The sequence below is a fragment of the Lithobates pipiens genome, unplaced genomic scaffold (genome assembly GCF_037356315.1).
Source record: "Lithobates pipiens isolate NorthernLeopardFrog02 unplaced genomic scaffold, aLitPip1_a1.2 Scaffold_16, whole genome shotgun sequence".
Taxonomy (NCBI): Eukaryota; Metazoa; Chordata; class Amphibia; order Anura; family Ranidae; genus Lithobates; species Lithobates pipiens.
In genome coordinates this window covers 515,583,229-515,871,586 of record NW_027507748.1, presented here as the reverse complement: position 1 = coordinate 515,871,586, position 288,358 = coordinate 515,583,229, and positions in this window count along the sequence as shown.

Genomic DNA, 288,358 nt, shown 5'->3' with positions numbered 1-288,358 from the left:
CACATAGCATGCCTACATTTGTTTAAAAATATTTCTTACCTTTTAAATATTTTTCAGGAAGAGGTGTCATGGCTAACTGCAAGGTTGTTTCAAAATAGGGTTAGAATTTTGCCAGTTCAGCAGTGACCATCCAAGTTTCGAACCATGCATTGGCAGGCTGATTGTACCCAAGTTGATCCATCAATCAACTTGGGTATAACCAGCATGTAGGATTTTTCATGCAATTATTGCCAGCGGCTAAAACCACTAGCAATAATCACTGTGTGTTCTGGTTGGGACAGCTCCCCACGTTCACCCATTGGGAGAACACAATAGCTCCTCAGAGATTCCCCCATCAACAATGACTGTATGGGAGATTCAAGTGGTTTTACATTTCTGCAACCCGTGGTTGCAGGAAAAAAAAATCGCATATATGTCCGAAGCTGTCACAGGTCTGTCCTCATTAAAATACAATGAAGAAGCCCAGCCTCTATCCCTTTAACCCTTTATAAGGACAGACAGTATTCAAATATAGTTACAATTGATAATGAAGATCTGACTGCACAATACAGACAAGGTTAATTATGGCTCCCTCATACACAAATAGAACTACCCAGAATTTTTTCCTTGCTGGAGAGTCCAGAATAGAGAATCTACAAAAGGTAAGTTGCACTTTTTAAATGTTTTTAACGTTATGCTATGTGCATGGGGACATGTAACAAATATAAAGTAGGTGTTATCCTAATTTAGATGCTAAAGTGGAAATACACTTTAACCACTTGACCTGCGGAAGGTTTTACACTTTTCATAACCAGAGCATTTTTTTCTATTCAGCACTGCGCTACTTTAACTAGCAACTGTGTGATCATGCAACGCGGTACACAAATTTATATAATTCTTTTTTCACAAATAGAGCTTTCTTTTGGTGGTATTTGATCACCACTGGGTTTTTTATTTTTTATTATATAAACAAAAAAAGACCAAATAATTTGAAAAACTATATATTCTACTCGCTGTTATAAAACATATTCAATAAAGAAATAAAAAAATAAAAATGTCTTAATGAATTCAAAGTCAAAATGTCTTCTGCTACATGTCTTTGGTAAAAAAAATACAAAATTAAGTGTATATTAATTAGTTTGTGCAAAAGTTATAGTATCTACAAACTATGGCATATATTACTGGAATTGGTGCAGCCATAGACGCTATACTGTAATGGCAGTGATCATAGTGCGATCTATAGTGCGACTGATAGCGTGGCATGCAATCTGACGCTTAGAGACACTTTCTGGGAGAGTCACTAATTGACACTGACATTGCTAGTTACACTAATACAGTGATCAGTGATAATACTGTACTAATGACACTGGCTGTGAAGGGGTTAACAACTAAGAGTAATCAAGGGGTTAACTGTGTGTCTAAAGCCTGGTACACACTATTCATTTTTTTTTTCATTCAATCCAGCGGGCTGGGTCACTTGCTAGCAGTCACTTTAGTTGGACCCTTGGCTGACTGTGCTAGTACACAAGGGTAGCCAAAAAGAACAGACTCCTAGATCATTGGTTTGTACTCACTGGAGTTGCAAACAGATCCTCAGGCATGGCTCCCCCTCAGTCAGCTCTTCAGAAGCACCAGGGTCATGCCTTTACTTTAGCTTAAGGCCCTCAGGTGGAGCATGTGGCAGCAAGTGCCAGGGGTGGCAAGCCCAGAGATCAGATTATCTTTATCAATTTAGCCTAATAGACTGATGAAGATGTATACTATCTCTGACTATAGTTTCTGTTATGCGACAGCAGTGGCATTTACTGTACCTAGTTACACAGAGAGAGTTTGTGGCAGATGTAAAAGTCAGACCTTTACATCTATGGTCACTCAGTGCATCTATCACATGGAGCATTTCACCACTTGCGCTACCAAATATGTAGTCTATATGCTGGCTTGTCCTTGCAATAAGCAGTATATAGGACGTACTATCAGAACATTTTCGATTCGGGCTAATGGGCATTTAACCAACATTAAAAAGGGCATGACTAATCACAGTGTTCCACATCACTACTTGGAACACCATAACCGCGACTCTACTGGTACACAGTTTGTGATTATTGACAAATTTGTTCCCCATTGGAGAGGTGAATCCCGACTTCGGGGGATATCTTGCCTTGAGACCCAATGGATTTATCGTCTCAAAACCTACTTGCCATTTGGGTTGAATGTCGAGTGGGATATCAACTAATTTATTAATAAGGCTTAATCTAGTTGGTCACCCCATATATGTACTCTTATCAGCAAGTACAAACCTTTTTCTTTTTTTATATTTATTTTTATTTTTATTCTTGTTTCTTATAATTTTTCCATCGTTTAAATTATTTTCATTCATATATACATTTCTTTGTAAGCTGGATAGGGATAGATATAGTCTAAGTATCAGAGCGTGACACAAATTATTACCACTAGGGGTTAGTACACATTTCCTCTTTTCATGGTGTGTGCTATGGCTCCCAGTCACTCTTCTTGATATTATGTTTATTTGCTTTGTGATGTGATGTCATTTCTACGCATCATGGCTCCAAGCCTCATAATGAGGCGGTTGTATGCGTGGGCTTGACGCCGCATTCCACCTTAGATGCTTTACTTTTCCGGACGTGACGTCGCTCCCGCTTTCGTGTTTCCGCTTCTAGCCTTGTTCTAAGGCACTTGCACTTTTTTGACCTACACCATTGGAGGCTTTTTTCCTTCTGTTTTTACATACTCTCTGTCTACGAGCCGGTTTGAACCTCCAGTGGGGGGTTCATGGTTTGGTGGCATCCCCTTCATCTTCCTGACTCCAACTAGAGAAGATTGGATTCCCCAAGGTTACCGTGGACCACTCCATATCGATTGAGGGATTCCTGGCTGCATTGTCTCTGCATGCTCGTGGGTTCATTCTTTATGCCCGTTTGACCTGGTGTCGCAGACACGTAGGTCCATTGGCTCTGGTAAGAGTACCCATCCTTTTTTTTTTATACCATTGAAGTTATTTCTTCAGGAATCCACTTACCATTTCTGTCTTATTATGCACCACCGTGGTCGTGATAGACCTATTGATCATTGGGACTGACTTCTGTTGGGACTGATCTATGTTATATTATTTTTCTTTGGATTTATGTTTTCTTAGTTTGATAATATATGTTGATGCTTATCAATTCACATTTTTTTCACTTTTGATTTTTATGCACTTTATATACACTGTTTTTAATCACTAGCGCTAAATTTTTGTTCCTACACAGAGAGTGACACATAAAGTAGAATGCCATTAAATCTTAGTGTCACATCCACCTTTCTTTTTGGATGCTGTACCCAGGGCTGTCTTTAATATTAATTGGACCCTGGGCAAAATTTTTCTTGGGCCCCCCCCCCCCCCCCCAATGCCATTTCACTGTCCACCTGCTCTGAAACATACAATAAATAACAGCTAGACTTAAAATCAGTTTACTGTATCAGATCATGCAGCAATTGTGATGGGTTGCCAGGGGTTACAGCATACTGGTTGCTAGAGGACATCATCTCTTCACGGCACATCATCTCTTCACTGCAGGGGAGCATGATATACATATGACTGCCGCCTTTATTTACATATCAATGCCACAGGCCGTAGCCATTTACTTAGTATTGCCACTGCTATTTACATATCAATGCCGGTTATTTACATGTAAACACAGGGTCTGCAGGTGAGTCATCTGTACACAACAATAGGCAGAGCTGGGCAGCATTAGGAGCAGCACTTCGCACTGAGATATTGGAACACAGCACAGGACTAAAACTTCAAGGGACAAGGGAATTGAAACTGGGATAGTTGGCAAGTATGAGGTAGCTGCTTTGGGCCCCACAACAATGACAGGGCCCCGGGCAGCTGCCCCTTTTGCCCTGCCTTAAAGATGGTCCTGGCTGTACCTGACATTTAGCAGGAATAAAGGACCACCATCATGAAAAATATTGTATTCTGATATCCTTGTGTTTAACACATGCAACAAGGAGAAAAAGAATTACATGTGGCATATATATTGAAAACTATTGTTACATATATAATCCAATACACTTATCATAAAGAAACATTATTTCATGATAACAGCCCTTTAGATTAAGCCACATCTAAAATATTTGTCACAAATAGCTACAGAATTCAAGGTTTAGTAGTCTTACAACCTTCAACTGTATACTGTATTATATAAGTTGCTTTGTTAATATAGACAATATAACTTGTATTCAGTTGGCTGTCTTTAACACACAAATGACATGAAGAGAGCTCTTTAGTAACTAACGTAGGCTAAGAAAATGATTTAATTCCCTTTGATTCTTTTAAAGTTGAAATTTGAGCTAAACAGATCACTTTTAAATACAAGAGCCATGGGGGAGATTTATTAAGCTGGTGCACACAGAATCTGGTGCAGCTGTGCATAGTAACCAATCAGCTTCTAGGTTTAAGTGTCGGGTTCACACTAGTGTGATGCGAGAACCCTGCGAATCAACTGCAGGTTCCCGCATCGCACTTGACACGCACGACAGTTCACACTGCCATATGCGATCTGATGGGGAGTGTCATTATATGTTAACGACACCCCCATTTCAGCTTGCATATCGCACTGCGAACTGACAGTTCAGACATTAATCGGATCTCATATGTGTGAACACACATGCGATCCGATTCTGGTCCGAACAGAAAAAAGGGTCCTGTGCGTGTTTGGACCGAATGCAGTGCGATATCAGCCATGCTATCTGTATGGCTGACATCGCACCCGCACAAACATCGCATGTAATGTGAACAGCAGTGCGCTGCAAATTACATGTGATGTCTGGCATCGCACTAGTGTGAACTGGCACTTAATATCAAAGCTTAATTGAGCAAGCTGAAGTTAGAAGCTGATTTGTTACTATGCACAGCTGCACCAGATTCTGTGTGCGCCAGTTTTAGTAAATCTCCATTCATGTGTATTGTTTCTTGAATCATGGTGTTCTCCCGCACTTTGCTTCTTGTAATATAGACTGTAAACAATAATGTGCTGTGCTTTAATAAATATGAAAAAAACACCACTTGCAGTGTTAAGAAAGTCCACATTACAAATTACAAAGAATACAACGTAGGAATTGTCAAAAAAAAATACAAAGTCCACTTGAAAACAATTGTGAATCCCACACTAGTGTGTCAACCCCTCCCACAGATATTTCATATGAGGCTTACCAGAAATGATTGACATTCAGATTATAGAAATGTCATGTATGAGGTACTGTATGTTGTTATACAAATCCACCGCAATGGCACTCTGCAGAAACTACCCACTGGTTGCAGGCTGGACACAGGTTCACTTTGGGCACTCTGCTTTATACAAACGTGGCGCAAACAGCACTCCCCAATTCCTCACATATGGCAATGCTAGGAATCTAGTCTCGCTTCAATTCCACCATGCGACCACACTTAGAGAAAGAAGAGAAAGAGAACTATGCTCCACACAGTGTAAATTTGCCAGGAATTGTATTAAAAAAACAAAACAAAATTTCACTTACATGAGCAGGAAACAAAATAGAGCCAACTTCCCTACGATCCTTGCTAGAAGATACTAAATGGGATAAAATCTTAGGAACAAAGAACACAGAGGAAAAATGGGTATGTTTTAAGAGAATATTAAATAAGGGTATTAGCCAGTGCATCCTAAGGGGAAATAAATGTAAAGATTTTCGTAACAAAACTGTATCATGAGCAGTAATCAGCATGCAATGGATTCATGAAGAATCATTCTTGCCAGTCCATCCTATTAACCTTCTATGAGGAGATGAGCTGCCATCTGAAAAAAGGAAGGTCCGTGGTCGTGGTGTATCTGTATTTTGCAAAGGCATTTTATATAGTTCCCCATAAACATTTACTGTACAAACTAAGGTCTGTCGGCATGGACCATAGGATGAGTACATGGATTGAAAACTAACTACAGGGGCGAGTTCAGAGGATGGTGATAAATGGGGAGTACTCAAAATGGTCCGGTGTGGAAAGCACAAGCAGGAAAAAATATAGAGCCAACTTCCCTAAACTATGATCCTTGCTAGAAGATACTAAATGGGAAAAAATCTAGGAACAAAGAACACGGAGGAAAAATGGGTATACTTTAAGAGCATATTAAATAAGTGCATTAGCCAGTGCATCCCAAGTAGAAAGCAATTTAAAAAGCTAATAAAAGTACTGGCTAGCTTAAGGCCATAAAAATGCATATAAAAGCAAAGGAGAAGGCCTTCAAAAAATACAAGGCTGAGGGATCATCATCAGTATTCCAACTTACAAAGAATGAAACAAGAAATGTATTGGGCGCAATCAGGGCGGCTAAGGTAGAGGACAAAAGGCACATAGTTGAGGAGAGTAAAAAAAAAATCCAAGAAATTGTTTAAATATATAAATAGTAAGAAAGGGAGGTCAGATCATATTGATTCCATAAAAATGAAGAATAAAATCAGATTTTTAAGGATGGAGAGATGGCGAAGCTATTGAATTTATTCTTCTCCTCAGTCTTCATGTGGGAAAATGGGGGGATTCAGTATCCAAAACCGCAATGTTTATCCTAATGACATGTCACAGGAAGAACCCTAATGGCTAACAGATGATAGAAATAGACTTGAAAAACTTAACATAATAAGTCACCGGGAACAGATGGCTTGCATCCGGGGGTCCTTAAGGAACTCAGGCAAGTAATTGCCAGACCATTGTTCCTAATTTTTACAAACAGTTTACTGACTTGAATGGTACCATCAGATTGGAGAAAAGCCAATGTAGCTCCAATATTTATAAAAGGGCCAAGATACATCCCTGGGAATTACAGATCAGTTAGCTTAACATCAATAGTATGCAAGCTCTTGAAGGGGATGATAAGCGACTATTCAAGATTTTAGTAATGAAAACTGTATCATTAGCAGTAATCAGCATGGATTCATGAAGAATAGTTCTTGCCAAACCAACCTATCAACCTTTTATGAGGAGGTGAGCTGCTATCTCTATTTAATTTATTCATAAAGTACCTGGAGGATGGGATAAACATCTCAACCTCAGTATTTGCGGACGATACAAATCTAAGCAGGGCAAAAATTTCTCTGCAAGATGTGGAAACCTTACAAGAATATCTGAACAAATTAATGGGGTGGGTAACTACATGGCAAATGAGGTTTAAGGTGAAAAAATGTAAAATAATGTATGGGGGGGGGGGGCAAAAATATGAAGGCAATCTACTCACTGGGGGGAGAATCTCTCGGGAATATAGGGTGGAAAAAGACCTGGGGGTCCTAGTAGATGATAGGCTCAGCTGCAAGCAAGGCAAACAGAATATTGGCATGCATTAAAAAGGGGATCAACTCCAGAGATAAAACAATAATTCTCCAACTCTACAAGACTCTGGTTTGGCCGCACCTGGAGTATGCCGTCCAGTTCTGGGCACCAGTCCTCAGGAAGGATGTGTTGGAACTGGGGAAAGTCCAGAGAAGGGCAACAAAGCTAATAAAGGGACTGGAGGACCTTAGTTACGAGGAAATGTTATGACTCATGAGCACTGAACTTATTCTTTCTGGAGAAGAGACGCTTGAGAGGAGATATGATTTCAATGTACAAATACCGTACTGGAGGCCCCACAATTGGATAAAACTTTTCCGCGAAAGGGAATTTAAAAAGATACATGGCTAGTCACTAAAATTAGAAGAGAAGCAGAGCTACGGAGCTAAAAATAGAGCCTGTATAGTGCCTCTCCTATGTCTCCAGTGTGAAAGCCCGAGCGGTGCGCTTGCAGGACGGTCAGAAAAGTCCTGCAAGCCACATCTTTGCAGAGCTATAAGAGTGGTGTATTCACCGCTCCTAAAGCGCACCTTCCCACTGAAAACAATGGGCAGCGCCGCAAGCCCGCCGGCAAAGTGACGCTTTGTGGGCAGGTTTAACCCCTTTTCGGCCTCTAGCGGGGGTTAAAACTGCCCTGCTAGCAGCCGAATAACAACGGTAAAGCGGAGCTAAATAAAGCCCCGCTTTACCGCCGACGCCCGCCCACCCCAGTCTGAAAGTAGCCAAAAGCACACTGTAAGGGTAGGGAGAGTCCCCCTTTAAGCTTATGCTAGAAATATGTAAGGATAAGGAGCTTCAGGAGTTAAAAATGCATTTGTTTTATTATATAGGAACTGCTTGCAATTGTATACAATGTTTGCCTCTCTGCAAAGTTTGCAAAATCTTGTGCAAGATATTTTTGGAGTGTAGAACAGGATGTATTCTGTGGACAGAGCTAGATGCTAGAATTTAAAGGAAGTAGGAAATATTCATAAGGTGAAATGAAATATGTGGTTTAAATGTATACGATTTTTAAGGTCATGAAATATATTTATAAAAATGTATGTCTGGAGACCTTTATCAAAAATTCCCCTAAAAAAATCCGCTTAATGTATGACGCACTAAATGTCAATGCTATGTGATTGGTTATGTCTAAGAATGTGTTGTTTAATCCTGATTGGCTGACAATACAATGTTTGAAGCACATAAAAATGGTAACGAAAAATAAAGAAGCGTGTGTATTCAGAATCAAACCGGTCTCCAAAGCGTTTGGTTCTTTTGAATTACCACGCCAATCGATTGAAGAGATCTTTCCAGTGAAAGTCCAGCTCGAGCTAAGGAGGGGCTAAGGAGGGGCGCGCCTAACACACACACAGGTTGGACTTGATGGACTTGTGTCTTTTTTCAACCTCACCTTCTATGTAGGAACTATGTAAGATCCTAACGGGAGTGCTGATGGTCACTTTAAACACGTTTCTGGCAGGCTTCAGCACTTCTTGAAGCTCGTTGAAAGCCTGCTGAAGCCTGCTAGCAGCTTGCTTAAAGTGGAAATCAACACCCCATTAGTATTTGTGTTCAACAGTTGCAAACTGTAATTGAATAGTACTTTAAAAGCTTTAACAGTGCTTGCTAAAGCTCTGTAAAATACTTTTGTCAAAACTTGCTGTTCACACTGCTCTTGGACAAGCTGAAGCCTGTGTGAATTAGATAGACTAAGCTCTTCGGGACACCAGTCAATGTCCTCTTTAACAAACACATACAGCTGACTCTCTAAAAAAAGGGGGATGGCAGGAGCCAAAAAGTCTCCAAGATCTTTCATGGCAGTCTGTACTGTAAATGTAAATGTCCAGGGACAAGTTGGTTGCCTCTTTCCAACGTCCAAGCGACACCATTTCGCCAGTGACACCAGACTAGACCATCAGTAGACAGCCCCTCAGTCAACTCTCTGTAGGTTTAGCATCCAGACCCTCGGGTTGTCCACCTGAAACCTCATGTACAGCAAGCATATGGCAGCAAGCCCTCCAGGCTGGACTGATCCTCTCCAGGAAAAGACCCAGAGCTCAGTGTGGTCAGAGAATTTATACAGACTCCCAATATGCATAGCTCCACACCTATGTTCCAGAGAATTATTGCGGCTCTTGGGAAAGCAGAGGGCGCTATCAGACTGGCAGCTAAGAACACTGATCTGACCTGCACTGGCTACAGTCAGCAAAACCAAATTTACCTACCTTTTAACACAACAAATACAGCCACATTGGTTACAGTGAGGCCAGCCAAAAACACACCCAGCTCCACTGATCACAGTGAGCCAGCACTAAATTTAATCCTAACACCTATCTAGGAGGGTGTTACATATCCTTTATGGCTAGGGCCAAAAAATAATTGTATTAACCATAATGCTTTTCAAGTCAACCTGTAGCAGCTATCTAGAGATGTAATACATTAAAATCGATCAAATATCACATCTATACCCGTATTAAGAATGCTTTTAAAATGATGTAGCAGTATAACAAAAGTATAAACTATTTGTGTGTGAATGGAGCAGCGAGAGTGAAAGTGAAAGAAAATCCCAAATTGTTAGCAGATTGTCTCGAGTAATAAAAAAACAGATAAAAACGAATTCTAGTCTGGCTATAACTACACATCAAGCCAATTTCTAGCAAGGAAATAGTGTCCAAATCCACAAATTAACAGTTTGTACCTATGAAAGGTACAATTGCTGACCTCTTCTAAAATGCTAGTTCTATGGCTTTCATGCTGATGAACTCACTTCCTTCATGGACAGCACACAGACTAAGTGTTTTGTTTTACTAATAATGGCGGCGATCAGCGATTTTTTCGTGACTTCAACATTATGGCGGACACATCGGACATTGTTGATACATTTTTGGGACCATTGTCATTTATACAGCAATCAGTACTGATTGCTGTGTAAATGAAACTGGCAGTGAAGGGGTTAACCACTAGGGGGCAGTGTAAGGGTTAAGTATGTCCTGGGGAGTGATTCTAACTGTGGGGGCGTGGCTACATATCACGTGTCTGATCACTGCATCCCGATCACAGGGAGCAGAGATCAATGACACTGTATCTGCATATTCAAATGGCATTTTGCCTTAAGCCCCATACACACTATCAGATTTGCTGCTGATATTTGTCTTCAGATTTACCAAAACCCTATAATATGAGGTCAAACCTTAGGAGTTTCAATTTGTATGCAATCAAGCAGGCCCTTGCACTATATGGTTTTGGTAAATCTGAAGACAAAAATCGGCAGTAAATCTGATAGTGTGTATGTAGCTTTAGAATGAAGATAACCCATGTATGGCTATTAAAACACAGATGCAGGTAATTAATCATCCTGTTCAAAGAGCAGGACTAGCCATTTAACCATTTGTTGTAAAGAAAACCTGCAAGACAGATTTAAAAGCAGAACAATTTAAAATCAAAACAAAATAAATACCAATATGCATTCATTATAGTGACATATGTATTAGAGAAAACATGCCCCTGTTATACTGGAGGTATGTACTATATGTAAATGTATACAGAGGAGACAGCTCACGTATACATATATAGCCATAAACAGGAGTTGGAAAAAAACAAATATCTAAGCAAAGATACTGGTAGATGTGTTCCTGTGTTTTATTTTGCCATTTTCAGCTATGATTAAGCTATAATTAAGCACCAGGAAAGGTGTGAAGTGTGTTAGCTGGGCTGTATTTCTCACCTCCATTTTACTGTATGGACTGTCACTTTATATATGGATTAATAAAGGTGATTTCATTGGAGTGCGGCCATCCAGACTTTTTTCACTGCATGTGTTAGGCTTCCTTGTGATCTTGGGTAGCTTGGTTGATAAATCTCTGATCAAGCATCAATGATCTGTTTTTTTGTTTTTTTTTGTTAAAAACCGAACTACGGGATAAGCAAATATTGTCTAAATGCAAGAGTTATATGTATTCTTTATTGAATCTAGGTGTTTTTTGTTTATTTCTTCCAGATCTGTATAGTAATTCAATGTGCAACTTCTGTTTCTGCACAGGAGCTTTCTGTAATAAAGACCAGTCACTGCTGTTCTTTTTCCTTGTGCAGGATGACTGGCCTCGTCTCCGCCCCCTCCTATAGTTCTCTGCGGGCAGCTTGTAGTATCTGGAGCCTGCTAGGACCCTCCCACAGCTCTGCTTACATCAAACAGTGATGTCACTCCTACTTATACATGCTAATAACTTGGTTTGCAAAGGAATTTGGTGCACACAATTTGTGGTGATTGAGGAATGCATTTAAACAAAAAAAAAACATTTGTGCTTTGAGTTTAGCTTTAACTTATTAACCACTTGACTCTGGATTTACCCCCCCCCCCCCCCCCCCCATGACCAGGTAATTTTTTGCTATATGGCATTGACAATTGCGCAGTCATGCAATGCTGTACCCAAATAAAATGTGTGCAATTTTTTTCCCATAATAGAGATTTCTTTTGGTGATATTTGATCACCACTAAGGTTTTTGTTTTTGCCGCTATAAATGAAAGAGGACAATTTTGAAAAAGAAAACAATATTTTTTACTTGCTGCTGTAAAACATATTCAATAAAAAAAGTCTTCATAAATGTAGGCCAATATGTATTCTGATACATGTTTTTGGTAAAAAAAAATCTCAATAAGCTTATATTGATTGGTTTACACAAAGGTTATAGCGTCTACAAACTATTGGATATATACTGGAATTTTTATTTATATTTTTGTTATACTAGTAATGGTGGTGATCAACGACTTATAGCGGGACTGCGATATTACAGTGGACAATTGGACAGTAACTGACACTTTAGACGCTAATATAATACAGTAATCAGTGCTAAAAATATGCGCGGTTACTGTACTAATTACACTGGCTGGGAAGGGGTTAAACATCTAGAGCAATCAAAGGGTTAACTGGGTACCTAGCCAGTGTTTGTTTACTATGTGTGCTGCTTTTACTAGGGAATGAGATGGATTTGAGTCCCTGCTTTGCAGGAACACAAAATCCATCCCTTCCCCCCAGTCAGAATGGAACTCTGCCTTGTTTACATAGGCAGAGCTCTGTTTTGAGTCTCTGCCGGATGATCGGCGGGTACCAGCGAACATCAAGTGCCTGACACCTGCAGATCGGCTTCTGTTGTGGATAATCATAACAGAAGCATCGCACTGGCGCAATGCGTGCGCCCCCCGCAGGCGTAAGTGTGGGATCACATATATATACGTGTTTTGGCACACAGCTACTGCCCTGTAGCAGTAAAACAGCTATAGAGTGGTCAGCAAATGGTTAAAGATTAGACAGTTGCTAAAAATGTAAAATTTGCTTCTAATTATATAGTGGCTTGCAGGAAATATAAAAATATAATAGGAGAAAAGCACATAATACAACAATTCTAGAAGAAACATGAGACACAGTAAAACACCCACATGGATTGACTAACCATAAAAAAAAAGACAAATACAAAAATAAAAAAATAAAAAAATAAAAAGCAATATATTATGGAATACTATAATAATGGTAATAACATAACCAGAAAGCTATAGAATTATTAGTGTAAAATAGATTTATGTGATGTTATTCTCCAGGAACAGCTCATCCGTAGGTCACATATATTATATATTCCAGCCCCTAAGTTGATTACTGTATTGTGTTTGTTTTTTTACTAGGGAAAGCAATACTTGATTTTGCCCATTTAATCTAACAAACTGCATTTTTACAGCCAATACAAGCTATGCTTGTAAGAAATGTTGGCATCACAGGAATGTTTACTGATTTATGCGTGTTAATGTTTAGCGTTAGGTCAGCTTCTGTCTGCATGTGACAGTGTGCTTCCAGCACTGAAAACTGTCCAGGCAGAGCCGCAATGAATCGTTGACACATTCTCAATCCATGTTCAACAGAGCCTATAATTTACATGCTGATTTTGCACTCCAGAAGGTGCATTGCTGGCTGTTTGCAAAGCTGCTTCAACAGCTCATAGCAGAACTCTGTAAGAGCATTGTAAATTACAACCATTGACTGTTCATTTCATTAGCAACCCACAAACTGTGTGAAAAACTAAACAAGCACATCTGCTCTACATGATTTATTACCAGTATTAGTTATATCAAAGATGAGCCATTCAGATGTCATTTCTATGGGTAAGTCTACACATCCTTTCCTTCCCCCAAACTGTAATGATACTCAAACAGACATGGTGCTTGATCCACCGCATACAGAAAGCTTATGGAAGCAAATTCCCCATCACAAATCATATATCGCTGCCAGTCTAGCAAATAGCTTCATAAGACAAAATGCTGAAATCTTAGGAAAGTAATGCATGTGTATACAGTATTTCTTTGGCTGAATATAAAAGAGTAAATTAAATAAATCAAGAGCAACAAAAAAAAAATCTGATTCGCTTTTAACTCTAATATGAAACCTTTTCAAAAAAGAAAAACTTGATTCATCGATTTTTTTTTGTTTTTATTGAAATATTTGTATTATATATACACTATATATATATATATATATATATATATATATATATATATATATATATATATATATATATATTTATATATATATATATATATATATAATTATTAAAATATTTCAATAATACAAAAAAAGTTGATGAATCAGGTTTCTATTTTTTTTAAAGGTTTCATATTAGTGTTGAATATAACACAGGTGTAGATATATACATATATATACACATACACACACACACATATATATATATATATATATATATATATATACATATATATATATATATATACATATACATATATACCCTGTTTCCCCGAAAATAAGACCTAGTGCGATTGTCAGGGATGGCTGTAATAAAAACCCTACCCCCCAAATAAACCCTAGTTAAAATCATTGTAGGTCTTATTTTCAGGGTAGGGGTTATTTTTGGGGAAACAGGGTATATATATATATATATATATATATATATATATATATATATATATATATATATACAGTGGGGATCGAAAGTTTGGGCACCCCATGTAAAAATGTGTATTAACCACTTCAGCTCCGGACCAATAAACACCTTAAGGACCAGAGGTCTTTTTGCAATTTCGCACTGCGCTGCTTTAACTGGTAATTGCGCGGTCATGCAATATTGCACCCAAACGAAATTTGCGTCCTTTTCTTCCCACAAATAGAGCTTTCTTTTGATGGTATTTGATTGCCTCTGCGATTTTTTTTTTTTGCGATATAAATGGAAAAAGAGCGAAAATTTTGAAAAAAAAATATATTTTCTTCTTTTTGTTATAAGAAAAATCGAATAAACTAAATTTTAGTCATACATTGAGGGCAAAATTTATTCAGCCACATGTCTTTAGTAAAAAAAATGTCAATAAGCGTATATTTTTTGGTTTGCGCAAAAGTTATAGCGTCTACAAACTAGAGTACATTTTCTGGAATTTACACAGCTTTTAATTTATGACTGCCGATCTCATTTCTTGAGGTGCTAAAATGGCAGGGCAGTACAAATCCCCCCCAAATGACCCCATTTTGGAAAGTAGACACCCCAAGGAAATTGCTGATGGGTATGTTGAGCCCATTGAATATTTATTTTTTTTGTCCTAAGGGATTGAATAATGACAAAAAAAAAAAAAAAAAAAAATTTTTTACAAAAAGTTGTCACTAAATTATATATTGCTCACACATGCCATGGTTATATGTGGAATTGGACCCCAAAATATATTCCGCTACTTCTCCCGAGTATGGGGATACCACGTGTGTGGGACTTTTTGGGAGTCTAGTCGCGCACGGCACCCCGAAAACCAATCACCACCTTCAGGATTTCTAAGGGTGCAAATTTTTGATTTAACTCCTCACTACCTATCACAGTTTCGAAGGCCATAAAATGCCAAAATAGCACAAAACCCCCCAAAATGACCCCATTTTGGAAAGTAGACACCCCAAGCTATTTACTGAGAGGCATGTTGAGTCCATGGAATATTTTATATTTTGCCACAAGTTGCGGGAATATTACAAACTTTTTTTTTTTTGCACCAAGTTGTCACTAAATGATATATTGCTCACACATGCTATGGGCATATGTGAAATGACACCCCAAAATACATTCTGCTGCTTCTCCCGAGTACGGGGATACCACATGTGTGGGACTTTTTGGGAGTCTAGTCGCGCACGGCACCCCGAAAACCAATCACCACCTTCAGGATTTCTAAGGGTGCAAATTTTTGATTTAACTCCTCACTACCTATCACAGTTTCGAAGGCCATAAAATGCCAAAATAGCACAAAACCCCCCCAAATGACCCCATTTTGGAAAGTAGACACCCCAAGCTATTTACTGAGAGGCATGTTGAGTCCATGGAATATTTTATATTTTGCCAAAAGTTGCGGAAATATTACAAACTTTTTTTTTTTTTGCACAAAGTTGTCACTAAATGATATATTGCTCACACATGCTATGGGCAGAAGTCAAATTACACCCCAAAATAAATTCTGCTGCTTCTCCCGAGTACGGGGATACCACATGTGGGGGACTTTTTGGGAGCCTAGCCACGTACGGGACCCCGAAAACCAAGCACTGCCTTCCGGATTTGAATATAAAATGCTATAAAAAACAAACTAACCAGAGTCACCCGTAACACTTATACGGTGATCAGTGGTGAAAGGGTTAACTAGGGGCAATCAGGGGGTTCAAATTTTTATTAGGTAGCATATGGGGGTCCCTGGCGCTATATAAAAACCTGACGGGGAACCTAAATAACTAACTGGCTAACCAGCGTCACCAGTGACACTTATACTGTGATCGCTGGTGAAAGGGGGTGAAAGGGTTAACTAGCAGCAATCAGGGGGTTAAAACCATTATTGGGTAGTATATCGGGGTACCTAGCGCTATAAAAACCTGGCGGTGAACCTAAAAAAATAACTAGCTACCTAGCGACACTAGCGACACTGATGCAGCGTTCAGAAAAATTATCGCTTAGTGACACTGGCAAAAGGGGGTGAAAGGGTTAACTAGCGGAAATCAGGGGGTTAAAACCATTATTGGGTAGTATATCGGGGTACCTTGCGCTATAAAAACCTGGCGGTGAACCTAAAAAAATAACTAGCTACCTAGCGACTGTAGCGACACTAATGCAGCGATCAGAAAAACGATCGCTTAGTGACACTGGCAAAAGGGGGTGAAAGGGTTAACTAGCGGCAATCAGGGGGTTAAAACCATTATTGGGTAGTATATCGGGGTACCTAGCGATATAAAAACCTGGGGGGGGTTTGTGTGCCTGTGTGTACCTACATGTCAGTGTAGTGTTGGTGCACACTTACTTTTACTCTTCTCCTCGTAGTCCGGTCAAAAAGACCGCCCCGAGGAGAATGACATCACTTCCTCCTTCCTGTGTAAACAATACACAGGGGAGGAAGCTTCTCATTGGCCAGGAGCGATCCAGAGGGGGTGGCCGAAAACCAACGGCCATCCCCTCATCACGGAGCGCTCCTGGACCGAATCGGACCGCCGTAAACAGCGGGAGGGGGTCCGATCGGACCCCCTACCCGCTGGAAGGCAATCACGTAGATGTACGTGATTGTGCCTGCCTGTGCCATTGTGCTGACGTACAATGGCAATACGGCGGTCCTTAAGTGGTTAATGTGCATAACGAAGCCAAGGAAAGATATAAAAATCTCCAAATGGCATTAAATTACAGATTAGACATTGTTATAACATGTCAAAAAAAGTTAGATTTTATTTCCATCATTTACACTTTCAAAATTACAGAAAACAAAAAAATGGCGTCTGCAAAAGTTTGGGCACCCTGCAGAGTTAATATCTTGTACTGCCCCCTTTGGCAAGTATCACAGCTTGTAAACACTTTTTGTAGCCAGCCAAGAGTCTTTCAATTCTTGTTTGAGGTATCTTTGCCCATTCTTCCTTACAAAAGTGTTACGGTTCTTTGAGATTTCTGTGTAGTCTGTCACGCACTGCTCTTTTAAGGTCTATCCATAGATTTTCAATAATGTTGAGGTCAGGAGATTGTGAAGGCCATAGCAAAACCTTCAGTTTACGCCTCTTGATGTAATACCCCGTGGATTTTGAGGTGTGTTTAGGATCATTATCCATTTGTAGAAGCCATCCTCTCTTTAACTTCAGCTTTTTCACAGATGGCATCAAGTTACCATCCAAAATTAGCTGAAATTTTATTGAATCCATTTTTCCTTCTACTCGTGAAATGTTCCCTGTGCCACTGGCTGCAATACAACCCCAAATCATGATTGATCCACCCCCATGATTAACAGTTGGACAGAGGTTCTTTTCATTAAATTCTGTGCCCTTTCTTCTCCAAACGTACCTTTGCTCATTCCGGCCAAAAAGTTCTATTTTAACCTCATCGGTTCACAGAACTTGCCTCAGGCTTGTCTATATGTTCATTTGCAAAGTTCAAATGCTGATTTTTGTGGTGAGGACGTAGAAGAGGTTTTCTTCTGATGACTCTTCCATGAAGACCATATTTGTACAAGTATCTCTTTATAGTGGAATAGTGTACCACAACTTCAGTGTCTGCCAGATCTTTCTGGAGGGATCGTGCAGTCAAACGTGGGTTTTGAATTGCTTTTCTCACAATACTGTGAGCTGTTCTGTCTGATATTTTTCTTGGTCTTCCAAATCTTGCTTTAACTTCCACTGTTCCTGATGACTGCCATTTCTTAATTACATTCCGCACAGAGGATATTGACATCTGAAAACGCTTTGCTATCTTCTTATAGACTTCTCCAGCTTTGTGAGCGTCAACTATCTTCAGTTTCAGTTTTCTAGACAACTGCTTAGAAGAACCCATGGTGCTGATTGTTGGGGCAAGGTCAGATGAGTCTGGCCATTTAAAACCTTTGAGATTGGCATCACCTGGTCTTCCCAGAGGATGATTGAGAACAATCCATGACACTCGCAGGTCTCAACTTTGCAAAGGGGGCAGTGCATGCCATAAATTCTGCAGGGTGCCCAAACTTTTGCAGACGCCATTTTTTTGTTTTCTGTAATTTTGAAAGTGTAAATGATGGAAATAAAATCTAACTTTTTTGACATATTATAAGAATGTCTAATCTGTAATTTGATGCCCTACTTGGAGATTTTTCCATCTTTCCTTGGCTTTGTTATGCACATTAATACACATTTTTACCTGGGGTGCCCAAACTTTCGATCCCCACTGTATATATATATATATATATATATATATATATATATATATATATATAAAATCACATGTCTCAAAAATATCATAGATGATACAAGACAGGGCATCCGTGCAAAAATAAGTCCTCATTGAATAGGTTTGACCTTTTTAAATATAATATACAGTCTTTTTTTAATAAATATTTATTTAAACAAGACCAGATTGATATAAACGATGTGATCATTATGTGTCAGTGCTTTAAATTCTTTATTCCTATAGATAATTTGTAATTATATAGAAATAGGGGATAACCACCCTGGCGCATTACATATGCAGGCTCTGCTTACTATGTATTACTGGATGCTCATTTTTACTTTGCCAGCCTAAGGGGTTGATTTGCTAATGGAGTAGAGAACGATTACCTAGCACAGATTATGTATGTGAAAATGTTGTGTAGCACAGTTTAAGTTCACCCAGGGAATAAATTAAAGTTTCAACTCGTCCGACCATGTGGAAGGCAAAATTCTTTTTTTTTTTTTCTTTTGATACTACCGCACATGATTGGGTGACCCAGACATAGCATTAATTTGTTAAATGAACATTTACTAAGATGGGTGAACATTCTCTTCCCTATTAAGTCAGCCAACTCATAAACACAATGAACTCCCTGTATAGCTAATATGTTATCTCAATAGGGAGAAAGAACAACTGTGCTAAGCCACTGTGACTAATCTACAAACACTATAATTAATACGATAACAACAATATCATACAGCAATCAATAAAATGTCATGTAAAAAAATAACTTCTGGTAAGTACTTTTATAGCAAACTAAAAAATATACGCTCACTGAAAATGCTAACAGACATTATACTTAAAAAACAATGTGATTCTTTTTTTAAGTAAAGACCAATAATGATATAAATCAATATCGCTCAGAAGATCATAAGTCGTTTGTCCCTGTAATGTAGGTGTGTTTGGTGTCTAACTGATTGTTATTTTCTTATACATTACTGTAACCACTTTTCATGAAGGTATCTCCATTAACCACTTCCCTACTGCCCATTGTCATATGACGTCCACAGGAGTACTCTGTCCCTCCGGGGCGAGCATCATATGACGTCCTTGGCTTCCCGGCGGTATAGGGGGCGTGTGCATTGCATCACTTGGGAGCCTATGCTTGTGCCCAGTGGACATGATGTCCGCTGGGCACCCACAATTGCTATTGACAGAACAGGAACATGGATCTGTGTGTGTAAACACACAGATCCACCTCCTGTCAGGGGAGTTCCTAGTATATAGTAGTTCCTAGTATATAGGAACACAGATCGGTCTCCTTCCCTCGTCAGTCCCCCCCCCCCCCCCAGTGTTAACTCCTTCCATGCCAGTGACATTTATACAGTAATCAGTGCATATTTTAAGTTCTGATGGCTGTATAAGTGTCACTGGTCCCAAAATAGTGTCTAAAGTGTCTGATGTGTCCGCTGCAATGTCGCAGTCATGATAAATAACGCAGATTGCCACCATTACTAGTAAAAAAAAAAAAAGTATAATAAAAATGCCATAAATCTATCCCCTATTTTGTAGATGCTATAAGTTTTGCGCAAACCAATCAATATAAGCTTATTGCGATTTTGTTTTTACCAAATATGTAGAAGAATACATATCGGCCTAAACTGAGGAAAAAGTTTGTTTTTTGAAGAATTTGGGATAGTTATCATAGCAAAAAGTAAAAAAAAAAAAATTGTGTTTATTTTCAAAATTGTCGCTCTTTTTTTGTTTATAGAGCAAAACATTTCTCTGCAGAGGTATCAGACCGCTGCTGGCGATGCAGGGAGGAATTAGGGACCCTATTCCATATATTTTGGTCTTGTCCCAAGATCAAACAATTTTGGATGGAGGTCCGGAAGATCTCCCAAAAACTCACTGACTTTTTGATACCAGATGATCATGCCTTCTTCCTGCTTCATTGTTCGCAGATCCCGGTGCAGAAGTATAAGAAATCTGTGTTGTGTCACCTGATGAATGCTGCCACTTTGTGTTGGAGGGATCCTGAGCCGCCATTTATTGCAAGGTGGCTAACAGGGTAAGAGAGATGGGGGCTATGGAGGATTTAATCCCCACGGCCCAAAATAAGAAAGAACAGCATAACAAAACCTGGGCGAAATGGGATTGATTTATGTATTCAGAAGAAGGAAAGAGTAAGATGGCAGAAGTTTCTGAGGAGTAAGATCTGCACTCCTAGGCATATTATAAAAGAAGAACTTTTTTCATTTCCTGGAGAATAAGGGTGAGGGCAGGGGAGGACGGGTGGTTTATAACTTTTTTTTCCCTTTTTTTTGGTGGGGGGGGGGGGGGGGGGGTGTTTTGAGGATAAAATAAAGGAGAGAGATAGAGAATTTAGAACCACGCGATATATTGGTGATAAAAATTTTAAGTTTTAGGACTATGGTGTGGGGATAAGATAGAGGTACGTATTGTGGAATATTAAGTTAGTTTGATTATTAAATATATGTATGTAATCTATGTACCGTATATACTCGAGTATAGGCCGACCCGAGTATAAGCCGAGGCCCCCAATTTACCCCCAAAAAACTGGGAAACCTATTGACTCGTGTATAAGCCGAGGGTGAGATATGCCTGTCCATCCCTGTGTGTGTGTCCATCCATCCATCCATCCATCCCTGTGTGTGTGTGTGTGTCCATCCATCCCTGTGTGTGTGTGTCCATCCATCCATCCATCCATCCCTGTGTGTGTGTCCATCCATCCATCCATCCCTGTGTGTGTGTGTGTCCATCCATCCATCCATCCCTGTGTGTGTGTCCATCCATCCATCCATCCCTGTGTGTGTGTGTGTGTCCATCCGTGTGTGTGTGTGTGTGTGTGTGTGTGTGTGTGTGTGTGTGTGTGGCCTTGTGTGTCCAGCCTACCTGTGTCCTGAGCCTCCGTCCGGTCCCGAGCCTCCGTCCGGTCCCGTCCCGTCCCGAGCCTCCGTCCGGTCCCGTCCCGTCCCGAGCCTCCGTCCGGTCCCGTCCCGTCCCGTCCCGAGACTCCGTCCGGTCCCGTCCCGTCCCGAGCCGAGCCTCCGTCCGGTCCCGTCCCAGGATCACCGCTCTTCGTCGGCGCCCATTCCCCTGTTCAAATGCCGCGCCTCCCTGTCTGTGATAGGCGGAACACTGAATTTCCCAGCAGCCTGTGTTCCGCCTATCACCGACATCGTCTCATCCTCGTCCGTAGTACGAGGATGAGACGATGTCGGTGATAGGCGGAACACAGGCTGCTGGGAAATTCAGTGTTCCGCCTATCACAGGCGAAGGCGGAGCCGGAGGCGCGGCTTTTGAATTATAGAATGGCCGCTGTCTGTCTGCTCGACACGCTGATCGAGCAGGCAGACAGCGATGACTCGAGTATAAGCCGAGGGGGGCACTTTCAGCCTCAAAAAAGAGGCTGAAAATCTCGGCTTATACTCGAGTATATACGGTAATTGACAGAATGTGGAATAATGTAATCTTTACCTCTCTTTTGGATAAATGTGAATTTATTGAAAATATGAAAAAAAGAATTATGGAATAGGAACCAGAGTTGAGCTTTGGTAATTAATACAACCTAGACCAGACCATGTACTGTATTTGCTAAAAACATTCTCTTGACTGTTTTATGGCTATTTACAGCAAGGCAAATTTATAATGACCATCTCTGCTTCTAGTCTCAGCTGTTTTAAAATATCTCTACTTTCCATTTAACTTAATCTGGATTGTGTCTTAATTTGATGGGGGTTTTATGGTGAATGACCGCTCTGGGCTGTCCAATGCAGACATAAGATCTAAATCTTACTGTTTTATTATTGCCTTTTAGACAAATGAAGGTGGCACTGTGTGCAATTTGACTTCTTCATTTGCTCCATACAGTTCGGTGTTGTCAGACCCCAGTATCCCTACAGTAATAGTTGTCAAAAGAGTAATGCCTTGAATGTAGCATACACTGTGAATATGTTAGTAGGTAGAATGGACTAAAAAGGGCTTAATGATTTGAGCCCGTCAGCATGGGCATGTGGCCACCCTGCTTCACGCATGTGTGATTTTAATAATAAAAAAAAAGAGGATGGTCTCTTTAAATAAAAAAAGTTAAAACAAGGTCATGTGATGCTTCAGTATTCCGGATCCATCACATGACTTCTGTGAATGTTCTAGAGGGTCACATGACCCATTAGAACACTCCAGAAAAGGGTCTCGTTATAAAGAGCTAGCCCCGAAGGAATTTCCTCACCAGTTGGTCAGAATCAGCAACAAGCTCACAGTGGCTGTGTCACTAGAGCTGCTGTTGACATGGCCATGAAGACACTTATGAGGTGTGTGCTGAAGCGGGCCAGGGACAGCAGTGGAAAGGAATGGCTGCGGTGGTGCCTAGAGATGGGAGGAATGGAAGGACAGCGAGGGCAAGTACAAGAAGTACAAGAAGAAGCCTTAGGGAAAAAAGGGGGAGGAGAACATTGTCCCCATCACTGCCCAGGAGCAGAGGAAGGCAGACAACTAGACCAGCATCCACTAGGATGGCTGAGGAGGAGGAAACTTCAGCAGGAATATTTACTCAACCTATCCCGTCCAGTGATAGTCTGGGTAGGCAAGTAATTCCAATCAGACAAAGTGAACAAGAAATACCTCTTGTATCCACCGGAGGCTTTAGTGAGCAACACTTGACTAACTCAGCACAGGCTAACACACCAGCGACATCTAGCAGTCAGGGTGAGTTATAACAAGCTTTAAATAACATAATGGAATCCATTAACGGGTTAGCTGATAGCATTGATACACCAATTAATGATATTAGCAATTATGCAAACGTATGGTCTAATGATTCAATGAATAGATTTGAAAACGTGACAAATGCTAACAGTGCTACACCTTACTCAGCGGCTAATGTAATTTCTAGTAATTCATTGCTGGCTGAACTTAAAATTACTAATTCTTCAGTTCCAGAGTCATGTTTGAAAGAAACATTGCTGTGTGAAATCTCACCATTGGGATACCACCTTCTACTCAAATTAAAGATAATATATGGATAGGGTAGTTTGTAGACATTTTGTTGTTACTTCCCTCTGCAAAACAATTTATTAACAGAGCAGACAAAAAAATCTGACAATAAGCCTAACGATCACAAAAATCTGACGATAAGAGAGACGTAGGCCTGTGGCAAGGTCATTTCAAAATTGGTTGCAAGCTTTTACTATTTATACTAGTGTTCTAGGGGAAAACATCCCAAATACTGTACTGGTCTTTTTCAACACCTGGAGCATGTACTGGAAGCCTACAGAAGCTTTGGTGGATTAGGATGGTGCCAGTATGATGAATCTTTTAGGCAAAAATTATCTATTTAACCTTCTTTAAAGTGGGGTAATAAGAATATTGGTCTATGGTTGAACTTATTTTTCCACAGAAAGACTTTTATGATAAATAGCTACAGTTTGCCCTTACAAAAGGGGTTACTATTTCACATACAATGAAAATCAGTGTAAGTGGGAGGGTTCATGCAACTATAAGCATGAATGATCTCACTGCTCAGGACCTCACTCCTTACTTAAATGTTTTAAAAGGAGCACCAACTTTCATGGTCAAAGAGATAACCTGCCCAAAAGCTTACAGTCCGGTGAATTTGCAAAGCATGCAGCAATGGCTGGAAGCGTACCCAAATCAGGAGACAGACACGTTTTTTGCTGATGGCTTTTCTAGGGGTGTCCCTTTATCTGTATTCCAAGGCAAGAGATGTGTATTAGTGAACAATTTAAAATCTGTTATGCACTTTTCCCATGTTGTCACGGAAAAATGGCATGGAGAAAGTAGGACCGGGAGAATAGCTGGACCATACACCCCCATCTGTCGTTGGATTCTGAGGAATTTTGAGTTCTATGGAAAGGAATTTGTGGCCTTTAATGGTTTAATTTATGCTTTTATCTCTCCAGGTTATTGGAAATGTGGCCGGTTCAAGATGTGCTAATCGTTCACCTTGGGGGTAATGACGTGAGTAAAATGAAACCGCTGGATCTTCTGTTCTCGATGAAGCGAGACCTTCATCAATTTAAATGAGCTTCCCCGAATGCCGTTATAGCTACAGGATGACCAGTTAAAAAATTTGGAGAAAATTAGGCGTCGGGTAAATAGATGTATGGAAAAATGTATGCCACTTATTGGAGGTTTTTCCTATAGACACAGGGATCTGGAGGGAGGTTTTATGGGTGAGAGTTTTTACGGATGAATAAAAATGATTAAAATGATGTTACTTTATTTATTATTACACCAATAAATGTGCAGCAGCCAATTATATGGCAAACAAAGTTGTTGAGTGTCTTTAATTAATTGTTATTGTTGAGGTATTGGGGGGGGGGGGGGGGGAGAGGTGCAGCCTACATTCCCATGTAATTGAAAACATTTTGGTCTCTTGCATACTGAGTAAAAAAAAGCCATGTTTTTACTGATCTGAACACAGGTGCATTGTTGTCTACGGAACAATGAACACAGCTGCATACAGATCAGTAATAGAGATGAGAACAGAGTAGTAAAATAAAAACTGAAAATTTTACATTTGAGTGCAGTAATTTATGCACATACACATGTATGCAGGCATATATTGCAACACTGGCAACCAGAAGAGGACGAGGAAGAATTTTATGCATATGCATGTTTATATCCTGTACGCACATTTAAACAAGGTCTTTATGAAACCTTTTACTCTGGGTTTTTTCTGTCAACAAGATCCTGAGTATAAACATCAGTATATTACTAAATCTATGTGCAAGATGCCTAAATAATATTTACTGAACATTTTTTGTGGGAAAGTTAAATCCATGGGTCAGGTACCCCTGTAAAGATCATATGTATTGCTGAGCCTCCATTGTTTAAAGAGGAGCCAGGAATAGTAAGGCTGATGAGGAAAGGGCTAGAGTATTCCAGTCAGGAAATGAGTTGGGCTTTATTCAATTTTTTGCAGCAGATTCTGAAGCACAGTGTCACGGTCAGAAGCAGAGTCTAAGCCCCTGTACACACGGTCGGAGATTTCCACAACCAAATCCGTCGGATTTTGTCCGTCAGATTTAGTCTGACGGATTGTGTGCGAAACTGTTGCATACACACGGTCGGACTAAGTTGTCGAAAAATCCGATCTTTCAGAACGTGATGACGTAATTTCGTTACGATGGAACTAGATTCAGGCTAGTAGCCAAAAGCTTTGATGTAGGAATTTGATCTGAGCATGTGTGGCACTTGGTCCGATCAAAATTCTCTACACATGATCGGATTACGTCCGACCGGCCCAGTTGGTCGGGAAATATTTCCAACATGTTGGAAAATTGGGTCCGACGGAGATTCGGACGGAATCAGTCCGATGCATACCACACACAGTCGGATTATCTGACGACACGGTCCGATAAGACGCATTCCGACGGATTCTCCGACCGTGTGTACGCGGCATAAGTATTAACCAGTTTATTCACCAGAGCTCTTGATGGTGGAGATGGGTTTTTCTGCATGTTAATACGAGGATGCAGTCCTCAGGATCACCCCACAAGGAGGTGAGCAAGTCAGGGTTGGGTAGCAGCTATAGCAAGCAGGGATAAAGCAGAAGCATAGTCATTAAACAAGCCAAAGGTCAGTAACATGTGATTGCAGTTTGGAATCAAGCAGAAGTGTATTAAAGAAAAAAGCCAAGGGTCTGTAACAAGTGATAGCAAAAATATGGATGACAGCAGAAGTGACAACAGCAAAATATTGTCTGGAGAGAGCACAAATTGCAAAGTGCAAAGGCATGTCTAAAACAGAAAGTTTATGGTAGGATCAAGAGTTAAAGGTTTATAAAAAAACAATGTTCAAGGCAAGATCATTTAACCACTTATAGACCGCCTGCCGTTATACGTCGGTACTTTGAAGAGGGATATCGTTGTTATCGCAGCAGCTAGCTACCATAACCCTGGTATCTTCTTCTTCAGCAGGCAGTCCGCTTTCAGATAAAAGTGGTCTCTGCGGCAGATTCACTGCTAGATCACTTTTATAGGCGGCGGGAAAGGGGCCCTCTCGCCATGCTCTGGTTCCCTCCGCTGCTAACGCGATTGTGTCCTTTCTCCTGTTAGGTATGGAAACAAGTGAGGGGAAGATGGCCCCTACCCATCTCCATACCATTGCAGGGTGGAAGCGACGTCAAAGTGTCACTTCCGCACATAGCTCTTAAAGCAACATTTTTTTTTCTTAAACAACATTTTTTTTTTATTGCATTTTAGTGTAAATATGAGATCTGAGGTATTTTTGATCCCAGATATCATATTCAAGAGGTCCTGTCATGCTTTTCTTCTCCTCTTTAACTCAAAAAATGCAACCTGTAGAATTTTTTAAACATCACCTATGGAGATTTTTAGGCTGCATTCACACCTGAGCGTAGCTTTTTCAAGCGTTTTTTGCGGCGTTTTTTACCGCGATTTGCGGCGTTTTTTACCGCGATTGCTGCGTTTTTTACCGCGATTCGCGGCGTTTTTTGCCGCGTTTTGTCGCGAATTTGTGCAGGGCAAAAGGTCACCAATGTTAAGCATTGCAGATACAGCGTCAAAACGCCCATAGAAACGCTCGTTGTCGCGCTAAACGCTCGAATCGAGCGTTTCCATTAGTTTCTATGGGAATGAAAACGCCCAAATCAGCCCGAACTTGTTTGAGCTTCAGGCGTAGGGCTTCAGGCGACTTGGAGTAGAGATGTGAACCATCTCCATTGAGAATAATGTATTTTTTCCCCTCCAGCGTTTTGTAGCTTCAGGCGTAGGGCTACAAAACGCTCAGGTGTGAATGGGGTCTTAAGGGTAAATATTTGCCAGGAGCAGGCGCAAATTTGTGACATGTTGGGTATCAATTTACTTGGCGTAACATTATCTTTCACAATATAAAAAAATTGGGCTAGCTTTACTGTTGTCTTATTTTTAATTCAAAAAGAGTATTTTTTCCTAAAAAGTGTACTTGTAAGACCGCTGCGCAAATACTGTGTGACAGAAAGTATTGCAATAACCGCCATTTCTTTCTCTAGGGTGTTATAAAAAATTATATATAATGTTTGGGGGTTCTAAATAATTTTCTAGCAACAAAAAAAAAAACCTGTTTTTAACTTGTAACCACCAAATCTCAGAAAGAGGCTCAAGGTTTAAGTGGTTAAGAATGTCCAGGGAGCTGTCCAGCATCCCAGGTGGTTTAGCAAGAAGAGACACTGCCAGACATAGCAGAGGTTGCAGGTTCAGACCTGGTTCCTGACACACAGTACGTGAAACATATGCCACGTACGTATAAGACTAGACTTTCTGGCAGAAAAGGTACGATGGACTTCCGACCGAATGGACTTGCCCACACACGAACGGACCAAAGTCCATTAGTTTTGATCGTGATGACGTATGATGGGACAAGAAAAGGAAGTTCAATAGCCAGTAGCCAATAGCTGCCCTTGCGCCATATTTGGTCCATCGGACCAGCACACAGACGAAGGGTTTTCCCGATAGAAATTGATTTCGTTGGACAGATTTGAAACGTTCTATTTATAGGTCCGTCTGAATTTTTGAAGAAAAAAGTCAGATGAAGCCCACACACGATCATAATATCCGACGGAATGATTCCATCGGACCTTTTCTGACGGAAATTTGGTCGTGTGTACACGGCATAACAGTGCGCTGTGAGTTCAGAGTAAGCAATTTCTGTACGGGAACCTTTGCAAAACTAATTATCAAGGTGAGTTTAGCTTAAAGCAAAGATAAAACATTGGGCCGTGGCAGGTTATAAAGTGGACAGTGGTGTGCCTAACCTAATGAGGTATAACAGAAACTGAATAGAAATATCTGTATCTGCTCTCTGTTAAAAATCAGCTCCATGTTTTTCTTTACTGTCTTATAGTATGAAATAATCACTAATGATTTACAAAAAGTACATATGCTTCTTGTAACTCACACCCAATTCAATATGTCTAAAGTCTGGCCTAACTTTTATGCAAGTGAATGAAGATCAGCTTAACCACTTGCTGACCGCTGCAAGCCGATATACGTTGGCACAATGGCAGCAGTGGGCAAATGGGCATACCTGTAATCCCCTTTAAGAAGTGAGGATAGCAGGCACATGCGCGCACCCGCAGCGTACAGTGTGACTGTGCCTGTGGGATGGCCTCCCAGCGATCATGTCACGGAGCCACAGAACGGGGAAGTGCCTAAGTAAACAAGGCATTCCCCGTTCTGCCTTGCGTCATGACAGAGATCACTGCTCCCTGTCATCGGGAGCAGTGATCGCTGTCATGTGACTGGAAGCCCATCCCCCCAACATTAGACTCACTCCCTAGGTCACACTTAACCCCTTCATCGCCCCCTAGTGGTTAACCCCTTCACTGCCAGTCTCCTTTACACAGTAATCATTGAATTTTTATAGCACTGATCGCTCTATAAATGACAATGGGCCCAAAATAGTGTCAAAAGTGTCCGATGTGTCCGCTATAATGTCATAGTCCCAATAAAAATCGCAGATCACTGCCATTACTAATAAAAAAATAATAATAAAAATGCCATAAACTATCCCCTATTTTGTAGACGCTATAAATTTTGCGAAAACCAATCAATATACAGTTATTGCAATTTTTTTTTTTTTTACCAAAAATATGTAGAATACATATTGGCCTAAACTGAGGAAAAAAATATTTTTTATACATTTTTGGGGGATATTTATAATAGAAAAAAGTTAAAAATATTGTGTTTTTTTCAAAATTGTCGCTCTTTTTTTGTTTGTAGCACAAAAAATAAAAACCACAGAGGTGATCAAAAACCACCAAAAGAAAGCTCTATTTGTCAATTTTGTTTGGATGCAATGTCGCACGACCGCACAATTGTCAGTTAAAAGCGACACAGTGCTGAATCGCTAAAAAGTGCTCTAGTCAGGAAGGGGTTAAAATCTTCTGGGGCTGAAGCGGTTAAACAAATCATACACCTTGGGAATTTATACTGTTACTGAAAAGTTGTTAGATGTATGTATGACTGTGGTAGAAGCATTCGAGTGTAAGGTACTCTGGGAGTACAGGTTCATTCAATTTATCAGTGTACTTTGTTAAAGCAGTAGTAAAATCTGCTTTGTGGTTTTTATATTTAATATAATATAATATAATATAATATACTGTATATATACAATAAGGCTTACCTGTAGGTAAAATAAATATCTCCTAAATGGGCACTGTTTAGGACATGGGTACTCAACCTATGGCCCTCCAGTTGTTGCAGAACTACAAGTCCCCTCATGCCTCTGCCTTTTGGAGTCATACTTGTAACTGTCAGGTTTGCAATGCCTCTTGGGACTTGTAGTTCCGCAACAGCTAGAGGGCCACAGCTTGAACACCCATGATTTAGGAGATATTCATACTGGATACAGCCAGTGACATCACGACATATGTGCTCTCAAGGTGCAGCATACTGTGCTGGACCTTCAGAGCACTGTACCAGAACCGAGGGCTTCTCGCGCACGAGAGTGACATTATTGTGGATCTGGCCAATCACACAGCCGGAGTCCACAATACCGCAAGGAACCAGGCGGAAAATGGAAGCTCTGTCAGCGGTGAAAGTTTTTTTTTTTTTTTACTGCAGCGGTTTAAAATTGCTTTAAGCACCATGGAATTAGCATAAATAAATAAATAAATAGTAAATATTCCTTTATTTGAAAATGTTGGGCCCACAGACGTAATCCAGCTTGGTCTGCCATGCAATTTTCATTTAATATTTAAGCATTCACTTGCAGTATAAATGATGATGATTATTAGTATTATATCCAGTAGGTCTAATTACTAAAGGAATGTTCACTTTGCAATGTATATATACAATTGGTCTAGTATGTCATGTTCATGTTCACTTTAATCACATGAAAAAGTTAGTTGAAATAAAAATAATTTTCTTGAACACGTTTGGGTGATTTATGTAATCAACTTAATTTTTTCACTTATCTAAATTTACTTTGAAAATTAAATGGTCTCTAGCCTTTCAGTATATCAACTAGAATAGTTCGAAAAAAAATATTCTCATGTTATAAAATAAAGAAATTAACTAATTAGTAGTATATACTGTAAGTGTCCTCATATGTTTTGTTATGTATCAAGCACTGGCCGTTTTGTTCAGTGTTTTCACCCATGGCCTCTTTCCTTTGTGCAGAGTTTTGCATAGCTTGCTTTATTATTTTCTCCAATTGACTGTTATTTAAACACAGCACTGTAACTGAAGCACGCTCAGCAGACAAATAAAATATCTATTTGCAATTAACAACACAGCAAAAAGGCTGTAAAAAATTGCATTTTAAAGCTTAGTTTATGAAGATGTTACACTGCAGGCTAAACCCAGCTTCCTTCTTGATGTATCTGTTGTTGTGAATATACATTTTTCTTCTTCAGATTTGAAGTTATTAAAAATGTTAACCAGTTCTAGGCTACAGGCAAGGCATAGTAGGCTAAGTGTAATTATTCAGTGTCCTGCAAGTAAAGAATTGGTCAATTACCTCTCCCTCAATGCCTTGAGGAACGCAATAAAAGAGCTCTACAAATTTTCCCCACAGTAAATAGTTGTTTTAGTAGTTTTTTGTTTTCTCCAGTGCGGTCAGTAAAAAAGTCAGTGCAAAGGGAGTTGGTGAGATAACTTTTCTGGGATTTTCAGAAATAACTGTGAAATGACTGAAATATGCTGACACAAATTTGGCTAGTCTTGTACATACAATGTAAAGTGGGGCATTTGGGACATTCAGACAGATTTGCTGTTTGGTTTGCATCAAAGAATGAGGGTCTGACACTGTACTGCTGATCAAGGCAGAAATTTAATTTATAATTCTGTTTTAACACTACAGAATGTGGTATGCTACTGTGATTAAAAAACGTACAGGTGAATGGTAGACATCACTATTAAACAGTTAGATACAGTAAATTCAATCTTTTAATTCCTTGTTCAAATTCTCTTAATCAACAATAAACATTTTTTGTCCAAAACGGTTGGCATCATGGCAGGGTCTTCGAAACATAAAAATGTTTTATTATGACATTGTTTTAAGATCCATACAAACAGACCTGCTAACATGTTTCTGCCTTGTCAGCCTTAGTCATAGACTTGACTAAGGCTGACAAGGCTGAAACATGTTAGCAGGTCTGTTTGTATGGATTTTAACCCAGTGTCCTAAAAAAGCATATTGAACATTTGGAAGATCGTGCTGTGGCGCTGACCTTTTTGGACATTACTGATATTGATCAGCCTATGAGCGCATGATTTTGAGCATGGATATCTCTCTTTTACCTAAATTTGGACTAGAGTTTAAGCACCGTGTGTTGCTTTAATTTTTATCTTTATACTACTAGCCTTAACAAATAGATTAAGCTAGCCCACAAGATCTCATAGCACACCCTTAATTGGGATCTATACACTGCGCCTCGGGTAGAAAATATTGTAATTATAAATAAACAGCCACTTTAAAAAAAAATAAACATGTATAGAACTACCCAATATATATGAATAAATTTAACAAGTAGTGTTGAGGGTAAAAAAGATATTTACCAAAAACACATTAAGCTACACGCCAAATTGTGATAATGTGTAAAAAACAAAATAAAGCCCATAGATAAGCTTGTTAGAGCAGAATCTAGGAGTCATCAGTTAATCAGTCAATCCGACACCACACCGCATGAACAAGCGTGTCTCCCCTCCCCAGTTGGATGTGAACACACCAAAAAATATTGCCTCAAACTCTCGTGTTTTGGCAAACAACCACTAAACTTGTGAGATGTAAACATTCCAAGAAAAAGAAGGAGGGAAAATTAAATGAGGGAATCTTCAATTTAAGTAAGGTAGAATTGAATCATAAAGAATTAAACATACTAAATCTGGAACTTAAATGTGCGCCAAAGAAACTCCTAAACAATTTCAATATGTATATTGATACACATAAATATATCCGAAGCTTAAATATGAAAAAATATCTTCTCAGCCATCCTCCTTATCCTACGAATAGAATAGTAGGGGCATCTAATCAGATAGATAGTGGGTTACATAACAAATCCCTTTTTAACCCTCAGAATAATTACAATCATCATATTGAGGTTTTTAAGGGTTTCGTTTTAAAAACATTTAGAGAAGTTACAACCAAAGAAAGGAGTTAACACAGAGTATATTAGAGATGGGATTAAATCATTGGAAAGAAGAAGTAATATCATTATACACCCATCTGATAAAGGTGGGGGTGTAGTGGTATTGGATAAGGAATTCTATCACAATTAATTAATGAGTATGTTGGGTGATAAGAATACACAAAAACACATTAAGCTACACACCAAATTGTATTAATTTGTAAAAAAACTAAATAAAGTCCATATATAAGCTTGATCGAGCAGAATCTAGGAGTCATCAGTTGATAAGTCAATCCGACACCACACTGCGTGAACAAGCGTGTCTGCACTCCCCAGTTGGATGTGAACTCACCAAAAAATATTGCCTCACACTCTCTTGTTTTGGCAAACAAGCAGTAAACTTGTGAGATGTAAACAATCCAAGAAAAAGAAGGAGGGACAATTAAATGAGGGAATCTTCAATTTAAGTAAGATAGAATTGAATCATAAAGAATTAAACATACTACATTTGGAACTTAAATGTGCGCCAAAGAAACCCCTAAACAAGTTGTATGTATATTGATACACATAAATATATCCGAAGCTTAAATATGAAAATATTTTCTCAGCCATCCAACAGGTTGGTGTTGCTATGGGCGTGAAATTCGTACCTAGCATAGCCAATCTATTTATGGCAGAATGGGAAGCCAGACACGTCTTCAATACCTATAGACCACAGTTATTGTTTTACTGCGGGTTTATAGGTGACCTGTTGTTGATTTGGAAAGGTCCTCGGCTTACTGTAGAGGAATTCCTTACCTATCTGAATCAGAATAATAACAACATTAAATTGGACTATCAGATAAGTGATACTAATATTCACTTTCTGGATGTTGATATTGAAAAGGTAGGAAAGGTAGGAGTGAGTTTGTAAACAAAAGTCTATTTCAAACCGACAGATAAGAATAATTACCTTTCAGTGAATAGTGGACATCATCCCACATGGATTAAAAATATACCAAAAGGACAAATAATGGGGGTAAAACGTAACTGCAGCAGACAGGAGGATTTTGCCATACAAGCAAATTTCCTTAAATACAGTATGTCCAAAAAGGGTATAAGAATGAGACTTTGGATAGGATTACCAATGATGTTGGTATCCCAAGGAGCCAATGTCTTGTAAAAAAATATCAAATACTACAAAATAACCAACAACAATGGGGATTTATTTCAGATTTTCACTGTCAATATAGGGAAGTGGAGGATATTTTTGGTGTTGGTACATTCTCTGTATGGACAGGGATTTTGGACTAGTGTTGCCAGATCGGCCCAAATTCATATATAGAATATTAGGAGGCAGTTTGGGACTTTAAAATAAAGCACATGGTGTGTGCCTCCATCCCTGGTTCAGGTGTGAGAAAAAGGAAGGCGGGACTTTAAATGAGGCTATTGAATTGTAGGGGTGAGACAATTAAAAAATGTATTTATTTGGCATATTGAGTCTGACAATAAATAACAATGATGCACATAGTAAAAAAGGTTTAATATGTATACGTGGTATTGACCTCATGAATACATTACATATACATATCCCCTCCCCCCTGAAAGGTGCCAAATGTGACACCGGAGGGGGGGGACCGGATCAGGGGAAGTTCCATTTCTGTGTAGAACTCCACTTTAAAAACAACCACACCATCTTTTTGGAGAGCAGCCTGTATTTCTCCTGTGGTTACCTGTGGGTTTTTCTTTGCATCCTGAGCAAATCTTCTGCCAGTTGTGGCTGCAATCTGTCTTGGTCTACCTGACCTTGGCTTGGTATCAAAAGAGACCCTCATTTTCCACTTCTTAATGAGTGATTAAACAGTACTGACTGGCATATTCAAGGCTTTGGATATGTTTTTATATCCTTTTCCATCTTTGTAAAGTGTCATTACCTTGTTAAGCAGGTCTTTTGACTGTTCTTTTCTACCTCCTCATGACATGTCTAGCCTGCTTAATGCATCCATGTGAGAGCTAACAAACTCATTGACTATTTATACATAGTCACTAATTGTGATTTAAAAAGACACAAATGTGGGAAATTAACCTTTAATTGCCATTTTAACCTGTGTGTGCCACCTTCTGTGTCTGTACCAAGGCAAAACATTCCAGGGTATGTAAACTTTTTTTCAGGGCCATTTGGGTGATTTATGTTATTATGATTTAAAAAGGATCCAAAAAACTATGTGATGATAAATGGCTTTATGTGATTGCTATCCTTAAATAAAAGACAGTTTTTTTTTGCATGATCAGTCATATTTTCAATATTAATGCCAACATTTCACAATTTCTGCCAGGGTATGCAAACTTTTTACAAACTGTAATGATGTTTGGGAGTTCTAAGTAAATTTCTAGCAAAAAATGTAGATTTTTACATATATGTGAGAAGTGTCAGAATTTGCCCAGTGTTTAAATGGTTAAATATTAATTTAATGGTGCTTTCACACGGGAGACTACGAATGGGCATTTCAACAACCATTAAGCAGGCATAGGCCACTGTTGCTACTTTCAAGGAAATCTGCTCTGAGAAGGCCATTGTTGAAGGCCAAGCATGTTACATAGGATGTGGCTGCAAAGAGGCTGAAATTAAACAAAAAATTAAAAAGTGAGAGATGTATTTTACTTGTACTTAAAATGTTATTTTTTTAAGTGCAGTGGCCCATAACACTCAATCAGATTTCATCATGTTCTGGTCTTATTTGATGTTTTGGTGCAATTCAGCTTAGCATTTAAAGCTCAAATCCAGACAATATGTTTTAATTTTCGATACAATGGGGAAGAGAGAACATTTTGGACAAGTTTTTATTTGTCTGTATGTGACTTGATTGCCAAGATTTTCCATGACATTCTAAATAATTGGGTTGTTCCGGATAGTTTCTGACTAGGCATAAGCCATGACTAGACCTTTAGTATAACTACGTATAACTACAGGTCTGACTACGTATAACTACAGGTCAAGTAATATACAGTAAAACTGTTCAAATAGTATAATAGCCTAAATACATAAAAAATATATACTAAAAACTTTAATTGTTTTTGCGCATATTTGATGCAAGGCTGGCCCAAGACATTGTGCTGCCTGGGTCCAAGAATTAAATGCTAACCTCCCCCCCCCCCCCGCCAACCAAAAAAAAAAAAAAATGCGCCCACCAAAAGGCCTATTTTTTTTTATATCGTGGTAATTCTAATTAAATTTATCAGGAAGTCAGATTTACATGTAACAGCACCTTGTGTATATTATGGGGCACTGTGATTGCATTGATGGCACACAGGACCATGCCAGCTCTCGCTGCTGTAGTGTTTCTCTCTCCTCTCCTCACACCACAATGGCGCGAGCTGACCCGGCAATGACGCTGGTCATTAGATGGAGTGATTAAGTGGTAAAGGGCCGCTGTCATTGACTCTTTACCCCAAACCGTTATGCGCTGGGTCCTGTGTACCCAGCCATCATGGACACTTCTGAGAAGTGCGAGACTGGGAGGCATCCCAGAACTAGCTGGCCGCGCTATAGCCATCAATCAGCTATAGCGCGGTTGGCAAGTGGGAGGGGCTTGCCTCGATCTGAGTAAACCTACATAGAGCAACCAATTTAGCCAGCCTGCCACTCACATTACACATCACACTAGATTTACTATGAACATAGAACACATCAGCTGGCAAAGCGGTACCTGAGTCTCTTATTCTGTCTTGTAGCACTGGTGGTGTCAGTGATGAGCGGGTACTTGTGCTGTGCTGTGCTGTGCTATGCTGTCATGTGATGTGCCCCTGGCCTTCCAGCCAGGAAACCTGTTCTGCTCCCTAACACTTGCAACGCACTGGCTCGGCCGCACAAGCCATGCCCACCCCACGCAGCTCGAAACCAATGCTGCTCTTCCCGATCCCCAGCAGCAATGTACACAGAAGCAGGAGGAGAGGAGGTGACACAGACACTGTATGTTGGTCTGCAGACTGGAGGCAGAGACTGTACTGTAACGGCAGTGTATTTTAATGCTGGCTGCCTATTATACCTACCCGGCTAGCGGCAGCAACACTGAGGCTGAGAGGTAATGCCACCGGGTGGCAGTTAGCGATATGTCTCTTCTTCTTACACACACAGTGGTGTCTCTAGGGTTGGTGTCCACTAAGTATAGCCCCCCCTTCATTAGTACAGACCCCCTCATGACAAAACCCCCCCTTTCCTCCATCAGTACAGACCCCCCTCAGGACAAACCACCCCCTCCTCCGTTATTACAGACCCCCTTCAGGACAAACTACCACCTCCTCTATCAGTACAGACTTCCCCTCAGGACAAACCCCCCCTCCTCCATTAGTACAGATCCTCCCCCCTCAGGACAAACCACCTCTCCTCCATTAGTATAGACCCCCCTCAGGGCAAACTACCCCCTCCTCTTTCAGTACAGACTCCCCATCAGGACTAACGCCCCCCCCCCCCTCCTCCATTAGTACAGACCCCCCTCAGGACAAACCACCCCTCTTCTCCATCAGTACAGACCCCCTTCAGGACAAACCACCCCTCCTCTATCAGTACAGACTCCCCCTCAGGACAAACCACCCCTCCTCCATTAGTACAGACCCCTCAGGACAAACCACCCCTTATCCATTAGTACAGACCCCCCTCAGGACAAACTACCCCCTCCTCTATCAGTACAGACTCCCCCTCAGGACAAACCCCCCCTCCTCCATTAGTACAGACCCCCTCAGGGCAAACCACTCCTCTCGTCCATCAGTACAGACCCCCTTCAGGACAAACCACCCCTCCTCTATCAGTACAGACTCCCCCTCAGGACAAACCACCCCTCCTCCATTAGTACAGACCCCCCTCAGGACAAACCACCCCTCTCCCATTAGTACAGACTCCCCCTCAGGACAAACCACCCCTCTCCTCCATCAGTACAGACCCCCTTCAGGACAAACCACCCCCTCCGCTATCAGTACAGACTCCCCCTCAGGACAAACCACCCCTCCTCAAAAAAGAAGCCTGGCTACCAACACTTTGATCTTTTCATCATTACCCACAGAATGAGACATGTGATTGTTGGATTTATAGTCTAGAAGAATACATAAGTAAAATTAATACAAAAATAAGGAAACACAAAGGCCACCCTAAATTCTCTGGAGTGACACAGAGCTACAGGTATTCACCACTGAAACTCTAGTATACTGTAAATGTCCATGTAGACTAGAAGGAAAAACTATGCAGCAAATATGAAGACAGGTTTATGGAAGAAACTTCAGTAACTGTCCCTAAAGGGCAAAGGCAGACTGCCAGCCTCCCAGTCCCAAGGCTTTTGAAAGGACCTTTGCCTGTGCCTGATTTTTCCTGACTTACACCAGTACAGAAATAAAACAAGCTTTAAATAAGAAACACAGTAATTATTAACAGTACATACATTGAAAGTACAACCAGATCAGCAAAGGAGTCCAAATAGGAACCCTGGTGGAATTGTGTACGTGGGTATACATAGTTATTTAGAGAGAGACCTCCAGATGAATGTTGAAGCAAAGCCCTGCTGCCAAGGCTCCTGAAAATGATGCAGCATCTGTGTGTCAGAGACCTGAAGACAACATCTACGGTGACGAGCAGACCCTCCGGCCATTTCCCAACCAGACTGGAATGCAGTCCTAGCTATCTGGTAAAAATTATCACTTCCGGTATCAGTAGCCAGTAGTGGACAGGACATGTGGTTTCATTCTTTCCACTTCCTCCTTTTCCCAACAACCCCTGAGTCAAGAAGTGATACACATAATTAAACTTTCCAGTGTGATATTAGCAGCTGATAATAGAGGGCAGCAGTTCCCTACACTCTTAACATTTTTGAGTTGTCTGTTGTTCAGTTAAACTGGACCAAAAGCCTTAAAACCATAGATGGATGCAGCTCTGCATGCTGATATATAAATACATTCCATGCATATGTAATTTAAATGATTTTTTGTGAACTTACATTTTAATTTACTAAACGTGCTAAAATGTAAGATCATGAGAAATCTTAGAAGAAAAGTATTTTTTCTTTAATACATTGCCATAGTTACATAATTACATAGTAGGTGAGGTTGAAAAAAGTCCATCAAGTCCAACATATGTGTGTGATTATATGTCAGTATTATATTGTATATCCCTGTATGTTGCAGTTTCTCAGGTTCTTATCTAATAGTTTTTTTAAACTATTGATGCTCCCCACTGAGGCTATGGAAGGGAATTCCACATCCTTGCCGCTCTTAGCCCTTGTACACACGGTCGGACATTCTGACAACCAAATCCATTGGATTTTGTCTGATGGATTTTGTCCGACGGATTTTGTCCGAAACTGTTGCAAACACATGGTCGGACAAAGTTGTCGGAAAATCCGATCGTTCAGAACGTGATGACGTAATTTTGTTACGATGGGACTACGTTCAGGCTAGTAGCCAAAAGCTTTGGTCTAGGAATTTGATCTGACCATGCGTGGCACTTTGTCTGATTGGAATTCTCTACACACAATCGGACAAAGTCCGATCGGATCATGTTGTCAGAAAATTTTATAGCCCAGCTGGAAAACTTGGTCCGTCGGATATTCCGACGGAAACAGTCCAATGGAGCCCACACACAGTCGGATTATCTGACAACACGGTCCTATCGGACATTGTCCATCGGAATATCCGACCGCTTGTACAAGGGCTTACAGTAAAGAACCCTCTACGTAGTTTAAGGTTAAACCTCTTTTCTTCTAATTTTAATGAGTGGCCCTGTTTCTTGTTAAACTCCCTTCCGCAAAAAAGTTTTATCCCTATTGTGGGGTCACCAGTACGGTATTTATAAATTGAAATCATATCCCTTTACAAGCGTCTCTTCTCCAGAGAGAATAAGTTCAGTGCTCGCAACCTTTCCTCATAACTAATATCCTCCAGACCCTTTATTAGCTGAGTTGCCCTTCTTTGTACTCGCTCCATTTTCAGTACATCCTTCCTAAGGACATGGTTTCACTAATGTGAGTGTTGGGTAGCGTAATGATGCTCACATTTCTAAAGCCTTGGCGACATATAAACAATAACAAAGGAAGAGGCAGACCAGAGATGAGTTCTACTTTTTAAAGTAGGCATGGGTTTCCATGACGGGGAGAATGGAATGTTAGGCTTTGGGAAGATTAAAAGAAATGAAAGAAGTAATACAAATGTATTAAATGTATAGATTTCACAATACAAATTTAATTAATGGCGGTTTCATATAAGGGAAGGGGGGTTAGCTTTAAGAAATCCCACCCGATGTCTTCATCTCTTTCCTCCTCAGATTAAATTTCTCACAATCAGGGATGTTGTAGGTGGATGGTACTTTATCTACAACAGCGATTCCTGTCATGCTTAGGCCCCTTTGTGTCTTTTTTGGGCATCCTGGGGTATTGTTTTGGCTCAGTCAGCTGCCTTTTGTGTGGACTGATGTATTCTCTGGCTCATGCATGCACAGTATTGACTGTTTTCCATCTGACTGCGACGTACCACCCACCTAGGGCGTCGGCGGCCTCACGACATCTGACATCACCTCACTGTCTGTGCGTGGTGACACCACCACTGATTGAGAAGCTCCCTTGCACAATTAAGATTCAGGTGTTGGAGTGGTGCCATCATTGGATGGGCCCTCTGATCACCTGACATCTATCTGCCCTTCACATTGGTTCTAGTAACCATAAAGGCGTATGGGGTTTACTTCACCATTTATACATAAGGCAGTTCAATTAGGCTACTAGCCATACAACCTGGAACCCCAGTCTCATTTTGATGACAGGATACATGCTCGTTTTCTGTGCTGCAGGTAAGTTATATTTTGATTACACATAACCACCGATAAGCATTTCTTTTTTAACAAGGTTGGTCTTTATTGGAAAAATAAGGTACAGGACATTGTCAATCGTAAACAAAACATATTACAGTAGAGACATAGTGGAAAAATCACATAAATGCATTAGTCAATACATATAGCGACAGTGGGTCATCGGGGGTTATATACTCTCCAGAGCTGGGGGAAGGGGGGGGGGACAGATCACATCTAAACTTATATCACATTACGTCAGCATCGAGGGATGTAGGAATACCACATGTAGGCACTCACATAGGGTCAGTCCATGGCTGCCATACCTTTGCAAACTTCTGAGGACAACCTCTACTCATGAAAGTCAGCTTATACATTGGCATAATGGCATTGATTGACTTTTCCCATGACCTCAGCGTAGGAGGCAAGGGGGAAGTCTATTTGAGCAAGATCTCCTTTTTGGCATAAAATAGCAACAATGAGAGTAGTAATTTAGTGTACCGAGGCCTCTGCTCATCATCATGTATACCTAGCAGTGCCAACTCTGCTGTTAAGGGTATCTCCAGCTGGAGATGCTCATTAATAGATTCCACAATGGCAGACCAAAAGCAGGAGAGCCTAGGACATGCCCAAAACATATGAATATAGGTACCATCGGGAGACTGGCATCTCGGACAGTTCGGAGACCTCTGTGGGTAGATTCTGTGCAAGTGGAATTTGTGCATGAATTTGGTTTGTATTAATTCATCCCTAGAGGAAATTACCAGCTGAGAACCCTTGTCAAAGCACTCCTCCCAAGTTTCTCTATCCAAAGACGGGACGTCTGTTTTCCATTTGTCCCATAACCCATAAGCATTTCTACCTTGTTGTCTTTTACAGGTAGCCTTCATGACACTAATCTGTGTCGGGTGCCCAATGTTAACTGACATTGATGGTCTCTGAACTGTGGCAGTTCTTACTTATATGGATACAACTGGCACTACCATCATGTTTTGCTGCTCCTTACCTGCCTTTATGCTATCAAAAAAGCTTTTTGGGTTATGAATTATATATATATTTTTTACACTATGTGTTTTCTGTGCCAGGGCTATCTTCACCTATATGATCCTTGTGAGCGCTTGCAGAGCTGCTGCAGTGATATTCTATCTACCCCTCCTCCCCTCGCTGCAGGGGGGTTTACCTTGGACCAAAACTTTGCCCCATCCATCCTTAGGGGTATACTTCCCTATTTTGGGCAAAACCCAGACTTGATGGGATACCGTGGAGAGATGTAATTCCATGAATCATGTTGTGCTTCTATTTCCCAATTTGTTAATGGTAGTCACCATGTGAGTATTTTCAGATTCAAATGTCATGTTTTCCTTGATGATATTATGTCTATTACCTGCTATGTATGTATTACCTTGGTACATCGTATGATTTTGCTGATACCTTGTTATTACACCACCAGATTATACAGCTTGTTCTGACCATGCCCTGAAGAAGGAATTAAGTGTATATTCTGAAACATGTTGGGATTCTCTTTGCAATCATTTGAGGTTTTGGCCCCCTATTGTGAGATCAACCGTGTGCTATAGAACATAGCTTTGTCTATTTTTAGACTGTTTTATATTTAATAAATGTTGTACTTTTTATACTTTTCTACGTTATTGTCTAGTTTTCAACCTTTGCCCATAAAGCCCCAGGTAGCATTCGCTTTTTCTCTCTTTATCTACAACAGAGGTATTACTGCTTTCACAAGGACACTCTCGCTCCAGACTGGTCAGTCCTGGTTAAACAAGGTCTGTTAAACCTGCACACTTACATGACCTTAAAACATTCTGAAATAGCAAACATTAAATTCAAAAAGTATAACATTTAGATAAATCAGCATGTCTGCCCCTAAAATATGTAACTTGCAGGTAAACACATTAATAAGACTTTTCTTTTTCCTTTTAAATTAGCATGCTTTTCAGTATGTATAATGAGCACCTTTATACAAATCACAGAGCTTGTGTCTGGCAGTAGTTATCTGGATTACACAAATGCAAGGCAAAGGCAAATCAGTGTCAGATCCAGTTCCTCTTCTTACTGAATCAGTTTAAGCTACTTATACAAATTACCGTGCTGTAATACACAGGGACCATTACTACTAGACAGGTGGTGCTGCACACATGACTCAGAACGTACGTATATAGCAGTTACTCAACTTGAGCAACTTGAAATACTTTCAGCCCAAGGAGGAAGAAATCAAAGGGAGCTTTGTACATTAGTCTTGACAGTCCGTTTTTGTAAAGCACCAGATAATGAGGCATTACTTACATAAACTACACACAGCTACAAATTATAGCCCTTCTTTAGGAAAACAGTGCAATTCTATAAAGTAGACAATTTGTCAAAATAAGCAAATTTAAATGGTGCTTCCCCAAATGAGTCTGTACAATATACACTATGATCAGTTCTTCACTCACTGGTATGGCTAGGGATCTCACCTGCCAAACTTGGTACTTTGGTATATTCCCACCCAATTCAGCTTATTTCATCTACTAAGATGTTTCTGAGAAGGATTTCCGGTCAGTTTTTAATCATCACATCACAGTGCATAGCCACTGCTTAAAGCTGAAGATTAGGTATGACAGTTTTTGCATAGTTACATTGTTCCACCTTGGATTAATGTAAGTCTATATAGTTACATAGTTAGTCTGGTTGAAAAAAGACACATCCATCTAGTTCAACCAATAAAAGGGAGGGGGTGGTACTTTTTGAAGCACCTAATTAGAGCCAGAGGCTCTAATAGACTTCAAAATAGGGTGGGCTCAGGGCGCAGAGCATGTTCCCTGATCCCACACAATTGTGTGATGATAGTGAATACATTTTTGCTATTTTCACACTAACCTTCCTCCCCCAATCAGGAGGCAGGGCGTCAGACCTGTTTCCTGATTGGCCAAAGTGCCAGGCCCCCTATTGGATGTCTGCCGCTTAGGAAGAGGAGCAGAAGACTCTGAGACACATGCTGGAGTGGAGGTCGTGGTAAGTGCCACAATGTCAGAGCAGCGCGTGGGGGGGGGGGTTGGGGGTGCTGCTGCTGCCAGAGCCACAAAGGGGGGTTGTGGGCACAGTGGCTGCATATGATGGGCACAAATGGCTGCATTTGATGTGCACAAGTGGCTGCATATGATGGGCACAAGTGGCTGCATGTGATGGGCACAATGGCTGCATATGATGGGCACAGTGGCTGCATATGATGGGCACAGTGACTGCGTTTAATGGGCACAATGGCTGCAATTGATGGGCAAAGTTGCTGCATTTGATGAGAACAATGGCTGCATTTGATGGGTACAGTGAGGCTGCAATTGGTGGGGGGGGGTTCAGTATTTTTCAGTTTATTTGCACCCCCAAAAATTTTGATAACCAGCCGCCAGTGCTTTGCATTTTCTCACTGAATGCAAAGTGTTCTCTGAATGGACAAGGTGAAGATTGTGACATCACCACCTTGCCTCTCTACCTCGTCTAATCAGAAAATGTAGTGCATTCACTGAGAAAACCTCCATCATTCATGTATACCTGTAACAAGGGCCTCTCCACCCTTTATGGTGCAGCAATCATCTAGTTACTACTAAAGCTGTTTTCTTTCTGTGATATTTAATTTCATGCTAACCAAATTAAAGTATAACTATAAGATTCTACATTTTCTCTGCTCTATCCAAACCAAATAAATAAAATATATTTCTTTAGATTCACTTTAAAGCAACCATGTCACCACACTAAAAGTTCTGCATTGGCAAACTTTGTTTCAGTCACTAGAAATGGTCCCCTGAAGTCTGCAGGGAAACCAATACTTCATTGACATCTGTAGTCCCCATCAGCCTTCACAGGTTCTTTCTTCAGACCACATGACACCATTCTCTCCTGCACTTTCAGTGAATTGACCTCAGAGGGAGGAACCAGCGAAAGTTCACAGCAGAGACCTAGCTATCATGTTACTGTCAGCAGGTAAGATCTACTCAGCGTCTTTAGCAATGAACATCTAAAAATCAACTTTTGTCTCATGCCACTCAAATGAAAGTACAAAAATACAGATATTTCTAAAACTGCTGGTTTGCATTATCCACTATTTTACACTACTCTAAATACTCACAATTCTTCCCACCTTTTTCTGACCTATGACATACTAGGATCTCCATAATGTAAAATAAGGCCAAAATCAAAAACAGTGAGACATCATCGCAACGGTCTTTACAATGATGAGTGATGTGATATATGACAATTAAATCTGTCAGCTAGTGTTCTAAAAATATGTAAAAAAAATGATTTACCCATTAATATCCATGAAAATTGAAACATGAGTTTTTTATGTCAACTTATCCTTTTAGGAAGAACAGTTAGAATTGGCTTATGCAAGAATATGGTATATAATGTTGACATATCTAGCATTCATCTGATATATAAGGCTGACTTGTCCCAGGTTCTTTCTCCAAAATATGTGTAACAGCAACCAGGCACACAGCTACATCCACTCTTCTGGCTCAATGAATAGGGGTTGCCTTTTTAAACTTTATTGCTCTATAACTTGGAACACCATATGCAATGTTTCATGCCAGGCAAGCCTTAGTATTAGTGCACCAGGGGTAACAGAATCAACAGTCACCCAGATCCTGCACTCTGGTCTGTCCTCACAAGTCCTTGGATAATCGGATGCCTCCTCTAGAGCCAGGCAGACATTTCCTTAGTGGACTCCCAGACTGTATTTTAGGTTAAATCCCCTTCTTTAGCTTCACAATCTCTTAGCAAATAGACCCCCCAGCTCTAGCATAGCTGGGACCTTGATGAAGTTCCTTATAAAGGTGCTTGGCATAGTAGCAACAGACCTCCAGAATGGGTCTGGATAAGAAAAGTCTTCCTCAGGCTTTAGCCTATTTATGCCACCTATGCCACCTCCAGCCCCCTACCGGACACCCTTCCCACAAGGGATTGGCTGGGACTGCATAAATATTCAGGCTGCTTATTTGACTCTCCCAACCCACGGCATTCTGGAATCCTCCAGAGAACAAGGAAGAAGGAATCAAAAAAGCAGTTTGTAGAGAACTGAACAGCCCAAAGCAATCATTAGATGCTCAACTGAAATGTACCTAGCTTGACTAGCAACCTATCTAAGAGGGTGCTGCACAGATGTTCAGGTTTATGTTGCACATATTATAAATAAATTCCACAGTCTGAGAGGGGTGGGTGAAACTACGATATTTTCAGGTGGATTCAATTCAGTCAAATAGAGGACACACATCACTCTGAGGGAAAAGGGGTGTAAATGACTAAAGTAAAAAAGTAAATACATACATACATATATACCAACTGTGCAGGTACAGTACAGAATTATTCTGAATGTGATTCAATTAAACATCACATGTTTTCCATGTGCTAGGAACACATCTGCACACTGTAATTACATTCACTTATCACAGGGACATGAACTAGATCATTTGAATGTACTAGAGCCTGCATGGGGCTCAGACAATGATCTCTCTTGCCTGCAATGAAATAGAGAACAGGGGTGTCATTTATAGTAATTTCCTACCAGGAACAAGTCCCCCCACCCCTGGTTATCCATAAATCAACATTTGTCTGGTTTAACAGGGACTAGACATATTTTGATTCATGTATGGGAACTCTGGTTGAACAGAAGTCTACCTACCTATCAACTTCTATACAACTGCTCTGTTAGTTTTTAGCTGCTTGATCAGTGCTTCAAACTATATCCTACAGCTCTGATCAGCGTATTCTGTAGAGATGTGCAATTTCCAGACATTTTTAAGCCATTAAAAAAATTTATTTTCCCTATATTTTTTCAATAAAAATGTAAGTTTTAGAAAAAATGTACGAAAAAAAAAAAATGTCATTGCCGAGTGGTTTTACAAATTGAAAGTAATTTTTTTTTTCATTGGGAAAGTGAAATTCAATGTATATAAAATTATTATGCTTAAAAGAAAAGAACAGCTTATTCAGTAAATAAACAAACCTTGATTTTGTAAATTGTATTTTTTTTTTATTGCAAATGGAATAACAAGGACTGTATATGATAAGAACATTTCAATTATACACAAGAACAACTACCCAACTACCCACCTCCTTTCTCTCATAATAATTTAAGAGCTTCCTGCCAATATGCATTTTCAGTTATTGACAAAGCTGATCCATAAGCATATATTGCTCTTGCAAGAGTTTGATCAACGTCCTCCTGATTTTCAGGTGTCATTTTATTAATAAATGACGGTATTGTGTATTTTTGTGAAGTAGTGGTTTGCAACACTTCCTTACTTGAAGATGCTGCCGGTGAAGAAACACATTATGTTGATCCAGAAGCTTTTTGCACTTTCACTATGGTCATCATTATTTCATTCCATAAAGTATTTTTTTAATGTCTTTAGGCTACCTCTGGCATGCAAGGATGTGTTTTGTCATCCTTGTAACATTTGAAAAAGAATATTTAGTCTCACAATATTTGCAAACTGCAGAAGTTACAGTATGAAAATGTTTCCAAACTCTAAATGTTGGTCTCACAATTTTACTGAGAGAAGGAAAAGAAAAAACAATTTTTTGACCAGACTATAGGTAAACATTATGCTGCGATGATGGAGAACATTAATAGGAATCATTTAAAGGTTAAAAAAGATAAACTACTTTGTCAGACAAAATTACCCTCTTACCTGTCAATTAAGGCCTGAGAGTACAGAAATGAACATCTACTGCAGGGATATGCAATTAGTGGACTTCCAGCTGTTGCAAAACTTGCAAGTCCAATCATGCCTCTGCCTCTGGGCGTCATGTTTGTGGCTGTCAGAGTCTTGCTATGCCTCATGGAACTTGTAGTTCTGCAACAGCTGGAGGTCCACTAATTAGATATCCTTGATCTACTGTATCCAAAAAATCACCCAACTGTAGGAGGTACAAGATAAAGCCCACAAGCAAACTAAACTGTAGTCCTTCCTCTGCAGTGCCCTCTAGTGGCAGATATGCATATTTCTGTTGTTTCAGAATGGCAATGAGAAGCACTGTGTTACTTAAAGCGTAACTCCACTTTTGTTGAGAAAAAAAAACATTTCCCTCTGGGTGATCTATGTATAACAAACTTTGTTGCAGATTCCTACCTTTTGTTATTCTGAAGAAATCACTGTTTGTTCCTCTGGGCCACTGTGCTAATGGGAGTGGTCCAATGGGAGTGGTTTCATAATTATTAATCAGCTGTGCATTTGCAGAAGACTAATGAGGAAATCTACTGGCCTTCATCCCTTTAACCACTTGCTTACTGGGCACTTAAACCCCCCTCCTGCCCAGACCAATTTTCAGCTTTCAGCGCTGATGCACTTTGAATGACAATTGCGCGGCCATACAACACTATACACAAACGAAATTTTTATCATTTTTTTACCACAAATAGAGCTTTCTTTTGGTGGTATTTAATTACAGCTGGGAGTTTTATTTTTTGCTAAACAAACAAAAAAAGATGCAAAAAAAAAAAAAAAATCATGTTTAATAGTTTGTTATAAAATTTTGCAAACAGGTCATTTTTCTCCTTCATTGAAATGCGCTGATGAGGCGGCAGTGGTGGGCACTGATGGGCGGCACTGGTGAGCACTGATGGGCAGCACTGGTGGGCACTGATAGGCGGCACTAATGGGCACTAATAGGCACAGTTAAGGCGACACTAATAGGCACAGATAAGGTGGCACCGATAGGCACAGATAAGGCAGTACTGATGGGCACAGATAAGACGGCACTGATGGGCACGGATGGGTGGCATGGATGGGTGGCACTAAGGGGCACTGATAGGTACCACTGATAGATGGGACTGATGGGCACTGATAGGTGGCACTGATAGGTAGCTCTGCTGGGCACTGATGGGCGGCACTGGTGGGCACTGATGGGCACTGGTAGATGACACTGATGGGCACGGATATGTGACACTGAGGTGCAGCAATGTTGTTGAGGCAGATTGTGGGCACTGATAGGTGGCACTGTGGGCACTGATAGGTGGCACTGTGGGTACTGATGTATGGCACTGTGGACACTGATGTATGGCACTGTGGGCACTGATGTATGGCACTGCTGGGTGGCATTATGGGCACTGATGGGTGGCACTGCTGGGTGGCACTTTATTAATGCTCTGGGGGTTACTGGCAGGGGGCAGGTGGGCACTGATACACTGTCCGTGATTGGGACTGATGTCCCCGATCACGGCCGCCGGTGATCGGCTTTTTTTTTCTCTGACAGCGCGAGGAGGAAAAATAGCAGATTACCGGCTCTGTTTTGTCACATGATCAGCTGTCATTGGCTGACAGCTGATCACGTGGTAAGGGGTCGGGATCGACCCCTTGCTCGGATCGGTGATCAGGCGAGTCTCATTGACTCGCCGATCACAGAGCGCGCCGCGCGCGCGCCCCTCAGGGGGCGCGCAGGCCGCTCGTGCACGGGACAACGTCAATAGACGTAGTCCCAGCAAAGGAGGTCCGCGCTGTAGCCGTCATTTGGCTATAGCGCGGATCTCAAGAGGTTAAATGTGTTCCTATTGGGAGTATCTCACCAAAAATGAAATTTTTGTTTCAGGGGATACCTGAACTCTGACTGGTATCTTAGAGCAGACTTCTGGAAAAATTGGTGAGCCAATCACACAAGCAGGAAATTATGTTTCTGCAGAATGGTCAGTACACATTCTATGTACAGAACACTTCCAGGTAGCCATATTGCATTGCATGTTCAGATAATTACAAAGGCTGCAGATTGAAAAGGAAAGGTAATTTAATTTTTAATTTTTAGTTTAATATATTAATATATATAATAATAATTACAATATGATTTGTGTCACAATTGTATACACTATATTATTTTTTCTTCATTTTCTATTTTTATCCTCACGAACGTGGACTTAAAGAGGGATTCCGCCCAAAAAAAAAATATTAAAAGCCAGCAGCTATAAATACTACAGCTGCTGACATTTAATAAATGGACACTCACCTGTCCCGGGTTCCAGCGATGCCGGCAGCCGAGGCCGATCGCCCGCTCGGGCCTCGGCTGCTGCCGCCGCCATTCGAGGTGAGGGAATCAGGAAGTAAAGCGAATCAGCTTCACTTCCCTGTTCCCTACTGCGCATGCGCGAGCCGCGCCGCGCAATAGGAAATCTCCGCGCTGTCACTGGGACCCATGTGTGTCCCAGCAGACAGCGCGGCAGGGCAGGAAATGGCGTAGACTCCCGTGGGAGTCTATGCCCGGAAGTGGGTGAAAATACCTGTCTTTGACAGGTATCTCCACCCCCCTCCCCCCTGAAAGGTGTCAATTGTGACACCGGAGGGGGGGGGGGGGTTCCGATCAGCGGAGGTTGCACTTTAGGGTGGAATCCCGCTTTAAACTTTAAATTGTATTGCATGATTTGCTTGTCTTCAGCTGAGAGAACTTGCAATAATTTAGGACTTTATATAAAGTTTCATTAAGGTCTTCATGTTATATAGCTTGAATAACATGTCATAGATGTATTATTTATCATTGTAAAGTAACATATTCCGTACTTCATTTTTTTTTTTTTTTGCAGAAAAAAGCAAAAAAACTAAATTTTTTCCCATAATCTTACTAATTGAGTAAATTGTTACATCCACTAATTGTTTCATCTTCACCTGTGCATGAATTGCCACTGTTTCATTAATCTATAGTCCATCAAGAAAAAGTTGACTGTCATGCAATGTAAAGAAATTTTCTGATTTTGCATTGAGAGTCCTGAGGGAGCACCAGGCCTGATGCTTGTTATAGTAATTGTAGGGATTCTTTGATTCCTTGTTCCAGTCATAATTACAGTATTGTAAGACTTTGTACAGTTGGCTTATAATAAGGTAATAAGAACGTGCTTTGTTTGTTGAGATATAAAGCATACTGTTCTTAGTATTTCAACAAAGCCAGGAATGAATTTCTTTCCCCGTGCAAATGTCTCTTTGAATATGTAATCAATAACATTATAACAAATCATTAGTTGCTTAGCTACTTTACGTGGAAAGAAATTAGATTGCGCAACCAAAAACACAAAAAAACTGATACAAATTAAATAATGTATGTATTCAAGTCCATATGGTGCCTCAATAATATTAGTGATATTAAACAATCCGGATATAACTTGAAACTTCTGTTGCATCTTTATAGTAAGAGAGGCTGCTTACCAGATCAGGTGGATCTGAAACTATAGAGGTCAAAATCACTCAGCAATGGGTGATTCAGCCTGTGAGTATTCCTCCTGGGACTCCTGTAGAGCCGGTATCCCTCCTGATACAGCATACAGTAATTCTGTTGTAATGTTTCTTACAAAAACACTGACAGATCCTCCCGTATGATCTTTTCTAAAGTAGTAAGTTCCATTATCCAGCCTCCTTGGCTCTCTTCACACCTGTGCAGGAGTGGCGGTGTCTCTGGGCTTTTGGGGGTTTGTGTAAGAATTGTGTAAAGCAGGCCATACATGGTCGAATTTCAATCTAATTTTTTTTTTTCAAAATCAGAACGTTTTTTTTGCGATCCGATGGTTCCACCATTGATTTTCGAAATGCGGCCGACCAAGCCTTCAATTTTACCTCATGTTGCTACAGAAAATAATTTTTGCAGCCGGGAATTTTCTTTTCTCTCCGTAAATTTTCTTTTCTTGCATATACACATTTTTTTCTAGTTACATTTCTCACACGATTCTCCTATCATTGATTAGAAAATCATTTGTTTTTCAAATAACTTCCAACATGTCCGATTCCTTAAATGTGATTGCCGCGTGAAAATCGGCTGTTGCTGGAGCCCACTAATGGTGCAAAATTGGTACGAAGATTCTAAGCCCTTGTACACACGACGGATTTTGTCTGGAACTGGTGTTGCATACACACGGTCGGACAAAGTTGTTGGAAAATCTGATCGTTCGGAACATGATGACATTTGTTCATTACAACGGGACTATGTTTAGGCTAGTAGCCAATAGCTTTGGTCTTGTAATTTTATCTGAGCATGCGTGGCACTTTGTCCGATCGTAATTCTCTACAAACAATCAGCCAAAGTCCGATCGGATCATGTTTCGGAAAATGTTATATCCAGCTCTCAAACTTTGTTGGTCGGACATTCAGTCAGATGGAGCCAACACACGGTCGGATTGTCGGTCTGATTGGACATTTTGCATCGGAATGTCCAACCGTGTGTACAAGGGCTTAGATATGATTTTGTTTTTTGTTTTTAATTCTTTATTTAATATTTTTTTATACTCAAAATATAAAACTCACATAGTTAAACATGGTGTACGAGGAAGAAACATCATAAACCTTGAGCCTTGAGGGGATTCCCTTTTTAATACCCATTTCTGAGCTGGCAGGGGGGGGGGATCCCCCTTTCCCCACCCTGTCTTCTCCTTTCCCCTCCAAGCTGATAAAAATATAACACTTCTTTCTCCTTGTTCAATACCCCCACCTGATTCCTTTATTTCCCCCCTCCCATTCCCCCCTCATCCCTCTCCCCCCACCCCCCCCCCCCCCCTCCTATAGCCCTACTGCCTCGCTATATTTCTTTGTTAATTTGAACAATTTCCATTGTTCCCATTTCTTTCGGAATTTATTTTTTCCACTCTCCTCATCTTCTTCCCATCCCTCCATTCTATACATATCTTCTACTCTTTCTATCCATTCCCTCAGTTTTGGAGCTTCTACCTGTTTCCAATTTTTTGGGATCAGACTTTTTGCCGCGTTTATTAAATGACCTATGAGAGCCTCTTTATACTTTTGGGTTGGGCTATCTGTACCGTGGAAAAGACATGTCCAAGGGTTTTCTGGTACCTGAGTTCCTGTTATTATTTTTATCAGATCTAATATTTCTCTCCAGAACTTTCTAATTTTTGGGCATTCCCACCAAATGTGTGCCGCATTCCCTTGTTGTCCACACCCTCTCCAGCAATTCCCGGATTGATCTTCTTGATATCTCATAATCACATCTGGTGTCCTATACCACCTAACAAGGCTTTTATAATTCCTTTCTATTGTGCTAAGGTTTTTAGACGTCCCGTGTGTTAAGTGCAAAATTTTTTCTATATTCTGTTTCTCCCCTCGAGGTCCTATTTCTTCTTCCCATTTTTTCATATAGATGGGTACCTCCATCTCATCCATTCCTCCCAGCATCTTATATATCTGCGAGATGTTTACTCTTATTATTTTCCCTTCACACATCCGTTCTAAAGCATTTAGGTCTTCTCCACTTCTCAACGGTTGCGGCCATTTATTATGTTTATGAATTCCGTCCCATATTCTAAACACGTTTTTTGTGAGTGCAAGTGTTGTTGGTCCTAGTGATCTATATGTCACGGTACTATTTACAGTGAACCCTCAGGCGAGCAGGTGACACGGGATCCCCCAGGGCGTGGGAATCTAAGAGTCAGCCGGTGTTCCGCCAGTGACCCTCTCACAAAGGTTTGGATTTAGCTGCGTGCTGACCCCAGGTCACGACCCCCGGGTTCACCCTGCTCGCTAGGGAAGTACCCGAAGACACTGTAGACAAGGATGGATGGATGAAGCAAGGAAAGCCAGGTAGTGAGCCAAGGTCAGGGCGGGCTGCAGACAATGTAATCAGAACAAGCCGGGTCGGTACACAGAAGACCAGATCACGAGAAGACAGGTAAACAGGTTACACAGGGGAGCTAGGAACAAACGTTGCTCAAGCAACCAGTAGCAGGTTTGAAAGGGGTTTAAATAGAGAAGCACATGAGGGCTGGACAGGAAGTAGCAGGAAGGAATCATATATTAGGTGAAGGTGTAGGGTGTCGACACCCATAGCTGGAGAGTGCACAGAGCTGAACACCAGACAGTGGACAACAGATGCCAGCCGACCCACTGCAGTAAAGGTGAGACACAGATCAGCTCCGCAGCTGATCTGTGACACTATATTTTGGAGGTATCCAGATTTCCCTTCCTAATCGTGTCTCTGATGAACTGTGTTCTATTGCCACCCATCTCTTTTCATTGTCTAGTTTTGTCCACTCCGCCACCCGTGTTAACACTATAGATTCATAATATTTCTTAAAGTCCGGTACTTTTAAACCTCCCCTCTCTTTTCCCAGTTGTAATACCTTTAAGGCTATTCTAGGTTTCTTATTTTTCCAAATAAGCTTGGTTATTAAGGATTTAACGATATTAAAATAGATTGGAGAGATATATATCGGTAACATCTGTAGCTTGTATAGTATTTTTGGTTGTATGATCATCTTTAGGGCATTTATCCGACCCATCCAGGACAATGGTTTCATCATTATTTTTTTCATGTCTTCTCTTACTTCGTCCAGTAGGGGGATATAATTTACCTCATAGATTTTCCTTAAAGCGGGATTCCACCCTAAAGTGGAACCTCCGCTGATCGGATCCCTCCCCCCCTCCGGTGTCACAATTGACACCTTTCAGGGGGGAGGGGGGTGGAGATACCTGTCAAAGACAGGTATTTTCACCCACTTCCGGGCATAGACTCCCGTGGGAGTCTACGCCATTTCCTGCCCTGCCGCGCTGTCTGCTGGGACACACACGGGTCCCAGTGACAGCGCGGAGATTTCCTATTGCGCGGTAAGGAACAGGGAAGTGAAGCCGATTCGCTTCAATTCCTGATTCCCTCACCTAGAATGGTGGCGACAGCAGCCGAGGGCCGAGCGATCGATCGGCCTCGGCTGCCAGCATCGCTGGAACCCGGGACAGGTGAGTGTCCATTTATTAAAAGTCAGCAGCTGTAGTATTTATAGCTGCTGGCTTTTAATATTTTTTTTTTTGGTGGAATCCCTCTTTAATGAGGCTACCAATTTTATGCCGAGATATTTAAATATGATATGATTTTGTAAAGAATTTTTTTTCGAAATTCGAAACGTGTGTGGCCGGCATAAGGAAACAGTATTTAATTTGTATCAATTGTTTTGTCTTTTTGGTTGCGCAATTTGATTTCTTTCCACAAATTTATGAGCTGAATTTTCAGGCTATTTTAGTTGCAGCACCTGACAAACTGCTATATACACAATTTTTGCATTTTTGTTTTTTCTTTGCACCTTAAATCACATAATTTATTACTGATTTATCCAGTAATTTTTTCATACATTCCTTTCATTTTTTTCTTTATATATTAATTTTTATTTCAACATTTGGGTCAGCGGAGATTTTCTTCTTTATACCATCAGCTACTTTATGGTCATTTAATACTATCAGTGGCACAAGTAGCAGTTGTTATGCGTTGGTATTTCTTGATGTTAGCAGGAAAGTTACTTCAACACACCCAGAAAGGGGAATTTCAGTCTCAATGGCTGCTGTTCCACAAATAAGTCTGGTCCGACTAATCCTTCCAATGATCTGATCACTGTATGCGCCAAGAATAGGTGTTTCTAACCCTCATTAATTAGACTAACCTGACAGCCTCTATCACATAAAGCTTGGACAAGAATATTGTCTATCTTGTAGTTCACAAGGTGCCTTATCTCAATGAGAATCAGGGGTTTATTATGTTTGTTTTTTTTTAGTAACATGTTTCATTTTTGGTGGAAATCAGTAGTTTCCGATGGTTGCTGAGCAATGTATTCTCTGTAAAAACAGGTGTGAAACAGGTGTGCTGTAGTTTACAGCCTGCTGCCCCATAGCAACTTTGTCATTTTTAACTGGTTCTGTTTTCTCACTGTGTCTCATTTTGTAAAAAGGCTACATTGACCGCATTTGAAACAATGGCCACATGTAGTTCACTTATCTGTGTTTTCATAATATTCACAACCCTTTTTTCTTATTCTCTGCTTTAATTCTTGCCCCTAAATACATGTTCCCATTAGGCTGCTAAATATTGGAAAAGTGTTTTCATTGCTAGCATACCTTTTTGTATAAGTGATATTACCTTTTCAAGGTCAGGTTTAGTATTCTGGATTTGCTGGGTACATAGGACCGGAGCGAGAATGCACCAGAAGGCAATGTAGGGGAGGGCCGGACATGACAGTGTGTCGAGTGACACACTAGGGGGTGGGGTTTGGGCATAAGTAGGCCGGGCTGCAGAGTGGGAGTGGCCATATAAAAAGGGGGTGGAGCCGAGAGCGGGCAGTCGGAAGGAGGAGAGCGCATGAGGAGGCAGTTTTTTCACTGCTCCTCGTCTACATGCAATATGGCCAACGTGAGTGATCTCCTGGAGCAGCTGAGGGCGGCGTCCGCATCCCAAGCGCCCGACTGGCTGCAGAGCCAGGTCGCGGCCATGCTGGCAGAGACGGGGGACCATCAGGACAGTGGAGGACGATCGGGAGATGGCGGCGCGGCAATACGCGGCAGGATTTCCATGCCGCCGGCAAGGTACTCCCCAGGGGCAGTTGCGGGGCCTGCACGGGTAACCAGGAGTTCGAGGGTGGAGGATTCAACCCCCCCAGCGAAACGGAGCCAGCCACCATTCCCAGTGGGGCCTGGGCAGACAGCACGCTGTGGCTTTAGTGCGGGGGGCCGGGCCACGGGCCTACATGGCGCCACTTCCCCGGACAGCAGCAGAAGAGAATCCCCAGCCCTGTCATCCCCAGCAGCTCTGCACGAGCCGAGGGGATTGTCTGGCAGCATGTACAAACACCCTGGTGGAGCGGACAAGGACAGGAGGGTGGGCAACAGTACCAGAGCTTCTACAGTGGTGTCTCCCCCAGCAGCTCTGCATGAGCCGAGGGGTACAGGCAGCGCATGGCACACCCAGGAGGGGGATGGCAGCAAGACACGTGGATACAGGGACAGTTATCCCTGCAGCTCTGCACGAGCCGAGGGGAGCAGGCAGCCAGATGCCACAAGGCTCAGCCAGGAAGGGGGTGTCAGCGGCAAAAGGTCAGGCAGTTACAGTCCCCCCGGTGGCTCTGCACGGGCCGAGGGGGGGACAGAAGGGGGACTACGGCAACAGCCGTGGCTGGACGAGCGGGCGGTTCTTTGGCCGGTGCAGCGGGTGGGTGGACGCCACCAGGAGGAAGCAGGCTGGTGTTGCATGGCAGGAGTGGTGCCAGGGCTGGCCCAACTGCGCAGGAGGAGGGGGAACATCAGGTTCACATGGCCGGCAATGCGGCAGTTGAAAGGCATGCTGGGGTGCGGAGGCGCACAGTATCCAGGAGGCCCTCTCCGGGGGGGTTGCCGCTTTTCACTGAGCAAGACGGAGGGAGCAGATCCAAGGGGGAGCTGTCCAAGGACGAGGAGAAGCCCGGAGGTCTGAATGCGGCGGGGGAGGTCAGCACAACGGCTGTGGGGAAGGTGCCCGGTCATAATGTCACATGATAATGTTGCTTTTGCCAATGCTTTGAAAAGTTTGCTGGGTGTGGGTTTTGTCAGGGGGGGGAGAGGACAGTACCTCACGCACCGCTGTTGGCAGTCACTGACCAACCGCGGGTGGAGAGTGGGGCTACTGGAGTGGAGTCCAAGGGTCGGATACAGGAATTGCCAGACGGCCTGCGGGTTTTGGTAGGCCGTTTCGAGGGAGGTCAGGTTTGAGCATCGGTAAGTGGGCTGGGAGTCGGTGGTGCTGGCACAGCCGGTGGGCTATCGGCAACGGTTTCTGGGGGGGAGATGGGCCAAGCGGCTACGGTGGTGTCACCTGCCAATGCGGCTATGGGACCGCGGACAAGGTGAGTTCAGCGGTGACAGGGTCCACGGAGATGGCGGGGAGAGCTGACATCGTGAGGATCACGGATGCGGCAAGATGCGAAATGTATGTGTGCTTCGAGGGTCCATTGGGAGCCAATCTGAAACAGGAGGTCAGGGAAAAAATTTGTGTGTGGAGATTTTCTCCATGTTGCCTCTTGAGAAGTTTAACCTGGACAGGGTCAAGCCAGACGATACAAAGAAAGAGGATGAAGAGAAGCGACGATACCGTCTGATCCCGCATACGTTTGCAAACTGGCTGCAAGCATTCGCCATTTTTGCAAGTGTCGTCAGTGAGAAGAACTCCGAACATTATTCGGCATTATTTTGTTACATGGATGCCATCAGGGAGGCATATCAGGTCTATGGTGGCTCGGCGTGGCTACGCTATGACGAGCAGTTCCGACAGCGCAAGGCGGTTCGCCCTGCCCTGCATTGGGACCATAAAGACATTAGCCTCTGGATGAGACTAATGGCGTCGGCAAGGGCCCCGCCACAGTCGTTTCAAGGGGGTAGCCACTCCTCGGGACTGCCGGCCGGGAAAAAATGGGGAGTGTACTGGCAGTTCAAGTTTGGTGGTGCCTGCAGATTTAAACACGAGTGTTCAGGGTGCGGTGGAGCGCACACAATCACAAAATGCTTCAAAAAAGGAAAACGTGCCGGAGAGCCTGCTCACAAGAGGGACAACTCCGGTGATGTGGGAAAGGATACAGCCTTTCCTAAATAGAGACCCGGACAGGGCGGCGGCGGGGTTGATCAGCTCTGGATTTCAGGAAGGGTTTAAGATCCCATGTGCATTGACAGTGGTTCCCCCACTATCGAATATTTTAAAGTCGGCTTTGCAACACTATTAGCCATTTGCTAATAAACCGTTGGCCAATTTGGTGGTGTCCCTACTAGGTGTGGTTCCCAAGAAGGAGCCCAATAAGTTTTGGTTGATACACCACTTGTCGTTCCCACACATTTTATACGTCTGAGTAGGGAGCATAGGGAGGATCTATGGGTGTGGTATCAGTTCCTTTCTGAGTATAATGGCAGGTCGGTGTGGATGTCAGGCCCGGTGAGTAACTTCGATGTTGAATTGGTTATGGACGCTGCGGGATCTACGGGATACGGAGTATTTTTCCAAGGACACTGGAGTGCTGAACGGTGGCCACAGTCGTGGGCTGAGGCAGGGTTCCTGTGGAATTCGGTACTGCTGGAACTTTTTCTGGTGGTGCTGGCGTTAGAATTGTGGGGGCAGGCTTGCCGGAACCTAAAATTGCGGCTGAATTGCGACAATATAGGTGTAGTGCAGGTTATCAATAGCCTGTCAGCGTCTTCACAACCTGTCATACGTCTGCTGCGACAGTTGGTGTTGCACTGCTTGCAATTGAATGTCTTTCTCTATGCTGTGCATATTCCAGGAGTGGACAACACCCTAACTGATTCTTTGTCTCGCTTCCAGTGGGACAAGTTCAGGGCGCTGGCGCCGGAGGTGAAGAAGGAGGGAGTCCCTTGCCCGGGCTGGATATGGGAGTTGGCATTGGAATCGCTGTGGAGTGGATACAGTGGTCAGTAAGTATGTCCACATGGTTGGCATATCAAAAGGTATGGCAGGAATGGTCAGCGTTGGTAATGGACGCAGAGGTCAGAAAGTGCGAGCCGGAGTTTCGGCTGTTAGTGTTATACTTTGTATCCAGAAATATGGAAGCTGGGAAGTCTGTTTCGTCCATAGAGAAGAAGGTGGCAGGGCTAGCGTTTTGGTTTAAGCTACAAGGGATGGTATATTGGACAAAGGAATTTTGGGTGAAAGAAGCCATGAAGGGATATAGGAAGGGGCACAGGAGTAAGGATACGCTTTGCTGGGGGGTTGTTTTGTTAGTGCTGGTTAAGATACAGGGAAGTTGTTTCGGTTGCACTAAAATTCAAGTTGTATTTGTCGTTTCAGATGGAGGGCTTCCACGCCTCGTCTGGATCCTGGGGCACTCTTATGTGTGTTGGGGTGCCCTGAGAGGGGACGCAAGACCAGGTGGGAGACAGTTGGGGATCTTCAGAAGAGAGGCGTCCATACGGTGGCTGGGTAGGTCGGGAATGCTGTGGGGCAGGGTGGTCCCGGAAGTGGAGAGATATGCATGGTTGGACAGGCCGCCAGATGTGTTGGTTATCCATGCAGGGGGCAATGATTTAGGAGTCCGGACAGTCAGGGACCTGATAGCAGACATAAAGGCTGACCTGGTGTACCTGCATACAGCCTTCCCAGGCACCTTACTGCTATGGTCTGACATGGTGGCAAGGACGACTTGGCGCATGGCACGGTCCATGTACAGACTTAATAAGGCAAGGATTAGGGTGAATAAGGTGATCGGGAGGTTTTTGGCCTGGGAAGGGGGGATGGTGATTCGCCATAGGGAACTGGAGACAAATGTGGGTCTCTATTTACGGAAGGATGGGGTTCACCTCATGGATGTGGGCATTGACCTTTGGTCTTTGGGACTTCAGGAAGGTATTCAGGTGGCCCTGCGGGTGTGGAGGTGCCATCAAGGTTGAGGTTTAACCCTTTCAGGCTGTGGCGGTATTTGTTTGTTGGTCAGTGACGGTAGCAGTAATAGAGGTGGTAAAGTGGGTGGGGGGCTCATCAGTAGATGGCCCCTCTGGTATGTACATCAAAAGTTTTGATGAACAATGGTGTTGTTGCACTGCGGGAAAGGTGGTTGTCTCCGAGCGGTACAGCTGGAGGCCTATAAGGTTGTGGTAAAGATCCCGCAGTGCCCCCTGGTGTATATATATTTATATATACGGTAAAAGGAGTTAGCTCCGTCACTGACCAATAAATTGGGTAAAACATGTTGTTTTCTATGTGTTTGATATATGTTATTATATTTAACGTTAATTTGGAGTTTTATTTCAGTTGGTTTAATAAAGGCTGTTGTGGCCATTTTACGCCACAAGAATGGTGTGGTCTCTTATTAAAGGGAAAGAGGGGTTGGGAGTAAAAGGGGCTGTATCAGCAGAGAGTGGCTTATCTGGGCTACATTGGTCAAGTTTGACTACTTGTGGCTGGGTCAACTGTTCTGTTAATGTGACACTAAACAAAAATATCCCTACTCTTCAAAAATAATCCATACACATCCACTACAGCAGATCATTTGTGTAGCTGTCTGCCTGTACCTCATATGGGCAGGCATTTAAACTCTGACAGGAAGCTCAATTAACTACCTAGAGTGATCAACAGCTCCTTGGTAGTTAATTAAGGGCTACAAGCTGACAGTTGCAAATGGTCCTGTAATCTATTTTTAATGACATTTTTTCTTGCTATGTCCTTCTGCCTCTTTGTAACGTTCTTTGTGAGCTCCTGAACCTCCGTTACTTGTGGTCACATGCACTGCTTTATACACACTACACTTTCCATAATCCATAGTCTCTAGTCCATCTCTGGGTGGCTATGTTGCCACATACAACTATACAGTGGGACCATGGACAATGAACATTCTTTAACCACTTCCCAACCACCAGTTATATTGCGGCAAGGTGACTAGTGCAAATCGCCATAGGTGTACATCGGTCAGTTCATACGATATAGTGGGCTGCGAGAGCATGCGGTATCTCGGTGTACAGAGGCAGAACAAGGTTCTGCCTATGTAAACCAATATTTAAAAAAGGGCAGTTAGCCCAAGGCCGCGTACACACGGGCGGACTGTTCGCCCAACTTTGTTCGTCAAACAATCCGACAAACAGTCCGCTCAAAATTTGCATGAACGGACTTGACCACACACGATGAACGAACAGTCCGCTGAAAGCGTGCGCGATGACGTGAACGGCACGTACGACGGGACGAGAAATTCGACATCCAATACACTGCAATGCAACCTTCGCCGTGTAAATCCTTTCTGAGCATGCGCGAAACTTAGTTTGTCGAACAAGCCTACACACGAGCGGACTGTCCGCTCAAACCAAGTTTCAGCTGACTGTCTTACGGGAATTCCGAAAAACTTTGTTCGTCAGACTGTCCGCTGAAACTGTCCGCTGAAGCCCACACACGAGCGGACTGTCCGCTGAAACACTGTTCAGCGGACAAAGTTGGGCGAACAGTCCGCCCGTGTGTACGCGGCCTAACATCGATAATATGCAAGGTCTTAGAGGGCATGATAAGGGACTATATAAAAGATTTTAGTAATGAAATCGATATCAATAGAAGTAATCAGCATGTATTCATGAACAACTGTTCTTACCAAACCAATCTATTAGCATTCTATGAGGAGGTGAGTTGCCATCTAGATAAAGGAAGGCCTGTAGATGTGGTGTATCTGGATTTTGCAAAAGCATTTGACAGTTCCCCATAAACTCTGTTCAACCTCTGTTGAAGTCGAACGACGAAACCAGCACGGAAACCGGAAATGACGTTGTGCGCTCCACCATGCTCTGCCTTCTACCCGGAAGTGTAATACAGTGTCTGCAAGGAACAGCACACTTCCAGCGGATGGCTGGAGATGGTAATAGCGCCCTCTATTGTATTTCTTTTTGCTTGTTGATTGAATTTTAAATGTAAGCAGCTAGGATTAAGGGGTGTTTCTGCTGTTTATTATAATAAACAGGATTAGACTATGTACATCTATCCTTGTGTTTTATGATACAATCGGAGTACCTTTACCAGTGGACCTTCTGGATAAGTGGGGTGTCAGCACAGAGCAGTGTTTGGACACAGATACAAGGCTCTATTTCTAGCGGCGTCTGGTGAGTTTGAACCCTAGAGGGTTGTGTGCTTCACGAGGTGGATAATTGCATTCTTACTCTGGTGGAAGGTGCACGCCAAGAGAAAAGTGACTGTGAACTGTCCACATAGCCATCTGCTACATAAAGACTGTTAGCCGTGGTGTTTGCCATTGCCCTATGGTTTCATTACCATCAATTTTTTCCTATTTTTATTTTTCCTTTTAGTGCTGTTTTAGTATTTATCTGATGCAAGGAGGACTTTAGCTCTGATTATACTACTGTAATACTTTAGTTCCCCATAAACGTTTACTGTACAAAGTAAGGCTCGTTGCCATGGACCATAGGGTGAGTACATGGATTGAAAACTGGCTACAAGGGCGAGTTCAGAGGGTGGTGATAAATAGGGAATACTCTGAATGGTCGATGGGGGTAGTGGGATCCCCCAGAGTTCTGTACTGGGACCAATCCTGTTTAATTTGTTCATAAACAACCTGGAGAAAACAGTTCAATCTCTGTATTTGCGGATGATACTAAGCTAAGCAGGGCAATAACTTCTCCGCAAGATGTGGAAACCTAGCAAGAAGATCTGAACAAATTAATGGGGTGGGCAACTACATAGCAAATGAGGTTTAATGTAGAAAAATGTAAAATAATGCACTCAGGTGGCAAAAATATGAATTAAATCTACTCACTAGGGGGTGAGTACCACTACTCACTCTGAATCTAGGATGGAAAAGGACCTGGGGGTCCTAGTAGATGATAGGCTCAGCAATAGCATGCAATGCTAAGCTGCTGCTAACAAAACAAACAGAATATTGGCATGCACTAAAAAGGGGATTAACTCCAGGTATAAAGCAATTATTCTCCCGCACTACAAGACTTTGGTCCGGCTGGAGTATGCTGTCCAGTTCTGGACACCAGTCCCCAGGAAGGATGTACTAGAAATAGCGCAAGTACCAAGAAGGGCAACAAAGCAAGTAAAGGGTATGGAGGATATTAGTTATGAGGAAAGGTTGTGAGCACTGAACTTATTCTTTCTGGAGAAGAGACGCTTGAGAGTGGATATGATTTTAATTTACAAATACCATACTGGTGACCCCACAATAGGGATAAAACTTTTTTGCGGAAGGGAGTGTAATGAGACACGTGGACACTCACTACAATTAGAAGAAGGCACTTCCGGTTCCGTCGCCGCATGAACTAGCTGCGCCTCTGCCTAGCTCCCGCTCCAGAGCCCCACAAATCTGCATATAACGCCAGCCTTAGCGGCCCCAGAGCCCTATTTCCTGCTCCGGACGTCCCCTAACGATCCCCGCTGACATGGATCGTTTTGTAGAAAAAACGGGCGTCCGTTCGTACGCGGCCGTGGCGGCTCCCTCGGAACGGCCGCAAATCGAGCCCCCGGCTTAGGCCTACTCCGCGCCAGCTCCACAGGCCTCTCCAGCTGAAATTTCAGATGCGGCAATTGAGGAAAGCGGGGTCGCATCCCAGGCATCCTCAGCTCTCACTGGGTCATCCCAACTATGTGGGCACTCTACAGGGCCCCCTCAAAACCTATCTGGGGAAGCTCCACAGCCGTCCCAAGGGGATGATGGCCACACCAACCGCATTGCACAAGCAGTGGCAGCCTTGCTGTCCCCCATGATTACAGCATCAGTGGAGAAAGCTATAAATGCTGGGATGAAGCAAATTAAGGCCCAACTCGCAGAGCATGCTACTAGGCTGAATGAACTAGAACACCACGTCTCTGAGGTGGAAGATGATCTATATCAATCCCAAGCCGCAGAACAATCTCAGGAGAAAACGCTTCAATATGTTATCCAAAAGTTAGATGACTTGGAGAACAGATCCAGACGGTCCAATCTGCGATTCGTCGGGGTCCCTGAGTCGCTCCCTTCTGCCAATCTAAACGACTTTTGTGCCAAACGCGTACCTGAAGCCATGGGACTCACGGGACCCTTCACGGTGGAATGGGAACACCGCGTGGGATCATTCAATGCGGACCGCAAGACCCCTCGCCCTATCATTGCCAAATATTTAAATTATGCTGATAAAGCCGTCATTCTTCAAGCTTTCCGGCAATCTCCATCCCTACAGATTGATGGTGTCAAGATTCTAATCTTTGCGGATTATTCTATTGAAGTATCCAAAAAACGCAAAGCTTTCCAACCGATCTGCTCGGAACTATTTAAACTGCAAATTAAATTCTCCTTGGCATTCCCTGCTGTACTTCGCCTTAAATCCCCCAAAGGGGAACAACTCTCATTCCAGGACCCCTCTGAAGCAGAAGCATTCATGCGATCTCTTCGATCGGATCTGTCTCCGGCCACGCCCTCCAAATCGGCTTCCAACATCCGATCTTTGGACCAGAGGAGCCCCAGGAAGGACTCCCCCAAACGCTTTCGAGCCTCGGGCCCAGATCACCGCCACCGCAACTTTCTGCGCTGAAGTCTCATCTGCTACCATTTCAATGTGTTTCTTATTTCCTCACACCACCTAGGTCGCAAGGCAAGTTTTGTTGTAGTGGTTGCTCACTACTCTCTTACTCTCTGCTTTTCACCTCTCCCCCCCCCTCCTACCTATTATCCAGACCGTTACCTCCTAATACTGGGAACTACTCCTTGCTGACCACGGAGGATCTGGGACTCCTGACGCAGTAGGCCTTCGGCCTACGCCCCGCTCCTATCCGTTTTCCCGGATCCACGGACAAGTTTTCAGGTTACCATCTACTATGTATTTCCCTTTCTTTTCAATATGCTCTGTGCTGTTGTTTATTTCTCTAACGTCATGTCTAGCCTTACATTTGTTTCTAGTATTATGACAGGTCTTAGCATGACTCCACAGTGTATGGAACCCTCACAATCCATTTGGCTGTCGCGCCGCGACACTTCTCATCTAGCGTACCTTCCAGGTGACCCTGGGATAGCCCGCTATTAAATCTCTCCCCCATGGGGCTCTGCTCGAGGAGCTCCCCCCTACACAGTGAACTCATGCGGAAAAAAGAGAAGTGCATGCGTTTGTTTATTTGTTTGTTTGGTTATTCTTCTTTGTTTACCGTTTACCCCCCCTGCCCCCCCTCTTCATGCCCATCCTTCTCCCTCCCCCCCTGCTAACTTGGGTTCACCCCCTTTTCCATTTAGGATCCCTGGACGAGGTCCCTTATATCATATCTCCATCAAGATAAGCTTGGGCCGCCTCACCCTCCTTGCCCTTTCACGCCAAATATCTTGCTGCCTTAATCCTCAGCCTCCCCCACTCTTAGAGTAGTCTCCTGGAATGTCAAGGGCCTTCGCTCTCCCCAAAAGAGAGTGAAGATCCTACGACACCTTAAACGACTCAAGGCAGATGTTGCCCTGCTTCAGGAGACCCACCTACAAGCCCACGATTTTCCGCGCATGCAAAATTTGTGGGTGGGAACGGTGCATGGAGCTGAATCTGTGGGACGGAAGGCCGGTCTACTACTTCTGATCCATAAGAATCTTCCCTGCACAGTTCTCTCCACCCTCTCAGATAGTAAGGGACGCTTCTTCACAGCAACGGTGTGGATAAGAACTAAAGAACTCTGTATCTCTAACATATATGCCCCTAACAACCCCACTAAACAATTTTATAGCGAGCTCTCGACCTGGTTACTCAAATTCACTCACCTGCCTCACTTAGTTGGGGGTGACTTCAACGACGTCATGCACCCATCGATAGATAGGTCCTCCCCAAAAAATCATTCACCAAGCGCTAATACTCCGGACCCTACTATATTCGCCTCCACCATGGACTCCCTACATATGACAGACTTATAGCGTCTCTCCCACCCTGTAGACAGGGACTTCACATTTTACTCGAACCCCCACAGATCCCTGGCCAGACTTGACCACTTCTTTGGCTCGAACGACATCATACACATGGTTTCGGACTCTGAAATTCACGATATAGCAATTTCAGAACATGCTCCGGTAGGGATCTCCTTAGACAGATTGGATCTCCCTCCCCACCCCAATCTATGGCGCTTCCCAGCCTTCCTTGTTAATAATTCAGATTTCCTTACGTACATGGAAAAGGCCTGGGCAGAGTACTCCTCTACGAATGCCCTCCATACGATAGACCCTAACTTATTTTGGGATACCGGGAAAGCATACCTTAGGGGACGCATTATTTGCTATGCCACATCCTTTAAACGCAATGCACTCAAACACTACCAATCGGCTAGTGCCAGACTACATGCTGCCCAGCGGCAGCTCTCGTCTTCCAGCTCATCTATACACCACGATGGATGGGTTTCAGCCAAGCCTGCCTTTGATACCTGGGCTGACACTCTCGAACTTACGAAAAAGGCCCACTTGGATGCTACCCTTCACAGGTATGGTAATAAAGCCGGGAAACTCCTTTCCAGATTGTGTAACGGTGGCCATCGCCCTACCCACATTACCTCCCTCTGCGATCACACGGGGCGCACACATTACACCCCCCAAGCCATAAATGAGACTATGTTGCGGTACTACACGGACCTTTACGCCCCCAGACCCCATCGTGCAGGAAAAGGCTCGGTCCTTTTTGGACAAATTGACACTTCCTACTTTATCGACGGAACAATTAGATTATCTCAATGCCCCCATCACTCTCCCTGAAATAGAATCTACCATTCGTCACCTTCACTCACACAAGGCCCCTGGTCCCGACGGTTTTACTAGTGATTTCTACAAAAACCTCCTCCACATCACGGCGCCCACACTTCACTTAGTTTACTCCAATATCTGGGCGGGGGGCCCTTATCTTCCATCCGGCAACCAAGCAATCATTAAACTCCTCTCAAAAAAAGCTAAGGACCCGTTGCAGCCTGGGTCATACAGGCCTATTTCCCTACTCAACCTAGACGTGAAAATCCTCTCTAAGATCGTTGCCTCGAGATTAGCCCCCGATTCTCCCACACCTGATTCAACCAGCCCAATCGGGATTTGTCAAAGGTCGAACAGCCACCTTAAACATCCGTAAAGTTCTACTGGCTCTCGAATCAGCCAAACAAGACCCCTCTGGTACCTATGCTATAATTACCTTAGACGCGGAGAAAGCCATCGATAACGTCAGTTTTGACTGGCTCTCCTTGGCTCTCTCCAAATTAGGATTCTCAGGCCCCTTTAGTCATCTCATCAACTCGATGTACACTTCCCCCTCCGCCAGCCTGGTCGCAGCAGGCCTTCTATCACCAAGTTTTCCCCTACACAAAGGTACCAGACAGGGATGCCTTTTATCTCCCCTCCTCTTTAACATCGCTCTAGAACCTCTCTCTAGACACCTATCCCATATAGCACCCCTGCATGGTATAAAAATAGGCGATAGGGAACTCCGCACGTCCCTATTAGCAGACGATGTCCTTATTTTCATGTCAAACCCCTCGGCCGACATACCCACAATTAAAACTATTTTCGACGAGTTTAGGTTGTGCTCAGGGCTCCGCATTAATTACTCGAAAAGCGAGATTGGATCTCATTCTACCCCATCTTGGGCTAGGGACCCTTTATTCACTATAGCCCCCTCCTACATTACCTACCTGGGAATTAAAATTGGTAAATTGCCATCTTCATTGTATCAATTGAATTATCCCCCCCTTTTGACCAAGATATCTCAGGAATTGACCAACTGGATGGATCTGCCCCTTTCGCTCCTGGGAAGGTCCCACCTTGTAAAAATGGTCAGCGTTGCCAGACTTTTATACCCTATGCAAACTCTTCCACTCTTGCTTAAACACAAAGATATTACTTCATTAAACTCCGCTATTTCCAAATTCCTATGGGTCGGCAAAAGACCACGTATTGCCTACAAAAAACTGCACCTTCCCAGGGGCAACGGGGGTATTGGTTTACCTAATATTCGATTGTATAATTTAGCTTGTCTACTTAGAACTAGTCTAGATTGGATCACCCACTCATCCAGGTACTCTAACTTTGAATTGGAATCCGCTATGGCCCACCCGTTTTCTTTGTCTGCCCTCTTACACTGCCGTTGGAAATCTGTCCCCCCCCCACACCTACACAACCTTGTCTTCAGAGACACAGCGATAGCATGGAGAGAGTCTAGGAAACTGGCCAAACTTCCACCTTATTTATCCATGCATCTGCCTATTCAGGGAAACCCCTGCTTCCTTCCAGGTCTTCACTGTAAAGCCTTTTCAGACTGGTCTGCACGGGGCCTATCCCTATTCTCCTCCCTTTGCGACCCGAATACTGGCAAGCCCTTACCCTTTCGGAAGGTGATGGACTCATTTTCAATTCCAACTTCACACTTTCTCCACTACCAACAGTGCATCAGCTTTATCACCCAAGCCTGCAAGGAACACTCCCGTCGATTCCAATCAAGTTTCTTAGATCAGCTGATTCTGAACAAATGCTTCAAAATCTCCGATGTTTACAAACCCCTCCTGCAACGAGCAACACCATCCGCATCCTCAACCTCCATTGCAAATTGGTCCTCTGCCTTCCCGGACCCTGACCTTGTTCATAAAATTCTGGTTGGACTTCGCAAGGTAATGCGCTTGACACCTAATGAAACCTGGAGGGAAACTCAGCTTAAAATTGCCCACAGGGCCTACATCCCTTTTCTCTCTTCCAAGTCTAAGCGAGACGGTGCATCCTGCCCTCACTGTCATCAACCGAAACCGCCCCTCTCTCATCGCTTATGGTCTTGCCCGATAATTTCCACCTTCTGGGACCAGGTCTTGGCTTTCATTTTTGATGTCACATTACTGAAACTGCCTAAGGAACCTCTGCTCCTAATCTTCGGATATTGGGACCCCATACTATTGCCATGGTCTGCTACCTCAGGGTCTAGTCCCCTCCCAGGGACCCACTCGCCGCGAGCTTCAGTGGAGTGGGCTCTGCTATGCCTCCTTCTGGCCCGTCGTCTCATACTCCGACATTGGCTATCTCCACCTGGCCCTCCAGTCTCCCAACTTCACAAGGATCGTCTCTCCCTATTATACAAAGAAAGGTTTATGACAGACTTTTCCCATGCCAAACAAAAGGCGGCCTTCCTCACCAGGTGGCAATTGTTCATCTCCCTAACCATGTTGGCACCGGATCAACGTGCACTGGAACAATTTTCCTTTACCTACAATAGAACGTTCCACTTCTGATACTATCATATGACTTGCTGCATACATTCGCTCACCCCGAAGCCTTTCTCTCCAGGATTCTGTTGTTTTTTTTTTTTTTATGTGAACAGTACTAATGAACCCCTTACATCGCAATAGAGTTCCATTTATTTACTTCCTCCCTACGCTACCTCCTCCCCCATCTCCCTATCTCTCCCCTATTCCTCCTTCCCCCCTCCCCTTTCCTCCCCCTCCCTTTCATCTTTCTTAATTATTCTCTAGACCATGCTATATAAGGTATAATTAGGCATTTGATCCCTTTGGAGTCTGGTCTATACCACCCCCGATTATTACGGTTATTAGGCCGCGTACACACGCGGGGACTGTTCGCTCAACTTTGTCCGCTGAACAGTGTTTCAGCGGACAGTCCGCTCGTGTGTGGGCTTCAGCGGACAGTTTCAGCGGACAGTTTGACGAACAAAGTTTTTCGGAAATCCCGAAAAACTGTCCGCTAAAACTTGGTTTGAGCGGACAGTCCCCGCGTGTGTAGGCTTGTTCGTCAAACTAAGTTCCGCGCATGCTCAGAAAGAATTTATACGCCGAAGGTTGCATTGCAGTGTATAGGACGTCGTTTTCTAGTCCCGTCATACGTGCCGTTCACGTCATCGCGCACGGTTTCAGCGGACTGTTCGTTCGTCGTGTGTGGCCAAGTCCGTCCATGCTAATTTTGAGCGGACTGTCCGCTGAAACTGTTTGATGAACAAGGTTGAGCGAACAGTCCCCGCGTGTGTACGCGGCCTTACTGTTATTGAACGTTTCTGTATCTCACGGTTTCTCCAGGGCTTGATCTGGATCTGTATCTTTTCAATACTAAATGTGCCTTTATATGAGCCTCTGTATTTTCTATTTCTTAATAAAAATTATTTGAAAAAAAAATAAAAATTTGAAGAAAAGAGGTTTAACCTTAACGGCATAGAGGGTTCTTTACTGTAAGAATGGCAAGGATCTGGAATCACCTTCCATAGGTGGTGGTCTCAGCGTGGAGCATTGATAAAACTATTAGATAAGCCCCTGAGCAACCGCAACATACAGGGCTATACAAATGTAATACTGACATATAATCACACACATAGGTTGGACTTGATGAACTTGTGTCTTTCTTCAACCTCACCTACTATTTAACTATGTAAACAAGGCAAATCCCTCTTCTGACAAGGGACATTATGGAGATCTGCTATTCCCAGTCTTTGGGAACAGCAATCTCTGTGGTGTTCCAGTCAGCCCACCCCCCCTACAGTTAGAACACACCCAGGGAACACAGTTAACCCCATGATCACCCCCTAGTGTCAACCTCTTCCCTGCCATTGTCATTTATACATTCATCAGTGCATTTTTATAGCACTGATCAATGTAATAATGTCACTGGTCCCCAAAAAGTGTAATTTGCTAAAAATAGCAGATTGCCGCCGTTACCAGTAAAAAAAAAAAAAAAATGAAAGTCCCTAAATCTATCCCAAAGTTTGTAAACGTGATAACTTTTCCACAAACCAATTAATATACGCCTATTGCAATTTTTTTTAGCAAAAATATGTAGAAGAATATATATCTGCCTAAACTGATAAATACATTTATTTTTTTATTTATTTTTTGTATATGTATTATAGCAGAATGTTTTTTTTTCAAAATTGTCTGTGTTTTTTTGTTTATAGCGAAAAAAAAATGCAGAGGGGATCAAATAACACCAAAAGAAAGCTCTATCTGTGGGAAAAAAAGGATGTCAATTTTGTTTGGGTACCTTACCCCCAGATATCAGAGACATGTTGGAGATGTCATGGAGCAGAAGGAACATTATTACATATATTTTGGGAATGTCCAAAAATTAGAGTGTTCTGGGAGATGGTAGCCGATACTATTGTAAGGATTACAGGAATTGACCTGGGAGATAAACCGGCAACTTTTCTGCTGCTGGACATCCCAATGGCAATAGAAAGATTCAAAAATTCTTTGCTGAGACATTTATTGATAGCAGCAAGGGCATGTATCCCGGTTCTGTGGAAAAAAAGCAACCCTCCAGCTAGAGCACAGTGGTTTCAGAGAATTGCAGAAATCCAACAAATGGAAAATTTAACAATGACAATGAGAGATCAAGACGAGAAATATCAGAAGATCTGGGCTCCATATCTAAATTATAGAGAAAGTATGATGTGAAACATTTCGAAATATGATAGAGCAGGCGGGTGGTGGTGGGGGGGGGGGGGGGAGTGAGGGGGGGGATTATAGTGAAAATTCAAACTTTTTTTTTTTTTTTTTTCTTGTTTGTATATTTATTTATTTATTTTTCTGGGAGGGAAGGGTGGGGGAGGGGGGAGGATGACATGGAATTGAGGTATGGATTGAAATATTATAAGACTGTTATAGCTGTTAAAGAAGTTGTAGATGTAAAACGAAATGTAATGTGAAATCTATGGAAAGAAAAGATGAAAAAATAAAGAATTTATAAAAAAATTTTGTTTGGGTACAGCATTGCATGATGCAGTGCTGTCTCGCAAAAAATGGCCTGCATGCTAATCTTAGATCAAATCTTCAGAGTTTACTAAAGTCACAAAAATTGTCGTATGACAGAATAAAAATTAGTAAGTAATGTCATGTGTTAATTTTCGAACAACAGCTGTACTGATTAAATGAAAATCGCATGATCTGGCATTGTACGGAAAAAAAATGTGTGCATGTCCGATCAAACAATATCGGATGAACTGTCCTAATCGGCTCATGAAAGTTCTGTACTAACAATCTGATTATCATACAATCGCTTCAAAAGCGGTATTTTTCATACGATTTTCTGATTGTGTGTAAGGAGCTTAACAGGAAGCTCAATTAACTAACTAGAGCAATCAACAGCTCTTTGGTAGTTCATTAAGAACTACAAGCCGACAACTGCAAAGGTTGTTGGTACTTGTAGTTTTTCTCATTCGCAGAACTCTGTGAATGAAGGACGCAACTGGGTGGGCAGAGACCCACATGGCCATATTTTTTTAGATTGAAGATAGAAGACCCCTCACTGTCAAAATGGGGCTCGGGAGGGTGCAGGGGCTAGTGCATTTGTAACATGTTATGGGTGTAAAATGTAACATGTGGCAAAAGATGAACTTATCCTTTAGGAGGAAGTCGGGTCACAGCAGAAAATAAAAATGAATGTGGCGATTTGGAGGAGGCTGAGAATACAGTATATACTTGAATAGCGTTTAGTGTATTAGCAGCTGGTTACTAAGGACAATGAAGAGTATTGGACTGCTGGATAGAGATTTCTTTTTTTTCCCATTGAAATATTGCTTTAATTGAAACCTTATGTGGTCATTGGTCCAGTAGCATGTCTACAATAAAATCTGCCGTCAGATTTTTCTTTTATTAACTTTAGTTTAATTTTAAATATGATTCTAATTAGGGCATGTGTTCAACTAGTGGAGAAAATTCATAGATTCCCTGGCAGAAAAAAAAATTGCCTCGTTTGTTTTTAGCCACATAATGCTGGATATATAATAGGCTTCATGATAAAGGCTTGTAAAAAACTTGGCATATGAGTTAAACCCATAACAATAATATCTCTAAATCTTGCAAATTTAACCTTTAATCACTGAATATTTGACATAAATAAAAATAAGGACACAGTATTAACATGTCACTTGAATAGGTCTGTGTAAAATATGAAAAATATGACTATTTTCCCTCCTTTAATACACAAAATGTGAAATCATTCATCATTGTTCCTGCGAAACTGCAGAAAAAAAATAGATCTAATGTTTGTGAGGGAAAAAAAAAAAGGAATTAGGATTTTGTTTTCTTCGACCAACCCCAGTGCTATTTCTGTGAGCGCCAGTAATGAACCAATGTTACAGCAGACTTTGATGAATAACCACAAATGCCCTGTGTGAACCTTGTGTCATATACAATTTGTTTCATCATTTCTAGAGCATCCAACAAAAATTAAATGCTGTGACCATATATCATAGTTTCCTGGGTAGTTGAAAGCATTAATGCTGAACTTAACAATGATAGATAAAAACACCTAAGGAGATTTAAAAAAAAAAAAACCTCTTACATAATGCTGTGCTTTTTGGCTTTTATTTACCGTATATTTTTCTTCAAATAGAGTTTAAATGTGTGCTTTGCAGACATATTACAGATCTATAGATAATAATGTAAAAATTCAAACTGAAGTTTAGTTTTCTTTTTTGAGGGTGTATACAGCGTTATAAACATTAGTTATGTATAATGGTATATATCCCATTACTCCAGTGTTTCTCAATTCCAGTCCTCATGGCCCACTAACAGGTCATGCTTTCAGGCTTTCCATTATTTTGCACAGGTGATTTGATCAGTTTCACTGCCTTAGTAATTATCCCAGCTGTTTCATCTGAGGGAAATCCTGAAAACATGACCTGTTACTGGGCCATGAGGACTGGAATTGAGAAACACTGCATTACTCGCAGGTGCCCTGAATAGCTGGCTTCGAGCACTGTTCATCCGCTGCCGTCTGCCATCACCACCATTCAAAGAACTTGCGTTAATCACTCTCACAATGCATTGAGTTCTGTGAACGAGTGGTGGAATCCTGTCAATCGATTGCTCCACCACCCATTCACAGTGCATTGTGGGTGTCGTGTAGTTTTACAAGTTGTGTGAATGGTGGAGAGGGCAGAAAGCGGTAGCAGGCCGCTCAGGGTCCTTTTATCTCCTACCCAGCATGCAATGCAATGCTACCCAGCATGCAATGCAATGCATGGGTAGGTCACTCGGCATCCTGGGTAAAAGGGTCAACTCTCCAATGTAAATAACTGTTACTTCCTGTAAATAGTTCAATGTTTGAAAGCCAAATATTATTTAAGTTCACTTTCAGTGTTTGGCCGCTAGATGGTGCCAAACACTAAGCCATAGAAACGTCATTAGACTTCTGTTATAACATGCTAACATACATGGGATAGACAGGAGAGTCAGTGCTACATACATACAGCATACCACATTAAAGGAAATATGTACTGAGAGCAATATGGAGCCTGGCATCCTTGGCATTGCTGAATTTTGTTTCCGAACATCCTATTTGCCTGGATGTCATGTTTATACAGTGGCTTGAATGCTTTCTGAGTGTTAGGTAAAGGCAAAAAACAAAATGTATGTACTGTCTGTGGGGTACTGCCAATTGTGGTGTCAGAGCCTCAGTGTGCCCAACAGCAGGTGGCATTCTGAGCTAATGGAAGGCCCTGAAGGTGCATCAGACAGCAAAAACTAGTCAGATAGTCAGCAAGCTGAAGCCAGGTGGTTCGGTGATAATCCACACAGTGAGGTCAGTAACAAGCAGAGGTCAGGTCAGACAGTGATTCAAACTGTGTGGTCAGTAACAAACAGAAGTCAGGTAATGCCGCGTACACACGTAGCCGACTATCCGGCGGACTTAGTCTGGCGGACTTCCTGCCAGACTGTCCGCCGAAATTTCCGAACAAGCTACTTGCCCACACACGGCACTTTTTCAGCGGACTAATATGCCGTACTAAGTCCGCCGGACTATCCGGCGTACTTTTGAAATGAACGGACTCGCCCACACACGTGGAGCGCGTCTCCAGGTAGCCGGGGCCAGCGAAGGAGGCGTTGCTGGCCCCGTCACCTGGTATGGACTTAAAGGGGAATCCCTACGCCGAAAAACCGGCGTGGGGGTCCCCCCCTAGGTCCACATCAGACCCTTATCCGAGCACGCTACCCGGCCGGCAAGGAAAGGGGGTGGGGACCCTTTCAGCCCACAGGTGAATGGGTAGGGGTACATTGTACCCCATACTCATTCACATAGGGTGAGGGGCCGGTATCCGGGGGCCCACTTATTAAAGGGGGCTCACGGATTCCAATAAGCCCCCCGCCCGCAGACCCCGACAACCAACGGCTAGGGCTGTCGGGAAGAGGCCCTTGTCCTCATCAACATGGGGACAAGGTGCTTTGGGGTGGGGGGCGCGCGGCCCCCCTTCCCCAAAGCACTCCCCATGTTGAGGGCACGTGGCCTGGTACGGCTCAGGAGGGGGACACTCGCTCGTCCACACCCCCTTTCCTGGCCGGCCAGGTAGCGTGCTCGGATAAGGGTCTGATATGGACCTGGGGGGACCCCCACGCTGTTTTTTCGGTGTAGGGATTCCCCTTTAACTCCATACCAGGTGACGGGGCTAGCGACGCCTCCTTCGCTGGTCCCGGCTACCTGGAGCCGCGCTCAAAATGAACGGACTTTTCTCCGGGCGGGAAAAGTCAGTTCATTTCAAAAGTAAGGCGTTCTAGCACACACACGGCCGTATTGTCCGCCGGACTAGCACACACACGGCCGTATTGTCCGCCGAAATGCGAGATTGATGTGCAAAACTACTTTCTTAGTCCGCCGGACTTTTGGGTAAAAACCCTTGTGTGTTGTGTTTTTTTTAACTTTTTTTTTACAGGTGAATGGGTAGGGATACATTGTACCCCATACTCATTCATAGGGTGAGGGGCTGGTATCCGGGGGCCCCCTTATTAATGGGGGCTCCCGGATTCTGATAAGCCCCCCGCCCGCAGACCCCGACAACCAACGGCCAGGGTTTCGAGAAGAGGCCCTTGTCCTCTTCAACATGGGGACAAGGTGCTTTGGGGTGGGGGGGCGCGTGGCCCCCCATTCCTCAATGCACCCCCCATGTTGAGGGCAAGCGGCCTGGCACGGCTCAGGAGGGGGCGCTCGCTCTACCCCACCCCCTTTCCTGGCTGGCCGGGTAGCGTGTTCGGACAAGGGTATGATATGGACCTAGGGGGGACCCCCACGTCGATTTTTCGGCGTAGGGATTCCCCTTTAAGTCCATACCAGGTGACGGGGCCAGCGACACCTCCTTCGCTGGCCCCGGCTACCTGGAGACACGCTCAAAATGAGCGGACTTTTCTCCATGTGGGAAAAGTCCGCTCATTTCAAAAGTATGGCAGACTAGCACACACACGGCCTTACTGTTCGCCGAAAAGCGAGTCCAGCGGACATATTGGAGTGCAAAAATACTTTCTTAGTCCGCCGGACTTTTGGGTAAGAAAAGTCCGCCGGAGGCTACACATGGGCGGATTGTCCGTCGGACTTGAGTTTGCCGGACTTTTCCACCGGATTGTTTGATCATGTGTACGCGGCATAACATAGACAGGTACAAGAAAGTACAAACCTTTATCGCAAGACCAGAGCACTGAACTAACAAGGCGTGGAATAAGTGCCAGCCTCTAATATGACAAGGGTACTGAAGAGTGCTCTGCCAAAATGCTACATGCATCTTTTTTCAAATGAATTGCCTGCAATGCACTTTAATGCATGGTTAACCCAGTGCAATAGTGTGAATGGGTCTTTAGGGGCTTCACCACAGCCATACCACTGCTTAAAAAAAAAAGCATCACACATTTGATGTGCTTTACAAATGTGCCCTGTGTTTTTCTGGCTTCAGATTTCCAAAGTTGATGGAGAGCAACAAATCTGAATAAATGTTTTAAACACAAAAAAAAAGTCAGTAGGACATTCTGAGCAGAGAGAACCCACCAGCTACAAATCACAGCTCCATTGTTTCTAATAGAATGGGTGGTAGTGTGTATAGTGCAGCAGAATCTAAAGTACAGCAGTTAGTCATATCTATGCATTCACAGGATTAAACCTCAAACAGTGGTAGACACTCCCCATCTACCACACTGCAAAACCAGCAAAGATACGTTTATCATCAGTGATCAAATATGAATATTTTTAGACTGCTTTAAAACAGCATTTCTGAAACATCCTTGTCACAGCCTACACACTAGTCCCCAATGACCCCTTAGTCTCCCTTCTTACAAACTTCATCTGTGAACTAAAATACTGTTAAATATTGCTACACATAGAAGTTTAATGCAAATTTTAACGATCTATAGCAAACATTTCAAAAATATTTTAAACTCAAAATATAAAATACATATGTCATTTAACCACTTTTTTTCCGATACGGCACTGCGTTACTTTAACTGACAATTGCGCGGTCGTGCAGCGCTGTGTCCAAATAAAATTTATGTCCTTTTTTCCCACAAATAGAGCTTTTTTTTGGTTGTATTTGATCACTTCTGCGGTTTTTATTTTTTGCACTATAAACAAAAAAATACAGACAATTTTGAGAAAAAAAACAACAATATTTTTTTACTTTCTGCTATAAAACATACCCAACAAAAAAATTTTAAATAATCAAATGTCTTCATCAATTGAAGCCAATATCTATTCTACTACATATTTTTGGTAAAAAATCCAAATAAGCATATATTGATTGGTTTGTTCAAAAGTTATAGCATCTACAAACTATGGGATATTTTTATTTATTCATTTATTTTACTAATAATGTCAGCGATCAGCGACTTATAGCAGGCTGTGATATTGCGGCGGGGCAAATTGGACACCTAACTGACACTTTTGACGACCAGTGACATTAATACAGTGATCAGTGCTAAAAAATATGCACTGTCGCTGTACTAATGACACTGGCTGGGAAGATGTTAACATTAGGGGAGATCAAAGGGTTAACTGTGTGCCTAGCCTGTGCTTTCTCACTGTGTGGAGGTGCCTTGAGTAGGGGAAAGCACTGATCTGCTTTGAGGGAACACAGAATCAATACCTCCCTGCTGACAGGATGGCAGTCTGCCTATGCAAATAATTCAGACTGCCGTCCTGTCAGCAGGGAGGTATAGATTCTGTGTTCCCTCAAAGCAGATCAGTGCTTTCCCCTACACAAGGCACCTTCCACACAGGTTCTGCCTGTGTACAGTCTAATCAGAGGATGCTGGCGGACATCAAGTCCATGGCACTCGCTGCTGGGCTCCAGCTGTGTGTGATCACAGCGGTAGGGGATTGCCAGTGGTGAGTCCGCACGCCCCAGACACGTAAATGTCAGATCAAGTACTAGGTACATGATCTGGCACAGAGCTTCCGCTCTTCCGCACTATATGTATGGTGGGTGGTCCGCAAGTGGTTAACAAAGTACAATGACGTAATGTGCACAAATGCTTTTAAAAGCTGCACCTCCATACCTCCATACTACTCTATGCCTCCCTCTGTCCATTCTGTTTTGTCCATTGTCCATCTGACAGCTCCATATCTGCCCATTAAATACTCACCCAGTTTTCTTTCTCTTGGCTAACATCATCCACCTTCTATTCAATTTCCTCCCACTCTGCATCTTTATCATCTATTCTGTCCGCTTAATCTACTATTTATCCATCAGCTCCACTTCCATCTACATTGCTTGCTCTATTTCCACCACTCTCTCCACAATTTCTTCTCCATTCACTCTGTTCCATTTATGCCCACTCTGTCTTCCTCACACATGCACACATTCTCTGCACTCAAGCTGCTACTCTCTCTATAGGTTCTGTTCCTGCTTTACTCTTTGCTTTATTTCTCAGTGTTCACTCCATTTCCACCCATTCTGTCCATTCAGTTTCCATGCACTTTCTCTTTTCCATCTTTGCCCACTTTTCCTGGATTACCATTGGCCCACTCTTTATATTCTTTCCCCTTCTCACTCAGGCAACGCCATCCTTGACCAGTCTGTGACTTACACTGTTGTCCTTCTAGTCTGTCTACTCTTCCTTGTCCACTTTCTGTCCTCTACAATTTCAACCCAGCCTGCTCTTCTTCCACCAACTCTGTCCGCTCTATTTTCCACTGACTTTTACCAACCTGTCTTGCTCCATTTTCCACCCACTTAACTGATCTATCTCTCACCCAATCTGTCAGCCCCATTTCCAACCAGTTGATCTTCTGCTTACTCAATCAGTTCCATCTCTCAATTACCTTTCTCACGCTATCTTCTACGTACCTTCTACCCACTCTGTCCTCTTCTCCTTCCACCCTCTCTGTCCACTCCACCTTTCACCTACTCTGTCCACTCCACCTTCCACCTATTCTATCCACACGTTCTTTCCTCTCAACATTCCACCCACTCTGTCTACTCCACCTCCCACCCATTCTATCCACACGTTCTTTCCTCTCAACATTCCACCCACTCTGTCTACTCCACCTTCCACCCATACTATCCACACGCTCTTTCCTCTCAACATTCCACCCACTCTGTCTACTCCACCTTCCACCCACACTATCCACACGTTCTTTCCTCTCAACATTCCACCCACTCTGTCTACTCTACCTTCCACCCATTCTATCCACACGTTCTTTCCTCTCAACATTCCACCCACTCTGTCTACTCTACCTTCCACCCATACTATCCACACGCTCTTTCCTCTCAACATTCCACCCACTCTGTCTACTCCACCTTCTGCCCATTCTATCCACACGTTCTTTCCTCTCAACATTCCACCCACTCTGTCTACTCCACCTTCCACCCATTCTATCCACACGCTCTTTCCTCTCAACATTCCACCCACTCTGTCTACTCCACCTTCCACCCATTCTATCCACACGCTCTTTCCTCTCAACATTCCACCCACTCTGTCTACTCCACCTTCTGCCCATTCTATAAATTTGAAATCTCTTCACTTCATCTTCCATTCACTCTATTCAGTCCACCTTTTATCCACTCTGCCTGTTCCACTTTCTACCCATTGTCTCAGAGGTTGAGAACAGTTAAGCTGCGTACACACGGGCGGACTGTCTGGCCAACTTAGTCCGTCGAAACACATTTCAGCGGACAGTCCGCTCGTGTGTGGGCTTCAGCTGACTTTTTCAGCGTGAAGTCTGGCGGACTAAGTATTTCGGAATTTCCGTAATATTGTCCGTCAGACTTTGGTTTCAGCGGACAATCCGCTCGTGAGTAGGCTAGTTCGACGGACTAAGTATGGCGCATGCTCAGAAAGGATTTACACGGCGGAAGGTTGCATTGCTGTGTATTGGATGTCCTATTTCTAGTCCCGTCGTACGTGCTGTACACGTCATTGCGCAAGCTTTCGACGGACTGTTTGTGCATCGTGTGTGGTCAAGTCCGTTCATTCGAAAGTAGGACGGACTGTCCGTCGGATTGTCTGACGGACTAAGTTGGCCATACAGTCCGCCCGTGTGTACGCGGCTTCACTCTCAACCAATAAGAAATAAAATGTTGCTGCTCGATGCCTGTTGCTCCACATCATTGGGCTTTCCTTTGCTCTATTAGATCAGTGCATTCAATAACATTTATACATTTCTCATTGTATGTTCAGAAATAAGAAATAATAGTTTTCATGCAAAGAAAATCACCCATGTGATAAGACATAAATGTTATTCCCAAGTACAGATAATAAAATTCCCATTTCCTAGTTACAAAATAACTAAAACACAAGACAATAAAATTAGCTTTTTCACAGCAGAAACCTAGAAAGTATGCCATCTATAAATGTGGATGCCTATTCCCTGCTCTGCATGTTCACAGCACTCAGGAAAATAACTGTCTCATCTTCCAGAGGAATTGCACTCTTATAATGTTAAGGTAAATATTGTTAATGTGACTACATTTTCCAAAGTGAGATATTTATGTCTTTCATTACACTGCCAATTTACAGTAATACCCTAAACAAGATAGAGCAGCATCACTAAACTAAATCCCTGGAAGAAGGATTATTTAGAGATTTAAAGGGTTATACCAGAGCTCACATCTCAGACATCTATGTAATAGCCATTATTTATAAATTACTAATTTCAGACACAGCAGTATGCTAACCTCCTTGATATTGAAGAGCCATCTTCAGTAATCATTTTACAGCCATTGATATCTGTCTTCTATCTCTTAGCAAGAGCTGCAGCGTTCTGTAGTAAACAATGGAGATGATTATTTAACAGACGCTATTATCTACATTAAAATCATATTAGTCTTTGGCTTTTTTTGCCTTAAGAAAAACTGAGTATGTACATTCAGATGGGGATTTATGGAATACTAAAAGGATACAGATTATTGTTGGCCTTGTGTGACAAGAATTGTTATGTTAAATATACATGAAGAATACTTTATGTGAATAAAGCCCAACTACTCTAACCAACTTTTCGTGTTGAATAAAGCAAGACAGTGTTAGAACCAGCATTTTTTATCGCTGTCTGTGAACCATTGGGGGAATTGCACTTCACTTTCCGTCCCTGTGACATTATAAGAAATTCATGAAGAGGTGCCACAGATGGTGGACATAGACAGCAGTGGAAAACTTCACTGAATATCTAACCCTTCCTATTCTAAAAAAAAATTCCATTTCATTTGGAGAAATTCCCAATCATTTTTCCTGTCTAAGCCATAAAAACTCAAACACCTATTGAAAATAAAAATAATGTTTTGGTTGCAAGTGGGCTTCCATCTACCAAAAAAGAAGAACAGAATTAATAGGGTTACCATACATCTGATGTTACAATCTGATCTTATGAATTACCAAATACCAGTGTAGCACCCTGATGTTTAGGCAGGGTTGCTCTTAAATGTACCTGCCGGGTGTAGTTACCTTGGCTCATGGTTAGGGATCAGTTGATTTCACCCTAAGTCTGGAATTTCTGCACTTCCCTCTTCTGCCACTAGGTGGTCAGGTACCTGGTGGCATTACATAAGACAAGGGCAGATTAGGAGTATATGGGGTGTCTCAGACAGTTTTCTTGATCCCCTTGGCCTGCTGGGAGAACCTATATATTTGAGGGGAGTCAGGTGATCAAGGTTCTATGCCACCTGGGTGGACTTGTGTTGTATTGCCCGGGCTGCTAGGCCAGAGTTTGGGCCTATCCTAGGTACATCTGGCTGCTAGGCTGCCTGAGAGCCTATCCACTACAGTGAAGATTGAAGGCGCTCAAGGGATTCAGTGGCAGTGAATCATCTAGTCTAGTAGAGAGACTGGGAATTTAGTGGATCGCAGGAACTAAAAGAAGTGATTGTAGTGGAGGTGACGGAACTGTTACACCTTGTGTTAGAAACTGTTAAAGACTTTTGCCATAGGAGACAGCATTCCTACACATGACGATGTGGTGTCTTGCTAGATGCCTTTCCCTGCATGGCTGCATGGCTGTCCTCCTGTAGAAGTCTTGGAGTCTGCCAATTAACATTGCAACTGCTTAAGGGTGTCCTGGCCCTAGCCCTCTCTCCCAAAGTTCTGTTTATGAGAAATAAAATCTCTTTGGATCCAAGAAGTGTCTGGCTGGCGCCCATAAATCTAGCTTGCATTACACCCATTATGCCTCACAACCCACTCTGTGCAAAAGGATGTCAGCAGTTCTTGCCTCTAAAGGTTCTCATTAGACTAGAGGAGGCCTGGGACCTTGCTACAAGTGTAATATGAGGATGAACCCAAATAATATTCTGTCTGTGCCCCGCTCCCATTAAGACGTTTTGAAAAATAAGGTGATCTGAAGCCATCTTCTTCTTCCTTGGTCCATGTGCCAGCCATTGACATACTGCACATACATGAAATGTAGCATGTGTGCCATACACCATTACATTCATATGTTTAAAAAAAAAAGACTTTCCTAAGATTTTGCAAGAACAGATGAGTGTAATGTTGCCTAGAGCATGCATGAAATGAGGTACATGATGCCATGCACTTCATCTTGTGCACGCAGAATATGATAATACTGAGAGATTTCACAGGTTAGGAACAAGATCCCCATGAAGTAACAGGTAATGTTGTCTTTCCAGGATGCATCTGTGGTCCCTGGCTAAGACACCAGTGCCTCAAAAGAACCAAGAAGTGGAAACCAAAAAAATAATTAAAAGAATTTTTTTTTTTTAAGAAACAATTGTTATATTTTTTGATTTTGCATCAGATACCCTAAAATGCCTCCCCAACTACTGGTACCTCCAAATAATCCTATGCAAATTGAGGCTTTCAGAAAATTTGTATTTTCATATGATGTAGGGTAGGGTAGGTGTGTCCCTTATGCACAAAACACTGGATGATGTAAGGTAGGAAGAGGTTGTGTTCAGGTTTTTAGATGGTTTGGGATGGAGGGTTATGCTGGGAAAGTGCTTGTTGGGCAAGGTCTGTACCACTTTGCATTGTATGCCACCAGTATCCTGTAAATACTCCACGGCTGATTTTTCTGAGAAAATTACACACTTTTTCTTAAAAACATTTTTCATAAGAGATGCAGGCTTTCTATATTTAATCCTGTAAATTCTGGGATGGGAAGACAGTCATATACTGACTTTGGTTAAAACAGAACTAAAGGCAAAACTTTTAAAAATGTTGTTCTAACTCCTTTCCTATAGTTAAAACAGGAAATGATTGAAAATCCCTCCAAAATAAGGCTATCCCTGGTTGTTACCAGGGTCACCAGAACTAGGTTCCTCATTGGAGATTTGTCCCTATGTTACTGTTGTGGTGACAAACCAAAATTTGGGATTTTTTCTTACTTTCACATTCAGCGATAACGGCAAACAGGACAAATAGAGAGCTAACAGGGGTACAGACAACAATTAAAGTTGAACAGGTGTTCAAATCTATTTTCACTCTGTCCAAAATAGCTTTGCTTTTAGTTATACTTGAAGTGGCTTGGAAAGAGATGGTTTTAAATAGCTGTTTTCATTAACAATATAATATATATATACAGTATCTCACAAAAGTGAGTACACCCCTCCCATTTTTGTAAATATTTAATTATATCTTTTCATGTGACAACACTGAAGAAATTACACTTAGCTACAATGTAAAGTACAGTTATACACCACTTTTAAGTACGCAATGGGGTTTATTTACTAAAGCTAGAAAGTGCAAAATCAGACTCACTTCTGCATAGAAACCAATGAGCTTCAAATCACAGCTTGTTCAATTAAGCTTTGGTAATAAAACCTGGACGTGCATTTGTTTCTATGCAGAAGTGAACCTGATTTTTTACTTTCTAGCCTTAGTAAATAAACCCCATTGTGTACTTAAAATTGGGGTATGCCTGTAGTGCGTAGTAAAGTAGTGAGTGTATATATATATATATATATATATATATATATATATATATATATATATATATATATATATATATATATATATATATATATATATATTAAGTAATCACATTTTACAAATAGTTAAATATTATGCAACCAAAATCATATTTGAATTCAAAAGCAAAAACTGTATATATTATAGCTTACCAGTCCTTACATGTAGTGGCTCCATTCGTTTTCTTTTTTAGGCTTTTTTTTCTTGAATTCTTTTTCTTTCACCTGGTGATCCTGCAACTAATACACTTCCTGTCCCTGGGAGGCTATGCTCACTATTTCCCTGTATCTATGGATGTAGCCATGTCACACAGGTTGGATATCAGATATTTCTTCCATTGTTCATCTCCATTACATAGTAGTTGAGAGATTAATAGTTTACTCAAAAAGATAACATTGTTATCACATCACATTGTTATCATAACAATATCTTTTCAGCTCACAGGTAATGACAAGGATACCGCATTACTGGTAAGCTTGAGAGACATTTTCTTGCTTAAAATGTTCCTAGTCACACATCTAAGGATTGGTAAACTGCAATATATATATATATATATATATATATATATATATATATATATATATATATATATATATATATATATATATTATGTTTTAAGTATCTTGGGTTTAGTTATCCTTTAAAAAACGTAAATAAATACTCTACTAAGCCCTAAGTAAATGTGTGAAATTACGCTGAACACATTCTCTGTATGTTGCTGTGCAGTTTTATGTGCAGTTTTATGTTGCAGTCTATGAGCTGTGCCATACTACAGTCTGCAGATTGGGTAATGGTCCCTTCAACTCTCCCAGCCATATTATTTAGGTAATAAACAATATCCTGTTAATTTATATGTCACAAAACAAAAATGTTTCAATGAAGAGCAGACCAAAAATGATGTGATGTCTTTAGCTGTTATATTTTGAAATGTGTCTCTGTTATGAGACTGTATTTGCTAAAACATGTTGTTACATGGCTCAGTCCCTTGTGTTAAAGCCTTGGTGTAGTCACAGCATCTCTTTCTTGCATTCAGACACAGAAATCAGTCCCTTTGGCTTGTTTTTGTTGTTTTATTAGGGGATGATAACCTGGATGGGGTAAGGGTTAATGGGAGGCCCAAGTTGAAAATGTCCATAAAAAGAACCAGGGACAACCTCCTCCCTATTTACAGATTCCTCTTCTTCCTGCATAAACTTGCATAAACTTGGTTTCCTTTTGTACAGCTTCTACTGACTCACTCCTGGAGGAGCCAACAGTCTCGTGTCAGCTCAGCAACAGCCCATTACAGGCTAGGAGGTCTCAGTCTTTTAGTAAAGTAGCATATAAGGAGTAAACAGCATCTCACACCACCTTCTGCTTTACTGATCCCAGTTTCACTGCTTGCAGAAATTGCCAGTCCACCTGGTTGCTTTCTGTTCCCAGTCCTTCCGACTGACACACATGTAGACACTCTTCATGGCAAAGGTTGATTGAATAATTGGTGCACAGCTGTCTTCAGGAGAGACCTGCTACCGCTGGCTGTCTCTCCGCTTGTCTGTCCTTACACCGTGCTGATCTACTCACTGTCTCTTCTTGCTCTCTCTGCTTCCTCTCCGGTTAGGGTCCCTCCAACTGCCTCCTGTGTGGGGGATACTTGCAGGCCAGCCTCCCGAGCTTCCACCCCTCCCCAACAGCTGTCCCTCAAGGGCCACTGAAAGCCTCTCCGTAGCACTGCTTTTCAGTCTTCCACCCAATTCTCCTGCTGGCATAGCTAATGTCTATTTAAGGGCTCCTTAGTTCCCCGCCAGGCTCCCAACCTGGGGATTGGCTAAAGACACCTAAATATTCAAGGCAACCCCTCCTAGCTTTTGCCTACTATTTTGTAGAACATTCTCCAACATTCTAGAAACAGGGGGAGGCACCAGGAAGCTGCCAGGATAAGTCATCCAGCCCTGGACTCTAATAACCCTGACTCAGATTCAGTGACTCAAATTTATCCCTGGGCCAGAATATAGTTTACCTACTCTCACTTCTAGTAGCACACACTAGAGGGTGTTACACATAGAGGCCATACCACAGCTTCTGTAAAAGAAAATCAGTCTATTATAAGAGAAAACAAACATTTCAACAGAAAAAAATCCTAAGTCTTGGATGCATCTTCTTTTAGGTCTTCTAGCTATCAACCATTCAACTGCTCTTATTTTATCAGATGTAGAAGCACTTTAGTGTAGATGGTACAGCAGCAGATTATAGGCATTCAGGAGGCAATTCTACCAACTCCTTTATGCCTGTATTTTTTTTCCAGTCTAAACTAGATTTTGCATTGAAATACTGTGCCACAACCACAAGCCAACTCAGCTTGGAGTTGCTAAAAGGTCCCAAAAACTTCAATAGATCATCTGGTTAAAAACAGAAACATTTAAACATATACTTTTAGCTCTAAACATAAAAATGAATAAAGAAAATATATGCTAAGAATTATATTTTTTCTTTTGAAGAACTAGCCATAGACTCATGGGAGTATATTTACTGCACTGCAGGGCAATATAAAAACTGTAACTTTCAAAACACTCTGTAAATGAATGTAATGAATCTAGAATTAGGTACATCCTTGAATAAGCTACACTAGTGGGAATAAGGAGAACATTTCTAACATCCACAGTACATACCTGTTTCAGTTACAACAGTACCTGACCACTAGGTAGGAAAGAATAGATATCGGAAGACTGTGAGAAATCCCTAAACCAAGTATTAAGGTTACCTGCATATACAGTAAGAGGTAGTGCAAAACCAGACCATATAATATATATATTTTTTTAAATATAAAAGATGAGGTTGCTTTGAGTAAATAGATACCAAACAATCCATGTCTTAAAACTGTGTGCGTGTGCAATATCGCCAAAAAGGATGGTGCCCAAAAATCACCATAGGTGGTGCTTTAAAAGCCTTTACAGCTTATCACTTTAGAGTCAGCTAGTAGCTCTTGTGCTAGAATTATTGTTCTGAATTTTCATTGCGATATGTCACATGTGTGGTGTGACCATGGTTTATAAGCGCGTGCACACCCTGGGTTCGCGTTTTGCACAGGTGTCTGGGACAACGGGGGTTTTCAGCAATTTTATTTTTTATTTTAATATACTTAATTATAATTTTATTTTTCTTAAACTTTTTTCTTTTCTTTTTTTATTTATTTTTACATGATTGCTATCTGAAGGGGTTTATTAAGCATGATAGCATTAGGCCGGTGACAGGTACTCTTTATAGAGACATTAGGGGTCTAATAGACCCCAATGTCTCCCCTGCCCTTCACACTATCTAACCAAGCACAGATCGGCTTATTTAGAAGTGTCCCCAGGCTGTACTGGCTAGGAAAGGGTGCATCTGAAACCGCAAGTGACATCACTTCCAGTTTCACTGTTTGCAAATGAGATTGAGGCATGGATTTTCCTCGGTCTTACTGCAATGTCTCTCTCCCAGCTGACAGATGTGCTCCAGGACGCAGTGAGACCAGGACAGCCCAGGAACAATGGAAGGAGGGGGGGCATCACTTTCGCTTTGAAGCCTGTCGTTGGCAAAACCCCCACAAGCTAATAGCTGCTGCTGCAGCCATCAGCTTGTGATTGAGGGTTTACTCTTTGGATTTAAATCCAAAGAGCTAAATTGGTTAAAGTTTTCCAGCAGCAGGACAGTTGTAATCAGGGATAATAGGCCTTACTTTTACTGTGTCTGTGAGGATAGGGGTGCATGGAATGTGATATACAGTGGGGTTTATTTACTAAAACTGGAGAGTGCAAAATATAGTGCAGCTCTGCATAGAAACCAATCAGCATCCATGTTTTTTGGTCAAAGCTTAGTGATTGAAAAGGCACAAGGTTTTTTTTTACCTTCATGCATTCTATGAATATAATGAAGGTGTGCAACAGCTTCCCCCTATACTTACTTGAGCCTCCTCTCCATCCAGTGATGTCCACATGAGCCTTGCCTCTCCTGATTGAGAAGCCATTGCTGTCAATCACAGCCAATCAGCAGATGGAAGGGGCGGGCTGAACCACAGCTCTGTGTGTGAATAGACACACATAGCCCTGGGTCGGGTGTGCGCCTGCTTGGGTGCCCTCACAGCAAGCTACTTACTGTGGGGGCAGGAGAGAGGAGCCTGGAGGCCAGCGTGGGACCCGAGAAGAGGAGGATCCAGGCTGCGCTTTGCAAAACCACTGCACAGAGCAGGTAAGCATAATATGTTTATTATATAAAAATAATAAAAAAAAGGCTTTATTATCACCTTAAAGAGGAAGTAAAACCCATCGCCTGCCACCATTTGCAGATTGCCATGTTACCTGTCACCATTTGTAGATTGTGAATTGCCACGTAACTTGTCACGTCACCTGCCACCATTTGCAGATTGCCATGTTACCTGTCACCATTTGTAGATTGTGAATTGCCACGTAACTTGTCACATCACCTGCCACCATTTGCAGATTGTCACTTGCCATGTCACTTGCCACATCACCTGCCACCTGATGCGGATTGCCGCTTGCCACATCACCTGCCACCATTTGCAGACTGTCATTTGCCACATCACCTGCCACCATTAGCAGATTGTCACTTGCCACGTTACCTGCCACTAGATGTGGGTTGTCACTTGGCAACTGATGTGGATTGTCACTTGCCATGCCAGCCAGTGCCACCAAATGTGCATTGTCGCTGTATTGGTGGCAGGATAGCAGGATGTCATCTCTCTGATCCCCGCCGCACCTCCAACATTGAAGAGGCCCATGCTGTGAGGGTGGAAGATCCCTGATGTGTGGGGGCAGTGAGAGATGATGTCATCTTTGCTGGTCCGCCTGCTCATCTCTCTCCTCTCATCCACCTCATGCAGCCCGCCCGCCACAGCCGTGACCAGTGTGGTTAGGCAGGGACTCTGGGGCAAGAGACTTGGGGCTATGGGCTCCAGATTCGGGGCTACAGCCTCAATAGACACCCCCTGGCGATGCCTATGCTCCAGGATCTGCACATAAATTTGATCACACTGCAAATCTCAAGCTGGCAGGATTCACCTGAAACATATACTAGTGGTGAACACAAACGTCATCCCCAATGTTAAATTTTGTCAGAAAAGAGGAAGAATTATTTGTTTGCCATTTTCAGTATTCACCAACAGACCAACTCGGGAGAAGATTGCAGTGCATCCTGACACTTTTATTCATGTGCAGACACTGCCTGTCCCTGTTGATAAGACTTTCTATAACCATCCAGAGAGTTGATAAGAGGTCACACGACCATTTTGGTTCCTTTATTCTGTTCATGATTTAGCTTCTGCAGATATGTGGCTGACAATTGGGTTACATAAACCACAGAAAACTGTGATTGAATGCTATGTTAAGGGTTTAAGATGTACTATTCCATTCTATCAGTCTTCAGAAGGATCCCGTTATTGTAGCAGAGAAGGCACCTGCCAGCTGTTTTGATGTCTGTTGGGCAAATCGCACTAAAAATGCTGAAATCAATTTACAAGTCACTCGGCAGAATGCGTTAATTTTCATCACGCCACAACTCACTAGAGATAAGGGTGTGAATACTTTAAACATTTCTGAATGTTTTTAATAAAAAAAAATGGCATACAATATGCCAGCACCATGTCACTTATCAGACACTGGTAACACCTTGGGTGTTTGTCTTTTATTCTTGAACGTTTTAACAATGAATAAATGTAGCATGTATTTTTATTTCTCTGTAGAAATGAGTCTCTTGATGTCAGGCAATGATTTTTTTTATTTCCTGTTAAAGGTGAATTACCCCTTTATTGCTTTTCTTCCCAAGCACTAAACAATTCCACAGCATATTGACATTGTGTAACGCCTTTAACATAATACAATTTACAGTTTTCATTTTAGGTTACTTGCTATTATGGATATCAGACACTTCCATAAGATATTTTTCAGTGGCAGAAGCTCAGATTATTGTGCTCTTGAGACTAACTAAGTGTGTGTATTTGTGTCAAGGACTCGGTTATCTATGCAGGTTTAGATAATAAAATGTCTACTACCAATAAGACCCGTTATTGATACTGTTCACTTCTCTTTCTAAGGGTATTACTTTCAGTTGGCTCAACAAGACAGACCTTAAAAGTTTAGTCTATTTTTTTTAAACGTTATTGTTATAGTTCTTATTTTATTTAATAAGCACTTACAACTTGAAACAGACAGTGACAGTGCAGGGGTGTTGCTATGATTGAAGTGGGCAATGATGCGATGCGCTTATCTTGCTGTGGAAAGATAATGAACACACTGAATTTAAACAGAGAGTCAACACTTTGTCTTAGCCTACCTTAAAGAAGAAGTTTTTAAAAAAAAAAATAGGTGGGGATTACTTACCAATCAGCAACTGTTGAGACAATGAAGACTTTGGTTTCGCTCAACAAACTAATGTTGAAAACATACACACAAAAAAGACTGTATATTATATTTAAAAAGGTCAAACCTATTCAATGAGGACTTATATCTTGTATCATCTATGATATATATATATATATATATATATATATATATATATATATATATATATATATATAATATATATATCAGTGGCGCCTGGTGTGCAAAATTTTTGGTGGGGCACAAACAAACTGAGATCACCCCGTTTACGTAAACGGGTAACCCCGATGCCCTCTGACAACACGGGGAAAGACATAGGGAAGTCCCCATGCGTCAGAGGGGGGCGGGGTCACCGGGTGGTCCCGCCCTCTGTTATATAAGAAGTGTCAGAAGAACAGAGGCGGATCGTGCGGACAGAGCGGAGAAGAAGCCAAAGCAAGATGCGGGACGATAAGAGCGGAGGAAGAAGAAGGTGAAGAAGAAGAAGGTGAAGAAGAAGATGGAGAAGAAGATGGAGAAGAAGAACACGGAAGGAAGACCAGAAGATGATAGAAGAAGCGGAAATAAGAAGAAATTAATAAAGGACTTGTCAAAAACTGTCTTTTGTGTTTTTTAACCCTTTTGACACTTTTTTTGTGAAATGGCCCATTACCAATTCACATGGGGGGTGGGATCTGGGGGTCCCTTTGTTAAAGGGGGCTTCCTGATTCTGATAAGCCCCCCGCCCGCAGACCTCCCACAACCACCGGGCAAGGGTTGTGGGGGTGACACCCATCAACATGGGGACAAGGTGCTTTGAGGTGGGCCGTTACCCCAAAGCACCCTCCCAATGTTGAGGGCATGTGGCCTGGTATGGCTGAGGAGGGGGGGCACTCTCTCGCCCCCCTCTTTTCCTGCAGCCTGCCAGGTTGCGTGCTCGGATAAGGGTCTGGTATGGATTTTGGGGGGACCCCACGCCATGTTTTAAAAACAAATTGCCACGGGGTCAAATGACTGCTATACACTGCTGATGAGAAAAGGTATTTAGCAGTTTGTATTTACTAAAGTAATTGCATTTCCATGTTCCGTGTTCTGTGGGAGGCCAGATAAAGTGAATGCAGGGTCCTGGGTTTAGTAACACTTTAATGCATTCCTTGCATTAAGGTAAAAAAAAAAAAATTCCACCACTTTCCGTGCATCTCTTTTCCCTAAATACCTGAGTCCTGTTTTGATCCAACACTGTGCCTGGCTGCATCTGTTCTCCCCAATCTCCCCACTCTCACAAGCTTGGCCGAGAGCATCAGTGTGAGACATTGGGTATTGTTGTTGTCAGTCAAATTCTGTGAGGAGGGAATGGGAGACATGTCTATTTACACGCACAGCCCGCCTCAGGAGCAAGCCTGCAGGTGCGCCCCCATAGCAAGTGGCTTCCATTGGTGGCACACCGAGAAGGGGAGCACCAGTGGAGGACCCCAAAAGACGAGTTTAGAGGCTGCTCTGTGCAATACCATTGCACAGAGCAGGTAAGTAAAACATGCTTATTATTTTAAGAAAAAAAAGACTTTACAACCACTTTAAATGTACTTTCATTTGTATTTATACTATACACGTACATGGGGCAGCCATATTTGTTCATTAAAAACACATACATCTTTAGGAAGACTAGAACAATCAAGCTTCCTCTGCATCTAACAATTTTATTCCTAGCAAAACAATATCTACTTTATATTTGGGTCTCTCTCATGATTTTGAAGATGACGGTTTTTGAAATGTTATACTGACAGGTTAGCAGTGATGCCCAATAATGTGGAGTTATTTCCTGACATTCACATTAATGGAACGGTAAACAAGGTCTGTGTGCGATTATAACTCATTAGCATAAAATTTGCATGTAATTTTCACTAAGAACTATTAACTTTAAATCTATGCTTTTAGCATTTCATTAACCTATTAACACTATGTAATTCTCTTAAGTGAACATTGCTTTGTAATTAATATAAGGTTAATGTTGCATTAGCAGTCTTACAGGGGTCTATATATCTCATTTGGGGCTGCAAATGTTCATTGCCAAATTATTTCTAGTGACCTAATAACACCAATACACACAGGCAAAAATGAGGTGTATTCTCTGTTCAGAGGGTATTACAAGTATGTGTTTGATTAAATGACCCTAGAACAATCAAATGCATGGGCTAAACTGATTTTGGTTCTATAGAGCACACAGGAGCAATGTAAGCATTTTGGGTATATGGGTAAATGTCATGGCCAGCCTGCCAGTGCATGCATCGCTGGTTTTAAAGTGTTATTATTATATTATTCCTATTATACAGGATTTGCACAGTTTGCCCAGCACTTTACAAAATAGGGCAGTTAGTACAGTTACAAAACATTTCAAGACAAGGGGGTCTGGAGGTCCCTGCTCATGGGAGCTTACAATCTACCCAATACCATAGAAATTTTGCTGTCTGGGAATATTGTCCCATAGGTAGCATTGCCTCCAGTGGTGGACTGACAACATATGGGGCCCCTGGCCAATAGGAGATTATGGGGCCCCCAGGCAATCAGAGATTATGGGGCCACACAGTATACACACACAGTATACAATTGCACAGTATACACATACATGTACACACAGTATACATAGACAAGTTTCCACTGGCTGAGAAGGTACTGGAGAGGTGGAGCAGCTATAATCTCAGGATTTTTAGACCAAAAGGGACATATCAGAGACAGATGTAAAAAAAAGACACAGATTTTTACATACTGTCCCTGGTTTTACTGAGGCTGGCAAACCTGATGGGGCCCCCTAGTGGCCCGGGGCCCTCGGGCAGTGCCCGAGTGGCCAAATGGTCAGTCCGCCCCTGATTGCCTCATGAGTTATAGTCAGTATATAGCATGGAAGAAGCTTTACTTTTTCAACCTCTTAACAGGATCTAGGGGGCAATTTAAACTGGAAGTGCAAAATGTATAATCACCCTTTGCTCTTTTTTTTTTTTTTTTTAATAATCACTACATTCCTTATTTTGAATTATTTAGACTCCTTTATGTATCCATAAATATGTTGTATTGCCTGCTAATCCTGCCAGTTCACATGTGTAATCTCTGAATTTTTGGACTGACTACATTTTATTACTGCAAGAGAGGCAATTCCTTCTAGCGTTGTCATCCCTCTGCATCTAATTAGCGATGCTGGATGGCACATACTTCTCAGACACATAACACAAAGGCACTCATTCATGAGAAAGCTCCAACAGTGCTTCTGTAAATATGGCCCCAACAACTCCTCCTCCTGCTTCTAACATGGATTTTGTAATTTCTCCATCAGCAGCTGTGACATACCGTTGAAGCACCAGTCCCAGTAGCTGCATTTTTAAAAATATTTGGAACAATTAAAAATGCATATCAGTCCTGTAAGGGACATTTTGAATGTTTACTGTGATGACATTTTCAACTACTTTAAAATGGCTGTAAAGTCATCTATTTCTTCTAAAATACCAATCATGGTATACCTACCTGGAATGGAATTGCACAGAGCAGCTCTGAGCCTCCTCTTTTGGGGTCCCTCACTGGCGATCTAGGCTCTTCTGCATGTGCCACCAAAGCAAGCCGCTTGCTATGGGGGCGCACATGCAGACTCATTCCTGAGCCAGGCTACGTGCGTCCATAGACATACACAGTGTGGCTTGGCTCTGTCTCCAGTTCCCGCCTCACAGGATATGATTAACAGAAGCTGGGAGGCCAATGGCTCCCATCGCTGCTTTTGTGTCCTGTGAGGAGAGAGAGAACAGCGCTCTGTGGAAGGGCAGAATGCTTGATAGAGGTAAGACTCACTCAGGCAAGTATAAGGGAGGTGAGGGAGTGATACTACCACTGGGACATGTTTAACATGAATGCATGGCATATATTAACCACTTTAAGACCAGCTGCCTCAGTTGTATGGTGGCCGGTTGGCTCTCCTAGGTTAATCACCGTCGTTGTACGTCGGCTCAAGCGTAGTTCTGGGTGGGAGCATGCCTGTGGGTTTGGCGGACTCGATGTCTGCCAGCAACCCGTGATCTCCTATACAAGAAAAAGAACCGCTGGTCCAGGTATATAAAGATAAGGCTGATTGGAGTATCTTGCAGAGTGCTAGCCCCACCCTGCCTCCGTGGGAAGCTTGGAAAGAAAAAAGAAATGGCTGCACATCCAGAACTTCCAATTGCTTTTATTTTGCTTCACAAAGATAACACCAAAGACACCAAACTGTGGTCATGTAGATGCATTTCACACATACATCTTGTGCTTAATCACTACAATGACTGAGACAACTGATAGATCTTAAATAGACTGCCCCAATAGCTACAGGTGTTCTAGGGACGGTGATAATCAGTGATGAGAACACCAAACTTCAGCCCCAAAGAGAATGTGGCTAGAAACTTGGGTAAAAGCTCAAACCAAAGGTCCACGTACCCATGCATACCAAAGAATCCTGCATACACATAGGAACATGGACCAACAGTTGTGTGTAAACATATATAAATAATACCATAAACCAATAGAAACATTTGAAAAAGGAAAAAAACAAAAAATGAATATACATACATAAAACATGAAAAATTATCGACTTAATGAAAAATAATGATATACACATATGTGATAATAAACCAATCGTCCCATATAAACATTTATGTATGTGCAGGTGCACATATCCATGTGCCCCCACACATGTACACAAGGGACATGCATATAAAATCATTTGTTAATCCATACTGGACCAATGAAAAATCCAGACGGAAATGCATGTGTATCGCATATATACATCAAAGGAAGCTGCCTCCATTACAGTATCCATACACACGTACCATGTCCCAGAATAAATGCAAACACAGTGCAACACCCGACTATTGCATCCATACATATGTGGCATGCATTTACCAAGATGAATCCAGATACAATGCATCTATGATCTCCTAGTACAGAGGCAGAATAGGGATCTACCTTTGTAAACAAGGTGGATCTCCATTCTGACAGATGACATGACAGAGATCTACTATTCCCAGTCATCGGGAACAGTAATCTCTGTCATGCCCCAGGCAGCCAACCCCCCTACAGTTAGAACACACCCAGGGAACGCAGTTAATCCCTTGATCGCCCCTAGTGTTAACCCCCTCCCTGCCAGTGTCATTGTTACATTCATTGGTGCATTTTTACAGCACTGATCAATGTAATAATGTCACTGGTCCCCAAACAGTTTCATTGGGGTCAGATTTGTCCATCGCAGTAACAAAAATAAAACAAATAAAAGTCCTTAAATCTATCCCATACTTTGTAGACATAATAACTTTTGTGCAAACCAATTTAATATACGTCTATTGCATCTTTTTTTTTTTTTTTTTACATGAAATATGTAGAATAATATATATCCTAAACTAATGAAGAAATTTGTTTTTTTACATTTTTTTTTTACTTTTTGATATATTTATTATAGCAAAAAGTAAAAAATATTGGGCTTTTTTCCAAATTGTATTTTTTTGTTGTTTATAGCGCAAGAAATAAAAACTGCAGAGGTGATCAAATACCACCAAAAGAAAGCTGTATTTGTGTGAAAAAAAGATGTCAAGTTTGTTTGAGTACAACATCACACGACAATGTGCAATTGTCAGTTAAAGTGATGTAGTGCTGTATCACAAAAAATGGCCTGGTCATTAAGGAGGCAAATCCTTCTGGTCCTTAACTAGTTAAGGAAAGAAATGTTTTGCCTTTAAAACCACTTTAAAATGCTGCAAACTGCATTTTGTTATTCATCATTAAAATGCATGCCAAGGTGAATGTCCCTCTGGCTGTTCTCGGCATAATACTGCAAAAAACACTATTACAAAAGAAAAGTTTGGTCACATGACTTTGACAGGTCATGTGTCCAGATTCTCCTTCTTCCTCCTCTATTCTCTTACCTAGTTGCCAACCGCCTAACTGGGAAAATATGTCATTAATTTGATGTTAAATACCAGGGTTGTGGCTACAGCTAGATACGATATCGCTGTTATAATTTTTTCCCTTGGGTGTTGGTCTTTCTCATAAAAGGGGCCCGAGCGGCAGATTTATCAATAGGTCACTTTTAAAACCGGTGGGAGGGTCCCCCTTCCCGCAGCTTTCCGGTGTTTTTTGAGCTTACATGGCGGATCAGGAAGCCCAAAAACTGATCTGACGCTGGCCCCTGGCTGGGTACAGAGAAGTAAAGATGGTCTCCACTCATCTCTATGCCGTAGGAGGACTGGAGCGATGCCATGACATCACTTATGGTTTCCGGCCACATGTAGACAAGGCCATTATTTATTTTTTTTTTAACAGCAAAAGATCAAAAAACATTTTTTTAGAATCTTTTGCTTTGAAGGGTAGAGGAGAGATTTGGGCTCTTTTAGTCACTAGATCTCTCCAACAAAAAGGACCCGTGATGCTGTATTGTTATGGTAAGGGATGTTCACATTCCTTATCATAGCATTAAACGTGATCAATTTTTTTTTTACTTTAAACGGACAGTGTAAAAATGAAAAAGATTTAATAAAATAAAGCCCCCCCATCCCTGCGCTCAGTGGTAAATGCTTACATAGGTCATGCCCACATATGTAAACGGTGTTCGCACCCCACATATGAGGTATTGCCACAAACGCCTGAGCGAGAGCAATAATTCTAGCACTAGACCTCCTCTAACTCTAAACTGGAAACCTGAAGAAATTTTGAAAGAATCGCCTATGGAGATTTTTAGGTACTGTAGTTTGGCACAATTCCACAGGCATATGCAATCTTAAAGCATGACATGTTATGTTTTTTTTTTCTCAGCATAACATTACCTTTCATATCATACAAAAAATTGGGGTATATATTATCTTTTGTTTTTCTAAATTAGTTAAAGTATATTTTTTCCAAAAAATTACATTTGAAAAACCACTGCGCAAAAAACGTTTGACATAAAAAAATTGCAACCGCCGCCATTTTATTCTCTAGAGTCTGCAAAAAAAAAAAAAAAAAATATATATATATATATATATATATATATAATGTTTTGGGGTTCTAAGTCATTTACAATAAAAATAAATTAATTTTATTTGTAAACAACAAGTGTCAGAAAAAGGCCTGATCAGCTTTACTGTTTTAGAGTTTTCAAGCAAGACAGCAAACAAGTGAAGCGCATTTTTGTGACGTGTACTGTTGGCTTTAATAAATGTACCAAATGGGAGGTAAGCTCTTACAGAACACCCCTCTTAAACACAAAGCATTAAAAAAAAAGCAACAGAAAAAGTAAGAAAACAACCTTGTAGCAGAGAAATCCTCCAATCAAGACAAACTTGACAAAACAAGGCAAAGCAGATTATATCACATTCACAGCAGTTAAGCTGGTAGCCATTTGCTCAGAAGGTAGTGTATACATTCCTGCTGCTTAACAACAATTGCTTAGCATAATTTGCAGAGTAATTGAGAATCTTTGTTGAACTATGATTTTTGACGACAAACCACCGCAGAGTGTTTGATCCATAATACCAATAGAATTATAAGAAAAAAAAACAACATCCAGTTTTTGCTCATGCCGGCTCTACATGTGCCTACTCTGCAAATTATGCCAACACTGCTGCTTATGTTTATTTATTAAAAAAGCTTTGGATAGGAATGTGTTCTGTGATCCTTTTAAGGCAGACATTGGAACATAATTGAATAGGTCAATTTACTTAGTGGCATGAGTTATTTTAACTTTTATTTGTATTTTATCACATGATGAAACATTTATTTTACCTACCAAATATTCAGTAGGTGTGGAATTGTTTTTTTTTTTTTATTATTATTATGAAATAGTGATTTAACCACTGAAAGCTTTTATTTCTCATGAATCTGTCTTATTATCTCATTAAAGTGCTATTTTATTCACACCAGAAAAGGTTTCATTTTCTGTTCACAATAGATGCATTGCAGCATCTCACAGGTAATGGCATTCAGAGACGAGAGTGGTATTTTAACACATGAAAACATGTTCATTTTTTTCTTCTACATAAAAATGTAAATGATATACTGTGTATGTGGTAAATTCAATGGATTGGTGTGATAACTTAGAGATGCTTAGTGTATTTATTCATGACAAATAAACATAGGTTTCACATGAAATCGGGGACGTGCAGTCAAGGGAGGCAGGTGAGGGAGAACCTCACCTGCCATGAGCAGAAAAAAAAAGATTGAGCTTCGAGGGTCTACCCCAACACTGCTCAATATTTGGGACTCCTGCCACCTATAGTCCCGAAGATACGAGGCTTCTTGTGCAGCCTGTCAGAAGCTAAATACAGAGCGGGCAGTTTAAATACAAGCTGACATGCTCTGTTTGCAGCAGACTGAGAGGATGAGCTCACAGTACCTCTCACTTCTTGTCAGAGGCACTGAGCTCAATGAACAGCTTGGAGCCTTGGACCAATGGTAAAACACCATTGGAACAGGCTGTCCAATAAAAAATGCTGCAGTGGAGGCTGTCCTGTCTCTGCAATGTCATAGAAGGGAGAATGTGTCTAAAAGACAAATACTCCCTTCCAGCCCAACCTCCTTAAAGCGGTTGTGTAGTCATATTTGTAACTTTGACCTACAGGTAAGCCTATAATAAGGCTTACCTGTAGGTAAAAAGAATATCTCCTAAACCTGTACGGTTTAGGAGATATTTCCCTCACAATCAGCTGCTGACTTCAGCAGTGCATGCGCTCTGGGGATACTTGACTAAAAGTCCAGCAGATGCCAGACCCTGCCAGGAAGAAAACTCATGCGCGCATGTGTGGGAGTGACGACATCGCGGCTCCGGCCTCTCACAGCGCCAGGGCCGCGATACTCGGAAGACACGCCGAGGGAACATGTCTGTTCCCTCGGTGTGGACCGAATGAGATGCCAGCACCTCGTTCTAAGGTAAGTATTTCAAAATGAGCTAGTATACGGTGCATACTAGCTCATTATGCCTTTTCCCTTACAGGTGTAGGTAAAAATAAAAAATTCAGTGGGTTTACTCTGGCTTTAACTACATGGAAAAAACATGGGTTATTGGGTATAAGATTTTCCGATAATCGTTTGGGGAGGGAGAATGAGAATCTACTGCCTGCTGAAAAGGTACTGTTTATGACATAACATAATCATTTTTTATTAATCTATTTATAACTTCAAACTTCAGTAATTTGTCCGTTAAGCCACCTGACTGATTAATCAACTTAGATACAACCAGCCTGCTGATTTCTCTTACGGTTATTGCTAGGGGCTGCTACAGCTGCTAACAATAATCACTGTCATCTGCCGGCAGGGATGGCTCCCTCTGCTCCCACCAACACCCCCACAATAGACCGGCAGGAGGGATTCCCCCACCAACACTGTCTGTGTTGATGGGGGAATTGAGCGCATTTCTTTCCTGCAATCCGTGATTGCAGAAAATAAAATTGCTCCGTGTATGGCCGGCCTAAATCTTTGTCATTTTTTGTGTAGTGGATGACATTTGGGATCAAATGTCACACGCATTGTAAACTTAGTTTTTTTACCTCAGGACAATAAAGGTTCTGAGGGTTAATTATTGTAGGTAGGCCTAACACCAGTCTGAGCAGGCTATGTCTGCGAGTTCTGCCTGGTCATGTGAACGTTGAGGTGCACATGACAGGCTAGAACCAAGTCTGGTTGGATGTTTTGGAAGTGCCTGGTTACTGAGTTGGGAAGGACATTGACGAATTCACACTCTTCCAGTACCACAAAGGAAGCGGGAAAAGTTCCAGGTACGGTTGGAAAAAGGTTAGTTACTGGTTTGTTACTGGAGCTACGGTCGGCACATCTACAGTGACAAAATTATAATATGCCGCCCGGAAAAGGAAAGCGCCATCTACTTCATCACTACCGTGGATGCTGAAGGTAAAGATCTGACTCTACCTGACCCAAGGTTCTATTGGTGAACTCTTCCTGGAGCAAAGTTTTGAGAAAGTTTGCAGAAAAAAAAGGAGAAGAGTTTCCTTGTGTCTTTAACTGTTTCATAAGTGTTTCTGCAATCCACAAAGACTCTGGGGTAGTTAGACAGGTAGTTCTACAACAAAATGCACGTCAAGTTATTCAGGCTTTTGGGCCCAAAGTGTTCACTTTTTAAAGAACTTGCAGTTGCAGCGGCTCTGACCACTAGGTGGCATGAGTCGGCAGGAAAAATAGTGATAGTGCGCAGAGACTTTTCTTTCACTAATGATTAGAAGATGTTAGAGAGGACATTTCATATGCTGTTGAAGGAGGAAATTCCGTTGTATAAACACTGGAATTTTGCCCTTCAAACTCTAGAATGTATAGTGTACAGCGTTGCATTTTTGCATTATGTTTCCTTTTTCAGGATACATTGAGATCTGCTATCAAGATCATAGGATGAGTTCGGGTGGGCTAGATAGCTAGTTGGGTGGTGTGCATACAGCATTGATATGACATTGTGATAAGTGTTAAATGTTTGAACATGTTTCCCTTTCTTTTCCTTCCCCAACACCAACAACAAGAACTCAGGAGCTGTTTGTTTGTTTTTTTGTTACTGAAAAGGATTTTTACCCCGGTTGTTACCCAGACGATGGGGACATCGTCTAAATGGCTGGGGGGGGATGTGTAGCGGATGACATTTGGGATCAATGTCATGATCTCTGGCTAGAGATCTGTTCAGCCTTGAAGTACCCAGCTGCGAGTGGCTACTCTCTGGGTGGAAATAGAGACTGTGTTACACCTGCAGTTCAAGGTGCCTGAGTTCTTCACCTGTGCCCTCTGTTCCCTAAGAGACTGTGTTGTGAAAGTTCTACTGCAAAATAAACCTTTTTGAAAGGATTTCATCTGTGTCAGTGTACAAGTCGTTGGGTATCAACCCTGGGAACCCCTAAATGTGGAGGAGCAGTCCAGGAGAAGGTATCGGTAAGCCCATTCAGTTAAGGCCGCCCTGAAATGGGGTATGGCAGCTACATTTGTGTGAATTAATGGTTAATTAGACCTGAAGAAAGTTTGGGAAGACCGAAAACCTGTGGAGTATCATCCATGTGTGTATGGTGTTCACTGCACACGGGCCCTGGTGGAGGTGGGCACAGAGACCCACACTGCACCCATGGATGATCCCCTCGTTGATTGGAGGGAATAGCTTAAAGTACTGATCTTCCTGTATAACATTCAGTGAAGCATCTGACATCTGCTTATCCTCCTCTCCCACCTGTGGCTGTCAGCTGAAATGCCATACAGGGAGATTTGTGCTTGCAGCAGTCCCTCCCGTTGCACTGATCATCCGGACTGTCCCCCATGTCCTCCTCCTCCTCCAGCACACTCTGTCTCTTCCTCCTCTTCCTCCCCCGAGCACCCTTTGTGTCCCCTTCCCCTGGCCACCGTCCGTGTTCTCCTCCTCCTCTGCCCCCCTTGTCCCCCTGCAGTCAGCTTCCAACCCTCCCCTCTCCCATTGGCTGGGAGGGGTTCTGTCAGGATAGACTAAATAGTAAAAAATAATATAAAATAAAATAAGATAAACAAAAAACTACTGGTACTACCCCCCCCCCCCCTTCCATCATTGTGAAGAAAAAACAAAAATAAATTGTAAAAATATAATTTTAAAAATAAAATTGTAAAAAATAAAATAAATTCTGAAACTCTCCATTGCTCTAATGACACCACCCTTTGCCCTACTGACATCATCCACTGGCACCCAAAAAGCTTTTTTTTTTTATGAAAAAGATTAAAAATAAACTAAAAAAGTCTTAAAAAAATAATTATAAAAATAAAAAATACCTTCAGCCCAGTTCTAGAGATATGCATTGTGCAGCCCTCCCAAACTCAGCAAACCCTTCGCTCCATAAAAGCCCAAGTTGTTTCCGTCACTTTTTGCGCATGCCTGCTGTTGTCTCATTTTTTCTATGGCTGTGTCTAAACTCCTCTGGATGATTGTGTCTGCCAATGCGTACAGTCTTTTGGTGGCACAAACTGCATGTGGAGTGGGGTCCGCACCGTTGCTTGTGGCCCCTGAACTCTGCATATAATAGAAAAACACTGAGATAGCACATATTGACATATCCCTAAGTCTATTGTTGCTTTTCAGTCAGCTATCATATTTAGCATAATCAGGATTTTGTGTTAGAGATGATTTGATAAATCAGCGACAGCAATTTACTATAAATTTACATGTGAAATTTATATTTAAATTCCCTATTGCTTATATCTGTGTCAGGCTCATTGAGATAAATGCATTATACATAGTAGCATTTTCTTGGTATATACAATTATCTGATATAAGCAGAACGTCTTTGAACAATTAAAAAGTAATAACCCTTGAATTTTGTGAAATTAGAGCTCAGGATGAAAGTTTCGTATGGAAAAGTTATAGGGAAAATGAAGTATTTCCATTTATAATTAAAATAATAAAAAAGATAGCTTAATGAAAAACAGGCCTATCACTCCTCCAGGAAGAATAGCTGGGATACTAAACTGGCTCTTTAGTACCCTCATATGGTGGAGAACAGAACTAATACAGCAATATATAGTCAGACCATATTATCTAAGCTTAAAATAATATACTGCTCTCTAAAACATGGGGAATGAATGTACATATATATTTTTTTCCTTTTTTTTTTATTAATAGGCTGCACTACAAAGAACAGTACACTTCTTTACTCTTAGTAATTTATTTTATACAGAAAACTGTCATGTTTCCACATGGGAGATTTATATTGATATATTTTGTTGAACACCTAATTATAGGAAACCATAAATAGTCCTAAAACTAATTTCAACCTACATCACTCTGAACATCTGCAGTTGTGCACTTTTTAATGGAGTGCCACTGGTGTACATTATTCCTTACAGCCATCGCGAGTATTAGGGAACATTTACATTACTGCTTTTTGTGGAGTGAAATCGGTCCAAAGTAGTTATATTTTCTTAATACCTGCCACACACTAAAGCCTTTCTATTGATTAACACCAGAAAGCACATGCAAAGTTTATTCAAGCCAAGTAGTAGTGAGTAGTAACGGCACTGTTAGAAAGTATTTGTTTGGAAAAAAAAAATGTGCCCAAAAACAGCTTAGAGACTAGGACTGCCTAATCCAACGTGGTTTTGAGTGGGTAAGGTATGACTGCAAGCATGGCACCCTCCAGGTCACCCTATAGCCATTAATAAATACTTTCACAAAAATGCATATCTGTTCATCAACCAAAAAACTGCATTTAAATTTGTTCTGTGGGAATGGAACAAAATCAAATGTTCTAAGGCTATATTCTCAGCAGATCAAATGTGTAAATATACAGCATTATGGCCACTAGATGGTGCTGTCATAGGAAATAAGAATGCTCCTCCGCTCCATCTGGTGGCCATAATGCAGTATTCTTTCCATTTGCTCATTTTTTTTATCTACAGGGAATATAGTTTAAGAACATTCAATGTTTCCCCATTTGCACTGAACAAATATACATGAATATGGGCAGGTGGGGCAGTAGTGTGGTTGTTTTTCAATCCTCCATGTCTTTCCATTAACTTGTTGGGTGCCAAGTGCTGGGTCACATGAAAGGCCTACCCTGCATGGGTTCTTCTGGGCTATGTTAGGCACTTTGCTATATTACACACACACACATCTACATAAATGCCCTGGGATAAGGCTGAGGCTGCCATGGGGGAATACTCAAACTTAAGGCAGACCTCTACATACTCCCAACATTTTGAGATGGGAATGAGGGACATCTACTAACAAATGTAGGCATAGGACATGCCCCCTGCCACACACCCTTAAAGGAGAATTAGCCCAAAAAGGTTACTTAAATCCACAAGGACTTTTTTTTAACACTACTATTCCTTTATATCGGCTTTTAAAATGTACAAATGCAGCAATTTAGACATTGGATGAATGGTTTAGCACTGAGAAACACTTTTTGAAAGATAAAAAGTGCATTTTATATACAACTATATAGATCAGACCAAACTGAGGGACAAATAAGGAGTAATGAGGGACAGAGGGACATTGCTCCAAATCAGGGACAGTCCCTCGAAATCAAGGACAGTTGGGAGCTATGCCTCTACTCTTAAGCCCCGTACACACGAGTGGACTTTTCAACATCCAAAGTCTGACGGAATGATTCCGGCGGACTATTCGATCGTGTGTGGGCTGCAACGAACTTTTGATTCGCAAAAGTCTGACAGACTTTAGAAATGGAACATGCTTCAAATTTTTCCGCCAGAACTCTGCCGGACCCAGTTCCTACTGAAAAATTTGCTCGTGTGTATGCTATTCCGACGGACTAAAACCGATGCTAGGGCAGCTATTGGCTACTGGCTATGAACTTCCTTATTCGAGTCCAGTCGCACGTCATCACGTTCGAATCCGTCTGAGTTTGGTGTGATTGTGTGTGGCCAAGTCCGCTCATTCGGAAAGTCCGTCAGAACTCCGGCAGAACTCCTTCGAAAGTCTGTCGGACATAAGTCTGGTCGTGTGTACGCGGCATTAGAGATGGATGTACACCATGTACACTGGCCCTGTAACTGTTCTCCAGTTAAAGCGGAGGTCCACCCTAAAGTGGACCTTCCGCTCATTGGAATCCTCCCCCCTTCCGGCGCCACAATTGGCACCTTTCAGGGGGGAGGGGGTGCAGGTACCTGTACAGTACAGGTATCTGCACCCACTTCCTGGATAGCTCAATGCGGAAAGGGGCGTAGATTACGCCCCTTTCCGAAAGTCCCCCGCTGCCTGCTGGGAAACACACAGATCCCAGAGGCAGCGGGTCCGTCCTCATTGCGCAGCGCGACTCGCGCATGCGCAGTAGGGAACCGGGAAATGAAGCCGAAAGGCTCCACTTCCTGATTCCCTTTGGGTGCCGACATCGCGGGCGCGCTGGACAGGTAAGTGTCACTATTTTAAAGGTCAGCAGCTGCAGTATTTGTAGCTGCTGGCTTTAAAAAAAAAAAAAACGCGGAGTCCCGGCGGACTCCCGCTTTAACCCTCAGTTCTTCGTGACAGTATACACCTTCCCTGTAATCTGCATTAAATCTGCATGTAATCTGCAATCTGAGCCAATGTCCACAGCCATCTGTGCAGCGTGTTCCACTACTAATCCCCAGTAGTAGTGTGGGGTCCGCTGTGCACACTGTGAGGGCTTATCATGTACCTGGTGAAGACTGGAATGTTGTGGAGGCCCCTCTTGCATTTTCCGCCTAACACTCCTGAAGAGGGGGACAGAAAGTGTAAAGGCAAGGAGTGATACGAGTAGCTTAGCAGCTGGCTGGTGATGTCCACTCTGAAGGTGGGTAGAGCTGGTAGTCACAGTCCACAGAACAGGATGCAAGAGCAGCTTGGCACCAGAGAGTGGGACAAAAGTAGAACCAGGAGACAAGCAGCAATCAGCGGCAACCGAGCAGTGAGGTACTTAATAAGCAGGCAGAGCAAGTGCAGAAGATAGGCCAGGGTCAGTAACAGCTGGGCAATGCGGTACAAAGTCAGCAGGCAGATCAGATCCAGTAAACAAGCCAAGGTCGGGATACTAGGTAACAGAGCTAGAGCACAAGCAGTGGCAAAGTCCAAAGGTAAGCCGGGTCATACACAAGCAAACAGGAACAGCATACCAGGTATTGGGAAGTCAGGAGCAAGCTGAGTAATCATAGTCCTTCAGAGGCACTCTCCAGTGCTGGTATCTTCAGGACAAACCCCAAGTTAAAAGTCTCTACATGTTGTGAGTGACATTCTCCTGCTCCTACGGGTCTCATCTTCTGTCTTTATCCTTCTGCGCTGTAACTTTATTGAAATATTTATGGGGGACAATCGCTATCGCACAAGGCCGCTGTCTCAATTTATATAATACAGGACAAGTGGGCCGGACCCAGAGCACAAACCGTAAAAAAGTCCAAGGAATTGGACATAGAATTAACTCCCACCTTCCCGGCCGGGACAGCACCTAACAGCACCTAAATAACTCACCAAACTCCCCCACCCTTAGACACAAGCCTGTTTTGGCAGTGTCAAACTTCCAATTCACAATAAGACCCCAACAACATTGTACAAATATATAACCAAAATCTAATAGTGCAAGAGCATATAAAGCAGTAGCATTTAAATATAATAGTCAGGGTTTGACAGGAAAACTGGAACTCCCGAGATGGGGCGGTGACCTTGGACTCTGTGTATAACAGGTTGGCTTCTTAACTATCTCCACCCTGTCCATATAGATATGTTGTCCTGTGTTGTAATTTTGGAAAAGTTGGTGGAACTCCGCCTCATTATACTCATTCTGCTTATGGAAGCTCTGTATGTGTTCTGGCACGAGCATCTTTTCCCATACTGCTTGACTGTAAATCTTTAGCCTTTCCTCCTCTAGTTGAGAAAGAGGTGTTCTGACACATAGGGAAAAGTTCTCCAGTAGCCTGATGATGTGCTGCTAAGCATGTCCCCTCTGCCTTTGTGAATTAAGCACTATGCCTCCTGGAAAAAGTGACATGTATATCCCAAGAGGCACAGTGAGCACTATGCACGTCATTCCCCCAGACTAGTGACGTGTATGGGAGGGGGGCAGGGACAAACTGCTTCAAAAAGGTAAACAAACATGAAAATCCATTTAACAAAACAAGTATGCTAAAATCCTGGAGAGAACAAAATACATACTAATTATAGTTTATTTGAACATAAGAGCATGTTTGTGAAAAAAGCTTAGCAATTGTATTCTTCCTCTCGCATTTCCACGCAGACCTACAAAGTAGTTTAAAGTCCCTACTCTATCCTTTCACTCCTCCTCCAACCTTGTGTTTCTCCTATGAAGTGAAACTGACACAAACTGAGAGCTCATACTCTTGGGGTTAAAGCTTGTCACTTGCACTGCTCCTTTAAAGTGGAGTACACCTAAAGAGTAAACATATAATATGTTATAATATGTTATAGGGAACATTTTGAAATGCTAATTGTGTCTAAGGAATACCTTGAAAAACATAGCTTTTAACTAGAATTTTTCCTAAAATTTGCAGTGCTCTTTCTGGTATCTGAATGTGCCTAGGAACTCATGCATTTTCAACGTTTGAGAATCGGTGGGCTTGTCAGGATGGCATCAGAAGAATATGTGTATGTGTCAATATACAGAACAAAGGTAATTTGTATCCAGTTATGTGTGCATGCACATATGTGAAAATGTGCTAACTTACATGGGCATGTTAATACACAAGGGCATACTAATGTATGGGTATGTACAGGTGCACATGCATGCACGCTTAATTCTTGGTGCCAGACAGCCTGTTTAAGGAACAGAGCTGAGTTGCTGGATGTTCTACAGCCATTACTCTGAGACTAGAACTCTAAACCTGTTCCTGAGATCTGTTTATAGACCCAGCCTTCCTGTAAGAGAACTGTCAGAATACATGCTGTGCACACACGTGCGCATGCGCACACTTATGGGCAACAGGCGCACACTTATGGGTAACAGGCGCACATTCATGGGCAACTGACACACTCACGGGCAACAGCAGATCCTTGCATGCACTTATGCGCATCGCACGCGTGCACGTGCAGGAGCACGCCCCTAAACCCAGTTGGTGCCAGACGGTCTATTTAAAGGGTGCCCTGACTTCTGAACGGTGCTGACTGGTCTTTCAGCTGTGTTCCTGATACCCTGAACTTGTGATTTCCTGTCTGAATACCTGTTGCTGACCTTGGCTCCTGTTTGACCCTGTTTCTGGATCCTGCTTATCCGATCTCTGGCTTTTGACCCTGGCTCTCCACTGACCTTGCTTCTGGACTGTGTTTACCTAATCCCTGTCTCCTGATCCTGGCTTCTGATCTGACCTTGCCTTTGCCTGATGTCCTGGTGCCTCGCTGCCTGCCTGTTAACAAACCCGGCTTCCTTTGTGACCTCGCTCCAGTGTCCTGTTGGGCTCAGCACTTCTGCAACTACAGTCCTGCGACTAGCTGCGACTTCCTGCAACAGGTCTCCGGGTCTTCTCCTATGGGCACTCATGTTCCTTCTGGCCCTTGGCTCCTTCTGTTCCACCCTCAGATGGACCTGGGCTGGAGATACTGTACAAGAGAGGCCAACCTCGTCAATTCAGTCTCCTTTCAGGTACGTGACACCTCCCCTTTGACTTGTCTCTGCCCTGCCTGTCTGGTATTGATCTCTGCTAGCTCCTGATAACAGCTTTTTCTGCTGATTTTTGGTTTGTCCTTGGTTAGCTCCTGACTACCGCTTACCTATGCTGACCTTTAGGTGTGAGCACAACTTGCCTCCTGACCATGATTCTGCTGACTTCCCAGTGTCAGCTCAGCCTATCTCCTGACCATGATTCTGCTGACTTTCCAGTGTGATCTCAGCCTGTCTCCTGACCATGATTCTTCTGACTTTCCAGCGTGATCTCAGCCTGTCTTATGACCATGATTCTGCTGTATTGGAATACATTGTTCATATATTTTTGTACAACTACAGATATATTCTTCGGCCAATAGATGGCAGTGTTTCTAAGTCTGTAGCTGCTCTATGCTAAACTCTGTTTTTAACCAGTATAATAAAACATGTGTTTCCTGTTTGCAGTTAAGCAGTAAAGCCTATGTGGACTGAGCACTGTCTGTTTGTTCTGTAGGACTATATACCGAATTTCTAACAGCATATGAGCCCAGGCATAGCTCAGAGAAAAGCTGAAAACTCAGGCATAGCCCAGTCATAGGCAGCTACAACAGATAAGTGGAAGATACAGCAACAGAAAGAAGACTGAAAAAAGTAAAAGAAAATGGCCAGCAACAAAGCTTTCATTTGCAAATCTGAAAAACCAAGACTCCCGGTCTTGAAAATTCAAGATAAAAATGTTGCTAATAAGAGAAGGGAATATGTAGAAATATATAAATTTAGTTAGGCCAGAACACCCTTCAGATGAATGGATAAAGACCAAAAAGTTTCAAGCACAATCTCTTTTAGCACAGGAGATAATCAAATAATACAGATACAGTATGTACTGTAAGTGTGAAACTGCTAAAGACATGTTGGAAGGTTTACAAAAAGGTGCATGAAAGAGCTCATCTCAGCAGTAAACGTTATTTGATTAGAAAACTATACAAAACCAAGCTTATGAAAGGCCAGGATTTGTAGGATTACATGAGGCACACCTTGGAAATGGTTGAGCGCCTGAGAAAAGTATCAATTAGAACTTGTGCTTCAAGTGTTCCGCAAGTGTACAACTTGCCAGTAAAAATGTGCAGCGAGTTAACAGACTTACAATTCAACACTGCCACAAATTTGTAGAGTTATCCTTGCTATCTGGGGACTAGTGCTTTATTCTTGGCCAGCAATTTTGGGCACTGCTGCCAGAGTTCATATCCATGATAACAAGCATTTTTGATGGTGGAGCAAAGCCTAGGGCTGAGAATAACAGAGATATCACAGAAGAAACACCTAGTTGGTATGTTCTAAATCAGTGTATTTCAACCTTTTTTCAGTCACAACAACCTTTAAAATTCTCCACTATCTCAATGCACCCCATCTTAAAATGTAAAAAAAAAAAGATGAAACACATAATTTTTCATAATGCAGCAACATCCACATATGTAGGACACTTGACATTAAAGGAAATGTACTTTCAAAGCATATATACCTTCGCACACTGGTACTGACTAGTACTCCAGTGTTTCTTTCTCACTCATTCAGCTAATGTGAGAAGGGCAGGGGAGGGACAAACAAGGATTCTTTGCAGGGGCCCGACATGCCCTTTATTAAAAGATGATATCATTGTTTGTTCAGACGCTGGTGGCTGGAAAGATGTAATGGTGCACAATCAAAACCTGTGTCTTTGTGTAAGTGAAAGACAGGCTTGATCCTCTCACTGGCTTGTATGCAATTTTGGGGCATTTTTTTAGGCATTTTGCCAAGGCTCCCCTGAATATACCTCAAGGCACCCTCGTTGAAAAATACTTTTCTAGATATTTATTCACCATGCTCATTAACTGGCATTGCCAGTGCCGGGGCAGCCAAGAACAAAAATTTTGTAGTGCACATTTTCACTGACCAAAAGCAAGGCTGACGTTGCTGTAAATGCTTGTGTGTATACACAGATGATTAAATTATAACTATTCACACAAGTGTTTTTGAGCTTTTCCTCAAATACAGGTTGTGAGAGCCCTTACAATTCTTATGTAGCACTGACCCGCGAAGGAGCGGCTGATTTAATTGGGCTTATCGTTACCTTCTTCCACTCGTGCGCATCTAGGTGTTTCCCGAGGTAGATGGCCCAAGAACTGCAGAGACTGACGCCAGATCCACTTAAAGGGATTTTTATTTGCAAAAAAGTAGTTAACAAAAACTCTCTCAACGTAGGGTTAGAGGGTTTAGGTAGGAAAAATCCAGGTACTCTTAGTGCTAAGTCAGTATGGAAAAACACATCTCTCATATCAGGAAATCCAGAGAATAGCCACTCACAGCTGGATCCTCACCCTTATTGGATAGTCCTTCTCTCACCAGGTCTAGCAGTCAACAAGGTGTTTAAATCAGATACAAGTCTCTGCCACAGACTTGGTGTAGAACACTTTAGTAAAACTGAAAGGTTGTAGACAACTCGTAGAACCCTCGTATGGCACCAGTGTCTTGCAGCCGGTCCGGCGATACCACACGAGATTAGATTCACTTGGGTCTTTCAACTCGTCCAGGCTCTTATTGAAAAGCCAACCTTTGCATGGCCTTCTCCCGAAGAGTCCTCCCCTGGATATATTCACAGTTGCTGGGCCTCTCCACTAACCTAGATGGCACCGGACCCCCTCTGAATCTTTCCTTTAGTTTCCTTACCTCCGGCTAGCCAGCCCCGAAGTTTGAAGTCGGGTGGATCCGCACCCCAGGCCAAGGCAGTCCTGGGGGCTGGTCAGGAGGACCAGGACTAAACAGCCAGAAAATACTTCTGGACCGGAACCCCAAAACACATGACATCCGCACCTTAATTACCCTCCAAGAAGGCACAGAAAGAGTGACACTCCCAATGGGCTGGTTCCGAGAGAGAATAACCTTAATGCACCCAACTAGACTGCGTTCTAGACCCTGCCTTTATGACAGCACCACCTATGATCAGGCAGAACACCAGGCAGTCCAGCTAGACTGGTGCTGAAGTCTAAATTTAGAATAATTGAACCCAAAACCAAACTGCAGTTCAAGGGTAAGGTCAAATGACAAAACATATAGCGCATGCTTGTCAGGAGCCGGTGCTACACTTATATTCTCACTAAAGACGACAATTTCTTGGGTGCATGCTTACAAAGAGGCCTGATAAAAATGTTTGCAATTAGAGTCTTGAAAGGTATTGAGGAAAGGGGTAAACTCTGTGCCCAGGAAGCTCACCTTCCCTGTTAATCTTAGGCCGCGTACACACGGGCGGATTGTCTGGCCAACTAAGTTCGTCAGACAATCCGACAGACAGTCCGTCCTACTTTTGAATGAACGGACTTGACCACACACGATGAACAGACAGTCCGCTGAAAGCTTGCGCGATGACGTGTACAGCACGTACGACGGGACTAGAAATACGACGTCCAATACACTGCAATGCAACCTTCGGCCGTGTAAATCCTTTCTGAGCATGCGCCATACTTAGTCCGTCCAACTTGCCTACTCACGAGCGGACTGTCCGCTGAAACCAAGTTTGGACGGACTGTATTACGGAAATTCCGAAAGACTTAGTCCGCCAGACTGTCCGCTGAAAAAGTCAGCTGAAGCCCACACACGAGCGGATTGTCCGCTGAAACACGTTTCAGCGGACTAAGTTGGACAGACAGTCCGCCCGTGTGTACGCGTCCTTAGTAGTATGTGCTAGATCATATTCTCAATGTGATATTTCTCCTTTGTTTAGAAACACCCTATATTGTTACTATAAGAAACCCATACATGGCTTAGATTTGTTACATCTGTTGCATGCTGAGGAATGCCTATATTCCTCTTTAAGGGAGATTTAGTAAATATGGTTCAGCTCTGCATAAAAACCAATCAGTTTGCAGGTTTTATTGTCAAAGCCAAACTGTAGTTAGAAGCTAATTGGCTACCATGCACAGCTGCACCAGATTTTGCGCTCTCCAGTTTTAGTAAATCTCCCCCTATGTGTCACGTATCATGTTTTAAAACAACCCTTAGTAACCCTTAGCTTTGTAAAGCAATCCTTAATTATTACTAAATATGTTATTTGGTCTTTTAAATGCAAATGCTTTTTAAGAGAAAGCATTTTCCAGTAAACATGAATATATGTGAATGGAATGCAGTAATAAAATACATTAAAATCATTATTATATTTGAGGAAATATGAATATTATCTCTGCAAAGTGCAGTTGCCTAGACTAGGCTTAAATTCGTGTAATGTTTGTTACTGCATTACCCCATCTAGCCATAGTCATTTGCCTTGTAGATTAGAGTGATTTTATGGTGTTATTGATCATTATATTAGCATTTGACATGATGTTTTAAGGAAACTGCTCACACTGGGTTTTGAATTGTCACCTGATTTATTTTGATGAATCAGCAGTGAATTAATTCTTGGATTTATGCTGTACTGCTTATTGACTAATGCTGCAAGCATACTTAAATCATTGAAATGTTGACTGTCTTTCTAGCTCTAGTAGAAAATACCCCCTATATCTGTATTAATATTGGCCATTAACATACGCAATATTGAATTTAGGCATATTTATTTTAATGTTGAGCCAATTCAAATAACTATTTCATAAGCAACCCAAGTGTACAATAATTGCCGTTCCCTGAAAAACCCCAAATCATTTCTATTGCTGCCTGAGGCTATAATCCTATATGTTTAGTAGTTACTGCTGTCCTCCAAAATCCAGATATTTGGCAAGTTTGATACTGGCATGTAAGCAACTGTATCAACTTTGTAAGAAATGTTCACAGTATATGACATATTGGGGTTTATTTACTAAAGGCAAATCCACTTTGCACTGCAAGTGCACTTGGAAGTGAAGTCGCTGTAGATCCGAGGGGGACATGCAAGGAAAATAAAAAACAGCATTTTTGCTTGTACATGATTGGATGATAAAATCAGCAGAGCTTCCCCTCATTTCAGATCTTCCCCCCAGATCTACAGTGACTGCACTTCCAAGTGCACTTCCAAGTACACTTGCAGAGTGGATTTGCCTTTAGTAAATCAACCCCACTGTGTATTCTTCTTATGATGGACTGCTAATGTGTAACAGTGGCCAACTATAGGCCTTAAAATGTTTATATATTCCTAACAAACAGTTAATGGGCTTTAAATCAACCCTCACTGGCCTCTGTTGATCTAAGAACGGTGGCATGATTCATCGTCAAAGTTCCCCGCAGAAAATATTTCAAGTAGAATTAAACCCTAAAAGAATAATTTAGTATATTGCAGCTGACAAATTCTTAGATGTGATGGCTGCATTCATTGTTTTTTTTTTTTAGGTTTGTTTCCTTAATTTTTACCTGGTGATCCTGCCAGGAAGTCTGTTATTTTTCAATTTTATTTAACACATCAAGCTTTCCGGACAAAGTAGCAGTTAGAGGATTGAAACTAACCATTCACCACTGATAGGGGTGCATACAGTGATCAGCATTTATCCATTGATATATAACCTTTATCCCAAAAGGAAAAAACACTGCTAATAAAGTGATAGCTGGCAGGCCTGGACTGTCCATAGGCACACCGTGCAATGGCCTATTGATCACCGGGCCGCACAGCGGGAGGTAAGTGGCCACTGTGATCCAGACAGGGCTAATACAGACAGTGGCCACACTCACCTCCTGCTCTCCCACCCCCCCACAGGATCTATTATCATCAGCATAGCAAGGAGTAGGAGGAACTGGAGATCTACAAAAAGGGAGTCTTTTCATATTAGCAAGTGGGTAATGACACACTTGTTAATATGATCCACAACTGCAGATCCTTCCGCCCCCTGCCCTGCTGATAGGATGACATCTTCTTGGGGCAGGAGACCTTGGAGAGGACACACAGGCTGAATTCTGCCTCTGCCCTGCCAAAGGTACGACTGTTCAGGAAAGACAGAGAGTAAAAGGGAGCACTGTGATTATAGAGAAAAGGGATGGGCATAACTGCAAGGGGCACTGTGATGGGGGGCTGTGATTAATAGGGGCACTGTGATATAAAGGGGACTGCATTTTAAATGGGCATTGTAATCATTACAGTGTCCCTTAACTTTGTGGGGGGATGGGACTGCCTGGGTGAGGAGACCTTTCATTGTTCATACTAAGTATGAACAACAGATCAGTCTCCTCTCCCCTGAAAGCAAGGAAATCTGTCTGTTTACATTGACAGATCTCAGGCCGCGTACACACGGGCGGACTGTTCGCCCAACCTTGTCCGCTGAACAGTGTTTGGGCGGACAGTCCGCCCGTGTGTGGGCTTTCAGCGGACAGTTTCAGCGGACAGTTGGACGGACAAAGTCTTTCGGAAATTCCGAAAAACTGTCCGCTGAAACTGTGTTTGAGCGAACAGTCCGCCCGTGTGTAGGCTACTTTCGAAATGAGCAAACTGTTCCCGCTCGGAAAGTCCGCCCATTTCGAGCGCGTGTACAGGTAGGCGGGGCCCGCGAAGGAGACGTCGCGGGCTCCGCCGCCTGGAATGGGCTTAAAGGGGAACCCCAACGCCAAAAAAAATCGGCGTGGGGGTTCCCCCAAAGTCCACACCAGACCCTTGTCCGAGCACGCTACCCGGCCGGCCAGGAAAGGGGGGCGAGCGAGCGCGCCCCCCCTCCTGAGCCATACCAGGCCGCGTGCCCTCAACATGGGGGGTGCCTTGGGGAAGGGGGGGCCGCGCGGCCCCCCCACCCCAAAGCACCTTGTCCCCATGTTGATGAGGACAAGGGCCTCTTCCCGACAACCCTGGCCGTTGGTTGTCGGGGTCTGCGGGCGGGGGGCTTATCGGAATCCGGGAGCCCCCTTTAAGAAGGGGGCCCCCGGATACCGGCCCCCCACCCTATGTGAATGAGTATGGGGTACAATGTACCCCTACCCATTCACCTGTGAAATAATGTACAAAAAAAAAAACAACACAGGGAAAAAATATTTTATTGCACAGCTCCGGGGGTCTTCCGTCTTCGGGGGTCTTCTCGCCGGACTCCTCCGCTATCTGTGTGTAGCTCTTTTGCTAGCGGAGGAGTCCGGCTTTCTTCCTCCCCGCCGCCGGCCTCTTCTCCCGACTTCGGGGGTCTTGTCCCCCTCTTCGGCTATTCTGCCGGGCCACCGCGCCTTCTTGTAGCTCTTTTACAGGCGGTGGCCCGGTCTTCTGTCGCCGCTGTCGTCGCCGCCGCCGCCGCCTTCCGTTCTTGTTCTTCTTCTTGTTCTTCTTCTTCTTCTCCTGGAGATGTTGACTCGACGAGCTCTCCGGCCGGAATGCCAGGGACACGCTCCGCTGCCACTTATATAGTGACAATGGGGCGGTGTCACATGGTATATGTCACATGGGTTGGTCACATGGTGACCCCGCCCCCTTACGATGTCATAGTCCCCATGTGACATCAACCCATGTGACCAACCCATGTGACATATACCATGTGACACCGCCCCATTGTCACTATATAAGTGACCGCACAGCGCGGCTCTGGCATTCCGGCCGGAGAGCTCGTCGAGTCAACATCTCCAGGAGAAGAAGAAGAAGAAGAAGAAGAACAAGAAGAAGAACAAGAACGGAAGGCGGCGGCGGCGGCGATGACAGCGGCAACAGAAGACCGGGCCACCGCCTGTAAAAGAGCTACAAGAAGGCGCGGTGGCCCGGCAGAAGAACCGAAGGCGGCGACAGAAGAACGGAAGGCAGCGGCGACAGAAGACCGGGCCACCGCCTGCAAAAGAGCTACAAGAAGGCGCGGTGGCCCGGCAGAAGAACCGAAGAGGGGGACAAGACCCCCGAAGTCGGGAGAAGAGGCCGGCGGCGGGGAGGAAGAAAGCCGGACTCCTCCGCTAGCAAAAGAGCTACACACAGATAGCGGAGGAGTCCGGCGAGAAGACCCCCGAAGACGGAAGACCCCCGGAGCTGTGCAATAAAATATTTTTTCCCTGTGTTGTGTTTTTTTTTGTACTTTATTTCACAGGTGAATGGGTAGGGGTACATTGTACCCCATACTCATTCACATAGGGTGGGGGGCCGGTATCCGGGGGCCCCCTTCTTAAAGGGGGCTCCCGGATTCCGATAAGCCCCCCGCCCGCAGACCCCGACAACCAATGGCCAGGGTTGTCGGGAAGAGGCCCTTGTCCTCATCAACATGGGGACAAGGTGCTTTGGGGTGGGGGGGCCGCGCGGCCCCCCCTTCCCCAAGGCACCCCCCATGTTGAGGGCACGCGGCCTGGTACGGCTCAGGAGGGGGGGCGCGCTCGCTCGCCCCCCTTTCCTGGCCGGCCGGGTAGCGTGCTCGGACAAGGGTCTGGTGTGGACTTTGGGGGAACCCCCACGCCGATTTTTTTCGGCGTTGGGGTTCCCCTTTAAGCCCATTCCAGGCGGCAGAGCCCGCGACGTCTCCTTCGCGGGCCCCGCCTACCTGTACACGCGCTCGAAATGGGCGGATTTGCCTCCTCCTTACGTGGGCGAGTCCGCTCATGCAAACAGTTCGCTGAAACAGTCCGCTCGTGTGTGGGCAAGTCCGCTCATGCAAATTTTGAGCGGACTGTTTGCCGAAACTGTTTGACGAACAAGGTTGGGCAAACAGTCCGCGCGTGTGTACGCGGCCTCAGTTCTGTCTCTGTGTGGAGCATTCACGGGTGCCTAGCAGTCATTGTGACCGCCGGGCATGCGCATTGGCTCTGGCGGAGCTCCTCTTGTGGTGCTTGAGCGCTTCCTAGTGGTCTGAAAGGCGAGCCGATGTATAACTACGATGGTTCTCCCAGGGGAGCTAACCTGCCACAGTATAACTGTGGTGGCTGGTCAGGAAGGGGTTAAATATAGATAGCCTGTTCATAGTTGGGCAACAGATACACCTTGACAAAAAATACACACAAAAGAAAAACCAACAGGTGCACTGATCAACAGTTTAGTACAGCCCTCCAGCTGACTATTGGTGATAATTAGACAAGTCAAAGGGTGCTGCTCTCTATGGATCCTCTGGGTGGCAGGAACACATCTAGACAATACACAAAAGAAGAGAGCACCATGCTGCCCTAGTGTAACTCGGCTTTAATATGGTAAAGTTAAAAACACATACAAACCCAGCCATGGACAGGCTATCTATATTTAATCATGCAATGGCACATTCATTTTCTTTTTTGTTTTTTCATTTATTTCACCTGATGATTTATTTCACACCATTTGAGTTTGATCATTGTAGTGTTTTAACTTTACCATATTAAAGCCGAGTTACACTAGGGCAGCTTTGCACTCTCTTATTTCGTGTTTTGCACAGTTGCATCTTGAAGAGACAGTACTACCTTGCCCATTCAGGCCAAAATGACAATGTAGGTGTAAAGCCCACCAACCCAACACCTTTATATTCACCTCTCCCATGACCTCTTACCAATGCTTCTGCCATGACCAATACCAAAATATACAATGTGGGTTGGTGTCAGGGGTGATATTACCCTCCAACATGTGACAGTGCTCGGGCCCAGTGATTGGTAGCAATGCCTGAATATTAAATCATTGGTCACATACTCCCCAATGGTCTACTAGTATGTTTGGGATTGTATTTTGGCAGCAGTGGAAGGAGCACTGGGAGAATGTTGGTATGGTATAAAGTGTCCAAGGGTGGGCTGTACACTGACATTGCCACTGTTGCCTGAAGGTGACTTTTTTTTAGCTTACTGTGCCGATTGGGAGATGTGGTCATTGACATTTTACACTTGTTTCTGTAGCATGAGTCAAACTACTTGGAGGTGGCATGTTTAACATTTAAACATTTGAAAAGATTATTGCACACAATCCTATTTTTATTCAGGAATACAGAAAGCAAGTAGAATCTTACAGCTGGATAAAACAGACAACCAACTGATGTTATTAAAATAGACACAACTAATAAGTCAAAGAGTTGTATGTGTCTGCAAAAACTAGTTGACCATGTCTGGTGTATAGGAAACGTACACTAACTAATCATCCCTTGTGTGTCAAATATGAACAAGCTGTATTTTTTTAATACAATTTTATACAACAATACATCAAAAACCTATACAAGCATGACAAAACATGTTTACTATTCATCATGACTATTTACAAGATTATTTCACTATCCTTCCTCACAGTATCAAATGAGTCGATTGTTATGCCTTACATAAAGAGAATCGCATTCCAGTAGTGAGAGAATGTCTAGCTTTCTCTCGTTAGTCAATTTTTCCACTCCTTCATATGACATGATCAAGCAGAGCACATTGTAATTGGAAAGCAAATCATTCTAGAAGGCTGACTTACTATATTGTGTCCTAAGGTCAGCATAATGCCATGTGGGCATGTGCACTGTTTGGATGACAATATATATAGCTCAGTGTATCCTTATTTTACTATGGTTAGTGAAAACTCCCAAGTGAACATGCTTCTCTATTAGTAAATCAATCCCATTGAGAGCCAAAAGTTAAAGAAGAACATTAGACAGAAAATTAAGTCCTACCACATTACGTCAGGCTGGCCGCTTGTTCAGGTATAGCTATGTAAAACATTAAAAATGAGTGCCTATACTGTTTAAAATCCAATAATACACCATCATACCTTGCTTTGCACATGCTCAGTTGCTCTCCATTTTTAAATTTTTTCGCATTGTGCTGAAAATCAGAGCCACTAGAGGCCAATCTGCTGACAAGCAAACATGATTTACTGATGTTCAGCAAAATGGCAGCCTTCAGCAAGAAGAAATTAGAGTAAGGGTCCTTTCACACAGGGCAGATCAGTGCTGATCTGCCCCGTAGATATCCGCTTGCTCAGCGGGGATTGCCGGAGCGATCTCCGCTGAGCAGGAATATGACAGGTCTGTCTCTGCACACTAAAAGACAAATCAACCAGCGCTGAACATATAAAATAAAATAGAAATATACATCCGTTGCTTAAGGTGAGAATCCATCTTATCCATTGGTTGAAGGGATCACATCATCACTTTTTTCTTTGCTGAAAGAAGACACCCTGCACTTGCGGACTCTTGATGCTTACCTTATCTATCCTGCATTTCGTTTATTTATTTATTAACATTATAATTTTGTGGATTGTGTTTTATTATCTGCGCTGTACTGTTGTATTTTAATGTCTCTGCACACTGCCAAGGACGGACCTGTCATAGCGCTGCTCTCCCCTATGGGAGATCGGGTGACGACGGACCACCGTGTCCGTCATCACCCCATCCAATCTGATGACGGATGGAAAAATAGCTTTTTCCTGCATCACACTTTTTCGGATCGGAGCGAGTTGGATGTCAGCGGACATGTCACCGCTGACATCCGACACTCCATAGAGCTCTATGGAGCATCCGTTCAGGTTCGCCTGAAAAACTGACAGGCAGACTTGAACAGATCGGGAGTGTGAAAGGGGCCTAATGCTGGAGGCAATTTACAGCACACACTAATTTTGGTAGCATAATTATTCATGTGAAATGTATGTTCCTTGCTAAAGAGTATTATTTTTAATCACATTTCTCAAGACACACCTTGAAAAAATAGCCAGCAAGCCATCGAAATATCGACCTGTAAATGCCTCCAATACATATACAGTATATATATATATATATATATATATATATATACACAGTATATATATATATATATATATATATATGACTGTAGACACACTTGCCTTTGTACTCCTCACCTGCTCATACGCTTGACACCATCTGAACAAAATAAGTTTATCTTGGTCTCATCAGACCACTTGACATGGCTCCAGCAATCCATGTCCTTAGTCTGCTTGTCTTCAGCAAACTGTTTGCAGGCTTTCTTCTGCATCATCTATAGAAGAGGCTTCCTTCTGGAAGGACAGCCATGCAGACTAATTTGATGCAGTGTGCGGCATATGGTCTGAGCACTGACAGGCTGACCCCCACCCCTTAAACCTCTGCAGCAATGCTGACAGCACTCATTCGTCTATTTCCCAAAGACAACCTCTGGATATGACGCTGAGAACTTGCACGCAACTTCTTTGGTCGACCATGGCGAGGCCTGTTCTGAATGGAACCTGTCCTTTTAAACTGCTATATTGTCTTGGCCACCATGCTGCAGCTCAGTTTCAGGGTCTTGGCAATCTTCTTATATCCTAGACCATCTTTATGTAGAGCAACAACTCTTTTTTTCAGATACTCAGAGAGTTCATTGCCATGAGGTGCCATATCAAACTTCCAGTGACCAGTATGAGAGAATGAGAGCGATGACACTAAATTTAAAGTGGTTGTAAACCCACAAAAAAAAAACCCTGCAAGACAAAGGCATAATGAACTAGTATGCATAGCATACTAGCTCATAATGAAATACTCCCTTAGATCGAATCCCTTGCAGCTGGTCCCAGTACACAGCTCCGGCCGGTGAGATCACTCCCGGAGTTACTTCTGGGTATCACAGGCTCCAGCACTGTGATTGGCCAGAGCAGCAAAGACGTCACTCCCATGCATGCACGCTGGAGCCACCGGCAACGGCACACTAGCTAAAGCAATGGCACGAATGCTTCAGTGCGCAGGTGCAGATGATGTCGGCACATGCTGATGTAGAGGATATCTCCTAAACCGTGCAGGTTTTGGAGATATCTGGGGTAGCTAAGAGTAAGCCTTATTATAGGCTTACCTTTAGTAAAAAGTGGATTGTAAGGGTTTACAACCACTTTAACACATCTGCTCTGCATTCACACCTGAGACCTTGTAACAATAATGAGTCATATGACAGCCGGGAGGGAAAATGACTAATTTGGCCCAATTTGGGCATTTTCACTTAGAGGTTTACTCACTTTTGTTGCCAGTGGTTTTGACTTTAATGGCTGTGTGTTGAGTTATTTTGAGCGGACAGCACATTTACACTGTTATACAAGCTGAACACTCACTACTTTACATTGTAGCAAAGTGTAATTTCTTCAGTGTTGTCACATGAAAATATATAATAATATATTTACAAAAATGTAGGGGTGTACTCACTTTTGTGAGATACTGTGTACACATATATGACAAATGATTTGTTTGTGTTTTCATTTTAAAGTGGACCTATCAGTTACTTTAAACGTCTGCAGGAATACATTTCTATCATATATGCCACAGTATACAGCAATAATATACGGTAGATGGTAAAGAGAAACAAACAAATAAAAAGGGTACCTTTTATTACTGAAATGCAGTCCCTGGACTCAAATAATCAAGCAACCCCTCCTAAGTGATACATGTTCAAGCTGGCCAACTGCATCCAAGTGGTTTGGCCAGTCCCTATCCTATCAGAAAAATGCTGAAGGTTTATGAACTGTATTGTGCAAGCCAGTGATCAGACTGGGTCTGTACCTCTTCTTTATCTGAGCCAGTTTACCCTTTATTGAAACTGAATGTCAATTTAAGCTCCTTTATCTGTGCCAGTTTACCCTTTATTGGTACTGGATATCTATTTAATCATCTACGTTCATGTAAATATTTAGTAGTTTGCTTGTAGAGTTGTCAGCAGTCAGAGAAGGATCATTTGACACAGCTTGTGCTCTTGAAAATCTATAGGTGTTCATTTACTAAAGGAATATAGGCTGTTCGCTTTTCAAGGGAAGTTGCAACTGCAAGGGAACTTTCCCCAGAGCTTAGTGAATTAGGTGAAGCGCTGTTGATTTTCAAAATCCAATCATGTGCAAGCAAAAAGGCTGCTTTTTTGTTATTTTCCTTGCACGTGATTGGGTATTTCACCACAAGTTCTGGAGAAAATGATCTTGCAGATCTTGTAAAGTGAACAGCTTAAGTGCCTTTAGTAAACCAATCCCTCAGGGCTGTCTTTAAAGTGGTTGTAAACCCCTACAACCAACTTTGACCTACAGGTAAGCCTAGATTAAGGCTTACCTGTAGGTCCAAAAAATATCTCCTAAACGGTTTAGTAGATATTTGCCGAAAGACAGGCACCGCTGTCTACGACGCATGCGCCGTAGACAGCGTCACGCAAGCGCACTGAGCGCACCAAGGTCAACAGCGATATGCCGCGAGTGGCGGCTCCCGTGTGAATGCGCGGTAGTGACGTCATCGCGGCTTCGCCGAATGACAGCGGCGGAGCAGTGAGACCCACCGAGAAGATGCTTGTGCCGGACTAAAGGGGACAGCGGTGACTTCGCTGGCTCCTGTGTCAGGTAAGTGACACATAATGGACTACTATGCGATGCATAGTAGTCCATTATGCTTTACCTTTGCAGGGAATGAAAGAGGAAGTAAACTCATCAGGGTTTACTTCCTCTTTAATATTTAATGGACCCTGGGCAAACATTTTGTTTCTCCACATGATTTGAGAATTTGCTTACTTTTGCAGAACAGGCTGATGTTAGGCTTAATGACCATAGTTGTGGGCAGGACTTTCAAGCATGCTCCCTTACCTCCTCTGTGGGTAGCATTCAGCAGAAGTAATGGTGGCTGTGACCTCGGGGGGGTATATACATATGAATGCTGCCTCTATATGCTGCCTCTATTTACATATCAACGCCGCAGGCCAAGACTATTTACATATTCATGCCGCCTATATTTACATATCAATGCATGTTATTTACATGTAAACACAAGGGTCTGCAGGTGAGTCATCTGCACATGACAATAGGGCAGAGCTGGGCAGCAGGCACAGAAGTTTACACTGAGATATCGGGACATAGCACAGGAATAAAACTCCAAGGGATAAGGGAACTTAACCTTCCTAGCGGTATTCCCGAGTCTGGCTCAGGTTGGGATTTTCATTACAAGAGCGGTAACCCCGAGCCAGACTCGGGTTTGCACCGCTCGATGCAGGGGAGGACACAGGGATCGTTACTTACCTTGTCCCCTGGATCCAGCGATGTCCGCCGCGCTGTGTGATCGAGCCGTCCTGCGCTCGATTCACAGTGCCGAATGCCGCCGAGCTCCGTTCCCTGCGACGTTACGACGCACGGGAGCGGAGAACCGACGGCAAATTCAAAAAAGTAAAAACACACTAAACACACACAGCACTGTAATCTTACAGATTACAGTGCTGTATTAATAAATACACACACCCTTTGTCCCTAGGGGTTTGTGCAATGCCCTGCATGCACTTTTATATTATAAATACTGTTTTTTACTGCTTGGAATTTGGAGATTGTCCATAGCAACCAAAACATGTCCCTTTTTCAGTTTTTTGGGGATTTGATTACATTATTGAATAATTTTTATTATTCTTTATTATATTATAAACTTTATCATACCCGGGATGTCCGCTAGACTCTGGTTTGAAGAGATTTCAGAGCGTTATTCCTAAGAATTACAGGACTACAAAATAAAAGCCAGATTTCCATGCAAAATAATTGTACCGCTTTCAGCACCTTATTCCAGACTGAATCATACCGCCAGGGAGGTTAAACTGGGATAGTTGGCAGGTATGAGGCAGCTGCTTTGGGTCCCACTACAATGCAATTGCCCCTTTTGCCCTGCCTTCAAAACGGTCCCTTCAGTGTGTTGCTATGTTAGGATATGTATAGCTTTTTGCTGATCTGTGAGAATCACAAGAGTGACATTTCTCTGTATATCTCTTTGACCTCATAGTGTAAAGTCCAACTCCACCAAAACGCTTTCTGTTTTATTTTGTTTGACACCAACGAGGCTATCCCAGGGATCATGCTCACACATGAGTAATGACTCATGACTCACACATTGTAATTTCCAGTCTAGTGAAGACCAAGTTCCCTCAAAGTCTGAAAACTGGTGGCAACCCTTTTTTTAATCCTGCTGATGGATGGAGAATCCTCCGTCATCCTAGCTCCTTTTCCCAGATTTAACCCAAGATCTTTACATTATACCAGCATAACAAAGTGTTAAAAATATCCTATAAGTTCTCATATAGTTGTTGAAGACAACTCATTGGAGGGTCCTTCTTGTTTATGTTTATTTAGCACTAGGAAATGTTTCCATTAAATTTGTATTAGAGATCCAGTATGCTGCAAAGCCTTTTTAGATGCTCAAACTACTAAATATTTTCTTTAACACTGTATCCGTTCATAGCTTGACCCCATAAAGGTAATTTACTAAAATGAACTAAAAGCAAAAATGTCAAATACTGAGTCACTTGTATAACTTAAAAATAGGAGCTTTACTTTACTTCATTTTAGTAAATCACATGCCATACATGAAAATGTGTACAGTAGGTCTTCTTTCCTAATTTGAGCTGAGTCGGAAAATGAGATTTCATTTGTGGGCAATGTTACTTGGCATAAAGTTCATAATGCTCATTCTGAGCCCAGTAACATCAAAGTTTTTGAGTAGAAGCCTGGTACACAAAAGCAGGCTTCTAATTCATTTTGCAACAGTGCCATGCCTAATTAGCTTATCTAAACTGTGAAAATTAGGTTAATTTGTCAAAATGGAAATTATAATTTTGGGAAGCCTGAAAGTTTTCCCACTGACATTCATTAAAGTTGTTTCAGTCTAAAAAACTCAGTTTCATGCAAACTGTGCACACCTTTTAACAGATTGGTTCATGAACCAATTAGCAGCTAGCCACTGATCTTTCCCCATATAGCAGGAACCATTAACCTGTGTTTCGGTGATGAGTCACATAAGGATCAAACAGGCTTTCAAAGTTGTATTATCAAGCATTATACTCTCACCAAGACTGTACTTGAAAAGCTGTTATAAAAGCGTGCCATGTTAATTAGATAGATGCAAAAAGGCAATACTAATTTATATATCACTACCCACAATTCTGAGTGCATCAGAAAACCACCCAGGGAATTCAGCAATAGTTACAATGTGTTTAAGGAAATGTGTCTTTTTTAATTAAAGCTATTCATTAAACCAGCTTAATAATCAGGCTGTGTGTGAGATCCAGGCATGGCAGTGAAAAGACCTGTTCTTGATGCCTAACAATGATAGAAAGCATTCCATGTTACTAATTCCATCAATTAATTTAAGCCATTTGCTTCACAGTTTTTTTTTTCTTTGAATATGTGCCTTGGGTCTTTTTTTTTTAATCTCACTCCATTTAAAACCCATGTGCAAAAATAAACTAAAAATAGCACCACTCAAAGCACTACAAAGACTCCCCTGTAGTCCAAAGCACAAAATGGGGGCCAATGTTCAAACGAGTTCATCCACTGGTCACCGGAACCCAGGCACTACATAGAAAGGTGAAGATACAACTTCAGCCTAAGCTCTTCCTGACTACACCCATGGAGCTTAGACTTCATGCACACAGTAAGTTTATTCAACTCTCCTAGATGCCAGCAGCGTTTTTGTAGAAAAAAATGCCTGACACTTGTAAAGGTGTCTAAAGCTTTTACAAGCGTTTAGCATCATTTACAGGCATCAAGCTCTTGGACGTTAATTCATTTCATTGGCCAGAATAAATAATTTATTCTGGCCGTTGAAATTAATTAATGCTCAAGCACTAAACATGCCTAGCATTTAGGCATGTTTGGCCGCATTTAGCAGCTTTTAGTAGCATCCAGCGTTTTTTCTGCCCAAACTCTCCTGCTCCTGGATGCACTGGCAGTTGGTTTTTTCCTGCCTCTAAAAGCCCCTGCCACTAAATGCTGTTAATCATAGAGAGCTTGTATCTTCACCTTTCTGTCCATCTGAAGTCCTACATTTTGTAATAGATTTATTTTTTTCTTTAAAAAAGCTCCCTGGATCCTTGGGGCTATACAAATAAGGGGGATTTACCATCTAAGGTGTTGCATCCATTTTTCAGACACATATAGGAGACACATTACCAACTAGGGACTTTTGACTATACTAGTCCATGTTTCCTGGCATTTGCGGCCTGATTTCCAGGGTTGTTGCCTGCAGCCTGGAGGTAGGGCCATCTACTGGGCCATATGGTTTGTCTGTTTCTACGCACCTCTCAGCATTTCTGACTGGCATCAGAGTGGGGGGGGGGGGGCTATATGTATCTCTCCTGACAATTTTGTTACAAACCACACATATCCCCTAAACCCCTTGAAGAAGTCAATATAGGGGAAACGTGTCAGAACAGGACGAGCTTTCTTTTTCTCCTGTAAAATTTATTGGATTAACAGTACACCACTATTATAAATATTATTTGTTACATGCCTATAGCAATGCAGTGAGTTTCTAGCCTCAATAAAGCATAAGTTCAAAGAAACATACATATAAGTACCATCATCCTAATCAATAAATTTTAAAGAAACAAGAGGTTATAAGGTCACATAGACAGTTGCTGCGGCTGTAGCTAGTGGGACCAAACCTACAAGATTGTGGAGCATCTATGGACTATCTCGGTACTTGGTAACAAAGGTCAATCAAAATAATAAAAATAAATTTATAACAAAATTATTTTTTTCTTTTTTATAATAATCAAATTTTTTTTACAAAGACATATAAATAAAAACATCCACCACAGCTATACAATAACTATTGGGTTTCCCCGTAAAGTTTGTGTTGAGGGGTGGCGTAGTGAAATTCCTCTACTGGTTTCGCAGTCAGGAACCGCTTCTTCAGGAGGGGGATCTACAAAGCAGATAAATATAAGAAAGTAGAGTAGAAAAACAGCAATATATATAACAATTTAAGCAACATGATTTTACACTGAATAAAAATTAGGAGATCGGCTCACCAGTATGACCAGTAGCAACAGATCACGGGACCCGCAAAATTCTCCCAGCGTGAATGCGGAGGAGTATATAGGACCGGCTCTGGCGTCAGAAGAATGGTGAGTTAAAAAATTGTAGATAAAAAGTAAAAAAATATATATAAATCTGAGAAAGAAGAATACCATGTTACATGTCTATGATACTACACGCAGAAAGTAAACTCTTCCTTTAGGAGTGCTGGGTATGGTTTTGACAATATGTATAGGAAAAACCATTTGCACTTTTAAGGGGTTAGACCCCTAGTATGTCTTTTGCGTCTTTTTTACTCTTTGTATAATAAATACTTTTTTATCCTCAATTATGTGTTGATTTTCATTCCAAGAGGTGGGTTCTAGCACCTTTAATGTCCCAATCTGTATACTATGATGTATAGGATTTCTATAGCGCCAACAGTTTGTGCAGCACTTTACAACTTGAGGGAAGACAGTACAGGTACAATACCATTCAGTACAGGAGGAATCAGAGGGCCTTGCTAGTTAGAGCTTACAATCTAGGAGATATCATGGTTAGAACCTCTGTCAGGTCTTTTGCAGACTTTTTCCTTGCTGGTGATTCACCCTCTCTATTTGTCTTGGAGACTATTGTCAACAGGATTGAAAATATGGGAAAATACAAAATCTTCAGGTGTCACTGGAAAAGAGATATAATAGAAGAGGAAACTTCCCATACGGTCACTTGCCAATGACAACTGTGTAAGAGAGGATTTCCCTTACTTTGAAGAAACTTTTTCTTACTTTCTGCAATATATTGGATGAAAAAGCAAAAGAACAGAAAGGACAAAGTCAGCAAAGAAAAAAAAAATATTTTAAATCGTTTAACCATTTCCTACCCCATCCAAATGAAATTTGTGCTTTAGATATACTCCACTTCAATACCGGGCCTATTCTGGCACTTCTTTCCTACATGTAAAAATCATAATTTTATTGCTAGAAAATTAATCAGAACCCCTAAACATTATACAGGCATACCCCACTTTTAAGTACACAATGGGGTTTATTTACTAAAGCTGGAAAGTGCAAAAATCAGTCTCACTTCTGCATAGAAACCAATGAGCTTCTAACTCCAGCTTGTTCAATTAAGCTTTGGTAATAAAACCTGGAAGCTCATTGGTTTCTATACAGAAGTGAGCCTGATTTTGCACTTTCCAGGTTTATTAAATAAACCCCATTGTGTACTTAAAAGTGGGGTATGCCTGTATATGTTTTTTTTAGAAGACACCCTGGGGAATAAAATGGTGGCCATTGCCACTTTTTATCTCGCACTGTATTTGCGCAATCATTTTTTGGAAAAAAAAACTGTTTCATGAATTAAAAAATAACACAACAGTAAAGTTAGCCCAATTTTTTGTATAATGTGAAAGATGATGTTACGCCGAGTAAAAAGATACCTAACATGTCACACTTTAAAATTGCACACAATCATGGAATGGCGCCAAACTTGACCACTTTTATTCCTATTACAAGGAATGTAAACATCCCTTGTAAAAGGAATCTATGTGACAGGTCCTCTTTATGGAGAGATGCGGGGTCAATAAGACCCCACATCTCTCCTCCAGGCTGGAAAGCATGAGATTGTGAAAAACAATTCACCGATCTCATGGTGACAGCTGCGATCGCGGCTTTGTCTACACCCAGGAACTCGAGCGTGATGTCATAACGTCGCACCGGGTCCTCAGGCGGTCATGAGAGATGACTGGTGACCATATATCTCTATAGTAGTCATCCAGAGCTGGCTGATTCTTTTTCCGGGCCCCCGATGGCACGGGAGAGCCCGGAGAAGCACTGGATGGCGGCGGAAGGGGTCGTCCCCTCCCATCGCCTATAAGAACAATCAAGCAGTGGAGCTGCCACTATGATTGTTTTTATGATGCACAGAATCACTGGCTGGAAAGAATGGTATCTGAATGATGCCTCTAGCTGCAGGCATCATTCAGATATCCACGCACAAAGTTCGAGGACATCATTTGACTATGTGCGGTAGGGAAGTGGTGTTAAATAGAAATCTGTATCTTCAGGAAGCTAAAGGTGATAGCTTCCCCATGTTACTAATCATGCATCATAAGGGAATACTGTTTTATCCAGATAAATCCTGTAATTCCTCCTGTATCGAATTGTAGTGTAACTGTACTGTCTCCCTCATGTTCTAAAGCACTGCGCAAACTATTGGCGCTGTATAAATCCTATATAATAATAATAATAATAATAAGTACAATTCTTTGCATTTGAAGAAAGTGTACTCTGTTTTGTCTTACACATTGTGAGTTTGAAGAACAATTTTCTGTTAAAGAGTGTTAAGGACAATGTGGCTTTGATTGCATATTTACAGTGGATTAAAGGGAAACTGTAGTGTTGATTTACTAAAACTGCAGAGTGCAAAATCCAGAGCAACTGTGCCTGGTCGACAATCAGCTTCTAACTTCAGCTTGTTCAATCAAAGGGGTTGTAAAGGCAGAAGGTTTCTTATCGTATTACATTCTATGCATTAAGATAAAAACCCTTTTGTGTGTGCAAGCAGCCCCATTCAGCCCCCCTAATTCTTACCTGAGCCCATCTAGGTTCAGCAATGTTGTAGGAGTGTTTCATCTGCCCAGAACTCCCCTCCCAATGGCTCCCGCTGCTGTCAATCAAAGTAAGTCAGCCAATGAAGAGAGAGAGGGGACGGAGCCGGGTCACGGCTCCGTGTCTGCATGAACACGAGGAGCAGTGGCTCAGCTGGGGTGCCCCCATAGCAAGCTGCTTGCTGTGGAAGCACTCAACAGGAGGGACGGACCTGGAGCACCAAAGAGGGACCTGCGCAAAAGCACTGCATGTTTTTTATGACATGTTTGTTTTTAATTAAAAAAAAAAAATTAGACTTTACAATCACTTTAACTGCTTGCTGCCCTCCCACCGTCAAATGACAGAGGGGCGGTGTGGCTCTCGTTCTTGGGTGACGTCATACCTCGTCATCTCAGAACAGCCACTCTCGCTCACCAGTGGGGGCATGCAGGTGATCGCCACTGCTCCATGTTGCTAGGACACGGCGCGATCTCTGTAAAGAGCCACCTCCGTCGCTCTTTAACCATGTGATCAGCTGTGTCCAATCACAATCGGCTCTCATCGCCTCCCACTGACAGAGGGTGTGGCAAGGAGATCCGATCAGTGGCATCTCCTTGCAGGGGACATTGAGACATGTAAGCAGGGCACTGATCTTGAGTGCCCTAATAACAATAAAGCACCACCAGTGCCAGAAATCAGTGCCCATCAGTGCCCACCAATGCCAGCAATCAGTGTTTCCAAATGCCACCAATCAGTGCCCATTAGTGATGCCAGTCAGTGCTGGCTATCAGTGCCACCTATCAGTGCTGCCCATGAATGCCCATCATTGCTGCCCAGCAATGCCCATCAGTGCCACCCATCAATGCCCATCAGTGCCCATGAGTGCTGCCTATCCGTGCAGCCTATCAGTGCTCACCAGTGACGCCTATCAGACCCCACCAGTTCCACCTATCAGTGCCCATAAGTACCACCTCATCAGTGCACATCAGTGAAGGAGAAAAATTACTTATTTTACAAAATTTACTGACAGAAACTAATGCCCCATACACACGGTTGGACATTCCGACCACAAAATCCATCAAATTTTTTCAGATGGATTTTGGCCGAAACTTGTGTTGCATACACATGGTCGCACAAAGTTGTCGGAAAATCCAATCGTTCGGAACGAGGTGACGTACAAAACATACGACAGGACTACGTAGAGGCCAGTAGCCAATAGCTTTCGTCTCCAAATTTTTTCTGAGCATGCGTGGCACTTTGTGTGTCGGAATACTTAACGCGCTATTGGAAAAAGTCAGATCGGATTTTGTTGTTGGAAATTTTAGATCCAGCTCTCAAACTTTTTTCCGATAGAGCCCACACACGATCGAATTTTCCAACAACATAATCCGATCTGACTTTTTGTGTGTATGGGGCATCAGAAAAACTTTATTTTTTTTCAAAATTGTGGGTATTTTTTTTGTTTTTGTAAAAAATAAAAAACCCAGCAGTGATTAAATACCACCAAAAGAAAACTCAATTTATGTGAAGAAAATGCTAAAAATTCCACATGGTTACAGTGTAGCCTGACTGCGAAATTGTCATTCAAAGTGTGACAGCGTTGAAAGCTGAAAATTGGCTGGGACAGGAAGGGGGTGAAAGTGCCCTGTAGGCAAGTGGTTAAGCTTTGAAAAAAAAAAAAGCAAAAAAAATAATTAGAAGCTGATTACCGTGCAAAGCTGCACTCACCAGTTTTAGTAAATCAACCCCTATAACTGGAAGTCAATTTTATCTTAAAGGTTTAAGTTTATAATTTGATTTTATACATGATACTAATGTTTTTATTGTTTTATTTATATATATATATAGAGAGAGAGAGAGAGAGAGAGAGAGGGGAAGAGAGGGAGGGAGGGAGAGAGAGAGAGACAGAAGGAGGGAGAGAGAGAGAGAGAGAGAGAGAGAGAGAGAGAGAGAGAGAGAGAGACGCACACATAAAGATATACTTCTGCAACACCAGCATTCAAACTTAAAGTGGAACGCCACTCATTAGAATTTGAGAGCTCCTCTCCCATTGTATACTCTTTGTATGCTATTATAGCATATATCTTTTTGCATCTTTATCTAAATATATGAAAACCAAAATACTAAATTAAAATGAAAAAGAACACTGTTAAAGAGGAAGTAAACCCTGATGGGTTACTTCCTCTTTGTCTCCCTGCAAAGGTAAAGCATAATGGGCTACTATGCATCGCATAGTAGCCCATTATGTGTCACTTACCTGACACAGGTGCCAGCGATGCACCGCTGTCCCCTGTAGTCTGGAGCGTCCGCTTCTTCCAAGTATCGCTGCTCCGGCCACTCACAGCGACGGAGCAGCGATGACGTCACTCCAGTGCATGAGCACGGGAGCCACCACTAACGGCATATCGCAGGCGCCGTAGACAGCTGTGACTGTCTTTTCGTAAATATCTCCTAAACCGTGTAGGCTTAGGAGATATTTCTTGGACCTACAGATAAGCCTTAATCTAGGCTTACCTGTAGGTCAAAGTGGTTTGTAAGGGTTTACAACCACTTTAAGGCTCCAATACTCACCTTCAGTCTAGCACTAACATCTCCCCAGTACTTTTTTGGCAGAAGATGCCCTCAGTCTTCCTGGTTGAATGAAAGCACCACTTAACCAGAAGGATACAGGGATCATGGACATGCCCCCTGAAAAAGGGTCAGTGCTACCATCATGGCTTAAATACTGCTTTTCACATCAGTGTGCACTGCCCAATAAAACAATGGAAGACTGTACTCTGGTATATTGCAAACAACTCCTTCTTTAAATCTTAAAATATGGTACACAGAAGATGAAATGAGGACTGATTCATCCCTGGTGTCCCATGTTGTAAGATTTGATCCTCTGGAATACACCAGAGAGTATCTTGAGCTGGACCTGGTTGCAGTAGGCAAGTGTAGACCAACCTAGAGAAACACACACACATACCACACACACATCTATATTATTATTATTATACAGGATTTTTATAGCGACAACAGTTTGCGCAGTGCTTTACAACATCGGGGATATATATATATATATATATATATATATATATATATATATATATATATATATATATATATATATATATATTATAGTATATATGCACACATATTAACAATGTATAACATTACATACAGAAGGGGTCATTTGTGGGGGGAGCCAAGAGTTTGGCTTTAAAATAACAATTACACATTCGTCTAGGCAGCATAGCTCCACATTCTTACATTTCAGTCCTCTTCAACAGAACACAGACCACTTCTACAGAGGTATTACACCAGTGGATCCAATACCAGAATAGCACCTTTCATTGGGGGTTATTTACTAAAGGAAAATCTACTTTGCACTGCAAGTGCACTTGGAAGTAAAGTCGCTGTAGATCCGAGGGGGATATGCAAGGAACATAAAAAAACAGCATTTTAGCTTGCACATGATTGGATGATAAAATCAGCAGAGGTTCCCCTCATTTCAGATCTACCCCTTAGATTTAGAGTGACTTCAGTTCCAAGTGCACCTTCAGTGCAAAGTGGATTTGCCTTTTGTAAATAACCCCCATAATATCACTTGTGAATTACATTTTATCACTTTCAGTATACCATAGTCAATTTTTCTGCAAAATCATTCTTTGGTTTTCATTCCCATTATATACTCTCTGAAAATGTGACTCATGTCACACAAATGCCTTCTTGTATTATTAAAGTGCGTTGTCATATTATCATAGCATAATGTGAAATAAATATAAGAAGTGGGGATTAATGTGCCTGGATAGCATTGGCCTATGCATTTATTATTGTTTGGTAATTAAAGATTCATTATACAACGATTCCTGGATAAATGCTTTGTAATCCCAGCTCAGTAGCTCTCTTTTCTTAGTGTTTAGCGTGCTGAGACCTTTGTTTTATCTTCGGTAATGCCTACTGAATCCATGTTTATCTCTTCATCTCTCAGAATACTTCTTTTGTCAGTTGTAGGGAACATGGCTGTGATTTTAATGACAACTACTGTTTAACCTTTTGTTGATTCCAGAAACCTTCTGTCACCAAGCCCAGGGGCTTCTGAACTAAGCAGGGAGAGGGTTGTCACCTGTCATCTAAGTAAATTTCACATTTCAGAGGTCTTATTAACATTTTATTATTGTTCAGAAGAGAAAATTAAGTACGGATTTTGATTTTCTACCTGGATAATAAGAGACATATTTATATGGGTGTTATGGAAAATTTCACATTTTATCTGGAAAATCACTCTTTCACTAGAGTGTTTTTACTGATGCGTTTGTGACATGTTTATTCTCAGATTACAAATGGTTAATAAACAGGATATAAAATCCTATGAATAAAATACCAGTATGTTTTTGGGTTGCGTTGCTAAAAAAAAGGAACATAAAAACGTCATGCATCTAGTGCACAGTTAAAGTGGTTGTAAACCCTTTTTAAATAATCCTGAAAAAAAAAATCTTACTTACCTGAGAACAAAGCCCCCGAAGCTGTCCTCCGTCTTCCTCTTCGCCGCTGCCATGGATCCCGGAGCGACTTCCGGGTCTCGCGGCTCCGGCGATGTGATTTGCCGGAGCCACGATGACGTCACTCCTGCGCATGTGCACGGGAGCCGACGCTCGCGGCATATCGCCTGCAATCTGCGGCCTGCCCCAGTGCGCCTGCGCGCCGCTGTCTACGGCGCATGCACCGTAGACAGCGGTGGCTGTCTTCGGGCAAATATCTCCGTATAGGTTTAGGAGATGTTTCTTGGACCTACAGGTAAGCCTTAATCTAGGCTTACCTGTAGGTCAAAGTTGGTTGTAAGGGTTTACAACCACTTTAATGGCAATTAATATGTATTTCTATGGATTTTGTTTAGTTGATTTGCATAAATAATATTTACATTATCACCAGTATCCTGCTATTTCATCCTAGACCTCCTTTAGGTGTGATTCCCTTCCATTTTGACATTCTATCATGTACATTTTCACCAATGTACAGATCAACTATAAATTATCAGGAACAGTTCCTAATTATTACTGTTATTATAATAATTATTAGGAAATAGGAACTGTTCCTAATTATTATTAGGAACAGTGTAAAAAAAAACATAAAAATAACAAAATAGTAGCTTGTCTACTTGTTCCAGCAGTGTTATTATTTTTCAAATTTTTTATTCATATTTCCTGTTTTTTTTCCCTGAATGTTGGATCTAGGGTGACAACATTCCCTGAACAGTTCCTAAAGCTGGAGCAACAATGTTAACCTAAAGGCCCGTACACACGGTCGGACTTTTTGACAACAAACATGCAAATTAGCTGTTTTGGAGCAACATCCGACTGTGTGTACGCTCCATCGGACAAACTTTTTCTGTTTTCATCGGACTTTTGTTGGCTCTGCGAACGGACAAACTTTTTGACAACAGAAGTCCGATGGAGCAAAGTCCGACCGTGTGTATGCAAAAGCATCGGACTTTTGTACAAGGTACAAACACGCATGCTCAGAACCATTGCAAACGATCAGACTACAATACAGAAGTTGACCAAAGGTGGCGCTGGAGTCATTGAACGTCCTCTTTTGAAGCGGCGTCAGTACGTTGTGACGTCATTACGTTCGTGTTTGTTGTCAAAAAGTCCGACCGTGTGTATGCAATACAAACTTGTGGACAACACACTTTGTACAAAAGTCCACGGAAAAGTTTGTACAAGTCCGACCGTGTGTATGGGGCTTAAGATGTACTCTCTGTGTGGATACTAAGCTGACACAAGGGCAAATTTACAGCTTGGAGTCCACAGGGTCTTCAAGGAGTCATGGAAGATGAAAGTTGTTGGACTTCTAAAGATAAAAAACTAGTATTGAGCAATCGAAAACAAAAAACTTCCATGCACCAGCTTGGGAAAGTTTGTAGAAGAATAGGAAAATGCATTGAAAAATGTAAAATTCTTTAAAGTGGAACTGAACTCAAAAAGTGAAGGTTTGCTACATTATGAAAAAATATTTATAAATCTTAGCTGTATCCTCTAATATGTCGTTGTTTTTTTTCTTGGGGTCCTCCTGAAAATATTTTCTGGTAAGCGAGTGTGCCTGGGAACTCCTCTGTCTACAGGACATCTGCAGTGTGATATCCAAGGCACTATTATCTCTGACAGCTAGTAACAGGAGATTTGGATTGAGATTTGGTGATGTGAATACTGTACTGCTCACAGTTCTTCATGCTGCAGGTATTGACATGTGGAAGAAAAGCCCTGCTTCTACCAAGATGACTGATTTCATACAGAACACAGTAAGCCAGTAATGGGGACAGATCAGCTGCAGGAAGACCAAAATTAATACTGGTGACTAGTTCTATGCCTGTTCGCAGCAGAACATGCGAACAGGCAAAATATTTGTTCTAACACGCAAACACCGTTAAAGTCTATGGGACACAAACGTGAAAAATCAAAAGTGCTCATTTTAAAGTCTTATATGCAAGCTATTTCCATAGAAAGTGTTTGGGGACCAGTCCTGCGCCAGGGGTGATGTATAAATTAAATATAAGCTTTAAAAACTGATGTTTTTTCCAGGAGCAGTGATTTAATAATGCTTAAAGTGAAACAATAAAAATTAAATATTCCTTTAACTATCATGCCTGGGGGGTGTCCTTAGTATACCTGTAAAGTAGCGCATCTTTCCCATGTTTATAACAGTGCCACAGCAAAATGACATTTCTAAAAGAAAAAATACCAGCAATACCCCCCAAAAAATGGCGTGGATCTCCCCCCCCAAAATCCATACAAGGCCCTTCACGTCTTTGTACAGTATATGTACACTACGGAATGCACTGTAGATATAAGCTACACTGGATGTATATCATGTATATATATATATATATATATATATATATATATATATATATATATACAGTACAGAACAAAAGTTTGCACACACCTTCTCATTCAAAGAGTTTTCTTTATTTTCATGACTATGAAAATTGTAGATTCACACTGAAGGCATCAAAACTATGAATTAACACATGTGGAATTATATACTGAACAAAAAAGTGTGAAACAACTGAAAATATGTCTTATATTCTAGGTTCTTCAAAGTAGCCACCTTTTGCTTTGATTACTGCTCCGCACACTCTTGGCATTCTGTTGATGAGCTTCAAGAGGTAGTCACCTGAAATGGCTTTCCACTACAATCCTGCAGTGCATTGTGGGGCATTCTGCGGAGCTCTAATTTTCTGTGAACTTCCCATATGTTCGACTCAAACTTATGTTCGACTTGAACCGTGGGCTCATCCCTAGTGGGAACTAGCAGGATATTGTTCATTCAGAAGAGGTCCTGTAGCACCCTTTAGTTAGGTAGGTGCTAGAGTGAGTATTTTTCTGATACAGTAGGAAAATGTAAGCAGGTCTAGCTGATGGCTAGGCCTGTTTGTTTTCATTCAGTCCTCTTGACTGATTTTCTGCCCCAGTCTTGCCCGATTGGCACACACACACACATGGAGACCTCTCAGGGCAAGGTTAAATGAAGGCTTGTCACTACGTGGTCTTCAAGAGAGACCTGCTACAGATGATAGTCTCTTCCTTTGTCTGTCCCTGCACCATGCTTCATGCCTCTCTGGCATGAATCTTTCCACTGCCTCCTGTGTTAGAATCCTTCCAGGCCAGCTTTTCTGAGCGCGCAGCCCAAGGCAAACCCCCCTCAAGGGCCACTGACAGCCTCTCCTCAGCACAGCATCTTCAATCTGACTCCCCTGCTGGAATGGTTCATGTCTATTTATGTTGTTGACTCGGTCACCTGGCAGCCCACATCTGGGGATTGGCTGAGGCCCCATAAATATTCATGGCAACTCCTCCTAACCCCTGCCCTCTAGTTCTAGAAAAATCTACAACCTTCCAGACACCGGGGGGGGGGGGGGACCAGAGAGCTGCCAGGATAAGTCATCCAGCCCTAGCCTCTAGTAACCCTGACCCAATTTAGTGACTTAGGTTATTCCTGGTCAGAGTAAATTTTGACCTACTCTCAACTAGAGCACACAACTAGAGGGTGCTACAGTTATATCAAAGAATCCATTTTCTGTGAACTACAAAAGAAGGCCTCTTTATGTGATGGAGATGAGGAGTGGAGTAGGGGCTGTGTTATTCCAAATCAAGAGAGCAGATTAGTGGCAACCATGGCTCCCTCCATAGATACAGTGCAGAGATTAAATGTTGTCACTAAAAGATAGAAAGTGTGTTATTTGCAGGATTATCAGAAAATAAAAGAGAATGCCTGAGAAATGGAAACAAATGCAGTCACCTCATCTAATGCCATGTTAGGCTTGATTAACTGAATTAAGAAATTAAATTAAAGTGAACTTAAACATTGCAAAAACAATGCCTGATTTACCCATTTAGCTGTAGGAGAAAGTGGAGAAAGTAATCTTTAGGACCCATTTACATCTTACGCAGTTCAATGCAGCTCTCATGCTTTCAAGGCAGATTTCAATAAGCTTATACAAAACAGAGAATTGCAGTGAAAATGACAAAGAAATAAAGTCCCATGAATGTTACAGTCCATATAGAAGTGATATAGTCCAATCAGGAAAAACTTGATAGTGAATATCGTATAAAAAGGTGGCACACCCAGGTGTGCCTCCGCCATATAATATGAGATGGCTGCTTACCAGAGGAAATGGACTCTAGATTGTCATGAGCACAGTATGATAGAATATCCTTAACACAGGAGTTATCAACCCTCTTTCCTTTGCAGCGAAACGGGAGAACTCTGTGGCTTTTCTTTGTTCAATGGGAACACCCACATAGGGAATAATCAATGATTCACTGGCAAATCATGCATGTAAGATGAATTAAAGAAACTCTTATAGTGTGAAACCATATAAAATGTATTAAAAGATAAAAGATACCAACTACTTACATAGAGGCAATTAAAAACAAGCTTATATGCAATGTGTATCCGTCCCGGGATTCAAGCCAACAGCCTCATGGGGTCGGCGGGCGTGGTAACATCGCAAGCATGGACTCTACCCAACTCGTGTTGTGAAATATCACATCATTGGGGGCATACCACATGAGGCTGTCTGCTTGAATCCTGGGACGGGGTTAATACATTGCATGTATTCTCATTTTTAACTGCAACTATGTAAGTAGTTGGTATCTTTTATCTTTACCACTTGCTTACTGGGCACGTAAACCCCCCTCCTGCCCAGGCCAATTTTCAGCTTTTAGCTCTGTCACTCTTTGAACAACAATTGCGCGGTCATACAACACTGTACCCAAATGACATATTTATTTTTCCCCACAAATAGAGCTTTCCTTTGGTGGTATTTAAACACCTCTGTGTTTTTTATTTTTTGTTAAAATTTTTTAGAAAGACCGATTAAAAAAATATATATAAAACCTTTTTATATCTTGTTTTTAAATTTTGCAAACAGGTAATTTTTCTCCTTAATTGATGTACGCTGATGGGCACTGATAGGCTGCACTGACGGGCACTGATAGGCTGCACTGACATGCCCTGATAGGCTGCATTTATGGGCACTGATAAGGCGGCACTGATGGGCACTGGTAGGAGGCACTGGTGTGCACTGATGAGGTAGTACTGGTGGGCACTGATAGGTGGCATTGGTGGGCACTGAGAGATGTCACTGAAGGGTGGCATTAATGAATGGCACTGATGGGCAGCATTCAAGGGCATTATCAGGTGGCACTGATAGGTGACACTGATGGGCAGTGATAGGTGGCAGTGATTGGCACTGATCAGCACTGGTAGGTGACACTGATAAACAGCACTGCTAGGTGGCACTGATGAGGCAGTGATTGGCACCGCTGGTGGGCATTGATAGGTGGCACTTGTGGGCATTGATAGGTGGCACTGATTGCTGGCACTGTTATACACTGGTAGGCACTGATTTGTGGCACTGTTATGCACTGTGGGCACTGGCAGGTGGCACTGTAAGGCAGCACTGGTGGGCACAGATGAAATGGCTGTGCATCTTCCTCTTCAGGACCAATGTCCCTTGCACAGAAGCTGTTGATCGATTACCGATCTTCTGTTTACATCACATGATCAGCTGTCATTGACTCACAGCTGATCCCGTGGTAAGGGGTAGAGATCGGCCCCTTACTCCGATCTGTGATCACCCGAGTCTCATTGACTCCCCTGCAGGGGGCGCGTGGGGAGTGTGCAAAGGGGAAGACGTCTATTGATGTCCTCCTGGCAAAGTAGGTCTGCGCTGTAGCCGGCATTCAGCTATAGCACAGATCTGAAGGGGGTTAATACATTTTATATGCTATCACACTATGGGAGTTTCTTATATTCATCTTGCATGCATGATTTGCTCATGGATCATTGATTATTCCCCATGTGAGTGTTCCATTGGACACAAAAGAAAAGCCACAGAGGTCTCCTGTTTTGCTGCAAAGGAAAGAGGGTTGATGACTCCTGTCTTAAGAATATTCTATCATACTGTGCTAATGACTTTTATAATCTAGAGTCTATTTCCTCATATTATATATTTTTATATGATATTTACTATCAAGGTGTTTCAAGATTGAACTATATCACTTCTATATGGACTGTAATATTTATGGAACTTTATATCTTTGTCAGATTAGCACGGCAATTCTCTGTTTTGTATATGCTGTTTACAATCTTATCCGTATTGTTTTTTGCTAGCGGCTTTCTAATTCAGGTTTATGTGCGCAATAACTTCGACATCTTTCTACAATATTTCAAAAAGCTGCATTAGGCAGCCAATTCAAGATAAACTGTAACACACCTTAGCACATGAAAATTTAAATTCTGATGCATTGTTGTAGCACAGTGCACTGTTACACACATCATGCATTGTGGTGTGCTAGGATACATTGCAACTCAGGTACCGTCTGGACGTGCATTGGGGGCCTTTCAAAATGTATGGCACTACAAAATAATACAGGCATACCCCACTTTTAAGTACACAATGGGGTTTATTTACTAAAGCTGGAAAGTGCAAAATCACGCTCACTTCTGCATAGAAACAAATGAGCTTCCAGGTTTTATTACCAAAGCTTAATTGAACAAGCTGGGGTTAGAAGCTTGTTTGTTTCTATGCAGAAGTGAGCCTGATTTTGCACTTTCCATCTTTAGAAAATAAACCCCATTGCGTATTTAAAAGTGAGGTATGCCTGTATGTGAAAGTGCACTAATGTGTAACATACATGTTTGACTGCGTATTACCACAATGTTGTTAGTTTTACCAAGCCCTTTGTTAACACTTTGTGTCTGGTACAAATCTTTAGAGGGAACTCCACTCCAAATTTGAAGAAAAAAAAAACGGCATGGGTTCCCCCTCCAAGAGCATACCAGGCCTTTCGGTCTGGTATACATTTTAAGGGGAACCCCCATCCTGAAAAAAAGGTGTGGGACCCCCCAATAATCCACACCAGACACTTATGTGAGAACGCAGCCTGGCAGGTCAGAAAAGGGGGTGGAAACGAGCTGGCGTCCCCCCTCCTGAAACGTACCAGTCCGCATGCCCTCAACATGGAGGGGTGGGTGCTTTGGGATCCCCAACCCAAAGCACCTTGTCCCCATGTTAATGAGGACAAGGGCCTCAACCCGACAACCCTATCTGTTGGTTGTCAAGGGGTCTGTGGGCAGGGAGCTTACCAGAATCTGGAAGACCTCTTCAACAAGGGGGCCCTCAGATTCCAGCCCCCCGTCCTATGTGAATGAGTATGGGGTACATTTTACCCCTACCCATTTACCTAAAAAAAAGTGTCAAAAATAAAACACATTGCACATGTTTGTAAAGTAATTTTTTTAAGGCACCACCGGTGTCTCTTCCGATCTCTTCTCCCCTCTATGGCTCTTCTGCCTCCTCTGCTGATGTCTTCTGCCTCTTCCGGTTCTTCTCCCCTTTCTAGGTCTTCTAGCCCTCTCTGGTCCTTCTCTCTCTGTTCGCTGTGTTCTGCCTCTGCTGTGTCTTCTCCGCTATCTTCTCGCTCTGTTCTTCTTCTGAGGTTGCCTCAACGCCCTCTTCTGCTCTGTCAAAACCCCATAATGCCCTGGGTGGTGACGTCATTAGGGGTGGGCCTCCTGATGACATAACCCGGTGCCCCCGCCCCATGCCAATATAAGTAGTGGCACAACACGCACCCAGCATTAGAGCCCCATCAACATGAGGGCAAGGTGCTTTGGGCACCCTGCCCCAAACCACCCCCCATGTTGAGGGCATGCGGCCTGGTATGGTTCATGAAAGGGGTGGCGCTCGCTCTTCCACCCCCCTCTTTCCTGACCTGCCGGGCTGCGTGCTTGGATAAGGGTCTTGTATGGATTGTGGGGGACCCCACGCCGTTTTTTCGGGACGGGGTTCCCCTTGAAATCCACACCAGACTGAAGGGCCTGGTATGCTCTTGGAGGGGGAACCCATGCTGTTTGTTTTTTTTATTTGGCATGGAGTTCCCCTTCAAGATCATCAGAGCACAAGTTGCATGCCAAAGTCGGATCAGTTAAGATCGCGATCCGTCTTTGATCCAACTTTAGTGATACTCAATGGGCTGAAGTAGGATCAAAGTCGGACCAAAGTAATGCAGAGAGCAATTTCAAAGCCTGACCAACTTGTGTTGGACCAGTTAGGATGGCTCTCATAGGGAAACATTGATTTTCAAACAGCATGTGACATGAGCTCTCAATGTTGGAGCGTTTGTCGTATCAGTGTGAACCCGACCTTAGACAATGACTCTATAGCAAAAAAAAGCTCAGCAGCCTTTTCAAGTACTTAAACAGAAGGTGTTTCTAATCAACCAATCTGTATCCAAATCAGGCAGGCCCTTGCACTGTGTTGTTGTTGGTAGGTCTAAAAAAACTTAACATCTGGTGATCTTAAAGCAGAACTTCAGTCATTTTTTAATTCTTTCAATCTATTAAATCCTCTGCCCTTGTTGTTTTAACTTTGGATAGTAAAACATGTTTTTTTTCTGCCAGTAAATATCTTATACAGCCCACTTCCTGTTTCTTGTCTGGTAAAAAGCCTAGGCTTATGACATCATGCACATCTCTCTCTCTCTCTCGCTCTCTCTCTCTCTCCCTCTCACTCTCGTGAGAGCTTGCCAGGAAGGTAGAGGGGAATAAGTCCTAAGAGGGACAATGAGAGCTGCAGAGTTGGAGGTGTGCCTCTGTGTGCCTGTGTAAATCCAGGAAGTGAACAGGCAGCAGCTTCAGCTGCCCACAGTTAAAATGGTTGCAGCCAGGCTCAGTGGAGGGAGATTTCTGCAGTATATTTGGCAAGTACAGAATCACAGTATATATAAAATAATATGAAAAGTGGTTTGAGGAAAGCTTCAGAATGGCAAATATGTTTTTATTACAAATTATGTGAGCAGACTGCAGCTCCCCTTTAAGAAACTGAGTGAAATTTTATTTAATATTCTCTCTTCTATTCTGTGAAAATGAACTACTTCAAAGTACATTCAGTTAGGGAGGTCAGTGAAAGTTTGTGCTAAAGCTCCATAGTCCAGACACTGATACACAGTAGAACTTGGACAGAATTCTAAAAGAATACACACAAACTTACTTTATTTGGTAATGTCATAACATTTTCAGACCTTAAAAGTCAACATTGTTTTCATTTGACCATTTAAAATTTCTTAGTTAGTATAATAATTTATCATTTGAGCATCATGTATAGTATATAAGGATCTCTTGCCAATTTAATCAATTCACTAGCGTTAATTTTATTAAAAGAGTAAAATCAAGGCCAGATTTCCATTAGTGGAGCCTGTAGGCACACAACGTCTGGCCCCCAAAGCCCTCTACTACATAGTTACATGTTTAGGATAAAAAAAGACTAATCCATAAAATTCAACGAAGCGTAAAATGAACAAATAAATAAATAAAAACCCTGCATTTTCAGAACACTAAACCCAGGGGCGTTCCATAGAAAATAAAAAAAATAAAAATAAAAACCTTATAAAGCATATTCCATGCTCCAACAGGGAAACAATTGCTTCTTGATATTCTCAAACAATTGGATATTCCCTGGATCAACAATTGACGTTAATCCTTATAAATAATAATAGCCCATTATATTCTGTGCATTTAGAAACCATCTTTTTTTTGTTAAACAATCTACTGATATGGCTAGAACTAACTCCTGAGGATGTCTATTCCACATTTCACAACATTCACTGTACAGAAGTCTTAAACCTCTCTTTCTCAAGACACAGAGTACTAGGGACACTTTCTTTTCAGTTTGATTGGTTTTAAATATTGTGACAATTTGTAAATAAACTTATGATTTTTTTTCTACCAATAATGGGAACAAAAATATACAGATGGTGACTATACAGGTAAACAATTCTCTGAGTTTCTGCCACCTTTAGGAACATGCCTACTGTACCTAACACTAAAAAGAATGTTGACTTAATCCAATGAAACTGTGTTTAGTTCAGTCATCCAACTCAAATTCCTATGTTTTTGCATTACCCTTGCATTACCCTGCACATGATTGGGTAGTCAAAAAGCTTCACCAGGCTACGTGAACATTGTACGTGTTCTACTGCCAGCAAAATGTATGAATCATATCCTTGCTGTGCTTGAAAACATTTCATTAAGTTAAGTAGTCCTCTGTATAACCTGACTCTTGTTGAGTGCATCATTTAGTCTACCCAGATGACGTGATTGTCAAAACATACATTTTTATTGAGTTCCATTCTTCCAATAACAGCAAATATATCCAGGGCTGCATGCTCAGAACGTCTCAGCTAGATGCAAAGAATTCATATGGTACACTCGAGAAAATAAACATGAAGAATAATCCACCGTGGCATATTTCCTAAATTGGATTTTTAATATTCACCTTAAATTAACAGAAAAAGTCACGATAATATGAGGGCACTAGAGAATCAGGGCTAAAAATAGCATTCTAAAAATATGCAAACCATTTTTTTTCGCCAAATAAGGTTCCAAAAAAAAGATTTGAAAATGAAGGACTCATGGCAGCTGTGTATGTAAAATCCGGCTTACTTTTTGATAATGGCATATATACGGATATATATATATATATATATATATAATAGAGAGAGAGAGAGAGAGAGAGATAGGTATATATATATATATATATATATATATATATATATATATAGATATAGATATAGATATAGATATAGATATAGATATATAGATATAGATATATATCTAGATATACATACAGTATCTCACAAAATTGAGTACACCCCTCACATTTTTGTAAATATTTTATTATATCTTTTTATGTGACGACACTGAAGAAATTACACTTTGCTACAGTGAAAGTATTACTTGTATATCTGTAAATTTGCTGTCCCCTCAAAATAACACACAGCCGTTAAACACTTCAGCCCTGGAAGGATTTAGCCCCTTAATGAACAGGCCATTTTTTGTGATAAGGCACTGCGTCGCTTAAACGAATAGTTTGTGGTGTGTGACTTTGTACTCAAACAAAATTGTCCTTTTTTTCCCCACAAATAGAGCTTTCTTTTGGTGATATTTTATCACCTCTGAGGTTTTCATCTCTTGCGCTATAAACAAAAAAAGGCAGATGATTTTGAAAAAAACTATATTTTTTACCTTTGCTATAGTGGTCTTGGCCACTGTGCTGTAGCTCAGTTTCAGGGTCTTGGCAATCTTCTTATAGCCTAGGCCATCTTTATGCAGAGCAATAACTCTTTTTTTCAGGTCTTCAGAGTTCTTTGCCATGAGGTGCCATTTTGAAATTCCAGTGACCAGTATGAGAAAGTGAGAGCGATAACACAACAATTTAACACATCTGCTCTCCATTCACACATTTCTATTTTATATTAAAAATGTTACTTCCATAAAAGGGACAACTGTGCATGGATTTGTAAACCTGCTTTAGGACTATTCCTAGTGTAGTCCCAAGGTGAGTTTGCAGCAGTGGCATCCCTAGGGGGGTGCGGGGGGTGCGGCACACACCCGGGTGACACCTGCCAGTGGGTGACACCAGGCTCAGACTGGCCCCAGTGCCGCAGCTCCCTCTTTACCTTCCAGGATCTCCTCAGCTGCACTCGATGTGGGGGAGAAGGGAGTGAGACAGAGGTACTCGGATTCTGACCAACCCACGCGCTGCAATCATATCTCACCTCACACCAGCTGCACTGACTGCAGACCGGACTATAGTAGCCGCCACCTCCTAGGCTCTGACATTTCAAGTACACAGGCCGGGAGGAAGAGCTGAGGAGGAGGAAGAGAGACAATGCACTATGGCACCTGCTCGGACTGAGGTATGTTATAACAGGAGTATTACAGAGGAGTGAAGACATGGTGATGGGGGGTGGGCATTGGCAGGTAACATCTATGCTCTCAGGAGTAATTTTAGGGAGGGGTATGACTTGTGCTAGAAGTAAAAGGAGGGTGTTGAAGTTTAACCCTCAGCACAATTCCTCTCCCCTCCCATAGCACCCCTAGCACATATCATCAAACCCCCCTCCCCCAAATCAAGCATCCCATCCCAACTCCATCCATCCCCCATCCCATACTGGCTCCATCCACCCCCCATCCCATACTGGCTCCATCCACTCCCTGATCCCATCCCAGCACCATTCAACACCCCAATCCCATCCTGGCTCCATTTAACACCCCGATCCCATCCTGGCTCCATCCACCACCCTGTTCCCATCCAGTCTCCATCCACCATGCTGATCCGATCTGGACTCCACCCACCACCCCCATCCCATCCAGGCTCCATCCACCACCCCCATCCTATCCCAGCTCCATCCACCACCCCAATCCCATCCTAACTCCATCCACCACCCCCATCCCATCCCAGCTCCATCCACCACCCCATTCCATCCTGGCTCCATCCACCACCCCATCCCATCCCAGCTCCATCCACCACCCCCATCCTATCCTGGTTCCATCCACCACACCATCCCATCTGGTCTCCATCCACTACACCATCCCATCCCAGTTCCATCCACCACCCCAATCCAATCCCAGCTCCATCCACCACCCCAATCCCATCCTGGCTCCATCCACTACCCAAATCCCACCTCGGATCCATCCACCACCCCAATCCCATCCCAGCTCCATCCACCACCCTGATCCCATCCCGGCTACATCCACAATCCTACCCCACCCTGGCTCCATCCACCACACCGATCCTATCCCGGCTCCATCTATTCCCCTAATCCCATCCTGGCTTCATTCATTCCCTCTATCCCTTCCTGGCTCTATCCATCCCCCAATCCCATCCTGGCACCATCCATCCCCTGATCTCATTCTGGCGTCATCCATTTCCCTGATCCCATTACAGCTGTATCCACCACCCTGATCCCATTCCAGCTCCATCCATCCCCCCAATCCCATCCCGGCTCAATTCATTGTTGCAGATTAAGAGGAGAGAGCTGCAACCAATGCATTAGCCTGCTTAGTTCCCGGGAGGTGACACCATGTTTTACCGCACCAGGTGACACCAACCCTAGTGATGCCACTGGGTTGTAGAAGGCAATATGTGTACAAATGTCAGAGACTAGATGAGACGAGGAATAGAGGTGGGTGATCCTTTAGGGATTCCCACGTAGAGGAATTGTAGTTTGTTTCCCCTGATGCCCTGGAGGCTTCATCTACTTATGATCACTGGAAGGGCATAGCATAAGAGAACTCCAACAAAAGTCATCAAGTCTCCCATGGAGATTTGCCATGTACATTGTTTGTGTTTGCCCTCCTATTCTTGGTGAAGGTTGACATATGAAAGGATTTGATTTTGAAGCATTTTACTACATGTGAGTTATTATATCAGATTTGCTTATCTAGAAGAGCAATGTATAGCATGATAATAACCACATACATTTTGAAGTCAAATTTGTGAAAACACCACTACATGTTTGTTATATGTTCCCATTCACAAAACAAACCATTTCTTTTATATTTCTTACCTTTTTATATATCTTAGGGGAAGGTGTGATGGCTGACTGCAAGAATTTCTCAAACAAATCACTGTGATTTCTTTCCAAAAGAAGTATGGGGAAATGCAGCAAATATAAAGTTGGAATTATCCCAATTTAGCTGCAAAAGTGTAAATATACTTTAAGCAACTCTTGTAGAAGTAGATGGTTAAATGGGCATGGTTTGACCCTTTTACTTCAAGATAATGGAGTTGTTTTTTTTTACGTATACGTAGCTATGACCCTGAAGGGGTTGCTGTATGTAGTGGTTCAACTGTCACCCTGCCCAGCCAGACATCCATCTCTCAGTAACTCAGAGGCACAGAACAGTCCATAAGCTTTATTTTGTTTTTTGTTTTTTATTGAGGGGAATAAACTTGGATGGGAAATTATGGGATGCACAGGAATGTTCAGTGCAAACTTGCTTGGGACTAGGGATGGTGCTGATGTTCGAGTCAAACGTAAGTTCGACTTGAACATAGAGTGTTAGCCTATTTGCCGAATAGCGAATAATTTGGGGTGTTCGCAGCAAATTCGAAAGCCGCGGAACACCCTTTAAAAGTCTATGGGAGAAATCAAAAGTGCTAATTTTAAAGGATACATGTTATTGTCATAAAAAGTGTTTGGGGACCTGGGTCCTGCCCCAGGGGACATGTATAAATGCAATTTTTTTTTTAAACGGCCGTTTTTTTGGGAGAAGTGATTTTTATAATGCTTATAGTAAAACAATAAGGCCGCGTACACACGCGGGGACTGTTCGCCCAACTTTGTCCGTCAAACAGTTTCAGCAAACAGTCCGCTCAAAATTAGCATGGACGGACATGGCCACACACGACGAACGAACAGTTTGCTGAAACCGTGCGCGATGACGTGAACGGCACGTACGACGGGACGAAAAATACGACGTCCTATACACTGCATTATAACTTTCGGCGTGTAAATCCTTTCTGAGCATGCGCGGAACTTAGTTTGACGAACAAGCCTACACACGAGGGGACTGTTCGCTGAAACAAAGTTTCAGCGGACAGTTTTTCGGAATTTCCGAAAAACCTTGTTCAGCGGACTGTTCGCTGAAACTGTCCGCTGAAAGCCTACACACGGGCGGACTGTCCGCCGAAACACTGTTCAGCGGACAAAGTTGGGCGAACAGTCCCCGCGTGTGTACGCGGCCTTAAAGTGTAATATTCCTTTAAATTTCTTACCTGGGGGGGGTGTCTATAATATGCCTGTAAAGTGGCGCATGTTTCCCATGTTTAGAACAGTCTGACAGCAAAATTACATTTCTAAAGGAAAAAAAGTAATTTAAAACTACTTGCGACTATAATGAATTGTAGGTCTGGCAATACCCATAAAAGTTCATTGATAAAAACAGCATGGGATTCCCCCACAGGGAAACCCGGAACCAAATTTTTTTTTAAAAAGGTCTGCTATGGATATTAAGGGGAACCCCCATGCCAAAATACAAAAAATGGCGTAGGGTCCCCCCAAAAATCCATACCAGACCCTTATCCGAGCACGCAACCTGGCAGGCCGTAGGAAAAGAGTACGGATGAGAGAAGGCCCCCACCCCTAGATCCCGGCCCCTATCCTGTGTGAAATGGTAACAGGGTACAAATTTAAAAAAAATGGTGCGGGGGTCCCCCACAGGGGAACCCCGAACCAAATTTTTTTTTTTAAATGCATGGGGGTCCCCCCAAATTCCATACCAGGCCCTTCAGGTCTGGTATGGATATTAAGGTGAACCCTGCACCAAAATAAAAAAATGGCATGGGGTCCCCCAAAAATCCATACCAGACCCTTATCCGAGCACACAACCAGGCAGGCCACAGGAAAAGAGGGGGGATGAGAGAGCGCCCCCCCACCCCCAGATCCCGGCCCCCACCCTGTGTGAAATGATAATGGGGTACAAATGTACCCCTACCATTTCACAAAAAATGTGTGAAAATGATTAAAAAAAAAACACTACACCCCTTGGGACAAGTCCTTTATTAAAAAGATAAAACTGTCCCACGGAGTGTTCTTCTTCTTCTCGTGCTCCGACTGACCAAAAAAAAGAAAGCTGCAAGCTGCCTACGAAATGCCTCCAAGGGAGGCACCGGGCGTAATGACGGGGCCTCTCAGATGACAGTTCTTTTATAACTGAGGGCGGGGCCACACGATGATATCGCCGGGTGACCCCACCCCCCTCTGATGCACAGGGACATCCCTATGGCTTTCCTGTAGTGTCAGAGGGGGCAGGGTCACCCGGTTACGTAACCAGGTGACTCCATTTTATTTTCTTATTTTTTAATAAATTATTTGTCCCAAGGCTTGTAGTGTCTTTTTTTTACCATTTTCACACATTTTTTGTGAAATGGTAGGGGTACATTTTTCCCTTTTACCATTTCACATGGGGGGCGGGATCTGGGGGTCCCCTTGTTAAAGGGGGCTTCCAGATTCCAATAAGCCCCCTGCCCACAGACCCCAACAACCACCTGGTACGGTTCAGGAGGAGGGGTGCTCTCTTGTCCACCCTCTTTTGCTGAGGCCGGCCAGGTTGCGCGCTATGATACTCTTTTTTCATTTTGGTGTGGGGTTCCCCTTAAAATCCATACCAGACCTTGAGGGGAACCCCCACGCCCTTTTTTTAAAACTTGTACCCCGTTAACATTTCACACAGGGTGGGGGCTGGGATATGAAGGTGGGGCCGCTCTCTCACCCCCTCTTTTCCTGCAGCCTGCCAGGTAGCGTGCTTGGATAAGGGTCTGGTATGGACTTTTGGGGGGGCCCCACGCCATTTATTTTATTTTGGCGTGGGGGTTGGGGGGACCCCCATGCATTTTTTTAAAAATTTTGGTTTGGGGTTCCCCTATGGGGTAATCCCATGCCGTTTCCAGATTCCAATAAGCCCCCTGCCCGCAGACCCCCACAACCACCATGCAAGGGTTGTGGGGATGAGGCCCTTCTCCCCATCAACATGGGAACAAGGTGCTTTGGGGGGGCCACTATGTTAAGGGCATGTGGCCTGGTACAGTTCAGGAGGGGGGGTGCTCTCTTATTCACCCTCTTTTCCTGAGGCAAGCCAGGTTGCGTGCTAGGATATTTTTTTTTTCATTTTGGTGTTGGGTTCCCCTTAAAATCCATACCAGACCTGAAGGGTAGAAGTGTAGCGAGAAGTAAACTATGCGTGCACAGTCTCATGGTGGTAAGAGATCTCCTGGGGTGTTGTTTCTTCCACCCATGGGACAGGGGGCTAGTAGGTGAAGGTCGTTTCATAGAGGGGGCCCCTCTGTTGGCGGATAGAGGTAACAACTCTTGGGGGATCAGGCCCAGTTGAAGTAGGAGTCGCTTGCCCTCAGGATATGTGGAGAAACTGTAAGGCCTGTTGCGGTATGTGAAGTTGAGGCGGAGCGGGAAGGCCCATCTGTAGGTGATATCTTTTCCAACTAGGACAAGAAGGAGAGGTTTCAGTGCTCGTCGCTTCTGCACTGTATAAGGGGAAAGATCCTCAAAGATTTGGATCTGATGATCCATGAATGACAGGTTCTCTACCGCTCGGGATAACTTCATCACTTCTTCTTAACCACATAAAAGTGGTTTAACTATTATATCCCGTGGGAGCCCATCGAAGTGGGGAGGCTGTAAAGCTCGTTGAGCTCTGTCAAGCTCCAAGCGGTGAACTGGGATATTAGGTATAAGGGTTTTAATGGAGTCCTGGACTGCTGAGTGTACATCTTTTACGGATTCAGGGAGTACCCTGATTTGGAAGTTATAGCATCTTGACCTGTTCTCGAGGTCATCGATTTTGGAAGTGGCTGCCTTGAGTTGGTCCTGGAGCTCCTGTATTCTGACAGTATTCTGGTTTAACAAAGAAAAAGAAAAATAGGTTTGTGCTATGGATAGGGTGCAAGGAATATTAAATAAGGAGGGGGCTGCCACTACCTGATATTGCCAACCTATTAGATTGGAACATAAGATAGAAATGATGTAGGTAGCTATGACGCTCCACTCAAACCTCAGATAACTAGTAATGATAAACTATGGTGAAAAGGAAAAAAGTGGTTCACTTGGAACCAATCGTGTAGAATACAAAGAGATCAGTTGCAAAAAGAGGTGGGTGTGTACCTACCCACCATAGACATTAAGTGGAATACTCTAATTTTGGTGAACTACCATATAAAGTGCAAGTGAAAATATATGTATTGAAGTGTATTAACCTAAATATTTCCCATATAACAAACCTGAAATGGGATAATAAAAAAAAACATCCTATGGCCACGCCCTATGCGTTTCGTCATCAGACATCATCTGGAGCAGCCATTTTGGTACACCTCTTGTTATATAGGGTGTATTGCCCATACCGCGCCTGCGCGAGCGGTGAAATACCATTTTGATTAAGAGAAGGAGGGATACCTTGCTTGTACATATCCACAATGCGCCTACAGCCATATTAGGTATGGAACTGCGCCTAATTATGTGTTGGCTTGCAGGGGGTAATGCACCACGTCCTATATGTTAATTAATTATCACGGCAACATCACCCACTCCTACCCCACTATCTATTGGCATTTGGGATCATAAATATACATATACATTAAAATGTGCATACAATGCGTGCAGGTGAAGATATCATACGGATCCCCATCGATCACATATGAGCTATAAATTTTGTATTAAACATTAAATAATTCAAATAAAAATTTAAATAAATATAAATGTAAATACATATGTATTAAAGTGGACGAATAATACCCAAGAGATGGAATTGATAAAAAATAATAATAAAAATACAAAAATGAAAAATAGAAAATTAAAAGGAAAAAGAGGGAAACAATGCGAAGGGACATGAAAGTGACACACAGTCCCTATTATTATTTTTTTTTAATAAAAAAGTTTCTTCCCCAAAGACCTTCCCTTTAAGGTACTTTCCTCTCAAGTACAATCTCTTTTCCCCTTATTTTATTTTTATTTTATTTTATTTATTTTCTACTTATTTTTACTTCCAACTAATTCCCTCAATTGAACATACATTTTTAATGATTGGAGTATAAAAGCATAGAGTATAAAATTTGATCATTTATATGTGTAATTCACTCTTTTTCCTTTTAATTTTCTATTTTTCATTTTTGTATTTTTTTTTTTTTTTTATCAATTCCATCTCTTGGGTATTATTCATCCACTTTAATACGTGTATTTACATTTATATTTATTTTAATTTTTAATTTTAATTATTTAATGTTTAATACTAAATTTATAGCTCATGTGTGTTTGTTCTCACCCGCATTGATCGGTGGGGATCCGTATGGTATCTTCACCTGCACGCATTGTGTGCACATTTTAATGTATATGTTTATATATTTCTAAGTACAGCTGTTGATTTATGATCCCAAATGCCAATAGATAGAGAGTGGGGTAGGAGTGGGTGATGTTGCCGTGATAATTAATTAACATATAGGACGTGGTGCAATACCCCCTGCAAGCCAACACATAATTAGGTGCAGTTCCATACCTAATATGGCTGTAGGTGCATTGTGGATAAGTACAAGCAAGGTATCCCTCCTTCCCTCAATCAAAATGGCGTTTCACCGCTCGCGCAGGCGCGGTATGGGCACTACACCCTATATAACGAGAGAGGTGTACCAAAATGGCTGCTTCAGATGACGTCTGATGACAAAACACGTAGGGCGTGGCCATAGGATGCACACAGACTCTCTCAAGGTGACAGTGAATAAATGCATTTACATACAGCGCTTTTAAACTTGTATCTTTGTGAGTAAATTTCCTTTTAACGTAATAAAAATCGGATTGTTTTGCAATATTACACTATGGACACTTTTCATTTTCATCCATCATCTAATTAAACACATTCCTGTGAGGATAAGCGAAGCACCTGGACCAGCATTATATAGCGACACAGGGGCTCACACTGTGAAGGCACTTTTAGGGGAGCTGGTGAGTGCAAAATCTGTTTCTTGCACGAAAATCGCACCAGGCTTCTCATCTCAGAATCTAAGAATCACTTGTGAACCAGACACTTTATTACATTTTGGATGTTTTAATACTTCATTATTGCTGTTTTATGGACATTAACTAAAGATTATTATTGATATTATTATCACAATTAATGTATATATTTTCATATGATCTGTATTTGCTGGTCCCCAGCATTTAGTAATTTTATCAGGCACTTGTCACTTTCAGCCATTATTTTTATTATATATATATATATATATATTTTTTTTTTTTATTATCCCATTTCAGGTTTGCTATATGAGAGATATTTAGGTTAATTCACTTCAATGCATATATTTTCACTTGCACTTTATATGGTAGTTCACCAAAATTTGAGTATTCTGGTTTACTCTCAGTACAGCTTGATCCGATTTTTGCTCTATCATCTCAATTCTGGAGCCTAGCTGCTGCAGACCTGCGTGTATGGAGACAGTGATTTGGGCAGCAGTGTGTGATAGGCCTCTAGAGAGCATTTGAGAAAAGGCTGCCATCATGGTGGGGAAGTCTGTGGGGGAGAGGGTGGGATCCCTGACATCTGTATCCCATGGAGCTGGGCTGTGCAGCAGATCATGGTGTGGGGTTAGGGAAAATCCTTCTAACGTCCTCCCCAGCAGGGATTCAGTTGAGGCAGGCAATGGGGTCCCCTGCTGGGGAGTACTCACTGTGGCTTCCGTTAAAGGAGAGGTTAGGAGAGCGGCTTGATCCTGGTCCGCTATTGACTCTGCCACGCCGGCTGTGTGGCATGAGGGGGTGGCCACCATTCTAGAGTGGCTAGGCCGCGCTGCGGCTTGTTTAAAATCACCTGTTAAATTTCTCCAGGCTAAGTTCAAGCTCATCAGGCTGATGCTGGGCGTGTCCTCGGTCGGCTGATGTAATTGCCGGGCCGAAACTAAGACTCAAACGGCAACAGTAGGGGTTTTCAGGCCGGAGTGGCACAGAGCTCCCGGTCTATGTGGCCATCGTGGATGATACCGCGCATGTGCCACCCCCAAACACTTTTTAAGACAATACCATGCATATACGCCTTTATAATTAGCACTTTTGATTTTTCATGTTCGTGTCCCACAGACTTTAACGGTGTCCGCATGTTCGAACAAATTTTTTGCCTGTTCGCATGTTCTGGGCGAACCGAACGGGGGGGGGGGGGGGTGTTCAGCCCATCCCTACTTGGGACTTCTGCATACACTCTAGTATATACACTCCAATCTTCTCCCCAGCATAAACACTTGTTGCACACCCTTTCTCCACCAGCACTTCACTTACTGCAGACTGTTACTACACCAGCACTTCCCTTGATGCAGAGTTGATGTTACTCCTCCAGACTAGCCAGCACTGCATGGGTAGGCCTGACACTGCTTCAGCCCCGCCTCAGTGAACTGCCTTTTGCGGGCAGGGACCTTGGACTCCTGTGGTGTAGAAATAGTTCAGGTGATAGCTGTCCTCTATTGAGCTACCAGTCCCAGATAGTTCTCTTCAGGCCCTGCCAGCCTGCCAGGCTGCAATGACCTCTCTCCACTGCCCTTCCCACAGTCCTCTCTTCTGTTCTGCTCCCATCTTAAACTGCAATCTCCCAGTTCTCTCAGGCCTTCCGACTGTGCTCACTCATCAGACCTCCTGGTTGCGACCAGTTGTCCTACCTGGAAACTCTTAGCCCTTGTACACACGGTCGTAGATTCCGTCGGAATGTGTCCGATCGGAGCGTTTTGTCGGATATTCCGACTGTGTGTGGTATGCATCAGACTGTTTCCGTCGGAATATCCATCGGACCAAATTTTCCAACTTGCTGGAAATATTTTCCGACAAACTGCTCCGATCAGACATACTCCGATCTTGTGTAGCCTACTCCGACGGACAAAGTGCCACGCATGCTCACATTCAAATTCAGACACGGAATCGCTCGTTCAGGTAAAACTACTGCTCGTAAGCGATATAGCACATTCGTCACGCTGCAATGTTAAAAATTATTTCATGAAGCGCATTCTCTTGTTCTTTACAATGCTGCAAGAACTAACTTCTTTTGATGCTCATAGTCACACACACTTCTCCCGAACGTATTTCATGACTCTTTTTTTTTTGCAAATATCAATTTTATTAGTTTTTGAAAGAATAAGTACACACATACGGGGAAGACCCCCAAACAGACAACAGGAAATAAACAAAAAGAAGAGAAAAGAGGTCGCAGCCTCACCAACTCTCTATACATATACAGGTATGGCAACATATAATCCATCAACCTAACATGCCCTGTCCACTGTCTTCGCAGGTAAAAACCCAACTGGTCCGTACCGGTACTGACATCTGTGCCATGTTCCATAAGGCAGATACGCCAAAGTCTCTTTTCGAGCCCTGACATAAAAATCTCATGAGCAGGTGTGAGACCGCTGCCCAGAAAAAAAAAGTGAGAGCAGAGATAAAGGCAAGAGAGTAATAGAAAAAAAAAAAAAAAAAAAGGGGGGGAGGGACGGGGAAGAGGGGGGGGGGGGGGGTGGGGCGGGGAAGCAAAGGAAGACGGTAGCGGGCGCTTAGAGAGGGGGGGGGGGGGAAGGAAGGGGTGGGATCAGCGTCGCCCCTACGGCATGCCTCAGAGAAACAGCAAAACAATTAGTTGCCAAGCAGGAGTTTGCCCTCATCCGAGTATATAAACGCATTCCAAAGAGACCAAGTCTTACGATACGCCTCCTGACGATCTTGGGCTGTAAGCACCAGGTCCTCCAACTTGTTTATATCTTCCACCTTCCGTATCCACATCGCCGCGGAGGGCGGTGTCTGTTGTTTCCATAGCAAGGGGATGCAGGACTTAGCTGCATTTGTTAGGTGACGTAGAATCGAACGTGTGTATTTCCTAGGGGGAATGTCTGAAACGTGCAGTAAAAAGAAGGCTGGGTCATTAGGGATTTGCCACTCGGTAAATTTTTGAGAGATGGTCCGGACCGCCGCCCAAAACTCCGAGAGCCTAGTGCAAGACCAGAAAATATGAAAAATAGTGCCCCTTTCCTCGCCACAGCGCCAGCAGCACTCAGAAGCGTCAGGGTAGATACGGTGTAGGCGACTAGGCGTCAAGTACCATCTGACAAGAATTTTATAGTTCGTCTCTTGAGTTTTAGTGCATATCGAGGACCGCAGAGCGAATCGCAATATATTATCAATTTGTGGTTGTGTAAAGGTGCGGCCCAGGTCCGCCTCCCATTTTGTAAGACCAGCGACCTGCGGTGGCTGTGTAGGCGTATTAAGCAGGACATACATTTTAGACAGAGTTCGAGAGACCGGTTCAGTGTCAGAGCAGTAGTCCTCGAATGTCGTGAGTGGCCTGGCGTGGTCTGGAGGATTCGGGATAGAGTGAAGAAAATGGTGTAGACGTGCAGCACTCCAGAAAGCCAGGCGATACGGCCCAGTAGGGTCCATAAGGTCCGGGATAGAGGGCCATTTACCCCGTATGACGAACTGCGCGGCCGAAGTGAGATTAGAGTTCCATAGCGGTTGAAATTGTGTAGTGGACAGACCTGGTGCAAAGCTAGGGTTACCCAGGATCGGTGTCAACGGCGATGTCGCGGTCGTCAGGGACTTTCGCAGCGCCGCCTTTGCGCCTTGGGAGATCGTATTACCTATTATGGGGTGGCATGACACTGCTCGTGGCAGTGCCTCTCGGCACCAGAGAGCAGTCTTCAACGGAATAGGACATTGTTGTTGCTCGATTTGTGCCCATAACTTAGTATCGAGATTGCGGCCCCAATCTAGTATCCTACCTAGGTGTACAGCAGAATAATACTGCTGAACATCTGGAAGAGCCAGTCCCCCATAGGATTTCGGGAGGGAGAGTTGGGATCGTGATATTCGAGGCCGCCCCTGAGCCCATACAAAACGGGTAAATACCGCCTGCACTTGTTTAAAGTATACAGTCGGGATTTTAATCGGTAGGGCCTGAAAAAGGTACAAAAATTTGGGCAGGATGCACATTTTCAGCAGATTGCATCTACCGAACCAAGAGTGAAACCCTGTCTGCCACGAGTCCAGGAGCAGCCTCACCCTAGAAAGAAGAGGGGGAAAATTCTTTTCATATAGGTCCGACAGGTCGGGTGGAATGTGAGTCCCAAGATAGTTCAGGGCAGTGGATGTCCATTTAAATTGGAAATTGGATTGCAGGGTAGACAGCAATCGTGGGGGCATCAAAAGTCCCATAGCCTCTGATTTAGTGAAGTTTATCTTCATATTAGACAACCTCCCATACTTCTCGAATTCCCGGAGCAGGTTCGGCAATGATATCCCCGGATTGGTCAACGTAAAAAGCATGTCATCAGCATAAGCTGAGGTTTTATGCTGCGACTGCCCGATTTGCACCCCTTGAATATCTGGATTCAGTCTGACCGTGGCCAAAAAAGGTTCCAGAGATAGGGCAAACAACAGGGGGGATAAGGGGCAGCCCTGTCGTGTCCCATTCGTTATCGGAAAGGGGCTCGAGAGGTTCCCATTAATTTTGACTTGGGCCGTGGGCTCAGAATAAACCCCAGCTATCCTATTAAGCATGGTCTCCCCCAACCCCACATGCCGAAGTACCGCGAACATAAATGGCCAGCTCACACGGTCAAAGGCCTTTTCGGCGTCCGTGTTCAATAAGACACACGGGGTCCCTGTGGATCTCACCACATGAAGTAGATTCAGAACTTTTGTGGTACTATCACGTGCTTCTCTAGTGGGGATGAAACCAACCTGGTCTAGGTGTATTAAATGGTGGAGGTGAGCAGCTATCCTCGCGGCTAGGATCTTAGTATAGACTTTCAAGTCTATGTTCAGGAGGGATATCGGCCGATAACTCCCACAGGACGAAGGGTCCTTGCCCTCTTTAGGGATCACCGAGATATGGGCATTCAGGGAGTCCCTAGTAAACCGCCCACCCGAGCCTAGAGCATTAAATAATTTGAGCAGGTGCGGACCTAGAAGATCTAAGAACTTTTTATAATATTGTAGGGTAAAGCCGTCCGGTCCCGGGGCTTTCCCCATCTTCATGGCTCCTATGGCTTTACTCACCTCCAGAAGAGTTATAGGGGATTCCAGTGCTTCTGCGGCCTCCGGCGAAATGGAAGGCATTTGGGACGACACAATATAATCGGTCAGGGCCGACAGTGGTAAGGGGTCAGTCCGGATATTATAGAGACCGGAATAGAAATCACAGAATTCCTGGGTAATACCCTGAGGCAAAGTGACTTTCCGTCCCCCAGCTGCAACAACGTGGGGGATATACGTCAAGAGTTTGCGTTCTCTCACGAGCCGCGCCAGCAGTTTCCCACACTTGTCACCAGCTTCATAGGTCAGCTTACGACAGGATTGCAGGGCTGCCTTGGCTCTATAGTGAAGAATGTCTGTGATTTGTTTCCGTGTAATTTGTAAATCAGTATCGGAGGATTGTGTAGGGGCATGTTTGTGTCTGGCCTCCAAAGTATGCAATTTCCCTAGTAATTGATCAAGGAGTTTAGCGCGTTCACGTTTAATCCTCGCCCCATGTTTAATTAGGACACCTCTGGCCACTGCTTTGTGGGCCTCCCAGAGTATACCTGGATCACAGTCAGGGAGATCATTTTCCCGGAAATAATAACGCAGGGTCGTGGTCACGTCTTCCATCACCTCTGGTGTCTGCAGTAAGCTTTCATTGAGGCGCCAAAATCTGGTAGTCAGAGAAGGGGCGTCAGACAGTTTGTAGGTCAGAAATATCGGTGCGTGGTCCGACCAGGTCCTGTTGCCGATAGAGGATTGTTCCACTGCGTGGAGTTGGGAGTGCGGGATCATAAAATAGTCAATGCGCGTGTAAACCGTATGAACGGGGGAATAGAACGTGTAGTCCCGTTCCCCGGAGTGCTGGAGCCTCCAGACATCAATCAGTTGGGAGTTGTGTAACGCTTTCGCCACTCGCTTAAGCTGACTCACCGGCATGGAAGTACGACCAACCGAGGTGTCCACCGAGGGCATCAGGGGGACATTAAAATCCCCGCCCAGTATCAGTTGTCCTGCTTTGAAGTCCTGCAACTTGTCCATAATACCCTCCACAAAAGAGGCCTGGAGATCATTAGGCGCATAAATAGTTGCCAGAGTCACTTGGACCGAGCCAATGAGCCCCTTTAAAAAAATATAGCGGCCAGACTCGTCTATCAAGGAGTCCTGGCATCTCCATGGGAGTTTGTGGGAGAGAAGTATGGACACCCCCTTTGATTTAGCCACCGGATTTACAGAGTGGTATGCTAACGGATAGTGTCTATTACGCAGGTACGGCAGGGCATTATGTCTAAAATGTGTCTCCTGGATAAAAGCGATATCCGTATGTGCCCGATGCAGGTCCGCTAACAAAATGCGTCGTTTTTCCGGAGTATTAAGGCCCTTTGCGTTAAGCGATAAAAGGTGTAGGCGGGATGAGGCCATGGCTAGGCTAGAGAGAGAGAGGGGGACGCGGATCCCAGTAATAGGGAAAGGGGATTGGCAGGAAGGGGAGGGAAGGCGGGTGCAGGAAAATCAGAAGGAAAGGTAGAGAAGGAGAGAGGGTAATAGAAAGAAGGGGAGGGAAGAGGTGTAGAGCAGAGAGCGGAAGAAAAGAAACCAAAAGAAGGCAGGAAGAAAGTAGAACAGTGGTCGGAGGCCGGGCCTAGTGCCCTACCCCTCCAGAAAGTAAATCAATACGATTACTTGCATACAGTGCATCAAGGGCAAAACCTGCCCTCTAGCACAACATGCCAGCCTATTGGGGGAAGTGAACCGGACAGGGAGTGAAGCAAGCAGCTCCCAATATCCGGCCCCCACCCCACAGTGCAATTGTCACAAGATGCACGACTCCTGTGAAGAACCAAAACATGTCGAGGACTGAACAAGGAAGAACATAAAGGCAACCATAAGGATCATAACAGAAAACAACCCAGAAACAAGTGTAATAAGTTACATTCCCAACCCCCCTCCCCTCCACCCCCACATACAGCATAAAGGCACCTGGAGGTCGGGATAGTACAGCCCACCCAGACGGTACACGGCCCCCAACCACATAAATCTACTGATAGGTCCGGACGCCGTGCACCGCCTGTGCGGTGTCAACAGAGAGACATAGTACCCAACGCAAAACCCAAAACCCCCCCTCCCCACCAACATCCAGCAATCCCTACCCTCACCGCCCCCGCCCCCCAGGCTTCAAATAAGGGCCCACCCCTGCCCACAGTCAAGGAGACCTCCAGGTCAGTTCCAAAAGGGGGGTTGTCAGCTCCGCACTCATTCCCCTGAAGGGCCACAATCTCCCCTTCTTCTAGGCCAGGGTCTTCCGGGAGGCGGTAGTTCCAAATGACCTCCCAGTGTCCACGTCTCGTACTCAGGACCCCAGGACCCCCAGCTAGACATAAAGGAGCCCCACACGGATACGTGAGTCAGCAGGTGTAAGTAAGTAGCATGGAGCGCCGCAGCCGGGTGCTGACCCCATCGTCTGAGCACAGGTAAACCCTACCGCCATTTTCGCTTCAGGAGAATCCAATAGCTCAGGGATCCAGGGTGGATGTGCAGAAGGTCCATGCAGAACCAACAATCTCACCCGCACAGCAGGACGGGCAGTAGGCAGGAAAGGTCCAGATGCACAAGGGCAGCCACATGGGGGGGGGGGGGGGGATCAGGCAGTCCATAACAGCAACAGTAATAAATGCGGCAGAGGAGGGGAGGGGGGAAAACTCACGGTCCAAAAAAAAAAGAAAACAAGTACCTCACATTTCCCTGGAGACCTCCGGCGAGTGCATCCTGGGTCTACGACGGTTCCTCTGCTGTCGTGGAGGAGGGTCTCCGCGGCGGCCAGGTCTCGGGTCTGTTCCCGGAGCGTGGGGCAGGGGTGCCAGCCAGTTCGGAAGTGTGATAGGTTCCGCTTCTAAAAAAACAAACAATGCCGGAAGAGATTCTGGATGGCGGAGAGTGAAAAAACGCTGATCCCTCCGGAACGCAACCGACAAGGGGTAGCCCCACCGGTATGTCGCTCCTCTGCTGCGGGCCAGCTCCAACAGAGGCTTCAGTAATGCTCTCCTCTGCAGAGTAGCTCGGGAAACATCCGGGAGAACCTTCAACTCTACTCCGTCAAACTCCAGGGTAGGGGCATCCCAGGACTTCCGAAGGATCTCTTCCTTGTGTAGGTAATGATGTAGCCGACAGACTACATCGCGGGGTCTATCCGGGTCCACTGACCGGGGGCCCAGGGCTCTGTGGACCCTATCGAATTCCAGTCGCGTTGGCAGCTCAACTCCCGGTATAGAGCGAAAGATCGCCGCCACTGTGTCTGCTAGGTCCTCCGGGCCCGTCGCTTCCGGGAGGCCTCGCAGCCGCAAGTTATGTCTGCGGCTGCGGTCCTCCATCTCTTCCAGTCTCAGCTGCTGCATCATTAGAGCATCCGCCTGTGCATCGCGAGCTTCCTCCATCTCCGCCACTCGGCGCTCCAGAGCCGCCAGGGAGGTTTCGCCACCCGTCACCCTGGTAGCCAGTCCCTTCACCTCTTCTCGCACAAGGGCAATCTCCTTACGGTGGGCCGCTTCTACTGTGCCAATAAGAGCGGTAATGTCCGATTTCGTAGGTAAGGAGTGCAGCAGCGAGCGAAGCTCTGCGTCAAGCTGTAGTGTGTGCACGGCAGCCCTCGGGGTATCAACGACCCCATCGTGTAAGTCCAGGGGTGTGCCCAGGAAGGGGTCCGACACCGAGGCCTCCGGGCTAAGATCCGGTGAGGCGCAGGCCGCGCGTCCTTCACTATCCTCTGCACGTGCGGCCGCCATGACAGGTCCCGGAGACCGGAGCTGGGAAAGGTGAAAAAGCCGCTCAATATCCCCCGGTTGCGGAGTTTGAAGAGACGGCCGTGGATGTAAGCTCTTCCTCTGTGTAGCACGCTTCCTCGAGGAGGGCATAGTGTGATCTTCCAGGCAATATCTGCAGGTAGGGTGGGAGACGGCCGGGAGCTCAAGCCTCGCACGTCTTTACTCCTCCATGTCCAAGCCACGCCCCTCTCATGACTCTTTTTTAACCATTTCGGAAATACAATTTTGGATTTCGTCACATCTACACAATTTTAGATTTTGTTTATTCTTTTTTGGATGCATTTTTATTTTTATTTTTTCCTAAACATATCCTTTTTTGTCAGTTTGCTCATTTCTCCATTTTTTAGGGTGTTTTTTGTGTGTTAACTTACCACAACAACATTATTGTATTTTTGATATTTTGTTTATCTTTTTTAATCTACAGGAGGTTGTTTAGTGTTGGTACCCCTTGTTATTCATTTCACTTTGTTTTTTTGAAATGTACCTGCCTGCTCACAAATAAACTGGCATTTTTGAAGTAAAACACATACGCAAATATTTCTTCAAACAAAAAATACCTTTATTTCGGTGTCAGTAACAGATAAAGAGGGAGGCAGCGATGTCGAAACTGGGGAGATTAGCGAAGCCTTTGGCCCCCAGGGCACACATCCACTATTTCAATGCAAAAATTGGTGGCCTGAGGAATACATGTCTGAGGGAGAGAAGTCTGGTCCTGAAGTCCATGAAACCCAGAACAGCAGCAGATGACATCTAAGTTCCCAGGCTGTGGTACTACAACAGGCTGCATCTTCTGTCAGACCAGAATGAACCCAGGTCATCACTCTCTGGTCTTCCTTCCACGCTTCCTTCCAGGCTGTGGCTGTGGTGCTGGAGGTGTGGCAGAAGGAGGAGGAGGAGGAGGAGGAGCAGGGGCATGGGCCAAACCACACAAGTGTGTAGACATGTGCAAAAGGAAAAAATGTGTTTAGTTTCATTTCGTATTTAATTCGTTAATTTATTAATTTCGTTTAGTTATATTTGTTAAATTCTTTAAATTCGTTTTTGTATTTCGTTTAGTTTTCTGCCGAATTCGAAAAATTGGTCACATTCAAAAATATTTCAACCAAATTCGAAAATATTTCAACCAAATTCAAAAATATTTCTACCGAATTTGAAATGATTTCAACATGATTCGCAATTATTTCAACCGCATTCAAAACTATTTCAACAGGATTCGAAAATATTTTGCAACCCGATTTAGGGCTATGTATCTTGGGGTCACTTGGTGCTAGAAACCCTAAATTGGATATGTTGTAGTGCTAGTTCTAATGTGTATGCATACCAAATTTGGTGTTTCTAGATATAAGTGACCCGAGATATGTGGCCCCAAATTTGGGTCACAAAATGTCATTCTCTGCTGCAGAAAAGTACTTTCATATTGCCCATATCTGGGGTCGCTTGGTGGCAGGTGACTTGGTCCCATGGCACTCGTGACCGGTCACATGGCACTCATGGCTGGTCACATGACACTCATGGCCGGTCACGTGGCACTCGTGTCAGGTCACGTGGCACTCGTGGCCGGTCACGTGGCACTCGTGTCAGGTCACGTGGCACTCATGGCCAGCCACGTGGCACTCGTGGCAGGTGTCGTGGCAAGTGGACAATACACAACTTGTGGCAGGTGACGTGGCAAGTGGACACATACAATACACAACTTTTGGCAAGTGGACAATGACATACAGCATATGCACTTGCCTTGCGATCGACATCCGTGACTTCTTCAATCAGGCATGCTGACAACTTCATTGATACCATAAATATAAATGAAATAAGATGTGTGTGTTTTTTTTTGCACTGGTACACTGCAAGTATGAAAAGTTGATGTGACAGATATACAGTATATAAGTAACTAACCATCTTCCAAAATTTCTAATTCAAATCAAAAGATTAGAACAGAATAGAAAAAATTATAATTTAATAGAATAAAATAGAAAGAATATACAACCATCTTCTGAAATTCAAATTTGAATAGAATAAATTTGAATTTCGAATAGTATGAATTCAAATTTTTAAATGAATTAATTTTAAATTTGGATAGAAAAGATTATAATAAAATAGAAAATAGACTAGAAAAATGATAGAACAGAACAGAATAGAATATATTATATTTTATTCTGTTCTGTTCTATTGTTTTTCTAGTCTATTCTTTTATATTCTATTAAAATATTTTCTATTAAAATTGAAATCATTATATACTAAATTCGAATTTCGGAAGATGGTTTTATATATATATATATATATATATATATATATATATATATATATATATATATTTCCGACATTTGAATTTCATATAGAATGAATTCGAATTTGAATAGAAAAGATTAAAATAGAAATAGAGAATAGACTAGAACAATAGAATAGAATAGAATATAGATACTATCTATTTCATTTTTTATTTTTTTGCAGATTACCATTTGTTTTAATAAGATCTCCTGCAGAATATTAGCATCTATTTCATTTTTTTGCAGAACTCCTGCAGACTTTTAGCATCTATTCTTTTTTAGCAGATCTCATGTAGACTATTAACAGCCATTTCACTTCTTTTTTTGCAGATCTCATGTAGACTATTAACAGCCATTTCACTTCTTTTTTTGCAGATTACTATTTATTTCCATCAGATCTCCTGCATCTATTTCATTGTTTGCAGATCTCCTGCTGACTATTAGCATCTATTTCATTTTTATTTTATTTTTTTGCATTAGAACAGCCATTTCCTTCAGATATACATGCTAATAGTCTGCAGGAGATCTGCAAACAATGAAATATCTGTTATTATACTGCAGGAAATCTGATGGAAATAAATAGTAATCTCCAAAAAAATGAAATTGATTCTAACAGTATGCAGGAGATCTGCAAAAAAAAGAAGTAAAATGGCTGTTAATAGTCTACAGGAGATCTGCTAAAAAAATTGATGCTAATGGTCTGCAGGAGATCTGGTTAGAAAACAAAATAGATACTAATAGTCTGCAGGAGATCTGCAAAAAAGTTAAATAGATGCTAATAGTCTGCAGGAGATCGTATGGAAACAAATAGTAATCTGCAAAAGAAATTAAAAATGAAATAGATAGTATCTATATTCTATTCTGTTCTATTGTTTTTCTAGTCTATTCTCTATTTCCATTCTAATCTTTTCTATTCAAATTCGAATTCATTCTATACGAAATTCGAATGTCGGAAATATATATATATATATATATATATATATATATATATATATATATATATATTTATATTTATGGTCGAAGCCCTATGGCCGATACGGATATGAACAAATAGACTTACCATAAGATTAACAACATGAAATGGACCTGAAGTGTGCCCTGGTCTGATGGTCGGTATACCAAAATAAGGGGGCATACCCTAGATTAGAATTTAATATTTTGTGAAGAGAAATGAATTTGAGAAATGCCCTGAAAAGGGGATGGGAGGGTGGGTGCCGCGCACCGGAAACCGACAAAGACCACAGGCGAGCGGGCTGGTTAAATACCCTCCGGGCTCCTCCCATAAATTCAGGCCACCATACTGGCCTTCCTACTTATGGTCGAAGCCCTATGGCCGATACGGATATGAACAAATATACTTACCATAAGATTAACAACATGAAATGGACCTGAAGTGTGCCCTGGTCTGATGGTCGGTATACCAAAATAAGGGGGCAAAAACATTCAGGTAGGGGTGTAGTTTTATTCGTTTTAGCTTAATTAGTTGAGCAAGTTTGGTGAATGCTAGTGCCACTTCCACCCGAGGATTGGGGATGTAACGGTGAAGGTAGGCAGGGTTCCAACTGCTTAGTCTCTCAATGACGTGACTTGGGACCCATGCCAACATGCTGCCAAGGTTGCTCAAATACTAAAGAGTGACCACGGTATGAACCGGGGTCGAGGTGTAGGCTGCGTAGAAGAACCCCATGTGTTTGGGAAACTGGCAGGTACACAAGTGTTAGCACGAAAAGGCAATAGGGGACTATAAATTACGCGTTCCGGTAGGAGTGACAGTAGTTAGTCGAACATGGTTACTCGAGACCAAGCACTGCTTGTTCTATAGAAATGGACGTCTATCCTGCAGCCAGATTGCTGGGTTTTTAGACACTGCAAGGTGGAGGATGAAATGGTGTTGGTAGCGAGCCAAGTGACGACTATGCAGAACTTGGCCTGCGGGATTGCTGAAGGCCTGGAATGAACATACAATGGACATTAACTGGTGCCGCCAAGATAACTGGAGCAGTCTGCGCAGGAAGGACACACCCGAGAGCGGTCCAGACCTGGCTTTATCAACAAGATGAACCTCGGCCCAGTTGCCGGTGGTGAAAGCCACAACCTGTCCTGTCCTGACATGACCCCAGAGTCGAGAGGCTGTCATGACTGGGTATAGCTTGAAGAGGGAGGAAGTCCAGGTAAACCCGGGGTTCAGGAATATCCCTGATGCCATGGTCCTATAAGCCAGTGGTGGCCAAAAATTGCAGCGAAGCCTGTGGAGGCTGCGGCATCTGTCATTACCAGGGGTGACAGGGGCATCGTAGATGGTATAAAGATCGCTATACCAATCCATGCAGAAAGGAACCTTCCGACATTGATAGGTCTGTTAATGCCACGGTATCTAAACCAAGGACCTGAGAGGGGTCCTGCGTCCGTGAGAGGAAGACCAGGAGGCACGACCTAAAGATTGACCCTGGGGAATAGCCCATATTGCAGATTTGATCATTCGTCAGGTGGTGTCTGTGTCGAACCCGGCTGCCAGTACTACTAACGATAAATTGGCTAGGCCGTGCAAACCATAAAGGGCCAGGTAGATGGCCGCTTGGATGACTAGACTGGGGAATGTGCGAGGATTTTATGTGTCCCTAAAGATGGCAGTTGTGATGGGCGAGCGTTTGCCGTTGGCTATGGGCTGATGCCTCTGGATGCCTCGTAGTGGGGATCTTACTGTATGGGCCGTAAAGACAGATGGCTCTCCTGGCCCTGTAAGGATAAGAAATGCTGAACGCTGGCTAGGTATAGCCTGAGCGTGTTACAGGAAGAAGCCAGTTGCGTGTGTCAACCTGATCCTGGTGCAGGACGGAAGTTGAACTCAACTGTCCTAAGGGAGAGACAGACAGATAGGAAACGGTGAGTGGTCTGTAAGAAAAGCCACAGGGGACAAGTGGCCAATTAAGTGCTGCTGAAAACGACGTGTAGCCAGTTTGTGTGCCACTGAGAATGTGCAAGCACAAGAATGATTGCCAGAGGTTATGCTAAGTCGCGAGCCTTGGCATGATTGCAAAAGTTGTGTTTAAACGTGTGCTTGCGACAATTGCACGGGAGTTTGTCACTGGAGATGTGTTCGTGGTGACTCTGAGAAATTCATGTTACCGCATGTGCTTTGCAAAGACTGCAGGAGTTGTGCTTGAACGTGTGTTTGGATGCGTGCTTGCAACGATTGCAAGATGTTATGCCAAGATGCGTGCTTGCAACGATCGCAAGATGTTATGCTAGGATGCGTGCCTGCAACGATTGCAAGGAGTTACACCAGGATGCGTGCTTGCCATGATTGCAGGATGTTATGCTAGGATGCGTGCCTGCAACGATCGCAAGAAGTTATGCCAGGATGCGTGCCTGCAACGATTGCAAGGAGTTATGCCAGGATGCGTGCCTGCAATGATTGCAAGGAGTTATGGTAGGATACATGGGTAGCCAGGTCGGAAAAGACAGAAGTCCATCCAGTCTTAACCATAAATCGAACAAATAAAATATCACACAACCCGACACACCCAATTCTACACCCACAGCTGATCCAGAGGAAGGCAAAAAACCCCAGCAGAGCATAGCCCAATTTGCTACAGCAGGGGAAAAAATTCCTTCCCGATCCCTCGAGAGGCAATCGGATTTTCCCTGGATCAACTTTACCTATAAATATAAGTACCCCGTTATATAATGTACATTTAGGAAAGTATCCAGGCTTTTCCTAAAGCAATCTATTGAGCCAGCCAGAACTGCCTGCTAGCAATGATTGCAATGAGTTTGTGCCTGGACATCTGCTTGCAATGATTGCAAGAGGTCTTATGCTCGAATGCGTGCTTGCAATGATTGCAAGAGGTCTATGCCTGAATGTGTGCTTGCAACGATTGCGAGAAGTCTATGTTTGGCTGCGTGCTTGCAACGATTGCAAGAAGTCTATGCTTGGATGCGTGTTTGCAACGATTGCAAGAAGTCTATGCTTAATGCGTACTTGCAACGATTTGCAAGAAGTCTATGCTTGGATTCGTGCTTGCAACGATTGCAAGAAGTCTACGCTTGGATGCGTGTGTGCAACGATTGCAAGAAGTCTATGTTTGGATGCGTACTTGCAACGACTGTAAGACGTCCATGCTTGAATGCGTGCTTGCAACGATTGCAAGAAGTCTACACTTGAATGCGTGCTTGCAACGATTGCAAGAAGTCTATGTTTGGATGCGTGCTTGCAATGCTTGCAAGAAGTCTACGCTTGGATGCGTGCTTGCAATGACTGCAAGAAGTCTACGCTTGGATGCGTGTTCGCAACAATTGCAAGAAGTCTATGCTTGGATGCGTGTTTGCAACGATTGCAAGAAGTCTACGCTTGTACGCGTACTTGCACCGACTGCAAGACGTCCATGCTTGACTGCGTGCTTGCAACGATTGCAAGAAGTCTACGCTTGGATGCGTGTTTGCAATGATTGCAAGAAGTCTACGCTTGTATGCGTACTTGCAACGACTGCAAGGCGTCCATGCTTCAATGCGTGCTTGCAACTGTTGCAAGAAGTCTACCCTTGAATGCGTACTTGCAACGACAGCAAGACGTCCATGCTTGAATGCGTGCTTGCAACGATTTGAAAGAAGTCTGTGCTTGGATGCGTGCTTGCAACGATTGCAAGAAGTCTATGCTTGGATGCGTACTTGTAACGACTGCAAGACGTCCATGCTTGAATGCGTGCTTGCAACGATTGCCAGAAGTCTGTGCCTGGGGATGTGTATGCACTGTGGCTCTGACTCTGAAGCATGTACTGAAACGTGGCTGAAATACCTGGGGCGCGCCGAGACGAATTAGTGCACGATGCGACTGGATTCGTATCGGAGCGTGATACGTGACAGTGACAATGATTTCCCATGACAGAGTCATGAATCAGAGAACCGAAACCTGCAACTGATAATGAATCCTGACTCTGGAGCATGTACTGAAATGAGGCCATAACCAACTGGGGCACATCGAAACGAATCGGTGCATCACGGATGCGACTAGATTCGAATCGGAGCGCGGTAAGTGACAGTGAAATGAGTGACAAAAGTTTGCCATGACAGAGACCCGAATCGGTCGTGCCGATATTGCGACTGACACCGAACGGGACTCTGGAGCATGTACAGAAATGAGGCCGTAACCAACTGGGGCACATCGAAACGAATCGGTGCATCACGGATGCGACTAGATTCAAATCGGGGCGCAGTAAATGACAGCGAAATGAGTGACAAAAGTTTGCAATGACAGAGGCCCGAATCGGTCGTACCGCGATTGCGACTGACAATGAACGGGACTCTGGAGCATGTACAGAAATGAGGCCGTAACCAACTGGGGCACATCGAAACGAATCGGTGCATCCCGGATGCGACTAGATTCGAATCGGAGCGCGGTAAATGACAGTGAAATGAGTGACAAAAGTTTGCCATGACAGAGGCCCGAATCGGTCGTGCCGCGATTGCGACTGACAACGAACGGGACTCTGGAGCATGTACTGAAATGAGGCCGAAAAATACCTGGGGCACGCCGGGACGAATTGGTGCATCGTAGATGCGACCGGATTCGTATCGGAACGTGATACGTGACAGTGAAATTATTTCCCATGACAGAGGCACGAATCGGTGCGCTGCAACCTGCGACTGACAACGAACGGGACTCTGGAGCATGTACTGAAATGAGGGCGAAAAATACCTGGGGCACGCCGGGACGAATTGGTGCATCGTAGATGCGACTGGATTCGTATCGGAACGTGATACGTGACAGTGAAATGATTTACCATGACAGAGGCATGAGTCGGTGACTCGACAAATGGGACTCTGGAGCATGTACTTAAATGAGGCCGAAAAGCAACTGGGGCACACCGGGACAAATCGGTGCATCGTGGATGCGACTGGATTCGAATCGGAGCGCGGTAGGTGAGAGTGAAATGATTTGAAATGATCTGAAATGGTTTGAAATGGTTGACATGGTTCGGCCTTGACATGGCACTGACCGGTGTCCATCAAATCCACGAAAAATATTGATTAGTCTGTGGAGCAAAAAACAGTGAGACACGCCTAAACTAAGCTGTCTTTGCGTCGGTGTGAGGAACACAACAAGAAAGAAAAGTTTAGTATGATAACGTTACGAGTAGTAGACAGACGTTGCGGCTGTGTGTAGGGCTTTACGAATAACTTGTAAGTATGATACCGAGGTTTAGTGACGAGACCTTTATAATGTATGAAATGACAAGTCAACCGAAAAACCCTACCTGCGACAGCCGAATCGACGCGTTAGTACGTGAATTACGAACGGGAACGAGGACCTCGAACAACTACGAAGCGGTAACTCACGGACGCTAACGAGTTTCGAAGAGTCGCCCTAGTGACGTCGTGCCGCGCACCGGAAACCGACAAAGACCACAGGCGAGCGGGCTGGTTAAATACCCTCCGGGCTCCTCCCATAAATTCAGGCCACCATACTGGCCTTCCTATATATATATATATATATATATATATATATATATATATTATAAAACCACCATCTTCCAAAATTCGAATTTAGTATATAATGATTTTGATTTTAATAGAAAAGATTTTAATAGAATATAAAAGAATAGACTAGAAAAACAATAGAACAGAACAGAATAAAATATAATATATTATATTCTGTTCTGTTCTATCATTTTTCTAGTCTATTTTCTATTTTATTATAATCTTTTCTATCCAAATTTAAAATTAATTAATTAAAAATCTTGAATTCATACTATTCGAAATTCAAATTTATTCTATTTGAAATTAGAATTTCAGAAGATGGTTGTATACTCTTTCTATTTGATTCTATTAAATTATATTTTTTTCTAATCTTTTCTATTTGAATTATACATTTTGGAAGATGGTTAGTTACTTATATACATCTGTCACATCAACTTCTCATGCTTGCAGTGTACCAGTGCAAAAAAACACACACATCTTATTTCATTTATATTACTTTTCTGCAGAAGAGAATGACATTTTGCGACCCGACTTTGGGGCCACGTAAGAAGTCATGGATGTCGATCGCAAGGCAAGTGCATATGCTGTATGTCATTGTCCACTTGCTAAAAGTTGTGTATTGTATGTGTCCACTTGCCACGTCACCCGCCACAAGTTGTGTATTGTCCACTTGCCATGACACCTGCCACGAGGGCCACGTGGCCGGCCACGAGTGCCACGTGACCTGACACAAGGGCCACGTGACCGACCACGAGTGCCACGTGACCTGACACGATTGCCACGTGATTGGCCACGAGTGCCACGTGACCTGACATGAGTGCCACGTGGCCTGACACGAGTACCACGTGACCTGACACGAGTGCCATGTGACCGGCCACGAGTGCCACATGACTTAACATGAGTGCCATGGGACCAAGTTGTGGATTGTCCACTTGCCACGTCACCTGCCACCAAGCGACCCCAGATATGGGCAATATGAAAGTACTTTTCTGCAGCAGAGAATGACATTTTGCGACCCGACTTTGGGGTCACGTATCTCGGGGCCACTTATAGCTAGCAACCCCAAATTTGGATATGTTGTAGTGCTAGTTTTACTGTGTAAAATTTGGGGTTCCTAGCTATAAGTGGCCCCGAGATACATGGCCCCAAAGTCGGGCCGCAAAATGTCATTTTTCTAATTTGATTCGAATTTCGTTTTGAATTCGTTAGCATTGCAATTCGGTAATTCGGATGCATCTGAATGTCTGAATAATGAAAATTCATCCGAATTTTGATTCGTAACGAAACGAAATGCACATGTCTACAAGTGTGTTTCTTGTGTCATTTGGCCCAACAGACCCTTGTTGAGGGTGTGTATAATAACCTCCTCACACAAGAGCTGTTGCCCCTGCTACATTTTATCAAGCTTGCATACCAAATTTGGGGTTCCTAGCTATAAGTGGCCCCGAGATACATGGCACCAAAGTCGGGTCGCAAAATGTCATTTTTCGAATTTGATTCGAATTTCGTTTTGAATTCGTTAGCATTGCAATTCGGTAATTTGGATGCATCCTAATGTCAGAATAATGAAAATTCATTCGAATTTCGATTCGTAACGAAACGAAATGCACATGTCTACAAGTGTGTTTCTTGTGTCATTTGGCCCAACAGACCCTTGTTGAGGGTGTGTATAATAACCTCCTCACACAAGAGCTGTTGCCCCTGCTCCATTTTATCAAGCTTGCACGCAACTAAGGCGGCAAAGGCCTCTTGATAGGTGGGTTTTGCTTGGAGGGCCGCTGATGCCTCCCCAATCAGCCTCAGGGCCGACTCCTCAACATTCCCCCCCCTTTCTCGCCCTTTTGTGTGGAAGGCAGAGGGGAGGGACCTGGCATTCAGTAATGCTCCTTTGGCCGCCCACCACCTGGCTGCCACGTACCCCTGCCTCCTCCTGGCTGCCACTTTCCACAGCCACCTCCTGGCTGCTGCATTCCACACCCTCCTGTTCCTGGCTGAGTTCTTCCTGTGTATGAAAAAGGGACATAGTTTGAGTTTTTGGTTCATCAAACACACACAATTTTCACATCAACACTGTTGCAAATTGTTAACCAATAGAAAAGACTATCATTCTGTGCCCCACATTTTTCTTTCTTGTCCCAAAGGTTTTGGCCACTACTGTCTATTGATATGTGAAACACTTTCAAAACTCAGCAATTAGTGAGTAAAAATCAAGTTAACATCATTCATTTATACTCCCAAAATATGTACAACAATACTATACCTGGCTCAAGCTGGGCCCCCACAGTTCTTCTTGAGTGGAAGGCCCAGGTTGGGTGTCGGAAGACTCATCGGGTGTGGAATGGAGCATAGGACGCGTGGAAGGAAGAGTAGAGAGTGATTCTCTGACCTCAGCCTGGTCTGACAGAAAATGCATCCTGTCATAATACCACAGGGTGGGGACATAAACGTCATCTGCTGTAGCTCCAGATTGCATAGACTTCAGCACCTTGTTCCTCTCCCTCAGATATGTACTCCTGAGGCTACCAATTTTCTTTTTTAAATAGTTGACGTCTGCCCTGGGGACCACTGGCTTCACAAACTCAACCAGTTGCAACATTTCTGCCTGCCTCTTTTGTTTGTTACTATAGATGGACATGTCTCTGTATTTATCGATGAACAGAGGGAGGAAGCTATGATCGTTGAACCCGTCCATAATGTCTACAAGACACAACACAAGACAAACCCTAATGTCAGGCTAAACTCCACTAATGCAGGCCTCAATCTAGAAGCAGTATAGCCTAGTGATGTACCAAGTTCAAAATTTTACCTTCGTTTGCACGTTCGTCGCGGCAGCTTCTCCCTCTGTTCACCGATCGTACGGACGACACACGCGTGTTGCGTTTTATATACAGTGCACATGCGTGAAACTCAAGCTCGCCCATGATGTTCTTTCTAGACTATTCCCCGCCCCTTCGATTCCGGCACAGTGGAGAGAGCACATGGTGGAGAGAATGCAGGTGCACACTAATAATAGTTCCACTAATGAGGAGGAGGGTGAGGAAAGCCCGGAGCCTGAAACGTCCCGATCCAGGAAGAGAAGATTTAAGGCCTCAAATATGTCTTTTGGAGAGATTTTGGAGATGGTGGACATATTGAACAGGACCGTCTACGATGGAAAGTATGGACCTTACCCAAACTCAAATATCAGAAAGGCCAAGATCATGAATAAAGTTGTGAAGAGTCTTCATAAGAATTTTGGGGTACGCTGATCCAAGGATCAACTGAGAAAACGCTGGTCAGACCTGAAACTGAGGGAGCACGAGCAGTACATAAGGATCAAGCGTGTTCTTGACAAAAGTAAGTAGTTGTCGTGTGTTCATATGATTATTATTGCTTGCATCCTGCTCCATGTGCTTTAATTTCATGTTGTGCAGTTTAAAATGGCCACTTTCAAGTTCATGGTTTCATTAGTTCATAGGAAACATCGTTCTGCAGGTAAGTATTCCAGCTGAACACAGTGTCCCCAATAATGTTCTGACCTTGAAGCTCTGCCAAAATAAACAATTGTACAACACTTCCAAATAATGTTTCATATTCCTAATTCTGCCCTCTGTGTGCTAATTATTCTTTTTTTTCCATTCTCATAGGGGAGAGAAGACTCAGCAAGTATGAGGACACCAGGGACCACACCCCTCCCAAAGAAGGCCAACTTCAAAAACCAGAAACAGAGGAGCAGGAGGAGGAAGGAGAGATTGTGAAGGTTGGGAAATTGTCACCACAACAGGTGAGTGTCGGAGAACACAGCTTCCGGTAAGCTCATCAATGTATGTCACCATTTTTATTACATGGTGTGTTTTTTTGCTTTGTTTTGTAGGTGATGTGGAAGAAGATTCCCGTTTTACCAGTGAAAGTGCCCAGATCCTAATTGGGGAGATAATGGGGTGCAATCGGGATTTGGAAAATATACAGCAAAACATCAATGATGTTAAAAATAAAATGAAGAATATCATTGATGTTTTGGGGAGAGTGTGAAACATAAAAAACTAGATAGGGTTTTATTTTTGATATTTTAAAACACAACTTTTGCATTTATCGAAATTACAAATTTGGAAGATGCACAGAGTGTGTAAACATGTACTATCTCCCATCATGTGGGGGTTGCAGCCCCAAAGCATGTACATTGATCACCCATGATGGGAGATAGCACATGTTGACACAGTCTGTGCATCTTCCAAATTTGGATTTTTCAGGGGTCATACCCCATGTGATGAAGGCAATATCAGCCCAGTTTGTACATACTCATGTCTGATATTGTCTTCACTTTTCAAAGTTGAACTTTGTAAGTTCCTGTGTTCTGTATTTTATGGTTTAATACATGCCTGTTTGTTTACACCAAAACACCAAGTAAACAAAATTTAGCTTAAACTCTGTTTTTGAAACACAATTTTTTGGTTTGTTGTAAAAAACAAATAAATGTGCTTGTATTAAAAAGTTTAATTATCAACAATGTGTGGCTTCCTTTTGCATTGCGCCAAAAATGTATTTGGAGTACAATTTTAGTTTGTGCTGAGAAGGAGTATGATTTACTAAAGGAAACTCCACTTTGCACTCCAAGTGCAGTTTCAGGTGTACTTTTGCAGTGCACTTGTAGTGCATAGTGGATGTGCCTTTAGTAAAAAACACCCACAGTGAGGTGTAAATTTTGACAATCATGCCATTTTCCTGCCATGGTGCAGAAAATGAGCACGATTTTGGTCAGTAATGCACTACATACATTACCGTATTTGCCGGCGTATAAGGCGACTGGGCGTATAAGGCGACCCCCTAATTGTCCAGCTAAAACGTTGGTTTTGACATATGCTCGCCCTATAAGACGACCCCCTTAAATACCTCATGTGCCTGGCAAAATACACTGATGGATGGTCGGGTGCCAGATGGAGGGTAGGGTGCCAGATGGAGGGTCGGGTGCTTAAAACCAAATCTCCGGTGTTGAATGGCGAGGTGGCCGTGGAGGGAAGAGGAGCCGAGGGGTAGCCGCATTCATACTGTATACAGTATTACAGTGTACCGCGCCGAGCCAATCACGGCAAGCGATGTATTCTATTAATGAATACAAAGCCTGCACGGATTGGCTTTGAGATTCAGAGAGGCGCGGGCTGATGATATTACAGCCTCTGCCAATCCGAGCAGGCTTTGTATTCATTAATAGAATACATCGCTCGCCGTGATTGGCACAGGTTGGAACATCATCAACCCATGCCTCTCTGAATCTCAAAGCCAATCCGTGCAGGCTTTGTATTCATTAAAAGAATACATCGCTTGCCGTGATTGGCTCGGCGCGGTACACTGTAATACTGTATACAGTGTGAATGCGGCTACCTCTCGGCTCCTCTTCCCTCCGCGGACATTAATGCTGACATCCATATACCGGCGTATAAGACGACCCCCGATATTTGGGGGATTTTTTTAAGTATAAAAAGTCGTCTTATACGCCGGAAAATACGGTAGTTACAAAAACAAGGTGTGTGTGTAGCAGACCCACAACATAATAAGATTATCTGAAGAAGAGACTGTCCCCTCATCTCGCTCTGAACTTGGGTTTGCACTGTTGTTGAAAAAGGCACAACCTGAAAAAACATAAATATACCTAGGAGAGACCTAAAACCAAGCCAAGCAGTAAATGAAGGAGTTTCAGAGAAAAATGTATTCTTAAAATGCCGCTCAGACATTGTCTGGCATATCAATGGCCCCCCTACCCACAAAGTAGTCCATGTATTGTGTTCTAACCTCACGGGCGCTTTGGGGGGGCAAGCCAGGATGAGCAGGTTCAAGGCCCGTGAGGTTATCTTCATTTTTCAGCAAGTCTGCTTCTTGTTGGTCAACTGAGACCGCATAGTTCACAGCACACAGAACACAGCACGCCAGCAATGTGATTCAGTTTGTATTCCGCCATGTGAATAGGCGTAAGAAAAAGGCGGAACCGGCTGGCCAGTATACCAAAAGTGTTCTCCACCACTCTTCAGGCTCTGGACAGGCGGAAATTAAAAATCCTCTGCTCTGGGCTGAGGGTCCTCATCGGGAAAGGCCGCATCAGATGGTTCGCCAGGGCAAACGCCTCATTCGCGACAAAGACAAACGGGAGTTCTTCCTGATTCTCCTCTGGGGGTGGCAAGCCCAGACTGCCACTCTGGAGATGCCAGTAGAACTCCGTCCGTGCGAAGACTCCACCATCCGACATCCGTCCATTTTGCCCAACGTCCACATACAAAAACTCATATGTCGCAGACACCACTGCCAACATCACGATACTATTAAACCCCTTGTAGTTAAAATAGTACGACCCCGAGTTGGGTGGTGGGACGATGCGGACGTGCTTCCCATCTATTGCTCCTCCACAATTGGGAAAGTCCCAATGACTGGCAAAGTGGGAGACCACAGTCTGCCATTCCTGTGGTGTTGAAGGACACTGTGTAGTGAAACAAGAACAAAAATTAGTAATTTGACAAATCAACATTGCAAGCAGATTAGACACCAACATTTTTGGTCCAAATTAGTATAAAATTTTGGGAACTGAGTATTTAAAGCCTAAAGTATAAGGTCCCCTTATGAGAGTCATCACCCCCCCATCCCTCCCCCACCCCGCATCCCCCCCATCTGATGGGCCCTTGCTAAAAAATGAGGGGGGATGTTTTGGACAGGTAATGCTCTCCACTTGATTGAGAGCTGAATGCCTAAATAATGTGTGATACTTTGGGAAGCCCCTCCTTAGTTACACTATTGGCAGCCCACCGGACCAGTAAGAAGTGTCATAATCCCAAAAAGAAAACAAAATGGAAGCACATTTTGACATTCTGCTATTACATATCCAGATAATTAATAGGTTAAAAAACAAAATAAAAATAGAATTTGAGAGTATTGAGGCAGGCCCTTGCACTACATGCTTAGGTGAATCCATCCATAAATGTGTTAATCAAAAAGGTAGGTAGAGTGTGTATTGTGTTTGGTAAAGTCATCAGATAGCAATCCTCTATCAGCTGAGCTAGCAGTTGGGGGGAGGGGGGTTCCTAATGAGTTTGGCACAACCCCAAAAATTAAAAAAATGTCACTCTGCATGAATTGAAGCACACACATTACATTTGTAGACATTATAGGGGGTGTTTAGGGGAAAACAATACTATGGAGCTGACAAAAGACATTGGTAAGTGACTAGACTATAGTTTGATGGGCCAAGAAGAGCATGGTGGGGAAGTTAGTGAGGCAAATATGCATGAGGACAAAGGGGAAGAGCATATGAATTAAGCATATTGCAATGATGGTAATTAGGGAATGGGGAAAGAAATGCAAGACATTAGCAATCATGAAATACATAGAATGTGATGTTAAAGGATCAAACTTACCTTCATATAGTCCTTCTGCAGGACCTGAATGATGGCAGAACAGGTCTCTGGAATAATGATCCCCAGAGCCTGGGGGGAGATGCCTGTAGAGAACTTGAGGTCCTGAAGGCTTCTCCCTGTCGCCAAGTAGCACAACGTGGCGATGAGCCTCTGCTCCGGAGTAATGGCTTGCCGCATGCAGGTATCCTGCCTGGTGATATAAGGGGTCAGCAAAGCCAGCAGACGGTGAAAAACAGGGTCCTCTGGAAATAATTCCTGAAATCATCAGGATTATTCTCCCGAATCTCACGGAGCAAAGGCATTTGCGAGAACTGGTCACGCTGGCGCAACCAATTCTTGGTCCACAAACGCCTCCCCTCCCTGTTCATGGACCGGGCTTGTGTCAAAGTAACAACCCCAACACGTAGCCCCTGCACAGCACAAACTCTACGACGAGTACGTAGACGAAACATGGTTTAAAAACGGTTGGCTCGTCAGAACGAACACCAGAAAGCACCGATAAACAGCAAGGCCTGAAAAAGAACGACCTGAATAGCAGAAGCAAGCAGACAATAACAAAATGCCTTTCAAAGCCTACTATACCAAGATATAGTCCAAAATGATAAACAAATACTTACTGACTGCACGCACTGATTATCAGATACGCACACACAAGCACAAACCGAAGAGCAGTAGCGATCTGAATCACTAATCTGAAAAGCGTGAATCGTCTCTCACCAAACTTCTACTAACACAAGATCAGCAGAAGGAGCCCAAAGGGTGCCGGACATGGTGCTGAACTTCCCTTTTCTAGTCCCGCCATACACGGCTTACGTCACCGTGTTCTTGGCAACCGCAAATTCCGACAACAAAATCCGTCTGACAAAATCCAACGGATTTGGTTGTCAGAATGTCCGACCGTGTGTACAAGGGCTCAGAAGTGTTCTCTCCTGCTGTCCTCTACCTGTTCTCTTATGTGCCTCTCCTTTCAGGATCTTGTCACTCCTCCTGGATGGTCACCCCCCCAGACTGAGGAGCTCCCCATGGGCCCCGAGAGCCTCCCCACTCTCTCACTCCAGCTCTTCCACCTGACAACTCCTCCCCAGGTGGGCTGACCCTAGGTATTTAAGGAGGCCTTCCCCCCTGCCAATCCAGATTGGGGATTGGTCAGGGCTCCCTAAACCCCCCTAGGCAGATCCAACTCTTATCTCCTCCTGTCTTTCTAGATCTTTCCAGCAAGCTCTAGAAAGAAGAAGGAGGTCTCAGTGATGCTGCCTGTGAGTCACCAGCTGCATCCCTGAGCCACTTTTAGCCCAGAATGAAAACAAACAGGCCTAGCCACCTGCCTAAATTTTCCTACTCTGTCAAAATCCTCACTCTAGCACCTCCCTAATTAGAGGGTGCTACATATGTTTCCTGTATTTTGGTACCTTGCAGGAGGACAATCTTTTTCAAGGATGAAAAGTGTGCCAATGGGAATATTTTCCTTGCCCATAGCAACCAAATGTATTTTCAACCCTGCACTACAGAAAAGATGGTTGAAATCTGATTGATTGCTAAGGGCAACTAAGAAAGTTTCCTTTAGCACATAATGTATTTAATATTCTGGTTGGTTGCTATGGACAGCAACAGTACTAAGAGTATAGTTCTGTATAGCACTCCAAGATAGCAAAACATTGTGCTACAAGTTTGAAAATGATTTGCTAAGCTATCACTTGACTTGCCAGGCTTCACAAGTTTGTTGCACAATTAAAGCAAGTCAGCATTGCATGACTCCTGATCAACTTTATTTGTAAACATTTTGAAGTCTGCTGCAAGTTTTGGTTCAGTTATGTTGTGCAACAGTCATCCCACCAAAGGGGTCACTGTGGTTGAATTTTCATGCTGAAAACTTGCAGAGCTCTTGCTGTAGACTCACCACTGCAACTTTGCTCTTGCTAGAGATGTGTCACACAAATTTGCTACAAATTGGAAACGTGTCAACTAGAACTTGTGCTTTAAGTGCTCTGCAAGTGTACAACTTGCCAGTGAAAATGCCAGTAAAAACATACTTAAAAATCAACACTGTCACAACTTTTGGGAAAGTTATCCTTGCTATCTGGGAATATAAATTATTGTTAGCTGTATCACACTAGATGGTTTAAAGAAATTACACCAAGATATTCATTACCTTTTCCAACCACATTGGTAATGCTTTGTTCCAATAAATTCACAAATAAAGTAAAGGCAGCAGAGCACATTCTGTTACCACAGCAAGAGCTGATTATTAACACTAAAAGGATGATATTCTACGATAGCTGTTTTTTGTTGGTACTTTTTGTTTCTTAGGAATATATGAGGTGCAATCAGCTGATGATATTTCAGCAAAATAAAAGGCTCCATAGGATGAGGATGTACTTGTAATCTGTGTGATGATCTATTTGTCCCAGAGAGTACATTTTAAAGTTACAATGAACAGGAAACACAAGTTTCTTAAGTCATAAAATTAAAACACTAGCATGGCAGATAGTACTCTGAAGTCCTCTAGTTTTCATAGCCGCCATCAGACTCTAATTATGCCAGCTCAAATATGCCATTCAATTAGGAGAAAATGAACTATAACTCAAAGGAATTTGTGTATAGTTGTACAGAGGCCCTTGACTGCTGTTATCTTTCTAAAAGAGTACATGTCACCCAGCCATACATTATAACAATTGCCTGCAAGCAGCAGGTAGTGAACAAAACAAAACGAACGCTAGGTATTGTTTCCCGAATAATGAAGATAAATCACTCTGAGTTCTCTACCTAATGCCTTTCAACTAAGTACATGCAAACTGAATTTTAGTTTACTCTATTACATGCATATTGTGCTAGAATTGCTGGCTATATTAAGGTGTTTATTTGCAGTTTTGTTAAATTATTATGTATAACTGCAAGACAAGACATTTTCTTATTTGCAATTTAAAATGTAGTATTCAGTTGCATTCAAAATTAAAAATAATTGCCAAAAAGCACAATTTTCTTACTTCCAATCATGACAGAAATCTATAAAGGGTTCTGGGTCCATGTTATTTAATTTCTATTTTGAACTGATATTTCATATTTATACATTTCTATATGATTGTGTTATCTTAGGATTTCAAAAAGTGTTTGAAATGGGATGCATACTTGTCATTGATGTCACAGAGCATTATGTTAGAAAATAGAACATATCAGTAGCTTTTTGTTTTTAGACAAATCAATTGCATTAAAACTTTACAGACCCGGAATGGAAAGAGGGTGAATCACTTGTTTATGTCATTTATTTGATTCAGCTTGTGCTACTGAGCACTGTAAACACTGTTTTTCTAGAACAACAGTTCAGTGTTAATTTTGACAATGAAAATGTTTTTGTTGATGAAATTAACACTGTTTGAGTCAACTAAAATACAACTAAAACTAAAACAATTCAGATGACTAAAATATGACTAGAAATAAATGAAATGATAGTCAAAAGATGATAACTAAAACTAAATTGAAATTTGATGTCAAAATTAACACTGCACTGCCACATAAGAATGAGTAGGGGGCATCTACTAAGCTGCTGAAAAAAAAATAAGAAAAAAGCTTTTCTCAATTTTACTTAATATTTAATGTTGGCAGTATGTCCAGGTAATATTTGTTTGTTTTTTGAAAAAAAAAAAAAAATAGGAAAACACATAAAACAAATAAACCTGGCACCTCTCGGACTAAAGTAACTTGGCGTATACTAAACAAAACATTATAGAGGCATAGATACATTTTACTCACCAAGTTGTTCACCGCTAATTTCAAACTTTAAACCATGGCAGCTTCCTCTATACAGCATCAAGTTATATTTCTATCACGCACTAATTTAGTCTCTTCTACACCTCACTCCTCTACTTCTACTATTTTCCCCCATCTAACTCTTCTACCTCACTCCTCTCCACCAGGTAAACCATCATATAGTTGATCACTAGGATCTATCCAGCATGACCATATTTTACCAAACCTTTGGGGTGTACCTCTATGTTTATATATTCATTTTTCTCTTTTGAGTGTGTAATTAAGTTTCTCAACCCATTGTTTATGGGTTGGAGGATGAGCAGATGACTTTTTTTGTAAAATAACATTACGTGCTAAATATAGGGATCTTATCCACATAGTTTACTTGTCTACTGGCAACGTCCCATCAGGAATTATTCCCAGTAGTGCAAGTTTAGGCATTCCTGTTATCTCAGTGAAGCACAATAAATTTAGGGCTACAAATATTTTTTCCCAGTAACGATGAAGCTTTGGGCATCACCAAAGCATGTGGACAAGAGAACCATTAAATAGTGAGCATCTCGGGCATAATGGTGTTGTGTTTTTTCAACAAGCATAGAGTTTTTGTGAGGTGTAATGAGCCCTATGTATAATAAAAAGCCGAGATAGCCTTTGGGAGGGTGAGAGGTATGTCCTGGGAAGTGTTTCCAGGGCACACGTCCAATCCTCCTCATCTAGATCCTCTGTCTTTTTGCCACCTTGCAAAACTATTTTCATGTTTTTCAGTGTTCTCTATTTGTAAATTAGAGTAAAGATTGCCTATAAATCCTCGTTTCATGCAAGAAACTGAAGTTGCCTTTGATAATATTTTAGAGTATTTATACTGTAGTTGGATTTTCGAGTTCTGAATTTGTAAAGCATGGCATATTTGAAGATATTGGTAGAAGTTTTTGTTTGTTAACTGATAGCAGTCTTTTAATACAGCAAAAGGATGTAAAACGTCCCCTTCATATAACTGATACAGAAATATTATACCCGCTTTTTTCCAATCCGAAAATTACAAAAGTTTATTCAATTCTTAAAGGTAGTAGTTGTCCCATATAGGCATATGTTTCGCGTAGCCCTTATGTTGAGTAATAGTTCGGACTGCTCCCAATACCCTATGAATCAAATAAAAAAGTAAGGAATTTTCTTTTATTACAAGCCCTTATACACACGGTCAGACATTCTGATGGAAAATGTCCGATCGGACCGTATTGTCGGATAATTATGTAATTCGGTAATAATGTGTGGGCTTCATCTGACTTTTTCCGTCGGAATGTCCGACCAACAAAGTTTGAAAGCTGGATATAAAAATTTTCCGACAACATGATCCGATCGGACTTTTTCCGAACGTTTGTAGAGAATTCCGATCAGACAAAGTGCCACGTATGCTCAGATCAAATTCCTAGACCAAAGCTATTGGCTACTAGCCTGAACGTAGTCCCGTCGTAACTAAATAACGTCATCATGTTACGAACAATCGGATTTTCCGACAACTTTGTCCGACCGTGTGTATGCAACACCAGTTTCGGACAAAATCCGTCAGACAAAATCCGACGGATTTTGTTGTCGGAATGTCCGACCGTGTGTACAAGGGCTTAAAGTGATGAGCTACTATTAGTTGAACTAAAGGGTGTTTTTTAAATTGTGATGTTATTATCTTCTGTGCAGGATCCTGCATATCCACTATCTCCCAGCCATGCCAGTGTTGTAATTGTGATGCAATCAAATATAATCTTGGATTAGGTATCACGACCCCCCCCTATGGGCTTTGTAATGTTTCTAATCTAATTCTAGGTTTTCCACTCCTCCACACAAAGTCCCTAAAAATGGAATCAATAGTCTTAAATAATCGCAACGTAAACCATATGGGGGAGTTGTGTAATACATATAGCATTTGGGGCATCTACACCATCTTCACCATGTTTGCCCTTCCTATCATGGACAACAGGAATTGACTCCATGTTTTACTCAGTTGTCTAAATTTGACAATAAGAGGGAGTACATTCCTGTCTATGTATTCTGTGATGTCTGATGTAATTACCAGTCCCAAATATTTAAATGATGTAACCAGGGCTATCCGATGAACCTGACATGGGTGCTCAAAATGCACAGGGTCCAAAAGCAGCATTACGGATTTGTCCCAGTTAATATTAAATCCTGAAAAGGATACATATAATTCTATCAAGGACATAACTGAGGACAGGGATAGGCCTGTATCCCCCAGAAACACTAAGGTGTCATCCGCATAAATTTCTATCTTATCTTCACCTATGAAATCCAACAATATTTGTGGAGGAACGGATAGCCTCAACCAATGGCTCAATGGCCAGAGCAAAAAGAAGCGGGGATAAAGGACATCCCTGCCTTGTCCCTCTGGTCAATGGGAAAGAGGCCGAAACACATCCGTTCACCTTTACCCTTGCACTTGGGGAGTCATAAAAAAGTTGTATCCATTTGATAAATCTGGGACCAAACCCATTTAGTTTTAGACAATTCCACAAGAAGACCCACTCTATACTGTCGAACAGTATAGAGTATAGAGGTAATATTTGTAATGGCATTACAGCCAACAGAGTTTACATTTTTGTTTTGTTTTTTTTGTTCATTTATATTTTATTTTAAAGTTGCACTTCTGTTTTTAAAAAGCAATATTTTTTCTTGTTTATGAAACTTAGTTTTATTTATAAAGATGTTATATATCACTGCTAAATCTGTTTCTTTAGTTTATGGGCAAGCCTTCATACCATAAATAATAACATGTTAATAGATTTTCACTCCAGGAGTATAGAATGAAATACTTAAATAATGCATTACGATTGAACTAAACCCATTAGATTTAGTCGACTAAAATGTACTGGAGATTTTAGTCAACTAAAATAGAGATTTTAGTCAACTAATATGTACTGGTCACATTCCAGGTGGGGCGTGACTGGGTGCAGCTGAGAGTGAATGAGGGAGCCCGGCATCCTCTCACCTCTCTGTCTCCCTCTGACCTGGACGACGCTCGGGAGTTCCGAGACCTGTGTAGTGGCACTAGCGGGGAGAGATGCGCTCGTCCTGCCAGTAGGGCTGGAGCAGGCTGAGGAGGGACGATCCCGGCGGTGAGTGTGGGGGAAGCGCAGTCAGACGCTGGTCAGCGGAGGTGTGTGGAGGGGTTGCTGGGGAGTGAGAGTCTTCAGCAATCTCCCCTCCTGACTCCCCCACTCTTTTGACTCTCCTGATAGAGCCTCAGCCGGCTCCCTGACGGAGCGGACAGAGCAATCTCAGCTGATACATATGGCAGTGTGCTGAGGTGGGGGATGGTGAGAGGAGTCCGACTGTCAGCGCCAGAGGGGGTGTGAGCGCTCTCCCCCCTCTTTACTCCTGATTACACAAACTGATTATTGATTATTTAGATGGCAGGCAATTCAGAGTAAAATAAAAGCCCTGATCAAGATTGAAGTAGATCAAACCCATAATAAAATCATGGCTAATGGGGCATGGCATCCACTGGTAAAAAGCTTGATGCGTTTCGTGGATCCACGAAATGCGTCAAGCTTTTTACCAGTGGATGCCATGCCCCATTAGCCATGATTTTATTATGGGTTTGATCTACTTCAATCATTAATTCATTTTATTGGTTATTACTGTATACACACTTTGGAATGTACTATTGGTTTATTGTTTATCTTATCATGTGTAATAATACCATCGTATTATGAATTTTATTATGCTATGCGATTATCATACTGTTTAATTTTGCTTATTACATATTTTATTATTATTAATATATCCACTGTACTACCTCTTGATGTGTTCCCAATAAATTAGTAATTTAATATATTATATTGATTCAATTAATTTACCCCAAGTATCTTGTTTCATATAAAGACCCACTGCCCCTTTCTCCCCCCTTTCCCTTCTCTTTATCAAGTATCGGGGATGGAGTCTTGTGTACTGGATGGTCATGGCTCATATAAAGTCCCAATTGCATTTATTTCTTCTAAACTGTTAAGCTAATCTTAAGCTTCCCTGCGTGGGGTCAATATAGCTAAGTTGAAGATCCAAAACAGCGGTACATTTTTCATCCTTAGCTTATGATACCACACTACACTATACCATGCCATCGCAGCGCACTACAAAGTCAAGCCAAGCAGCAAGTCAAGCGGTAGCAAAACTTGAAAAGTATGCCCATAATGAAGGGCAGGCCCTGGGTCATACTCCCCCTAAAAATTCCCTCCAGAGTCTGCAGTCCCAGTCCAATCGGCAGGCTGTGGCTTCAGGGGTAAGAAAAAGCCAAGGACAGAGTCAAGCACCATTGCAAATTGAAGGGAGTGATCCAGCGGGGAGGCCTCTGAGCCAGGCAGTGGAGGAGATCCCAGCTTCATCATCACAGCAGAAGACCCTGAGCCAACATTAAAAGAGGTCCTGCAGGCGGTCAACTCCTATAGAATCTCCCTGAACGAAATAACTACTCAACTTAAAATAATTCAGGATGAACTTTCCTTTGTCAGGCATGACTTACAAAAAGTTCAGGATAGGACTACAGCCCTGGAGGGTAGAGTAGGTCTGGTGGAGGAAAATTTGGCCCCCTCTTAAAGGGCGATGAGAATAATTAAAGAACAGCCGATAAAACAAGAAAGTAAAATGGATGAAAGGGAAAACAGGATGAGAATAAAAATCATACGCATAGTAGGTCTCCCAGAACACAGTGAAGGTGGAGACCCCCCGCTGCTTTCTTGGAAAAATGGCTTAGTGATACATTTGGGAAAGAGTCCTTTTCACCATTTCTTGCAATAGAGAGAGTGCATAAAGTCCCCTCTAAGCCTTCCCAATCTGGAGCTCCTCCAAGGCCTGTCTTTTACATTACAAGGATAAAGTGACTAACTATAACACGGAAAGCAAGAGAAATGGGCAATATACTCTATAATGGCATTAGGGTGTCTATCTACCCTGATTTCCCTCCAGACCTCCAAAAGAAGAGAGCTAAATTTGGGGAAGTAAAACGCAGGCTACGCCAAGCTAATCTCAAACATGCTTTATTATATCTGGCAAAACTAAGATTAACGGCTTTTGGGGGAACTGCCTTTTTTATAACCCCCGAGGAGGTGGTGGAATGGCTGACTTCTCGTAAGGGGAGACTCTAGGGGGTTTGAAATGATATATTGGTTTACCTGGGATTAACATGAGTGAACACATGTCATAATTTAAATTGAATATACGCTGCGTTGGAATGGCCATGCACTGAATAATCTGTATCTTAATCTATAGTTATAGATCCACAAGAATATAATAATGTGCATAAAATAGTAAACATACAACTGGGGTAAAGTGCAAGTGCAAAATATAGAAAAACAACTAATGTGCACAAAATCTGTAAACACACAACTAAAATGGACAACTAAGTATAAAGTGCACAAGTGCTAATAAAACTCTGTGAGGTTATATGGACCCCTTAGCCCTTGTACACACGGTCGGAGATTCTGACGGAATGTGTCCTATCGGACCGTTTAGACGGATAATCCGACTGTGTGTGGTATGCATCGGACTGATTCCTTCGGAATATCCGTCGGACCCAATTTTCCAACTTGCTGGAAATATTTTCCGACAAACTGGTCCGATCGGACATACTCCGATCATGTGTAGCCTACTCCGACGGACAAGGTGCCATGCATGCTCACATTCAAATTCCGACACGGAAGCGCTCGTTCAGGTAAAACTACTGCTCGTAAGCGATATAGCACATTCGTCATGCTGCAATGTTAAAAATTCATTCATGAAGCGCATTCTCTTGTTCTTTACAATGCTGCAAGAACTAACTTCTTTTGATGCTCATAGTCACACACACTTCTCCCGAACGTATTTCATTACTCTTTTTTCACCATTTCAGCAATACAATTTTATTTTGCGTCACATCTACACAATTTTAGATTTTTTTTATTCTTTTTTGGATGTTTTTTTTTTTTTTTAATTCCTGAAAATCTCCTTTAAAGACAGTTTGCTCATTTCTCCTTTTTTGGGGTGTTTTTTGTGTGTAAACTTACCACAACATTATTGTATTTTTGATATTTTGTTTTTCTTTTTTAATCTACAGGAGGTTGTTTATTGTTGGTACCCCTTGTTATTCATTTCACTTAGTTTTTTGGAAATGTACCTGCCTGCTCACAAATAAACTGTACTTTTTGAAGGTGAAAACATACAAAAGTATTTAATCAAACAAAAAAAACCTTTATTTTGGTCGCAATAAAATAAAAAGAGGAATGCAGCGCTGTAGAAACTTGTTACTTTGGTGCAGCCTTTGGCCCCCAGGGCAGACATGAACAAATTAGAATATAAAAAATTGGTGGCCTGAGGAGTACATATCTCAGGGAGAGCAGTCTGGTCCAGAAGTCCTAGAGAACAGGAAATTCAGATGCCATCTATGTCCCCAGGATGTGGATCTTCAAGAGGCTGCATCTTCTGGCAGACCAGACTGAACCCAGGCCATCACTCACTCGTCTTCCTTAGGCACTTCCCTCCAGGCATCCTTCGAGGCTGTGGATGTGCTCCTGTAGTTGGGGCAGGAGGAGGAGAAGGAGGGTGTTGGTCGACCTCCTGGCTGCCACTTGCCACAGCCTCCCTCCGACTGAAGTCTTCCTGTGTATGAAAAGGGGACATAGTTTTAGTTTTTTGCTCATCAATCACACCATTTTGTGCTCCTGGCTTTTGCTAATTGAATGTTACCAAATAGAACAGACTATCATTCTGAGACCAGCATTTTTCTTTCACTGCATTTTTGGTCACTACTGTCTATTGAGATGTAAACCACTTTGATAAATCGCAACTTACTGATCAATAAGAACATCTAGTTAACATCATTAAATGTAACACAAGAAATATGTTCAACAATGCAATACCTGTCTCAAGCTGGGCCCCACCACATGTTGCTGCCTGGAAGGCCCAGGTTGGACGTTGGAAGCCTCAGCTGGGGGTGAAGGATGCCTTGAAGGAAGACTGGAGAGTGGGGGCCTGAGTGGTGGCCTGGGTACCCCCTGGTCTACCAGAAAAGGCAGCCTGTCAAAGTGAACCATCCTGGGGTAATAAACAGCATCTGTATCTCCTGCTCTCAAGGACTCCAGGTGCTTCTTTCTCTCCCTGAAATATGTAATCCTCATGGCCCCAATTTTCCTATTCAGATTGGCCATGTCTGCCGTGGGGACCATGATCCGCACCAAAGAAAGCAGTTTCTCCAGCGCTGCGTTCCTCTTTGTTGTGACGGCATAAAACTCATTGTGGAACTGCCACAGGCAGCGCATCTCCTTGTGGAGTTCGAGGAATAGCCCCATAAAATTTGGGTTTTTGAATGGATCCATATTGTCTGCAAGACACAACACAAGACAAACCCTCAAATACTAATAATGCCATTAAAAACCCTCCTAATCTTGTCCCAACATCGGCCTAGACAGAAGCAGCCTAGTCTAGTGAAGTACCAAGTTAAAAATGTTACCTTAGTTTGCACGTTTGTCGCGTCCGCGCCTCACTCTCTTCCCAGATCGTATGGACAATACACCCGTGTTGCATTTTATATACAGTGCGCATGCGTGAAACTACGCCCGCCCCTGACGTTCTTTCTAGACTATTCCCCGCCCCTTCGCTTAAGGCGCAGTGGGGAGAGCACATGGCGGAGAGAACGCAGGTGCGCACTAATAATAGTTCCACTAACGAGGAGGAGGGTGAGTAAAGCCCGGAGCCTGAAACGTCCCAATCCAGGAAGAGAAGATTTAAGGCCTCAAATATGTCTTTTGGAGAGATGTTGGAGATGGTCGACATATTGAACAGGACCGACTATGATGGGAAGTATGGACCTTACCCAAACCCAAATATCAGAAAGGCCAAGATCATGAATAAAGTTGTGAAGAGTCTTCATAAGAATTTTGGGGTACACCGATCCAAGGATCAACTGAGAAACGCTGGTCAGAACTGAAGCACGGGAGCACGAGCAGTACATAAGGATCAAGCGTGTTCTTAAAAAAAGTAAGTAGTTGTCGTGTGTTCATATGATTATTCTTGCTTGCATACTGCTTCATGTGCTTTGATTTCATGTTGTGCATTTTAAAATGGCCACTTTCAAGTTCCTGGTTTCATTCGTTTGTAAGAAACATCGTTCTGCAGGGAAGTATTCCAGCTTAACAAAGTGTCCACAATAATGTTCTCACCTTGGAACTTGGCCAAAAAACACAATTGTACAACACTTCCAAGCAATGTTTCAGATTCCTATTTCTGTCCTCTGTGTGCTAATTATTCTTTGTTTACATTCTCATAGGGGAGAGAAGACTCGGCAAGTATGAGGACACCAGGGACCACACCCCTCACAAAGAAGGCCAACTTCCAAAAGCAGAAACAGAAGAGCAGGAGCAGGAGGAGGAGGGGGAGGAAGGAGAGATCGTGGAGGTTGGGCAAATTGTCACCACAACAGGTGAGTTTCTGAGAACACAGCTTCCGGTAAGCTCATCAATGTATGTCACCATATTTTTATTACATGGTGTGTTTTTTTGCTTTGTTTTGTAGGTGATGTGGAAGAACATTCCCGTTTTACCAGTGAAAGTGCCCAGATCCTGATTGGGGAGATAATGGGGTGCAATCGGGATTTGGAAAATATACAGCAAAACATCGATGATGTTAAAAATAAAATGAAGAACATCATTGATGTTTTGGGGAGAGTGTGAAACACAAAAAACTAGATAGGGTTTTATTTTTGCTATTTGAAACAAAAAATGTTGTATTTATCAAAATTACAAATTTGGAAGATGCACAGAGTGTGTAAACATGCGCTATCTCCCTTCATGGGGGATCAATGTATGTGTTTTGTGTAAAGTGGCTGAGATGAAGGGGTTGCAGCCCCAAAGCATGTACATTGATCCCCCATGATGGGAGATAGCACATGTTGACACACTGTGTGCATCTTCCAAATTTGGATTTTTCAGGGGTCACACCCCATGTGATGAAGGCAATATCAGCTCAGTTTGTACATACTCATGTCTGATATTGTCTTCACTTTTCAAAGTTGAACTTTGTAAGTTCCTGTGTTCTGTATTTTACGGTTTGATACATGCCTGTTTACACAAAAACAACAAGTAAACAAAATTTGGATTAAACTCGGTTTTTGATACACACAATTTCTTGGTTTGTTGTAAAAACCTTTTCTAAACGCACATGTGAATGTGCTTGTATTAAAAAGTTTATTTATCAACAATGTGTGGCTTCCTTTTTCATTGCGCAAAAAATGTATTTTTAGTAAAATTTTAGTTTGTGCTGAGAAGGAGTGTGATTTACTAAAGGCAACTCCACTTTGCACTCCAAGTGCAGTTTCAGGTGTACTTTTGCAGTGCACTTGTAGTTCATAGTGGATGTGCCTTTAGTAAAAAGCACCCACAGTGAGGTGTACATTTTGACAATCATGCCATTTTCCTGCCATGGTGCTGAAAATGAGCACGATTTTGGTCAGTAATGCACTACATACATTAGTTACAAAAACTGTGTGTGTAGCAGACCCACAACATAATAAGATTATCTGAAGAAGAGACAGTCCCCTCATCTCCCTCTGAACTTGGGTTTGCACTGTTGGTGAAAAAGGCACAACTTGAAAAAAACTAGCAAAGTGGGAGGCCACAGTCTGCCATTCTTGTGGCGTTGAAGGACACTGTGTAGTGAAACAAGAACAAAAATTATTAATTTGACAAATCAACATTGCAAGCAGATTAGACACCCACATTTTTGGTCAAAATTAGTATAACATTTTGGGAACTGAGTATTTAAAGCCTAAAGTATAAGGTCCCCTTATGAGAGTCATCACCCCCCCCCCCATCCCCCCCCATCTGATTTGCCCTTGCTAAAAAATGAGGTGGGGGGATGTTTAGGACAGGTAACCCTCTCCACTTGATTGAGAGCTGAATGCCTAAATAATGTGTGATACTTTGGGAAGCCCCTCCTTACTTACACTATTGGCAGCCCACCGGACAGGTAAGAAGTGTCATAATAACAAAAAGAAAACAAAATGGAAGCACATTTTGACATTCTGCTATTACATATCAAGATAATTAACCACTTAATAACCGGCCTATAGCCGATTAACGGCTACAGGTCGGTTTGCTATCTCTGAGAGGCCTTTAATTAATGGCCTCCCGAAGAATCATTCCTGCGCGCCCCCTGGGGAGCGCACGCCGGAACATCCGTGCTCGCCGAGTTCACGGGACCCGGCGCAACACGGATCGCGGTAAAGGACCAATGGCAGCGGTTCTTTACCACGTGATCGCTCCGTCCAATGACGGAGCGATCACAAATGTAAACAATTCGGCTTGCCGGGTCATTGTAAGGTCATCAGTCTCCTCTCCTCACACCGATGCAGCGTGAGAGGAGAGGAGAGCAATCGAGTGAAAAGCTGAGAAACTGTGAGTGCCCAGCAGTGCCTAGCAGTGCCCAGCAGTGCCCAAATAGTGCCACAACAGTGCCACAATAGTGCCACAACAGTGCCATCTATCACCTGTGCCACCTGTGCCACCTCTGTGCCACCTCTGTGCCACCTCTGTGCCACCAGAGCCACCTCTGTGCCACCTCTGTGCCACCAGAGCCACCTCTGTGCCACCTCTGTGCCACCAGAGCCACACCAGAGCCCCAACAGTGCCACTACAGTGCATACCAGTGCCATACCAGTGCCACACCAGTGCCATACCAGTGCCACCTGTGCCCATCAGTGCCACCTGTGCCCATCAGTGCCACCTGTGCCCATCAGTGCTCATCTGCGCCACTGCAGTGCCAAATCAGTGCCACCTGTGCCCACCAGTGCCGCCTGTGCCCACCAGTGCCGCCTGTGCCCACCAGTGCCATCTGTGTGCTAATCAGTGCCACCAGAGCCACACCAGTGCCACTAAAGTCACTATAGTGCCCATCAGTGCCACCTGTGCCCATCAGTGTCACCTGTGCCCATCAGTGCCACCTGCGCCACTGCAGTGCCCCATCAGTGCCGCCTGTGTCCATCAGTGCCCATCTGTGCTGCCTGTGCCGCCTGTGTCCATCAGTGCCCACCTGTAAAGAAATACAAAAAGCTGCGCCGACAAAGAAATAATCTATACTTAACTACCCAAAATAAAAAAAAAATAAAAAAAATTGTAAAGGTTATAAATAGTTGATATATTCAAAATTAAAAAGAAAAAATGACAATTAATATGATTTCTTAATCAAAGAGTTCATAAAAAAGTCCATAGATAATCCACAGTTGCGATCCTATGTGAGAACACCACGGTGGTTACACACACTTGAAATGCACACAAGTGCCCGTCACCTTATAGTGAGTGCGCTTACCAGATGGAAGCTTAATTAAAGCGTTGTAAGTATATCCTCAGTCTCCTCAGAATACTCCTCCTTATAATGGATCAGCTAACCGTAGTGAAAAGCAGCATTCACATATAAACATCTCATTCCACGATCCCAAAAAATGCTACCAATGGCTCCAGGGAAGAAGAGGAAACCAGCATAGTGTAACACCGTTTGGAAAATTTATTAAAGCAAAAAATAGCGCACTTACATGAGCATCGATTCAGATACAGCATGCACAATAGAACATAAAAAGCCGGCCGGCATTCGGGAGCCCGTCCTCCCCTTCTACAACGTGATGGCGTCACTGCGTGCCTTCCCAGACGCGTTTCGTCACCTGTGCTGCCTGTGCCGCCTGTGCCCACCTGTGCCACCACAGTGCTCTGCAGTGCAGCCTCACCAGCCACCAGTATGGCAAAAAAATATTTTACTAGTGAGGAGGCCTACAAGCTTCTAAGTATGACCAGCGAGAGCAGCGGGGAGCTCTCTGAGTCTCAGTCCAATACGGATTCGGCCTATGAACCCGTTACAAGCAGCGGGTCTGATACAGAATCAGAAGAGGAATGTGTGCCCGTGAAAAGAAGGCGTTCTGGTGTGGAGCCGCAGCCTACTACCAGCAGAGCAGAGCCGTCCACCTCGAGAGCAGAGCCGTCCACCTCGAGAGCAGTGCCGTCCACCTCGAGAGCAGTGCCGTCCACCCCGAGAGCAGTGCCGTCCACCCCGAGAGCAGTGCCGTCCACCCCAAGAGCAGTGCCGTCCACCCCGAGAGCATTGCCGTTCACCCCGAGAGCAGTGCAGTCCACCCCGAGAGCAGTGCCGTCCACCTCGAATAGGGGCCATGCCAGCCTTCCCTATGCCCTTCAACACCCCCTGTGGCTGCCCTCTAATTCCGGAGAAGTAAATATCCCCCCCTTCACCGCCCAGCCAGGTGTCCAGGTGAACACCGATGATTTTTCAATGCTAGATTTTTTTCATTTGGCTTTCACCGAAGACTTACTATCATCCATTGTGGCCCAGTGCAACCTCTACGCACAGCAGCACATAGTAAGCAACCCTGGCTCTAGTTATGCCCGTCCCTTTCAGTGGAGAGAACTAACCGTAGAGGAATTCAAAATTTTCTTAGGCCTAACTTTTTCTATGGGACTTTAAAAAAAAAAACAATTGTACTCCTATTGGTCTACCAAACCTGTCCACCACATGCCACTCTTCTCATCCTTTATGCCCAGATCACGTTACCTAATGATTATGCGGTTCCTCCACTACAATGACAACACCCAGTGCCTTCCCCGAAATGACCCAGCTTTTGACAAATTATTTAAAATTCGGCCACTTCTAAATTATTTCTCTGAAAAATTTCCCCAATTATATACCCCCGAACAGAATATTTCCGTGGATGAGTCCCTTGTAAAATTCTCAGGCAGGCTTGGCATCAAACAGTTTATCCCCAGCAAAAGGGCCCTATATGGGGTTAAAATGTACAAACTTTGCGACCGAGCCACGGGGTACATCTACTCCTTCCTGGTGTATGAAGGAAAGGACTCCCAACTGCACCCCCCTGAATGCCCAGAGTACATTGGAGCCAGCGGAAGAGTGGTCTGGCAGCTTGTCTATCCACTCTTTGGAAAGGGATACCATCTTTATGTGGATAATTTTTATACTAGCTTGCCCCTCTTCCGCAATCTTCACCGGAGAGACACCCCAGCATGTGGTACAGTAAGAGCCAATAGAAAGGGCTTCCCGCAAAAACTCGTCAATGAAAGGCTACAACGAGGGGAGACGGCATCTTTGCGGAACCAGGAGCTATTGGCTGTCAAGTGGAGCGACAAACGAAACGTCCACATGCTGACGATAATCCATAATGACACCTACATATAAGTCTCCAGAAGAAACGGCCCAATCCAGAAACCAGCCTGCATCTATGATTACAATTTGTTTATGGGGGGAGTGGACTTTAACGATCAGATGATTGAACCATACCTTCCCACAAGAAAATCCCGCCACTGGTATAAAAAAGTGTCCATTTATCTTTTCAGTTTGGCCATGTATAACACTTATGTTCTTTACCAAAAATCTACAGAGAACCCCGTATCCTATCTGTACTACCAAGAAGAAGTTATTTCCACCCTTTTGTACCCTGAAGGCCCACCAGAAACTATTCGCTCTGATTGTGTGAGCAGACTCCACGAGCGCCACTTTCCTGACAAAATCCCCCTCCCCGAAACAGGCTACAGGCGTCAGAAGAAATGCCAGGTGTGCTCCAGGGGAGGAATTAGAAGAGACACCACGTTTTATTGTCCCGATTGTCCTTCCCAACCAGGCCTCTGTATAGGTGAATGCTTCCGCCGTTACCATACTTCTCTACATTATTAGGGAAGTATGGTAAACCTAATTTCCTGTCATTTTCCTCCACACCCCTTATGCCACTGCACTGAACTGTACATACCTCTGCCTTCTCCGGAACCGACCCTGGCCTGTTATACGACCAAGCTTCTGCCTAACGCTAAACATACTTCTGCCTTCTCCGGAACTGACCCTGGCCTGTTATACGACCACGCTTCTGCCTAACGCTAAACTGTACCTACCTCTGCCTGCTCTGGAACTGACCATGGACTGTTTGACCACGTTTTTTGCCTGCCTCTTGGATTGATCTTTTACCCTGCTAGGCTAGTGGGAACAAAGGGGTCTCACATATGTGAGGGCTCCTGAATTGTTTTCTGGATGAAGAAAACTAATTTTTTTGTTTTTTCATTCCCGGATTAGGATCTGGAGACTCGGAGGCTTCAAAGAGATTTGGGCGGGAGAAGCCTCTACCCCTCTCCCCATTATTTCATAGCCTGCTACTCGGACCATGTCCCTGCTTACTCCTAGGATGGACAATATTCCTGCCTGCTACCTGGACAATTCCATTCACTGTCGCTGACCATGTCCCTGCCTGCTGCCTGGATCAGGGCTCTCCTCCTGTGGACAATTGGACTACTAAAACCACAGGTAATTTTTTTTGTTTACCCCTTACTCAGAAGAATGTATTTTAGGGTGTAATTATTAGTATGTACGTGCTATGTTAGAAATATGAAGGGCCTTCAAAAATGTGATAGATTGTAAGGAAATTGGCTGCACAATTTATGCTCCTAGAACGCCTGAAGTTGCTACGTCAATGTTGGGCCTCTGCATGTGGCCAGGCTGTGTAAAAGTCTCACACATGTGGTATCGCCATACTCAGGAGGAGTAAATGGACAACTTTTTGTAAAAAAAAATGCATTTTCATTTTTTTCCACAATTTCCCAAAAATTTGTGAAAAAAATGAACCGTTCCAAAGACTCATTATGCCTCATAGATTATACGTCGGGGTGTTAGCTTTCCAAAATGGGGTCACTTTGTGGACGTTTCCATTGTCCTGGTGCTCCAGGGCCTTCAAAATTGTAATAGGTGGTTGAGATATTAGATGTGTAATTTATGCTCCTAGAACGCCTGAAGTTGCTACTTCAATGTTGGACCTGTATATGTGGCCAGACTGTGTAAAAGCAGCAGAATATATTTTGGGGTTTCATTTGTGGAATGTATATGCCGTGTGAGAGAAATAGCCTGGTAAAATGACAATTTGGTGTGAAAAAAAATTAAAATAAAAAAAATCTTTATTTTGCAAAGAATTGTGGGAAAAAATTACAACTTCAAAAAACTAACCGTGCCACGTACTAAATACCTTGGAATGTCTACTTTCCAAAAAGGGGTCATTTGGGGGGTTTTTGTACTTTACTGGCTTGTTAGGGTCTCCAGAAATGAGATAGACTGTCAGTACATCAGCTGTGATCAAATTGATACATTTTCAGTGATTGGCACCATAGCTTGTAGACCCTATACAATTCACGCAGAATAAATAATATCCACTAATTTGGGTTATTTTTACTAAAGACATTTAGCAGTATACATTTTTGGCCAAATTTATGAAGAAAAATTACTTATTTGCAAAAAATGTTAATAGAAATGAAGAAAAATGCATTTTTTTACAAAATTTTCGGTATTTTTTCATTAATAGCACAAAAAATAAAAAACGCAGAGGTGATCAAATACCACCAAAAGAAAGCTCTATTTGTGTGAAAAAAGGACGAAAATTTCAGATGGGTACAGTGTTGCATGACCGAGTAATTGTCATTCAAATTGTGAGAGCACTGAAAGCTGAAAATTGGTCTGGTTATTAAGGGTGTTTAAGTGCCCAGTGGTCAAGTGGTTAATAGGTTAAAAAAAAATAGCATTTGAAAGTATTGAGGCAGGCCCTTACACTACATGCTTAGGTGAACTCTTCCATAAATGTGATCATCAAAAAGGTAGGTATAGTGTGTATTGGGTTTGGTCAAGTCATCAGATAGATATGATAGATAGATCATAGGATTGCTATAAGCTGAGCTATCAGTTGGGGGAGGGGGGTTACTAATGAGTTTGGCACAACCCCAAAAATTTAAAAAAGTCACTCTGCATGAATTGAAGCACACACATCACATTTTTAGACATTTTAGGGGGTGTTTAGGGAAAATCAATACTATGGAGCTGACAAAAGACATTGGTAAGTGACTAGACTATAGTTTTATGGGCCAAGAAGAGCATGGTGGGGAAGTTAGTGAGGCAAATATGCCTGAGGACAAAGGGGCAGAGTATATGAATTAGAGCACATTGCAATGATGGTAATTAGGGAATGAGGAAAGAAATGCAAGATATTAGCAATCATGAAATACATAGAATGTGATGTTTAAGGAGAAAACTTAGCTTCATATAGTCCTTCTGCAGGACCTGAATGATGGCAGAATAGGTCTCTGGAATAATGATCCCCAGAGCCTGGGGGGAGATGCCTGTAGAGAACTTGAGGTCCTGAAGGCTTCTCCCTGTCGCCAAGTAGCGCAACGTGGTGATGAGCCTCTGCTCCGGAGTGATGGCTTGCCGCATGCAGGTATCCTGCCTGGTGATATAAGGGGACAGCAAAGCCAGCAGACGGTGAACGGGTCCGTCATCCGGAGATAATTCCTGAAATCATCACGATTATTCTCGCGGATCTCACAGAGCAAAGGCATGTGTGAGAACTGGTCACGCTGGCGCAACCAATTCTTGGTCTACAAACGTCTCCCCTCCCTGTTCATGGACCGGGCTTGTGTCAAAGTAAGAACCCCAACACGAAGCCCCTGCACAGCACAAACTCTACGACGAGTACATAGACGAAACATGGTTTCAAAACAGTCGGCTGGTCAGAACGGACACCAGAAAGCACCGATAAACAGCAAGGCCTGAAAGAACGACCTGAATAGCAGAAGCAAGCAGACAATAAAAAATGCCTTTCAAAGCGTACTATACTAAGATATAGTCCACAATGAGAAACAAATACTTAATGACTGCACGCACTGATTATCAGATACGCAAAACAAGCAGAAACCGAAGAGCAGTAGCGATCTGAATCACTAATCTGAAAAGCGCGAATCGTCTCTCCCCAAACTTCTACTAACACGAGATCAGCAGAAGGAGCCCAAAGGGTATCGGACGTGGTGCCGAACTTCCCTTTTCTAGTCCCGCTGTACACGGCTTACGTCACCGCGTTCTTGGCAACCGCAAATTCCGATAACCTGGTCCGACCGTGTGTATGCAACAGTTTCAGACACAATCCGTCAGACAAAATCCGTCGGACAAAATCCAACGGATTTGGTTGGCAGAATGTCCGACCGTGTGTACAGGGGCTTAGAGTTACAAGGTGCCATGCAAAATAACACACCAGGAAATAAAATATCAATAATAATAATAATATTAGATGAAAAAAGTGCTAAATGTATACATACAGTATGTGATAGCAAATATGTATAAATAAAAGACTTATAAAAAAAGGTGCAAGTGCATAAACCATACAAGTGTCTCTATATTATTAAAAAACTGTTCTTTGTGGCAGCCTGTCTTGGGCTGTGATAAGAAACACAAAATGTTGATTGATGTGAGACTAGATGCAGGTGACGTGATCTCCAGTGATCATACTATTGATGTGCTTGTTACATCCAACCGTGGCTCTGAATCATGCATAGGTGAAATCTGGGAACCCCTTAGAGCAAAAAGCACGGTATCCCCTTTTTTTCTTTAGGGGTACAGCACAGCACAATGCTCTCTTCTATTATGTTGTGTTTTGTTTTTTATTGTTTTTTGTGTGTTTTTTTATTTTTGTGATGGGGGATTAGGGAGGGGGGAGACACAACACAAAAAAATTTGCAAGTATTTTCTTCCAAACAAGGTGTGTATGGGTAGGTCACAATAGAAGGCCCCCGGCCAAACCAAGTGAGGTGATGAGAGATGAAAATAGGAGAAGTGGCGGGCGTGATTGGTATGCTATGTTTGTATGGGTCTTAGGGCATAGTGTATATGTAAGGTGTAGGTTTGAATGTAACATGTACACTCAAGATAAAAATGACTTTCAGAAATGACACTTGACTAGTAAGATATCCTCAGTAAATAGTTTGATCACAAGAGGGCACACATTAATCAGTAAAGGATTATTATACAAATTCACTAAATTAACAAGAAATTGATAGCTCTAATGTCTAGAGATACACAGGTAAAGAGAAAAAGCATTATATTATGCTCCTGGAATGTTAGGGGGTTAGGAAACCCAGGGAAAAGGGCTGCAGTATTGTCAATGGCAAATAATGGGGCCACAATTCTATGTTTACAGCAGACACATCTCACCAATATTTCCATACCCCAACTGGAGAGAGTTTGGCCTACAGTTTCACACGGTCCATACACCCTTGTCTACAGAAGTCAGTGTTCTGATTAAAGCGGGGGCCACGTTTAACTATATTCAAAGCAAGATTGACAAACAGGGGCGCTATATATTTTTACAATGCAAGATTGAGAAGGAAGGGCTAAGCCAGCTCTGACAGTACCCCCTCCTCAATGACCCCTCTCCCTCAGAGGGCCACCGGGCTTGAGGGGAAACCATCTATGGAACTCGTGGAGGAGGACAGGGGCATGTACGTCCGAGGATGAAACCCAGGAGCGTTCCTCCGGACCGTACCCCTTCCAATGCACCAGGTACTGTATGTGCCCACAGAACCTACGAGAGTCAACAATGGATTGTACCTCATACTCCTCATGGTTCTCAACCAGAATAGGGTGAGGACGTGGCACCGAGGTGGTAAATCGGTTACAGACCAATGGTTTCAATAAGGAGACATGAAACACATTAGAGATGCGCATACTAGGAGGAAGGTCCAACGTGTAAGCTACTGGGTTAATCCTGCGAAGGATATGGAACGGCCCAATAAACCAAGGTGCAAACTTCAGTGAGGGAACACGAAGCCGGAGGTTGCAAGATGACAGCCAGACCCTGTCCCCAACCTGGTAGGAAGGCGCAGGCAGGCGTCTGCGGTCAGCATGGAGTCTGTACCTATCATTAGCATGACGCAAAGCCTCCTGGACTTGTACCCAAGCGCAAAGAAGACCACGGAGATGCTCCTCTAATGCAGGAATACTCTGCGGAACAAACGAGTCAGGCAACATGGAAGGTTGGAAACCATAATTCCCATTAAATGGCGACAATCGGGTGGCAGAATTCAAGGCACTGTTGTGGGCAAACTCTGCCCAAGGTAATAGGTCAGACCAGTTGTTATGATGGTCACAAATATAGCAACGTAGGAATTGCTCCGAGGGCTGTTTGGCTCGTTCTGCGGCCCCATTAGACTGCGGGTGATACATAGAAGAGAACGCAAGCTGGATTCCCAACTGTGCACAAAAGGCTCGCCAGAACCGGGAGACAAACTGATTGCCCCTGTCCGAGACAATCACCTTGGGTAGCCCATGTAAGCGAAAGATCTCCCGAGCAAAAATGGAAGCCAGTTCCTTAGAGGTCGGCAACTTCTTAAGTGGAATACAATGACACATCTTTGAGAACCGCTCAACCACCATAAGGATAACAGTGTTGCCTTGGGAGTTGGGCAACTCCACAATGAAATCCATAGACAGGTGAGTCCAGGGCCTCTCTCCATTTGGTATGGGTTGTAGGAGGCCCACTGGAAGGTGTCGTGAAGTCTTACTCTGAGCACACATGGGACAGGCAACTACAAAGTCAGTAACATCAGCCCGTAGACTAGGCCACCAGAATTGTTGGAAAATGGCCCACATGAGTTGATTCTTCCCAGGATGGCCAGCTGCCTTGGGAGAATGGTAAGTCTGGATCACTGCAGTACGGAGACTCTCTGGGACAAAGCAACGGTCACAAGGTTTATCAGGAGGAGCATGGACCTGAGCAGCAAGAATTTTGTCACCCAAAGGAGACGTAAGACTGGTGCGAACCGTAGCCAAGATACGATCAGGAGGAATCATAGGAACCGGAACCGACTCCGACTTGGAAGGGGAGGAAAATTGTCGTGACAAGGCATCAGCCCTTACATTCTTAGTACCGGGTAAGAATGAGACAATGTAATTAAAGCTCGACAAGAAAAGAGCCCATCGCGCCCTTCTGGGAGAGAGTCGCTTAGCCTCAGACAAGAATGTAAGATTCTTATGGTCAGTAAGAATAAGAACAGGCACAGTGGTACCTTCAAGGAGATGTCTCCATTCTTTCAGGGCTAAAATGATCGCCAACAGCTCTCTGTCACCAATCTCATAATCGCACTCAGCAGGTGACAATTTCTTGGAAAAGTAGCCTCACAGATGCATAGCACTCTCAGAGTTAGGACGTTGAGACAGAAGGGCGCCAACTCCCATCTCAGAAGCATCAACTTCTAGGATAAAAGGCAACGTAGGATCAGGATGTGCCAACACAGGAGCAGAAACAAAGGCAGCCTTGTGAGTCTCAAAGGCCTTAATGGGCTCCGGAGACCAACTCTGTGGGTTACCGTCCTTTCTGGTCATATCAGTCAGAGGCTTGACCAGAGACGAGAAGTTACGAATAAACTTCCGATAGTAGTTGGCAAAGCCCAGGAAACGCTGCAGATGATGTAAACGCACGGGTCAAGGCCACTGTATGACTGCCGACAGTTTCTCTGGGTCCATCGAAAAACCAGCAGTGGAAATGACATAGCCCAGGAATGTAACCCGTTCATGATGGAACTCACACTTCTTCAGTTTACAATAGAAATTGTTCTCTCTTAGTTTCTGAAGTACACGACAGATATCTGTGTGGTGGCTCTCCAGGGACTTGGAAAATATGAGGATATCATTGAGAAAAACCACCACACACAATTGCAACAAATCTCGGAGGACATCATTAATAAATTCCTGGAAAACTGCCGGGGCGTTACAAAGGCCAAAAGGCATTACCAGGCATTCATAATGGCCTGTTCTGGTATTAAACGCAGTTTTCCACTCGTCGCCCTCCTTAATGCGCACGAGATTGCATGCCCCTCTCAGGTCAAACTTTGTGAAAACCGTTGCTCCCTTGAGGCAGTCAAATAACTCTGTAATCAATGGAATCGGGTAGGCATTCTTAATCGTGACACGATTGAGACCCCTATAATCTATACAAGGTCTCAGTTCACCGCTCTTCTTTTTCACAAAGAAGAAACCAACACCAGCAGGAACGAGGATTTGCGGATGAAACCTCGAGAAAGTGTGTCAGCAACATACTCCTCCATGGCCTTATCCTCCAAGACTGACAAAGGGTAAACCCGCCCAGGAGGAGGTATGGCACCAGGTTGAAGGTCAATTGCGCAATCATAAGGCCGGTGTGGAGGCAAACTACCAGCTTGACCTTTATCAAAGACATAGCCAAAATCACGGTACTCCTCCGGCAAGGAGGGGAGTGAAGCGGTGCACAGGACCTTGGATACCTTCAGGAAGCATGTCTCACTGCATTGTGGTGACCAGGAGAGAACCTCAGCACTGAGCCAATCAAAAGAGGGGTTGTGCCTCTGTAACCAAGGATAACCAATAACCAGCGGAAATCTGGGTGAGGAAATAACTTGGAATTGGATTATCTCATGGTGAAGAGCCCCTACGGCCATGAACAACGGAACCGTCTCATGAGTCACATGGGCAGGCTTTGAAGGTCTCCCGTCAAGAGCGTCAATGGCAAGTGGAGTGTCACGCAGCTGCAGCCGAATTGAGTGCTGCAAAACAAATGCAGCATCAATGAACAGGCCTGCAGCCCCAGAGTCGATTAGAGCCTGTATCTCGATGGACGACTCAGCCCAAGAAAGGGTGACCAAAACCAGGGGCTTATCCTTCTGGATAACTGGGGACCAAACAACGCCACCTAAGGTCTGTCCATGACAGGACCTCAAGGTTCGGGCATTCCCTGGATGGGTAGGACAAGACTTCAAAAAGTGACCTGCCTGGCCACAATCTCTCCCTCCTCCTAAAGGCTCTCTCATCCGCAGAGAGACGCGTGAAGCCCAGGTGCATGGGTTCATCTTCACTGACCAACTCGGTACCAGGAGGCATGGGAGGTGAGGGAGGCATGGGTGGGACTACAAAGCTCGGAGGCAAACGTACAGGAGGCTTCCGCAAGCGCTCCTTAAGAGAAAGTCTTTCTCTGAGTCTGGAGTCAATGAGAATGGCAAATGAGATCAAGCTCTCCAGCTCAGTGGGTATATCTCGGCTGCTATCTCATCCTTGATTGAATCCGAGAGACCATGAGATAAAGCAGCCACGAGGGCCTCATTGTTCCAAGCACCCTCTGCTGCCAGAGTACGGAATTCAATAGCGTAGTCGGCAACAGTTCTCATACTCTGTTTGATGGACATGAGGCACTTGGCAGCAGAAGTGGAGCATGCGGAAACATCAAAAACCCTTTTAAAGGAGGCCACAAACTGAGGGTAACTCAAGACAACAGGTTTTTGCGTCTCCCATAGAGGGTTAGCCCAGGCCAAGGCTCTCTCAGAAAGCAAAGATATCACAAAACCTACTTTGCTTCTGTCCGTGGGAAACGCCTGGCGCAGCATTTCGAAGTATATCTCAACCTGATTGAGAAACCCTCTGCATTGAACTGAATCGCCCCCAAATCGCTAGGGAAGCAGAGCAGAACCAGACATACCTCTTATAGAGGTAATACTCGAGGCGGGTGCCTGCACAGAGACTGGTGCAGCAGCAGGGATGGCCTGCGACTCAGGTTGTACCAGAGCAGCCACTGTTTGGCATTCCAGGTGAGCCGTGCGATTCAGGAGCATTTGTAATGCCAAGGCAAACTGATCCATGCGGTGATCTTGCTCATCCAATCTGGATAAAATATTACCAACAAGTGGATTGACTGTATCTTCTGAATTCATGGCCTTCGCGTACTGTCAGAAACCATTAAACAGACTGAGACAGAAGTACAATCAAATCACACTTGTTTATTAATAAAAATAAAAAGGTAAATAGAAAAAAGCATAGTCAAGCATAGCCAGAGTCCTGTAACCAGATCAGGTAGTCAGCCAGTCCAAAGTTCATTAACCAGATCGGGTAATCAGCCAGGCTGAAAGTCAGGGATCCAAGGAGAGCAACCACAAGCAGGATAAGAAGCCAGGTGGGATGTCAGCAAGCCAGTCTTGAAACAAACAGCAGGAGATGGTTCCCTGTGATGTGACCAACGCGAAGGCAAATGGAAAAGTGAGCAGGAAGGCTTTAAATAGGCAGGTCAGAAGAGCATCATCGGGAACAGCTGGTAACTGTAAAAAGAGAAGAGAGCTGGCAATTAGCCGACAGCTGAGCGGCCAGCCCAGAGAAGGAAGGGCTAAGCCAGCCCTGACATCACTCTGATCAATCAGGATTTATTCCGGGCAGATCTACCAGTATAAATATAAGACGACTATATCTTAACCTTCAAATCCCTATGGATAAGGAGGGTAACAGGGTGATTCTTTCTTTGGATGCCGCCAAGGCCTTTGATACCTTAGAGTGGAACTTCCTCTGGAGAACCATGAGGGAATTCCGGATAGGACTGAATTTTGTCAGTTGAGTGAAGTTACTATATGGGTCACCTGGGGCGAGGGTAAGAGTGAACAACAGGGGTGCCCTTTGTCCCCCCTTCTCTTCACCCTTGCGATCGAGCCAATGGCTGTGTCCCTTAGGTCTACTCTAGGGATAAAAAGATATAAACGAGGAGAGGAAGAAGACAAAGTAATGTTATTTGCGGATGATCTCCTCCTACTGCTTAGTGACACACAGGACTCACTAGGTTTTAAAATGGCATTTTATTCAAAAGACTAGGACTAAAACTACATTTAAATTTGCGTTCAAAATGAACATGTCAGCAGTTAAGGTTAGCCTGGCAAACATGTGAAAAGTTTCCTAAAACTTCCCTTGCTGGTGGAAAAAGCTAATCAAGCAATATATGTATATCTACCCAAAAAAAAAAGACTGAACAGCTCAAAAGCTGTCAGAGAGCAAGTAATGAAGACAGAAGAAGAGTCACTCCTCTGTATTATTTGTTTGTAAACTCTTGATTCAGCTTAAAAGATAAGTATGGGTTTAGGCTTTTCGGCAGAATCATACTTACCTAGGTGGATGAAGCATCGCTCTGATGCTGCATCTGTCCTCTGGGGCACCTTCACTGAAAACTGAGTAATCAAACACTGCCGATCACTTAGTTCTGACAGCTCCCTTAGCAGAAAGCTGATGACTGTCAATCAGTAGCTCTCTGCTTTGCCCCTCCTCGCTCACTGGAGCACTGGGCTGTGGAGGGGCAGGGAGCAGCCAGCTCAGGCTCTCAGCAGCCCGCTAAGAGCCTGAGCCAGGGTCAATCCAGAGACCTAGCGGATCCAGACTTCCATTGTCGTGATGATGTGGTGCCTGGACTGACTTCTGTGACCTGAGTCACAGGAGTGCAGAACGAACTGCACTCCTGTGATCCATACAAGAGGTACAGCCAAATGAGCTTTTTGTCTATACTTTTACTTTAAGCTACTGAGGATCATAAACACTTGACTTTTTTGTCAGTAAAGCAGTTTTAGGCATTGTAATGCTTCAAATGTTTTTGTTGCTATAACTAGGTATTAATGTAGTTGCTGTTTGTTTGCCTTACCATGTAATGATGGGCTCACATGTTGTGGTTGAAGTCTGTAGTGTAATGGCCAATCAGTTCCCCTATGTCCATAGCTTGCTACAGCTAGCCTGTCCCTAATTGTCAAAGAGACAAGTATTTGTTCTAGATCGCAGTGTCCAGTTTATGCTTTGCAATCCACTCTGTGTTGCATCACAAACATGGCAGTGTTAATGTAGAAAAAATAGGAAGAACTAGGCGGGACTTTAAATGAGACATGCAGCCTTGCTTGTGCCATACTCTGCCACAGCTTCCGGACACAATACCCTTAGGGGAGCCTCCAGCTCTCATGTTGGCATCTCCTTTCTTCTTTCTTGTTATATTTTTTCCCTTGGTGCATCTTCCCCTATAAAGCAGTGACACTTTTCATTGTTTCTCTTTCAGATTACAGACATTGCTGCTCCTGATGAGTGGATTAATACACTCCATGGAACGCGTAGATCCTTAGTAAATGCAATGCTTTAACCGATCAATTGTTATTATTTATTTTGAACCTTAGCACATGCAATGCTTAAACCGATCAATTGTTATTTATTTTTATCCATATGGATATTTGCAATGCTATCAGCAATTAGGAAGTCTCTCAGTTAATGTAGCTAAGGGTCTACATACTGTCATGTTAAATTATGTTCCTATATGTATATATATGAATTTTTAAATATGATTTACATTAAATAAGCCATTGTTCACACCCACCACTGTCGGCTGCATGTCTCATTTACAGTCCTGTCTTGTTCTCCCTTATTTTTCTCATGTAACTGGGATGGAGGTTATCGCCTTAGTTAAAGTCCCAAATTTCCCCTCCTCTTTTTTTGCAGAGTGTTAATGTAATAAAAACAACTATATTCCAACTGAATGGTAAGCTATCTATGTGTCCCTGAATGCTCTGCCTGCTTGTATCTTTCAGATGTAATTATCTCATCTCCACCAGCACTAGACTGATAGACTCACAGGAAGTGTCAGTTCTCAGACTACAGACAGAAGTCCTGCATAAACCTGTAGAGTGCCATGCCACATACCACATGTTTCTAAATATAAATTGTTCACAAAGGATTGTAAAGATTTACTGTAAAAGATGCTGTGCGCACAGGCCAACAAAGGACACCGTGAAACTACTTGATCAAAGTACATCTTGTGCAGCTGAAAAATACAAAGTGCAGGTAGAATGTCTTTTAATTCCATAAGGTTAGCTTGGCAAACATGTAGAAAAATCCCAAAGCTTTACCTGCTGGCTAAAAGCTTATTTAAAAATGTTCATATTTGCCCAAGAAAAAATGACCCAGCAGCCCATTAGACATTTGAGACAGAGGGAATAAAAACATTACCATTATATTGTGTTGTGTTGTTAATAGTGGTGATTAGCTGTCAGTTGGGTGTACAAGATATATGTTGCCTGTGTAATACTGCAGTTCTTGGTGTGAGCGGTGTTGGTAATGAACACTACCATGGGGACAGGATGCTGCAATTTGGTGCAATGTGCCCTAAAATGGAACTCTGATGAGAGCATTTACAACTACTATTGAAGGTCAAATATTTTGTTGACAGTACAATGCATTAAGCTGTTTTTTCTCTGCAGCATGCAGCACCTCTAAATTCTAGTTCTACAAATTTTCATTTTTATTGTTAAATCTACTTCTGCAAAATTTCCATTATGGTAAATTCCACAAAATACTCATGAACCCACAAACTGAGAATGAAATGTAGGGGGAATGGTTATGAGATTATAATATTAGGAACGTCTTCCATTTGGCAGCCATTCAGAAAATTGGCAGTGTAGCACACCCCATTTAGGACCTGCACATGAGCAGGGCTTCCCCACTTCTGCACAGCCAGGCATGTTGAATCCTTACAGGCACACAGAATCAGAGAACAGTCTGTAGCTTTGTTTTTGTGTTTTATTGGGGGGTTAGCAACTTGTAGGGAGATCATGGGATGCCCACTTGACTGTAACAAGAATTTCAGGGACAAACTTCCTGTGTTCAACTTCTTCAAATTCTTCCTCCTGCACACACTTGCTTTACTTTGCTCAGCCTCTGCTGAGCAAAGTTTCTGAGGGAACTTGACAATTGGCAGACTCCTTGTGAGTTCAGTAAGGGCCTATTACAGGCAGAAACTCATAGTCCATTAAAAGCAGCACTTATATGGAGTGAAACAGCGTGTACCCTTTCCTTCTGCTTCTTCTGTGGGCACTGATCCCAGCACCACTTCTTCAAGCAATGCTAGCCCACTTGGCTGCAGCTGTCCCTTTCCGCCAGCCCTCCTACCCACCTCTCTACACCAGTCCACTCAACTGACTCTTCACCAGCCCGCCCGGCTGACTCTCTCGCTATCTCTCAGGGAAAAGGTAGAAGATTTAAGGCCTCAAATGTCTTCAATGGAGCCTGGCTACACGTGGCAGTCTCCCCCCCTTTCTTAGTTCCCACCAATGTTGCTCAACTCACTCTGTCCTCTCTTTCCTCCCATGCCTCCAGGAAAGCTTCCTTCCTTGTTTGTTTGGCAGAATGGCCCCTGTCTATTTATGGGGTAGTCCCAGCCCCCTGCCAGGCAACTTGTGAGGATTGGCTAAGGCCCCACAAATATTCATGACAGCCCCTCCTAGCATCTACCGTCTAGTTCTAGAAAGGTTCTCTATCCTTCCAGACATGAGGGGAAGGCACCATAGAGCTGCCAAGATGAGTCATCCAGCCCTGGCCTCTAATAACCCTGACTCAATTTAGTGACCATAATATATTTTGAATTAATGGAAAATGCTACTGTTCAAAGGTGTCTCTGTTTCTCCCTAATCCAGAATGTAGGCACTCTAAAGCCTCGTACACACGATCAGATTGTTGGCCAACAAAACTGTGGATTTTTGTCCAAAGGGCGTTGGCCCAAACATGTCTTGCATACAAACGGCAAGGAATTGTCAGCCAACTAACACGAACGTACTGACGTACTATGTGGATTTTAAGCTCTTTAGCACCACCCTTTGGGCTCCTTCTGCTAATTTCCTGTTGGTAGAAGTTTGGTGAGTGTTGATTCGCGCTTTTCATTTCATGCTTTTCATTTTGTGCTTTTCATTTTGTACTTTTCATTTCCTGCTTTCAATTTGCTTCTGAACGGCCGTTCGTCAACCAGATATGTTGCGGTATCGGAGGAGATAACGTGTTATTTATTATTGGCCATGGAGTTATTGCTTCAACATTATTTTTTTGGTTGAATAATAATGATTTGATTTGGTATATTTTCTATATTTTTGGATGCATAGAATGCACTTTTTGGTTAAGTTCTATTGGCAGATAGCATGTCAAATTTTATTTGTTTTTTTGTTTTTTAATGCACAATAAAAAACAAATGTCTAGAATAATACTTGGCTATGCATTTTACTTCAAATGACAGTTTGGGAGTAGGCAGTTACATTTAAAAAAAAACAATGTAAAATTGACAAAAGACACCAACATAGTTGTATCTTTGATCTTAAAAACTAGATAAACTGGATAATGGTGCTGTGGTAACTTGCCCAAAAAAAAAAAAAAAAAAAAAAAAAAGCATTAATAATATTATTCTTGATATCACTAGAAAAAAAAGCCTTTGAAAATGTGTTTGCAATAACTCCATCAGTATCACCAGCAAAGCTTATAGAAGTAGAAAATGTACACTGCATTTTGAGATTTCATAATTTGCCATGTCTCGAATGTTAATTCTCCATTTACGAATGCTAGTTTAGAAAACCGACTGCTTCTGGATTCGGAGCATGCGTGTTTGTACTTTGGACTTTTGTCCGACGGTCTTGTGTACACACGATCGGAAAATCTGACAACAGACATTTGTCCGCGGAAAATTTTAAAACCTGCTAGCCAACATTTGTCCGCGGAAAATCTGACAATTGTCCGATGGAGCATACACACGGTCGGATTTTCCACCAACAGCCTGTCATCGAACATTTCCCATCAGAAAATCAGATTGTGTGTACGAGGCTTAATGCAGAATAATACAGAAGTTGTGTTACTTACCACATCACCAGGTGAAAACAGAGGGAAAAAACAAAAAAACATGAATGCAGCCACAAGGTCTAATAAGATGCAAAATATAACATTTTGGGTTTTGGATTTAGTACCACTTTGGTGACCTTTTTTTTTCTTGAAAAAAAAAATCCCAGATTAGTAAGCCTATGGCTATCTATACATGGGTGCTGGATACAGAAATATCTAGAAGCCATGTAAAAACTTGGGAAGTAGCCGGAACAAACTGGAGAGTATTGTAAACATGGCCAGACACTACAATCCAAATTAGTTTTAGTGTGAAACAGAACAAAATGAGACTGATTCTTCTCTGGCTGTCTGTGCTTGTTGTACAATTCAGAAGAAAACATCAAGAACATTGAGCAATAGGGAGTATTTGGCAGCAGAGTTTACAATTTATTATGGATAGTCCTTTTTTTTTTAAATGTCATTAAAGGGCAATTTCATACAGTGAGTGAAAACAATCAGTCAGCCACTAATGCTATCCAGCAAACACTGCAGCTGTGATTGAAGAGTGATTCCTGGCAACAAATTCAATCAATCAGTAAGATACTAATACTATCCAGCTAATAATGCAGTTGTGCTAAAGTTAGAGAATGAATCCAATTAATCTCACTCTGAATTGTTGTTTGAGAATTCATAGTATTAATGAGCAGACTGCTCCATAAAAGGGTCAGTGAGAAATTAGTAGAAGATAGTACATTGTTTACTGTGTCACCAATCACATTTATACTTCCAAGGCAGGTTCAAATGAAAGTAGATCTAAAGTGTAAAATAAACAAAAGCAAGCAGGCTGGCTATTTATTGCACAAGAGACATGTAGATAGGAGTTTTAATTGCTCCCTACTCTATCTAACAACAAAAAGAAGTTGTTTTACATTTTAGGCACATCTGTTTAACATGAAAGTTCAGGTTAATTTTAAAGTCTTTTGTTAAAGTGGAGGGCCACCCTAAAAAAACAAAAACAAAAAAAAAATGAATTTTCTTAAAAAAAAGATATAAAAAAATTGGAAAACATTTTTTTTTTTATTCACCAGAAACCCCCGTTCCTAGGCAGTCTTCCTAATCTGCCTCTTCCTATTCCGAGGTGCTGTTTCTTCAATTCTTCCTCCTCAGCGAGCAGCCATTCACAAAGTGCTGCGTGGCTCGCGCAGGCGCAGTAGGAAATGGGCAGGGAAGCCGCAAGGCTCCACTGCCTGTTTCCCTTAGTTAGGATGGCGCGGGCTTGCTGGACAGGTAAGTGTCCTTATTAAAAGTCAGCATCTACAGCGTTTGTAGCTGCTGACTTTTTTTTTTAAATGGCCGGAATATATATATTTATATATATTTTTTCTAACACCCTAAAGAATAAAATGGCGGTTGTTGCAATACTTTCTGTCACACTGTATTTGCGCAGCGGTCTTACAAATGCACTTTAAAAAAAACAGTAAATTAAGGCCAATTTTTTGTATTGTGAAAGATAATGGTACGCTGAGTAAACTGGTACCCAACATGTCACGCTTCAAAATTGAGCCCACTCGTGGAATGGAAACAAACCTTTACCCTTAAAAATCTCTATAGGCAACGTTTAAAAAATTCTACAGGTTGCATGTTTTAAGTTGAGACAGATGAGGTATAGGGCTAGAATTATTGCTCTCGCTCTAATGATCACAGTGATACCTCACATGAGTAGTTTAAACACCATTTTCATATGCGGGCGCTACTCACCTATGCGTTCACTTCTGCCTTCTAGCTCGGCAGAACGGGGCACGTTAAAAATGTTTTTTTTTTTCTTATTTATTTGACTTTTTATTCTTCATTTTTACACTTGTTCTGACTCAACTACAAGGCAATAACTTTATCTTCAGCTTCGTATAGGGCTTACATGACCTGGTGATCTATTATCCCTTGCATCAGTTCACAGTTTAACTCAATGGATAACTCACTTTATGGAAAGACAGACGATGAATCCTCTCGAATGTTCCGTTTAATGATGATACCCTTAGGTAGAAAAACGTTGCAGTTGTAAGCCACATGTAAATATGTTACAGCATGAGGTATTCTGAGCACAATGACTGAGAGAGAGGAAGGGGAGGAGAATATACAGAACTATGGTGGGAGAGAGAGTTCAGAAAGACAGAGGAAACAAATCTTAAAGACACAGAGCATAATAATTCACATTGTGTAACACAACACTGTTCTTAAAAAAAAAAAAATTGTGTCACTTTTATTCATATTACAAGGAATGTAAACATCCCTTGTATTAGAAAAAAATGCATGACAGGACCTCTTAAATATGAGATCTGGGGTCAAAAAGACTTTAGATCTCATATTTACATTAAAATGCAATACAAAAAAGAAAGAAAAAAATTTCCCTTTTAAGAGCTATGGGTATAAGTGACATTTTGACGATGCTTCTGCCCTGCAATGGTATGGAGCCGGATGGGGCCATCTATCCATCACTCAACTTCATAACACACAGGGAGAAGGATCCGATTGCCTTCCGTCGCTGCTGGTGGCTCCAGTAAGTGGCAGAGGGCACCGGGAGGGGGGCTGACACCAATAAATCTTGTGGGAAATCCGCTGTAGAGACCACTTTTATCTGAAAACCTATCACCCGCTGAAGAAGTGGATACCGGGGTTATGGCAGCTAGCTGCTGCCATAACAATGATATTCCACTTCAAAGAGCTGAAGTATAACAATGGGGGGCGTTCGGCAAGTGGTTAATCCACCCAACAATAAGTTGGCCAAAAAAAACATAAAAAATGCATAATGCTAAATGCATCAAAAAAATGCATCAAAAACGTGTGTGCAAAAATGCAAAATGACTGCAAAAAGCACTGCAGAAACGGATCAAAAACAAACTGTAAAGGCTATTTTTACCTATTGGAGCATGTTACATGTTACATCTGTATTTAGTGGCAATAAATGGGGGTTCCTCCCCCCAAACCTGCTGCCACATTCCTCTCCACATATTCCGCGTACACAGTCGCATTGTTCATTCTCAGGAATCTGTGAATGAGAAAACTAAAAGTCCAGTCTTCTACCATGGCATTTGACTTGTAGTTCCCAATGGGCTGTGAGGTTACTGATGATCATCCTCATGGTCCACTGACACATTCTCCAGCTTTTTAATAGAAAACCCAAATAGAGGCTGGAAGATATGTCTGCAGAAGCCCTACATTGCATCCAAAATCCACTCATTATGGATGCAATGCTCTGCAGGCTCCTGTGCAAGCAATAATATGCAATTTTGTTTGCTTGCAAAAATATTTATGTTTTTTATTTCTCACAAAAAGACAAACGTATACTTTAATTTTGTTCTTTTGGAGATTTCTTCTAGGCAGGAGTGGCTGAAGCTAAAACATTGTTGTTGGTGGTGGTATGACTACGTTTTTAATAAGATTTCATAGTGTGTTGTCATGTGCAATTAAGATACACCAGGTATCTCACCATTCACCTACTAGTTGATTGATTTCTATTTTCTAGTAAAGTCGACAATAAACTACTAATATGTATCAGAACCAGAACCAGTGTGCACTATTCTTCTACTCTTCTCCTTTTTGGATGACTGTGTTGCCCTATATTATTCAGCTGTGCAGGTAGGGAGCGACAGCATAATGGGAAAGACATGAGGAATATCCTAGCCAGCCTTCATTATAAATTCATAATTTAATGGAACCATCTGGATTATGACTTTTTCTTACCTGATGCTGCAAGTTATTAACATCACAAATAACACTTTTTAATAAAAGGCAATACATGGGTGAATCAAATTGTGAATTTGTTTTCCTTGCAATGTAAAGATATTTCCCCACGAAGGCTATATTGAAGAGAACGCTGAACTGGCACTAAAAAAGGTCAAAGAAATGAATACAAATCAGCTATGGAAATATATCATACTGAAGTTTAAACACATTGCATATTATTCATAATAACTACTTAGGATGACAAATCAAAGCCAGTGAGGCATGCAATTCATAATCATTTACTTGTGCAGATAGCAGTGGCACAGTATAGTATCAGGCTATCGTCTTTGACAAAGGCTGGGAAAAGATGGCATAGCAATCTGAATTTAACTCAGATTAATGTCATTTTGCCTTAGAACTGACTTCCAGTTCCTGCCAAGTGAATGGCTCGAGCTTAGCAAAATACAACTAGCTAGAAGATACCTGAGCCATTATCGCTCTAATTTTACTAATTAGAGACAAAACTCTACACTACTATATACTATTAACTATAATAACATTAGCCCTTCATTTTGGAACTGTTGGTTGGTGTGAAAAATGAATTATTTTCTCAAATTTCAAGTGATGTGCCATATTTCTCACATTTTAACCTGCAAATTGAAAATTCTGTACAAAACAACTTCATTTCACTGTATTAATTTCCAAAGTCAAAACAAATCTGTACCTGTGAATAGTCTTGCGGGGAAGTTTCATACGTGATAAATTCCTAACCCATATATAGTGAATATCTGTAACTGTGAGTAGTCTTGGGAGCGAAGCGGAGTAGGTAAATTGATTTAGCCAAGCATGTCTGTTTTGATTATAGGTTGGCAGGAAGCCAGGAAGGGCTGGATGATTCAAAGGCAGCATCAATGAGACCTCTCCTCCCCTTCCAGAACATGCTAGAATCTTCTGGAAAGGAAGGAGGAGAGGAGAGGTGGAGCTGCCTGGAGTATTCGGAGGGCCCTGTCAAATCCCCAACTAGGATTGGCAGGGGGTAGGCCCCCAGAAATACTCAGGGCCAGCCCAGCTGGTGGGGAGCTGTGATTGGGTGGAAGATGGAGTGTTAGGCTGTCAGAGCCTTTGAGGGAGCCCCCCAGTCTGGGGGGGTGGTGACCTTGGGCCTCGGCATGGGTGCGGATGGGACCCTTTTGCAACCCACAGAGGTGTCCTGACCAGGAGGCACAGGAGGAGCAAGGGAGGACAGAAGGTGAACACTGAAATTCTTCAGGAGTTCCACAGAGGCAGCCAAGAGGGCTGGTGAGTGTTCACACATTCAGGAGGACTGGGAGGCATGCCTGAGAGGAGTGGGAGAGTGCAGTCTGGGATGGGTGCAGAGCCAGTGGAGTGGACTGTGGTGGCATGGGCATTGGAAATGGGCAGCTGCAGCCAGGAGGGCTGGCAGGGCCTGAAGATGTGGTGCTGGACCAAAGGGGCCTGCAGTGTATATACAGATAGTGTATATAGTTTAGTACCAAGTTTTTAACTTTTCTTCAATCAAGTGGGCATCCCATACTTACCTTCACACCATCCAAGTTGAATTCCCCCAATAAAAACAAAATAAACAAGGAGGAATGGGCAAAAATCCCAGTGGTAGGATGTGGCAAGCTCATAGAGACTTAGCCAAAGCGACTTGGAGCTGTGATAGCCTCAAAAAAGTGTCTCTAAAAGTATTGACTTTAGGGGGGGTGAATAGTTATGCACATTGACTTTTTCTGTTATTTTGTCCTATTTGTTGTTTGCTTCACAATTAAAAAAATCTTCAAGGTTGTGGGCATGTTCTGTAAATTACATGATGCAAATCCTAAAACAATCAAAGTTAATTCCAGGTTGCAAGGCAACAACACACGAAAAATGGCAAGAGGGTGAATATTTTGCAAGGCACTTTATCTAATGGAACCCATTGTTTAGACTCTAGGAATTGTTCATACAGCCAAACTCTAAATATTCATTCAGTCTGTCCAAAGTTCATTTCAAACACTTTAGGAAGACATTTTAATTCTGTCTACTCAGTGATGTTTTAAAATACATATGATTATAAGTCATTCAAATTATATATTATACTCCAGGTCATGGATACAATTATGGTTTTAGTGTCTACTGACCCAATGATAATTCTGTCATAAGGTAAAAATATAATATTTTGATGTAGAACAAATTAGAAGTAAGAATTGTTTTAAGATACCAATCATTGTTATGAAAGACATATAAATCATGACTATATCTGCACAAAAATATACATATAGCATGTGTTTTTCCTAGATAAATAGGTACTCGTAGTATATACAAGAATTATACATTTATCCATACAGATAATCATTTTATGTGATATTTAATGAATCAAAATTATACTGAGTATATTGTATATTGTACTGGTTACCAGAGTCCCTGAATAATATATATATATATATATATATATATATATATATATATATATATATATATATATACACACATCAGCACCAATATACAAAATAGAATATATTATTTAACAGATAGTTTAGAACACGTTTTTCTGCCCTCAGTCATGCCTAGTGGTTGAACGTATTATTACTGTAATTCACCAAAAGTTAATCAGTAGATTTTTCAACCAATGGAAAAGTAGTCATACCTTATGGGCTGTGCTTATTATAATTTTATGAGCTTATTGTCCAAGATGGTATTTAGCATCAGGATAGATGCCATGGAGGGACGGACTCAGACACGAGACACATTCATGAAGATTCCTGGACACCTTATGCTTTGAAACTCGGAGGTCGCAAGAAGTAATTCCTCTTTAGAGTAGCCACCTTGAAAGCCATGGCAGCCATTCTAAGAACTCTGGCAAACAGTAATTCAGACTAGTAGTCATATTGGAATGGGTAATTATGTTGTGTTTATTTTTACCTTATATTCATTAGTTTTTTTAATCACTTAAGCCTCGGACCATTTTGCAGCTAAAGGACCAAGCCCCTTTTTGCGATTCGGCACTGCGTCGCTTTAACTGACAATTGCGCAGTCGTGCAACGTGGCTCCTAAACAAAATTGGCATCCTTTTTTTCCCACAAATAGAGCTTTCTTTTGGTGGTATTTGATCACCTCTGCGGTTTTTATTTTTTGCGCTATAAACAAAAATAGAGCGACAATTTTGAAAAAAATTCAATATTTTTTACTTTTTGCTATAATAAATATCCCCCAAAAATATATAAAAAAAAATTTTTTTTCCTCAGTTTAGGCCTATACGTATTCTTCTACATATTTTTGGTAAAAAAATCGCAATAAGCGTTTATTGATTGTGCAAAAGTTATAGCGTCTACAAAATAGGGGATAGTTTTATGGCATTTTTATTAATCATTTTTTTACTAGTAATGGCGGTGATCATCGATTTTTATTGTGACTGCAACATAATGGTGGACACTTCGGACAATTTTGACACATTTTTGGGACCATTGGCATTAATACAGCGATCAGTGCGATTAAAAAAGCACTGATTACTGTAAAAATGTCACTGGCAGTGAATGGGGTTAACCACTAGGGGCAGTGTAGAGGTTAAGTGTGTGTGTGTTTTTTTTACTGTAGGGGGCGTGGCTTGGCGTGTGACATCACTTATCGTCTTTCCTTATGACAAGGAACAGACGATCAGTGACAGGCTCACTAGGAAGCACGAGGAGAGGTTTGTTTACACTTACCTCTCCTCGTTCTTCAGCTCTGTGACCCTGTACTTGCTTGTACCCAGCCATGCCCTTCTGCCAATGTATATCGGCGTGAGGCGGTCCTTAAGCGGTTAAATATTTACTTATAGATTATTATACAGTTGGATACATTTTTCCCTTGAATCAATAACCGCCTTGAAGATTTTGCTCTAAAGATTCAATTTTCAATATTTTTCATTTGCATAGTTTCCATTTTATTGACATAACAAATGCCTGATTTCATTTCACGTTGTTATCCACTTACGTACATGCAGTATAGTAATGGTTGAAATTGTGAAAATCAGGCATTCTGTCTTATTGGCATTTTTACAAGGTTATTGATTCTACAGGGAAGTTTATCAATGCTGTGTCATTTCAAAGGTACAGCCCCCTCCATTTAGCAGATGTTTCAAATGATATTCAAGATTTTATATAGCACAATCAGTATTTTTAATTGTATATTTGTTTTTGTCAACCAATATATATATATATATATATATATATATATATATATATATAAAACTATGTTTAAATAAAAGTGCAGCACGAGGGCCAAAAGTGCAATACATGAAAACCATACAACACATGTGATGTGCATACATCCAAAAATGGTATAATAAAGTACAATTGTGCAATAATTCATACAGATTGAGATTAAAGCGGTTGTATAGTCAATTGTATAACTTATACCTACATGTAAGCCTATAATAAGGCTTACCTATAGGCAAAAAGAATATTTCCTAAACCTGTACGGTTTAGGAGATATTCCCCCTGCAATGAGCCGCTGACTTCATCGGTGCATACGCACAGGGGATTCTTGGCTGAAAGCCCGACAGATGCTGGACTTTTCCAGAAAGAAGTCTCCCGCGTGCATGCACGGGAGTGACGACATCGTGGCTCCAGTCACTCACAGCACTGGAGCCGTGATACCCAGAAGACGCGCTGAGGGAACATGTCAGCTCCCTCGGCGTGGACCAGGTGAGTTACCGATGCCTCGTTCTAAGGTAGGTATTTCATAATGAGGTAGTATGCGGTGCATACTAGCTCATTATGCCTTTTGCCTTACAGGTGTAAGAAAAAAAATGTGGGGGTATACAACCGCTTTAAATATATCATAACATATGTGCAATGTAATATCACACGTGCATATTTTGTGCAAACAAGAAGAAAAGTTCATATGCAGCTGATGCAGCTGATCAAAAGGAGTCCCATGAAGAGGGGGTGTATTGGAAATGATGATCGAATGCTTGGCAGCATGATACCCACCACCACAAATAAAATAAAGGCTTACCAGAAAGCCAGCGATCCCCCTTATTCGTGGAGGTCACAAAGCGCTTTGTTGGATCTATGATCCACAGAAATTATGTCCTGATGTCTCTCCCCAGTAGCCTCAGAAAATACACACCAGGAACCTCACAGCTGATCAGGGCATGGTGTTTTAGAAAAGAGAGAGAGAGAGAGACAAAAAGACTCCACATAGTATAATATTGTCTCCTCTTTGCAGGTAATTCGCAGCAGGGCATATACACAGGATAGCAAAAAGTTCAAGCTGAGAGCATGTCTCAATCCAAACACTTCCTTGAAACTTCCTTAAAACCCAGACAGCGATTGCATGTGCACAGTAGCTTGTGTACATGTCCGTCCCGAGTTATATATATAACTATGAATACATGTCTGGTGAATAAATCTCCTATTTTTAGTCTGTGTTCATATTTGATTGATCCTGTATCTTAAAAATATTACTGTTTAAAAATGACTTGTTCATAAATACCGTACAGGAAAATTATCCTCGTAAGCACAACAGGGTCAGGGGTCCTGCAGTCTCACAGGAGAATCAGAGTAAAATTAAGCTTTAACCAGACACTGATAGAAGTCATATGACTGCTATATACTGCTGATGCAAAGATGTATTTAAGTTTATATTTACTAAAATAATTGCATTTCCATGTTCTCTGTACTGTGGGAGACCAGATATAGTGAATGCAGGGTGATGGTTTTAGTAACACTTTAAGATTTTTTTTATGTTTGGACATTAAGGAATTAAATTAGTTTACGAGCCATAGCTTTTGGGTTAATTTTGAAACATAAAGCTCCATAGAAGGATTTCTGTGCTCTGCTGTCATGCTTTTTATTTTGACAAGCTGGTGAAGATCAAAGTACAAATAAAGAGTTTTATTAAAACTGACATTTTGGGTGGAATTACCCTTTGATTAATTTCTCTATAGGGAAGTCCAGAGTTTATTCAGAAAACATTCAGGGTGAGAATGAAAAAGCTATTTGGGCTTATTTGCGGTTTGTTTAAACAATGCACAGTTGGACCAGCAGTCTAATGAATGGTCAGACTCTCTGAACATGGCCAGATTTTAATTATCAAACAAAGTAAAACAGTGAACAGTAATAAAAATTCTGGCTAATTCTAGATACAATGTTCTCTAACTTCTAATTAAAATTTAGCAGTAGAGATGTAGGGGTGCTATACTTTCAGCTTGAAAGAGAAGAAAGATAATTACTTACAAGGAATCACACAGTTTGCAAGGACAAATAGATCTGGTTAACTCAGTCTGTTGCACTTAACTCTTCTTCATCAAAATTGATATACGGAACTCTCACAGTAGGCTCAGCACACACAAGACGCAATCAAAATCTATAAGAGGCAAGACTATGTTCTAATTTAGAATCATGCTGCCTGAAGTACAAGTGAATATTGATGCCCTTGCATACAAGGTCCACATAATTATTATTGCAAAAAATGAAATCCAGAATGGGAATTGGAGCAGCATGGATCCTCTTTTTTATGCAGAAATACACTGATGTTCAGTATAGTGCGACAATGAATAGCACGCAGTGAAATAGCAGATACATGTATATTATTAGAGCCATATGACTCTTTGGTAGATGCTGTATCCTATCATTGATTCACTAAATAAATAAACACGTCTGTAACTGATCTGCGATGCTGTTCCCTTTTACCCTACTGCAGTAGACACTGACCACAAATACCTTAGGTTACATTAGGCTCAATTCTTAAAGCTTTTATACAAGGATGAAGACCTTTATTTGTAAGCCATGGGGGCTGAAAATAACCATTACATATTTGAAAATATCCTTATCCTGGTGTTTTAGCATGTGATTGAACTTCTTGGGGTTGATTTCCTAAAACTGGAGTGTGCAGAATCTGGTACAGCTCTGCATAGAAACCAATCAGCTTCCAGGCTTCGAAGCTTAATTGAACAAGATGAAGTTAGAAGCGGATTGGCTACCATGCACAGCTACCCCAGATTTTCCACTCTCCGGTCTTAGTTAATCAACCCCAAATAGACTGTCCACTTTGCAAGGAGATTTTCATATTGCAAAGAGTTTTTCCTCAGCTTATTGAATGAATTTAAGCTCTGCTGTCTTTTCTTCTTGTGATTGGGTATTCTTTTCACCACATTTACTAAGCTAAGAGAAAATTCCCTTGCATAGTGTAAATTTGCTTGCTACGTGGCTTTAGTAAATCAACCTTATTATGCTCAGCCCTGGCCATTGGGGATGCCTATCCTCAGTACCAGTATGTAGGAGATATGACAATTCTCTCAGCTGTGTAAGCAAAATAGCTTGTAATTATTCACCTAGCTCACAAAGGGAAATAAGAAAAGACAGAAAACATAATTTGGTTTGATTGTGTTTGACCATGAAATTGAAAAATGTAAGTAAATTTGTCATGAAAGATACAGAAACTACTATGATTGGGTTGTTTTTAAATATGTAAGCTTTGGGACAGTCATTCTGATCCTTGCATTACGATCCATTAAGATGCTCCTCAGGAACAAGTACGCAGGCTGAGGTTTCTACCTTTAATGGCTGCTGTCATCAACCTAGTCAGTGTATCATAAAGCTGTGAAGCAACAGTGAAATGATAGCCAGGACACTTGTACAAGTGAACACTGCCAGCTATGCAGCATCCCAAATTTAAAGTTTCACTTTAACACCCCTTACCCCCCTCCTCTCCCACTTTTGGAGTTTTTTTTTTTTTTGGAGGGGAGTGGGTACCTAATTTTAGCAGGTACTTGCTTCGACTCCCGCTGTAACCACCCAGGCAATTGGAGTGGAAGTCCTTACCCCCCAGCCTGCAACCTTCTGGGACACATCACAGGTCCCAGGAGATTGCACGACCACGCACAAAGCTCAGTGTGGTTTCCACATGAGCAATGGAAAGGAGTCACAGTCAGCTTCCCTTAGTAAACATGCAGGCACCGGGGATCTCAAGACCAGCCTAGGTGAGGAGAGCACTGGATCCCAGGACAGGTAAGTACTTTTTTTAAAAGTCTGTTTGTAGCTGCTGACTTTTATTTATTTATTTTTGTTAAGACCAAAGATCCTCTTTAAGAGCAGCATACATCATTCATTTTATTTCTTATATCAGATCTAATAAATCACTTTCTGTTACAATTAAATCAGCATGAAAAATGTAATCTGTAATTTTTACAATATGATTATAAATAAAAAGTATTATTTTCCTTTTGTTAAAAAAAAAAAAAAATCAAATTTTTTCCTCCATTAGCAGTTAATTTAATTATACAGCTGTCAAACCATATGAATAGAGTTTATGTTTTATTTATTTCCATTCTTCAAAAGCACTTTAAGAACAATATGTAAAAAGTACCCCATGAAATAAAAAATTGGAATTAGCCACCCGGCTTTAGAAAAACTTTGAGATTTTAAAATGTACACATTTGCAGGTGCCAAGGGCAGTTAGAAAAGGCAACATTCTTTACTATATATGTCATTTTTTAAAATTAGTAAGCAGTCTGTGCTACATATATTGCCCAAGGAAATCCAGGTTATGCACAGGCAGGACATACAATTCAAAGCAAGTAGTATATGCTAAATAATTTACTGTGTTTTTTGTTTTTTTTCATTTAAAAAACAATTTATTAGTGGGAACCTTGATTTCTGTGTCCTTTGTGTGAACTGACCAGCCATTTTCTGTGCCTCTGGCTAGTTGTATATTGATTGAGCAGCTTGCCTTTACTCTATTTGTGATTTACTCCAAGATCGATATTTAGACATTGTAAATGGAATCTCTGTGAAAATGTTATTTACTCAAGGATTAACATTTGGAAAAGGAGCAGCAGCTCACACTTCTTAAGGCCAGGATTCTGTTTTTTAAGTAGTTTTTTTTAAAGTAGTTCAAACTTTAAGCCCACCTAGAACTAAGAAACTGCCCCATTTAATCCAGTCTCCAGGGGTCATTGCAGCCTTCCTCAGACTACACATTGAGCATTGTGGTCTTGTTGCTCAGGCTCCGATCTTCATTAATTTACAGGGCTTTTCAGGTAGACTGAACAAGACTTAGGGGTCATCAGATATATCAAAAAGAGGCCTGCAGGCTATTGCGTTATTGCTTATGGATATCCTTACACTTGGAATATACTTTGCATGGAAATAAACAGAGGACCCTTATTTACCTTCTCACGCTCCTTCCCTCTCTTTGATGTACCATCACCAAAGTAGTATGCTTCAGGGCTGTTTGATACTATATAAATATATTTCAGCTTAGCAGTCTTTTAGCTATGGGATTGCTGTTGTAGATTTAGAATATGCTTTGAGGCATGATTGGTCACCGGAGCCTGGTGTAAGGAATATTCAGTACGTACATTAAAAGAAAAAATGTCACAGTTTTTCACTTCTAGAAGACTGGCGATATATTTCCATCCTCATTGATGGCTGTCATGAATCTCTCTACTTATGTACTGTTTATCTACAGAATAGCCTTTTCTCTGCATCACTTCAAATGCTGCAGCAGCACATTCAACATTTTGTCATTCACTCTTTGCTGTGCGCTGTGTTGAACTCTAGATTTGTTACTTTTCTCCTTTGCGGTGCTGCCCTGAGCCTTTCTTCATGTTCTTTTCCACTGATGCATGTAAATAACCGACACCAATAAATGACGGGCTTGCAGCCAGAAGCTTGACACAAGAATATGGCTTAATAACCAATGACAGAAAAGACAGGAAATTGGTAAAGCTCTGTCAGGTTGAAGGCTCCCTTAGGCAGTGTTTTGCAAAGTGCACTGGTTGGTTTGCCAGTACAGTTGCATGCAGAAAGAAAAAAAAACTAAATAGTATTAACCTATTAAATCATAGCACACTGAAAAAGACAGAGGAAAGAAATCTCCCTCTGCAAATCCTTATAGTTGGATAAATCTCACACTGCTGTTCACAAATTGATTGAAAGTATTCTCCTAAGACAACCATTGTGCAATTCTTCAGATATGACATGTTCTTCATCCTGAATCTTAGCAACTGGAAATCATTATAATACCTGTATCTAGAGCGCCGCTTCAATAAAGGCTATCATTACTCTCTAGAATGTAAGCTGTCACCAGATAGAATGTTATGATCTTCAGTTTAGGCACTGGTCCTCACTGAACACTGCTAAAGGAGAAAAAAAAAAAAAGACCTGATACCAAATAATTACTGGTAAGGCGAATGTAAGAACGACTTCAATTACAAGGAAAGATTTATCTCCACTGAAAGCACAAGACCCTTATTTGCAACTTAACCCAATTAGATATAGAAGGGCAGCTCTAGGGTATGGTTCTCCCCCCACTAATTATCAATGTGTAATATATTTCTAATGAAGCAGATAAAAGGACAGCAATCAATAGTATTGCTTGTAGAGCTCATTTTAAAAATAGGTTGCTTTGAAACAGCCTGAAGATATTGAATGACCTGTTAACAGACAGCTACATTAACAAATCAAACGGGAGATGTGTTACATGTATTTTCTTAATCCTTCTGTTCCTCTGAGGAAAATTACCAGCTTAGTTTATTATCTATGATTTTATGGTCATACTGCTTCACTTTCCAAAGACATCTGATATAGAGGGGTTACAAGTACATATGAGGTACATTGTACAGAGTCTTACCGGTTTTCAAGCCTATGCCGAGGAAAGTGACACATATATTTAAATAAAATTCTCCATTGTCTTATTTAGATTGCTGAAACAAAAAGAATGAAAAAAAAATATATGTCCTTATAATAATAGTCCTGATTTTGCATCCTGCTATAGAGTCCTTTCCGATCAGGTCTGCCTGTCAGTTTTTCAGGTGGGCATGATCAGACCTTGCAGTCTACTCTATGGAGCTGCAGATGTCAGCGGACACACGTCCACGACACCCGCCGCCATCCGATCCGATCCTGCATGCAAAATTGAGACATATGGTGGTCCTTTTTTTCATCCGTCTGGTGTATTGAATTGGATAGGATCAAATGAAAATGGACAGGCAGTCCGTTTCCTACCCGATTTCCCCATGGAGGAGAGCGGGACTGTGTCTGTGCCTGCTCGGCAACAGTGGAGCCTACTGGACCAGTCATCCCCCTAATCAGCAGAGTGATCCCTTGCTGAGCAAGTGGAATCCGCAAGATGGAGATGCCCTTGTGAGAAGGGCCATACATTGTTACTAAATAAACAGTCAGCTGGCATTAAGACAGCTTCTTCAAGCACCTGACGATTAACCACTTCTAGTCCAGGCCAATTCCAACATTCCTCTTCTATATGTAAAAACTACAATTTTTGGCAATTCTTTAAAATGCAAATTTCTTTCAAAAATACACTTTAATGCATTTTAATGCACAAAAACATACATAATTGCTTGGTAAAATATTGAGTAAATACATAACAAACATGTCACATGTCACACTTTAAAATTGCGTCTGCAAGTGGAAAAGCACCAACTATGATAAATAAAAAGCCCCATAGGCAATGCTTTAAAAGCATTTATAGGTACCACTTTAGTTATAATGGTGGTTTGGTGCTCAAATTATTTTCCTCACTCTGACATTCGCAGTGATACCGCACATGTGTAATATTTACATATGCATGCTGCGGGACCTACATGCACATTCACATTTGCATGTGAGCATGGGGGAACGGGGGCACTTTAAATTTATTTTACATTTTATTATTTATTTTTAATTTTTGCACTGTATCTTTAATTTAACAACTTCTCTTGTGATAGCATGGGCTGGGACAGGTCCACTTTATGGAGCAATCTGTGCTCTATTAGACCCCATATCTTTCCTCTGCCCCCCAAAGCATCTGCTCAACCCAAGATCAGTTTGATCAGATACTTGTTCACACCAGTAATGGCTTGTTTGTATGAGACTGAAGCTGGAAGTAACAAAATCCTTGTGGCTTCCGGTTTCTGACATTACACAGTTGAAGGAACAACATCATTTCCTTTCACTTTGTACAAGGAACTGGATGTCACAGAGTGCATCCTTACCAGGCTCTCCGATCGCACAGGAGTGCCCAGTAAAGGCTGTGGTTGTGGGGGGGAAGTGAGACTTTTGGATAGCCTGTAAAAATAATTCAGCAGCTTAATAGCCACTAGGATTACTTGTATATTGAAGAGACTTGCTGGTACTAAACAATTATATCACTGCTGTAGCTGCAGTGATGACCAAGATATCACCTTTCCAACTCAGCAACATACTGGTACTTCGATTGATAGGAATTACAATTGCCCTGGTCCTTAACTATATATTATGATTCATGCACCCACCCATAAACACTACTTCACTGTTACATTCCATGTGGCCTTGTTGCTTCTCCCCCTTTGCAATAGTACCTTTTTCTAACCAGAAATATGCTTATAGCATTCTTTCACTCACTTGTATGGATAAGAGCTGACCTGTCCCACTTTGATTAAGATCTGGCTATATCTCACCTGCATGCGAAAACACATGGCAAACAGCTGAATACACAGATAGCTAGTTCATCAGTTTCTAACACAACAAAGGGGCCAGTTGGTCCCAGTTCAGCTTCACTGTGGCTTTCCCATGAGTGACTTCTCCTGGCTGCAACACTCTCTGCCTGGCTTCTAACTTCCGCAAGCATTCCACCCCCTCAACAGGAGCATTCTTCTCGCTTGCCACATGCCAACAGGCCTTCAGTAACTGAGGGTGGATCTTGTTTGGGATGGAATCTCCCAATACCAACAACAACAGTCTCCTTACCAGGTCAGTGTTTGTCCTAATCAGTATGGAATTTCGTCTGGCCCCGGGTGGCCTGGGGCACTGCCACAGTGTTTAAGGCCTCCACTTTTCCAACAGCTGCTGGTCCGAGGATATCTGAATAGGGATGTACCCATCATATGGGCACTTGGCGGTTCCAATTACCCAGATCTCCAGTTCGTCAAGCTTCCGTAGAGGAAGGTGGCTCAGGTACTTGTCATAGAAATCTTGATATAAAAGCATGACTTGGGCTCCAGTGTCTAACAAGGCCCTTGTGTAAATGCCCTCTATTTGTACAGACACAATTGGGGATGGCCCCACTAATTTCTCTAGGAAGTCTCTAGGTAGTCTCTAGTACAGTTGGGTTTGCAATCTCTCTCTTTTGTGTATTCTGAGAGGACCTAACAGTGGTCCTAGGTGGTGACAAAGCATCGAGCCTCTGTCCTCAGGTCCCTGACCCTGGTAACGGTTACTTGGCTGTATGGGTAATGAAGATGTCATTGCCAAGCCCTTCTTCTGAGGTCTCTTCCTCACCCTCCGCCTTCTTACAGTTCTGGAGATCTTTTCCTTGTCTGGGTTCCCAGCTGGCTCCTTCACTGAGATCCCTGAAAGTTTCCCACCTTCTGATCTAGGAACAGTTTTTGTAATATCTTCACAAGCTCCACCAACAGCTCGACACTTACTTCCTTCTGTGGACACTGCACCTTGAAATGCCCTGGTTCCCCATACTTGAAACACTTCCGGATATCAGTCCTTTCAGACTGTACTTTGGCTTGAGCCTCTATAACATCCAGCAAAGCTTGTTGCACCTGCTTTTGAAATTGGGCTCCATTATCTGGTGACTTAACTGGAGTAACTTTGGGTGTAGATTGTGCCACTCCCCCCACTCGGATAGCTTGTCACTTTTCAGGCACACTGGCATCCACTTGAGCTGACTGAGCTGCGACCCTCTCTGCCTTCTGAGGGGTCTTTGCAACAAGCCGAGCCTCTTGATTTTTCTCTTTCAACAAGGCTTCTTCTTCCCTCACCACCTTCATCAACTCTGGGTAAGTAGGAGCCTCTTGTGTTCCTTTCAATAGTAGTCGAAGCACAATTGGATAGTTGGGCCTAGCCCCTTGTAGAATTCTTTCCAATCTGGCTCTGTCCACTTCACAAGGATCAATCTCCTTTTTCAGAATAATTTGATGCAGGATTCGACCAACATAGTCGGATAACCTCTCTCCTCGCCACTGGTGAGTATGTTCAAATATGTACATTAAATCTGGTAGTTTCTCCACTCTTCTGTAAACAGCACACAGAGCTTCAATGGAGTCCATAGCCTCACAGTCTGGTTTCCCTCTCTTTAGACTTTGAATTACATCAGCTTCTGGACTCTGAAGACTTTCACTGATCCATTGTCTCTTTACGGCTTCAGACACATTCCAATCTTCTATTGCCTGCATAGCTTGATCCATCCAACTGTCAAACTCTTCCTCTCCTTCTGGGATGGGAACACAGACTGAGAAAAATTGCAACCTCTGATACGCCTGATTAGCAGAGATGGCATGACTCTTTGTCAGGCTCTCAACCAATCAACTCATGTCTGTGTAGAATGAAGCAGGGGCATTACAGTCATTGGACTACCTACAATGGAGCCATCTGCATCTGGACTTCCTTGTTGCAACTGGGAAGGGTCTTTATCCAGATCACCTGTCAACTGCAAGGGGATTACTTGACCATCAAGTCCTTCCACCAGACTCACGACACTCTTCTGAAACTCAGCTGGAATACTCTCCCTCCACTCCAAGAGAACATACATGCAATCGTCATCATCCTCATATTTTAAGCCTAAAAGGTAAGACCCTTGTTTGGGGAAAGCCTTCCTCATCAACTGTCGCACCTTCTTGTCGAACCACCGGACTCCTGGCAGTTTCAGAACTGTGATTAGCTCCAACCGCCTCTGTTTTTCTCGGCCCCAGTCAGTGGCGGTGACCCGGTCCATATTCTCTTCTACCCTGGACACGTCACCTGACTTGCTTGAGAGTCCCAGATGGGGTATCTTGGTGGGGCCTCCAAAGGATAACCCCATAAGTGCTGCTAATAGACTCTGGACCCCACTGATTACCTCGACTCTGCAAATCCTCCCTTACCTCTGACACCCTGGGTTCTGTCATCTCACCAAGTTATGTTGAAAATAAAGTAATCTGGGATGGCAAAGTGTAGCAAATTTAAAAGAACTTTGGTTTATCCCTGTTGTGATATAGCTTCCTTCTTTTTTAATTGTAAAGGTGTTATCGAATATGACTACTGGAACCAATAATGTGAACTGGGCATAGGTGTCTGCTTTTAGTGTTCATTATAACATTGGATTTAACTTCTGTGGGACTACAAGTACCACCAGCTGAACTGTGTGAATGATGTCTAAAAGCAGTGTCCTTACTATAACGTGGGCTATGCCCGCTCACCGCTCCGGAACTCAAATTAAGTTGGCAGAGATTCAGATGATGATAAGACTCCAGCCAGATGTCGTCCACCGTGCCACAGCCCACTGGAATCTGAATTGCAGGCTTCTCTGGATTACCTAGAACACCCTCCAGTTCGCTGCACTAAGGAAGTGATGCTGTCCACAGAGATCCCTCTGGGTGTAGCTGTTCGGCTCTGCACTGTGTAGGCCACAAAACATCAGCAACTCCTTGTCACACAGACCTCCTGCTGGCAGAGTCAAAACGGTGTCCAGAGAGGCTGATCTAGGCCGCGCCAGCTCCTTTTATATCCTTTCCCAGCAGTCTGTTCTGTTCACTCAGCATTCTGTTCTTTGTAGTTCAGATCAGTCCTGCTGGCACAGTCATTTCAGCACTCTGAACTACGCATCCCATGATGCTTGGCTCTACATCCTCACACAGGAAAAAGGAAATTAACACATAGAGTCCAGCAAACACTAGAGGGAGCCAACCCTACATTAACAACACAGAAAATTTCTCTAAATTATAGGCATAATAGCTAACCCTGGCTACATACATATAGTGCATTGGTATGCAATTAGCCGACCTTCAGCTGTTGCTAAACTACAAGTCCCATCATGCCTCTGCCTCTGGCTGACATGCTTGTGGCTCTAAGAGTCTTGCTATGCCTCATGGGAATTGTAGTTCTGCAACAGCTGGAGGTCCGCTAATTGCATATCCCTGAAGTGGATTGTATCACTTTGACTGCTGCAATAAACAAGATTTTAGGAAAAGAGAAGCCTCTTTATTGTGATATGCTTTCATCCACTGAAAAATAAAAATAAATTCATTGGTTGCTATTGGCAATGGAGACACTATCCTGCATTTTATATGGAGTCATTTATCTTCTATGGTTTCATGGAAATACATGTTTTTCTTACCTTTAGGTTTTCATTTTGTCTAGACTGTGTTCTGTTATCAAACTGCGTAAGGTTAATGGCAAACATAAATGTAGCAAGTTTATACTGAAAAGATGATGCAGTCTGCTATAAAAGAGCAAAAGGTGATTGTGCTGGGTTAAACTTGAATTAGCGCCTTTCATTTATACAGACAGCTATGTGGTAGTGGGTCACATGGATGAAAGGCATTTAATAGACTGTTACGCTGACATTTTAATAATACAAACACTAAGCTTCCTTTGTACTGTGTACTGCATCCTATATATCAGTGTGAATAGTTGTGGATTACTCTACGGTAATAAATAGCAGAAATGTTCATATAAAAGTGGCAAGCAAAATGCAAAAACAGCATGATGCAGTTTTATAAACATTTGCAGGTCAAAAGTACACTTGACAAATGGAATAGCCAGCAAAACTCCAACATATGATTTAATACAGTGTCCAGTATTCACTTATTTCTAAAATATGCTTTTAGTATAGAACAGTGATGGCGAACCTTGGCACCCCAGATGTTTTGGAACTACATTTCCCATGATGCTCAGCTACACTGTAGAGTGCATGAGCATCATGGGAAATGTAGTTCCAAAACATCTGGAGTGCCAAGGTTCGCCATCACTGGTATAGAAGCTCAACAGAAGTTGATACCAAATGTGGAAGAATGTCACACAGAGACCCAAAGAAAGTGGCACGGTTATTATTTGGTTATGTTGTAGGTAGGCAAACAGCAAGTGGAGTACAGTGCCAAAGAACTCGATTTAGTAGTTCCATTAAATAAAATAGCAGAAGCACAATATCACAAAAACACAGTTGTGTGAGTTGTCAGCAATGTTAACTGCACATTGGCAAGGTGCCAGCAGTTAACAGATTGTTACTTTGACAGGTTTACATTACTGGTTGTAGACAAAGTGGTACCATATCGCAAAAAAAGGCTGAAACGGGTCTAAGTCACAGTACATGAGTCCTGGGAATAACAGCGCTGGAAGTGGTATTCCTTTTCTGTCTAAATAAGCTATACCTGTCCAGCATGGATTCAATCCCTACTCTATCCACTTCGCAATTGAGTGCCAACAGCAACAGAACACTTATATTAATTAGCATTGCCCTCATTTAAGATGTTTACCGAAATCCTCCAGTGTTGCAGTGTCCAATCGGACCACTGCACTCCTTGTGACATCTATGTATGCTGCAGAGTAACAATGTTTTCCTCACACTTCATTCCCTTGACACAGTAGTCAGTACACAGCTCCATCTACAGAGGAAGATAAACTGCACCTGCTAACACTAACCCCCACCCAACCCATCATTTGACAGATGTGCATTGGAAACACACAAATATAAAATACAACTTAGCCTTTGGCACAAACTACAACAGTAACAAATAGTTTCACACAACATTATCAGAATATCTTGCAGGTAGCTGACCTCAGTTAACTTAAATAGGATGGCAGACCTTGCTGTCATCCTTGAACTCAATGTATGAATTATCCATTGAGGTAGGTTGCTTTGAGGCCTCAGGGGTCTGGGGGCTATAATGGCCGGCTCCATGCCTCAGAGAACGGCCGCCATCTTAAGGCCTACCCAGCCTCCAACATCCCCGGGCTCGAGTGCCGCGATCCGCGGGGTGAGGGACCCCAAATCTACATGCATTCACATCAGCCATCCCTGGATGATAGCTGGATGGAGCGGGGGCCCGAACGGACGCCGGAGGATCCACAGAGGCTCACAGAGTTCCAAGAAGTATGGAGGTGGCTTCACCCCCAGGAGAGAACATACTCCTGCTTTTCATCCACATTCAAAACATCCGAATTGATTTGGCTTTTGTTAATTGCACCCTCCTGGTCAACATTCAGGAGGCCAGCTACCTACCCTCTTGCCTATCTGCCCATCACCCCCTTAAATTGACCATTAGGACCACCAGATCATGGAACAAAGCTCTCTGCAAGCTACAACCTCACTGGATTAACAATGAGGTGGTCCATGACAGGGTTTCTTCCCTCCTTGCAGGAATACTGGGTGCTCAATGTGGGGTCAGCCTCCCTGGAGGTGGCATGGGATGCTTCCAAACCTCACAGCAGGGATCAATATATCTCAGCTGTGGCAGCAGTGAGGGCGGAACTTGGGGACAAGGTATCTGATCTGCAGCGCAAAGTTGATGAGGCTCTAAATCAATATTCGGCCTCGGCAACGGTCCCCAATTTCGAGCATCTCTTAGTGATTAGGCGAGAACTGCATCTCCATGTTTCAGACACCACCAGGCTTGGTATGCTGAATAGCAGACAGGAATATTTTGAGCATGGAGATAAGAACAGCAAACTTCTAGCGATGCTGGCACAGCAGGATAGGCTCTTAGCGGTTATACCAGAAATTCTCACAGCAGAGGGAGTCACCTCCCAGGATGATACTATGTGTTCACCAAGTTTTACACCTCTCTATATGTTTCCTCACTCCCTGACTGCTTTGACCCTACACCTATGATCTCCACGTCAGACAAGCTAGCCCTGGGATGGCTCTCCGATGCTGAGAGATGGCTCCTTGTCTCAGAAATCTCAGCAGAAGAGGTCACCATGGCCATCGGGTCTTTCCCGGCAGGGAAGACCCCCAGGGCAGGATGGACTCCCCATGGAGTATTATAGAGCTTACAAGGAATTGCTTGCCCCCAACTAGCTCAGATGTTCCAAACCTGTTTCCAACAGGGCTCCTTACCATCCTCTATGAGGGAAGCCCATATTGTTCTTATACCAAAGCCTAATAGCACTCCTAAACTGTGATTTAAAAATACTAACCAAGTTACTGGCCACTAGACTTAATAGAGTAATTAAATCTCTGATTGACTCTGATCAAACAGGCTTTATGCCTGGTAGATTCACAGACATTAATATACACAGACTGTTTTCTAATAGCCACCCTTGATATGGAGAAGGCATTTGACACGGTGGAGTGGGTTTACCTGTGGGAGGTGCTTAGGAGAATGGGATTCCCACTGCAATGTATTGCCTGGATACGCACACTGTACACCAGCCCCCTGGCATGTATTAAACTGAATGGCTCCCTGTCTCCCCCGTTCCCCCTGCAGAGAGGCACCAGACAGGAATGCCCTCTCTCCCTTGCCTTGTTTGCCCTGGCCATAGAACCTATTGCTGAGGCCCTCAGGAGTTTGGCCGAGGTCCCGGGTCTAAGGGTGGGCTGGCTGGAGGAGAGAGTGGCTCTCTATGCGGATGATTTGCTGCTTTTTTTAAATGACGCTGGGGACTCTCTGTGGGGTGCACTCGGAGTCATGGATGCCTTCTCCGCTTTCACCGGGCTAAGGATGAATTGGCAAAAGTCTCAGCTTTTTCCGGTAGATGAGGGGGCTAGGTCCTCCTCGCCCTCCTCTATCCCACTTCAATGGATTGATAAATGTACCTATTTATTATCATCATCTCAAGAGAGAGCGGGGACGTGATCTTGACCAAGTCCTGGTGGCAATTAAAACCAAACTGAAGGCGTGGGGCAACATTCCCCTATCCCTCATTGGGTGCATCAATCTTCTTAAGATGAAAGTCCTCCCCAAATTCACGTACATTTTTAGGAACTCCCCACAATGGCTGACTAAAACTTTCTTTGACTCTCTTAGACAGATCTTTCTCGCCTTTATTTGGGGGTCTAAGCCACCTAGATTCAAATACACCACTCTTTGGAGGCCTTGAAGGGGCTGTTATTCAGTGGGCCAAAAAAACCTCACTGCCTCACCCCTTCTATGAGCACCACTATGCGGGCCTGGAGGGCAGGTGGGGCACTGAGGGCACCCCTGTTGAAACTCCTGGTCTCCTCACACCCCCCTGTGGCAGAATCCTAACCTAGCACAGTTCAATACTATCCCAGATCCAAAGGCCTGGGCCAAATACAAGATTTTGACACTTGAGCATATTATCACCAACGGAGAGCTCACTCCCTTTCATGTATTATGTACCAAATTTAATATACTGGCACAGGCTCATTTCAGGTATATCCAAGTCGCTCATGCCTACAGGTTTCAGTTCTTAGGCCAACCAATTACACTGGAATACTCGGAGCTCAAATCCACCCTCCGGGTGAAAGACCTGGAGAAACCCAAGTCTCAGATATACGGGTCCCTGCTGGTTGCTGCCATCCCCGAGCTGTCCTCCCTCCGTAGGAGATGGATGGAGGACATACCGGAACTAGATGAAGATGACTGGAGGGAGGTTTGGGATTTTCCGTTCTCCCCTCTGGTCTCAGCCAGGGACAAATTGATCCAATACAAGATTGTACACAGAGCTCACTATACGCCCTACAGGCTTCACCAGATGTCTCATATCCCTGTTATTATATTATGCACGTAAGGCCTTCACGATGAACTGGAAACAAGCGTCTCCCACTCTGTCAGATTCTGGAAAAATCTAGTGAATGCCAGTTTACCCCTTTATAAAGCCACCTACTCGGGCAGGGGTTGCCCACAAAAATTTGACAAGGTATGGACCTGCTGGCTGGATGACAATACCACAGCAACAGATAGAGTAACCAACTCCTAGAGTAGCAGCATGCTTTAGTATGGTAGTATATTGATCCAACTACTCTCATGTCACGCTATCCTGCCATTATAATGTTGAGCACAGATCGTCCTGAACTAAACCTCTCCCCACATTGGGGTATAGATAAGTAAGACTGTTATGTTATATGGTTGACCTGCTGCAGCCTGTTGCTGCTTCGCAGGTAGGTTGTTTGTTATGTATGATGTGCCCTGATGCGGTCTGTTGCCACTTCAGAGGACCTGCCCCTGCGTGGGTAATGTTTAGCCCCTATTTGGACAATTTGTATACTAACTGAAAACTCAATAAAAAGATTTTGCAAAAAAAAATAAAAAATCCACGGTAAGAAGTTCAAAAGGCTCTGATGTGATGACGGTCATGGGGGCAGTTTGCTTGGAGGTGACCTTATGCAGAGTACAGGTGACACATTCTCGACAGGCTCTCTGTACCCACTGCGACAACCCAGGGAAATCTCCTGACTTTGGTGTCTGTGCAAACCAACCCAAAATGTCCCATGACAGCAAGCATTACACAACGATGTTCGACTCGGGGTTCATGATCTGCAAAATGTCCTGCTGTTTAGTAGATATACAAGCTGAATAATATAGAATGTCATTCTGACCAATTGGTCCCATTGTTGAAGAAAGGTTCTGGACACTGTACACAATCCCTGACTTTCTCACTAGGTAGGGCTTTGCTGCCTAGAGAGGAACTATTTTATCTGTGAGATATCAGGGTCCTTTTGTCTTTAGGTGGCCCTCTCTGAAAGAGAGTACATTACTGCCACCCATGAAGGCTGAATTGCAGTCTGCACCACAGATAAACATGTAGGGGAGGCTCACTGGAGTCGGACAGGGGGGCACTTCTAAGTCCTCCTGACTGTGATCTACATCTCCATGGGGCTGCTCAACAGGAAACCAAGAGAGGACATTGACATTGCTATTGAGTTAGACTTGTAGAGTATTTTTTAATTGAAATGAGCCAACTAACAACCCATCTCTTCTCCAATGCCCCTACTTTACCTGTCTCAGAGAAGGCCAGGGGATTATTGTCAGTATAACCCTTGATTTGAGCCCCTGTGAGGTATTCAGCTAATTTTCCGTGATACTGTACCTCAAACTTGAGCTATAGTTATTAAGGTTTTGTGGTAAAAGTTTGAGGTGGGGGCATTCATATGCAAATATTCACTCGTACTCACCCTTTTCTTAAACTAATATGGCCCCAAACCCTGGAGACTTTCATCTGTATAGACTTGGAAAGATTTAGTATAGTCTGTATAAGCCAAGAGAGGGGTTGGTATCAGGTTCCACTTTAGGTTGTTGAATGCTTTTTTCTGTAGCTCACCCCATTGAGCCTGGATGGCAGGAGAGGGTTGCCCCTTTTCCCGTGAAGGCTGTCTGCTCAATAGCTGGGTAAAGGGTGCAGCAATATGGTCAAATTTAGGGATAGAATGTCTGTAGTAACCCACCAGTCCCAATTTTGCACTGCTTGAATTTTAGCAGGGTCAGGGGACACACCCCAGCCTCAATGACGAGTATTGAATCTTCTTTCTTATCAAGAGGCACATACTAAGCTTCAACTTCGGTCCATAAAGGTGCGTGAACACCCAGTCTAAATGCTGAATGTGATCTTCAAAGAGTTTGGAAAATTGATAATATCATCTAGGTAGATTAATACTGTTTTAAAGTTGTAGTCCCCCAGGGCATAGCTATATCAACTGCTGGAAGGTACTTGCGGTATTAGTCAGCCCAAAGGCCATACAATTGAATTTGTACAGTCCTAATGGCTTATAAAAGCAATGTTGTTCCCTTACTGGGACCTGCCAGTAGCCACTAGCCAGGTCTACCATGGAGAAATAACGGGCTTGGCCAAGACCATAAAGGACTCCTTCACCCCAAGCAATTGGTAAGCTTTCTGATAGAGAATGCTGGGACTGTGACATCATAATGGGCGGGGACATCATCCGGCGATGTCCTTATATAAGTCGCCGCACGCCGCGTGGCTGTCATTGTGACCAGAGACAGCGATGGGGCAACAGCTCAAGAAGAGAAGAAGAGAACAGAAGAACAGAAGACAGCGGCGACAGAAGACTGGGCCACAGCTTCTAAAAGAGCTAGAAGAAGGTGCGGTGGCCCGGCAAGAAGAACCGAAGAGGGGGACAAGACCCCCAAAGTCGGAAGAAGAGGGCGGTGGCGAAGAAGAAAGCCGGGCTCCTCCGCTTGTAAAAGAGCTAGCAAAAGAGCAGAAGATAGAGGAGGAGTCCGGCGAGAAGACCCGCGAAGATGGAAGAAGACCCCTGGAGCTGTGCAATAAACTATTTTAACCCTTGTGTGTTGTTACATGTAAGAAGGGGAGTTTGAGTCTTTAAATGAAGCACTTGGATAGTGGAGGTGAATTTTAACCATGTTAAATGTTTATTGATTGTTCAGTAGAAAACCATAAATTATAATAATAGGACAAATTCATAATATATATAGGCATCAATACAATAAAAACACAATATATAGTATCCACATAACAACACTTGACAATGGTAAATGCAATGAATGAATGAGGTGGCATGGTGGTGCCCATGACAGCAAGCCCACATTGACAAGTGTACCCACATGGTAAGTATGCATCCACTGAAAATAGTTGATATATAGTTAAATAATCAATTCATAACAAAATACATATGATTCCATATAAAATATAACTGGGACATCAAATCAAAATCTCAACGCGTTTCGTGGGTGTCTCCCCACTCATCAGGAGCTGATGCTACCACAGAATTCCTATAGAATAAAGTAAAAAATATAAAAATAATGTACCAACCATATTAATAAGGATTTGATACATGTAGATGACAAAATTACCCATGAACAAAAGTATGAAGGTGTGAATAAGAAGAAGGAAAGAGTTTTTACCCAAATATCGCTCCAAAGACAACACCAGCAAGCCAAGAGGCTAGTGTGTACAAACCCCATGCAGAGACCAGCGGCAACACAGAGGGTAAAAACACTTTCCTTCTTCTTATTCACACCTTCATACTTTTGTTCATGGGTAATTTTGTCATTCCCTCCTGTCCATCATGATCTATACATACCATATTCTTAATTTTCCTCACTCACTTTAACCCATGCACCCATACTCCCATGGACACATTCACGTTATTCCCTTCAATCTGCACATCATACAAGATGATATTTATTTCCATATACCTACAACATAGCACCATTTGGTTATTTGTTCATCACCTTTATGGGTTTCTTTGGGGTTCAGTATTAATTTTAATTCCTTTGTTACTACATTATTTCATTGAGTATACCTATAATCAACATTTTGTCCTTAGATATATTGGTTTCAATAATCACTACACTTCCCACCTTTGGGTACACCCTCTTACGCTGGTGCTTCTCTCCGTTTTGCCCGATATCGCATCCATTTTTATGCCGCCTCAGTTCCCGTGGAGGGAGTATGTTCCTGGCCCGCCCAGCATCCACCGCCGCGTGCAGCACTTGTCGTCCGGACTGGTGAGTTCGCCCTAGCCAAACCATCTACATGTATCAAATCCTTATTAATATGGTTGGTACATTATTTTTATATTTTTTACTTTATTCTATAGGAATTCTGTGGTAGCATCAGCTCCTGATGAGTGGGGAGACACCCACGAAACACGTTGAGATTTTGATTTGCTGTCCCAGTTATATTTTATATGGAATCAAAAGTATTTTGTTATGAATTGATTATTTAACTATATATCAACTATTTTCAGTGGATGCATACTTACCATGTGGGTACACTTGTCGATGTCGGGCTTGCTGTCATGGGCACCACCATGCCACCTCATTCATTCATTGCATTTACCATTGTCAAGTGTTGTTATGTGGATACTATATATTGTGTTTTTATTGTATTGATGCCTATATATATTATGAATTTGTTCTATTATTATAATTTATGGTTTTCTACTGAACAATCAATAAACATCTAAACATGGTTAAAATTCACCTCCACTATCCAAGTGCTTCATTTAAAGTCCCAAACTCCCCTTCTTACATGTATCAAATTACTGGGATGGAGGCACGTATCCAGGCTTCATTTAAAGTCCCAAACCCCCCCCCCTCCTTGTGTGTTGTGTTTCTTTAAAAAAAAATTCACAGATGAATGGGTAGGGGTACATTGTACTCCATACTCATTCACATAGGGTGGGGGGCCAGGATCTGGGGGCCCTCTTATTAAAGGGGGCTCACGGATTCCGATAAGCCTCCCGCCTGCAGACCCCGACAACCAACGGCCAGGGTTGTGGGGAAGAGGCCCTTGTCCTCATCAACATGGGGACAAGGTGCATTGGGTGGGGGGGGGGCTGTGCGGCCCCCCCTTCCCCAAAGCACCCCCCATGTTGAGGGCTCGCGGCCTGGTATGGCTCAGGGGGGGCGCTCGCTCGTCCCCACCCCCTTTCCTGGCCGGCCGGGTAGCGTGCTCGGATAAGGGTCTGATATGGACCTGGGGGGGGACCCCACGCCGTTTTTTCGGCGTAAGGATTCCCCTTTAAGTCCAAACCAGGTGACAGGGCCAGCGACGCCTCCTTCACTGATTCCGGCTACCTGGAGCTGCGCTCAAAATGAACGGACTTTGCACCTGCTGATCAAGCCAGTAAGTCTGTTGTTTTTCAGCAGAACAATCTCTCTTGCAATTATAGCAGTTACAGTGTTGAGACAAACCATTTAGCACTGAAAGGGTTGCTTACAATGTTTGGAGTTTAATGATTTATGTAAAATCTTTATCTCAAAAACAAACTGTTTGCTGTAACTGCTGGTGTAACTACAGTTATCTAGAGTTTGTTATTGTATCCATATCTGCTATCCTATCTAACACTCCCCTCCCTTCAGACTGACAACGCTGCTGTCCAAAGGTGCTCCTGTGCTCTTTCATTTGGAGTAGAGGCAAAAAAGCTTGCCTATTACTTGCCTATTATCCTATTGCCCGGGGGCCCCATGAGTTGTCAGTCCGCCCCTGCCAATCAGGCAGGCTGTCCCTCAGGGATCTTCAATATCACCCGAGTACTGAGGCAGCTGGAGTTGGTGGGCAGGGTCAGGGGCGTAACTGCCTCCTCCACTCTTCCCAAAGACTCATTCACTGGCTGATCCTGCAGCTGAAGGAGGAGAAAGAGGAGAACACACAGGAGCCACAAGTGTCTGCATCTCCAGGCATGCTGTAAGTGATTGAGCACATTGTCACTGTATACAGCCCTAACCTGCCACCATAATACCCTATACAGCCCTAACCTGCCACCATAATACCCTATACTACCCTAACCCACCAGCATAATACCCTATACAGCCCTAACTTACTACTATATTACCCTATACTACCCTAGCCTGCCACCATAATACTCTATACAGCCCAAGCCTGCCACCATAATACCATATACAGCCCTAACCTGCCCCCATAATACCCTATACTACCCTACCCTGCCACCATAATACCCTATACAGTCCTAACCTGCCACAATAATACCCTATATTACCCTAGCACGTCACCATAATACCCTATACAGTCCTAACCTGCCACCATAATACCTTATTCTACCTTAGCCTGCCACCATAATACCCTATACAGCCCTAACCTGCCACTATAATACCTTATACTACCCAGACCTGCTACTATAATACCCTATACAGCCCTAACCTGCCACTATACTACCCTAACCTTCTTAATGGTGCCCCAATTGCGCTGCAGTTGCGGCAAATCACACCACACAACACTGTCCCTCAAAAGAAGCTACTGCTCCTTTTTATGTGACAAGTTTCACTCTGCGCTTTTGTCAGGGGAGTTCCACATATAATATCCGCCCCGGATGCCAAATGCCTTAGGTGCTCCCCTGGCAGGGAGTCCAGACTGCCAAAGAAGCTAGCTACCAGGATTTGTCCAGCTCTGTGCTATGAGGTAGTACACAAAAACAGTCTGCACTATAATTATAAAATAAAGGACATAAAAACAGCAAATAATAAATCACCTGTTCTATGCTAATATGAGTACACGTGAAACAGGAAATGACACACCTGAATTTCGCTAACTTTGACAGACCTCCCAGTACTTTTCTTTCAGTAAGCTGCTAAATTAAATAATGTCAACAGACTATTAAAATAAACATCTTTATTACTAGACAGGACATCCACTCTACTCTCTATGGAGATAAGCATTTAGTAGGACTATATCGAAGATGCTAAATAAAGCTTGAGGTATTGATTGTTTATGAGTCTCCATTTACTCCTATGCCACAGAGCTACCGATGGCTGTCAGTGATCATTAGGGAGTAGGCAGGGGTCATGTGTGTACTGTCTGCACTCCAATATCATTTAGGCACAGAGGCTCATGCTATTTACATCAAAACCAATGAATAAATATTTGGTGAGAATATTCTGTTTGCCAGCCGTGGTCAGTCTCCTGACGCAGCACAACTGTGAATTATTTGGTGCAGAGCAGTGATGTGAGCTAAGAAAGAAGATAACAAATCAGAATCTGAAAGAAATATAGTCAAGGCCTGCTTACTGAATAATGATCAAGAACAACCATAGAAACAAAATTTACTTCTTAGTACCCTGTACTGAGTAGAGAGTTATAATCATCTTGCCTACCTACAAGGTTCAATGCGGTTGTTATAAACTGCCTTGTCAATGATTGGGCCTTCCAAAATCAGTATTTTAGGTTTGGTTAGAACTGACCTAAGGCTTATAATTCTTGGTTCTTGATTTCCAGCGATCTCTTCATTTGTAGAAGAGTATGTGTATATATATATATATATATATATATATATATATATACACACACACACACACACACACACACACACACACATACACATACATATATATATATATATATATATATATATATATATATATATATATACACGCACACACCCTATATTGTCAAAAGTATTTTACACCTGCTTTTATATGCACATGGACTTTAATGGCATCCCAGTCATAGTCCGTAAGGTTAAATATTGCGTTGGCCCCCACCCTTTGCAGCTATAACAGCTTCACCTCTTCTGGGAAGGCTGTCCACAAGGTTTAGGAGTGTAAAAAAAGAGGGGAAATTTGGGACTTTAAATGAAGCACATGGCTATGCAGTGATGAAAGAAATCAAATATATAATATCATGCTTATTGGTGCATATACACATGTTGAGTCATAACAAAATACAGTGAATAAATAGTATTGCTCACAAGTAATACATGGTACATATATATATATATATGTACATACAGTGCGGCTGGTGAAGTTTTAGGATGGGGGCGCCAGACCTCGCTCCTCCTTTTTGACCCCTCCCACTTGGTGAAAATGGGAGTGGTTTCAGAAAAATAGTGGACGTGGCTCTAAGGTGGTGTGGTTAGCATCTGAGATGAACAAGGGACGGAGGGAGAGGAAGGAAGGGAGGGAGGGACAGGAGTCTCAGATCTTACACAATAGAAATATGTGTATTCTAGCAAGTTTAACAATCAGCAGATAAAGATACTCCAAACATCTGGTGTTAGCACTTCAATCATCCCGGCACCATGGTTGCCATGGTGTCAGGATGATTGAAGCACATTATTTCTATTATTAAATTGTAATATAAAATTAAATCATTCAACTCACCATAATGCAGAATCAGTGGGAGCCCTGACCGTGTCACATGCCACGTCGCCTGCCACCAGATGCCATCAGGTGTCCCCAGTGGAGTCCGTCCTTACATCAGGTGCCCCGAGTGGAGTCCGTCCTTACATCAGGTGCTCCCAGCTGAGTCCCTCCTTACATTAGGTGCCCCCAGCGGAGTCCCTCCTTACATCAGGTGCCCCCAGTGGAGTCCCTCCTTACATCAGGCGCCCCAGCGGAGTCCCTCCTTACATCAGGTGCCCCCCAGTGGAGTCCCTCCTTACATCAGGTGCCCCCAGTGGAGTCCCTCCTTACATCAGGCGCCCCAGCGGAGTCCCTCCTTACATCAGGTGCCCCCCAGTGGAGTCCCTCCTTACATCAGGTGCCCCAGCGGAGTCCTCCTTACATCAGGTGCCCCCATTGGAGTCCCTCTTTACATCAGGTGTCCCCAGCGGAGTCCCTCCTTACATCAGGTACCCCCAACGGAGTCCACCCTTACATCGGGTGCCCCCAGCGGAGTCGGTCCTAACATCAGGTGCCCGCTGTGGAGTCCGTCCTTACATCAGGTGGCCCCAGGAGAGTCCCTCCTTACATCAGGTGTCCCCAGCGGAGTCCCTACTTATATCAGGTGCCCCCAGTGGAGTCCCTCCTTACATCTGTGTCCCCATCAGCAGGGTCCCTCCTTACATCTGCGTTCCCATCAGCAGAGCAGCAGGGTCCTGCCCACGTCTGTGTCCCCAGCAGCACAGCCCTCCCCAGCTAGTTTCTGGCTTTCTCCGTGTGTTTAGCGGAGAGGGGAGGGGTCTCCCCTTTCCACTGAACACAAGGAGATTAGTCTTCATGGTGGTCATATTTTTGTAGCCCGCCAGAAGTGACTTTGTTCTCACACTGAGAACAAAGCACCTCGGCTGGGCGCCGGGCGGAAGCTGTTCAGCACGATGGATTGCACCGCAAACCAGCTCCAAACCCCACCAATGATGCACCATGTCTGCAGTCTCGTGATAGTGCACTGTGTCCGGCGCCATGTTTAAAAATATATATATATATTTTTTGTGACTGCCTGGGGACGGGCCACCTCTGTATACATATATATATATATATTTTTTGTCACTGCCTGGGGATGGGCCGCCTCTGTATACATATATATTGCTGCACCACCGTAGTATTGGTGGTGTTGGTTGGTAAACCTAGACCTCTCTAAGTAAAATAAAACAGTCCATAACAAATTATGATGGTAAAAGCAAGTATGATCAGATGGTAGTGATAGTGCAGCATTGAAAAAAGGCTCTATACATTTAGTGGGTTCCTTCCACTCATCAGGAGCCGATGCAGGGTACATACAGTATAACTGTAAATAGCGCATATATAAACGTAATCTATTATTTGATGCAAAGAAAGAGGAGAAGGAAAGGAGAGGTTACTCACAAGTCAGCTATAGGTTTCAAATGGGGTGCTGAGAACCGAAGACATCTCTGGGAGCTGTGACAGTGACCAGCAGTACGAAGACAATACAAGCAGTAATGAATAGACTACCATGGGAGTGGGGTCTCCATTGGAAATCAAAGGTGTGTGTCACAAAGGACACTCTGTGGAGAGTAATAAACAGGGCTCGAGTCCTGCTGGAAGGCATGGGAATGAAGTTTCTGCACTTTTTCACAGCAGGAATGTCTTTCCGTTAGCAGCCGCTTCCTGTAGGACTGCTGGCCTACCAGGATACCGGAAAATTTCCAGGTAGCCTGGCTGCCCTGAGGACACTTTAAAGGGGATGTAAAGGTTTGTTTTTTATTTTCTAAATAGGTTGCTTTAAGCTAGTGCATTGTTGGTTCACTTACCTTTTCCTTCGATTTCCCTTCTAAATGTTTTTTTTCTTTGTTTTCTTTGTCTGAATTTCTCACTTCCTGTTCCTCCTCAGTAAGCTGTTCAGTAAGCTATTCTGGCTGACTAAACACCGATCGGATGATGTTGTAAAGTTTACTGAGGAGAAACAGGAAGTGAGAAATTCAAACAAAGAAAAAAAACATTTAGAAGGGAAATCGAAGGAAAAGGTAAGTGAACCAACAATGCACTAGCTTAAAGGAACCTATTTAGAAAATAAAAAACTAAGCTTTACAACCCCTTTAAGCTCCGGCTGCAGTGGGGCCAATCCCAGGTGCCCAAAACATGCCTCAGAGTCCTCTTCCCCCTTCTCCTCTCCTCCCCAGAGGCAATCTCTTGCATGTGTCATGGAGCTTTGCTCTGAATTGTTCGGCGGCGCTGTATTAAAGTCCCGCCTCCTAGACCAGCATCTCCTATGATAGATGTCACACTGATCCAATTTCCTGGCATTGGATCAGTGTGACATCTATCATAGGAGCGGCCAGTCTAGTAGGCGGGACTTTAATACAGCGGGACTCTCAGGCAATTCAGAACAAAGCTCCGTGACACTGCAGGGGATCGCTGCTGTGTGTGATCCATGTGGGCACAGGTTGGCTGCAATGGTGGGTACTGATGATAGGCTGCATTTGTGGGCACTGATGATAGGCAGCATTGGTGGGAACTGATGATAGACTGCATTGGTGGGCACTGATGATAGGCTGCATTGGTGGGTACAGGTAGGCTGCATTGGTGGGCATTGGTAGGCTGCATTGGTAGGCACTGGTGATAGGCTGCATTGGTGGGCACATTTAGGCTGCATTAGTGAGTACTGATAGGCTGCATTGGTGTGCACAGGTAGCCTGCATTGGTGGGTGCTGATGATAGGCTGCATTGGTGGGGAGGGATTGGCTGCATTGGTGGGCACTGATAGGCTGCATTGGTGGGCACAGGTAGCCTGCATTGGTGGACACATGTAGGCTGCATGGGTGGGCGCAGGTAGGCAGCATAGGTGGGCACTGGTATGCTGCATTGGTGAGCACAGGTAGGCTGTGTTAGTGGGCACTGTTAGGCAGCATTTGTGGGCACTGGTAGGCAGCATTGGTGGGCACTGATAGGCTGCATTGGTGGGCACTGGTAGGCTGCATTGGTGGGCACTAATAGGCTGCATTAATGGGCACTGATAGGCTGCATTGGTGGGCACAGGTAGGCTGTATTGGTGGGCACTGATAAGCTGCATTGATGGGCACAGGTAGGATACATTGGTGGGCACTGATAGGCTGCATTGATGGGCACTGGTAGGTTGCAATGATGGGCACTGGTAGGCGCCACTGATGGGCACTGGTAGGTTTCATTGATGGCCACTGGTAGGCAGCATTGATGGGCACTGATGGAGCTGCATTTGATGGACACTGATAAGCAGCATTTGATGGGCACTGTTAGGTTGCATTGATGGGCACTGGTAGGCTGCATTGATGAGCAATGGCAGGTTCCATTGATGGGCACTGGTAGGTGGCATTGATGGGCACTGGTAGGTTGCACTGATGGGCACTGATGAGGCTGCATTTGATGGGCACTAGTAGGCTGAATTGATGGCTATTGGTAGGTTGCAATGATGGGCACTGATGAGGCTGCATTTGGTGGGCACTGGTAGGCTGAATTGATGGACACTGGTAGGCTGCACTGGTGAGCACTGATAAGCTGCATTTGATGGGCACTGTTGAGGCTGCATTGATGCATTGATCTCTTGTATCATGTCCACAGTCTCTAAACCCTTTCCTGTATCATGTCTACAGTCTCTGACCATCTACTGTAGTATCATAAAAAAACATAAGTTGCGCTTAACAAAATGACATTGAAAATGAGTGATGAACGTCTTTCACCACCTCAGAAACGTATGTAAGGCATTACCACGTACTGACGTCACTTCCGGGTACGATAGCGGTTGTGGGTGTTTGTGGAGCGCAGCTGAAAGACACACTGTTAGCGTTACTCCACAACCCTAGAAGCCACCTATACTTGTCCTGTAGTTGTAGATCGGGTTTTTGAGGACTTTTTATCTTTATTTGTGGAAAACCTGCTTTTTACCATTTTTTTTCATGGATTTTTTATGATTTTTGTTAGCGATTTTGTTAGCGCTTTTTATATAATATATACTTTTTATAATAAATATTTTTTCCAAGAACCTTTTGCTACACTATAGGAGCCCTTATTTTTTCTCTTATGCATACCCTTGGCTGCATCGGAGAGTGGTGAGAACAAGGAGTTGGATACTACTACAGCTGGGAGATCTGCCCTCCTGAGCACATCAGGTGTATCCTAACGGATCCAGGAGCGAGATACCCTTGGATGATCTATAACAGCTGAATATCGGATGCTTAGGATTATAACATCATCTGGGCACCAACCCTCCTTACATGCGTAATACCCCTGCAGGCGTATACCTGGGTTTAGTTAGCCAGTGCTCACATCTCAGGATGTAAAATCTACAGATCCATATGGGCGGAGGTTTCATTTTTTAAATGATTGTTGACCACAATCTTCTCGCCTGTATACCATATGTCATACAATGCACATTAATTTAATTTCATCTGTGCAACTACTCACCACAGTCTGTGGGTACATTAGGCCTGAGTGTTTAGTTTTAATTACCTGTCTTTGCGCTGCAGGTTTCTCGGTCTCACTTACTACATACACTAGGATGGGTGTTATCATCAGGTTCACGTATTGTGGTCTTGTCATTACTGTTACATCCTCATACTAAGGTAGGCACAGAGGGCTGTTGTTGTTCTCACGTCTGATTGTCTGTTGTCACTTTCTCTAGTTTGTGTAACCTTAGGTTGGGCACGTCGCACATTTCAGAAGCGAATAATTAGCGTTCATCCCTTCAACCCCATGTGTGGGTTCAGAGCACGGTAGCACCCTGTGATTAAGAAGTTGGTCTATATTTAAGCTCACAGCGGAGCTTCATAACGGGGGTTTTTCTTTTCCCGGCCACAGCCGGGAAGGCAGGACGCTTTGGATTTTTATTCCAATTCCTTCCCAGCTACTCCCATCCTCCAGCATGGAACACGTTCTGGACCTTGTTCTTTAACTCAGTTTCATGTTAGCTAAATATGCTCTCCACAGCCTGTTACGTTTGCAACACAGGATGGAGGTGATCGAAGCTCGCTTGGTTAAAGGCGGGGTGTCAGCGCACCCCCAGCTCCTGCTCTTCCTACATTCCTGTATGCAAGATCGGCATCCCCTTATTCCACCGGTCTTATCAAAGCCTTCTGGTTCAATATGTCTGAGCCAAGTAAGTACGCCCGCATTGCTGGACGGTGGGACAGGTGAATGTCCGATTATTAAAAGTCAGCAGCTACACTTTTTGTAGCTACTGACATTTTTTTTTTCGGTGGAACTCCACTTTAAGGCTTTTATGGCCTGCCACAGACTCTTAATGGGTTTGAGGTTTCAAGCCTGATAAAATGACCATGTGGTACGGTTTTATGAGAGCCATTAGACTGAAATGTAGATTCTGGTCATAGGCTTGAGTGGGGCTGCGTGTATCCTCTCAAGGAACTGATAAGAATATTCTGGTATGCGGCCTAAAGTTTGTGTATTGTATCAGATTCCTTACTGATGTCCATGTTCTGACAGGGGGAAAGGTCACTGCTGATCTGTCCCTTTTTCTGGTGAACTGGAACCTAAAAAAAATGTCTGCCTCATACAGCTTTTAGTGTGCACAGTATGCAATACCATTATACCGCACACAACTCTGCTTATGGAAAAGAGTTGATATTTGACATAAACAGATGGATCCATGATGAAGAGTGCAGTATGCACTTTAACCACTTACAAACAGGCACAACAACATACCTGTACATTGCTGACCTCTCCCGGGGTACCCACATGCCAACTCCCACTGTGATTGTACACAGTTTGTCATCAGGTCGCGGTCAATTATTCATGGCTGTAAGCAGAGCCCTGTCTTGACAATCAACACAATGCTCTGTACAGAGGGATAAGAAACAAAGAGATTTTTAATAAAAAACAGCACACATTACACATTATTAACACTTGTTAGGCACACAGTTAACCCTTTGATCACCCTAGATGTTAACCCCTTCTCATGTGCCATTAGTACAGTGACGGTGTATAGTATTATTGCCCATCACTGTGTTAGCCCTTGTACACACGATCGGAGATTCCGGCGGAATGTGTCCGATCGGAGCGTTTTGTCGGATATTCCAACTGTGTATGGTATGCATCGGACTGTTTCCGTCTGAATATCCGTCGGACCAATTTTCCAACTTGCCGGAAATATTTTCCGGCAAAATGCTCCGATCGGACATACTCCGCTCATGTGTAGAGAATTCCGATCGGACAAAGTGCCACGCATGCTCAGATCAAATTCCTACATCAAAGCTATTGGCTACTAGCCTGAACATAGTCCTGTCGTAACGAAATAAAGTCATCACGTTCTGAACGATCGGATTTTCCGACAACTTTGTCCGACCGTGTGTATGCAACAGTTTCGGACAAAATCCGACGGATTTGGTTGTCGGAATCTCCGATCGTGTGTACAAGGGCTTAGTGTCACTGGTGATGTCAGTGGAAGTCAGGTCTCACTCAGTGTAAGTTAGTGTCAGATTGGCTGCCACCACAGTCCCATCATAAGTTCCTGATGACAGCCGTTAGTAGTATAAAAAAAAGAAAAAGAAAGATTCCAGTATACTGTATATACCATTGTTTGTAGATGCTATAACCTTTATGCAAACCAATCAATATACACTTATTGGGATTTTTTTTTTTTTTTTTTTTTTTTTTTTTTTTACCAAAGACATGTAGCAAGAGACATTTTAGCCAAAATGTATGAAGAAATTTGATTTTTATTTTAAAATATTTTATTGTTTTGAGTTAAATATAGTTCAGGTTTACAAAGAAAGATTATAACATTCTTGTATATATAAGGTAACAGGCAATTGTAATGCATCACATAAGCGATTATGGTATGAGAAATAACACACAATATATCTTAAACGTTTATATCATATAAAGTGAATACAGAAAACAAGAATTATATAAATTAAAGGTAAGGTATAGGAGGTATGGAATAAGTTTGTTAAGAAGTGTGGGAAAAAGTAAGTTGCAGGAAAGTAAGTATAAAAGAGAAAAGGAAGTAAGATAGTTGGGGGAGAATCAGTAGATAGTTCTAGGGCCAAGTTCCTGCAATATGGCTTGGCTTCATCTGGAGATTAAACGTGTTTTTCCAACTATCTCTAGTTATTCAAACTTCAAGAAATTGAAGTAGTAAGTAAAGGGGGTAGTAACTGCGCAGTGTTGGGGGTAGGGACATGGGGGAATTTCCAGAGAAAAACACTAATTAAAGGTAATAGGTATAGTTTGTAGAAATTTGATTTTTAACAGTTTTTATTGGATATGCAAAAATTTTAAAAAACGACTGGTGATCAAATACCACATTTGGGTACAGCATTCCATGATGGTGCAATTACTGGTTAAAGTAACACAGTGCTGAATAGCAAAAAATGGCCGGTCATAGAGGGGATAAAACCTTCTGGAGCTGTGGTGGTTAAATACTTTTTTTTTTTTTTTATCAAAGATGAGACTGTGTATGTAAATGACAAACTTGTTGATGTCAAATTATAGAAGTAAAGTTACATATGACTTCTGCATAGTGGTGGTTATGATTTAGAACAGTATATGACAATCTCATAATCTCCCTTTCTTCGTAAAGTACAAGGACAAGATATTAAAAATACGAGAGTACTGAAATTCTTACATTTCTGAAAGCAACTAATATCCTATATCTTAAAAAAAGCTCCTCTTCATGTGCAAATTAAACAGTGTCTGTTGAATACTAACAATGTTCATACGCAGTGAAAATACGATATAAACTAGATTGAATGGTTTTCTGGCTGATGAACAGGCATCTTTGACTTTCTTGAAAAACAACAATATACAATATATGAAAAAATGAATTGGGAGCTCTGGCCTTTTTTGCAATTCAAGAGCATATTGTCAATGGAAAGGGAAACATTAATTCCCTATTTCTAGGCTTTTTTTTCCCTGTGAATGTTTTAGCAATGTTCTACAACCGCATTTGTAATATTAAAATCTCTGGTTCTCTAGAGGAAGTCCAGAGTCACTTAAGAGCTTACTGTCTGCAGAAATTAAACTGGAATGACTTTCCAGCTAAAGCAATTTTAATTTCTCCCATGTTTGATTTTCCTGGTACCTTCAGCTGGATTGTGATGTGTTATCAGCGACTTTGTACTGCTCTGTATTCCATCAGTTTCATAAAAAAATTGTAATGCTTTGATCTGTAGAACATGAACATTATAAAATCATCTTAATTGAATGGTATGTATGACTTAAAATGAATCTTTGAAGATAGAAATATGCAAGCTGCCGCTGATGACTTGTTTTTAAAGGAGCAGACTCACGTCTGTTATTCTGATAATTGCTTCACTACACTATCCCTGTGTCACTGTCCTGGAGCAGTCACAAAACTAATGGGGTTGATTTACAAAAGGCAAATAGAGTGTGCCCTTTGCAAATGCAGTTGCACTCATTTTCCCTAGAAATTACTGAATATGGTGAAGTTCTGCTGATTTCCATCATCCAATCATATGTGCATTTTTTTGCATCTGATTAAGTATTCTTGGCAGGTCACTGCATTCACTAAACTTTAGGGAAAATAAGTGCAACTACACTTGCAAAGTCTTTTTGCCTTTAGTACATCAATCCCACCGAGTTCTGAACCCCTATCCTGCATAGTACTAATGTAGTAAATCCAGGAAAAGGATGATGGCTCCTGCACCTTCAAAAACAATTCATGGCTAGCAGCTGCCACCATAAATTTGAACAACTGCCACCACAATTTAACACACATTTGCCAAACTGGGGTCAGGGAATCATTCACCGCATTTATAAATCACTGAGATTATATATTTCTATTCAGCCAGTCTTAACATTTACTCACTCTAGCCAGAAAACATGGCATCTCCACTGCATTTAAAACCCATCTCCAGGCTAACATAAAAAAAATTAAAAAAATAATTTCAGAAGTTCTTTTATACTCACTACCCCAGCTGTGTCTCCTATCCTATCCACAAGAGTGTTGACTGCTATATCCAGTACTGCAGCAGCTCAGTCACCTCTCGCTGACATCATTATGCCGCTGTCTTTTTTTATGGTGAGCAGGCTCCATAGATGGAGAGCCAATAGGAAGTGTCCACATCACTCAAGCAGTGATGAGGACACCAGAAGAAGGGCCCTCTTCTGAAGAAGAAAAAAAAGAGGACATGCTGAACCTGGTCATCATGTGACCATGGGTTAAAGTCAGGATTTAGGCTTTTATTTTAGAATTCGTTATGGGGTGAAGGGTTAATGCCCAGAGTTCATGATAAAGCTTGGTCAATGACCAATTTGATAAAATGAAAATCTTTTATGTCTGCCTACGGTATCTTTTAAGGATTTAAGCAAACACTGTTGCAGAGTCCTACGAATTAATGACTTATGGCGCGTACACACGATCAAACAATCCGGTGGAAAAGTCCGGCGGACTCAAGTCCGCTGGACAATCCCCCCGTGTGTAGCCTCCGGCTGACTTTTTTTACCCAAAAGTACGGTGGACTTAGAAAGTAGTTTTGCACTCCAATCTTTCCGTCGGACTCGCATTTCGGCGGACAATCCGGCCGTTGGTATGCCAGTCCACCGTACTTTTGAAATGAACTGACTTTTCCCGCCCGGAGAAAAGTCAGCTCATTTTGAGCGCGTCTCCAGGTAGCCGGGGCCAGCGAAAGAGGCGTCGCTGGCCCCGTCACCTGGTATGGACTTAAAGGGGAACCCCAACGCCGAAAAAAATCGGCGTGGGGGTCCCCCCCCAGGTCCACATCAGACCCTTGTCCGAGCACACTAGCCGGCCGGCCAGGAAAGGGGGGACGAGCGAGCGCTCCCCTCCTGAGCCATACCAGGCCGCGTGCCCTCAACATGGGGGGGCCTTGGGGAAAGGGGGCCGTGCGGCCCCCCCACCCCAAAGCACCTTGTCCCCATGTTGATGAGGACAAGGGCCTCTTCCCGACAACCCTGGCCGTTGGTTGTCGGGGTCTGCGGGCGGGGGGCTTATCGGAATCCGGGAGCCCCCTTTAATAAGGGGACCCCCGGATACCGGCCCCCCACCCTATGTGAATGAGTATGGGGTACAATGTACCCCTACCCATTCACCTGTAAAAAAAAGTTAAAAAAAACACAACACACAAGGGTTAAAATAGTTTATTGCACAGCTCCGGGGGTCTTCCGTCTTCGGGGGTCTTCTCGCCCTCTTCGGTTCTTCTTGCCGGGCCACCGCGCCTTCTTCTAGCTCTTTTACAGGCGGTGGCCCGGTCTTCTGTCGCCGTCGTCGTCGTCTGCTGTTCTTCTCTTCTTCTCTTCAGATGTTGCCTCGTCGCTCTCTCTGCTCACAATGATGGGGACACGGCGTGCGGCGACTTATATAGGGACATCACCGGATGATGTCTCCGCCCCCTGTATGATGTATCAGTCCCAGAGGACCCTTGTGTGTTGTGTTTTTTTTTACTTTTTTTTACAGGTGAATGGGTAGGGGTACATTGTACCCCACACTCATTCACATAGGGTGGGGGGCCGGTATCCAGGGCCCCCCTTATTAAAGGGGGCTCCCGGATTCCGATAAGCCCCCCGCCCACATATCCCGACAACCAACGGCCAGGGTTGTCGGGAAGAGGCCCTTGTCCTCATCAACATGGGGACAAGGTGCTTTGGGGTGGGGGGGCCGTGCGGCCCCCCTTCCCCAAGACACCCCCCATGTTGAGGGCACGCGGCCTGGTACAGCTCAGGAAGGAGGGGGGCGCTCCCTTGTCCCCCCCTTTCCTGGCCAGCCGGGTAGCGTGCTCGGACAAGGGTCTGATGTGGACCAGGGGGGGACCCCCACGCCAATTTTTTTCGGCGTTGGGGTTCCCCTTTAAGTCCATACTAGGTGACGGGGCCAGCGACGCCTCCTTCACTGGCCCCGGCTACCTGGAGACGCGCTCAAAATGAGCGGACTTTCCGTTCATTTCAAAAGTACGGGAGATAGTCCGGCGGACATAGTACGCCGTATTAGTCCGCTGAAAAAGTGCCGTGTGTGGGCAATTAGCTCGTTCAGAAAGTCCGGCGGACAGTCCGACGGGAAGTATGCCAGACTAAGTCCACCGGATAGTCCGTTACGTGTGTACACGGCATTACAGATGCCTCAATGGACAGCCAGCCTCAATCCTCCTGCAGCTGCTACTACAACTCAGAACCCAGCCTTGTTTGACTGCAAACATATGAACGAAATGAAACCAAGTCTGTGAAACTGCTAGTGCCCACTTACCTACAAAGTCCAACCTATAACCATTTTTTGCTGGACTGTAGGAAAAAAACACCCTTTAAATGTATTGATCATCTGTATATTTCTGTTTAATCTTTGTTTATTGATTTTTGTTTGTGCACAAATATGTATAAAAAAAAACAGAAAGGTCAAGAGGTTCAAGATAGGATCTGTAATCAGTACAGTATAACAGTAACAGTAAGTCATGTATGCTAATACATAAGGCAAATAAGAGTAAACTTTGGTGATTTCCTTATAGGTAGAAAACAAGGGAGCATATCCACCATAATAAAGGGGATGTAAGTGATCATCCAACAGTTGCATGGAGTGAAGTGTCAGCAACATAGAAGACCTTGGAAAATATTCATCAAGAGATGACAGACAACAGTGAATCCCTCCCAAGGGTATTTGCATAATAACTATTTGGTTAAAACTAGATGTGCATAGATAGGAATAGGTAACATAATAAAAACCCAATAACCATGGGTAGACAAGCACGAAATAGGGGAGAAAAGAAAAACAAGGGGAGGAAAAAAAAAGGGAAAAAGGGGGAAGAATGGGAAGGATCCCAAGCACTATGAAGGGAAACAAAACCAGGCATCTAAGAAGTATAGCAAATATTGTGTCAGTGAGATTACTGATAGGAGGCAAATTTAGAGGAATGTCGAAAATTATTTCAGACCGACCAGGTCAAGGTTTAATCATCAGTTATCACTCACTCACTCTTGTGAGATACTGTATATATATATTTTTTTTTTCAGGGGGTATGAATACTTTTTCAAGGCACTGTGTATATATATATATATATATATATATATACAGTGCCTTGAAAAAGTATTCATACCCCCTGAAATTTTCCACATTTTGGCATGTTTCAACCAATTTTATTGGGATTTTATGTGATAGACCAACACATAGTGGCACATAATTGTCAAGTGGAAGGAAAAAGATACTTGGTTTTCCAAATTTTTTTGCAAATATCTGAAAAATGTGGCGTGCATTTGTATTCAGCCCCCTTTAGTCTGATACCCCTAACTAAAATCTATAGGATCCTTCAGAAGTCACCTAATTAGTAAGTCCATCTGTGAGTAATTTAATCTCAGTATAAATACAGCTGTTCTGTGAAGCCCGCAGAGGGTTATTATAGAACCTTAGTGAACAAACAGCATCATGAAGGCCTAGGAACATACCATACAGGTCAGGGATAAAGTTATGGAGAAGTTTAAAGCAGGGTTAGGGTATAAAAAAATATCCCAGGCTTAAAACATCTCACAGAGCCCTTTTGAATCCATCATTGGAAAATGGAGTATGGCTTACCTGCAAACCTACCAAGACACGGCCATCCACCTAACCTGACAGTCCGGGCAAGGAGAGCATTAATCAGAGAAGCAGCCAAACAGCCCATGGTAATTCTGGAGGAGCTGCAGAGATCCACAGCTCAGGTAGGAGAATCCGTCCATGGGGCAACTATTATGCCCCGTACACATGAGCGGATTTTCTGACGGAAAAAACTCCGCTCAGGCTTGGCTTGCATACACACAGTCACACAAGTTCTCTGAACTTTCGACCATCAAGAACGCGGTGACGTACACAACTATGACGAGCTGAGAAAATTAAGTTCAATGCTTCCGAGCATGCATCAAATTGTTTCCGAGCAAGTGTAGGAATTTTACATGTCGGAATTTGTACAGCCAATCGTAATTTCCGATCTGAACTTTTTCCCACCGAAAAATAGAGAACCTGCTCTCAATCTTTTGCTGGCTGGAATTCTGCCAGCAAAAGTCAGATAGAGCATACACACACGGTCAGAATTTCTGATCAAAAGTTCACATCTGACTTTTGCTGGCAAAATTTCTGATCATGTGTATGGTGCTTTAGTCGTACACTCCATAAATCTGGCCTTTATGGAAGAGTGGCAAGAAGAAAGTCATTGTTAAAAGAAAGCCATAAGAGGTCCTTTTTGCAGTTTGAGAGAAGCCATGTGGGGGATATAGCAAACATGTGGAAAAAGGTGCTCTGGTTAGATGAGACCAAAATGTAACATTTTGGCCTAAAAGCAAAATTCTATGTGTGGCGGAAAACTAACACTGCACATCACCCTGTACACACCATCCTCACCGTGAAACATGGTGGTTGCAGCATCATGTTGTGGGCATACTTTTCTTCAGCAGGGACAGGGAAGCTGATCAGTGTTAATGGGAAGATGGATGGAGCCAAATACCGGGCAATTTTAGAAGAAAACATGTTAGAGTCTGCAAAAGACTTGAGATTTGGGCCAAAGTTCGCTTTCCAGCAGGACAACGACCCTCAACATACAGCCAGAGCTTCAATAAAATGGTTTAGAGCAAAGCATATTCATGCATTAGAATGGCCCAGTCAAAGTCCAGACCTAAATCCAATTGAGAATCTGTGGCAAGATTTGAAAATTGCTGTTCACAGATGCTCTCTATCCAATCTGACAGAGCTTGAGCTATTTTTCAAAGAAGAATGGGCAAAACTTTTACTCTCTATTTGTGCAAAGCTGGTAGAGACATCCCCAAATGACTTGCAGCTGTAATTGCAGCGAAAGGTGCTTCTACAAAGTATTGACTCAGGGGGGATGAATACAAATGCATGCCACATTTTTCAGATATTTATTTGTAAAAAAAAATTGAAAAACATTTATCATTTTCCTTCCACTTCACAATTATTAGCCACTCTGTGTTGGGCCGTCATATAAAATCTCAATAAAATAAATGTAAGTGTTTGGTTGGAACATGACAAAATGTGCAAAATGTCAAGGAGTATGGATACTTTTTCAAGGTACTGTATATAAATATATACACCCACCTTATACATACAGTATATTGTGATGATGAAAAAAAAAATTATTCAGTTTAAACAAGAAAACAACAATTTATAACAAAAAAAGTAAATGTCAAAATTGTTACTTTAGAAGACAGCCGTAGTTCCCCATGTACTGTCGTGCATAACATTCAGTAGCTCCTTCTATACAGCTAGAAAGATACTCCCCAAAGCTCTCTTTTGCCTTCTACCTATGTTCTCTAGCTGTCATTGTGATGAACTAAGCTGGTATATGTCCTATTCTTTCGTCTCCTGCACTCACAGGCTCTGCTGTATTTGATGGTAAACTTGCCTGCAATCATATGGAATATATCTCTTCAGATCTGTTTTTCCGCTCTGCAGATTTTTTGTGTACAGTTTACTGAGGTTAGACACATTGAGTGGTGTAACCTTTTGTTCTCGTCAGCAAAATCCGTGTTTATGCACAATGACATCAAACAAAGCCTTGAAGCTAATTTTTTCTGCTCTCCTGAGGTTTTCTCTTTGTTTTCTAACTCAGAGAAAGTTCATTGTCACATGCATACAATACATCTGTTGTATAAAGCGGGATTCACACGTGCAAGGTTGTCATAGATTTTAGCCATAAGCAGCAGCAGCGGCCAAAAAAACTTGTTGAGCAATGTAAACTTTCTAGCAACATCTAGCAAAAGTCTTTTTGTATAATTAGCCAATGGCCTTCTTTACATATTGGTAGACACTTGATAATGCTATTGGTGAACCCTCATATTTAGGGCAATTTCAGGAATTTATTTTATGTCTCATATATTTGACAGGTGCTATGATTTCTTAGTGTTGTGACAAGATTTGTTCTACAGTTAACAGCATTAAAATACCAATGGAAAACATTGATTGACCTCCAGCTTCTCGAAATTTATACCTCGGCAATTTGACTGACCTTCCCTCCACTAAGACCTCCAACCAGAGCCATTTGTTTTGTGTGCTCTGCCTCTGAATGTTGACTTTGTTATATATTTACAGAACCTTCTGCGTCAATCACCTAGCCCATAGCTTCTAAATTAAAGTTGTATGCCAGAGCGGGCTTTCCGTCAAATAAACTTCCAGGTTAAGTCACAGGAATGAGAAATGACTAATCTAGTTCTTGATCAATCAATCAGTACCTAACTACTTATCCTTATTCCATATGCTGCTGTCACATCTAGAGCTGTTGTGTATATTTACAAGGCATTTTCCATTTGTCATCTTAAGTGAAATGGAAACTTTACTTAGGTCATAAATACTGGTAAATATATAAATTATGCTGATTGATGATTCCAGGTATACTACAGCAAAACAAATTTCTCTGAATTTGTATGGAGAGTCGGTCCTCGTGCACACTAGGTGTTTGCCTAGCTGTTCTAAATGCCTTTCTCCTGGGAGGAGAAAAGCGTCATCAAAAATGTTTTGCAAATGTGCTTAGGTACATTTAAGCACGTCAAACATTTGGACGTTTATTCATTTAATTGTCCGGCATATTCATTTATTCTGGCCATTGAAATTAATGACATACCTAGCATTTAGACCCCTTTCACACTGGGGCGTTTTTCAGTCGCTTTCGCGTTAAAAAAAGCGCATGAAAAAAGTCTCATCTGCAAACTCAATGAGAAAGCCCGAGTGCTTTCACACTGAGGCGCTGCACTGGCAGGGCTTCTTTCAGGTGCTTTAGGCCTCTTTCACACTGGGGCGGTGAGGGCATCGGCGGGAAAGCGGCGCTATTTTTGGCGCCGCTTTACCGTAGTTTTAACGGCGGTATTCGGCCGCTAGCGGGGTGGTTTTAACCCCTGCTAGCAGCCAAAAAAGGGTTAAAACCGCCCGCAAAGTGCTGCTGCAGCGCCGCTTTGCCAGCGGTATAGCCTTGCTGCCCCATTGATTTTAATGGGTAGGAGCGGTTTAGGAGCGGTGAATACACCGTTCCTTCACCGCTCCAAAGATACCGCTAGCAGGACTTTTTTTATCATTCTGCTAGTGCACCGCTCCACTGTGAAAGTGTGTAGTGTAGCGCCTGAAAAACGCCTCCGTTTGAAAGGGGCCTTATAGGTGCTTTTTATTAACGCTAAAGCGCCTGAAAAACGTCCCAGTGTGAAAGGGGTCTCAGTGTGAAAGCAATCTGGCTTTCACATTGGGATTGCAGATGAGGCTTCTTTCAGGTGCTTTACAGGAGCTTTTTTAACGTTAAAGTGCCTGGAAAACGCCCCAGTGTGAAAGGGGTCTTAAAGCAGAGTTCCACTCAAAAGTGAAACTTCCACTTATCTGCCCCCCACCCCTGGGGCCACATTTGGCACCTTTCGGGGGGGGGGGGGGGGGGACGTGTACCTGTTTTTGACAGGTCCCCCTTTACCCATTTCCGGAGACCGAGCCATGGTGCCATCCCTCGAAGTTTGACACCCTTCCTCCTTCCTCTGCCACCAGGTCAATTAAAAAAAGCACAGTGTGCTTCGCGCATGCACAGCAGGGAATCGGTTGTGAAGCTGAAAAAATTCCAGGAATGGCGGTGGCAGCAACCCAACAGTCAATTCGAAAATTGGCTGGAGTGCTGACATCACTGGAATCCTGGACAGAAAAGTATCCTAATATTCTATAATAATATTCTAATAATCTTTAAGCACATTTAAATGCTTTTATACATGTTTACATGCGTCAGGCATTTTTTTCTACCAAAATGTTGCTGCTCCAGAATGCGCTGTCAGTGTTTTTTTTCTGCCATTAAACACCCCTGCCTCCAAATGCCTGTAAACACTTACAGTGGTGTGAAAAAGTGTTTGCCCCCTTCCTCATTTCCTGTTCCTTTGCATGTTTGTCACACTTAAGTGTTTCAGAACATCAAACCAATTTAAACAATAGTCAAGGACAACACAAGTAAACACAAAACGCAATTTGTAAATGAAGGTGTTTATTATTAAAGGTGAAAAAAAATCCAAACCAACATGACCCTGTGTGAAAAAGTGATTGCCCCCTAAACCTAATAACTGGTTGGGCCACCCTTAGCAGCAACAACTGCAACCAAGCGTTTGCGATAACGTGCAATGAGGCTTTTACAGCGTCCTGGAGGAATTTTGGCCCACTCATCTTTGCAGAACTGTCCTAATTCAGTTACATTAGAGGGTTTTCGAGCATGAACGGCCTTTTTAAGGTCATACCACAACATCTCAATAGGATTCAGGTCAGGACTTTGGCTAGGCCACTCCAAAGTCTTCATTTTGTTTTTCTTCAGCCATTCGGTGGTGGACTTGCTGGTGTGTTTAGGATCATTGTCCTGCTGCAGAACCCAAGTTCGTTTCAGCTTGAGTACACGAACAGATGGTCGGACATTCTCCTTCAGGATCTCTTGGTAGACAGCAGAATTCATAGTTCCTTTTATCACGGCAAGTCTTCCAGGTCCTGAAGCAGCAAAACAGCCCCAGACCATCACACTACCACCACCATATTTTACTGTTGGTATAATGTTCTTTTTATGAAATGCAGTGTTCCTTCTACGCCAGATATACTTGGACACACACCTTCCAAAGAGTTCCACTTTTGTCTCATCGGTCCACAGAATGTTGTCCCAAAAGTCTTGGGGATCATCAAGATGTGTTGTGGAGAAATTGAGACGAGCTTTGATGTTCTTTTTGCTCAGCAGTGGTTTTCTCCTTGGAACTCTGCCATGCAGGCCATTTTTGCCCAGTCTTTTCCTGATGGTGGAGGCATGAACGCTGACCTTAACTGAGGCAAGTGAGGCCTGCAGTTCCTTGGACGTTGTTGTGGGGTCTTTTGTGACCTCTTGGATGAGTCGTCGCTGCGCTCTTGGGGTAATTTTGGGCGGCCGGCCACTCCTGGGAAGGTTCACCACTGTTCCATGTCTTCGCCATTTGTGGATAATGGCTCTCACTGTGGTTCGCTGGATTCCCAAAGCTTTGGAAATGGCTTTATAACCCTTTCCAGACTGATAGATCTCAATTACTTTCTTTCTCAATTGTTCCTGAATTTCTTTGGGTCTCGGCATGATGTGTAGCTTTTAAGGATCTTCTGGTGGACCTTACTGTGTCAAGCAGCTCCTATTTAAGTGATGCCTTGATTGTGAACAGGTGTGGCAATAATAAGGCCTGGGTGTGGCTAGAGAAATTGAACTCAGGTGTGGACAACCACAGTTATAGTATGTTTTAACAAGGGGGGCAATCACTTTTTCACACAGGGCCATGATGGTTTGGATTTTTTTTCACCTTTAATAATAAACACCTTCATTTACAAATTGCATTTTGTGTTTACTTGTGTTGTCCTTGACTATTGTTTAAATTGGTTTGATGTTCCGAAACACTTAAGTGTGACAAACATGCAAAGGAACAGGAAATGAGGAAGGGGGCAAACACTTTTTCACACCACAGTATGTGTGCATGAACACATAGGGGGATATTTACTAAAACTGAAGAGTGCAAAATCTAGTGCTGCTCAGCATGAAAAACAATCAGTTTCTATGTTTTTTTGTCAAAGCTTAATTGAACAAGCTGAAGTTAGAAGCCGATTGGCTACCATGCAGAGCTGCATCAGATTCTGAGTGCTTCAGCTTTAGTAAATATTCCTCCTCCCCCACTGAGGTGCCAAAAACAATACTCATGCTCATACGTGAATGGGCCTAATAGTTACTGTTCCACCATGCCTATGTGGATGTTCTTCAGGAGCCTTGCTGCCCTCTAGGGATGTCCTTACGGCACTGCAGAAATTAATAAAAGAAAGAGGGCGCACTGGCCTAGTGCATTACCCAACAAATATATATTAAAAATGGTAAACAATTAAAATCTATTCCCAAACAAAAGGTGATAAAATACACACATCAAAACACACTCCCAGACCGCCTGGAACCATTAGTGTGTGTGTGTGTGTGGGGGGGGGAGGGGGGGCAGCCTTGGTTCCTGCTAGCTGATGCATTTTGAAGGAAGGCCCTTCTCCTACAGAGCCCTGAGGGGAATTTAGGGGCAGAAAAATACTCCTCTAGAAAAACGGCCACTATGCATGAGGCCTTATAATAACCACCAAATAAACTTGGGAGGATTATCTGCTGGAACAAGCCATTATATTTAAATTTGTTATCTGTGTCTAGAGGTCCTTGTAGCTGTTATATATAAACAGGATAGTATTGCCAGACAAGTGTCACTGAGAAACTTTCTGTATCTTCACCCCGATGGGGTTGAATGATAACCTTAAGGTGAGAACTATAATTGAATCATTTTTTTCATACCTAATGAGAGGGTATTACCTTGTAGTTATACTGGTGTATAAGGAACTTGTTCTATTATACATATAAACATATAAAAGTATATGGAATTTTTCTATCAATATAACTTCAGGCTTAGACCAGGGGCGTCCAACCTACGGCATGCAGCCCAAGACGGCTATGGATGCGGCCCACCATAATGACATAAACTTCCTTAAAAAAAATTTGGGGAAATTTTTTGTAAAAATGCATTTACCCTTGGCAAACATGCCATCGAAGAGAATTTTGACTGTGTCTGAGTTTCATAAGCTTTATCTTCCCAAAGAAAAATATCCCACTTTTCACAATCCCGCCTTATTCATTTCAGCAGCAGCTACATTTGTGAGCAACTGTTTGCAAGAATAAAGCACATGAAGTGCAAAATCAGAACGAATATATCTGATGAGCACCTTGAAAATTAATTGACAATTGCTACTACATCCATCGAATCAGATATTGTTGTGTTTGTTTATTAAAAACAGTGCCAAATACAGCACTAGTTTTATGTTGCCCTCTTTTACTTTTATAATCAGATAGGTACATATCTATATTGGTGATCGTTAACTTGTGATCTGCCTGGCTTTTTCTGCTCATCAGCTATCCTTATTGTTAGTGTATTTTATGTGTGGATAAGACAATTCCCCTTCTTCCAGTGAGGCCCAAGGGGGGTTAAAAGTTTGGACACCCCTGGCTTAGACCACTAGATTTTTCACAATTTTGCTATGAATTTTGTCTCTTTTAATACAATGCAATTGGTTGTTACTTTTTTTAAGTTTTTTTTTTCTTAATAAGCTGTTCTCCCCCTGCCGGTCAAAGAATAACAAGAAGTAATTATGTTTTAGCTTGTTCCTTTTAGCCCTGGTTCACACTGATGCGCTTATGGATGTGTTGCAGAATGCACTGAACCGCATGTTAAGGGAGATAACATGGCTTTCTATAGAGGTCATTCACACCTATATGCTTTCTAAATGCAATGCAATTTCTGAAAGCATCATGTGTGTGTTTGGTGCAATGTAGTGCGTTTTTGATCCCCACAGACTTAAATGGAAACAGCAGTGAAAACGCATAGGTGTTCAAATGCATTGCGATCTCAGTGTGAGAGAAAGAGACCACTCCACCAAAACCAGGAAGTATGTACCTATTTTTTTTTTTTCACGGTCATAATATCATTTTATTTTAAAAAAAGGAACAGGTACGGTACAGGCATACAAGTACCTATTTCTAATGTCACAAAAGTAGCCAGAATAGAAATTGCAGCTTTGTAAAATCGTATCAGAATCGCTGCAAAATAACGACTGATCCTTCAAATCGCCATTCAAAACGCATAGCAATCACACCACATCAGTGTTAACCATGGCCTTATAATTCTTTTTAAAGTATTTAAAAGAACAGTTATCCTTTATAAGTTTTGTCTATCTAAACAATTGTTTTGCACATGCTGCCCTTCTAAATGTACATTGTAAATGTATTTAGTTGGTCTGAATGGCACCCCCACGCATCTAAACTCGCATTGCGTGTGCAGGAAATGCAGGGGACTTGCATAGTCAAAAATGTGATTTCCCTGCGGACCACGTTTTCAAAAAGGTGCATGCACCATTTTCTGTGGGAAAAGCAACCACGGCAGCCCATTTGAATGAATGGGATGCCGTGCCCACGCAAACACGGCCCGCAGAAACGCAGATGTGTAACCTAAGGTAAATCATACACAGTCTGATTTCAGCTTCCTAAGTGTAGCTACACTGAACCGGTCACCCTTGCTGCTGCCGGATACCTACACTAAATATCCCTTACATAACACTGAGCTCTAAATGACCAAGATCATCTGCATTTGGGACCTGGGATGTATCTGCTGTTAGTATGTGCTCTCCTTTTATAAGATGCATCTAGGTGTGTTACAGGTTAAAGTGTATAACCGGGTGGTGCACTGCTTAGTTGATCCGGGCAGGTTCCTAATTGGTGAACATCTTCCGCCCCTTATGGGGTCACCAGAGTTACAGCTCCCTGTGTCCATTCAGACATGGAGCTGTGGCCTTGCTCTGCCCCTCTCTCTCCTGATTGGCTAATTGACTTTGATTGACAGCCGCGTGAGCCAATTGCACCTCTGATGTGTCTCAGCCAATCAGGAGGAGAGTCCCTGATGGCTAAGACACTCGTTGTCATGGTCTGGAGTCAGGCTCAGAGGCCAGTAGCTATAGCAGGAGAGCAGGTATTCACACAGGTCACCCTGGCTGATGACACGGGTTCACCTGAGGTGCGGGGTCTAAGCACTAACCGGTATTCACCAGAGCTCCTGAAGGTGGAGATGGGCTTTGCTGCGTGTTAGTGCCAGGTCGCGGTCCTCAGGATAGCCCCACCAGGAGGTGAGCAAGCCGGGGTCTGATAGCAGATATAGCAGGTAGGGATCAAGCAGAAGTGTAGTTGAAAAACAAGCCAAAAGTCCGTAACAAATAGTTGCAGGTTGGGATTCAGCAGAAGTGTAGTCCAGGAACAAGCCAAATGTCGGTAACGAATGGTAGTGAGCATACGGTCGGCAGCAGGAGAGACAGGAGCAAGATATTGGCTGGTGAAGGCGCAATATTCTGGCAACCAGGAAGTACAGAGACACGGCTTAAATCAGGAAGTTCATGGGAGGAGCAAAGGGTTCAAGGTTCAAGGCAAACAAGATTCAAGACAAGATCATTCAAGGAATTGTCCAAGGAGCTGTTCAGCATTCCAGGTGGCTCAGCAAGCAGAGTCACTGGCAGACACACCAGAGGTCCCAGGTTCAAGCCCAGGTCCTAACACTTGTGGACATCGCTGAAGAGTGATGGGGCTCAGGTAAGTAATTAGGGGGTGTTGGGCAGGCTGCACACAGAAGTTTTTTTTATCTTAATGCATAGAATGCTTTAAGATAAAAAAACCTTCTGACTTTACAACTCCTTTAAAGTCACTATACACCATATCAATGTTCCGGCCCTGCATTCGGACTCCATTGATACTTCACCCATGGTACAGTCTGATGCCACTGATTCTCTATGCAGATACCTAGAGCCACCTTGCCTAAGTCCCTTTTGCAATGTATTGCTCATGTTGTGCCAAATACTGCTGGTCTGGTCTGCTGGTCATTACCTCTCTATCTGGTAACTGCATTTTACATAATAGCCCTAGTAGTAGTGATCTTCTGGGGAGTGGCAGAGTAACATCTGTATCCTGCCACAACTCGGATGCCATTACTGCAACTTCAAGTGCATTAGGAAACCCGGGTGGGGTAACCAGTGCCCTAGAAAGATCTAGGTGGCAGTTGGCTTGTAGAACAGGTCATGAGAACTAGACAAGCTATTTGTTTACAATGAGACACCCTGGTGTCGGGATTCTGGTGCTATTGAATGACCCTAGTGCTAATCCATTGTACCCCAACAATGGGGTACCTGATGCCTTGAGGCACTTGAAGTGCCAAGATTCATTTATTTATCTCTGAGGATCCAGTTGTCAGTGCACCCAGCCAGTGAGTTCGAGCTCTGTTTTCATAGCTAATTGACAAAGTAGTTGTTTAAGGTTTCATGTCAGTTTTTGATCAGTATCAGGTCAGTATTTTATACTATTCACAACTGAATGACATGTGCGATTCAAAAGCATTCCCACAGAAGTCAATGAGTCTGAAGTTGCACCTAAGCCGGACTGCACTGCCTAGAAAATGCACACGTTTTTGGCCAGTGCAGAGTGCGAATGCACCACAGGTGTGCGAACAAGCCTCATTGAAATTAATGTATTTTGGAGTGAGAATCAGTGTAAGCTGCATCTGATTCGCATAGGTGTGAACCCAGCCTAAGATAATTAAGAAGTCTATATCTATGGAAGGAATAAGGAAGGTATGTATTCCAGGAGCTACGCCAGAGGAATTGTGGTTGGTAAAGAACAAGGAGGTAACCTAAGGGTGTGTAATCCTATGCACTAGAAACAAAATATGAGAGATTTGAAAAAAAAAAATGGGTAAAGGCGTTCAAAGGTGATCGAGGGGAAAATATGGAAAACATTTCTAAATGAAGAATGAATGGAATGGCCAAATGAATGTGGAATGAGAAAGTGGTTGTATTGTGTTTAATGAATGCACAAGGTATTTTATTAATAAAGTATTTTAAGTGTTTGTTTAAAATGTACACAAAGAGTTGTCTCATATTATGCTTTCTTGTTCTGGGAGTAGAGGTTATTAGGCCCATGTTCCTGATAATATAAATTTCCTTAGAAATTTGGGGTTAAATTAAAATTGATAATGGGATTTTGGTAAAAAGGGAAAAGAGAAATGTTTCAAGAGTTACTGAAATTAAGTAACAAGGATTAAAATACATTGCTGCATATATTGAGCCCATGAGGTACTAAAATATGAAGGGAAAGTTTGTTTGAATAAAAGCCAGAGTGACTATTCTGGATATTTACCTTTTGAATTCCCAGAGTTTTAATCGTGAAGTGTTAGGCCGCGTACACACGGGCGGACTGTTCGCCCAACTTTGTTTGTCAAACAGTTTCGGCAAACAGTCCGCTCAAAATCAGCATGGACGGACATGGCCACACACGGCACTTTTTGAGCGGACTGTTTCAGCGAACTGTTTGCCAAACAGTTCGCTCAACTTTTGAAATGAACGGACTCGCCCACGTAAGGCGGAGGCAAGTCCGCCCATTTCGAGCGCGTGTACAGGTAGGCGGGTCCCGCGAAGGAGACGTCGCGGGCTCCGCCGCCTGGAATGGGCTTAAAGGGGAACCCCAACGCCGAAAAAAATCGGCGTGGGGGTTCCCCCAAAGTCCACAACAGACCCTTGTCCGAGCACGCTACCCGGCCGGCCAGGAAAGGGGGGCGAGCGCGCCCCCCCTCCTGAGCCGTACCAGGCCGCGTGCCCTCAACATGGGGGGTGCCTTGGGGAAGGGGGGGGCCGCGCGGCCCCCCCACCCCAAAGCACCTTGTCCCCATGTTGATGAGGACAAGGGCCTCTTCCCGACAACCCTGGCCGTTGGTTGTCGGGGTCTGCGGGCGGGGGGCTTATCGGAATCCGGGAGCCCCCTTTAAGAAGGGGGCCCCCGGATACCGCCCCCCACCCTATGTGAATGAGTATGGGGTACAATGTACCCCTACCCATTCACCTGTGAAATAAAGTACAAAAAAAACACAACACAGAGAAAAAATATTTTATTGCACAGCTCCGGGGGTCTTCCGTCTTCGGGGGTCTTCTCGCCGGACTCCTCCGCTATCTTCGTGTAGCTCTTTTACTAGCGGAGGAGCCCGGCTTTCTTCCTCCCCGCCGCCGGCCTCTTCTCCCGACTTCGGGGGTCTTGTCCCCCTCTTCGGTTCTTCTGCCGGGCCACCGCGCCTTCTTGTAGCTCTTTTGCAGGCGGTGGCCCGGTCTTCTGTCGCCGCTGCCTTCCGTTCTTCTGTCGCCGCCTTCGGTTCTTCTGCCGGGCCACCGCGCCTTCTTGTAGCTCTTTTACAGGCGGTGGCCCGGTCTTCTGTCGCCGCTGTCGCTGTCGCCGTCGCCGCCTTCCGTTCTTCTTCTTCTTCTTGTTCTTCTTCTTCTTCCCCAGGAGATGTTGACACGTCGCTCTCTCCGGCCGGAATGCCAGAGCCGCCCTGCGCTGCCACTTATATAGTGCCAATGGGGCGGTGTCACATGGTATATGTCACATGGGTTGGTCACATGGTGACCCCGCCCCCTTACGATGTCATAGTCCCCATGTGACATCAACCCATGTGACCAACCCATGTGACATATACCATGTGACACCGCCCCATTGGCACTATATAAGTGGCAGCGCAGGGCGGCTCTGGCATTCCGGCCGGAGAGAGCGACGTGTCAACATCTCCTGGGGAAGAAGAAGAAGAACAAGAAGAAGAAGAAGAACGGAAGGCGGCGACGGCGACAGCGACAGCGGCGACAGAAGACCGGGCCACCGCCTGTAAAAGAGCTACAAGAAGGCGCGGTGGCCCGGCAGAAGAACCGAAGGCGGCGACAGAAGAACGGAAGGCAGCGGCGACAGAAGACCGGGCCACCGCTTGCAAAAGAGCTACAAGAAGGCGCGGTGGCCCGGCAGAAGAACCGAAGAGGGGGACAAGACCCCCGAAGTCGGGAGAAGAGGCCGGCGGCGGGGAGGAAGAAAGCCGGGCTCCTCCGCTAGTAAAAGAGCTACACGAAGATAGCGGAGGAGTCCGGCGAGAAGACCCCCGAAGACGGAAGACCCCCGGAGCTGTGCAATAAAATATTTTTTCTCTGTGTTGTGTTTTTTTTTGTACTTTATTTCACAGGTGAATGGGTAGGGGTACATTGTACCCCATACTCATTCACATAGGGTGGGGGGCCGGTATCCGGGGGCCCCCTTCTTAAAGGGGGCTCCCGGATTCCGATAAGCCCCCCGCCCGCAGACCCCGACAACCAACGGCCAGGGTTGTCGGGAAGAGGCCCTTGTCCTCATCAACATGGGGACAAGGCACCCCCCATGTTGAGGGCATGCGGCCTGGTACGGCTCAGGAGGGGGGGCGCGCTCGCTCGCCCCCCTTTCCTGGCCGGCCGGGTAGCGTGCTCGGACAAGGGTCTGTTGTGGACTTTGGGGGAACCCCCACGCCGATTTTTTTCGACGTTGGGGTTCCCCTTTAAGCCCATTCCAGGCGGCGGAGCCCGCGACGTCTCCGTCGCGGGCCCCGCCTACCTGCACACGCGCTCGAAATGAGCAGACTTCCCTCCGAGCGGGAACAGTTTGCTCATTTCGAAAGTAGCCTACACACGGGCGGACTGTTCGCTCAAACACAGTTTCAGCGGACAGTTTTTCGGAATTTCCGAAAGACTTTGTCCGTCAAACTGTCCGCTGAAACTGTCCGCTGAAAGCCCACACAGGAGCGGACTGTCCGCCCAAACACTGTTCAGCGGACAAGGTTGGGCGAACAGTCCGCCCGTGTGTACGCGGCCTTAATGATGTAATCTTGTTTATCCATCAATGTTTTGTTTGTTGCTGAAGATCAGATATATTTCCAAAGTTGGGAGGCTGACTTCTGAGTTAGAATATGGGTTTGGGTAAAATGTGGGTTCTTCGGGTCCACTTGGATCCCGGGGATAGAAGAAACTAAAGGTTTTTAAGTTTTGTTCAAATCCTGCTGTAATACTGGATTTGAAAGGAAAATGTTTAGTTGAATATATTGAATCTATATAATGAGGACTGTTGCTGAGAAACATTTTTATTTCTGCATGCTTTACTTAAGTTTGAGTTAATGAGGAATATTGTTTTTAATGCCTCCAATGGTTAAGGCCTCAATTGATCAGGCAGATTATGTGATTATTCATGTTGGATGAGGAATATCCGCCCCAGCCAGGCAGCATTCATTCCTAAGCCCCATGCACATGAGAAATGCCCACCCCATTCATACTCTACCCTATACCCTATCTGGTTGAAGAATTGACTACAGATTTTACATGGAAATCTTTGTTGTTCATCTTTGCTGTTCAAGTGCCATGAGAGGTGTTGAGATGAGTAAAAGCGGACTCTTGCTGTAAAATATTCCTGGGAATGACACCTTGAAGGTTAGCCAAATGATGCACTCCCAAGGTCTGCGGAATTCCAGCGAGCATCACAAGGGAGAGATCCAGATATGCCAGCCCAAAGACCCAAGTCTAGCTCAATGCATCAGTTCCAATCTGTCTGCGGATATCGAGTTATATCCTTACAAAGAGAGGCAGGGTTTTGGGGGTAGAGGATCTCTGTAAAATATGGATGAACACAGAATCGAAAAAAAAAGTTTTGGGAAAAGTTTAGGAGAATCAGAATTATAATGTGGACATTTCATTTACCTTCTCTTTTATGAATTTATCGGACATTCAGAAGCCATACAAGAGATTTTTTTGTGCTTTTCTTTGGGACTATTTTTTTTATTTAGTCTAAAGGCTGTCATGCCCCTCCCACTTGCTTTTATGGACCGTCATGCCCCTTTCCCCTTTATGTTTCATGGACAATTGCTATGCAGCTGAGATTATGTGTTTATTGTTCTCTAATTTTACATGCTTAGGATGGTGATACATTTGTGGGAAAGTAGTCCAGGTGAATATTGGGGGAGTCAAGGTTTGTGGTTGTCACATTTGTGACAAAAGAGAGGATTGAAATGATTATAATAATATAAATTAACTATAAAGGCTTCATTTTGTGAAAAGTCTGGGTACAGGTGCACTTTAAATAGGTGTCTATGTTATTATTATTAAAGACATCAGAGGAGAGGCAATTAGGCCATTCACTCCGGGAGGAATGTAACAGGAATGTGCAGTTCTAATTAGACAAGACAATATCTGGGGTTTTAGCTAATATGACATAATTGATGTGATGGCTTGATATGTTAGCTACATTTCTTATCAGTCTTGCCTAGGTTTTTTTCACCAGGAACTGCTTAGTGGGCCAGTGGAGTGTTTTAATAAGTCAAAGAATATAGCTATACTAGGTACACATAGTTTCTGTTTTTGATCTCTTTAAACCAAAAATCAACCCAATGAAACTTTTAAGGTAAGATAACAATGTCAATCTTTGAAATAATAATAAAAATAGTTACCTTTTTTAAATACAAAAATGTATTACAAAAGAGAGCACTATACAAACATAAACACATAAGCTAAGAAACCCCCATTCTGGGCCCATCAACACATATCCTTTAATATCCAATATTATTTTTTTTATCTCTATATTTGTTATATAGTCACAGGTGGCACAGTGGTGTAGTGGGTAGCACTCTCACCTAGCAGTAAAAAGGGTTGCTGATTCAAATCCCAACCACGGCACTACCTGCCTGGAGTTTGCATGTTCTGCCTGTGTGGGTTTCCTCCCACACTTGAAAGACATGCTGGTAGGTTAATTGGCTTCTGTCCAAAATTGGCCCTAGTATATGAATGGGGACCTTGGATTGTGGGCTCCTTGAGGGTAGGGACAATTGTAGACACTCAGGTAGAACTGGATGGTCTGGTGTCTTTATTCAACCTTACTAACTGTGTAACTATATAACAAGATGTATTGGGTTCATAACACCTTAATGCATTTAGTGGACAAAGAAACTTCTTCAGGAGGAGAATTAAAGAGGTATTCATTTTACAGTATACAAGTGTAAATAGCCATATGACAATATGGATGTTTTACAAAATATAACATAAATCAGTATATTTCAAATCTCTTACATGTATAGTGTCTCATATTGATAACATTTATAAAATACTGATGAGCATTTGATCTGCATTCCCAGCAAGCATGTAAGTCTGGTGGGATCCTAGGAGCTATAAAAGAAATAATATATGCATGCTCAAATCCCAATAGCCTATACATATATGCAATCCATCGGTTGCTAAAGGGGAGGTATTGGTGCATTTTGGAGAGCAGAGTAAGGACTGGCCAGCGAGGGATTACTTTGATGTAGTTGGCCATCTTAAACATGTATTGCAATGCATGTGAACTAAAAATCTCTGATTTTAGGCAAAGTTTGCTAGAAAGGGTGTACTACCAGGAGCTATGAAGGTAGGAATGTAGGACCACCTAACATAGGTCAAGATATCTAGAATAAACATTATGATCAAATCAGCATCCATAATTAAAAACCATATGACCCAGACAGCTTGCTTACCTAGCAATCAATAGAAGGGCAGGTACTTTGAATATATGATTTTTTTTGAAGGATAGCAAAACCCTCAGGCAGCAAGAACTCTAGATCCTGTAGAAACAAATATTTGGTATTTAAGTGTAAATCTCTTAACTAAATGGCTCATTGTCATTGTTCCCAACTAAGTGGTATGTGTTCTTTAAATAAATGGTAGTACATACAATACAGTATCTTCCAATATGGAGGGGTAGTATAGATCCCCCTCCCTATATGATATAGCCAGCGATAAAGTGTAAATAACTGGAAGGGACTCCACCTCAGCGTAAACCGTTCGCCAGGCAAATCTTAGCAATATTGGCTATTGTTGTAATAAGTTTAACCCAGGAGTACCGGTCCATTGAGATCGCCAAATGTGGCAGTTCTCTTCATAATTCCAGAGGAACCCTGTCTGCCTTCACATACATAAAAAGGCAATAACCAAAATCCATCCTGCACATAAGGTCCTCCACACCTTGGACAATTGGTCAATGGGATCAAGCACAGATATGTGACTTTGCAGTCATAAACAACCTTAAACTAGTAATAGTGTGGTGTATGTAAATTCTGCTCAAGTCTCTTTACCAAGGACATTTTTCAAAGAGCAATGTTCTTTGGTGACAAAATATGTGATTAAGGGAGATGTCAGGAGAATGTATGTGACAGTGGAATAGAGAAGTGCACCTACACAGACTCACTGGAGTAAAAAGAAAAACACTAAGCGGGGAATGCTGTCTTGGGTGTGGCATGGAACGCAGGCAAGCAGCAAGTGGCTGAGAAGCTTTACAAAGTTGTGGTCTAGCTATTACAAGCTTTTTAGATATTTTATTGATTCATATAATTCTGGTGAGTGTTTCTGAAGCACACAGCAGGTAACGTTTTTCCATCTAGTGGAATATAAAAAAGGAGCACTGAGGTGTTTTGAAAAGGCTTTGCCTTGGAAAATTTATAGATAGGTAACACCTCTCCTAACATTGATCAGTGGTTCTAAATTAATAATAACTACTGCAGTAGGGAACAGACTCAAGATACACCCAACATCTTAACAAATACTGTAACTGTTCCATTTATTGCAGTTACTGTAACTATGTTTACATAGGTATCACATTAAAGTGATTGCAAAGTCTCATTTTTTTTCTATTAAAATAATAAACATCCTATGCTTACCTGCTCTGTGCAGGGTTTTTTTTCACAGGGCAGGCCAGAACCTCCTCTTTTCAGGTCCCTGGCTGGAGCTCCTAGCCCCTCCCTCCTGTTGAGTGCCCCACAGCAAGCAGCTTGATAAACATGGGGCTCAGGTAAGTATTAGGGGGGCTGATGCACACAGTTAAAGAGGAACTAAACCCTGATGGGTTTACTTCCTCTTTGTCTCTCTGCAAAGATAAAGCCTAATGGGCTACTATGCATCGGTGGCGCATACACGATCTGGTCCTGTGCTCCGTGACCATGGCCGTGGAACCCGTGGACCCGATCACCGCTGGTGTCCTGCGATTGGGTCACAGAGCTGAAGAACGAGGAGAGGTACGTGTGAACAAACCTCTCCTCGTGTTTCCTACTGAGGCTGTCACTGATCGTCTGTTCCCTGTTATAGGGAAAGACGATCAGTGATGTTACATGCCAAGCCACACCCCCCTACAGTTAAAAAAACACACACACACTTAACCCCTACACTGCCCCCTAGTGGTTAAACCCTTCACTGCCAGTGCCATTTTTACAGTAATCAGTGCATTTTTAATTGCACTGATTGCTGTATTAATGCCAGTGGTCCAAAAAATGTGTCAAAATTGTCCGACATGTCCACCATAATGTCACAGTCACAATAAAAATCGCTGATCGCTGCCATTACTAGTAAAAAAAATTATTAATAAAAATGCCATAAAACTATCCACTATTTTGTAGACGCTAAAAGTTTTGCGCAAACCAATCAATAAACGCTTATTGTGATTTTTTTTACCAAAAATATGTGGAAGAATACGTATCGGCCTAAACTGAGGAAAAAATGTTTTTTTATATATTTTTGGCGGGATAACTATTATATTAAAATGTAAAAAAATAATGCGTTTTTTTAAAAATTGTCGCTCTTTTTTTGTTTATAGCGCAAAAAATAAAAACCGCAGGGGTGATCAAATACCACCAAAAGAAAGCTCTATTTGTGGAAAAAAAAGGACGTCAATTTTGTTTCGGAGCCCCGTCACACGACCGCACAATTGTCAGTTAAACCGACGCAGTGCCGAATCGCAAAAAGGGGCTTGGTCCTTTAGCTGATAAATGGTCTGGTGCTTAAGTGGATATAGAATGTAGTACAGTATTATACAGAATTTGAAATTTATTTAACATGTTTATAAGAATACATTAGATAAAGGTTGAATGCACCTTCATCCCAGACTTTGATTGCACATTAAAGTGGTTGTAATGGAAGAACTTTTTTACCTTAATGCATTCCCTGCATTAAGGTAAAAAATGTCCCAGTGGTTTTATCTCCCCCTGGTTGTATCGAGTCCTATCTCGTTCAATTGCTGTGCCCGAATGCAGCAGAGCTGCTGTCTCTTCCTCTTTTCACAGGACCCAGTAAAAGCAGTGAGAGCATTGACTCCTGCTGCTGTTAATCAAATCCTGTGAGCAGGTAATGGGGGCGGGGCCAAGTCAAGCTGCATATGTCTATGGATGCACACAGCCTGGCTTGGGAGCAAGCCTGCAGGTGAACCACCATGGGAAGCAAATTCTTATGGTGGCTCACAGAGAAGAGGAAGACCCTGGAACACTGGCGGGGGACTCCAGGAGAGGAGGCTTGGGTTCCTCTGCATGATAACATTGCAAAAAGCAGGTAAGTATAACATAATTGTTATTTTTGAATTGACATGTGTGTTTGAATAGTCCATTTTTCATTTGATTTTTGGGTGAAAAAAGATAATGGACTAAATGTGGGCCTCTTTTATTTTTAATCACTATCCAACAGTTTTATGGCTCCCTTAAGTCACCCCTGTAACCGGTACTCCATCTCCCAGTCTACCTTTCCCTGTCTTATCTTCCTAGCTATCCAATTTGAATTACAATTGCTGTGCATGTTCGTTTGCAGAGATTATCTTACTCAATATTCTGTTAACATTTTGTGTACTGGTACTGCTTGGGCTTTGAAGAAGGTGGCACACCCTCTAAAGCTTTTCCTGAAAATTTGGATGTTAGTGCAAATTAAAAAAGTATCATGGACAGTACTCTAATTGTCTTGTTGCAAGTGCACTAATAGGGCTACAATTATCTCAAGCATGATGCAAATTAAAAAAAGGAACATACCCTGCCTCTTTTATCTTCTTTATATTATCTCTCTTTATATACCCCCCTGATATCCCACTAACAATTCTGATATATTTCTTACAATTCCACCACAAAAATTACCAAGCTCACAAAGAATTTTTACTTAAAGCAGCACTCCAATTCATTTGTGCTGAGTACATCCTATAGCATGCCTTTTACATTGCCTTCTCATACAAGCATCCACTCTCTGCAGAGATATATTGCATGCATTCATCCTCAAATTCTACTACATTTCTTGAATATGGATCTACTAATATATCTTTATATGCCTGAAGGAAACCAGTTTAACAAAGGTGAATTGTCAGAACTGTATGGTGTTTAAAGCAGATCTTGCATCCAAATTCTAGCCCAACCCTCCAGGCCAAAATGTTGAAATTTACTTAAAAAATCTGTAAAAACATTAGCAAATATACTTTTGCCTGCACACTTAGATGAGGGAGGTGTCATGGTCCTTCGAGGGGGACTTTAGGAACTCTGAAGATTCCACATTTTTCAAGAATATGTTCCCACACTGCACTGGAGAGTCTTACCTCCTCTTTTGACGCTGGGTGTTAATTTTCTCTAGAGCCTCTTTTGTTTGTTTTTAAGTGGATTTCAATGTTTTGTCATGAGGGGTAGACCTTGCATTTGGCTGCACTTTAAGCACTACTTTAGTATAGGTCTTAGTTGTATAAACTTGAAAACATGTGTAACTGATAAAAAAAAAAAAAAAACATTAGATAGGTCTTCTTTATTAGCTATTAAAGCCCCATGCACATGTTCAGAAATTCTGCCAGCAAAAGTCGGATGTGAGCTTTTGGTCAGAAATTCCGACCATGTGTATGCTCCATCGGACTTTTGCTGGCAGGATTCCAGCCAGCAAAAGATTGAGAGCAGGTTCTCTATTTTTCGGTCGGAAAAAGTTCCGATCGAAAATTCCGATCGCCTGTACAAATTCCAATGCGCAAAATTCGGCGTGTAAACAATTTGATGCATACTCGGAAGCATTGAACTTAATTTTCTCGGATCGTTGCAGTGTTGTACGTCACCGCGTTCTTGATATCCTATATATTATTAGTGAGTGACTTTAGTTTTGCATGTGTTCTCCGATGAACTAAAATTTACTTGCATCATGTGCAGATCAGTGAAAAACAGTATAAGCTATTAAAATAACATAAATATATTAAACTCCCAATGGGATATTGTGGTCTGTGCATCCTAAACATAAAAGTGGATTTACTTTATTTACCATATATATTTTTTCTTTAGCTTCACGGAGTAATAATAGATGTGATGTACAATGATGGCTGCCGGAATAAACAAGCATTATGCAAAATTTTTAATTTAAATTATTCCTTTAGCAGAATGAAAACACGGCCTTCTGTTATATTGTGGTTATGAATCTTCCTGTGCAGTGCTGTAAAATTTTATGGTACCAGAGCTATGCTTAAATAATGTGCATTTTGGGATATTGATGCATTCTGCATGGTAAATGCCAAAGCAAATATTTTGTGACCTGAAGTTTTATATTGTGTGTTCACAAAGGATTTTTTATGTTTATATCAAGAATTTTGTGAAACCATGAAAAATAAAAACCTAGGTTTCTGTTTCTTAAAATTCCCAGGCACCCAAAACAAATTTTAATTACTACCACAATTAATAAGAACGGGCTAAGTCAAGATAGTTTATTTTTTTCACTATTACATTTTACAGCTCCAACCAAAATAAGAACCTATTCTGGAGCCAAACTCCAGCCAAAACCTCATCAGAATGACAGTATGTAATCTTTCTAAGTCTATCACTAAAAAAGAACACTTTGACCTCAGCTGCTTAGTTCCGATGTTATTATATATATCTTTAGAATGATCTCTAATTCTGTGTTACCAGTTGTTAAGTCTCTCAAGGCTCCATATTAGGGATAAGCTCATGGTCCAGTCAAACAAAAATTGAACCCAAATCCAGTTTGCTCCCAGTTCACAAATAGCGAACAAACTGGCCATACAGAGTCCGTCATTTAGGAACACTAGGCCTACCATTGCTAAAAAAACATGACAGATCCTGAGCAGCTTCTGTTCGTAGACAAGCTTTTCTTGTTGAATAATTTTATTTTATAGATTATAATTATATTATAAAAATAAGTCAGTATTGTAAAAAAACAAGTTTCACAAGATAAAGTCAAAGCATACAATAAAACTTCTTGTGTAAATAAGAGCTAGTAAAATAATGAAAACATGATATTATATAATGAGAGATTATATAATAAATAACGTGTAGGCAAGCTTTTCATAACAATATTTGGTCAATGATGTGGCCCAGTATTTCTCTCCCTGAACTGTTTTACATACTGAGATCAGTGGTGATCTCTCATTTGCAACATTGGGTCACTAAGGCAGCAGGTCATTATGATTGACGTGGAGTTATATTACTGGATGATGTGTTTGACATTGGGCTTACTATTTAAAAATGTTTTGCCCTTTCCCCACTTCATTGGCACACTACCCAATGAAAATACCCCTCACCTCGTGAGGGAATGATACCGGGAGGCGCGTCGAACCTCATAAACCTATCTGCTAGTCTTATGCTCTCTCTGAGGCCGCAGGGGGGCCGAGTTTTGGCGTCCCGGTGGCCATTGTCCACTCTTGATTGCGCTAGCCACCACAAGATTGGAGCCTCCCGGGAGCTCGTAACTGTCGGTAGTAAATACACTGGTTATACCCATTTATTAATCATATTTACATAGTACATTGTGTACTCTATCTTTTCATGTCTAGTAACTCAAATGTTTTGCCTCAATGTGATTTGTCATGGTACCGCACAGTATTTGTTGTTACCTTTCTGTACCAGTTTGCTATGACATGTATGAGATTACTTTATCTTTGACTAATAAAAAAAATTTTGTGGAAAAAAAAAAAAAAAAATGTTTTGCCCATGCATAACTATGGGAACTATGTACCTCTTGATCATTTACCTAGGGGTGGGCTGATATCTGCCGCCCCCCATATTGTTAAGTGGGCTTCCAGATCCTGATAAGCTTCCCCTGCAGACCTCTACATCCCTTTTGGGGATGTTTTGATTTACTATTTACTTTTTTGTGGGTCATTGCTCATTTATCAGGGGGCAGTAGCACATTGTTTGTCATAGTTACGTGATAGTTTATGCTTTTTAGGGCTTTCTTGATAAGAGAGATCACACAAACAATTGCAAGTGTATATGTATGCATATATATATATAAAACATGCACCATATTTATCGGCGTATAACACACACTTTTTTCCCCCTTAAAATCAGGGGAAAATCATTGGTCCGTGTTATACGCCAATCCCCCACTGATCTGCGTTGTCTGTGGAGCGCCGCCGACATTTACCGAGCCGAGTGTACTGTGTACTTGGCTCCACTCGCTGTCAAGCCCAGTCCCGCCTCCTAGCCTTTACGTCCTGCCATTGGACCGGAGTTGTGTCCATTATAGGACCCGGGCCAGGGGGCGGGGCGGGGGCGTTAGTGGGGTCGAGCAGCCGAGCACAAGAGTACACTCGGCTCGGCTTGGCTCGGTCTATGTCGGTGGCGAGAGGAGCCAAAGATTTCAGCAATGAAGGCAGCAGCGGCAGCGCTAAATTTAAAATGAAAACATGCTGCAGTTTTGGGGAAGGCTGCAGGTGGACAGTGCAAGGCTGCAGGTGGACAGTGCAAAGCTGCAGGTGGACAGTGCAAGGCTGCAGGTGGACAGTGCAAGGCTGCAGGTGGACAGTGTAAAGCTGCAGGTGGACAGTGCAAGGCTGCAGGTAGACAGTGTGCAAGGCTGCATTGATGGGCATTTAAAATGTATGTTTTTTTTCCTTAAACTTGCCTCCTAAACTTGGGCTGCGTGTTATACGCTGATAAATACGTTGAATAATGAGAGATATAGTGACAGAAGTACAAATGCAACAATATCAAAAGAATATATAAAGAGACTTAGCTGCAGGTACAGTATAGATGCTCTTCCAAAAGTTCCTGTCCATTTTCCAACAGTTTGGCAGATGATCAGGGTAGACACATGCTTCTCGACATTCTGTTAGAGGACTAGATTATTCCAGTTTGGGCTGTGGTAGATACAAGCTAGTATGTGAGTAAATGACCAATCAAAGTTGTGTGGACAGTGATATCACCTTTTAAGGGGGATCACCTTTTCAGAGGGATAATGGGCTCGGTTATCCAGCATTCCTCAAGCATTAAGTAATTTAACCACTTGCCATCAAATCTGAATAGTATGTCATTTGACTTCAAGTGGTTCTATCGGCGTGATGCTGGAGCAGATAACCAGTCACTCAGATTTTATTACAAGCAGTGAGAGGGGATGTCCCCCTCCCTCCTGTGGCTCACTCGGGCTCTCCCGTCCCACTGAGAGTCCCAAGCTACTTAACGATGCCCTTTTTTTAAAATTGAAAGTATTCAAAAGCGCTAATCTTGGTGTTTGAAATGCTTTCAAGTGCAGAGGAGGGATTTGGAGACTTGTAGACCCCACATCCCTCCATAAAGAGTACCTGTCATGTGCCTATTGCTGTCACAAAGATGTTTACAGTCAACTTCCTCCACTTCAAACTCGCCCATCCATGTCTTCCTGGACCTTGCTTTGGGCACTGGTCCAAATCATTTGGTGGAGGGGGGGGATTATGGTATGGGTTTGTTGGGTTTGGCCCCTTAGTTCCAGTGAAGGGAACTCTTAAGGTGTCAGCACATCAAGACATTTTGGACAATTTCCTGCTCCCAACTTTGTTTTCCCGATAGGAATTGATTCCTTCAGAAAGCTTTAAAACATGTTCTATTTCTAGGTCCGGCAGAATTTGTGAAAAAAAAAAGTCCAATGAAGCCCACACATGATCGGAATATCTGATGAAATGATTCCATCTGACCTTTTGTGCCGGAAAGTCCGGTTGTGTGTACGTGGCATTAGAGGAGGATTTCCTTTACATTAGTGAGCCACAAGGAAGGAAAATTAAGTTTCTACATCATGCATATCTAAAGAGGGCTGGCAGTTTTCAATACGTCCCTCCTGCTCATCCCACATTCCTTTTGGGGGAAGGAACAGGATGTGAGTATGAGGCCCACTAAAGATGTGTAAAAATCTTGTCTAGGTTTGTAGCCTGGCTAGCTACAAAAGCCTCAACCCATGGTTGGTATCTTGCAAGGCGGGAGGAGCAGCAAAGCCTCCTCACCTTGTAAAGCACCTTGTCACTATGTTGATGGAGACAAAAGCTTCATTTACATGCTGTCTCCTATAAGGGATGTGGCAGTCTGCAATGGGGAATTGAGGGGTAATTATTGAAATCCAGATGCCCTCTTATGAATCAGGGTCCCCAAAATATCCAGCTCCTCTCTTCAGTGAATGAGTACATACTGTAGAACTGCTTGTTACTCATTTACAAAAAATGTAAATAGTAAACATAAACACCCACAGAGTGAAAAAGTCCTTTATTTAAAAAAAATAAAAAATACCTCCAATGGAAATTTTAAGTCAATCATGTCGTCCAGCAATGTAGATGCATGCCAATTACGAGGACCCACATGCACAAAGGCCAGCCACGCTTGATTGATGTTCACCAGCTGCTACTCCCATCATACAGCATATGATAGTTCACTCATCCCTATTCCATATGCTGCTATCTACAATAGCTTATAGTGATGTGTTCTCAACATATCCCTAGCTTATAAACACATGATACGCTTACTCAGGGCTTTTTTTATCAAACAATATGTGCTGGAACTCAACCACAACCCCCCAAAACCCCCTCTCCCACACACACCCTCCAAATCACATCAAATAGTGGGTGTGGTCACATTTCACAAACAGTAGGAGGGTCTTAAAGGGACATTAAATACCAAGATTGCATTACATACAGAATACAGAGTTCATGAGGGTTGCACACAGAGTGCAGAGCTGTCACTTGTAAACACGGAAACCAGACTTCTGTGTTTACAAGTGATCATGGTGAACAGGCACCAAAGGGTCTGAGCCAGAGGTGGTGGAATTGAGTTCCACCAAGTTCCACCTGAAAAAAGGGCCTGCTTACCACCTCTTCTTTACTGTGGTGTAAAATCCCTGTTGCTTTCTAGAGCCCTGAAAGTTGCACGTGGCACATGCAGCGAATACAGTGAAAGGCTGAATGCAGCTGTGCTTGAGTGATGGTCAATTGCTTCTGCAATGGTGTTACATAGAAACATAGAAAAGTAACGGCAGAAAAAGCCAGAGTAGTCCATCAAGTGCCTTTTTTTTTTGTGTGTTCATTTGCCAAAGTCAAATCAGTTTCACAGTACTGTATAGCATCTTTCTCAGTGCCACACTGTATTGTCATAAACAGTTGAAATAAACTATAATAATTCATAGACAATAGCCACATACAGTATATAGGTGAATGAGGGTGGGTGTAAATGTGAAATAAGGTATTTGTATATCTTTTTTAAAAAAAATACTGTGTTGTAAATTATCTATACTTCATTGAGCACATGCAAAGTCCCACCGCACATCTTTCTAAATTGTGCAAATACAGGACATAGTAGAGTGGCTGGAGAGTATGTAAGCAGCTTAAAGCGCTGGTGGTAAAAAAAAAAAAAAAAAGAAAGAAATCCTGCAAGGCAATGTCCTAATGTGCTAGTATGCATCGTGTACTAGTACATTATGATAGACTTACCTTAGAACAAAATCCTCCAGCGACTGCAATGTCAGTGCTGAAATGGCTGACATCTTCAACTGGTATTCCTTCCGTGTTCGCAGTCTCCGGCTAATATGAGTGGCCAGGGGGCGCGATGATTTCACTCCCACGCATACGCGTGGGAGCTGCCGTTTCCAGAAAGGGCTCTGAAAGTCTGGCACTGTAAGCCGGACCTTCAGAGCCCATGATGTCATCGGCTGCATGCACTCTGAATATCTCCTAAACTGTGCAAGTTTAGGAGATATTCACAGTCTTGCCTGTAGGTACAAGTGGTATAACAGAGATCACTTTAATTGGGTTGCAAGGTAAGAGGAGGAGATGAGGCAGTTTTTATCATGAAAATAAAATTAGTGTGTAATATATCAGCCCAAAAATCCACAGTTAAAGCGGGAGTCCGCCGTTTTTTTTTTTTTTTAAAAGCCAGCAGCTACAAATACTGCAGTTGCTGACTTTTAAAATAATGACACTTACCCGCCCAGCGAGCCCGCGATGTCGGCACCCGAAGCCGATCTCTCGATCGTCTCTCGGGTGCTGCCGCCGCCATCTTGGGTATGGGAATCAGGAAGTGGAGCCTTTCGGCTTCATTTCCCGGTTCCCTACTGCGCATGCGCGAGTTGAGCTGCGCAATAAGGATGGTCCCCGCTGTCGCTGGGATCCATGTGTTTCCCAGCAGGCAGCCGGGGACCTTTGGAAAGGGGCGTATATTCTGCGGAAAGGGGAGTACCTTCTGCAGAATCTACGCCGGAAGTGGGTGCAGATACCTGTACTGTACAGGTACCTGCACCCCCCTCCCCCCTGAAAGGTGCCAATTGTGGCGCCGGAGGGGGGAGGGTTCCAATGAGCGGAAGGTCCACTTTAGGGTGGACCTCCGCTTTAAGTGTATATATTGTACTTTCATTTATTTATTATTACTGAAAGAAAAACAGTAAAATATTGCACTGGACATGCACATTTACTAGGCCTCAGTTTACCAGGGAGAGACCAGGCAGGTTCTAATAAAGAAATTACAGTTAGAGTGGATTATTTCAGAGAGACAAGGGTGGCCAAAAGGGTAGCCAACCAATATGCAGGAACTTCAGCATGAATTAACCCATTTGCCACAAATTTTCCACTCCAAGTCCTTAACCACTTCCCAACCGGGCCAATGTACATATATACGGCCGGGTGGGAGTTCTCTGTACTTGTGATAGGACGTTCAGGAACGTCCTTCAGAAGGAGGGGGATCGCGCACGTGTGCCCGCGCATCGGCGCAATCCCGATGTGCTTGTGTCACCCGGTGCACGGCACATCTCGGATCGGCAGGAGGGCTCTGTGAGTGGCCCTCCTGATCACATGACAGCCGTGTCCAATCACGGCCGTCATGTGATGTAAACAAACAGCCGGTTGCTAGGCAATCAGCTCCTCCTCTCCTCACACAGAAGTCATCGCTGAGGAGAGGAGAGCAGATCGCTGCAGCTGGCTGGTGATCAGTATGAGCTGTTTTTACAGCTTTTTACTAACTGATCACCAGTCTAGTGTAAACACACATAACCACACAGTGTAAACACACATGTCACCACAATACACATGTCACCACACATGTTCCCAAAACACACATGTCCCCAAATAATAAAAAGACATGTCCCCAAATAAAAAAATACATGTCCCCCACATATGTCCCACTAAAATCACATGTTCCAATGATTATCTGCACACATATGTACGTGATCACCTGCACAATCTGTACATGATCATTTGCGTACATATGTCCGTGATCACACAAACCAATTATTATACACTTAACGGAATTTTTTTTACCAAAAACATGTAGCAGAATACATTTTGGCTTAAATTTATGACAAAATTTGATTTTATTGGATTTCTTTTAAAATAGAAAAAAGAAAATATTGTTTTTTTCCAAATTTCCGCATTTTTTGCGCTTAAATCGCAAAAAATAAAAAACGGAGTCGTGAATAAATACCACCAAAATAAAGCTCTATTTGTGCGAACAAAATGATAAAAATTTCATTTGGGTACAGTGTAGCATGACCGTGCAATTGTCATTGAAAGTGCAAGAGCGATGAAAGCTGAAAATTGGGCTGGGAAGGAAGGGGCGAAAGTGCCCTGTATTGTAGTGGCTAATGTTGCTAAGGACAACAATGTCCTTAATGGTCTTACCCCACCCATATACAACTCTTGAGGCTTGGGAAGGGTGAAATGTTTTCTGTGGCAGCCTGCCTTGATAATAAATGTTATACTGCTCTAAATGCTAAAAAAATTACATACAGATAAAAGATATAGGTGATACACTGGTAACAATTAATAAAATTAACAAAACAGTCCCCAGTGAAAAAAAAAAAAAGGTGCTCGTGCTAGTGGAACAGTATCCAGTGCTGTGACTTGAATAATAGATGGCTGATTCCGTGCTCCTTAAGTGCTTAAATAGGGTGCCCCCCCTGTTGTATGTGCACCCACCCCTAGGGAGTGGACCAACTATCGCTAGTTAGGTCAAATGCACATGTGGGCCGACCTCTGTAGATGTCCTTAGGTCCGATTATTGGCTGCGGGGAATGTTCCTCATATAAATAGATATAAAATAGAAAAAGCCTCATTGCGCAGTACCGTTGATAAAGAGCTTTTTATTCTAAAAAATATAAAGGTATTCAACTCACATGTATGAGTGCCTAATGTCCTGGCACTGGAGTGAACAGCAGTTATAAGTAAATCTGTGAAATCCACCTGATTAGTTCATATAGCCGCTGGCTCACTGAAGGCTTGATTTCTGGGTTGAATGTTGTGGGTGGTAGTGTGTCACGATAATGTGACTCAACCTCAATGCATTTCGGCCTATCAGATTGGCCGTCCTCAGGAAGTTACCTTGATGCCTTGATGTCCTTCTACCAACCCCAACCCTTATTCTTGTTCTCCTCCCCACCAGTTGCTGCCTCACAGTTATAGAGTCATTTGTAAAAGATCCTGAAGGCCCTGAGACACCAGAGTACCCTCCTATTCTCCTCGCCACTGTGATGCCAATGCCTGGCCTATCGTGCTATGCAGTGTGTGCTCCAGCAGGAAAGCCAGCTTCATCACAACTCATTATTCTGGACACCTCATTGAAAAGTGACAGGATGATACATGTTTCCTGAATGAGGAACCAATCACGGGATGAAAAGAACCCCAACATCGAGTTCCACTGCGTAGGTGTATCCCATATCAGGTGGTTGGCATTTCAGCCAGGTGAACACTTGCTGGTTTTGTACACCTAAAGTGGCTGCACAATCTTCTGACATGCTGCAGGATATCCTGGAATCCAGAGTGCCTAACTAACACCACCAGGTTGGCAATGTAGGTCAGTATGTGAACTTTCCCTGCCTAAGGGCATACAGCAAGTTGGTGCAGTTGTCACATGAAACATTTTCTGACACAGGATGCAGTAGGGTCCACCTTACAGCCTGCCATATAAGAACAGATAGAATCTTATGCTCCAGTGTGTGTAATGTCCCCCAGGCATATCAGTTGGAAAAGAGCATGGCATGTTTTGCCTGAGCGTAGCATAGACTCTTGGTTACTGGTGGTTCTGGCGAGTCACAGAATGAAGCCCATTGAGAAGGATGGCATAAATGTCACTGGGTTGTCCCCATCACTACTGTGCTAGACATGGGGTAGCACCACCAACATCAGAAGTGCACCCCTACCTGCATCCTTTCCATCCCCTGGAAAATTCACCCAGTGTGTTGTAAATGGGATGTACTGTTCCTATCAGTGCTTGCTGGACCACACATTTGTGGTCCTGTGCACCCTGCCATTAACCACATGGTTCAGTGACACAGAGAAATTACCTTCCACATGGTGGTGGAGGGCATGTAAGTTAGGGTAGGTGGGGTGGGGTTGGTTGTCATGTCCTGTTTCCCTCCGAGTTGGGTCAAATGAGAGACCTACCCTGGGGTGGGTTCTTATTAGTTACTCTAGGCACTTTGAATAGGGTCACTTCCTTACACAGGGGGTTATCTTTACTAGAACAGCCTACTAATCTCTAATAAACATTTTTGATGATACTGTATGTAGCGCCCTGCTCCTAATGAACAGACGCTATTGTTTTTCAAATTTAAGTTGTCTGAAGCTGCAGTTGGGCTCAAGCTAATTATTCCAAAAATTGCTGGTTTCTATATCAGTTCAGCTGGGTTGCACTAATATCCACTTGACCGTGGGTGTCGTTGTCTCTGCTGGTAGGTGTAGAAATGCAACAAGCTGGATGTATTGAATATCACCTCTTGCTTGGAAATAGGCCAGTGGGAGTGGTTTCTCCGCTGTGTATTCTGGGAGAGGGTATTTAAGGTACCGATGCCATTTTGTGGGGTCTTTTTTCTAGGGTTCGCTATCCCGACCTCATGGCCCTCCTGGTCTGGGGTGTGTGTCGCATGATCTTGTGCCTTGGCGCCGGCTGGCCCGAGGTTTTGCAACTGAGAGAGTAGGCCCAAAAGTCTTGTGGCCTACTGATCCAGAGGTGGCCCTGTGCTGTCTCGCCTGCGGGAAGAGGCCAAGGGACTGGAGGATCCAGGGGAGGACTTTTCTAGGAGAGGACCGAGCACAAGGCTGGTATCTCTGGAGGAGCCTGGAAACCCAGTTGGAGGACACAACCCGGACCAACAACCATACAGTATCCCCGGGTCAGCTGAAAGGAAACTGGTACTGTATGACAGTTCTTTAAATCTCTCAAAATCTCTCAAGAATGCTTTAGTTCAATTAACAAGTCTGTGGCAGAGACTTTGAGCATCTCACCGGCTGCTAGGTCAGTGAGAGGGGCCTATCCAATGGTTGCTGGATCCAGTCTGTGGAGCTGTTTGTCCTCTGGATCTGACCAATACCTCTAAGCCTCAATTATCATGTACCTGAACTCCCCTTAACCCTTTGACCCTCTATTGAAGTACTTTGTGCTTATCCCAAAGAGAAGCGAGCAGGTGAGATAACGGTAAGCCCAAATAAAACCAGCAGCTCCTTCGGGGGTCAGTACTACATGTAGATCCCTATGGTCACTTGTGCAATTAGGAGGGACACGCAAAGCCCATGCCCTCTCCACCTGTCCAGCATATCACAGCTATCTCACACCCAGATTCCATTGTGCACCTAGCATGGACTCCATGCAAGCACTTAATTCTTTCTCTTCTGTACCTCTGTACCCGATGAGAGCCCTGGGGTGCAGACCTGCTCCCATTGTTATGGGAGTGCTAAAGGAGTGCTGACAACATCTCCCTCACTGCAAGAGTCTATCTCACCTGGCATATATACACACTTATGACAGGCTGCTAGAGAGACCTTCATTACGCTTGGTAACCACTGTATCTTCACACTGTATGAACTCCTATACCATCATTGTCATACTTTAATGTGTTTAGTGACCCGAGCTTTAACAATATGGGCCAGTTACTTGCATTATACCCCTTGAGTAACTTCAGGCCAAGCAAAGGCAAAATTTCAAATGATTTACTTGAATAAATTAACATGATGACATAAACAGACAACAGTCCGAGGTAAAGTGCAGTAATTTCCCTAACATCCCTAGTCACTAACTAAAGCTTATGGCTGCCCCAGCATACCTGCATAGGATAGAGTCAATTTATGGCAGAGTCCATGCATGGTAGTATCCAGGATTGGCATCTTTAGGACAGACTGAAAGTCCCAGCAATCCTTCTACATTTGGAAGGCTTCTGGACACAGGCGAGTATCAGCTTTGCTGAAATTGTTAATAGGAGCACTCTCCAACATCTTACTAGCTGTCTGTGTCTTTACGTTCCATACAGACTGTGTCTTGACAGAGCTCTCCTCCCTTTTACTTACAGCACAGGGAGAGAGAGGCAGCATTAACCTCTTCTTGTGAACCTTTATAGCATTCAGGGGCAAAAAAATGGTTAACTGAGTACCAGCCATTGTGGTGCAGCACAGGCAACAAAGTTATACCACCAGCAGTTGTAAAGTCAAGACACTGGGCATGGGAATGATTGAATGGCAATTTATTGTGCTCCAGCAGCTGTGGTAGAGACCACTGCCTGGTGAAGGTTGGTGCTGGAGAGGTTGGGATGAGGTTGGGAGGCTGATGGAGAGGTTTAAAGCTCTGCTTAGCCGTACTATGCATAGCCTGATGCTTCCTTCCCTCTCAAAGTCTTTGTCAGGCTTCCATTTCTATCATTCAATCATATCTGCAGCAAAAGCAGATGGAGATTCTTGTGAAGGGGGTGGGGGTGGAAAGTGAGGAGTAAGGAGCATGGGGAATGTGGGCCTTTTGCTGGCAACTGATATCATTAATGTATTGCTCCCACCAAGCTTTGTGGTGAAGATTTGCATGTCTTCCCATGCAGGTGATATCCAAATGACAAGTATGTGTATATACAGTACAATGTTCGATATGCTGCAGGCAGAGGCTGCAAACTGGAGGCTTTCTGGTATTCTAAAAAGGAACAAACATGATAAATGCATTCCATATTTAAGAGCAACTATTAATTCCTAAAATGAGCACATTACAAAGCATAGGAAAAAAACAAGTATAACAAAATTATAGAGGAAACAAACAAGATACATCCAATTAACTATTAACAATGTACAAGTAGCATGATCTGTACTAATAAGCAAATAAAAAAGTTTGTTGATATGTTCACCTAATAAAATAAGGGACAAACCAATGTATTTTTATCTACATTGGAAAAACTTTTATTTTTTTTAATGAAAGCTATTAGCTTGGCTTATGCAATCTAATGGGTCACTGTATTATTAATGTATTTAAAAGGTAAACTCCGCTTGCACAAAGGAAAAATAATGTAACATATATAATTGCTAAATAAGCAATTTTGAGGTTTTAAAACATGATCATTACATTTCAATTTTGAATTATGTTTCATTATTGCAACACTCAGCTATACTGTGTGATTATAGTAAAAGCAGACACTTATTAATCAGTTTGCAAAGCAGCATGGACATGAAAAAATAATGTAGCAGAGGCATAGCTTAACCACATGACCACTGGGCACTTAAACCCCCTTAATAACCAGACCAATTTTCGGCTTTCAGTGCTCTCACATCTTGAATGACAATTACTCAGTCATACAACACTTTACCCATATGAAATTTTTGTCCTTTCTTTTTGTGGTATTTAATCACTGTTGGGTTTTTTTTTTTGCGCTATAAAAGAAAAAAAGACTGAAAATTCTGTAAAAAAATGAATTTTTCTTTGTTTCTGTCATAAAATTTAACAAATTAGTAAATTTTCTTGATACATTTTGGCCAAAATTTATACTGCTACATATCTTTGGTAAAAATAAGTACACATTGGTGTATATTATTTGGTCTTTGTGAAAGTTAGAGAGTCGAAAATATCTGTCAATATCTGAAAATCACACCTAAAGTATTGACGCTCTATCTCATTTCTTGAGAGCCTAACATGCCAGAAAAGTACAAATATCCCCCAAATGACCCCTTTTTTTGGAAA